Below are 287696 nucleotides of genomic sequence, written 5' to 3'. Positions count from 1 at the left end.
TTATACCGGAATGTCTTACCACAGACACAGTGACATCTCTCCAGACCCATTACACCGGAATGTCCTGCCACAGACACAGTGATATCTCTCCAGACCCATTATACCGGACACAGACACAGTGACATCTCTCCAGACCCATTACACCGGAATGTCATGCCACAGACACAGTGACATCTCTCCAGACCCATTATATCGGAATGTCATGCCACAGACACAGTGACATCTCTCCAGGTCCATTACACCGGAATGTCTTGCCACAGACACAGTGACATCTCTCCAGATCCATTATACCGGAATGTCATGCCACAGACACAGTGACATCTCTCCAGACCCATTATACCGGAATGTCTTACCACAGACACAGTGACATCTCTCCAGATCCATTACACCGGACACAGACACAGTGACATCTCTCCAGATCCATAATACCGGAATGTCATGCCACAGACACAGTGACATCTCTCCAGACCCATTACACCGGAATGTCTTGCCACAGACACAGTGACATCTCTCCAGACTCATTACACCGGAATGTCATGCCACAGACACAGTGACATCTCTCCAGACCCATTATACCGGAATGTCTTGCCACAGACATAGCGACATCTCTCCAGACCCATTATACCGGAATGTCATGCCACAGACACAGTGACATCTCTCCAGACCCATTACACCGGAATGTCATGCCACAGACACAGTGACATCTCTCCAGACCCATTACACCGGAATGTCTTGCCACAGACACAGTGACATCTCTCCAGATCCATTACACCGGACACAGACACAGTGACACCTCTCCAGACCCATTATATCTGAATGTCATGCCACAGACACAGTGAAATCTCTCCAGACCCATTATATCGGAATGTCATGCCACAGACACAGTGACATCTCTCCAGACCCATTACACCGGAATGTCTTGCCACAGACACAGTGACATCTCTCCAGACCCATTATACCGGAATGTCATGCCACCGACACAGTGACATCTCTCCAGATCCATAATACCGGAATGTCTTGCCACCGACACAGTGACATCTCTCCAGACCCATTATACCGGAATGTCATGCCACCGACACAGTGACATCTCTCCAGATCCATAATACCGGAATGTCTTGCCACAAACACAGTGACATCTCTCCAGATCCGTTATACCGACACCGGTAGATTAGGACCAGGAGATCTGGTAGGGTAAGATTAGGACCAGGAGATCTGGTAGTGTAAGATTAGGACCAGGAGATCTGGTAGGGTAAGATTAGGACCAGGAGATCTGGTAGTGTAAGATTAGGACCAGGAGATCTGGTAGGGTAAGATTAGGACCAGGTGTTCCGGTAGGGTAAGATTAGGACCAGGTGTTCCGGTAGGGTAAGATTAGGACCAGGTGTTCCGGTAGGGTAAGATTAGGACCAGGTGTTCCGGTAGGGTAAGATTAGGACCAGGTGTTCCGGTAGAGTAAGATTAGGACCAGGTGTTCCGGTAGGGTAAGATTAAGACCAGGTGTTCCGGTAGGGTAAGATTAGGACTAGGAGTTCCGGTAGAGTAAGATTAGGACTAGGTGTTCCGGTAGGGTAAGATTAGGACTAGGTGTTCCGGTAGGGTTATATTAGGACCAGGTGTTCCGGTAGGGTAAGATTAGGACCAGGTGTTCCGGTAGGGTTAGATTAGGACCAGGAGATCTGGTAGGGTAAGATTAGGACTAGGAGTTCCGGTAGGGTAAGATTAGGACCAGGAGTTCCGGTAGGGTAAGATTAGGACTAGGTGTTCCTGTAGGGTAAGATTAGGACCAGGTGTTCCTGTAGGGTAAGATTAGGACTAGGTGTTCCGGTAGGGTAAGATTAGGACCAGGTGTTCCGGTAGGGTAAGATTAGGACCAGGTGTTCCTGTAGGGTAAGATTAGGACCAGGAGTTCCGGTAGGGTAAGATTAGGACCAGGAGATCTGGTAGGATAGGATTAGGACTAGGTGTTCCGGTAGGGTAAAATTAGGACCAGGAGTTCCGGTAGGGTAAGATTAGGACCAGGAGATCTGGAAGGGTAAGATTAGGACTAGGTGTTCCGGTAGGGTAAAATTAGGACCAGGAGTTCCGGTAGGGTAAGATTAGGACCAGGTGTTCCGGTAGGGTATGATTAGGACTAGGTGTTCCGGTAGGGTAAGATTAGGACCAGATGTTCCGGTAGGGTAAGATTAGGACTAGGTGTTCCGGTAGGGTAAGAGTTGCCATCGACATAGAGAAGTGAGTTGGTAACATTATGTAGATTTCCTTGTCTCCATAGTTTAACACGATATGCTACCTCTGATAGGGATTCTATGTTTTCGGCATAGCAGTATAATATTCTTTTGGTCCCGGATATGACGCGACAGGTGGCGTTACTGGTCAAGATGAAGTATGTGATTGGTCAATGTAGCGGTAAATGCAAAATGCAGATATGCAGTTATAAACGAAACAAAGTTAAGATTGAATGTGAGCTGAATGCAAGCTTTTCAAATGGCACATTGATAAAATTATATTCCTGATTCAAATGCAGTCTTATTATCAACAAAAATGATATAAATTTGTTATCCGTGCTGAAACGCATTAGTTCGTTGATTTATTTCACCAGCAGAATTAAAACTATGCCGTGTATCTTTTTTTAAAGATATTTCTTGTTCGTTTCAAGAAGTTTCCATCCTGAGTCACTTATCCAGGTTCCATTGACGTGGTACAATATCCCAGTATTGTTTTATGGTTTTTGGATGTAGTTATAACATATGTACGATTTCGTATCACTCAATTCCTTAAAAGGATTCTCAAAATTGTGTAATAAAAGCTGTTGCGTCAGATACAGGAAACGCGGCCATTTTGGGTAGCGCCAAGTGTGTTTAGATGTTGACGTGTTAGTTAAACATTGACAAAGTAACAGTACATCGACAGACAAACAGGTTTAACCCGGACAGAAACATTTCTGTGTAAATTATAAACTTTATTATTGACAAAGGAAAACTCGCAAACATACTTAGGACGTCGATTACGATAATGAAGTTAACACTGTTAAATGTCGGTACTTCTAATGTTTGACGTTGAATTCGTTGTACAAACTAAGACCAATCATTAAAGATGTATACGAGATCTACTGGTCTCCTAGATCGATACCGACCGAGCTCTGTTTGTCGGTGGGCTGGGCTCCTATCCCAGGTCGGTATTAGCCAGACAGATTCAGTTACAAGACACATCGAAATGTAGACATAGATTATACAATGGTACAGATAGTGTTGGACAATCATACCATTATATCAATCAACAAGTTGTTTTATATATCATTCCACAGAAGATCGCATTACATGGTATATCAGAAAATGAATGCAGAATGAAATATTTCCAAATGATGATTATCATAGTGTTACACTGATACGTTACCATTAACATCTACAGTGTTTTTAATGCATTACAATTCATAAGAACTTCTCCTTACATATCATTTTAATAAGCCCCGGAATAAAATTTATATAAACGATGACATATATCAAGTATGATATATTATATAATATACATATATCATAAATGCATAATAAAGTTATACAATATATAATACGGTTCAGTGATAATGCATACACAATATACTAGTACACAGACATGGTAAATAATGCCACTGTTTACTACAATTATATAAATTCTACATACTTTATCATATTAATTTAATAAGTACCAACGATAGGTAGCTAGAGAGTACATTGATATATACTTTACATTATATAATCTCAATCATTTAACATGTCTTTAGACTTGTATGGGATTAAAATGAAGGTACGGCTCTAGTGTATTTGTATCAACGTAACTTAGGGCAAATTTATACGTGGTTATATATTTAACTTATTTAATTCTCCAATATTCCGGGTATTAGTCAGAAAAAATCAACTTAATTGGTTCTGTTGATACTTAATTAATGTATTACATATTGTTTGTCCCCGTGTGATGATACTTAATTAATGTATTATATATTGTTTGTCTCCGTGTGTTGATACTTAATTAATGTATTTATATATTGTTTGTCTCCGTGTGTTGATAATTAATTAATGTATTTATATATTGTTTTTCTCCGTGTGTTGATACTTAATTAATGTATTGATATATTGTTTGTCCCCGTGTGTTGATACTTAATTAATGTATTGATATACTGTTTGTCTCCGTGTGTTGATAATTAATTAATGTATTGATATACTGTTTGTCTCCGTGTGTTGATACTTAATTAATGTATTATATATTGTTTGTCCCGTGTGTTGATAATTAATTAATGTATTTATATATTGTTTGTCCCCGTGTGTTGATACTTAATTAATGTATTATATATTGTTTGTACCCGTGTGTTGATACTTAATTAATGTATTGATATATTGTTTGTCCCCGTGTGTTGATACTTAATTAATGTATTATATATTGTTTGTACCCGTGTGTTGATACTTAATTAATGTATTGATATATTGTTTGTCCCCGTGTGTTGATACTTAATTAATGTATTATATATTGTTTGTACCCGTGTGTTGATACTTAATTAATGTATTGATATATTGTTTGTCCCCGTGTGTTGATAATTAATTAATGTATTGATATACTGTTTGTCTCCGTGTGTTGATACTTAATTAATGTATTGATATATTGTTTGTCTCCGTGTGTTGATACTTAATAAATGTATTGATATATTGTTTGTCCCCGTGTGTTGATACTTAATTAATGTATTGATATACTGTTTGTCTCCGTGTGTTGATAATTAATTAATGTATTGATATACTGTTTGTCTCCGTGTGTTGATACTTAATTAATGTATTGATATATTGTTTGTCCCCGTGTGTTGATACTTAATTAATGTATTGATATACTGTTTGTCTCCGTGTGTTGATAATTAATTAATGTATTTATATATTGTTTGTCCCGTGTGTTGATACTTAATTAATGTATTCATACATTGTTTGTCCCCGTGTGTTGATACTTAATTAATGTATTTATATATTGTTTGTCCCGTGTGTTGATAATTAATTAATGTATGTATATATTGTTTGTCCCCGTGTGTTGATAATTAATTAATGTATTGATATATTGTTTGTACCCGTGTGTTGATACTTAATTAATGTATTTATATATTGTTTGTCCCGTGTGTTGACACTTAATTAATGTATTATATATTGTTTGTCTCCGTGTGTTGATACTTAATTAATGTATTTATATATTGTTTGTCCCGTGTGTTGATACTTAATTAATGTATTATATATTGTTTGTCCCTTGAGTTGATACTTAATTAATGTATTGATATACTGTTTGTCTCCGTGTGTTGATAATTAATTAATGTATTGATATACTGTTTGTCTCCGTGTGTTGATACTTAATTAATGTATTTATATATTGTTTGTCCGGTGTGTTGATAATTAATTAATGTATTTATATATTGTTTGTCCCCATGTGTTGATACTTAATTAATGTATTATATATTGTTTGTACCCGTGTGTTGATACTTAATTAATGTATTGATATATTGTTTGTCCCCGTGTGTTGATAATTAATTAATGTATTGATATACTGTTTGTCTCCGTGTGTTGATACTTAATTAACGTATTGATATATTGTTTGTCTCCGTGTGTTGATACTTAATTAATGTATTGATATATTGTTTGTCACCGTGTGTTGATACTTTTTTAATGTATTGATATACTGTTTGTCTCCCTGTGTTGATAATTGATTAATGTATTGATATACTGTTTGTCTCCGTGTGTTGATACTTAATTAATGTATTGATATATTGTTTGTCTCCGTGTGTTGATACTTAATTAATGTATTGATATATTGTTTGTCCCCGTGTGTTGATAATTAATTAATGTATTGATATACTGTTTGTCTCCGTGTGTTGATACTTAATTAACGTATTGATATATTGTTTGTCTCCGTGTGTTGATACTTAATTAATGTATTGATATATTGTTTGTCACCGTGTGTTGATACTTAATTAATGTATTGATATATTGTTTGTCCCGTGTGTTGATAATTAATTAATGTATTGATATACTGTTTGTCTCCCTGTGTTGATAATTGATTAATGTATTGATATACTGTTTGTCTCCGTGTGTTGATACTTAATTAATGTATTTATATATTGTTTGTCCCGTGTGTTAATAATTAATTAATGTATTTATATATTGTTTGTCCCCGTGTGTTGATACTTAATTAATGTATTCATACATTGTTTGTCCCCGTGTGTTGATACTTAATTAATGTATTTATATATTGTTTGTCCCGTGTGTTGATAATTAATTAATGTATTTATATATTGTTTGTCCCCGTGTGTTGATAATTAATTAATGTATTGATATATTGTTTGTACTCGTGTGTTGATACTTAATTAATGTATTTATATATTGTTTGTCCCCGTGTGTTGATACTTAATTAATGTATTATATATTGTTTGTCCCTTGTGTTGATACTTAATTAATGTATTGATATATTGTTTGTACCCGTGTGTTGATACTTAATTAATGTATTTATATATTGTTTGTCCCCGTGTGTTGACACTTAATTAATGTATTATATATTGTTTGTCCCCGTGTGTTGATACTTAATTAATGTATTGATATATTGTTTGTCCCGTGTGTTGATACTTAATTAATGTATTGATATATTGTTTGTCTCCGTGTGTTGATACTTAATTAATGTATTTACATATTGTTTGTCCTCGTGTGTTGATACTTAATTAATGTATTTACATATTGTTTGTCCCCGTGTGTTGATACTTAATTAATGTATTGATACATGTATATTGTTTGTCCCGTGTGTTGATACTTAATTAATGTACTATATATTGTTTGTCCCCGTGTGATGATACTTAATTAATGTATTTATATAATGTTTGTACCCGTGTGTTGATACTTAATTAATGTATTATATATTGTTTGTCCCCGTGTGTTGATACTTAATTAATGTATTTATATATTGTTTGTCCCCGTGTGTTGACACTTAATTAATGTATTATATATTGTTTGTCCCCGTGTGTTGATACTTAATTAATGTATTGATATATTGTTTGTCCCGTGTGTTGATACTTAATTAATGTATTGATATATTGTTTGTCTCCGTGTGTTGATACTTAATTAATGTATTTACATATTGTTTGTCCTCGTGTGTTGATACTTAATTAATGTATTTACATATTGTTTGTCCCCGTGTGTTGATACTTAATTAATGTATTGATACATGTATATTGTTTGTCCCGTGTGTTGATACTTAATTAATGTACTATATATTGTTTGTCCCCGTGTGATGATACTTAATTAATGTATTTATATAATGTTTGTACCCGTGTGTTGATACTTAATTAATGTATTATATATTGTTTGTCCCCGTGTGTTGATACTTAATTAATGTATTGATATATTGTTTGTCCCGTGTGTTGATACTTAATTAATGTACTATATATTGTTTGTCCCCTTGTGTTGATACTTAATTAATGTATTTATATATTGTTTGTCCCCGTGTGTTGATACTTAATTAATGTATTTATATATTGTTTGTCCCGTGTGTTGATACTTAATTAATGTACTATATATTGTTTGTCCCCTTGTGTTGATACTTAATTAATGTACTATATATTGTTTGTCCCCTTGTGTTGATACTTAATTAATGTATTATATATTGTTTGTCCCCGTGTGTTGATACTTAATTAATGTATTTATATATTGTTTGTCCCGTGTGTTGATACTTAATTAATGTACTATATATTGTTTGTCCCCTTGTGTTGATACTTAATTAATGTATTTATATATTGTTTGTACCCGTGTGTTGATACTTAATTAATGTATTTATATATTGTTTGTCCCGTGTGTTGATACTTAATTAATGTATTATATACTGTTTGTCCCCGTGTGTTGATAATTAATTAATGTAGTTATATATTTTTTGTCGTCTGTGTTTATATATAGTTGATCTATTAATTATATTTTATACATTAATTTATACATGTTCTGTGTCTAGGTATGAAAGGCTGTAACGATATCCAGAAGAAAGCAGCGCTACCTGCCGGTCAATGGATCCGGAGTGACCAGTCTGTTCCGTGTCCACCAAGGTGAGACTAAGCCCACTTTACCAACACAATGGTCACCACAATGACCATTAGAAGAGCGGTCAGTCTAACGAGTTAACGTGGCGGTCATTATCTTGTATGTGTTGTCCGTGTTTAAACACCGTCAAAAGGAATTAAAATCCACATTCAGTTTGCATAATAAGATTACGAATAGCTCGGGGTAGGCCGCCATAGACCGAGTGGGCTTATCACCCCTGTTAGGTACAGCCAGGCAGACTGTGGTGGGGAGGTGTTAGGTATCCTACAACCACAACACTCACCCTTAACACCTTGTTAGACTTGTTATCAACCCTGGTCCCGCCAAATCTTAATATACCAGGTATATTTACTGTGATGCATTCACTCGTTTGTTTCTGTTGTTATTGACTAATGTAAAATGATGACATGCTAACAATACCATCACTCTGAAAGCGTCTTATGAGCGGTAACATTGTCTATGTCTTTTAGCGTGATTTTAAAACGATTATGACGTATCATGTTTAACTTTTAATTGGATCATTTTCCGCTATCATCTATTTGTTCCCATTTCTTCATCACGTGTATACAACTTATAAACGCACGTGACTTTTTTCATAATACGACCCTTTACTATCAATTACAACACCGACTAGTGTAGTGGAAAGTCTACCATTTACTATACTGACTAGTGTAGGGGAAAGTCTACCATTTACCACACTGACTAGTGTAGGGGAAAGTCTACCATTTACTATACTGACTAGTGTAGGGGAAAGTCTACCATTTACCACACTGACTAGTGTAGGGGAAAGTCTACCATTTACTATACCGACTAGTGTAGGGGAAAGTCTACCATTTACTATACTGACTAGTGTAGGGGAAAGTCTACCATTTACTGTACTGACTAGTGTAGGGGAAAGTCTACCATTTACTATACTGACTAGTGTAGGGGAAAGTCTACCATTTACTATACTGACTAGTGTAGGGGAAAGTCTACCATTTACTATACTGACTAGTGTCGGGGAAAGTCTACCATTTACTATACTGACTAGTGTAGGGGAAAGTCTACCATTTACTATACCGACTAGTGTAGGGGAAAGTCTACCATTTACTATACCGACTAGTGTAGGGGAAAGTCTACCATTTACTATACCGACTAGTGTAGGGGAAAGTCTACCATTTACTATACCGACTAGTGTAGGGGAAAGTCTACCATTTACTATACTGACTAGTGTAGGGGAAAGTCTACCATTTACTATACTGACTAGTGTAGGGGAAAGTCTACCATTTACTATACTGACTAGTGTAGGGGAAAGTCTACCATTTACTATACCGACTAGTGTAGGGGAAAGTCTACCATTTACTATACCGACTAGTGTAGGGGAAAGTCTACCATTTACTATACCGACTAGTGTAGGGGAAAGTCTACCATTTATTATACCGACTAGTGTAGGGGAAAGTCTACCATTTACTATACTGACTAGTGTAGGGGAAGTCTACCATTTACTATACTGACTAGTGTAGGGGAAAGTCTACCATTTACTATACCGACTAGTGTAGGGGAAAGTCTACTATTTACTATACTGACTAGTGTAGGGGAAAGTCTACCATTTACTGTACTGACTAGTGTAGGGGAAAGTCTACCATTTACTATACTGACTAGTGTAGGGTAAGTCTACCATTTACTATACCGACTAGTGAAGGGGAAAGTCTACCATTTACTATACTGACTAGTGTAGGGGAAAGTCTACCATTTACTATACTGACTAGTGTAGGGGAAAGTCTACCATTTACTATACCGACTAGTGTAGGGGAAAGTCTACCATTTACCATACCGACTAGTGTAGGGGAAAGTCTACCATTTACTATACTGACTAGTGTAGGGGAAAGTCTACCATTTACTATACTGACTAGTGTAGGGGAAAGTCTACCATTTACTATACCGACTAGTGTAGGGGAAAGTCTACCATTTACTGTACTGACTAGTGTAGGGGAAAGTCTACCATTTACTATACCGACTAGTGTAGGGGAAAGTCTACCATTTACTATACTGACTAGTGTAGGGAAAGTCTACCATTTACTATACCGACTAGTGTAGGGGAAAGTCTACCATTTACTATACTGACTAGTGTAGGGAAACGTCTACCATTTACTATACCGACTAGTGTAGGGGAAAGTCTACCATTTACTATACCGACTAGTGTAGGGGAAAGTCTACCATTTACTGTACTGACTAGTGTAGGGGAAAGTCTACCATTTACTGTACTGACTAGTGTAGGGGAAAGTCTACCATTTACTATACCGACTAGTGTAGGGGAAAGTCTACCATTTACTATACTGACTAGTGTAGGGGAAAGTCTACCATTTACTATACCGACTAGTGTAGGGGAAAGTCTACCATTTACTATACTGACTAGTGTAGGGGAAAGTCTACCATTTACTGTACTGACTAGTGTAGGGGAAAGTCTACCATTTACTATACTGACTAGTGTAGGGGAAAGTCTACCATTTACTATACTGACTAGTGTAGGGGAAAGTCTATCATTTACTATACCGACTAGTGTAGGGGAAAGTCTACCATTTACTATACTGACTAGTGTAGGGGAAAGTCTACCATTTACTGTACTGACTAGTGTAGGGGAAAGTCTACCATTTACTATACTGACTAGTGTAGGGGAAAGTCTACCATTTACTGTACTGACTAGTGTAGGGGAAAGTCTACCATTTACTATACTGACTAGTGTAGGGGAAAGTCTACCATTTACTATACTGACTAGTGTAGGGGAAAGTCTACCATTTACTATACTGACTAGTGTAGGGGAAAGTCTACCATTTACTATACCGACTAGTGTAGGGGAAAGTCTACCATTTACTATACTGACTAGTGTAGGGGAAAGTCTACCATTTACTATACTGACTAGTGTAGGGGAAAGTCTACCATTTACTATACCGACTAGTGTAGGGGAAAGTCTACCATTTACTATACCGACTAGTGTAGGGGAAAGTCTACCATTTACTATACTGACTAGTGTAGGGGAAAGTCTACCATTTACCACACTGACTAGTGTAGGGGAAAGTCTACTATTTACTATACCGACTAGTGTAGTGGAAAGTCTACCATTTACCACACTGACTAGTGTAGGGGAAAGTCTACTATTTACTATACTGACTAGTGTAGGGGAAAGTCTACCATTTACTATACCGACTAGTGTAGGGGAAAGTCTACCATTTACTATACCGACTAGTGTAGGGGAAAGTCTACTATTTACTATACCGACTAGTGCAGGGGAAAGTCTACCATTTACTATACCGACTAGTGTAGGGGAAAGTCTACTATTTACTATACCGACTAGTGCAGGGGAAAGTCTACCATTTACTATACCGGCTAGTGTAGGGGAAAGTCTACCATTTACTATACTGACTAGTGTAGGGGAAAGTCTACCATTTACTATACCGACTAGTGTAGGGGAAAGTCTACCATTTACTATACTGACTAGTGTAGGGGAGAGTCTACCATTTACTATACTGACTAGTGTAGGGGAATGTCTACCATTTACTATACTGACTAGTGTAGGGGAAAGTCTACCATTTACCACACTGACTAGTGTAGGGGTAAGGCGAGAACTTTGAGTAGTTGGCGAGAACTTTGAGTAGTCGGCGAGGAAAGTGACTAGTAGCAAAGTTCTTGTGACCAACACTCGACTATACCCTTTCAAACCTAGCAATTAGTTATTTTGCATGTAAAAAATGTAGATATACATGTTTGTTTAAAACAAGACATTTTTATTGCTTATATAAATAAATTGTATATAAGTATTTCTTCGTTAGATAATCGTGTGACATACAAAGGCTGGTTGATATGTTGTGAGCCTCATATTGAAGGATTTGAATTTTGCCGGACATATTGTATTACTTTCCAACATAATCCCCTTCAGTATCTATATACGTTTGCCAGCGGTGTTTAAGGGCCTCAATGCCACTTTAATAGAACTCCTTTTCCTGGCTGTTCAGAAAACCATCCACTGCATCTATGACGTCATCATCGGACTGAAAGTGGGTGCCTGAAATAGCTGTTTTTAGTTTTGGAAATAGATGAACATCTGATGGTGCGAGATCAGATGAACAAGGCGGATGTTCAATCAATTTAAATCCACAATCGTGAATGGCAGCCATGGCAATGACAGACTTGTGAACAGGAGCATTTTTCTGATGAAAATACACAAATTTAGTGAGCTTTTCGCGGCGCTTAAGTTTAATATTATAACTGCCTCAGAGGTGAAGCACATCATGTGCCACTGGTTGTTTGTCCCTTTTGGATATAATCTATCTGCAGAATGTCATCTGCATTCCAGAAAACCGAGGCCATAACCTTCCGAGCTGATGCAACAGTCTTTGCCTTCTTTGGCGGGGGAGAGCCAGGGTGCTTCCATTGTTGCGATTGTTGTTTAGCCTCTGGGGTAAAATGATGGACCCATGTTCATCCAAAGTGACAAATCTCTGAAGCAAGTTGGCAGGATCTTCCTCAAATAGGTTAAGATTAGCACGCGATAATGTGCGCCTGGTGCGCTTCTGATCAATTGTCAGAAGTCATGGTACAAATCGGGCCGAACGCTTTCTCATTGCAAGATACTCGGTCAGAATGGAATGTACTCTTTCCTGTGAAATGCCAACTCTACTGGCAATATATCTTTTTCTGTGACTCGTCTGTCAGTCATAACAATATTTTGAAATTTTTGACCATTTCTGGGGTTGCAAAATTGACAAGCTTCCAGGCCGAGAGTCAAAGTCAAGGCTCTGTCGGCCGCGCTTAAATTCCGCCACCGACCTTTTCACTGTAGCATATATTGGGCATCTTTCTCTAGTGTTACTACCATATCATTATGGATATCCTTAGGTGCTAAACCCTTTTTTTATGCAAACATTGGATTACTCCTCTTTCACCGATTTCGTCTGTTTTGCAAAAGCCGCTTGCCTTGTTTACTTTAGAGTGCTACCTCGTCGATATACACTAACCAAATGAGACCAGTCCTTGGGTTCACGGCCCTAGCCGTAGTCATATAATAGTAGGACTTAAAAGAACATTCTTGAGTACTTCTTTTAATACGAGGCTCACAACATATCAAGCATCCTCTTCATTTGAGAGCAGCAATGATACGAACTTGAAGCACGTTTGAGGAATACAGCAATACGTTCTGAACACTCGATTGGTTAAACAGGGACCGTGTGGCCAATCAAAAGAGGCAACATCACGGGTCTTACAGCATGTAAAAGTCAAGAAATCAACATCACGTGTCTTACAGCATGTCAAGGTAACAACAAGGACAACATCACGTGTCTTACAGCATGTAAATATAACAGCAAAGACAGCATCTCGAATCTTACAGCATGTAAAAGTCAACAGCCAACGATGTGCTATTTACTGTGCATCAGACTGTTTAGTCCAGAACAGCGGAAGAGCTTAAACCAAAACCTGTTACAAATGTCTGAAGTTTCTCGTCGAATTATTCCGTTCGACTTTAATTGATCAATATCTTTATTTTGTTTTTAAAGAGGAGAGGAGTTTCATAGATTACAATAAAGTTATTCAGGAAAATAAAACTATACAAACAATGCATCATTGCGCAATTTTGCAAAAGGCAACTGTGAACCATTCTTGTACTGTGTTCAATGCCGGTGACTCCCGTGTAATATAAATACCACGGGGAATGATAAGACAGAAGATAGATGTGTATTCTGGCCTTGTGTGTGAGAACTCCATGTAAAAGTACCTGGTTCTGTGGTGATCGACGTCAACAGGACATCGACATCTATAGAGTGTAGATAGTTCATTCTAAATATGGGATAACATTCCTTACTGGGTTTAATTGGAGACAGCGTGGTGACATGTTTTACAGGTGTAGAACCAGACGAGACATTCCATACATTACGTGTAATGGGAATGTGTATCTTACACAGACTGGTACATGTATGTGCTTAGTCACCCACGAGACTATATCAGCTAAATTAAACTTTAAAGTATAATCAAATGTGTCCTATTCATACATTTGATGCTCATTTAGAATCTTCACTTTCGAAACTTAACCAAATTATGGGGTTAAGTCACTTATTTAGAATGCCCATTATTATTTTCTGGATTTCTTTGTTTGACTCCAATAACCCTCGAATGATATTACCACTATACGAGCCAATGGTGTTGGTGCTATTGATCAATTCATTTAAGTTTTGAATGTTACTTTGGTCGATTTCATAACAGTTCATGTTGAATTTGTCTCCAGAGCAACTCAATCCATCACCCCATGAAATCCACCAAAGCAACGCACAATCCTTATATTTCAATTAACACGCGATTTTCCTAATAAATTGAAGAGGTACAAGTCTTCAGTTACTAGAACTTGTGCAAGTCTAATGGTATCTGTTATCTTATTGTTGGTATGTTATTGTTGGTATGTTATTGTTGGTATATTATTGTTGGTATGTTATTGTTGGTATATTATTGTTGGTATGTTATTGTTGGTATGTTATTGTTGGTATATTATTGTTGGTATTTTATTCTTGGTATCTTATTGTTGGTATGTTATTGTTGGTATCTTATTGTTGTTATCTTATTGTTGGTATGTTATTGTTGGTATGTTATTGTTGGTATCCTATTGTTGGTATGTTATTGTTGGTATATTATTGTTGGTATATTATTGTTGGTATGTTATTGTTGGTATGTTATTGTTGGTATGTTATTGTTGGTATGTAATTGTTGTTATGTTATTGTTGGTATGTTATTGTTGGTATGTTATTGGTGGTATATTATTGTCGGTATGTCATTGTTGGTATGTTATTGTTGGTATGTTATTGTTGGTATGTTATTGTTGGTATATCATTGTTGGTATGTTATTGTTGGTATGTAATTGTTGGTATGTTATTGTTGGTATGTTATTGTTGGTATGTAATTGTTGGTATATTATTGTTGGTATATTATTGTTGGTATCTGTGATACTATCCAATCCTACCAAACTAATGTCACGCGATCAGCAAATCATACAAAATCAAGTACATACTTACCTACTTATCTCTACATAATTACTTTCTTTAATTACAATATGATAGACGTACTTAAGGTATTAATAAACAAGCCCCTTGTTATAATCTGTTAAGTCGATTAAGATGAACAGAATTAAGTGGTACTTTGGGGAATTTTCAATGGTCATTAAAACATTAAATTGTATATTAGATCAATGTAATTTACCCATATTACAAACACCTGCATGAATGTCATTGTTAAACATCAATATTACGAACACCTGCATGAATAGCATTGCAGATTTACATCTTATTAAGATTAATGTTAATCTGAACCCTATAATAGCCGGTTATCCGTTTACCGACCAGGATGGTTATTTGGTGGTGTTCATACCGTACCTTTACAATGCCCTCTGTTCTACTGTAACACAGATTCATATACATAATGTATCTCATTTATTTTGTAGTATTCTTCATCTGATACACAATCAATGTGATCGGTGGTAACGACGTTGTAACACAAATAAAACAAAATGTTTTTTAATTATAAATGCTCTTTATTTCACCTGGTCCAATATCTGTGTGTTCGTCCCCCGTCTGTCGTCCGTCTGTCGTCCGTCCGTCCGTCTGTCGTCCGTCCGTCCGTCTGCCGTCTGTCGTCTGTCGTCCGTCAAGTTTCCTTAAAATCGCTACTAGTCTTAAATCATTAAGATGATTTTAACCAAAGGGACTGAATCATCCTTAGGTAAAGGGAACCAATTTTGTGTAAACGATGGTTGATCTGGCACCCAAGGGGACTGGACCAGAAGGGCTGGCCTTTTTTTTATTGGAAATGTAGCCAATTTTTCAAAATTCTTCGTTTGTAGGAATGAATGTTCTGACGCATCCTTTGGTGAAAAATCAACTGTGTATTAATCTTTGGTCAGAATTAAACAACAAAGAAACTGATAAGAGATCGAAGTCATTGCCCCGTGTCATTGCTTTGCTTCTTTTTACCATGGAAAGTTTTGTTGATACTTTGAAACAAAATTGGTCCAAATGAACAACGAGTCAACTGGCCACAGGTCAAGGTCGCTAGGTAAAATGTCGATGTTAACTGGATAACCATAGGGAATGTTCGTTGCAAATTGCGGACATACTACCGTATACGCAGTCAAAATGGGGAACAATCCTTAATCCTTTCCACTAAAGGAAGTTTAACTTTGACATTATAAAGAAAATGTGTTTAGGATAAAACAATTAGTCTATTGACTTAACATGCGGTTTTATGGCTTCTTGACGATTGTAGGGAGGATATAGCTGACTCGCCTGCGTTTTCAACTTGTTGACTGTAATACATGGCACTGAAAGGCGGATCTCCACATGAGGTATCGATATAACTTTAACATAATCACTGAGTACCAAGGAGAACAGGTCCCATGGGCCTATTGTTATCATACTGACAGGTATAGGCGACACTCGAACAACATGACTACTATTGTGATCAGGAATAACAACGTATTGTTACTCTCTATATTATATAAACTCCCCGACAACTGGACGATAGTACCAGTGTTACTCTCTATTTTATATAAACTGTCCGACAACTGGACGGTAGTACCAGGGTTACTCTCTATATTATATAAACTGTCCGACAACTGGACGGTAGTACCAGGGTTACTCTCTATATTATATAAACTGTCCGACAACTGGACGGTAGTACCAGTGTTACTCTATATTATATAAACTCCCCGACAACTGGACGGTAGTACCAGGGTTACTCTCTATATTATATAAACTGTCCGACAACTGGACGGTAGTACCAGGGTTACTCTCTATATTATATAAACTGTCCGACAACTGGACGGTAGTACCAGGGTTACTCTCTATATTATATAAACTGTCCGACAACTGGACGGTAGTACCAGGGTTACTCTCTATATTATATAAACTGTCCGACAACTGGACGGTAGTACCAGTGTTACTCTCTATATTATATAAACTGTCCGACAACTGGACGGTAGTACCAGGGTTACTCTCTATATTATATAAACTGTCCGACAACTGGACGGTAGTACCAGGGTTACTCTCTATATTATATAAACTGTCCGACAACTGGACGGTAGTACCAGTGTTACTCACTATATTATATAAACTGTCCGACAACTGGACGGTAGTACCAGGGTTACTCTCTATATTATATAAACTGTCCGACAACTGGACGGTAGTACCAGGGTTACTCTCTATATTATATAAACTCTGACAACTGGACGGTAGTACCAGGGTTACTCTCTATATTATATAAACTGTCCGACAACTGGACGGTAGTACCAGTGTTACTCTCTATATTATATAAACTGTCCGACAACTGGACGGTAGTACCAGTGTTACTCACTATATTATATAAACTGTCCGACAACTGGACGGTAGTACCAGGGTTACTCTCTATATTATATAAACTGTCCGACAACTGGACGGTAGTACCAGGGTTACTCTCTATATTATATAAACTGTCCGACAACTGGACGGTAGTACCAGTGTTACTCACTATATTATATAAACTGTCCGACAACTGGACGGTAGTACCAGGGTTACTCTCTATATTATATAAACTGTCCGACAACTGGACGGTAGTACCAGGGTTACTCTCTATATTATATAAACTGTCCGACAACTGGACGGTAGTACCAGTGTTACTCTCTATATTATATAAACTGTCCGACAACTGGACGGTAGTACCAGGGTTACTCTCTATATTATATAAACTGTCCGACAACTGGACGGTAGTACCAGGGTTACTCTCTATATTATATAAACTCCCCGACAACTGGACAGTAGTACCAGTGTTACTCTCTATATTATATAAACTGTCCGACAACTGGACGGTAGTACCAAGGTTACTCTCTATATTATATTAACTGTCCGACAACTGGACGGTAGTACCAGGGTTACTCTCTATATTATATAAACTGTCCGACAACTGGACGGTAGTACATTTTTTACCAGTGTTACTCACTATATTATATAAACTGTCCGACAACTGGACGGTAGTACCAGGGTTACTCTCTATATTATATAAACTGTCCGACAACTGGACGGTAGTACCAGGGTTACTCTCTATATTATATAAACTCCCCGACAACTGGACAGTAGTACCAGTGTTACTCTCTATATTATATAAACTGTCCGACAACTGGACGGTAGTACCAGGGTTACTCTCTATATTATATAAACTGTCCGACAACTGGACGGTAGTACCAGGGTTACTCTCTATATTATATAAACTCCCCGACAACTGGACAGTAGTACCAGTGTTACTCTCTATATTATATAAACTGTCCGACAACTGGACGGTAGTACCAAGGTTACTCTCTATATTATATAAACTGTCCGACAACTGGACGGTAGTACCAGTGTTACTCTCTATATTATATAAACTCCCCGACAACTGGACGGTAGTACCAGGGTTACTCTCTATATTATATAAACTGTCCGACAACTGGACGGTTGTACCAGTGTTACTCTCTATATTATATAGACTCGACATCTGGACGGTAGTACCAGTGTTACTCTCTATATTATATAGACTCGACAACTGGACGGTAGTACCAGTGTTACTCTCTATATTATATAAACTGTCCGACAACTGGACGGTAGTACCAGTGTTACTCTCTATATTATATAAACTCCCCGACAACTGGACGGTAGTACCAGGGTTACTCTCTATATTATATAAACTGTCCGACAACTGGACGGTAGTACCAGGGTTACTCTCTATATTATATAAACTGTCCGACAACTGGACGGTAGTACCAGGGTTACTCTCTATATTATATAAACTGTCCGACAACTGGACGGTAGTACCAGGGTTACTCTCTATATTATATAAACTGTCAAACAACTGGACGGTAGTACCAGGGTTACTCTCTATATTATATAAACTCCCCGACAACTGGACGGTAGTACCAGGGTTACTCTCTATTTTATATAAACTGTCCGACAACTGGACGGTAGTACCAGGATCACTCTCTATATTATATAAACTGTCCGACAACTGGACGGTAGTACCAGTGTTACTCTCTATATTATATAAACTGTCCGACAACTGGACGGTAGTACCAGTGTTACTCTCTATATTATATAAACTGTCCGACAACTGGACGGTAGTACCAGGGTTACTCTCTATATTATATAAACTGTCCGACAACTGGACGGTAGTACCAGGGTTACTCTCTATATTATATAAACTCTGACAACTGGACGGTAGTACCAGTGTTACTCTCTATATTATATAAACTCTGACAACTGGACGGTAGTACCAGGGTTACTCTCTATATTATTCTGTAAACCAATTACTGTATTACGAAAAAAGGCTGGTTTTAACAAATGCTATGAAAATATAACTTTGATAAATCTTTCACGAAAACAAGTTTCCGCACATTAGCACTTCAAATAGCCATTTGTTAATTTTAGTTTCTGCAAACAATTTTAGCTTTTAAATTGGTACTTAAATATTTATTTGAAATTTATAATTGTCAAATGCTTGATTACATCCATTTTCACAGAACAGTGTTAATGGGTTCTACAAGACTGAAATTTCTATTCAAGATTAAATCGACAGTTATAGAAACGTTGGCAGTTTCTACTTGAATTACAATGGTTACAATGCAAACTAAACACTAGGAAAGCTACAGCCGTACAGAACACAAAGGGCGGGGGATTAATCCGGACCGGGTCGCGCCTCGAGCTGTTGGCCAGGTTTAGACCTCGTACGACACAAACAACGCTCGAGTCAAGCACACAATCCGACCAGAGTGGTCAGAAGAGGCTCTCAACTGACCAAACAAGGGAACACTGCAGTTGTACCGCGCTTATGTGGCCAATTATCCCCTCGACACTCAAGTGTGTTGCAATGATTTAACCAACACAAAGTAATGGGTATTTCTACGGACAACTAGCCGGCAATCACGATCTATTAGAATGTACTTAAAATTCACTGATTACTCTTATAAACCAAAGTAAATCATACACACACCAACACCGTCTGTCTATATCCAGCTCCTAATATTACAATGAATGTCACTTCTAGTCCTCGAGGACAGACCATAGTTATGACGTATAGGAAAGTCCTCAGTAATCCTGTGAGGACAGGGACAGCGCCGACAGTCTATACACTGTCTGTCACAAAGATGTTACAGCGCCGACAGTCTATACACTGTCTGTCACAAAGATGTTACAGCGCCGACAGTCTATACACTGTCTGTCACAAAGATGTTACAGCGCCGACAGTCTATACACTGTCTGTCACACAGATACTACAGCGCCGACAGTCTATACACTGTCTGTCACAAAGATGTTACAGCGCCGACAGTCTATACACTGTCTGTCACAAAGATGTTACAGCGCCAACAGTCTATACACTGTCTGTCACAAAGATGTTACAGCCCCGACAGTCTATACACTGTCTGTCACAAAGATGTTACAGCGCCGACAGTCTATACACTGTCTGTCACAAAGATGTTACAGTGCCGACAGTCTATATACTGTCTGTCACAAAGATGTTACAGTGCCGACAGTCTATACACTGTCTGTCACAAAGATGTTACAGTACCGACAGTCTATACACTGTCTGTCACAAAGATGTTACAGCGCCGACAGTCTATACACTGTCTGTCACAAAGATGTTACAGCGCCGACAGTCTATACACTGTCTGTCACAAAGATGTTACAGCGCCGACAGTCTATACACTGTCTGTCACAAAGATGTTACAGTGCCGACAGTCTATACACTGTCTGTCACAAAGATGTTACAGTACCGACAGTCTATACACTGTCTGTCACAAAGATACTACAGCGCCGACAGTCTATACACTGTCTGTCACAAAGATACTACAGCACCGACAGTCTATACACTGTCTGTCACAAAGATGTTACAGCGCCGACAGTCTATACACTGTCTGTCACAAAGATGTTACAGCGCCAACAGTCTATACACTGTCTGTCACAAAGATGTTACAGCCCCGACAGTCTATACACTGTCTGTCACAAAGATGTTACAGCGCCGACAGTCTATACACTGTCTGTCACAAAGATGTTACAGTGCCGACAGTCTATATACTGTCTGTCACAAAGATGTTACAGTGCCGACAGTCTATACACTGTCTGTCACAAAGATGTTACAGTACCGACAGTCTATACACTGTCTGTCACAAAGATGTTACAGCGCCGACAGTCTATACACTGTCTGTCACAAAGATGTTACAGCGCCGACAGTCTATACACTGTCTGTCACAAAGATGTTACAGCGCCGACAGTCTATACACTGTCTGTCACAAAGATGTTACAGTGCCGACAGTCTATACACTGTCTGTCACAAAGATGTTACAGTACCGACAGTCTATACACTGTCTGTCACAAAGATACTACAGCGCCGACAGTCTATACACTGTCTGTCACAAAGATACTACAGCACCGACAGTCTATACACTGTCTGTCACAAAGATGTTACAGCGCCGACAGTCTATACACTGTCTGTCACAAAGATGTTACAGCGCCGACAGTCTATACACTGTCTGTCACAAAGATGTTACAGCGCCGACAGTCTATACACTGTCTGTCACAAAGATGTTACAGCGCCGACAGTCTATACACTGTCTGTCACAAAGATGTTACATCGCCGACAGTCTATACACTGTCTGTCACAAAGATGTCACAGCGCCGACAGTCTATACACTGTCTGTCATAAAGATGTTACAGTGCCGACAGTCTATACACTGTCTGTCACAAAGATGTTACAGCGCCGACAGTCTATACACTGTCTGTCACAAAGATACTACAGCCCCGACAGTCTATACACTGTCTGTCATAAAGATACTACAGCCCCGACAGTCTATACACTGTCTGTCACAAAGATACTACAGCCCCGACAGTCTATACGCTGTCTGTCACAAAGATGTTACAGTGCCGACAGTCTATACACTGTCTGTCACAAAGATGTTACAGTACCGACAGTCTATACACTGCCTGTCACAAAGATACTACAGCCCCGACAGTCTATACACTGTCTGTCACAAAGATGTTACAGCGCCGACAGTCTATACACTGTCTGTCATAAAGATACTACAGCGCCGACAGTCTATACACTGTCTGTCACAAAGATGTTACAGCGCCGACAGTCTATGCACTGCCTGTCACAAAGATACTACAGCCCCGACAGTCTATACACTGCCTGTCACAAAGATACCACAGCCCCGACAGTCTATACGCTGTCTGTCACAAAGATACTACAGCCCCGACAGTCTATACGCTGTCTGTCACAAAGATGTTACAGTGCCGACAGTCTATACACTGTCTGTCACAAAGATGTTACAGTACCGACAGTCTATACACTGCCTGTCACAAAGATACTACAGCCCCGACAGTCTATACACTGTCTGTCACAAAGATGTTACAGCGCCGACAGTCTATACACTGTCTGTCATAAAGATACTACAGCGCCGACAGTCTATACACTGTCTGTCACAAAGATGTTACAGCGCCGACAGTCTATGCACTGCCTGTCACAAAGATACTACAGCCCCGACAGTCTATACACTGCCTGTCACAAAGATACCACAGCCCCGACAGTCTATACGCTGTCTGTCACAAAGATGTTACAGCGCCGACAGTCTATACACTGTCTGTCACAAAGATGTTACAGTACCGACAGTCTATACACTGCCTGTCACAAAGATACTACAGCCCCGACAGTCTATACACTGTCTGTCACAAAGATGTTACAGCGCCGACAGTCTATACACTGTCTGTCATAAAGATACTACAGTGCCGACAGTCTATACACTGTCTGTCACAAAGATGTTACAGCGCCGACAGTCTATACACTGTCTGTCACAAAGATGTTACATCGCCGACAGTCTATACACTGTCTGTCACAAAGATATTACAGTGCCGACAGTCTATACACTGTCTGTCACAAAGATGTTACAGCGCCGACAGTCTATACACTGTCTGTCACAAAGATGTTACAGTACCGACAGTCTATACACTGTCTGTCACAAAGATGTTACAGCTCCGACAGTCTATACCCTATCTGTCACAAAGATGTTACAGCGCCGACAGTCTATACACTGTCTGTCACAAAGATTTTACAGCGCCGACAGTCTTTACACTGCCTGTCACAAAGATGTTACAGTGCCAACAGTCTATACACTGCCTGTCACAAAGATGTTACATCGCCGACAGTCTTTACACTGTCTGTCACAAAGATGTTACAGCGCCGACAGTCTATACACTGTCTGTCATAAAGATGTTACAGCGCCGACAGTCTATACACTGTCTGTCACAAAGATGTTACAGTGCCGACAGTCTATACACTGTCTGTCACAAAGATGTTACAGCGCCGACAGTCTATACACTGTCTGTCACAAAGCTGTTACAGCGCCGATAGTCTATACACTGCCTGTCACAAAGGTACTACAGCGCCGACAGTCTATACACTGTCTGTCACAATGATGTTACAGCGCCGACAGTCTATACACTGCCTGTCACAAAGATGTTACAGTGCCGACAGTCTATACACTGTCTGTCACAAAGAAGTTACAGCGCCGACAGTCTATACACTGTCTGTGACAAAGATGTTACAGCACCGACAGTCTATACACTGTCTGTCACAAAGATGTTACAGTACCGACTGTCTATACACTGTCTGTCATAAAGATACTACAGCGCCGACAGTCTATACACCGCATGCATTATATTGCACCCATGGTATATAAATAGCACCAACAAAAGAAATAAAATGATAATTGTGTCCTTGTAATGATCGTGTAAAAGACATACAGTTATAAGTCCACCGATTACAGTCGAGTTGATATCTGTAAAGGGAGAATAGGTACATTTAATATTGACCAGCCGTAAAAAAAAAAACAACAAAAAAAACTGGTAAAATTACCGGTAATCAGTGTGTTTCTAAAGATATATTAATTATGAATTTCAGTTTAAACATATTTTATTGCAAAATGTTTGACAAAAGGATTAATAGCCCTCCACTTTCTCTTGATATTGTCCAACAGTGAAAACTATCTTGCATATTTTGTAACATGACAATAATAACTTTGATTGTTAGAATATCAAATTATAGTAAACATTAGTGTATCGAATGCATTTTAATGCAGTAGTAGGGGCTTAGTTTTCCTTTATAATAAAAAGAGTTATTTTGTCGGTGTGTTATTTATGTGTGATTTTTGGTTCGCAGGTATTCGTTGCATCTGTTTTTCTTCCATTTTAAAAATTGTCTTTCGCTCTTTTTTAATTATACATTCCATTATTGCCGCCATCCTTGCTGTAAAATTGAATTACTCGAGGTTGATACAGACACAGTTTAACAAGATTCTCCAACGACCAAGAACATTCGACTTTTAAGTGTTGATTAGCAAAATATGTAAATACGGTTTACAACCTGAACTATTTTATTTTATTTTACCTATACTAATGTACATTTCACTGACCGGATTTGGTGCTTTTTGTTGTTGATTTTTCAGTTTTCCTGTTTGTTGTATAGGCTAATTGAGTGTGTAACATGGGGACCTTACTCAGTAATTTTAACATTATCGTACGATACGACATTAATTCATTACGATTTCTTCCGTTACTGTTCGCTGTTGTCTTCCCAAATCACTTGTATGTGATATCGCAGACAGTTACTTCAAATAATAGTAATGGCGTAAAAAATCTAACTTGGAGGGCGGTAATAGTAATAGCGTAAAATATCTAACATGGAGGGCGGTAATAGTAATAGTGTAAAATATCTAACATGGAGGGCGGTAGTGGTAATAGCGTAAAGTATCTAACTTGGAGGGCGGTGATGGTAATAGCGTAAAGTATCTAACTTGGAGGGCGGTGATGGTAATAGCATAAAGTATCTAACTTGGAGGGCGGTAGTGGTAATAGCGTAAAGTATCTAACTTGGAGGGCGGTAATAGTAATAGCGTAAAGTTTAACTTGGAGGGCGGTGATGGTAATAGCGTAAAGTATCTAACTTGGAGGGCGGTGATGGTAATAGTGTAAAATATCTAACATGGAGGGCGGTAATAGTAATAGTGTAAAATATCTAACATGGAGGGCGGTAGTGGTAATAGCGTAAAGTATCTAACTTGGAGGGCGGTGATGGTAATAGTGTAAAATATCTAACATGGAGGGCGGTAATAGTAATAGTGTAAAATATCTAACATGGAGGGCGGTAGTGGTAATAGCGTAAAGTATCTAACTTGGAGGGCGGTGATGGTAATAGCGTAAAGTATCTAACTTGGAGGGCGCTGATTGTAATAGCATAAAGTATCTAACATGGAGGGCGGTAGTGGTAATAGCGTAAAGTATCTAACTTGGAGGGCGGTAGTGGTAATAGCGTAAAGTATCTAACTTGGAGGGCGGTGATGGTAATAGCATAAAGTATCTAACTTATGGGGCGGTAATAGTAATAGCATAAAGTATCTAACTTATAGGGCGGTTATAGTAATAGCGTAAAGTTTAACTTGGAGGGCGGTAATGATAATAACGTAAAATATCTAACTAATAGGGCGGTAGTGGTATAAAGTATCTAACTTGGAGGGCGGTAGTGGTATAAAGTATCTAACTTGGAGGGCGGTAGTGGTATAAAGTATCTAACTGGGAGGGCGGTAGTGGTATAAAGTATCTAACTTGGAGGGCGGTAGTGGTATAAAGTATCTAACTGGGAGGGCGGTAATGGTATAAAGTATCTAACTTGGAGGGCGGTAGTGGTATAAAGTATCTAACTTGGAGGGCGGTAGTGGTATAAAGTATCTAACTGGGAGGGCGGTAGTGGTATAAAGTATCTACCTTGGAGGGCGGTAATGGTATAAAGTATCTAACTTGGAGGGCGGTAGTGGTATAAAGTATCAAACTTGGAGGGCGGTAATGGTATAAAGTATCTAACTTGGAGGGCGGTAATGGTATAAAGTATCTAACTTGGAGGGCGGTAATGGTATAAAGTATCAAACTTGGAGGGCGGTAATGGTATAAAGTAACTAACTGGGAGGGCGGTAGTGGTATAAAGTATCTAACTTGAAGGGCGGTAGTGGTATAAAATATCTAACTTGGAGGGCGGTAATGGTATAAAGTATCTAACTGGGAGGGCGGTAATGGTATAAAGTATCTAACTTGGAGGGCGGTAATGGTATAAAGTATCTAACTTGGAGGGCGGTAGTGGTATAAAATATCTAACTTGGAGGGCGGTAATGGTATAAAGTATCTAACTTGGAGGGCGGTAATGGTATAAAGTATCTAACTTGGAGGGCGGTAATGGTATAAAGTATCTAACTTGGAGGGCTGTAGTGGTATAAAGTATCTAACTTGGAGGGCGGTAATGGTATAAAGTATCTAACTTGGAGGGCGGTAGTGGTATAAAGTATTAACTTGGAGGGCGGTAATGGTATAAAGGTATCTAACTTGGAGGGCGGTAGTGGTATAAAGTATCTAACTTGGAGGGCAGTAATGGTATAAAGTATCTAACTTGGAGGGCGGTAATGGTATAAAGTATCTAACTGGGAGGGCGGTAATGGTATAAAGTATCTAACTTGGAGGGCGGTAATGGTATAAAGTATCTAGCTTGGAGGGCGGTAATGGTATAAAGTATCTAACTTGGAGGGCGGTAGTGGTATAAAGTATTTAACTTGGAGGGCGGTAATGGTATAAAGTATCTAACTTGGAGGGCGGTAATGGTATACAGTATCTAACTTGGAGGGCGGTAATGGTATAAAGTATCTAACTTGGAGGGCGGTAATGGTATAAAGTATCTAACTTAAAGGGCGGTAATGGTATAAAGTATCTAACTAGGAGGGCGGTAGTGGTATAAAAGTATCTAACTTGGAGGGCGGTAATGGTATAAAGTATATAACTTGGAGGGCGGTAGTGGTATAAAGTATCTAACTTGGAGGGCGGTAGTGGTATAAAGTATCTAACTTGGAGGGCGGTAGTGGTATAAAGTATCTAACTTGGAGGGCGGTAGTGGTATAAAGTATCTAACTTGGAGGGCGGTAATGGTATAAAGTATCTAACTGGGAGGGCGGTAATGGTATAAAGTATCTAACTTGGAGGGCGGTAATGGTATAACGTATCTAACTGGGAGGGCGGTAGTGGTATAAAGTATCTAACTTGGAGGGCGGTAATGGTATAAAGTATCTAACTTGGAGGGCGGTAATGGTATAAAGTATCTAACTTGGAGGGCGGTAATGGTATAAAGTATCTAACTTGGAGGGCGGTAATGGTATAAAGTATCTAACTTGGAGGGCGGTAGTGGTATAAAGTATCTAACTTGGAGGGCGGTAATGGTATAAAGTATCTAACTTGGAGGGCGGTAGTGGTATAAAGTATCTAACTTGGAGGGCGGTAGTGGTATAAAGTATCTAACTTGGAGGGCGGTAATGGTATAAAGTATCTAACTTGGAGGGCGGTAGTGGTATAAAGTATCTAACTTGGAGGGCGGTAATGGTATAAAGTATCTAACTTGGAGGGCGGTAGTGGTATAAAGTATCTAACTTGGAGGGCGGTAGTGGTATAAAGTATCTAACTTGGAGGGCGGTAATGGTATAAAGTATCTAACTTGGAGGGCGGTAAGTGGTATAAAGTATCTAACTTGGAGGGCGGTAATGGTATAAAGTATCTAACTTGGAGGGCGGTAGTGGTATAAAGTATCTAACTTGGAGGGCGGTAATGGTATAAAGTATCTAACTTGGAGGGCGGTAAGTGGTATAAAGTATCTAACTTGGAGGGCGGTAAGTGGTATAAAGTATCTAACTTGGAGGGCGGTAGTGGTATAAAGTATCTAACTTGGAGGGCGGTAGTGGTATAAAGTATCTAACTTGGAGGGCGGTAATGGTATAAAGTATCTAACTTGGAGGGCGGTAGTGGTATAAAGTATCTAACTTGGAGGGCGGTAATGGTATAAAGTATCTAACTTGGAGGGCGGTAATGGTATAAAGTATCTAACTTGGAGGGCGGTAGTGGTATAAAGTATCTAACTTGGAGGGCGGTAGTGGTATAAAGTATCTAACTTGGAGGGCGGTAATGGTATAAAGTATCTAACTGGGAGGGCGGTAGTGGTATAAAGTATCTAACTGGGAGGGCGGTAATGGTATAAAGTATCTAACTTGGAGGGCGGTAATGGTATAAAAGTATCTAACTTGGAGGGCGGTAATGGTATAAAGTATCTAACTGGGAGGGCGGTAATGGTATAAAGTATCTAACTTGGAGGGCGGTAATGGTATAAAGTATCTAACTTGGAGGGCGGTAGTGGTATAAAGTATCTAACTTGGAGGGCGGTAATGGTATAAAGTATCTAACTTGGAGGGCGGTAATGGTATAAAGTATCTAACTTGGAGGGCGGTAGTGGTATAAAGTATCTAACTTGGAGGGCGGTAATGGTATAAAGTATCTAACTTGGAGGGCGGTAATGGTATAAAGTATCTAACTTGGAGGGGCGGTAGTGGTATAAAGTATCTAACTTGGAGGGCGGTAGTGGTATAAAGTATCTAACTTGGAGGGCGGTAAGTGGTATAAAGTATCTAACTTGGAGGGCGGTAGTGGTATAAAGTATCTAACTTGGAGGGCGGTAATGGTATAAAGTATCTAACTTGGAGGGCGGTAATGGTATAAAGTATCTAACTTGGAGGGCGGTAATGGTATAAAGTATCTAACTTGGAGGGCGGTAATGGTATAAAGTATCTGGTAATGGTATAAAGTATCTAACTTGGAGGGCGGTAATGGTATAAAGTATCTAACTTGGAGGGCGGTAATGGTATAAAGTATCTAACTTGGAGGGCGGTAGTGGTATAAAGTATCTAACTTGGAGGGCGGTAAGTGGTATAAAGTATCTACTTGGAGGGCGGTAATGGTATAAAGTATCTAACTGGAGGGCGGTAATGGTATAAAGTATCTAACTTGAGGGCGGTAATGGTATAAAGTATCTAACTTGGAGGGCGGTAATGGTATAAAGTATCTAACTTGGAGGGCGGTAATGGTATAAAGTATCTAACTTGGAGGGCGGTAGTGGTATAAAGTATCTAACTTGGAGGGCGGTAGTGGTATAAAGTATCTAACTTGGAGGGGCGGTAGTGGTATAAAGTATCTAACTTGAGGGCGGTAGTGGGATAAAAGTATCTAACTTGGAGGGCGGTAAGTGGTATAAAAGTATCTAACTTGGAGGGCGGTAATGGTATAAAGTATCTACTTGGAGGGCGGTAATGGTATAAAGTATCTAACTTCGGAGGGCGGTAATAGGTATAAAGTATCTAACTTGGAGGGCGGTAGTGGTATAAAGTATCTAACTTGGAGGGGCGGTAATGGTATAAAAGTATCTAACTTGGAGGGCGGTAATGGTATAAAGTATCTAACTTGGAGGGCGGTAGTGGTATAAAGTATCTAACTTGGAGGGCGGTAGTGGTATAAAGTATCTAACTTGGAGGGCGGTAATGGTATAAAGTATCTAACTGGGAGGGCGGTAGTGGTATAAAGTATCTAACTGGGAGGGCGGTAATGGTATAAAGTATCTAACTTGGAGGGCGGTAATGGTATAAAGTATCTAACTTGGAGGGCGGTAATGGTATAAAGTATCTAACTGGGAGGACGGTAATGGTATAAAGTATCTAACTTGGAGGACGGTAATGGTATAAAGTATCTAACTTGGAGGGCGGTAGTGGTATAAAGTATCTAACTTGGAGGGCGGTAATGGTATAAAGTATCTAACTTGGAGGGCGGTAATGGTATAAAGTATCTAACTTGGAGGGCGGTAGTGGTATAAAGTATCTAACTTGGAGGGCGGTAGTGTATAAAGTATCTAACTTGGAGGGCGGTAATGGTATAAAGTATCTAACTTGGAGGGGCGGTAGTGGTATAAAGTATCTAACTTGGAGGGCGGTAATGGTATAAAGTATCTAACTTGGAGGGCGGTAATGGTATAAGTATCTAACTTGGAGGGCGGTAGTGGTATAAAGTATCTAACTTGGAGGGCGGTAATGGTATAAAGTATCTAACTTGGAGGGCGGTAATGGTATAAAGTATCTAACTTGGAGGGCGGTAGTGGTATAAAGTATCTAACTTGGAGGGCGGTAATGGTATAAAGTATCTAACTTGGAGGGGCGGGAGGGTATAAAGTATCTAACTTGGAGGGCGGTAATGGTATAAAGTATCTAACTTGGAGGGCGGTAATGGTATAAAGTATCTAACTTGGAGGGCGGTAATGGTATAAAGTATCTAACTTGGAGGGCGGTAATGGTATAAAGTATCTAACTTGGAGGCGGTATGGTATAAAGTATCTAACTTGGAGGGCGGTAATGGTATAAAGTATCTAACTTGGAGGGCGGTAATGGTATAAAGTATCTAACTTGGAGGGCGGTAATGGTATAAAGTATCTAACTTGGAGGGCGGTAGTGGTATAAAGTATCTAACTTGGAGGGCGGTAGTGGTATAAAGTATCTAACTTGGAGGGCGGTAATGGTATAAGTATCTAACTTGGAGGGCGGTAATGGTATAAAGTATCTAACTTGGAGGGCGGTAATGGTATAAAGTATCTAACTTGGAGGGCGGTAATGGTATAAAGTATCTAACTTGGAGGGCGGTAATGGTATAAAGTATCTAACTTGGAGGGCGGTAATGGTATAAAGTATCTAACTTGGAGGGCGGTAATGGTATAAAGTATCTAACTTGGAGGGCGGTAGTGGTATAAAGTATCTAACTGGAGGGCGGTAGTGGTATAAAGTATCTAACTTGGAGGGCGGTAGTGGTATAAAGTATCTAACTTGGAGGGCGGTAGTGGTATAAAGTATCTAACTTGGAGGGCGGTAATGGTATAAAGTATCTAACTTGGAGGGCGGTAAGTGGTATAAAGTATCTAACTGGGAGGGCGGTAGTGGTATAAAGTATCTAACTTGGAGGGCGGTAGTGGTATAAAGTATCTAACTTGGAGGGCGGTAGTGGTATAAAGTATCTAACTTGGAGGGCGGTAATGGTATAAAGTATCTAACTTGGAGGGCGGTAATGGTATAAAGTATCTAACTTGGAGGGCGGTAGTGGTATAAAGTATCTAACTTGGAGGGCGGTAGTGGTATAAAGTATCTAACTTGGAGGGACGGTAATGGTATAAAGTATCTAACTGGGAGGGGCGGTAATGGTATAAAGTATCTAACTTGGAGGGCGGTAGTGGTATAAAGTATCTAACTTGGAGGGCGGTAGTGGTATAAAGTATCTAACTTGGAGGGCGGTAATGGTATAAAGTATCTAACTTGGAGGGCGGTAATGGTATAAAGTATCTAACTTGGAGGGCGGTAATGGTATAAAGTATCTAACTTGGAGGGCGGTAGTGGTATAAAAGTATCTAACTTGGAGGGCGGTAATGGTATAAAGTATCTAACTTGGAGGGCGGTAGTGGTATAAAGTATCTAACTTGGAGGGCGGTAATGGTATAAAGTATCTAACTTGGAGGGCGGTAATGGTATAAAGTATCTAACTTGGAGGGCGGTAGTGGTATAAAGTATCTAACTTGGAGGGCGGTAGTGGTATAAAGTATCTAACTTGGAGGGCGGTAAGTGGTATAAAGTATCTAACTTGGCGGGCGGTAAGTGGTATAAAGTATCTAACTTGGAGGGCGGTAGTGGTATAAAGTATCTAACTTGGAGGGCGGTAATGGTATAAAGTATCTAACTTGGAGGGCGGTAGTGGTATAAAGTATCTAACTTGGAGGGCGGTAAGTGGTATAAAGTATCTAACTTGGAGGGCGGTAGTGGTATAAAGTATCTAACTTGGAGGGCGGTAATGGTATAAAGTATCTAACTTGGAGGGCGGTAGTGGTATAAAGTATCTAACTTGGAGGGCGGTAATGGTATAAAGTATCTAACTTGGAGGGCGGTAGTGGTATAAAGTATCTAACTTGGAGGGCGGTAGTGGTATAAAGTATCTAACTTGGAGGGCGGTAATGGTATAAAGTATCTAACTTGGAGGGCGGTAATGGTATAACATATCTAACTTGGAGGGCGGTAATGGTATAAAGTATCTAACTTGGAGGGCGGTAATAGTATAAAGTATCTAACTTGGAGGGCGGTAATGGTATAAAGTATCTAACTTGGAGGGCGGTAATGGTATAAAGTATCTAACTTGGAGGGCGGTAGTGGTATAAAGTATCTAACTTGGAGGGGCGGTAGTGGTATAAAGTATCTAACTTGGAGGGCGGTAGTGGTATAAAGTATCTAACTTGGAGGGCGGTAGTGGTATAAAGTATCTAACTGGGAGGGCGGTAATGGTATAAAGTATCTAACTTGGAGGGCGGTATGGTATAAAGTATCTAACTTGGAGGGCGGTAAGTGGTATAAAGTATCTAACTTGGAGGGCGGTAATGGTATAACATATATAACTTGGAGGGCGGTAATGGTATAAAGTATCTAACTTGGAGGGGCGGTAAGTGGTATAAAGTATCTAACTTGGAGGGCGGTAAGTGGTATAAAGTATCTAACTTGGAGGGCGGTAGTGGTAATAAAGTATCTAACTTGGAGGGCGGTAAGTGGTATAAAGTATCTAACTTGGAGGGCGGTAATGGTATAAAGTATCTAACTTGGAGGGCGGTAATGGTATAAAGTATCTAACTTGGAGGGCGGTAGTGGTATAAAGTATCTAACTGGGAGGGCGGTAGTGGTATAAAGTATCTAACTTGGAGGGCGGTAATGGTATAAAGTATCTAACTTGGAGGGCGGTAGTGGTATAAAGTATCTAACTTGGAGGGCGGTAGTGGTATAAAGTATCTAACTTGGAGGGCGGTAATGGGTATAAAAGTATCTAACTTGGAGGGCGGTAATGGTATAAAGTATCTAACTTGGAGGGCGGTAATGGTATAAAGTATCTACTTGGAGGGCGGTAGTGGTATAAAGTATCTAACTGGAGGGCGGTAGTGGTATAAAGTATCTAACTTGGAGGGCGGTAATAGTATAAAGTATCTAACTTGGAGGGCGGTAGTGGTATAAAGTATCTAACTGGGAGGGCGGTAATGGTATAAAGTATCTAACTTGGAGGGCGGTAATGGTATAAAGTATCTAACTTGGAGGGCGGTAATGGTATAAAGTATCTAACTTGGAGGGCGGTAATGGTATAAAGTATCTAACTTGGAGGGCGGTAATGGTATAAAGTATCTAACTTGGAGGGCGGTAAGTGGTATAAAGTATCTAACTTGGAGGGGCGGTAGTGGTATAAAGTATCTAACTTGGAGGGCGGTAAGTGGTATAAAGTATCTAACTTGGAGGGCGGTAGTGGTATAAAGTAATCTAACTTGGAGGGCGGTAGTGGTATAAAGTATCTAACTTGGAGGGGCGGTAATGGTATAAAGTATCTAACTTGGAGGGCGGTAATGGTATAAAGTATCTAACTTGGAGGGCGGTATGGTATAAAGTATCTAACTTGGAGGGCGGTAGTGGTATAAAGTATCTAACTTGGAGGGCGGTAATGGTATAAAGTATCTAACTTGGAGGGCGGTAGTGGTATAAAGTATCTAACTTGGAGGGCGGTAGTGGTATAAAGTATCTAACTTGGAGGGCGGTAGTGGTATAAAGTATCTAACTGGGAGGGCGGTAGTGGTATAAAGTATCTAACTTGGAGGGCGGTAATGGTATAAAGTATCTAACTTGGAGGGCGGTAGTGGTATAAAGTAACTAACTTGGAGGGCGGTAGTGGTATAAAGTATCTAACTTGGAGGGGCGGTAAGTGGTATAAAGTATCTAACTTGGAGGGCGGTAAGTGGTATAAAGTATCTAACTTGGAGGGCGGTAGTGGTATAAAGTATCTAACTTGGAGGGCGGTAGTGGTATAAAGTATCTAACTTGGAGGGCGGTAGTGGTATAAAGTATCTAACTTGGAGGGCGGTAGTGGTATAAAGTATCTAACTTGGAGGGCGGTAATGGTATAAAGTATCTAACTTGGAGGGCGGTAATGGTATAAAGTATCTAACTTGGAGGGCGGTAATGGTATAAAGTATCTAACTTGGAGGGCGGTAAGTGGTATAAAGTATCTAACTTGGAGGGCGGTAGTGGTATAAAGTATCTAACTTGGAGGGCGGTAATGGTATAAAGTATCTAACTTGGAGGGCGGTAGTGGTATAAAGTATCTAACTTGGAGGGCGGTAGTGGTATAAAGTATCTAACTTGGAGGGCGGTAATGGTATAAAGTATCTAACTTGGAGGGCGGTAGTGGTATAAAGTATCTAACTTGGAGGGCGGTAGTGGTATAAAGTATCTAACTTGGAGGGCGGTAGTGGTATAAAGTATCTAACTTGGAGGGCGGTAATGTGGTATAAAGTATCTAACTTGGAGGGCGGTAGTGGTATAAAGTATCTAACTTGGAGGGCGGTAGTGGTATAAAGTATCTAACTTGGAGGGCGGTAAGTGGTATAAAGTATCTAACTTGGAGGGCGGTAATGGTATAAAGTATCTAACTTGGAGGGCGGTAGTGGTATAAAGTATCTAACTTGGAGGGCGGTAGTGGTATAAAGTATCTAACTGGGAGGGCGGTAGTGGTATAAAGTATCTAACTTGGAGGGCGGTAGTGGTATAAAGTATCTAACTGGGAGGGCGGTAGTGGTATAAAGTATCTAACTTGGAGGGCGGTAGTGGTATAAAAGTACTAACTTGGAGGGCGGTAATGGTATAAAGTATCTAACTTGGAGGGCGGTAGTGGTATAAAGTATCTAACTTGGAGGGGCGGTAATGGTATAAAGTATCTAACTTGGAGGGCGGTAGTGGTATAAAGTATCTAACTTGGAGGGCGGTAGTGGTATAAAGTATCTAACTTGGAGGGCGGTAAGTGGTATAAAGTATCTAACTTGGAGGGCGGTAGTGGTATAAAGTATCTAACTTGGAGGGCGGTAGTGGTATAAAGTATCTAACTGGGAGGGCGGTAGTGGTATAAAGTATCTAACTTGGAGGGCGGTAATGGTATAAAGTATCTAACTGGGAGGGCGGTAGTGGTATAAAGTATCTAACTGGGAGGGGCGGTAATGGTATAAAGTATCTAACTTGGAGGGGCGGTAGTGGTATCAAGTATCTAACTTGGAGGGCGGTAGTGGTATCAAGTATCTAACTTGGAGGGCGGTAGTGGTATAAAGTATCTAACTTGGAGGGCGGTAGTGGTATCAAGTATCTAACTTGGAGGGCGGTAATGGTATAAAGTATCTAACTTGGAGGGCGGTAGTGGTATAAAGTAACTAACTGGGAGGGCGGTAGTGGTATAAAGTATCTAACTTGGAGGGCGGTAATGGTATAAAGTATCTAACTTGGAGGGCGGTAATGGTATAAAGTAATCTAACTGGGAGGGGCGGTAATGGTATAAAGTATCTAACTTGGAGGGCGGTAATGGTATAAAGTATCTAACTTGGAGGGCGGTAATGGTATAAAGTATCTAACTGGGAGGGCGGTAGTGGTATAAAGTATCTAACTTGGAGGGCGGTAATGGTATAAAGTATCTAACTTGGAGGGCGGTAATGGTATAAAGTATCTAACTTGGAGGGCGGTATGGTATAAAGTATCTAACTTGGAGGGCGGTAATGGTATAAAGTATCTAACTTGGAGGGCGGTAATGGTATAAAGTATCTAACTTGGAGGGCGGTAGTGGTATAAAGTATCTAACTTGGAGGGCGGTAGTGGTATAAAGTATCTAACTTGGAGGGCGGTAGTGGTATAAAGTATCTAACTTGGAGGGCGGTAATGGTATAAAGTATCTAACTTGGAGGGCGGTAATGGTATAAATTATCTAACTTGGAGGGCGGTAATAGCATAAAGAATTTAACTTTGGGTATAGTATAAAATATGCAACGACATATTATTGCTTTAGATCGATCATAATTACTTTGTCCGCGCTTTAGCATAGATTTATTTATTAGATGAAGGTTTTTTGGGTTTTTTCTTCCATATCATTTTCTTATTACGAATACTTGTTAATAAACCAAGACTGTTACGGGAAGAGTCTACAATCTGACGAGAAAATTGGTTACTTTCGAAGTTGTAACATTAATAAGAGTCATCACCACAACAAATAAAGAGAATGTGTTAGTCTTTCCTACATCATTAACTCCATCAGTAATGACATTGAAGTTGATTTTAAAGATTATATAGATCACGTACCTCACAATGAGCAAACCTACTGTGTCAGATATGTAAATGCCCACATCAATATCCGGGCTAGGTTGATGACAGTGTGAATTGGGCCTAATGTAATGTTAGGTATGTAGCATTCTTTCTGTCCTCTCGGATTCTGTAAAAGAGGAGAATGTTATCATCACTTGTCCTAACCGTGAGGTCCACATATCAGCTAGTTATTGGTGGGAAATACTGGAGAGATGCAGTCCTCACGGGAATCATAGATTTGCAGCAAAATCACCAATTAATTACGGAGACTGAGGCAATCATACGCCCTGACACTGCTGGCGGTGTCTGCGCATTTATACTACACCTTGTTATCAAACCCGTGTGGACGGAGGGAGAAGGCGTGAAATGTCAAATTATACTCCGAATGTGCTAATAATGGTTTTACTCCTACCATACTGCCAACTAATTGACGCTGTGTGCGCGATTTATTGTACAATTGGTTCATTCGATCCCTATTTGTGCATTTTATCAATTTGTGAGAGATGAATGGAGCCTTAAACACGATGCCGGAAGCGTAGTAATTAGAGGGACTATCTAACATTACACACGGGACCATCACAGCCATATCTGGCCAAGGTGTAGCCTTTCTAACATTACACACGGGACCATCACAGTCATATCTGGCCAAGGTATAACCTATCTAACATTACACACGGGACCATCACAGTCATATCTGGTCAAGGTGTAACCTATCTAACATTACACACGGGACCATCACAGTCATATCTGGTCAAGGTATAACCTATCTAACATTACACACGGGACCATCACAGTCATATCTGGTCAAGGTGTAACCTATCTAACATTACACACGGGACCATCACAGCCATATCTGGCCAAGGTGTAACCTATCTAACATTACACACGGGACCATCACAGTCCGCTCATATCTGGTCAAGGTGTAGCCTATCTAACATTACACACGGGACCATCACAGTCCGCTCATATCTGGTCAAGGTGTAGCCTATCTAACATTACACACGGGACCATCACAGTCCGCTCATATCTGGTCAAGGTGTAACCTATCTAACATTACACACGGGACCATCACAGTCATATCTGGTCAAGGTGTAACCTATCTAACATTACACACGGGACCATCACAGTCATATCTGGCCAAGGTATAACCTATCTAACATTACACACGGGACCATCACAGTCCGCTCATATCTGGTCAAGGTGTAACCTATCTAACATTACACACGGGACCATCACAGTCATATCTGGTCAAGGTGTAACCTATCTAACATTACACACGGGACCATCACAGTCATATCTGGCCAAGGTATAACCTATCTAACATTACACACGGGACCATCACAGTCATATCTGGTCAAGGTATAACCTATCTAACATTACACACGGGACCATCACAGTCATATCTGGCCAAGGTATAACCTATCTAACATTACACACGGGACCATCACAGCCATATCTGGTCAAGGTATAACCTATCTAACATTACACACGGGACCATCACAGTCATATCTGGTCAAGGTATAACCTATCTAACATTACACACGGGACCATCACAGTCATATCTGGCCAAGGTATAACCTATCTAACATTACACACGGGACCATCACAGTCATATCTGGTCAAGGTGTAACCTATCTAACATTACACACGGGACCATCACAGTCATATCTGGTCAAGGTGTAACCTATCTAACATTACACACGGGACCATCACAGCCATATCTGGTCAAGGTATAACCTATCTAACATTACACACGGGACCATCACAGTCCGCTCATATCTGGCCAAGGTGTAATCTATCTAACATTACACACGGGACCATCACAGTCATATCTGGCCAAGGTATAACCTATCTAACATTACACACGGGACCATCACAGTCATATCTGGTCAAGGTGTAACCTATCTAACATTACACACGGGACCATCACAGTCATATCTGGTCAAGGTATAACCTATCTAACATTACACACGGGACCATCACAGTCATATCTGGTCAAGGTGTAACCTATCTAACATTACACACGGGACCATCACAGCCATATCTGGCCAAGGTATAACCTATCTAACATTACACACGGGACCATCACAGTCCGCTCATATCTGGTCAAGGTATAACCTATCTAACATTACACACGGGACCATCACAGCCCGCTCATATCTGGTCAAGGTATAACCTATCTAACATTACACACGGGACCATCACAGTCATATCTGGTCAAGGTATAACCTATCTAACATTACACACGGGACCATCACAGTCATATCTGGCCAAGGTGTAATCTATCTAACATTACACACGGGACCATCACAGTCATATCTGGTCAAGGTATAACCTATCTAACATTACACACGGGACCATCACAGTCATATCTGGCCAAGGTGTAATCTATCTAACATTACACACGGGACCATCACAGTCATATCTGGTCAAGGTATAACCTATCTAACATTACACACGGGACCATCAGAGTCATATCTGGCCAAGGTATAACCTATCTAACATTACACACGGGACCATCAGAGTCATATCTGGCCAAGGTATAACCCATCTAACATTACACACGGGACCATCACAGCCATATATGGCCAAGGTGTAACCTATCTAACATTACACACGGGACCATCACAGCCCGCTCATATCTGGCCAAGGTATAACCTATCTAACATTACACACGGGACCATCACAGCCATATCTGGCCAAGGTGTAACCTATCTAACATTACACACGGGACCATCACAGTCCGCTCATATCTGGCCAAGGTGTAACCTATCTAACATTACACACGGGACCATCACAGCCATATCTGGTCAAGGTATAACCTATCTAACATTACACACGGGACCATCACAGTCATATCTGGTCAAGGTGTAACCTATCTAACATTACACACGGGACCATCACAGCCATATATGGCCAAGGTGTAACCTATCTAACATTACACACGGGACCATCACAGCCATATATGGCCAAGGTGTAACCTATCTAACATTACACACGGGACCATCACAGTCATATCAGGCCAAGGTGTAACCTATCTAACATTACACACGGGACCATCACAGCCATATATGGCCAAGGTGTAACCTATCTAACATTACACACGGGACCATCACAGCCATATATGGCCAAGGTGTAACCTATCTAACATTACACACGGGACCATCACAGCCATATATGGCCAAGGTGTAACCTATCTAACATTACACACGGGACCATCACAGTCATATCTGGCCAAGGTGTAACCTATCTAACATTACACACGGGACCATCACAGTCCGCTCATATCTGGTCAAGGTATAACCTATCTAACATTACACACGGGACCATCACAGTCCGCTCATATCTGGCCAAGGTGTAACCTATCTAACATTACACACGGGACCATCACAGTCATATCTGGCCAAGGTGTAGCCTATCTAACATTACACACGGGACCATCACAGTCATATCTGGTCAAGGTGTAACCTATCTAACATTACACACGGGACCATCACAGTCATATCTGGTCAAGGTATAACCTATCTAACATTACACACGGGACCATCACAGTCATATCTGGCCAAGGTATAACCTATCTAACATTACACACGGGACCATCACAGTCATATCTGGCCAAGGTGTAGCCTATCTAACATTACACACGGGACCATCACAGTCCGCTCATATCTGGTCAAGGTGTAACCTATCTAACATTACACACGGGACCATCACAGCCATATCTGGTCAAGGTATAACCTATCTAACATTACACACGGGACCATCACAGTCATATCTGGCCAAGGTATAACCTATCTAACATTACACACGGGACCATCACAGTCATATCTGGCCAAGGTGTAACCTATCTAACATTACACACGGGACCATCACAGCCATATCTGGCCAAGGTGTAATCTATCTAACATTACACACGGGACCATCACAGTCATATCTGGCCAAGGCGTAACCTATCTAACATTACACACGGGACCATCACAGCCATATCTGGCCAAGGTATAACCTATCTAACATTACACACGGGACCATCACAGCCATATCTGGCCAAGGTGTAATCTATCTAACATTACACACGGGACCATCACAGTCATATCTGGTCAAGGTGTAACCTATCTAACATTACACACGGGACCATCACAGTCATATCTGGCCAAGGTATAACCTATCTAACATTACACACGGGACCATCACAGTCATATCTGGTCAAGGTATAACCTATCTAACATTACACACGGGACCATCACAGTCATATCTGGTCAAGGTGTAACCTATCTAACATTACACACGGGACCATCACAGCCATATCTGGCCAAGGTATAACCTATCTAACATTACACACGGGACCATCACAGTCCGCTCATATCTGGTCAAGGTATAACCTATCTAACATTACACACGGGACCATCACAGCCCGCTCATATCTGGTCAAGGTATAACCTATCTAACATTACACACGGGACCATCACAGTCATATCTGGTCAAGGTATAACCTATCTAACATTACACACGGGACCATCACAGTCATATCTGGCCAAGGTATAACCTATCTAACATTACACACGGGACCATCACAGCCATATCTGGCCAAGGTGTAACCTATCTAACATTACACACGGGACCATCACAGTCATATCTGGCCAAGGTATAACCTATCTAACATTACACACGGGACCATCACAGTCATATCTGGCCAAGGTATAACCTATCTAACATTACACACGGGACCATCACAGTCATATCTGGTCAAGGTATAACCTATCTAACATTACACACGGGACCATCACAGCCATATCTGGCCAAGGTATAACCTATCTAACATTACACACGGGACCATCACAGCCATATCTGGTCAAGGTATAACCTATCTAACATTACACACGGGACCATCACAGCCATATCTGGCCAAGGTATAACCTATCTAACATTACACACGGGACCATCACAGTCCGCTCATATCTGGCCAAGGTATAACCTATCTAACATTACACACGGGACCATCACAGCCATATCTGGTCAAAGTATAACCTATCTAACATTACACACGGGACCATCAGAGTCATATCTGGCCAAGGTGTAACCTATCTAACATTACACACGGGACCATCACAGCCATATCTGGTCAATGTATAACCTATCTAACATTACACACGGGACCATCAGAGTCATATCTGGCCAAGGTATAACCTATCTAACATTACACACGGGACCATCAGAGTCATATCTGGCCAAGGTATAACCTATCTAACATTACACACGGGACCATCAGAGTCATATCTGGCCAAGGTATAACCTATCTAACATTACACACGGGACCATCACAGCCATATCTGGCCAAGGTGTAACCTATCTAACATTACACACGGGACCATCACAGCCCGCTCATATCTGGCCAAGGTATAACCTATCTAACATTACACAAGGGACCATCACAGTCATATCTGGCCAAGGTGTAACCTATCTAACATTACACACGGGACCATCACAGTCCGCTCATATCTGGCCAAGGTGTAACCTATCTAACATTACACACGGGACCATCACAGTCATATCTGGCCAAGGTGTAACCTATCTAACATTACACACGGGACCATCACAGCCATATATGGCCAAGGTGTAACCTATCTAACATTACACACGGGACCATCACAGCCATATATGGCCAAGGTGTAACCTATCTAACATTACACAAGGGACCATCACAGCCATATCTGGCCAAGGTGTAACCTATCTAACATTACACACGGGACCATCACAGTCCGCTCATATCTGGCCAAGGTGTAACCTATCTAACATTACACACGGGACCATCACAGTCATATCTGGCCAAGGTGTAACCTATCTAACATTACACACGGGACCATCACAGCCATATATGGCCAAGGTGTAACCTATCTAACATTACACACGGGACCATCACAGCCATATATGGCCAAGGTGTAACCTATCTAACATTACACACGGGACCATCACAGCCATATCTGGCCAAGGTATAACCTATCTAACATTACACACGGGACCATCACAGCCATATCTGGCCAAGGTATAACCTATCTAACATTACACACGGGACCATCACAGCCATATCTGGCCAAGGTGTAGCCTTTCATTGTATAAACTGAGATACTGTAATCGTTACTTTGGTTTATTAACCCCATTACCCATTTAATTGAGATATTGCAGTGAAGAATGTGTAATTATGCATATATATTACGTATCGTTCAGCCCCAGTGATTTTCATATACTACAATAAATATATGCCATAGTTTTCAGGAACCCCAATGTTCAGTTGTCATGCACGCGTTTGAAAAGAAGTTATGATGTACAGTGGTGTGCCATAAGTATTCGATTACGTAACATTTTTCTTAATGTTTCATGCATTTTGACGATATCATTTAAACATAATCTATTGTTTAGACACAATTGGATTAGGCACAAGTTTTTAACAACTTATAAAAGCCTCTCCACAAATATATATTACAAAGATTGTGATAGCGGAACAGTATACTTATAATGATTATAAAGAAAGAAAAGCAAATAAGAATGACAGAAACAAAGACAGATCTAGAGGTCTAAGAGTAAGATAAATGTTGTCACATTAGGATATACAACAAATTAGGGTTCATACTCGATACGATGTACACAATATACATATTTAAATACACTTAAACTAATTAAAAACAAATGCATGGTACATTCTAGCTAAACATCCAATACACGTCACATTGTTTCCTCTTTAACGTGATAATTTTAACATATTGTACCAGTGCCCAATTTCCTGAAATAGACTAATATATGCACCATAACAGAAATGTTATGTCATTTTGTTTTTTATTCTTATGCCATTGTTAAAACTGTATAGAATACTTATGGCACATTACGGACATTAAATAATCACATCTGCACTAGAACGGTATCAATATCAATACAATTCACGTGTTAATAGAAACATGGGTGTTGTCCTCCAGTACCACAACCACAGAGGCAGCCGAATCACCATAAGGAAACAAAGAGTTCTCGTACTCCGGGAAAGATTAAACCAGCTGAAACAATTGAAATAGCATTGTCAAAAGTAACAATTAGAATAGCTTAAACAACAGTAACAATTAAAATAGCTCCAACAACAGTAACAATTAAAATAGCTTTAACAACAGTAACAATTAAAATAGCTTTAACAACAGTAACAATTAAAATAGCTTTAACAACCGAAACAATTAAAATAGCTCCAACAACAGTAACAATTAAAATAGCTCCAACAACAGTAACAATTAAAATAGCTTTAACACCAGTAACAATTGAAATAGCTTTAACAACAGTAACAATTAAAATAACTCCAACAACAGTAACAATTAAAATAGCTTTAACAACAGTAATAATTAAAATAGCTCCAACAACAGTAACAATTAAAATAGCTTTAACACCAGTAACAATTAAAATAGCTTTAACAACAGTAACAATTAAAATAGCTTTAACAACAGTAACAATTAAAATAGCCTTAACAACAGTAACAATTAAAATAGCTTTAACAACAGTAACAATTAAAATAGCTTTAACAACAGTAACAATTAAAATAGCTTTAACAACAGTAACAATTAAAATAGCTTTAACAACAGTAACAATTAAAATAGCTTTAACAACAGTAACAATTAAAATAGCTCCAACAACAGTAACAATTAAAATAGCTTTAACACCAGTAACAATTAAAATAGCTTTAACAACAGTAACAATTAAAATAGCTTTAACAACAGTAACAATTAAAATAGCTCCAACAACAGTAACAATTAAAATAGCTCCAACAACAGTAACAATTAAAATAGCTTTAACAACAGTAACAATTAAAATAACTCCAACAACAGTAACAATTAAAATAGCTCCAACAACAGTAACAATTAAAATAGCTTTAACAACAGTAACAATTAAAATAGCTCCAACAACAGTAACAATTAAAATAGCTTTAACAACAGTAACAATTAAAATAGCTTTAACAACAGTAACAATTAAAATAGCTCCAACAACAGTAACAATTAAAATAGCTTTAACAACAGTAACAATTAAAATAGCTCCAACAACAGTAACAATTAAAATAGCTTTAACAACAGTAACAATTAAAATAGCTCCAACAACAGTAACAATTAAAATAGCTTTAACAACAGAAACAATTAAAATAGCTTTAACAGTAACAATTAAAATAGCTTTAACAACAGTAACAATTAAAATAGCTTTAACAACAGTAACAATTAAAATAGCTTTAACAACAGTAACAATTAAAATAGCTCCAACAACAGTAACAATTAAAATAGCTTTAACAACAGTAACAATTAAAATAGCTCCAACAACAGTAACAATTAAAATAGCTTTAACAACAGTAACAATTAAAATAGCTTTAACAACAGAAACAATTAAAATAGCTTTAACAGTAACAATTAAAATAGCTCCAACAACAGTAACAATTAAAATAGCTCCACCAACAGTAACAATTAAAATAGCTTTAACAACAGTAACAATTAAAATAGCTCCAACAACAGAAACAATTAAAATAGCTTTAACAACAGTAACAATTAAAATAGCTCCAACAACAGAAACAATTAAAATAGCTTTAACAACAGAAACAATTAAAATAGCTCCAACCACAGAAACAATTAAAATAGCTTTAACAACAGAAACAATTAAAATAGCTCCAACCACAGAAACAATTAAAATAGCTTTAACAACAGTAACAATTAAAATAGCTCCAACAACAGAAACAATTAAAATAGCTCCAACCACAGAAACAGTTAAAATAGCTCCAACAACAGAAACAATTAAAATAGCTTTAACAACAGAAACAATTAAAATAGCTCCAACAACAGAAACAATTAAAATAGCTTTAACAACAGAAACAATTAAAATAGCTCCAACCACAGAAACAATTAAAATAGCTTTAACAACAGTAACAATTAAAATAGCTCCAACAACAGTAACAATTAAAATAGCTCCAACAACAGAAACAATTAAAATAGCTTTAACAACAGAAACAATTAAAATAGCTCCAACAACAGAAACAATTAAAATAGCTTTAACAACAAAAGAATACAGCAGGGTTTAAATGAAGCAAATAAGAAAAAAAATCTAAAAGTAAACAATGTAAGGAATTAATAAATAAGTGTTTTAAAACATACCCCAACACAATGGAACATAAATTAGAAACGCTTCTAAAGATGATCCAAAATATCTGTGGACTATCTTAAATAAACTATCAGGTATGGATAAAGAAATCAAAGCTGACCTTGATATACAAGAATTGTTTGATTACTATAGGAATCTAAACAGTAGTGATTTGGAGGAGGAAGAATTTATAATGAACGATGAATATGACGATATAACATATGAAATTTTAAACGAAAATATTACCAGTGATCAAATAGAAGAAGCAATACATAACTAACTAAAGAATAATAAGGTTTGTGGCTTAGATGGAATCGTTAATGAACATATCAACGACACCCTATAATTATTTCTGCTCATATGTTCGAAAACTTTCAATGTTATACTTAATACAAGTATAGTTTCAACGGACTAGACAATTGGAATTATTAAACCTGTTTATAAAAACAAAGGCGATAAACACAACCCTGATAACTACATAGCGATTACTTGAGTATCGTACCTAGGTAAATCGTTTACGTCTATTATTAACAATAGGCTGAATAAACTAGCAGATGAAATTAATCTTATATCTCAAGCACAATCTGGGTTTAGAAAAGGATACTCAACCACTGAAAATATTTACATACTACATGTTCTTATCTCTATCTATTTCTCTAAAAATAAAATGCTATACTGTTTGTTTATTGATTTTAAAAACAAGAGTTTGGTTCGGTGTGGCGTGTCGGATTATGGAGACAAATGCAGACCTCTTTCCTCACGGGAAAATTTTCAAAGCTATCAACAATTGATATAATAATACTTAATCATGTGTTCGAAACAGAAGTGAGACATCTGAATTTTTTCATGTGTGACGTCGGTTTAAAACAAAGCGAAAATTTGTCACCATTTTTGTTTTCTATATATCTTAACAATTTAGAAGAGTATCTACAACAAAATAATGTATCATGTTTGCAAAAAATTGATAGACTATGTGAACATACTCTTGGTGTATATGTTAGATTATGTGTTATTTTATATGATACCGTACTGATGTCCAAATCTCTTAAAGGTCTTCTAAGTGCGCTTGATTGTTTTCAGAATTTTTGAGAACACTGGAAATTAACAGTTAATACCAATAAGACAAAAATGTAATTTATGAAAAACGTAAAAAAAAAGACAGTTACACTTTACCATACTTTGATGAGAAAATGAAACGTGAAAATTATTATCCTTATCTAGGAGTACGATTTAACTCTAATGGTTCATTTGCTAAAACAAGGACAAGATTAGCTGAACAAGTAAAGCAAGCATTATTTGCATTGTATACAAAAATAAGAAACATCCCATTATCTATAGACTTACAACTTAAATTGTTCGATTCACTGGTTACTCCGATTCAACTTTAAGGCTGTGGAATCTGGGGATATGAAAACGTAAGTATAATTGAAAAAATCCACTTACAATTTTGTAAGAACATTTTAAATGTTAGAAGTAGTACACCAAATAACATGGTTTATGGCGAACTTGGCAAATTTCCCCTTGAAATTGAAATAAACTAAGGATCTTAATGTTTTGACATTACCACAGGAGGTGCCACTTTCTACTACATTCTATCGCTTAATACTAAAAATGCAAAACAATCAAGTAGCAGACTTAAATGGCTTAGCTATATAAAACAAATACTTGTAGAATGTAGAAACAATTTTGAATTTCAAGTAGATAATAGATAAGTATATTATTTCATATGTTGTATTGTAGTTAATGTATGTATAGTTAGATAACATTGCTTATAACTTAGTTAGTATATACATTCTTGAATTTTCACGTTATTACCCTGTAAGCTATGTATATTAATCATATTGACCTCTTTTTTTTAACACTCAGAGAATGGGAGTTTTTGCCAACAATTTGAATTAAAAAAGTGTGAATTGCCAATAATTATAAAAAAGGACATTTTTGGGGGATTCTAATATATAGTATAGTTAATATGCTTAATTACTTCTGATGAACAACAATCCGGTTATAAAATTATACAGAAAGGACAGCAAGCACCTATGAGGAAAAAAAATTAACTATCAAAAGAGAAAAGCAGTAATTAAGTAGTCAAAGAATTTACTTGCAAAGATATATACGGACCTATAGAGGGCATATAGCGATAGTAGAATAGCACCGAACATTCCTCTAGAAATAGTGAATAAGCCAAAAGCCGTAAATCTCCTTTGATAGAAGTAATTTATCACTGTAGATTGTAAAGTATTCCTCTGGAAACAGAATTATTATATAACTTTATAAGGGACTCTATAACAAATCAAATTGTTTTCTTTACATTGATTTTGTATGTTGGCTTTTCACATTTTTTTATCTTTGTTGTTTATACTCTCATTTTGATCTCATCACTGTGCATTCTTTATTTTATTTAGGTTTATTATATTGACCTCTTGTTACACATGTTGTGTGTCCTGAGTGAAAAAAAAATCTTGAAATCTTGAATCTTGGTAACAATTAAAATATCTTTACCAACAGTAACAATTAAACTATCTTTACCAACACTAAAATAGCTTTAACTTAAGATTATATTTTATTTTTACCATCTCGTCACACTATATTCGAACTTGATATCAATAAGATTAGCATAAAGACGAAACATCCTTCAGAGTAGATCAAATCTTTTACCATCTTGGACATTACATAAGACAGCATTAGTACGCTTCACATTGGTCATTAGTCTGACGAAAGTGAAAGTGAAGTCATCGAAACGTCACACTCTTAAATATCATATTGATAATGTTATCTAAATTCTACCATATTTACTTAACCGACCCGAAGACAATATTTCAGAATAGCTTTACGCACGGTAACAATCAAAACAGCTTTACCAAATGTACCAATAAGAATAGTTTTACCAACAATAACAATAAAAATGACCTACAATAAAATTAAAATAGCTTTACCAACATTACAGTGTAACAATTAAAATAGCTTTATCAACAGTAACGATTAAAAAGTTTGACCAACAATAACAATGAAATAGCTTACAATAAAATCAAAATAGCTTTTACCAACAGAAACAATTCAAATAGCTCTATCAACAGTAACAGTTACATTAATTTAACCAATAGAAACCATTACAATAGTTTTACCAACAATAACAAATAAGATAGATATATGTACGTGTTCGTTGGAGATGAGGATGTATATTTTGACAGATAATCTTATGATCGTTTGTCGAAGTTACTAAGAAAGAAAAAAACGGGTAAATAAGTTATAAAGGTAAATCAGTTATAACGTGTAAATAAGTTAAGATAAAAACGGTCTCCTCAAAGCCATCATGACGGCATTGAATGCACTCCATAACAGCTATAACAGATACCATACTTGTTCACCTTCGTTTATTATTGATTATATATTATTATATAACAGCAAACAAAGAGACTGTATATAATTTATCAGTAAAAAATCCAAAAACAAAAAACAAAGAACAAATCTATAACTAAATGGTCCAAATAACTGGATCTGGTAAAAGGCACGTCGTGGTGTTAAAAATAATTTAATTCCATTTAAATCAATTAAAGACTGTAAACTCCAGTAGTTCCAATACAGAATAATTAGTACAAATATACGTTTGTATATGATAGACCGAAAACTTCTAGTATGATTTTAACCTATGGCTGTACACTAAGACAATTAGTAATATACATATACAACTACAAAATGTTGATGTAATATTCGGTAAGTTACCCGAGGAACAAAAGCAAAATATTTTCAATACTCTTCTTCTACTAGCAAAATTTCATATTTATAAACAAAAACTTTGGAAATTGTGTCCTTTATACAAACGGCTTAAAAACGAAAAGGGCATTTACTTTTACAACAGAAGTAATATACAAAAATTACTTTTGTAAATATCATATATTTGCAGTATATCCCTACGAGTGAATGCAAGACTAAAAGAGAAAAAAAAAATCATCACTTGACAATAACATGTCACAAATATATAAATGCATAGCTCCATATAATAGATTTGATTACATGAGGGAATGTTTAGGATATAAGTCAAAGGGAGATAAATCTCCACAATATCAATCTTCTTTAATATTGTATTGTATTATTGCTGATACTTCTCTTGTTTGTTTATTCACTATTCATATTTTTTTTAAATCTATAACGTACTATTGCAGAACCGCCAGCTTATACTAACGATTGTCTACTATATCATAACTTCTCAGTACTGTATATATTTAACTTATAATCTTCTTGGAATACATTGTATACTGTACCAGTTGACACTGTGTTGTGTTTTATAATGAAAACTGTCACATGTTGCTGTACAATCGATAAATATGTTTTCACAAATAATAAGTAAAAAGAGGTAAATAGGTTATAAGCGGTAAATAAGTTATAAGCGGTAAATAGGTTATCAGCGGTAAATAAGTTATAAGCGGTAAATAGGTTATAATAAGAATTAATTTTTCCCAATTCGGTTTCTCCTCCTGAAGAGGATTTAACTCCCTTTGACCAGTCTTTATAGCTGAGTACACAGTGATCTTTTTTGGAACTCTTCTGTATAGGGAGATAAAAATCATATTATATTAGGCTGTCTATTCAACAGGAGAAAATAAGATTAAATATTGATCACAATAATATCCCAGATATTGCTGGAAGGTCAGAAGATTTCGTGTCATAAGCGATCTCAAGAATTTCAGTATGAGGGGGGGGGGGGGGGGGGGGGGGGGGGGTGATGTAAGGAAGTCAACAAGGAGCTTCTTCCAGCCAATATGCTGGCCGTCCTGTGACAAGGAACAGAGATGTTGGGAGAGAGACAACGTTTGCCAAGGCTAAGCATCCGAGGGAGAGGGCAACCCATTGTCCCCTCAGTAGTTGGTAGAGAAAGTCTCGACCAGAGTTGCACCAAAGATAGTTAGGGCAGTGCAGCAGGCTATTGAACCGATGTTTGCTGTTCAGCTAGAAGGTCAGGCAGTGCCAAACATACAGCAGATAAAATAAGCTTCTAAGACAGGGGTAACAACAAATTTGGCCGGCCTCGGGCAAACCCCTATTAATTAGCATGTTTTAGAAAATTTTCTTCGGGGGCATCCGGATAGGGAGCTAGTAGAATTTTTAGTGTCTGGTTTTTGTTCTGGCTTCTCTTTTGAGTACACCGGTCCGAGGGTCTATACTTCATGTAAAAAATTAAAGTCTATTTAGGGAAATGAACAGGCTGCTTTTCAAAAAGTTCAGATAAAAGCTTTAGCTGGTAGAGCAGGGTGTCCATTCGAGTAGAATTTTTAGTGTCTGGTTTTTGTTCTGGCTTCTCTTTTGAGTACACCGGTCCGAGGGTCTATACTTCATGTAAAAAATTAAAGTCTATTTAGGGAAATGAACAGGCTGCTTTTCAAAAAGTTCAGATAAAAGCTTTAGCTGGTAGAGCAGGGTGTCCATTCGAGTAGAATTTTTAGTGTCTGGTTTTTGTTCTGGCTTCTCTTTTGAGTACACCGGTCCGAGGGTCTATACTTCATGTAAAAAATTAAAGTCTATTTGGGGAAATGAACAGGCTGCTTTTCAAAAAGTTCAGATAAAAGCTTTAGCTGGTAGAGCAGGGTGTCCATTCGATTATCTCCCATTAACGACATTAAGAATTTCACCTGTTGGGTTAGTGCCTAAAAAGATGGGGTTTGGAGGCTCATTAAACCACCACGGGAATAGTGTTATTGATGAGGATCTGTGTGAGGTACAGTACAATAGCATTGATCATATGATAAATAGTGTGCAAGGATAAGGACCCAATGCTGAACTGGAGTCCGAGACAGAGCTCATTGTGAACAGACAGGTCTAGACCTTTATTCGTAGGTTTTACAGATTGCCTCAATCTTATGCGGGGTTTTGAGCAAGTGTGTTCGGAACTGGACATTCCTATTGCAGAGGATAAAACTGAAATTTTAATCTTTTCAGGGGTTAGAAATAGATTCTATAGAAATGAGAATAAAAAATTCCACAAGATAAGCTTGATTCATTGAGAAAGTAAATAACTGAGGTTGGTTGTCAAAAGAAAGTCACATTAAGTCACTGGGAGGGTCCATGAATGTTTTTGTAAGAACCATTCCTTCAGCTCTGGGCTTTAATTAGACGATTATATAACGCTATGGCAGGGGTTAAAATGAATCACCATTTTATACGAGTAACAAAGGAGATGAGAGACGATATACAAGCATGACTGGTGTTTTTGGATGTTTTAAATGGTTATTGGAGTTTTCCTGCAAAGTCCTGGGTTGACTGCAACAAGCTTCAGCTTTGCACCAACAGTGGGCGATGGTAGTAAAGGTAGGTTGCTTATGTTGATGGTCTTTAGGCTTTAATGTCCTGGCCGAACAAGTGGTTGGAATCTGGGATTATACTGGACATCACCTTCTTGGAACTGGTCCCCATTGTCATGGTTTTATTCATTTGGGGATCGGAATTAGAAAACAGGAAAATAGTTTTGTATACAGATATCCTGGGTTTGGTTTCCATGCTTAACAAAAAAAAACCGAAATCGGGTAGAATTATGGCGCTTGAGAGCAAATGGTGTTGAAGTACTTGCTATGCAATAACTAGTTTAAGGCGGTACATATTGAAGGTAAATCTAATGGTATTGCCAATGTTATTTCTCTCATCGGCAGGGGGAGAGGTTCCGCATGATGGCTCCAGATGCCATGGTGACTCCTTCAAAGATACCTTCTGGAACTAATATGCAACTTGAAATAAACATGCTTCTATTTCGCCTAACACCAGGCAGGTTTATCAAATAGGGCTTGCTTTCGATGATTTTCGCAGGTCTTTTTTATACAAGTAGCCAATGGCCGCCTACCTTACAAAGTATTGTCGAGTTTGTTGCATGGTTGTCAACACAAGGGGTTTCCCCATCAACAGTCAAGTCTTACATGGCTGGTATCGGTTTTAAATGTAGATTAGTGGCCTTGTAGATGTAACTAAGTTGGGTTTTTTTAATCATAAAGAAAATGTTGTCGGGCATGACCAGTTAGATGCCAGAGTAGATCATCGTCTCCCAATCTCTCCCAGGTACCCTGAAATGACCGACAAAAACCCTGCCTTTTTTCTGATGATGGCCATATATCCCCTATGGACAATCATCTGTTTTTATACCGTTTGCAGCAGGGGCTACATATATCTTTGACCTCCGGGGAAATTATGTCCCCTCAGTTTTGCTAATAGGGGCCATGCTGGGCATACTTTTACTTGAAGTCACTGTCCTTCAATTCTGTATACTGAAGAAAGAGGTGTTCCCCATTTTGCATTTTTTCCTCGATTTTTCAGCTTTTGTTTTGTTGCTGTTGGGGCATACATATGGCAGCTGGTTTTTAGAGATCGCGATATTTCGCCCATGATTTGTTGAGTTAGTGTTCACTTTTCAATATTTTCATTCAGTAGTTTTCAACTCTCCTGTGTGCATTGTACAGCGTACAGCTTTGTTTTCTCATCTGTTCTGTATAAACATGTATACCTTATCCCCTTGCTCTTTGTGGATCTCTGTTTTCTTACACCTGTGTGTCATTTAAAAAATATTAATTGTGATCATAGACCTATAAATTCAGTCATATTGTTACTGTTTGTCGAGATATTTTTTTTTTTTTTTTGCAGCGGAAGACTCGATAGCTTTCGTTGTGCAAGCAAGCATAGGCGGAGGATTATGACGTGATGTCAAACATCAGCCGGCAGTTTCCGGAAAGCCGATCACTTCTTACAAACATATGTTTCACCTCTTTATTTTAGATATCTGTATTTAATCTTCTGTATTTTATTGTAGGGTCCAAAGGGAATGACACAAGGAACACATTGATTTATGGTCATCAATGATTCCTCAGGGAACGACACAAAGAACACCTTATGTTAGAGTCACCAATGATTCCTCAGGGAACGACACAAAAACCCCTTATGTTAGAGTCATCAATGATTCCTCAGGGAACGACACAAAGAACACCTCATGTTAGAGTCATCAATGATTCCTCAGGGAACGACACAAATAACACCTCATGTTAGAGTCATCAATGATTCCTCAGGGAACGACACAAAGAACACCTTATGTTAGAGTCATCAATGATTCCTCAGGGAACGACACAAAGAACACCTTATGTTAGAGTCGTCAATGATTCCTCAGGGAACGACACAAAGAACACCTTATGTTAGAGTCATCAATGATTCCTCGGGGAACGACACAAAGAACACCTCATGTTAGAGTCATCAATGATTCCTCAGGGAACGCCACAAAGAACACCTCATGTTAGAGTCATCAATGATTCCTCAGGGAACGACACAAAGAACACCTCATGTTAGAGTCATCAATGATTCCTCGGGGAACGACACAAAGAACACCTCATGTTAGAGTCGTCAATGATTCCTCAGGGAACGACACAAAGAACACCTCATGTTAGAGTCATCAATGATTCCTCAGGGAACGACACAAAGAACACCTTATGTTAGAGTCATCAATGATTCCTCAGGGAACGACACAAAGAACACCTCATGTTAGAGTCATCAATGATTCCTCAGGGAACGACAAAAAGAACACCTCATGTTAGAGTCATCAATGATTCCTCGGGGAACGACACAAAGAACACCTCATGTTAGAGTCGTCAATGATTCCTCAGGGAACGACACAAAGAACACCTCATGTTAGAGTCATCAATGATTCCTCAGGGAACGACACAAAGAACACCTCATGTTAGAGTCATTAATTATTCCTCAGGGAACGACACAAAGAACACCTCATGTTAGAGTCATCAATGATTCCTCGGGGAACGACACAAAGAACACCTTATGTTAGAGTCATCAATGATTCCTCAGGGGAACGACACAAAGAACACCTTATGTTAGAGTCGTCAATGATTCCTCGGGGAACGACACAAAGAACACCTCATGTTAGAGTCATCAATGATTCCTCAGGGAACGACACAAAGAACACCTCATGTTAGAGTCGTCAATGATTCCTCAGGGAACGACACAAAGAACACCTTATGTTAGAGTCATCAATGATTCCTCAGGGAACGACACAAAGAACACCTCATGTTAGAGTCATCAATGATTCCTCAGGGAACGACACAAAGAACACCTCATGTTAGAGTCATCAATGATTCCTCGGGGAACGACACAAAGAACACCTCATGTTAGAGTCGTCAATGATTCCTCAGGGAACGACACAAAGAACACCTTATGTTAGAGTCATTAATTATTCCTCAGGGAACGACACAAAGAACACCTTATGTTAGAGTCATCAATGATTCCTCAGGGAACGACACAAAGAACACCTCATGTTAGAGTCATCAATGATTCCTCAGGGAACGACACAAAGAACACCTCATGTTAGAGTCATCAATGATTCCTCAGGGAACGACACAAAGAACACCTTATGTTAGAGTCATCAATGATTCCTCAGGGAACGACACAAAGAACACCTCATGTTAGAGTCATCAATGATTCCTCAGGGAACGACACAAAGAACACCTCATGTTAGAGTCATCAATGATTCCCTGTGTGAACGACACAAAAGACCTCCTTAATGTGAGGTCTTCAATAATTCCTCAGGGAACGACACAAAGAACACCTTATGTTAGAGTCATCAATGATTCCTCGGGGAACGACACAAAGAACACCTCATGTTAGAGTCATCAATGATTCCTCGGGGAACGACACAAAGAACACCTCATGTTAGAGTCGTCAATGATTCCTCAGGGAACGACACAAATAACACCTTATGTTAGAGTCATCAATGATTCCTCGGGGAACGACACAAAGAACACCTCATGTTAGAGTCGTCAATGATTCCTCAGGGAACGACACAAAGAACACCTCATGTTAGAGTCATCAATGATTCCTCAGGGAACGACACAAAGAACACCTCATGTTAGAGTCATTAATTATTCCTCAGGGAACGACACAAAGAACACCTCATGTTAGAGTCATCAATGATTCCTCGGGGAACGACACAAAGAACACCTTATGTTAGAGTCATCAATAATTCCTCAGGGAACGACACAGAGAACACCTTATGTTAGAGTCATCAATGATTCCTCGGGGAACGACACAAAGAACACCTTATGTTAGAGTCGTCAATGATTCCTCGGGGAACGACACAAAGAACACCTCATGTTAGAGTCATCAATGATTCCTCGGGGAACGACACAAAGAACACCTCATGTTAGAGTCGTCAATGATTCCTCAGGGAACGACACAAAGAACACCTTATGTTAGAGTCATCAATGATTCCTCGGGGAACGACACAAAGAACACCTCATGTTAGAGTCATCAATGATTCCTCGGGGAACGACACAAAGAACACCTCATGTTAGAGTCATCAATGATTCCTCGGGGAACGACACAAAGAACACCTCATGTTAGAGTCGTCAATGATTCCTCAGGGAACGACACAAAGAACACCTTATGTTAGAGTCATTAATTATTCCTCAGGGAACGACACAAATAACACCTTATGTTAGAGTCATCAATGATTCCTCAGGGAACGACACAAAGAACACCTCATGTTAGAGTCATCAATGATTCCTCAGGGAACGACACAAAGAACACCTCATGTTAGAGTCGTCAATGATTCCTCAGAAAACGACACAAAGAACACCTTATGTTAGAGTCATTAATTATTCCTCAGGGAACGACACAAAGAACACCTTATGTTAGAGTCGTCAATGATTCCTCAGGGAACGACACAAAGAACACCTCATGTTAGAGTCATCAATGATTCCTCGGGGAACGACACAAAGAACACCTCATGTTAGAGTCATCAATGATTCCTCAGAAAACGACACAAAGAACACCTCATGTTAGAGTCATCAATGATTCCTCAGAAAACGACACAAAGAACACCTCATGTTAGAGTCATCAATGATTCCTCAGAAAACGACAAAAAGAACACCTTATGTTAGAGTCATCAATGATTCCTCAGGGAACGACACAAAGAACACCTTATGTTAGAGTCATTAATTATTCCTCAGGGAACGACACAAATAACACCTTATGTTAGAGTCATCAATGATTCCTCAGGGAACGACACAAAGAACACCTCATGTTAGAGTCATCAATGATTCCTCAGGGAACGACACAAAGAACACCTTATGTTAGAGTCGTCAATGATTTCTCAGGGAACGACACAAAGAACACCTCATGTTAGAGTCATTAATTATTCCTCAGGGAACGACACAAAGAACACCTCATGTTAGAGTCATCAATGATTCCTCGGGGAACGACACAAAGAACACCTTATGTTAGAGTCATCAATAATTCCTCAGGGAACGACACAGAGAACACCTTATGTTAGAGTCATCAATGATTCCTCGGGGAACGACACAAAGAACACCTTATGTTAGAGTCGTCAATGATTCCTCGGGGAACGACACAAAGAACACCTCATGTTAGAGTCATCAATGATTCCTCGGGGAACGACACAAAGAACACCTCATGTTAGAGTCGTCAATGATTCCTCAGGGAACGACACAAAGAACACCTTATGTTAGAGTCATCAATGATTCCTCGGGGAACGACACAAAGAACACCTCATGTTAGAGTCATCAATGATTCCTCGGGGAACGACACAAAGAACACCTCATGTTAGAGTCGTCAATGATTCCTCAGGGAACGACACAAAGAACACCTTATGTTAGAGTCATCAATTATTCCTCGGGGAACGACACAAAGAACACCTTATGTTAGAGTCGTCAATGATTCCTCGGGGAACGACACAAAGAACACCTCATGTTAGAGTCATCAATGATTCCTCGGGGAACGACACAAAGAACACCTCATGTTAGAGTCGTCAATGATTCCTCAGGGAACGACAAAAGTACACCTTTACGTTTGGTCATCAATAATTCCCTCTGTGAACAACACAAAAGACCTCCTTAATGTGAGGTCTTCAATGATTTGCTCAGGGAGCGACACAAGGAACGTTTTACGCGGGTCATTAAAGATTTCCTCTGTCTGCAATGTCAGCATGTTACATGTAGATCATCAATAAAGTGCAGCTACAATACCTCACCTATACATGTATATCCAGTGACCTCTAGGGATCATTATGAGCATTCTTTGGAGGAACATGAAAATTATATTATCTCCTTTGCACCATTAACTTGCATATTGCATCAGTAAATGCGGTTAGCATTGCTATTGTAACATAGTGCAACACCAGTCGTGCTGATAAGGAAGGTTATGGAGTTTCGCGACATCAACTTCCCAGTCTTTTACAGCAGAATCATCCGGATCGTGTCGTTATGGATGCCTAAGTTCTTCTCTCAAAGTTAAGGCTGCTAGTGTCTTTTCTTGGATTAATTCTTGAGCTGCCATAAAGGTTCTCCTAAGGAAGATGGACAATGTCTTAGGTGACGTTGACGGTGAACCTTACTTATCTGCCAGACAACAGGATTATGAGTCTGTTGCTGACTTGGGATGCAGCAGGCTAGACAATGTGCTGGACTCCACGCAGAAGTAGTTACATTACCCCAATCGTTATATTTGATGCTTTAGACAGGACTCTGACAGGAGCTAGAGGATATATCGGGTTATCTGGTAGATCAAATAAAGAATTTTGATGCTCTTCGCATAGCACTGAGGCGTATCGATCAGCAGCACACGTTACAAACTTCAGGTACCGGCATACAGAATGATTGCCAGGAAAGGAAACTATCCCGGTTAAATCTGTTTTCGAGAATTCATTCATAAGGAGGATGTCGTGTTAGTATGAACCATGTAGACCGTACGTCGAACTAAGGATTTTTTATGATGGCTTTTACATTTTGTACCTCTTCAGACTTATTTGCGAATACATGATTTCGCAAAACACATATCTAGAAATGAAATGACTTTAAATTTTCGTAAAACGTTAAATAATAATTTTATGATCGGAGGCGTCATAGCCCATGGGCATCACCAGTCGTATTAGCCTGGAAGATGGACAATTCCTTGAGGAATGCGTTCACTACAGGGAGTTGAATAAGCATCACATACGCGACTCTTATGCACTACCAAGAGAGGAAGAGATCCTTAACTGATCCCAAGTATTTCTCGGTGCTTTACATGGAAAGTCGATACTGCCAGTTGGAGATTGCCACGGAGCATAAAGAAAAAACTCCAGAACCATTCTACGAGTTCAGCTGGATTCCATGCGGTCTTACCCCGCCACCTATCAAAGATTAATGGATGATATTGTGAGACATGGGCATGTGATTCCTTTTTCCTGGATGTTGTGATCATCTTTGTCAGAAAATATCAGAAGCACTTAGAAAGACTACATAAAGTACTTTAAAGTATTCGGGAGAGCGGGCGAAAACTTTCCTCAAAACATTAAACATGTGGGACATTGCGTGTCAGTCGCCGGTACTTGGCAAGACCCAGCGATGACAAAATCCGCTAGTTACAATAGAATGTTGATAAAAGATTTTTCGAAGATCGCTAAGCCACTGTCCAAGTTGAGGCCGATGCGTAAAATAAAACTTAACCATACCAGGAACAGGAGGTTACAATGAAGGTGACACCTTTCGCCAGTGTCTTACGAAGGCTGAACGGAACTTTCCAGCCAAACGTGGATGCCGACACTTGGTCCCGCTCGCCTAACATAGAGTCCCAGTCTAACGTAGAGTGTGTTACAGTGGATACAGCCCTACGTGGATCCATTACCACGGAACCAATAGTTGGTAGGTTGTCCAGTAGTGTAATTGATATCCTCGTCACGTCTGATGAACATGGCATGTCGGGTCTTCTGTAACGGGCGTATGATACAGGAACGTAATCCTACATTGGTACCGTGGATGTCGGCAGTACGAAAAGGAGTTAGACACAAATGATATTCACAGACACGTAGAATGCAGTCCTTTGAAAACAGTTTTGCAGGCTCCAGTTAAATCGAAGAGTTCTATACCGAGTGACCATCGTCTATGAAACAACGTGCTAAACTTGTTCTTCAATCAAAGGGTTCTACATGAGTCACACGGGAAGAGATCGAACTATTACATTCGTAGGGATTGAGTTATTGTCAATTTTACATGTTTTCTCACACAGAAGAGTCGATCAAGAAATTATAACTAAGAATATCTGGATTTGGTGAAAGACACATCATGATGGAAACAAATTAATATAATTATGTTTAAATCCACTATAGACTGTAAGCTCACATAGTTCTAATACAGAATAATTCTAGGTAAAGATTAGGTAATATAACTATTTATATATGATGGCCCTAAAACACTCAACTATGCACTTTTTGTAACTGTCATATAGAAACAATTGCACACTTGTTTTGGGAATGTAGAATAGTTGAATTTTGTTTGGATGATTTTAAGCTATAACTGTACAATAGGACATTTATAAATGTCTTTCTGATATAAACGGCTTTAAAAACAAATTGTACTTTTGTTTAAAAATAGAAGCAATATAGAAAAACAATATGGCGTATGAGAAGTTTGAAAAACAATAAATGTCTGAAATAAGGGAGGTATACGCGCGGCGAAAATATCGGCACATTTTGTAACATAACATACAAACTAAAAAACAAACATAATTTCATGTTCAGTCACATTATTGTTTCATTTTTGTATCACTTTTGTATCATTTTCACACGACACATGCTTTCTTAGCTTTATGAAGTACAGCATCTGTCGGAGTGTAACTGGATAGCTCCATATAATAGATTTAATTATTTGCAGAAATATAACGTATAAGTCAAAGGAAGATAAATCACCACAATTACAAACTTCTATAATCATTCTTGAAAATGCATTACCGGTGTATTAATATTCTATTGATATTAAAACACCATATTTCTATAACATTCTTTTGCAGTATCGTCAGCTTATACCTACAATAGTATATCATAAAATTGTCAAAGATATATTCGAAGTAAAACACCAGTTGACCGAGCTCCAACGGTCAGTATTACATCCAGGTAACCAATAGAACTAGTATGCGTTGACAATTTGACACTAGAAACAACAGTTGGAGGACAGCAGCATATTCTTGTTTTAAGAGGCCTTGTTTGCGATATCCCATGGACATCAGAAGCACGCATCCAAGAAGGACATTAAGTTTAAGTCTGATAACACTGATGGCAGGTGGAACCAAAGTCATCAGACAATCCAGTATGGACCTGCCTGTTTTTGTCGTGCAAAATGAGGTCAATGGTCGCCACAGGACCCTCCACCATAAACATCTACTTCCGATTGGATATATCCCAACAGAAGGATTACGTGATAATCCGAAACCAAAGCCATTATTATTTCTTGATTTCCTCCCAGTTGAAGAGTCACATACAAAATATAAATATATACAACATACGAATACAAAAGTGCAAAATGTAAATCTGAAAATTGTTAATTATAAACAAAATTAGAAAGTATGAATATGTACATAGCATACATGTAGTTACAATGCAAGGCTCATATCAAATTCCATCAAAACTAATGTGACATAAATGCAACATTTTGCCGATAAAAATTGCACAGGCTAGGGTAAATTTTACACAATCTTGAAAATTTTACATGTGAGGAGGGATTCCTCCCAGAAGTACATGGATTTGTAATCAGACAACGAGTGTAGAAGGGTGTTTAATTCCAAATCAAAATCTAGGCAAAGTTGACACCATAAATCATCTCTTATGCTTTCAGTTTTTGTACACTTTAATATTACATGTGTTATACGGTCATTATGAAAAATACCACAATAATGACACAGCTCAAAAGAATTTGATAAACGTAAATTAACGCATAACCGAACAATACTGTTAATCTTAATGAGATGTTCAGGAAACCTTTGTGCGACTCCCCATAGTTTATTTTGAGTGATTACATCGTGAATGAGGCGAAATCTATCAAAATCTGAATCATTATTCATTTTATTAAACATGGTTATTTCTTCCATGTGATAGATTGTTTTATGAACAATTAATTGACTTCCATGATGAACGAATTGAAAACACTGTATCTACAGAATGTTGTAATAGGTAACTAAACAGATCGTACTTGTGTAGTATTCTTACAATGTCAGGAATAAAACTATTTTGCCAAGACTTATTCAAACAAGGAATAACCGCTTGAGAAAAATAGTGTGACATAAATATTTACTATCAATTCTACAAAGACGACAAAAAAACAAAAGTTACTTAATATCAATATAGCCTTCTATAGAGGTCCATCAAATCAGGGAATTCGCCATATCAGTTCTATAGTTCTAATGTTAAGACCTTGAATAGATTTAACAATGAAGTTTTGAGCACGTTATAATTTGATTAGCTCTGTTTTAGTCAGCTGCCAAAGTTCGCATCCATAAAGAGCAGACGGAAACACTTTTGATTTGATAACCTTTGCGACATTTAGAGGATTAAGGGAACGAGTGACATGGTTCCACTTTCTGGTCTCTTACATGCTGATTCTGTTCTGTCTATTAAACAAAATTTAAAATTCAAAATAACTCCAACATGCGTAATTTGTTCTACAACCGGTAATGATTTACCATACAAGTAAATGCTTTTTCTAACACATGTTTTCTATTTTTCGTAAAAATGAAGATTTTGCTTTGGCAGCAGAATATGAAAATCTCCATTTAAAAGTATAGTTTTCACAAATTGTGACCATATCTTGCAAAACGACTATTTTGTTGCTGATCAAACATATATCGTCAGCTTGTGTAGGTAAATTTACTTGGGAATCGAGTAAAAATGCCCCATTCCCTGACAATTTACTAAGTAAATCATTAATAAAAACTAAGTGCATTTTTGCCGATAACGACCCGCCTTGTAAGATACCTCTCTTCGTGAGAACAGGTGCTGATTGGTGACCTTTGAAGGTAACATACATGTAGCTAACAAATAGACATATACATATTTCTTAATAAAGTCCAAATTTTCCCTTTAAAGCCCATGTTGTACAGCTTAAGAAGCAAGCCTTCATGCCAAGCGGTGTCGAAAGCTGTCTTGCTATCTAAAAAGGCAACAAAAGATTCCGAACCATGTTCAAGGTTATATTTTACACATTCTTGTAAGTTAAACATTTTTCCTATATGCAGATTGCTGTCTATTCGGAAACGTTTCAGAGTCTAGTAAGATATCCATCCTCAGAGACAAAACTGACTCAAATATTTTTTAAAAGATTGGAATAAGAGTTATACCTCTGTAGCTGTTTGGGTCATTTTTTTGTTTTCTATTTCCCTTGTACAAAGTAAAAAAAAATCCTCTTTTTTATCAATCAAATTGAACAGCACAGTAGTATAGTTTAACAATTTATCACCTCCATACTTAATATGTTCGCAGACTAGGCTATCGTACCCGCCAACTTTGCTATTTTAAAGTTTTTTCTCTACTGTCTGCAACTCATCAATTGTAAAATAATCTGAAAAAACGTGTTTGTTTCCTTTGTTTCATTTACCTTCAACAATACACCTTGATAAAACGTCTTGTCAAACGACTTAAATAATTTACTAAAATGATGACCCCATGCATCTACAATTTGTTAGGGCTCTCGCACTGTTTTGACATTGTGCATCATTTCTGTTTGGCAGCAGCCTGTTTCTCTAGAACGGTTTTTGAATAGTTTCCAGAAGAGATTTTGGTCGACATCTCCGGATTTATCTATTTCGGCAAATTGTTCTTTCATATAATTATTAAAAGCAACACGCAGATCTCGTCTGAATTTCGTTTTCACAGCTTTATAATCGATGAACGAATTATTAGTCCCTCCTGCCTGACTCAATCCAAAATGACCTCTTGGAAACCATTTCATTATGGAGTTTCGATAACTTTTTATTCCAATAAGGTTTTAAGCACTTTTTAAAAGAATTTCTCTTAATGATTTTTTCAGCTGCCTCTAGTAAACAACTTTTGAATTTGTTATAAAAAATGTCAATATCGACAGTATTTAGAACATCATTGGGTATTTCTACATTTTCAAGCAGGTTATTTACTTGGTTTCTGTATAGATTAATTGAACCGTTCTTTTCAGCTTTCTTCCAAATAAACTTGACCCATTCTGGACTTAAGACCTTGCCAAATTGTTTAGGTAAGACCATCGAGCAAATTACAGGGTTATGTTCCGAAACATTTAACACGTGATCATCTTAAACCTCACAATGTGTAATTAAATCGAGATAACTTGATTCAATGATAATGTGATCTATACTAGTATAATGTCCTGTCGTTGGGTAAAAAGTGTACATTGGACCTACGCATTTGGCCGTCACGTTTACAGACATCGTATTGGTATTTTCTAAAAAAAAATCTTGACCTTTCATAGTTCTATCATTATCAACAAACTGACATCGGCTACCTTTAATTTGTACATTCATATCACCGATTAGAACAACTTTTCTTTTCTCTGAATATAAAGAAATCAAAGATTCTTAAATATCTAATTTGGTCTACAAAAACCTCAACCGCTCTAGATGCAGCAGGCATGTAAACCGAAAAAAAAACCCGTAAAGATACTCGCTATTTGGCCAACCTTTGTAGCATTGTGGTGTCAGATGCAGTCCAGTTCGTGTTATTGTCCCGTTATCATCAGTCCCTACCGGTAAAACCGGGAGGACTATAAGTTTCCTCCCCGTCCGTCTGTCAGTCAGACCACTCAGTTTTCCGCACTTTTTCAGCCATGCTTCATGGTATGTTGGTGAAAATTGGTATGTAACTTCAGTATGAGTAGCTAGAGATCACGTTTGAGTTTCAGGGTTTTTGGTTAAGGTGAAGGTCACTATTTTTAGCGGGGGCCGGTAGGGGACATGTATTGCTTTAGCAATACCCAGCATGCTTGTTGTAGTATGTGTTGTTTGTAATCTTTAAACACTGTCACCTTTAACTGTCCATGTCCCACTTGTCCCACAGTTTATGTCCCACTTGTCCCACAGTTTATGCCCCACTTGTCCCACAGTTTATGTCCCACAGTTTATGTTTCACATGAGTTTGGACAGAGCACCGGGTAGGACATTAATGATAAGTAGTTACAATTAGTTAAATTTGTCCAATAAAATGTATAGTTTGTAACTATTGTTGTAAATTAGCTGTTGTGGTAATTATCATGTCGTCTTTTATAACATTTACCTAATTAAATGTGCTGTTGTGAAAAACCGTCTGCCATTTTGAAAATATCTTGTTTAAAAAGTTAAATATTGTTTCTCTCTTGAAAACAATATTTAACTTTTTAAACAAGATATTTATTTTTATTGAAAAAGTCATATGAACCTAATGTAAAATAGTCTCCGTATGGCATTTACTATGTCTTGACTAGAAAGGATATTGTTGTCCAAGAATCTACCCAATCGTCACTGCATTAACTTATTACATCAATTGATATTTTCTCTAAATCGTCATAGTTATGGATCATAATAGAATAATCATAATGCAACATAATAATCTTAATGTCATAATATTCATAATGTAAAATTAAAGTCATATTGTAATATAATAATCATAATGTATTATAATAATCATAATGTAATATAATAATCATAATGTAATATAATATACGTAATATAATATTATAGTCATAACGTTGTGTGATGTCTAAAATGTAATTTAATATTGATTATCTAATGTGATAGTCATAATGTAATATAACAATTCATAATGTAGTATCATAATCTTACTGTAATATGCTAATCGTAATGTAATATAATAGTTATAAAATCACAATGTAATATGATAGTAATAAAGTCACAATGTAATATAATAGTAATAAAGTCACAATGTAATACGATAGTAATAGTCACAATGTAATACAATAGTAATAAAGTCACAATGTAATATAATAGTAATAAAGTCACAATGTAATATAATAGTAATAAAGTCACAATGTAATGTTATAGTAATAAAGTCACAATGTAATATAATAGTAATAAAGTCACAATGTAATATAATAGTAATAAAGTCACAATGTAATGTTATAGTAATAAAGTAACAATGTAATATAATAGTAATAAAGTCACAATGTAATATAATAGTAATAAAGTCACAATTTAATATAATAGTAATAAAGTCAAAATGTAATATAATAGTAATAAAGTCACAATGTAATATAATAGTAATAAAGTCACAATGTAATATAATAGTAATAAAGTCACAATGTAATATAATAGTAATAAAGTCACAATGTAATATGATAGCAATAAAGTCACAATGTAATATGATAGTAATAAAGTCACAATGTAATATAATAGTAATAAAGTCACAATGTAATATAATAGTAAGAAAGTCACAATGTAATATAATAGTAAGAAAGTCACAATGTAATATAATAGTAATAAAGTCACAATGTAATACAATAGTAATAAAGTCACAATGTAATAATTATAATTGTAATTCAATAATCATAACGTAACATATATGATCTTAAATGAGCCTTGGCGAGAACAAATTAATACCTCGAAGCAAGTTTCATGGAATCTCATAGAAAATAAAAACTCATTAATGATCGTATTGATTACACAACTCAGAATACTTATTTTGGCCATTCTTACAGTCAAAATGTTGAGGACAAAATCAAACAAAGGCAGCCATTTTGTTGCGCCATTCATAACGTCACGTCATTGTCCATATTATGACGTGATAATACATTTACAATTATTATTATACCTTTCCTTATTTTACACTATATAAAAGGGAGACAATTGAAATGCTATTTGAACCACATCCTCTAAAAATGCTGTTTACCAGGTTTATAGTCAAAAGTGCCAGGAATAAGTGCATTCTTATTTTCGCGTTTTTTTTTCTATTTTTTTTTTTTTTTTCTTCGTTCATTCTGATTGGACAATGCATTTGTCATATCCCTCCGGATTGTCTTTACTGTCATCCCTTCTTATTCAATAAAGTCCAAAAGTTCAAAGGCGCTTTCGAGAGCCAATCCCTGTCGATCCTTTGTTCTAGCCAATCCTGGTCGGTCCTCTGTCCTAACCCATCCCGGTCGGTCCTCTGTCCTAACCCATCCCGGTCGGTCCTCTGTCCTAACCCATCCCGGTCGGTCCTCTGTCCTAACCCACCCCGGTCGGTCCTCTGTCCTAACCCATCCCGGTCGGTCATCTGTCCTAACCCATCCCGGTCAGTCCTTTACTCTAACCCATCCCGGTCAGTCCCCTGTCCTAACCCACCCCGGTCGGTCCTCTGTCCTAACCAATCCCGGACGGTCCTCTGTCCTAACCCATCCCGGTCAGTCCTCTGTCCTAACCCATCCCGGTCGGTCCTCTGTCCTAACCCATCCCGGTCAGTCCCCTGTCCTAACCCATCCTGGTCGGTCCTCTGTCCTAACCCATCCTGGTCGGTCCTCTGTCCTAACCCACCCCGGTCGGTCCTCTGTCCTAACCCATCCCGGTCGGTCCTCTGTCCTAACCCATCCCGGTCAGTCCCCTGTCCTAACCCATCCTGGTCGGTCCTCTGTCCTAACCCATCCTGGTCGGTCCTCTGTCCTAACCCACCCCGGTCGGTCCTCTGTTCTAAATTATCCCGGTCGGTCCTCTGTCCTAACCCATCTCGCTCGGTCATCTGCCCTAACCAATCCTGGTCGGTCCTCTGTCCTAACCCATCCTGGTCGGTCCTCTGTCCTAACCCACCCCGGTCGGTCCTCTGTCCTAACCCATCCTGGTCGGTCCTCTGTCCTAACCCATCCTGGTCGGTCCTCTGTCCTAACCCACCCCGGTCGATCCTCTGTCCTAAATTATCCCGGTCGGTCCTCTGTTCTAACCCATCCCGGTCGGTCCTCTGTCCTAATATATCCCGGTCGGTCCTCTGTCCTAATCCATCCCGGACGGTCCTCTGTCCTGACACATCCCGGTCGGTCCTCTGTCCTAACCCATCCTGGTCGGTCATCTGTCCTAACCCATCCTGGTTTTATAAATATCATTCTTTTTATCCAAGTTCGAGTTTCCTGCTCAGTGGTCTCAGCGAATTAACGTGTGATACCTACTGCCTCCAGACATCCCGGTCGGTCCTCTGTCCTTACCCATCCCGGTCGGTCCTCTGTTCTAACCCACCCCGGTCGATCCTCTGTCCTAACCCATCCCGGTCGGTCCTCTGTCCTAACCCATCCCGGTCGATCCTCTGTCCTAACCCATCCCGGTCAGTCCTCTGTCCTAACCCATCCCGGTCAGTCCTCTGTCCTAACCCATCCCGGTCAGTCCTCTGTCCTAACCCATCCCGGTCAGTCCTCTGTCCTAATCCATCCCGGACGGTCCTCTGTCCTAACCCATCCCGGTCAGTCCTCTGTCCTAACCCATCCCGGTCAGTCCTCTGTCCTAATCCATCCCGGTCGGTCCTCTGTCCTAACCCATCCCGGTCAGTCCTCTGTCCTAACCCATCCCGGTCAGTCCCCTGTCCTAATCCATCCTCGTCGGTCCTCTGTCCTAACCCATCCCGGTCGGTCCTCTGTCCTAACCCATCCTGGTCGGTCATCTGTCCTAATATATCCCGGTCGGTCCTCTGTCCTAACCCATCCCGGTCGGTCCTCTGTCCTAACCCATCCCAGTCGGTCCTCTGTCCTAACCCATCCCGGTCGGTCCTCTGTCCTAACCCATCCTGGTCGGTCATCTGTCCTAATATATCCCGGTCGGTCCTCTGTCCTAACTCATCACGGTCGGTCCTCTGTCCTAACCCATCCCGGTCAGTCCTCTGTCCTAACCCATCCTGGTCGGTCATCTGTCCTAATATATCCCGGTCGGTCCTCTGTCCTAACCCATCCCGGTCAGTCCTCTGTCCTAACCCATCCCAGTCGGTCCTCTGTCCTAATCCATCCTCGTCGGTCCTCTGTCCTAACCCATCCCGGTCGGTCCTCTGTCCTAACCCATCCTGGTCGGTCATCTGTCCTAATATATCCCGGTCGGTCCTCTGTCCTAACCCATCCCGGTCGGTCCTCTGTCCTAACCCATCCCAGTCGGTCCTCTGTCCTAACCCATCCCGGTCGGTCCTCTGTCCTAACCCATCCTGGTCGGTCATCTGTCCTAATATATCCCGGTCGGTCCTCTGTCCTAACTCATCACGGTCGGTCCTCTGTCCTAACCCATCCCGGTCAGTCCTCTGTCCTAACCCATCCTGGTCGGTCATCTGTCCTAATATATCCCGGTCGGTCCTCTGTCCTAACCCATCCCGGTCAGTCCTCTGTCCTAACCCATCCCAGTCGGTCCTCTGTCCTAACCCATCCCGGTCGGTCCTCTGTCCTAACCCATCCTGGTCGGTCATCTGTCCTAATATATCCCGGTCGGTCCTCTGACCTAACTCATCACGGTCGGTCCTCTGTCCTAACTCATCACGGTCGGTCATCTGTCCTAACCCATCCTGGTCGGTCATCTGTCCTAACCCATCCCGGTTTTATAAATATCATATTCTTTTTATCCAAGTTCGAGTTTCCTGCTCGGTGGTCTCAGCGAATTACCGTGTGATACCTACCGCCTCCAGACATCCGACTTGACGTAATAACGCTATGTGATTGGCTATCGTTAATTATCACTAATGGTCGTACCATTAGTACCCATCAATACTGTGGAATTCTATTACGTTTGTGTAGATAACAATAAGACAATGTACACATAAAACAGTGACGTACAGGTCCAGTGTTAACGTGGACGGTTATACTACCTGGTATTATACAAAGACACTTTGAAACAGAACGGAACGGTACCATTTCGTCAAAGAGAAAAATATCACAAGTGGGTATGACTCTTTGAACCAACTTTCGTGTTAAATGAATCTGCACATATATTGGTCTGTGTGTGTCCTCAATATACTGGGGTCTCGTGCAGCACCATATATAGATGCCTACATCAATGCGGACGGAACAGGATACAACCCCGGGGTTGAAATGAACCCCGGGACCCCCGGGACAGAGTTCGAGATTGGTAACTGGACTGGGGACTATAATCTGACTAGTGATTATGACGGCGACGACTCGTTACCTCCGGAATTCCTCTACAAAGTTCCCGGCCACACCACTAACTTAACTGTAGATAAAATCATGGTAAGTGTAGAATGACATTTCTACTTCATTGTTATTTAGAAAAAGACTAGCGATATTGTGTGACTGGATTTCAAACCGTTGTCATAGACCGGTGAAGATCGGTTAAGAATCAAAAGGAGTTTTTATATTTCATGTGTTACAGTGGATGACGCCATATAACATCTAATTCGGCCCACTTTACTTCCGATCATTAATTCAATTAATCATATCTTCGTATTTTCATGAAAACGAATAGATACTGTATAATCTAGTGTAAGCTGACACATCATCATGTCTCTACGGTGTCACGTCAGTGATTGTCATTCTTCGTTCATGATAGCGGTAAATGTTCAATCCCCCTTAAAGCTGAGAGTGCAAGTTAAAAAGCATCCAATTGAGATTAAAAAAAAATAAAATACATGTACAGATTTCCAAAAAATCGTTTCCGAGACATTCCCCAGTTATGGTAGTGTCGTATCTAAGGACGGGTAGACATTTTTCTTTTTTGTTATGCGTGGATACAACCATACTTTAGACGAACTTCATTCCCCGACATATCAGTTAAATCATACTTTAGACGAACTTCATTCTCCGACATATCAGTTAAATCATACTTTAGACGAACTTCATTCCCCGACATATCAGTTAAATCATACTTTAGACGAACTTCATTCCCCGACATATCAGTTAAATCATACTTTAGACGAACTTCATTCCCGACTTATCAGTTAAATCATACTTTAGACGAACTTCATTCTCCGACATATCAGTTAAATCATACTTTAGACGAACTTCATTCCCCGACATATCAGTTAAATCATACTTTAGACGAACTTCATTCTCCGACATATCAGTTAAATCATACTTTAGACGAACTTCATTCCCGACTTATCAGTTAAATCATACTTTAGACGAACTTCATTCCCCGACATATCAGTTAAATCATACTTTAGACGAACTTCATTCCCGACTTATCAGTTAAATCATACTTTTCGGTTAAGAAGTCGAGGAAACGCTTTGAGCGACTATCCATGTAGGTTTACAATATATCAAGTGGATAAACAGCAAAACTTGTTGTTTTAATTCCGCGTGAATGTGGGATTTCTGAAACAAAAATATTCAAACAATGATAAAGCTTAATGTTACTCAGTGACAGATAGACATTTCAAACAATCGCAATGAACGATTAATATTAAGTAGGTTGTTGTATCAAGACTACAATGACACGTACGGTTGGCGATTTCGACTTCGATAATGGGAATCTTGAAAATCTTGAACAATTCGCTGAGGATTCGTTATTCGAAGCAAACGTCAAAATGTCAATAAAAAGAAATATAATTTAAACATAAAACAACTGAATCCCCACGTTATTCGAATCCCCAATCCGCTGCTTATTTCAGCCCGCTTATTGGTTGTCTATCTTTCGGGTGGAGCACTTAAAATCTGCCTAAAATCATGTTAATGGGAGTGTGCTTATAATAAAATATCTAATTATTTATAGATCTGTTACCTTGAAGGTTGGATAAGTTATACTCATGGTATTGTTATTGTGATCATCAGCTCGATGTGCTCTATCATCTACTACAATATCAATATAAGCAAGATTGTTTACAAGATCTGAAATAATAGGGATTTCCATCCGAATTGTGTCCCGTGCTCCTGAACGAACCTTAAAGTTGTGTATGCTGAACAAACACCTCGGGGCCCCTCGCTATTAAGGCTCCAGTCAATATTAATTTCCAATTATAAAATGTACGTATGTTCTCACACCTATAGCCCGGGGTGATCTCATGCGTCATAGGCAGACATAACATTGACATTTCAATAAAGTCGATTCTCTACAGATAAAGGCCCACTTTTTGTACGCTGGTGTGTCGGAGATTTCTATAAGATGGTGTAATGTTACATACACTCGTCTTTGCTATTACATATGTTGTTAGTATTATTGATATGTGACAGGTATTGACAACGTCGCTAATACGTATCAAATTTTAAACTAATATAAATATAACGAAACTATTTCAGGCTGAAAAGTTTACCGTTCAATGTACCATATTACAATACACATAGAGTACACAATGTGTCTCACACAACGTTACAAACAAGTCATTTAATACTTCAATGTCACACAACGTTACAAACACTTAATACTTCAATGTCACACAACGTTACAAACACTTAATACTTCAATGTCACACAACGTTACAAACAAGTCACTTAATACTTCAATGTCACACAACGTTACAAACAAGTCATTTAATACTTCAATGTCACACAACGTTACAAACAAGTCATTTAATACTTCAATGTCACACAACGTTACAAACAAGTCACTTAATACTTCAATGTCGTGCTTCTGATATATCGTCTTTTTTCAGAACCTAGATGTCATTTGTTTTATGACGTTTCATGTTTGTCATACGTTTTCCTAGTATTCACAATTGTGGCATATGGCAATGGAAGTGTGTCATTTTTTGTTTGTTTTGTATAATACTAAGTGGTCTATTGTTGTGACGCTTCAATTATGAACTTCATAACTTCTAGAATTTTAAAAGCTTGGTAGATGTAAGTCATTAAATATTTCAAAATTCAAACATATGTCATTTTTGGAACATCTCAAATGAGTGATTCGTTCCGTTTTCTTTTCAACATTTATGATATGGTATATTTTTCTATATTTAAGTGCCTACTACTTGGGTTAAGAATTCAAATTGGTACAAAACATTTTTGTAGAATTGTCAAAAATTGTATTGGGAAGGGCAGTTCCAACATGGAGTCTGGTCAATCGCACCGATATTCCAGCGGACGTGGTAAGAGTTGATATGACCAACACGGAATCTGGACTCTCGGTACGATTGATCAGACTACCAGTAAATCTGATAAAAAGTCAAAAGAAAAATGTAGTCACACATTCTTAACGGAAATCAAAAATGTCCAACTACCAATAAGTACTATCGTTTTACTAAATAACAGAAATCTCCCTTGAGTATGACTAAATGCCGAGTTCTGAGCATCCATTTCCTAAATGTCCATAACACTGAAAACTGAACGTATTTATGTTATTATCGTGTTTTCTCTCTGTATTTTTAAATATTGGTGGAATATGTATATAAGTTAATGTTAAGTTTATATATCCTGGTCATTTTACCTGGGTAGGTAGGTCCTGTTTTAACCCATGCTGTTTTCTTTCCTACTCATATGGTGTTACATAATTAATGCCTACTGATTTTTGACCCATCGCCTTACAACGGGACTTTTCTATCCAAAATATTTTATTTTTGCCTAGGCAATATTTTATTTTGCCTAGGCAAAAATATTAAATTATGACATCCTTCCCGCGCCATAAGAATGAACACAAATTTTCCCAACTTATCACAGACTTTATCTTCAATAAATCGATTGGTATGCGATAGATTATAATATTATATCTAGGCATAGCAAATTTAGTCAAACCGATTGTTTAGGCAACTGATATATATGGTCCTCGATCATGGCTATAATTCAGGGAAATATAAGGGACATACACGGAGAAAATGACGGAAATTCTAATAAAGGACAAACATGTACATAGATAAAATGATGTAACTATCGTATAAGGGACATACATAGATAAAATGATGTAACTATCGTATAAGGGACATACATAGATAAAATGATGTAACTATCTTATAAGGGACATACACAGATAAAATGATGTAACTATCGTATAAGGGACATACACAGATAAAATGTTGTAACTATCGTATAAGGGACATACATAGATAAAATGTTGTAATTATCGTATAAGGGACATACACAGATAAAATGTTGTAATTATCGTATAAGGGACATACACAGATAAAATGTTGTAATTATCGTATAAGGGACATACATAGATAAAATGTTGTAACTATCGTATAAGGGACATACACAGATAAAATGTTGTAATTATCGTATAAGGGACATACACAGATAAAATGTTGTAATTATCGTATAAGGGACATACATAGATAAAATGTTGTAACTATCGTATAAGGGACATACACAGATAAAATGTTGTAATTATCGTATAAGGGACATACACAGATAAAATGTTGTAATTATCGTATAAGGGACATACATAGATAAAATGTTGTAATTATCGTATAAGGGACATACACAGATAAAATGTTGTAATTATCGTATAAGGGACATACACAGATAAAATGATGTAACTATCGTATAAGGGACATACACAGATAAAATGTTGTAATTATCGTATAAGGGACATACACAGATAAAATGTTGTAACTATCGTATAAGGGACATACACAGATAAAATGTTGTAATTATCGTATAAGGGACATACACAGATAAAATGTTGTAATTATCGTATAAGGGACATACACAGATAAAATGATGTAACTATCGTATAAGGGACATACACAGATAAAATGATGTAATTATCGTATAAGGGACATACACAGATAAAATGATGTAACTATCGTATAAGGGACATACACAGATAAAATGTTGTAACTATCGTATAAGGGATATACACAGATAAAATGTTGTAATTATCGTATAAGGGACATACACAGATCAAATGTTGTAACTATCGTATAAGGGACATACACAGATAAAATGTTGTAATTATCGTATAAGGGACATACACAGATAAAATGTTGTAACTATCGTATAAGGGACATACACAGATAAAATGATGTAATTATCGTATAAGGGACATACATAGATAAAATGATGTAACTATCGTATAAGGGACATACACAGATAAAATGATGTAATTATCGTATAAGGGACATACACAGATAAAATGTTGTAATTATCGTATAAGGGACATACACAGATAAAATGATGTAACTATCGTATAAGGGACATACACAGATAAAATGATGTAACTATCGTATAAGGGACATACATAGATAAAATGATGTAACTATCGTATAAGGGACATACACAGATAAAATGTTGTAATTATCGTATAAGGGACATACACAGATAAAATGATGTAACTATCGTATAAGGGACATACACAGATAAAATGATGTAACTATCGTATAAGGGACATACACAGATAAAATGTTGTAATTATCGTATAAGGGACATACATAGATAAAATGATGTAATTATCGTATAAGGGACATACACAGATAAAATGATGTAATTATCGTATAAGGGACATACATAGATAAAATAATGTAACTATCGTATAAGGGACATACATAGATAAAATGTTGTAATTATCGTATAAGGGACATACATAGATAAAATGTTGTAATTATCGTATAAGGGACATACACAGATAAAATGATGTAACTATCGTATAAGGGACATACACAGATAAAATGTTGTAATTATCGTATAAGGGACATACATAGATAAAATGTTGTAATTATCGTATAAGGGACATACACAGATAAAATGTTGTAATTATCGTATAAGGGACATACACAGATAAAATGTTGTAATTATCGTATAAGGGACATACATAGATAAAATGATGTAACTATCGTATAAGGGACATACATAGATAAAATGTTGTAATTATCGTATAAGGGACATACACAGATAAAATGTTGTAATTATCGTATAAGGGACATACACAGATAAAATGTTGTAATTATCGTATAAGGGACATACATAGATAAAATGTTGTAATTATCGTATAAGGGACATACACAGATAAAATGATGTAATTATCGTATAAGGGACATACATAGATAAAATGTTGTAATTATCGTATAAGGGACATACACAGATAAAATGTTGTAATTATCGTATAAGGGACATACACAGATAAAATGTTGTAACTATCGTATAAGGGACATACACAGATAAAATGATGTAACTATCGTATAAGGGACATACACAGATAAAATGTTGTAATTATCGTATAAGGGACATACATAGATAAAATGATGTAATTATCGTATAAGGGACATACACAGATAAAATGATGTAACTATCGTATAAGGGACATACACAGATAAAATGTTGTAATTATCGTATAAGGGACATACATAGATAAAATGTTGTAATTATCGTATAAGGGACATACACAGATAAAATGTTGTAATTATCGTATAAGGGACATACACAGATAAAATGTTGTAATTATCGTATAAGGGACATACATAGATAAAATGATGTAACTATCGTATAAGGGACATACATAGATAAAATGTTGTAATTATCGTATAAGGGACATACACAGATAAAATGTTGTAATTATCGTATAAGGGACATACATAGATAAAATGTTGTAATTATCGTATAAGGGACATACACAGATAAAATGTTGTAATTATCGTATAAGGGACATACACAGATAAAATGTTGTAATTATCGTATAAGGGACATACACAGATAAAATGTTGTAATTATCGTATAAGGGACATACATAGATAAAATGATGTAACTATCGTATAAGGGACATACATAGATAAAATGTTGTAATTATCGTATAAGGGACATACACAGATAAAATGTTGTAATTATCGTATAAGGGACATACATAGATAAAATGTTGTAATTATCGTATAAGGGACATACACAGATAAAATGTTGTAATTATCGTATAAGGGACATACATAGATAAAATGTTGTAATTATCGTATAAGGGACATACACAGATAAAATGATGTAACTATCGTATAAGGGACATACACAGATAAAATGTTGTAATTATCGTATAAGGGACATACATAGATAAAATGATGTAACTATCGTATAAGGGACATACATAGATAAAATGATGTAATTATCGTATAAGGGACATAGACAGGGGAAATAATGTAACTATCTTTTAAGGGACATAGACGGGGGAAATGATGTAACTATCTTTTAAGGGACATAGACAGGGGAAATAATGTAACTATCTTACAACGGGGACATGCACAGAGTTTAAGAGACTTTATACTAGGGAGAATCAACTTACATGACCTGAAAAAGTCGTAGTTACGGGAGGTAGGAAGGACAATGGGATACAAATATTTTCACTTCCAATCCCCCATGCCACAGTTGACACTCTGTTGAATGTCTTGTAAATGTCACAGAAAACTAGACAGTAGCGGTTTCCCACATTATGTTACAAATCAACAGTAATATTCCCTGATCGGAAACCTGACTGATATCTATATAAATGGGAAATACCAACGAAATAATTCGACAAAAGAAGAGATATTGTGTCGGTGAAGGGTTTGTACGATGTACATCAAGGTATTGTTTTGAATATGGTTTCGGTGATTTTAAGATGATGCCCTGTTTTTCTTTTTTGACTAGTTAGTTAACGTGAAAATTCAAATAAAATGTAAAAAGAATAGAAATAATCAATACTACATACATTGAGTGCTGACTGTAGTTCGTCACGGTTTACCGGGGCGGTTGGAGTGTCCGGCGGAGATAATTGTCGGGATTAGTATATAGAGGTACTGACTTGGGTAGGGATTAGTACTGGGGAGGGGTGAACTGTACTTAGTCTACCTGAGGGGACAAAACAAGAGTTACCTCCCACATTTTTCTCGGGGAATGAAGTAAAATCAATTCATCCCAGTACTTCACTTTTATTTCTTGAAACAAAATTAATATGTGAATGTTTAGAATACTCTGAAACGTATTTAAACAAATTTGTTGAACATGAAACGGCTGCATAGATATAAAAATATATCGAAAATATATGTACATATAGGAAAATCGATTTCCTTTGGTATAAATGTGTAGGTTTTTGCAAGAACAACTACACTTTTATTTTCAAGCACAGGTGCGAATATGTACCGCTGCGTAATCAAAGTTCCCCTAAGCCCAAATTGGCCTTTCATATGCTTGACGTGATGCAAATGTTAGGTGATACAGTGTACTAACACTGTGATGCAGTATAAGTACACCGTGTCATCTACAATCTACTTTTGCATATCCTCCATTGAAAGAAGGCAGCCATTGGAGTTCCTACTTAACTATTAAGTGGGTGTTTTCATTCATTGGAGATGTCCTGTAAGGAAAGGGTGAGAATAAGATTTTATAAGATTTATTTTCAACTCGTGTAACAAGAGATACTATATACAATATAATTGACGCCAAAACTTTCTAAATAATTTGATATTTCAGACAATATAGTCATAGTATACAGAAACAGTATGAAATAATTATCCCATATTAAACAAGTCATAATCATACCTACAAATAACGGAAGGATTTTCTTTATATCCAGTCCAGCAAGATCCTGGTGCGGAAAATGGACGACATCTCCAACCTCCGTTTGCTTTACTTTAACTCTTACCCATTTAGGATTCAAATTGCCTTGAAACTGTGAATTCCATATACACATGTACATTAAACCGAATTCGTTTAAAATGTTTTGTATAAAACCTAAAACTGTCAGGTTAATTAAGTGATTATCTATATGGTATGTAATCAGTCTCAGCGTAACTGGAAGGTCAAAGGTTATTAGCAAGTTTTATACATTTACCAAAACTTGACAATTCTTTAGGGCTATTTGTATAAAGCAATTCCTCTCATTTGTACACACTTGGATTTGTAACAAAATAACGTTTGGAGAATGTATTTCTTTACCTACAAAATGTTCTTCAAGATAAACCACATCGTTACTTGTACTTTTACGTACACCAAGCAATTTATTACAAAAAATAATATGTACTTAAAATGCTATTGATAAATGTATCAAATACAGTTGTGTTCCAACGTTGAAATAATTTTTCGGCATACCCCGGAAATGACGCGACAGGTGGCGTTACTGAGCAAGATGAAGTATGTGATTGGTCAATGTAGGGGTAAATGCAAAATGCAGATATGCAGTTAAAAACGGAATAAAGTTAAGATTGAATGCAAGCTGAATAAGTGGATGCATCTTTTCAAATGACACATTAATAAAATTATATTCCCGATTGAAATGCAGTCGTATTCAGGCGCGTAGCTGCCTTTACGCAAATACGCAGTTGCGTACACATCAGTTTTCAACAACAACAAAAATAAACAAAACAAAACAAACAAACAAAACAAAACAAAACAAAGAAAGAAAAAACTCTGAAATTTATATGAGCTTATCTATACACAACTATGAATGCTGTCCCTAGGTGATGGTTCTAGCCAAACCCACTAATTGATATAACTAGTCATTGGTAGGGAACGCAATCAATCGGTCGGTTAAAGTGGGACAAAAAAAAATCCGAAGACCTGTTTCTTTGGAAGAAATTTCAGCTCGCCCCGGAGGAACCATCAGCATTAGAAACAAGTCAAAATGGTACACCTGATGTAAAAAAGCTCCCTGGTGGTTGTCAGAATTGCAAAATGCTTACGCTAGCATTTTAGAGCATTCAGGACGTTAAAGATCAATGCCAAATTTATGCATTTTATATACAAAATTTGCAAGATATATGTATATATATAATTATTTTTTCCTTTTTTTCATGGTAAATACTCAAATGTGATTGGTCGAAAAATTCTTTTCATTCTTCTATGAAAGAAATTCCGAGAATGGCGCGAAAAATGTGACGTCACAATACGACAATTGACGTTGCGTATTGATTTGAGAAAAAGAATCCCATTTAAAACCAGTAATATTGTACATAAAACATGTTTTAAATTAGAAAATCATTTTCAAAAATTAATTATAAGCGTTGATGTCAATTTTTTTAGTTTCATCGGGGTATGAAACAAATTTTGTTTGCAAACTTCTGTAAGAATCCGCTACGCGGATTCATACAGTTTGCTACAGAGGACAACAACCCAATAACTCGAGTTCGTACTCATATATAATAACAGGGACTTTCCCGCAATCTGTGACGTCAAATCCAGGGTGACATAATACTCCTAGTAACAATTTCCAACTATCCGTGTCGTCAAAAATGTATGCTTACATGTACATGTAGGTATGTGCTCCCGGACAGAGTTTAATAGACTGAATTCTTAAATGTTTTAGCATTTACATTTTGTTGAATTTTAAGCAATAATAAATAATGAAGTTTAAATTCAATACTGGTAAACACTGAACAACTTTGACTTATTAATTGTCAATTTGAACTTTTCTCAAGTCGATCACTATTATTCATGCAATCCTATGACAGGTAATGATAATCATTCTGTAATATGAAAATGTTGTAGTTTTGTCATATAATAAAGCAGTTATCGACCTGTTTTCAGGTGAATACGATGACCTTCGGCCTCGGGAAATATCATTTTCTCGAGCTTATAAATCATCATATTCACCTGAAACAGGTCGATAATTGTATAATATCACGAAACGTTTGCATTATTATGCGCATCAGGTTATATAAGACGATGAAATGGTTTCCGAGTATCAGATACTGACTGTAAAGATGGAGGGCGAGAACGAAGATTTTTTTTTCTGTCCAGAATTTTGTGATTCATTGAGAATGATTAATGCAACATCGTATATATCCGAGAACTGATTTCCTTATTGTTAAACACTATCGTTTCAAATATCGTTTAAGTGTTGAATTGCTTTCTAAATAATTTGATATTTCAGACAATATAGTCATAGTATACAGAAACAGTATGAAATAATTATCCCATATTAAACAAGTCATAATCATACCTACAAATAACGGAAGGATTTTCTTTATATCCAGTCCAGCAAGATCCTGGTGCGGAAAATGGACGACATCTCCAACCTCCGTTTGCTTTACTTTAACTCTTACCCATTTAGGATTCAAATTGCCTTGAAACTGTGAATTCCATATATACATGTACATTAAACCGAATTCGTTTAAAATGTTTTGTATAAAACCTAAAACTGTCAGGTTAATTAAGTGATTATCTATATGGTATGTAATCAGTCTCAGCGTAACTGGAAGGTCAAAGGTTATTAGCAAGTTTTATACATTTACCAAAACTTGACAATTCTTTAGGGCTATTTGTATAAAGCAATTCCTCTCATTTGTACACACTTGGATTTGTAACAAAATAACGTTTGGAGAATGTATTTCTTTACCTACAAAATGTTCTTCAAGATAAACCACATCGTTACTTGTACTTTTACGTACACCAAGCAATTTATTACAAAAAATAATATGTACTTAAAATGCTATTGATAAATGTATCAAATACAGTTGTGTTCCAACGTTGAAATAATTTTTCGGCATACCCCGGAAATGACGCGACAGGTGGCGTTACTGAGCAAGATGAAGTATGTGATTGGTCAATGTAGGGGTAAATGCAAAATGCAGATATGCAGTTAAAAACGGAATAAAGTTAAGATTGAATGCAAGCTGAATAAGTGGATGCATCTTTTCAAATGACACATTAATAAAATTATATTCCCGATTGAAATGCAGTCGTATTCAGGCGCGTAGCTGCCTTTACGCAAATACGCAGTTGCGTACACATCAGTTTTCAACAACAACAAAAATAAACAAAACAAAACAAACAAACAAAACAAAACAAAACAAAGAAAGAAAAAACTCTGAAATTTATATGAGCTTATCTATACACAACTATGAATGCTGTCCCTAGGTGATGGTTCTAGCCAAACCCACTAATTGATATAACTAGTCATTGGTAGGGAACGCAATCAATCGGTCGGTTAAAGTGGGACAAAAAAAAATCCGAAGACCTGTTTCTTTGGAAGAAATTTCAGCTCGCCCCGGAGGAACCATCAGCATTAGAAACAAGTCAAAATGGTACACCTGATGTAAAAAAGCTCCCTGGTGGTTGTCAGAATTGCAAAATGCTTACGCTAGCATTTTAGAGCATTCAGGACGTTAAAGATCAATGCCAAATTTATGCATTTTATATACAAAATTTGCAAGATATATGTATATATATAATTATTTTTTCCTTTTTTTCATGGTAAATACTCAAATGTGATTGGTCGAAAAATTCTTTTCATTCTTCTATGAAAGAAATTCCGAGAATGGCGCGAAAAATGTGACGTCACAATACGACAATTGACGTTGCGTATTGATTTGAGAAAAAGAATCCCATTTAAAACCAGTAATATTGTACATAAAACATGTTTTAAATTAGAAAATCATTTTCAAAAATTAATTATAAGCGTTGATGTCAATTTTTTTAGTTTCATCGGGGTATGAAACAAATTTTGTTTGCAAACTTCTGTAAGAATCCGCTACGCGGATTCATACAGTTTGCTACAGAGGACAACAACCCAATAACTCGAGTTCGTACTCATATATAATAACAGGGACTTTCCCGCAATCTGTGACGTCAAATCCAGGGTGACATAATACTCCTAGTAACAATTTCCAACTATCCGTGTCGTCAAAAATGTATGCTTACATGTACATGTAGGTATGTGCTCCCGGACAGAGTTTAATAGACTGAATTCTTAAATGTTTTAGCATTTACATTTTGTTGAATTTTAAGCAATAATAAATAATGAAGTTTAAATTCAATACTGGTAAACACTGAACAACTTTGACTTATTAATTGTCAATTTGAACTTTTCTCAAGTCGATCACTATTATTCATGCAATCCTATGACAGGTAATGATAATCATTCTGTAATATGAAAATGTTGTAGTTTTGTCATATAATAAAGCAGTTATCGACCTGTTTTCAGGTGAATACGATGACCTTCGGCCTCGGGAAATATCATTTTCTCGAGCTTATAAATCATCATATTCACCTGAAACAGGTCGATAATTGTATAATATCACGAAACGTTTGCATTATTATGCGCATCAGGTTATATAAGACGATGAAATGGTTTCCGAGTATCAGATACTGACTGTAAAGATGGAGGGCGAGAACGAAGATTTTTTTTTCTGTCCAGAATTTTGTGATTCATTGAGAATGATTAATGCAACATCGTATATATCCGAGAACTGATTTCCTTATTGTTAAACACTATCGTTTCAAATATCGTTTAAGTGTTGAATTGCTTTCTAAATAATTTGATATTTCAGACAATATAGTCATAGTATACAGAAACAGTATGAAATAATTATCCCATATTAAACAAGTCATAATCATACCTACAAATAACGGAAGGATTTTCTTTATATCCAGTCCAGCAAGATCCTGGTGCGGAAAATGGACGACATCTCCAACCTCCGTTTGCTTTACTTTAACTCTTACCCATTTAGGATTCAAATTGCCTTGAAACTGTGAATTCCATATATACATGTACATTAAACCGAATTCGTTTAAAATGTTTTGTATAAAACCTAAAACTGTCAGGTTAATTAAGTGATTATCTATATGGTATGTAATCAGTCTCAGCGTAACTGGAAGGTCAAAGGTTATTAGCAAGTTTTATACATTTACCAAAACTTGACAATTCTTTAGGGCTATTTGTATAAAGCAATTCCTCTCATTTGTACACACTTGGATTTGTAACAAAATAACGTTTGGAGAATGTATTTCTTTACCTACAAAATGTTCTTCAAGATAAACCACATCGTTACTTGTACTTTTACGTACACCAAGCAATTTATTACAAAAAATAATATGTACTTAAATGCTATTGATAAATGTATCAAATACAGTTGTGTTCCAACGTTGAAATAATTTTTCGGCATACCCCGGAAATGACGCGACAGGTGGCGTTACTGAGCAAGATGAAGTATGTGATTGGTCAATGTAGGGGTAAATGCAAAATGCAGATATGCAGTTAAAAACGGAATAAAGTTAAGATTGAATGCAAGCTGAATAAGTGGATGCATCTTTTCAAATGACACATTAATAAAATTATATTCCCGATTGAAATGCAGTCGTATTCAGGCGCGTAGCTGCCTATACGCAAATACGCAGTTGCGTACACATCAGTTTTCAACAACAACAAAAATAAACAAAACAAAACAACAAACAAACAAAACAAAACAAAACAAAGAAAGAAAAAACTCTGAAATTTATATGAGCTTATCTATACACAAACTATGAATGCTGTCCCTAGGTGATGGTTCTAGCCAAACCCACTAATTGATATAACTAGTCATTGGTAGGGAACGCAATCAATCGGTCGGTTAAAGTGGGACAAAGAAAAATCCGAAGACCTGTTTCTTTGGAAGAAATTTCAGCTCGCCCCGGAGGAACCATCAGCATTAGAAACAAGTCAAAATGGTACACCTGATGTAACAAAGCTCCCTGGTGGTTGTCAGAATTGCAAAATGCTTACGCTAGCATTTTAGAGCATTCAGGACGTTAAAGATCAATGCCAAATTTATGCATTTTATATACAAAATTTGCAAGATATATGTATATATATAATTATTTTTTCCTTTTTTTCATGGTAAATACTCAAATGTGATTGGTCGAAAAACTCTTTTCATTCTTCTATGAAAGAAATTCCGAGAATGGCGCGAAAAATGTGACGTCACAATACGACAATTGACGTTGCGTATTGATTTGAGAAAAAGAATCCCATTTAAAACCAGTAATATTGTACATAAAACATGTTTTAAATTAGAAAATCATTTTCAAAAATTAATTATAAGCGTTGATGTCAATTTTTTTAGTTTCATCGGGGTATGAAACAAATTTTGTTTGCAAACTTCTGTAAGAATCCGCTACGCGGATTCATACAGTTTGCTACAGAGGACAACAACCCAATAACTCGAGTTCGTACTCATATATAATAACAGGGACTTTCCCGCAATCTGTGACGTCAAATCCAGGGTGACATAATACTCCTAGTAACAATTTCCAACTATCCGTGTCGTCAAAAGTGTATACTTACTTGTACATGTAGGTATGTGCTCCCGGACAGAGTTTAATAGACTGAATTCTTAAATGTTTTAGCATTTACATTTTGTTGAATTTTAAGCAATAATAAATAATGAAGTTTAAATTCAATACTGGTAAACACTGAACAACTTTGACTTATTAATTGTCAATTTGAACTTTTCTCAAGTCGATCACTATTATTCATGCAATCCTATGACAGGTAATGATAATCATTCTGTAATATGAAAATGTTGTAGTTTTGTCATATAATAAAGCAGTTATCGACCTGTTTTCAGGTGAATACGATGACCTTCGGCCTCGGGAAATATCATTTTCTCGAGCTTATAAATCATCATATTCACCTGAAACAGGTCGATAATTGTATAATATCACGAAACGTTTGCATTATTATGCGCATCAGGTTATATAAGACGATGAAATGGTTTCCGAGTATCAGATACTGACTGTAAAGATGGAGGGCGAGAACGAAGATTTTTTTTTCTGTCCAGAATTTTGTGATTCATTGAGAATGATTAATGCAACATCGTATATATCCGAGAACTGATTTCCTTATTGTTAAACACTATCGTTTCAAATATCGTTTAAGTGTTGAATTGCTTAGAACAAATCTATCCACTATTGTTAAAAAAAACTCAAAATTTCAGCTTGGGATAGGCCAAGCTCAAAATAAAATATCACTGAACTGTCGTGTCTCATGTCGATACTCTTCAAATGTAGCCTATACTTCTTATATCTATATATATATATTCGTGATATAACGCGTTAGTTTCGCGATATAACGCGTTAGTTAACTTTCGCGTAATAACGCGAAAGTTTCGTGATATAACACGTTAGTTTCGCGATATAACGCGTTAGTTTCGCGTAACAACGCGTTAGTTTTGCGATATAACGCGAAAAATATATTATTTTCTTCTACGAAAATGGTCCCAACCGGCTTTCGTAGCTTAAAGACGTCCTGATTTAGAAATACCAAATATATATATATATGGTTAGAGATAAAGATTTAAAATGTTTGATTTTTCCTAGGTACCTTTTACAGAGCCCCAAATTCTCCTGTAGATACCTGGAACCGTATTTACTATTCGATCGAACAAGCAGTCAATACTAATTTAGAAATACTAATAACTGGTTATTTAAATGAAAACCAGCTTGCTTCTAACAACAAATCTATTAGTGAAATTTAAAATCTGTACAATTTAACCCAACTAATTAAGGAACCAACTCACTTTACTGAAACATCATTGTCCCTTATAGATATATTTCCGATAAGTACTGTTATGCTAAGCTCTGACGTCAAAGTTGGTGACCCATTCTTACCAGCCAATCAGAGGTATCAGTGTCTAATCTATATCTACATGAATGTACAAAACAACGTATTACCCGATAACATCATGAGAAACGTTTAGTTTTACAAACGTTGTGACTTTTCCAACTATAGAGAAAAAAATCAAAACAAACAAATAATCAACACAACTGGGGATACTTTAGGCAAACACGTAACGCATGCGTAGATAGAATACGTAAAGGTAAAAGCGACTATTATAACAAACTTACTAACTCGTTGAAAGACAAACCACTGAACTCCAGGAACTGGTGGAAAATAGCAAACAAATTTACTAGTTCTCTAACAAAGAATCCTATATACCTGTATTGATAGAAAAGTATACACAATTTACTGTGATGTATACAAAGCTAGCTTACTCAATGATTATTTTGTCAAACAAACACAGTTAGATGACATCAACAAACTTCCTCCCCCTCTAACTAATGAACCCAATGAAACTCTTAGTAATATTATACTTACCATTGACGATGTTAAAGATGCAATAAGTGTATTCGATTCCTCCAAGTATTCAGGTCCAGATATGATAAGTGCAAAATTATTGATTGAAGGCGCAAATGAACTGTCTCGTCCACTATGTCAATTGTTCAACAAATCCTTACATTTCTCTTATTACCTAGATGAATGGAAATTTGCAAATGTTATTAATTAAAAAAGGCGACAGGTGTAATGTTACAAATTATAGACCAATATCCCTCATCAGCATTTTAGGTAAATTGATGGAAAGATGTGGATTTAAATGTATATACAATATTTTGCACTGAACTAACTTCTTCAGTAAGTCACAATCTGGTTTCATCCTTGGGGACTCCGCTGTAAACCAATTGGTAATTATTGCGAACGATATTAGTAAGGCTCTTGATAACGGGAAAGAAATACAGGTTATATTTTGCGATATTAGTAAAGCATTTTACAGGGTTTGGAATAAAGACTTACTTAACAAACTGGAAAGGGCGGGAATTTCCGGAAAACTTCTTGCCTGGTTCAAAAATTATCTTTGAAACCGACAACAACGTGTGGTAATTAACGGGAAATCATCTTCAGACAAGGAAATTAAATCAGGAGATGCCCGGGAATCATTTCTAGGTCCTCTTCTCTTCTTCGTTTATATCAATGATATTGTTAATGACATTGACAGTACAATTAAACTCTTTGTGGATGATACTACCATTTATATGGTAGTTGACAATCCTTGAAATCAATGAAAAACGTACTAGACCAATTCATCCGCCAGTGTTTATGAGCAATACAGTCGTATCCAATGTGACATCTCATAAACATCTTGGTGTATACTTGTCCTCTAGTTTTGACTGGGCTGACCACATTGAATACATTTTAAAGAAAACTCCCAAACGTTTAGGTACACTTAGGAAACTGAAATACGTTCTTGATAGAAACTCTCTACAGACTCTATATATATCTTTCATAAGACCAATATTAGAATATGCCGATATTGTTTGGGATGCAAAACCACAATATCTAATAGACAAAATATAGCAAGTTCAAATTGAGGCTGGCAGAATAGTGACAGGTGCTACCAAAATTGTTTACATAGAACTGTTATATAAAGACGTATGCTGGGAAAAATCATCAGATCGAAGGAAAAAAACATAAAATTGTTCAATTTCACAAAATGCTTCACAATAAAGCACCAAACTATCTATGTTCCCTTGTACCTTCCTTACACTCAGATCTTCATGATTATAGAAGCAGACAAGCTGATCAGCTCCTATCAGTCCAGTCAAAAACAAATTATTATAAATCATCTTTCTTATCGTCAGCTGTAGAATTATGTAACTCCGTACCTCCAAAAATTAGAAATAACCCTTCAATGACAAAAATCCTTAATAGAAATCTTGCATGTCCTCCTGCATACAGAAACTATGGAAACTGTTAATTGCAAATTTTACACACGAGCATTCGCTTACATTGCAGTACATTCAGAAAGCATTTGCCCGTTTTGTACGTGTACGAGTGGATATATTGAAGACAACTTTCATTTCCTCTTCATGTGTGAACATTATCAAAATCAAAGAGAACAGTTCATTTGACTTGACCACTAAGCTACATTAAATTATGCTGACCTTTTGAGGGAGATGGATTGATATAAGTTTGAAGCTTGTTTCCAGATCCTTTTGCAAATTATATATATAAATTAATAACATATGTTACATAGATACCAGGAAATTTAAACGAATGATAATGTTGATTGTATATTATATTTACTTTTAACACATAAAGTGTGACGAAAAAGGTATGGTCAGGATTTGGTATCCATGCCACATAAAAAACAAAACAATATGTTAACACACAAAAAAAAAAAAAAAAAAAATGCAATTTTGAAGTACACAACAAAATTGGGAAGATCTTGAACACTGATTTCCTCGACATGTTTGTGGTACGAATATTAAACACGCAAAATTAACATGAATTCAAGAGCTCAGTTAGGAAAAAACAGCATTTAGTCAATGTGTATACCTTTTTTATCAAAGTGTTGGCCACATAATTTCAAGTTTGGTTTAGCCTCGTTATCAATCATTTAGAAATTTCCTGTTTGGTACAGCCTCGTTATCAACCATTGGGGGATGTCCAGTTTGGTACAGCCTTGCTATCAATCATTTGTTAATATCCAATTTGGTATAGCCTCATTTTCAATCATTTGGTAATTCCCTGTTTAGTATAGCCTCATTGTTAATCATTTAGAAATATTCAGTTTGGTATAGCCTCGTTATCAATCATTGGGGGATGTCCAGTTTGGTACAGCCTCGTTATCAATCATTGGGGGATGTCCAGTTTGGTACAGCCTCGTAATCAATCATTCTCTTCTGTTGACAGGACCTGTTTTTATTCATGCCAGACGACGAGGATGTCTGCTACATCAAAGACATGGCTGACTTTGAGGAGTACGGGAGTCAGAAATACATGGTAAGGTCTATACTGCCTGGAGTACGGTATACATGGTAAGGTCTATACTGCCTGGAGTACGGTATACATGGTAAGGTCTATACTGCCTGGAGTACGGTATACACGGTAAGGTCTATACTGCCTGGAGTACGGTATAAACGGTAAGGTCTATACTGCCTGGAGTACGGTATACACGGTAAGGTCTATACTGCCTGGAGTACGGTATACACGGTAAGGTCTATACTGACTGGAGTACGGTATACACGGTAAGGTCTATACTGCCTGGAGTACGGTATACACGGTAAGGTCTATACTGCCTGGAGTACGGTATACACGGTAAGGTCTATACTGACTGGAGTACGGTATACACGGTAAGGTCTATACTGCCTGGAGTACGGTATACACGGTAAGGTCTATACTGACTGGAGTACGGTATACACGGTAAGGTCTATACTGCCTGGAGTACGGTATACACGGTAAGGTCTATACTGCCTGGAGTACGGTATACACGGTAAGGTCTATACTGCCTGGAGTACGGTATACACGGTAAGGTCTATACTGCCTGGAGTACGGTATACACGGTAAGGTCTATACTGCCTGGAGTACGGTATACACGGTAAGGTCTATACTGACTGGAGTACGGTATACACGGTAAGGTCTATACTGACTGGAGTACGGTATACACGGTAAGGTCTATACTGCCTGGAGTACGGTATACACGGTAAGGTCTATACTGCCTGGAGTACGGTATACACGGTAAGGTCTATACTGCCTGGAGTACGGTATACACGGTAAGGTCTATACTGCCTGGAGTACGGTATACACGGTAAGGTCTATACTGCCTGGAGTACGGTATACACGGTAAGGTCTATACTGCCTGGAGTACGGTATACACGGTAAGGTCTATACTGCCTGGAGTTAACATACAATGTACCAACTTGATTGGCTGCAGTGTTGATTGAGCAAAAGCTATTTAATGTGTGATTTCGTTGTTTTTTTGTTGTTATTGCTTTTAATAAATCCTAGGTAGGTGCCCATGTTCGCCAGCACTATACATGTTTTCACAACGCAAAAGAAAACCTAAAGTAATCGATACGCAGTTAAATGAACAATACGTATTTTTGGGAAATTTAGCCAAAAAAGTGAGCATCAATATGATGCCGGCTCTTTATTACTTACACCCGGATTCTGGTTACAAGCTCTAAACTTATATGAGGTTTAAGGCCGGAATACAGCACAATGAAAATAGCTTGTTTTCATCTGATTTCAGGTATATGATGTTTTCACAATACCCAGTAAAACTTGGTCGTATTCTAGATTCCGACGAAAAAACAGAGTCTGACAAAATGCTTGTTTTTCTATCTTTAAACCAATGCATTCGTAAAATACGATTTGTTGCTTATATGTGGCGCGATATCTACATGTAAATAGATACTAAATTATTTTGTAATCACATTATGAACTTGAGTGTTGTTGTACCGAGATTGTTGTTTCGACAGGATGGCGATGGGAATAGGAATTCATTGGGTGTTTTTGGAGTTTATTAATTTGTCAAAAATATGAAAGAACTTTGAGATGTGTATCATTTTTTTCAGGTGACAAAACCTAACGAATGTAATAACACAAATGACGATCCTATACCGGAACGCATTAATTTATCACTTCCGGAAAAATGCCGACCACTTCCAGTTAAATGGCTAGACGAGTTTTACTGTGACAATAACCTCGACCTAGACGATCCAGGTAAGTCTGCTTGACTTGGTTTCCATGACGATGGCTGGTACTGCCCTTGTCCCTATTACAGCATAGTAGGATTCATACATTTACATCGTAATCAGATGAAACAGATTACACCTAAGCCGATGATTTTAATTTCCCGATTTATAATTATCCATTTCTGAATAGTAACATCCCTCCTCTGATGACCACTCGTCTTAGTTGATGCGATATTCACGGGTTTTCTATCATGCCCATTTTCGTGACAGATTTCGACCCCTAACGGAGAAATTACCAACACCAGGATTCGTGAGATGTTGATGAATATCCTGGTAAAGATTGATGGTCGACACCTTGATTGTGTATATCCTATTGTATTCGATCCCTGTTGAAATGCCCAGCGGTTCCTTGATCACTTCCCTATTCCTCATTTTGTGACTCACATTTTACCTGAAGTTGTATGACGGATGACGTCGAGGAAGCAGAAGTCGCTTAGTGTGTCGGAACACGTGATCATGTTCTCCTTGTTCTTTCTCATGGGTCTTCATTAGTGTGTCGGAACACGTGATCATGTTCTCCTTGTTCTTTCTCAGGGGTCTTCATTAGTGTGTCGGAACACGTGATCATGTTCTCCTTGTTCTTTCTCATGGGTCTTCATTAGTGTGTCGGGACACGTGATCATGTTCTCCTTGTTCTTTCTCATGGGTCTTCATTAGTGTGTCGGAACACGTGATCATGTTCTCCTTGTTCTTTCTCAGGGGTCTTCATTAGTGTGTCGGGACACGTGATCATGTTCTCCTTGTTCTTTCTCATGGGTCTTCATTAGTGTGTCGGGACACGTGATCATGTTCTCCTTGTTCTTTCTCATGGGTCTTCATTAGTGTGTCGGAACACGTGATCATGTTCTCCTTGTTCTTTCTCAGGGGTCTTCATTAGTGTGTCGGAACACGTGATCATGTTCTCCTTGTTCTTTCTCATGGGTCTTCATTAGTGTGTCGGGACACGTGATCATGTTCTCCTTGTTCTTTCTCATGGGTCTTCATTAGTGTGTCGGAACACGTGATCATGTTCTCCTTGTTCTTTCTCAGGGGTCTTCATTAGTGTGTCGGGACACGTGATCATGTTCTCCTTGTTCTTTCTCATGGGTCTTCATTAGTGTGTCGGAACACGTGATCATGTTCTCCTTGTTCTTTCTCAGGGGTCTTCATTAGTGAGTCGGAACACGTGATCATGTTCTCCTTGTTCTTTCTCATGGGTCTTCATTAGTGTGTCGGGACACGTGATCATGTTCTCCTTGTTCTTCCTCATGGGTCTTCATTAGTGTGTCGGAACACGTGATCATGTTCTCCTTGTTCTTTCTCGTGGGTCTTCATTAGTGTGTCGGGACACGTGATCATGTTCTCCTTGTTCTTTCTCAGGGGCCTTCATTAGTGTGTCGGAACACGTGATCATGTTCTCCTTGTTCTTTCTCGCGGGTCTTCATACAAATCTTGATTTTTTGATTGCATCAGAAGTTTTTTAAATTATAATCGCTTTTTGTCCGTCGTGGGTCCTTAATAGTCTACATTCCATTTCCTCTTAGAAACTCCTGAACCAATTGATGAATCAATGAAATTCTGCAGAAATTCACCACCAAGCTTAAAAGTCAAACACTGTTGTGAAATATATTGTTTCCACTCTCAAGGACCTGATGGATTGGGCAAACGTGTCAAATTGAAAAAAAAACATTCTAAAAATCTAAAATCTTCTTCTCAAGACACAGATATGGTAGAGTGGAATAACTGTAATAGATAGAAGGGTGATTTACCAAAAATGTGAATTTCACGACCCTGGGTGTAATTTTTCCCCTGGAGTGAGTTAAAATACTGTATATGGAGTAATACTATTTTTAACATTATTTATTTAATTATTATTGGAAGTAATTCAAACTAGATGAAATTGATCAGTTTGTGATGACAGTTTGATGGTATATTGTATGCAGATATTTTCCCTGATAGGCCCCAAAGGGCTGATTGACGGACCATATTTAGTCAACGTGACTAAAAATACCAGGATACCTTTTACGCCAATAGGCATATTGTTTCTTCTTATTTTGCCCGAGAGCTGAGGTTTCGTTATTATGTTGGTATTCTCTTGCTTTGTCAACATATTTCTCTCTTTTACAGATATCATTAAAGCTCTCCGACCGTTCCAAGGTCCCAAGCGTTTTTGTTCCTATAAATCCAAGACGGTCCATACACAGAAATGTTACACATGGAATAAGGGGAATAAGCTAGTGACAAAGAAAACGCTGGTGTGTCTCCGCTCTATACAGATCAACAGTCACCTCAAGTGTAAAAAGGAAGTCACCAACTACCAGTCAGATAAGGAGTACTTCGTCACAGAGGAACAGCGATAACATCTTATCTACACAAACAACCACTCAAAAACTGAAACACGAGCTCCAGTCGGGCTAATCCATGCTACCTAACATGTATATTACACATCACGTGGTATCTAACAACCGTGTATTACGCATCACGTGGTATCTAACAACCGTGTATTACGCATCACGTGGTATCTAACAACCGTGTATTACGCATCACGTGGTATCTAATATACACAACGTATGTATATTACAAATCACGAGATACCTAATATATGTATTTTACATATCACGTGATACCTAATATATGTATTTTACATATCACGTGATTGTATACTTCACATTATTTATTTCTAATTGGTAGGATAGTTTTATTAAGGTGTCATATAACGGTTTAATTTTCAAAAATAAATTGAATTGGACATAAGACAAACTCGTGGGTAATTTATCTTAAAAGCAAATCACTTTTCAAGATCACTTGACGCAATACTCATTTCTCAAACTAAGTTTATGATCCATAGAATTGATGCTCTATCAAAAGGTACGAGATACCATTGAGTTTGTGATTTATATAATATAGAACAAATCAGAGTGAAAGAAATAATTAGACAGAAATAAAGCCTTAGTTCTTGAAACCAAAATTGTTTATTTCAATAGGGGCTGTTCGTTAACAAAGGCAACGTCAAACTTAACTTCGGTGTCCTTTGAAATGCATTTGCAGATGTTATTCCTTGGTTTCGTTGACTGCAGCTTGACAGTACGATACCGTTGAAATATAAAATGTGGCTGAAGAATGTTGCTTATCATGTCGAACTAATGTGAAATAAAATCTGGTTGTCACGTCTGACTGATGTTATATACAGACTGGTTGTCACGTCTGACTGATGTTATATACAGACTGGTTGTCACGCCTGACTGATGTTATATACAGACTGGTTGTCACGTCTGACTGATGTTATATACAGACTGGTTGTCACGCCTGACTGATGTTATATATACAGACTGGTTGTCACGTCTGACTGATGTTATATACAGACTGGTTGTCACGTCTGACTGATGTTATATACAGACTGGTTGTCACGTCTGACTGATGTTATATACAGACTGGTTGTCACGTCTGACTGATGTTATATACAGACTGGTTGTCACGTCTGACTGATGTTATATACAGACTGGTTGTCACGTCTGACTGATGTTATATACAGACTGGTTGTCACGTCTGACTGATGTTATATACAGACTGGTTGTCACGTCTGACTGATGTTATATACAGACTGGTTGTCACGTCTGACTGATGTTATATACAGACTGGTTGTCACGTCTGACTGATGTTATATACAGACTGGTTGTCACACCTGACTGATGTTATATACAGACTGGTTGTCACGTCTGACTGATGTTATATACAGACTGGTTGTCACGTCTGACTGATGTTATATACAGACTGGTTGTCACGTCTGACTGATGTTATATATACAGACTGGTTGTCACGTCTGACTGATGTTATATACAGACTGGTTGTCACGTCTGACTGATGTTATATATACAGACTGGTTGTCACGTCTGACTGATGTTATATACAGACTGGTTGTCACGTCTGACTGATGTTATATATACAGACTGGTTGTCACGTCTGACTGATGTTATATACAGACTGGTTGTCACGCCTGACTGATGTTATATACAGACTGGTTGTCACGTCTGACTGATGTTATATACAGACTGGTTGTCACGTCTGACTGATGTTATATACAGACTGGTTGTCACGTCTGACTGATGTTATATACAGACTAGTTGTCACGTCTGACTGATGTTATATACAGACTAGTTGTCACGTCTGACTGATGTTATATACAGACTGGTTGTCACGTCTGACTGATGTTATATACAGACTGGTTGTAACGTCTGACTAATGTTATATACAGACTGGTTGTCACGTCTGACTGATGTTATATACAGACTGGTTGTCACGTCTGACTGATGTTATATACAGACTGGTTGTCACGTCTGACTGATGTTATATACAGACTGGTTGTCACGTCTGACTGATGTTATATACAGAGTGGTTGTCACGTCTGACTGATGTTATATACAGGCTGGTTGTCACACCTGACTGATGTTATATACAGACTGGTTGTCACGTCTGACTGATGTTATATACAGACTGGTTGTCACGTCTGACTGATGTTATATACAGACTGGTTGTCACGTCTGACTGATGTTATATACATACTGGTTGTCACGCCTGACTGATGTTATATACAGACTGGTTGCCACGTGTGTCTATATAAAGACGGGTTGTCACGTCTGACTGATGTTATATACAGACTGGTTGTCACGTCTGACTGATGTTATATACAGACTGGTTGTCACGCCTGACTGATGTTATATACAGACTGGTTGTCACGTCTGACTGATGTTATATACAGACTGGTTGTCACGCCTGACTGATGTTATATATACAGACTGGTTGTCACGTCTGACTGATGTTATATACAGACTGGTTGTCACGTCTGACTGATGTTATATACAGACTGGTTGTCACGTCTGACTGATGTTATATACAGACTGGTTGTCACGTCTGACTGATGTTATATACAGACTGGTTGTCACGTCTGACTGATGTTATATACAGACTGGTTGTCACGTCTGACTGATATTATATACAGACTGGTTGTCACGTCTGACTGATTTATATACAGACTGGTTGTCACGTCTGACTGATGTTATATATACAGACTGGTTGTCACGTCTGACTGATGTTATATACAGACTGGTTGTCACGTCTGACTGATGTTATATATACAGACTGGTTGTCACGTCTGACTGATGTTATATACAGACTGGTTGTCACGCCTGACTGATGTTATATACAGACTGGTTGTCACGTCTGACTGATGTTATATACAGACTGGTTGTCACGTCTGACTGATGTTATATACAGACTGGTTGTCACGTCTGACTGATGTTATATACAGACTAGTTGTCACGTCTGACTGATGTTATATACAGACTAATTGTCACGTCTGACTGATGTTATATACAGACTGGTTGTCACGTCTGACTGATGTTATATACAGACTGGTTGTCACGTCTGACTAATGTTATATACAGACTGGTTGTCACGTCTGACTGATGTTATATACAGACTGGTTGTCACGTCTGACTGATGTTATATACAGACTGGTTGTCACGTCTGACAGATGTTATATACAGACTGGTTGTCACGTCTGACTGATGTTATATACAGACTGGTTGTCACGTCTGACTGATGTTATATACAGACTGGTTGTCACGCCTGACTGACGTTATATACAGACTGGTTGTCACGTCTGACTGATGTTATATACAGACGGGTTGTTACGTCTGACTGATGTTATATATACAGACTGGTTGCCACGTCTGACTGATGTTATATACAGACTGGTTGTCCCGTCTGACTGATGTTATATACAGACTGGTTGTCACGTCTGACTGATGTTATATACAGACTGGTTGTCACGTCTGACTGATGTTATATACATACTGGTTGTCACGCCTGACTGATGTTATATACAGACTGGTTGCCACGTGTGTCTATATAAAGACGGGTTGTCACGTCTGACTGATGTTATATACAGACTGGTTGTCACGTCTGACTGATGTTATATACAGACTGGTTGTCACGTCTGACTGATGTTATATACAGACTGGTTGTCACGCCTGACTGATGTTATATACAGACTGGTTGTCACGTCTGACTGATGTTATATACAGACTGGTTGTCACGTCTGACTGATGTTATATATACAGACTGGTTGCCACGTCTGACTGATGTTATATACAGACTGGTTGTCACGTCTGACTGATGTTATATACAGACTGGTTGTCACGTCTGACTGATGTTATATACAGACTGGTTGTCACGTCTGACTGATGTTATATACAGACTGGTTGTCACGTCTGACTGATGTTATATACAGACTGGTTATCACGTGTGTCTGATGTTATATACAGACTGGTTGTCACGTGTGTCTATATAAAGACCGGTTGTCACGTCTGACTGATGTTATATACAGACTGGTTGTCACGTCTGACTGATGTTATATACAGACTGGTTGTCACGTCTGACTGATGTTATATACAGACTGGTTGTCACGTCTGACTGATGTTATATACAGACTGGTTGTCACGTCTGACTGATGTTATATACAGACTGGTTGTCACGTCTGACTGATGTTATATACAGACTGGTTGTCACGCCTGACTGACGTTATATACAGACTGGTTGTCACGTCTGACTGATGTTATATACAGACGGGTTGTCACGTCTGACTGATGTTATATATACAGACTGGTTGCCACGTCTGACTGATGTTATATACAGACTGGTTGTCCCGTCTGACTGATGTTATATACAGACTGGTTGTCACGTCTGACTGATGTTATATACAGACTGGTTGTCACGTCTGACTGATGTTATATACATACTGGTTGTCACGCCTGACTGATGTTATATACAGACTGGTTGTCACGTGTGTCTATATAAAGACGGGTTGTCACGTCTGACTGATGTTATATACAGACTGGTTGTCACGTCTGACTGATGTTATATACAGACTGGTTGTCACGTCTGACTGATGTTATATACAGACTGGTTGTCACGCCTGACTGATGTTATATACAGACTGGTTGTCACGTCTGACTGATGTTATATACAGACTGGTTGTCACGTCTGACTGATGTTATATATACAGACTGGTTGCCACGTCTGACTGATGTTATATACAGACTGGTTGTCACGTCTGACTGATGTTATATACAGACTGGTTGTCACGTCTGACTGATGTTATATACAGACTGGTTGTCACGTCTGACTGATGTTATATACAGACTGGTTGTCACGTCTGACTGATGTTATATACAGACTGGTTATCACGTGTGTCTGATGTTATATACAGACTGGTTGTCACGTGTGTCTAAATAAAGACCGGTTGTCACGTCTGACTGATGTTATATACAGACTGGTTGTCACGTCTGACTGATGTTATATACAGACTGGTTGTCACGTCTGACTGATGTTATATACAGACTGGTTGTCACGTCTGACTGATGTTATATACAGACTGGTTATCACGTGTGTCTGATGTTATATACAGACTGGTTGTCACGTGTGTCTATATAAAGACCGGTTGTCACGTCTGACTGATGTTATATACAGACTGGTTGTCACGTCTGACTGATGTTATATACAGACTGGTTGTCACGTCTGACTGATGTTATATACAGACTGGTTGTCACGTCTGACTGATGTTATATACAGACTGGTTGTCACGTCTGACAGATGTTATATACAGACTGGTTGTCACGTCTGACAGATGTTATATACAGACCGGTTGCCACGTGTGTCTATATAAAAACGGGTTGTCACCTGTCAAGTAAACTAGTAGTAAATAAAGAATATCTAACACTGTTTTCAGTAAAACCAAATATATTTTACGAATGGGGCTAATATTTTGATATTTATATATATATATATTAGCCACACGAGTGAAATATACTTGATATACTGTTAGATATTCTGATTATTGCATTTTTATAGCAAATATACTGGGTCTGCTTTTAAGTTTTCCCATTGTAATGATATCTGAAAAAGTGATATTTTTCACTAGAAAATAATCACTTTTATAGAATGAATTATTTTCGATATTTCACTTGTAAAAAAAAATATTTGGGTTGTTTATCTTACCATTCAGAATTTCCGATTTGACATGTACATTTGTTTCCCAAACTACTGTTTGTTTTCATTTAGAATAAAACGTAGTTCCAGAATCTCTATGCAAATATACAACTAAAATTCAAACAAAGTATTTCATTTAAAAATCCGTTGAATGGATTTTGATATGGGAATAACTTTATGATATCGGTATTAACGGTAACTGTCGATTGTCCGCCTATTCATTACCCACAGAAAACCAAAGACAGACACCATGCGCAAGGAGATGGGTTACATATGTACATTAGACTAGTGTACTTTACCAAAATCTTTCACATAAATTAGAGCATGGCAAATCATTTATGTTGCAGGTGTATCTAAGATTTGAATGTTGCTTTGGTCGATTTCATGGAGTGATTAATTGAGTAGTTCTTGATACAAATTCATTGAACTGCTACTGCTTCGGCTCCATAGTTCATAAATTCAGAAAAGAGCAACTCAATAATTTATCACGGCATTAAATCACCAAAAGCAACATTCAAACCCTATAATTCAGTTTCAGTTTTCTCCTAAAAAAGTAAAGAAGTAAAAGGCTTCAGTTCCTAGTCTAATGGTTTGTGTTAAAATAATGGGCATTAGAGGATGAGCAAACAGTTTTATAAAGACAAAAATACGATGATGCAACATATTCACCATAAAACAATGTTCGATGTAGCATGATTGAATTGAAATATTAATTTGATTGTTGAATGTTGATATTATTATCAAATATGCTCTACCAGCTGCGCGGAAATATAATGACTAGAGGATGTCTGACAGTGTCTTCAGTAAAACCAAATATATTTCACGTTTGTCTCCCGCTTCGAGTCTTTACGAATATGTTACGGAGGTGGTGGTGACCTTGCTACGAGCTCTACAACTTATTAAAAGGTGAAGCTTCATTGATTGAATTTTTACTGATAGTTCTTTCTGATCGATTGAACTGCCTTGTATACATGACTTTCACCCATCTGACACACGGAACGTAATACGAGTGTTTGATTCCAAGTCTACTGTCCACTCGAACGACTTAGTGATGATTATGAATTTATTTTGATTGTAAACGGGTATATTAAAAACATTAGCAGCTATATACAAAATCAAACATTTACCCGAATTGTTTGTTGATGAAAATCTCATTGAAATAATCATATTCAATATGTGCATGAGCTCTATTATTTAGATCTAAGCAGAGTAATGTTCGCTAAAATAAAGCACTTTTTGATTTTGAAAATAAAATCTATATCAGTAACATTCCTATTGATATTTTTTTCAACCAAACATTCTATGTAGATTCTTTCAGCCAAATATTCTATGATGATTCTTTCATCTCAACCAAACATTTTATGACGACCTTTTCAGTTAAACTATTTTCTAAAGATTCCTATAACCAATCACTCTATGATGATTCTTTCAACTTAACTTTCTACGAAGATTTTTCAACCATACATTCTACAAATATTCTTTTAACTCAACAAAAACATCCTATGAAGATTCTTTCAGCCAAACAATCTATGAAGATTCATTAAAATTAACTATTCTCGGAATATCTTTTCACCCAACAATTAACCAAATACGAGTTGCTATTGCATGGCGAGGACAGCAAATATACCACTTGTTTTGAACATCTAGAATAGAGGTACGCCATAGATCCGTGAGTCAAAACATGAAGATGATTGGCAGAACGTTGGCTGTATAATGTCTCCGGATTGAGTACCGTGTTCACATTGGGATATTTCACTAAGATAACACTACATAGACAGATGTTTCGCTATTTTACATACCTGTATTACAAATGTTTTCACTGAGCCGCGGGGTGAACCCTGACAATTAACACCACCCCACAGCCGCAGAACTCTACGTAAGCTAGATTATATATATATAGAAATAGAAAAAAATCAAAGCAGACACGTTACACGCTCATTTCATCGGTTTTATATGAAGTCAAAACCAACAGAAACGTAAGTTTTTATTATCCAAACTATCATTGATGAAATGTTGGTGACCATGATATAATTATGGACACAGGGAGATGTCTACCTTGATAATTGACGGGTCATCACATGCAGCCTTTGACAACTCACACCTAAAATAAGAATCAGGAATAATCATGTTAAGTATACATTGTAAGATCACACGACTTAAAATATATTAATGTAAAAAATAACAAGTCCGAAAGGCATTGTTTTCAACAGACATTTTGGTTGTTAGTATCAACCAAGAGGCACATGCCACCCGCGTATTTTTGCACAAGAAAAGCTTACAAACACGTACAGTATATTCAACTTAAGTGCTCCACACCGGATGTTTGCTAAAGCGGGAACACTCTAAATTTTGGATTTTGGATTTAAGGAAAAGTCATAATTTGAATTTTCGAAATCATTTTGAAAATACCCAAAACCACTGGCCCATACATTAATCATATGCTATGGACATTAGATAATTAACTTACGTATAGGCACATTCGTTAGGTGATTATTAATTGATTTGTAAGTATATTTTAACTGCCCCTGCGGGGAATTAACCCCTCAATGTATCTCCAATATCTATGGTTAAGATTGAATTACCAACTTTGGTTTTGTGAATACGATACAATTAATTATTTAGACCCCAAATCTTGTATTAAGAGACTACATCCATTCATGATAAGTATACACACCTCTGTTTAGAGGGTAGATCACGATGACTGGTCAGGACATATTCACACACCTCTGTTTAGAGGGTAGATCACGATGACTGGTCAGGACATATTTACACACCTCTGTTTAGAGGGTAGATCACGATGACTGGTCAGGACATAGTTACACACCTCTGTTTAGAGGGTAGATCACGATGACGGGTCAGGACATATTTACACACCTCTGTTTAGAGGGTAGATCACGATGACTGGTCAGGACATATTCACACACCTCTGTTTAGAGGGTAGATCACGATGACTGGTCAGGACATATTTACACAGTTTAGAGGGTAGATCACGATGACTGGTCAGGACATATTCACACACCTCTGTTTAGAGGGTAGATCACGATGACTGGTCAGGACATATTTACACACCTCTGTTTAGAGGGTAGATCACGATGACTGGTCAGGACATATTTACACAGTTTAGAGGGTAGATCACGATGACTGGTCAGGACATATTTACACAGTTTAGAGGGTAGATCACGATGACTGGTCAGGACATATTCACACACCTCTGTTTAGAGGGTAGATCACGATGACTGGTCAGGACATATTTACACACCTCTGTTTAGAGGGTAGATCACGATGACAGGTCAGGACATATTTGCACACCTCTGTTTAGAGGGTAGATCACGATGACTGGTCAGGACATATTCACACACCTCTGTTTAGAGGGTAGATCACGATGACAGGTCAGGACATATTTACACACCTCTGTTTAGAGGGTAGATCACGATGACTGGTCAGGACATATTTACACACCTCTGTTTAGAGGGTAGATCACGATGACTGGTCAGGACATATTCACACACCTCTGTTTAGAGGGTAGATCACGATGACTGGTCAGGACATATTTACACACCTCTGTTTAGAGGGTAGATCACGATGACTGGTCAGGACATAGTTACACACCTCTGTTTAGAGTGTAGATCACGATGACTGGTCAGGACATATTTACACACCTCTGTTTAGAGGGTAGATCACGATGACTGGTCAGGACATATTTACACACCTCTGTTTAGAGGGTAGATCACGATGACTGGTCAGGACATATTTACACACCTCTGTTTAGAGGGTAGATCACGATGACTGGTCAGGACATATTTACACACCTCTGTTTAGAGGGTAGATCACGATGACTGGTCAGGACATATTTACACACCTCTGTTTAGAGGGTAGCTCACGATGACTGGTCAGGACATATTTACACACCTCTGTTTAGAGGGTAGATCACGATGACTGGTCAGGACATATTTACACACCTCTGTTTAGAGGGTAGATCACGATGACTGGTCAGGACATATTTACACACTTCTCTCGCGATGACTGGTCAGGACATAGTTACACACCTCTGTTTAGAGGGTAGATCACGATGACTGGTCAGGACATAGTTACACACCTCTGTTTAGAGGGTAGATCACGATGACGGGTCAGGACATAGTTACACACCTCTGTTTAGAGGGTAGATCACGATGACTGGTCAGGACATATATACACACTTCTCTCGCGATGACTGGTTAGGGTATATACACACACTTCTCTCGCGATGACTGGTCAGGACATATATACACACTTCTCTCGCGATGACTGGTTAGGGTATATATACACACTTCTCTCGCGATGACTGGTTAGGGTATATACACACACTTCTCTCGCGATGACTGGTTAGGGTATATATACACACTTCTCTCGCGATGACTGGTTAGGGTATATATACACACTTCTCTCGCGATGACTGGTTAGGGTATATCCAAACACTTTTGTTAAAATGGTAGACTACAATTACTGATCAAGACATATTTATACAGTTTTATGTAGAAGATATTGGGCAATTTCTGATTTGCATATTCCAAACACCTAAATCTTGTGAACTTACCACAAATAGTTACTAAATAGAACCAACTTACTGGTTTGGGTACAGGTGTCCGTCCGAACCACACACAAACAAAATCGTCAGGTCACAATTAATTGCGTCTTTATTCTGACAGAAAACGGACTGTATGACTTGCGAAGAAGATTTAACAGTTGTCGTTTGCATGGTAACTTTGGTTGTCATTAATGTGTTTGCAGTTCCGGCAGCAGGCATGGCGGTGGATGGCATCATGGTAGTTCCGACAGCAGGCATGACGGTGGAAGGCTTCTCGCTGGTGACTATGCACTGACCATGTCCTGCGACGACCAGATCTTCGAACATGCATGTCGAATGCACAAAGTAGCAACTGTAACATGAAATGAATGATTTTTGTTTGCCCTCTTTTAAAATCGATTTTGAGTTGAAATGATTGTTTTTTATTACCCTGTATGGCGGCATAATTTGTTCTTTTGAAGGATTCTGTATATCCAAAATAGAGAAACAATCAAGATTACCGACTTAATTATTAAACCACAATTCAAACTCAAAATTAAATTATCCATGGGATAATATTTGCAAAATATAGATTTGCATTCAGACTCCTGAAAAAAAGGTCACGACGACACCCGCCATATAAATCTAGGTCACGACAACATCCGCCAGAAAAATCTAGGCCACGACATCATCCACCATATAAATCTAGGTCACGACGACACCGCCATATAAATCTAGGTCACTGCGACATCCACCATCAAGATCTAGGTCACGACGACGCCATTAAAATCTAGGTCACGACGACACCCGCCATATAAATCTAGGTCATGACGACACCCGCCATGTGAATCTAGGTCACGACGACATCGCCATTTAAATCTAGACCACGACGACATCCGTCATGTGAATCTAGGTCACGACGACATCCACCATATAAATCTAGGTCACGACGACACCCGCCATATAAATCTAGGTCATGACGACACCGGCCATGTGAATCTAGGTCACGACGACACCCGCCATATAAATCTAGACCACGACGACATCCGCCATGTGAATCTAGGTCACGACGACATCGCCATATAAATCTAGACCACGACGACATCCGCCATGTGAACTAGGTCACGACAACACCCGCCATATAAATCTAGGTCACGGCGACATCCGCCATGTGAACTAGGTCACGACGACCTCTGCCATATAAATCTAGGTCACGACGACATCTGCCATGTAAACTAGGTCACGACGACACCCGCCAAATTCTGATTACGTCACAGTCTCAAAAGAGAATAAGGGTAGGGACAACGGAAGCACTGAGCATATCCAAAAATATCAAACATGTTTGATTTTATATGAAACCTTGATAACGACCATAAACTTTCCCGTGGTTTTCATCAATCTACATCTCAAGAAACCTTGTTTTGTTGATTTCACCTTCGTAATAATGGGAGCAAGCCCGTGAATATCAGATGAACTAGGGCATGTAAATGCCGCAGATGCATGAATGTTTCTAACTAGAAATGAAAAAATAACAATTTGGAAATTAAAATCTTGTCATACAGCTTATCTGTAAGATGTCCCTGCTGGTTAAGTTGTCAGTAAGGATAGAGGAAAGCGACTGAAAGAGTCGACAGTTTCTTTGATTTTAAGTTCTATAGGGTTCCTCCCATCGACATGATCAACACAGAAAACACATCATCTGTATAGGTGACCTGCTGGGCTGCAAGGTCTCTGTTACTGTTCTGAACAGCTCTTCAATATCATCAGTTTATTGAAAACGCAAAAAGTCAGAACAAAGTCAGATAAGCCACCTCTCATGCCGGAAACAAGCTTTTGGGACCGAGATATTTGAATGCATTATGATATGTCGAGGAATTAGCTTTCATGTAACATAGGGTGTAATATTGTCAACTGTTAACTAACTTGTTACACCCCAACTGCGGCCTCGGGAAACAGTTGATAGTGTTGGTCCCATCACCCCGCAGAAGAGTTTTAACTGTTTACTTATAAGGTATCAAACAACTATTTACTAACTTACTGATTTGGATATGTCTTTCCGTCCGAGCCACATATCCTTTCGTCTTGGCTAGCATGGTGATTTCTACAGTCCAACATGAGAAGGTCGACACACAGGTGGTCCCCAAAGTGTGAGCTTAGGTGGTCCAGCTCACCCTGCACGTCACCAGGACTGGCCGTGTGGTACTCGTGATTGTGGCCATGATGATGTGCCCCCGCGGCATAGGTAACTATAGTTAACATGAAGTGAAACACTAAAACTTACTGTTTGATCCGGGATTGATGTTTCTTTAAGGTTATATATGAGAGTGGATGGAGAGAAACAAACCAATGTCGAGTATTGTAACGAAAGCTGTAACTTATTCAATATATAACTACAGACACAACCATATAACTACAGACACCATATAACTACAGACACCACCATATAACTATAGACACCACCATATAACTACAGACACCATATAACTATAGACACCACCATATAACTACAGACACCACCATATAACTATAGACACCATATAACTATAGACACCATATAACTATATACACCACCATATAACTATAGACACCATATAACTATAGACACCATATAACTATAGACACCATATAACTACAGACACCACCATATAACTATAGACACCACCATATAACTATAGACACCACCATATAACTACAGACACCACCATATAACTATAGACACCATATAACTATAGACACCATATAACTATAGACACCACCATATAACTATAGACACCACCATATAACTATAGACACCATATAACTACTGACACCACCATATAACTATAGACACCACCATATAACTATAGACACCACCATATAACTACAGACACCACCATATAACTATAGACACCATATAACTACTGACACCACCATATAACTATAGACACCACCATATAACTACAGACACCACCATATAACTATAGACACCACCATATAACTACAGACACCATATAACTACAGACACCACCATATAACTATAGACACCACCATATAACTATAGACACCACCATATAACTACAGACACCACCATATAACTACAGACACCACCATATAACTATAGACACCATATAACTATAGACACCATATAACTATAGACACCACCATATAACTATAGACACCATATAACTATAGACACCACCATATAACTATAGACACCATATAACTATAGACACTACCATATAACTACAGACACCACCATATAACTACAGACACCATATAACTATAGACACCATATTACTACAGACACCACCATATAACTACAGACACCATATAACTATAGACACCATATAACTATAGACACCACCATATAACTATAGACACCATATAACTACAGACACCACCATATAACTACAGACACCACCATATAACTACAGACACCACCATATAACTACAGACACCACCATATAACTACAGACACCACCATATAACTATAGACGCCACCATATAACTACAGACACCACCATATAACTACAGACACCACCATATAACTATAGACACCATATAACTATAGACACCACCATATAACTACAGACACCACCATATAACTATAGACACCATATAACTACAGACACCACCATATAACTATAGACACCATTTAACTATAGACACCACCATATAACTACAGACACCACCATATAACTATAGACACCATATAACTACAGACACCACCATATAACTACAGACACCACCATATAACTATAGACACCATATAACTATAGACACCATATAACTATAGACACCACCATATAACTATAGACACCACCATATAACTATAGACACCACCATATAACTACAGACACCACCATATAACTACAGACACCACCATATAACTACAGACACCATATAACTATAGACACCACCATATAACTATAGACACCACCATATAACTATAGACACCATATAACTACAGACACCACCATATAACTATAGACACCACCATATAGCTACAGACACCATATAACTACAGACACCACCATATAACTACAGACACCACCATATAACTACAGACACCACCATATAACTATAGACACCATATAACTATAGACACCATATAACTATAGACACCATATAACTATAGACACCATATAACTACAGACACCACCATATAACTACAGACACCACCATATAACTACAGACACCACCATATAACTACAGACACCACCATATAACTATAGACGCCACCATATAACTACAGACACCACCATATAACTACAGACACCACCATATAACTATAGACACCATATAACTATAGACACCACCATATAACTATAGACACCATATAACTACAGACACCACCATATAACTATAGACACCATATAACTATAGACACCACCATATAACTACAGACACCACCATATAACTATAGACACCATATAACTACAGACACCATATAACTACAGACACTACCATATAACTATAGACACCATATAACTACAGACACCATATAACTATAGACACCACCATATAACTATAGACACCATATAACTATAGACACCATATAACTATAGACACCATATAACTATAGACACCATATAACTATAGACACCATCTAACTATAGACACCATCTAACTATAGACACCACCATATAACTATATACACCACCATATAACTATAGACACCATATAACTATAGACACCATATAACTATAGACACCATATAACTATTGACACCATATAACTATAGACACCACCATATAACTACAGACACCATATAACTACAGACACCACCATATAACTACAGACACCTCCATATAACTTTAGACACCATATAACTATAGACACCATATAACTACAGACACCATATAACTATAGACACCATATAACTATAGACACCACCATATAACTACAGACACAACCATATAACTACAGACACCATATAACTACAGACACCACCATATAACTATAGACACCACCATATAACTACAGACACCATATAACTATAGACACCATATAACTATAGACACCAGATAACTACAGACACCACCATATAACTACAGACACCACCATATAACTATAGACACCATATAACTATAGACACCATATAACTATAGACACCACCATATAACTACAGACACCACCATATAACTATAGACACCACCATATAACTATAGACACCACCATATAACTATAGACACCATATAACTATAGACACCATATAACTATAGACACCATATAACTATAGACACCACCATATAACTACAGACACCACCATATAACTATAGACACCATATAACTATAGACACCATATAACTATAGACACCATATAACTACAGACACCATATAACTACAGACACCATATAACTACAGACACCATATAACTATAGTCACCACCATATAACTACAGACACCACCATATAACTACAGACACCATATAACTACAGACACCACCATATAACTATAGACACCACCATATAACTACAGACACCATATAACTATAGACACCATATAACTACAGACACCACCATATAACTACAGACACCACCATATAACTATAGACACCATATAACTATAGACACCATATAACTACAGACACCACCATATAACTATAGACACCATATAACTATAGACACCACCATATAACTATAGACACCATATAACTACAGACACCACCATATAACTATAGACACCATATAACTATAGACACCATATAACTACAGACACCACCATATAACTATAGACACCATATAACTATAGACACCACCATATAACTATAGACACCACCATATAACTATAGACACCATATAACTACAGACACCATATAACTACAGACACCATATAACTATAGACACCATATAACTACAGACACCACCATATAACTATAGACACCACCATATAACTACAGATACCACCATATAACTATAGACACCATATAACTATAGACACCATATAACTATAGACACCATATAACTATAGACACCACCATATAACTATAGACACCATATAACTATAGACACCATATAACTATAGACACCATATAACTATAGACACCATATAACTATAGACACCATATAACTATAGACACCATATAACTATAGACACCATATAACTATTGACACCATATAACTATAGACACCACCATATAACTACAGACACCATATAACTTCAGACACCACCATATAACTACAGACACCACCATATAACTACAGACACCACCATATAACTATAGACACCATATAACTATAGACACCATATAACTACAGACACCATATAACTACAGACACCACCATATAACTATAGATACCACCATATAACTATAGACACCATATAACTACTGCCACCACCATATAACTATAGACACCACCATATAACTACAGACACCACCATATAACTACAGACACCACCATATAACTACAGACACCACCATATAACTACAGACACCACCATATAACTACAGACACCATATAACTATAGACACCATATAACTATAGACACCATATAACTATAGACACCACCATATAACTATAGACACCACCATATAACTACAGACACCACCATATAACTATAGACACCACCATATAACTATAGACACCATATAACTATAGACACCATATAACTATAGACACCATATAACTATATACACTACCATATAACTACAGACACCATATAACTACAGACACCACCATATAACTACAGACACCACCATATAACTACAGACACCATATAACTATAGACACCATATAACTACAGACACCACCATATAACTACAGACACCATATAACTATAGACACCATATAACTATAGACACCACCATATAACTATAGACACCACCATATAACTATAGACACCACCATATAACTATAGACACCACCATATAACTATAGACACCACCATATAACTATAGACACCACCATATAACTACAGACACCATATAACTATAGACACCATATAACTATAGACACCATATAACTATAGACACCACCATATAACTATAGACACCACCATATAACTACAGACACCATATAACTATAGACACCACCATATAACTATAGACACCACCATATAACTATAGACACCACCATATAACTATAGACACCACCATATAACTATAGACACCACCATATAACTATAGACACCATATTACTATAGACACCATATAACTATAGACACCATATAACTATAGACACCACCATATAACTATAGACACCATATAACTATAGACACCACCATATAACTACAGACACCATATAACTATAGACACCATATAACTATAGACACCACCATATAACTACAGACACCATATAACTATAGACACCACCATATAACTATAGACACCACCATATAACTATAGACACCACCATATAACTATAGACACCACCATATAACTATAGACACCACCATATAACTATAGACACCACCATATAACTACAGACACCACCATATAACTACAGACACCATATAACTATAGACACCACCATATAACTATAGACACCACCATATAACTATAGACCCCACCATATAACTATAGACACCACCATATAACTATAGACACCACCACATAACTATAGACACCACCATATAACTACAGACACCACCATATAACTACAGATACCACCATATAACTACAGATACCACCATATAACTACAGACACCACCATATAACTATAGACACCACCATATAACTATAGACACCACCATATAACTACAGATACCACCATATAACTACAGATATCACCATATAACTACAGACACCACCATATAACTATAGACACCACCATATAACTATAGACACCACCATATAACTACAGACACCATATAACTACAGACACCACCATATAACTATAGACACCACCATATAACTAAAGACACCATATAACTATAGACACCATATAACTATAGACACCATATAACTATAGACACCACCATATAACTACAGACACCATATAACTATAGACACCACCATATAACTACAGACACCACCATATAACTACAGACACCACCATATAACTACAGACACCATATAACTATAGACACCACCATATAACTACAGACACCACCATATAACTACAGACACCATATAAATATAGACACCACCATTTAACTACAGACACCACCATATAACTACAGACACCACCATATAACTATAGACACCATATAACTATAGACACCATATAACTACAGACACCATATAACTATAGACACCATATAACTACAGACACCATATAACTATAGACACCACCATATAACTATAGACACCACCATATAACTATAGACACCATATAACTATAGACACCATATAACTATAGACACCATATAACTATAGACACCACCATATAACTATAGACACCATATAACTATAGACACCACCATATAACTACAGACACCATATAACTATAGACACCATATAACTATAGACACCACCATATAACTACAGACACCATATAACTATAGACACCACCATATAACTATAGACACCACCATATAACTATATACACCACCATATAACTATAGACACCACCATATAACTATAGACACCACCATATAACTATAGACACCACCATATAACTACAGACACCACCATATAACTACAGACACCATATAACTATAGACACCACCATATAAATACTGACACCACCATATAACTATAGACACCACTATATAACTACAGACACCATATAACTACAGACACCACCATATAACTACAGACACCATATAACTATAGACACCGCCATATAACTACAGACACCACCATATAACTATAGACACCACCATATAACTCTAGACACCATATAACTACAGACACCATATAACTACAGACACCATATAACTATAGACACCATATAACTATAGACACCACCATATAACTACAGACACCACCATATAACTATAGACACCATATAACTACAGACACCATATAACTATAGACACCATATAACTATAGACACCATATAACTATAGACACCATATAACTACAGACACCATATAACTACAGACACCATATAACTATAAACACCATATAACTATAGACACCACCATATAAATACTGACACCATATAACTATAGACACCATATAACTACAGACACCATATAACTATAGACACCACCATATAAATACTGACACCACCATATAACTATAGACACCATATAACTATAGACACCATATAACTATAGACACCATATAACTATAGACACCATATAACTATAGACACCATATAACTATAGACACCACCATATAACTACAGACACCATATAACTACAGACACCACCATATAACTACAGACATCACCATATAACTACAGACACCATATAACTACAGACACCATATAACTATAGACATCACCATATAACTACAGACATCACCATATAACTACAGACACCATATAACTACAGACACCACCATATAACTACAGACACCACCATATAACTACAGACATCACCATATAACTACAGACACCATATAACTACAGACACCATATAACTACAGACACCACCATATAAATACTGACACCACCATATAACTATAGACACCACCATATAACTACAGACACCATATAACTACAGACACCATATAACTATAGACCCCACCATATAACTATAGACACCACCATATAACTATAGACACCACCATATAACTATAGACACCATATAACTATAGACACCATATAACTATAGACACCATATAACTATAGACACCACCATATAACTACAGACACCATATAACTATAGACACCACCATATAACTACAGACACCACCATATAACTACAGACACCACCATATAACTACAGACACCATATAACTATAGACACCACCATATAACTACAGACACCACCATATAACTACAGACACCATATAAATATAGACACCACCATTTAACTACAGACACCACCATATAACTATAGACACCATATAACTATAGACACCATATAACTACAGACACCATATAACTATAGACACCATATAACTACAGACACCATATAACTATAGACACCACCATATAACTATAGACACCACCATATAACTATAGACACCATATAACTATAGACGCCATATAACTATAGACACCATATAACTATAGACACCACCATATAACTATAGACACCATATAACTATAGACACCACCATATAACTACAGACACCATATAACTATAGACACCATATAACTATAGACACCACCATATAACTACAGACACCATATAACTATAGACACCACCATATAACTATAGACACCACCATATAACTATATACACCACCATATAACTATAGACACCACCATATAACTATAGACACCACCATATAACTATAGACACCACCATATAACTACAGACACCACCATATAACTACAGACACCATATAACTATAGACACCACCATATAAATACTGACACCACCATATAACTATAGACACCACTATATAACTACAGACACCATATAACTACAGACACCACCATATAACTACAGACACCATATAACTATAGACACCGCCATATAACTACAGACACCACCATATAACTATAGACACCACCATATAACTCTAGACACCATATAACTACAGACACCATATAACTACAGACACCATATAACTATAGACACCATATAACTATAGACACCACCATATAACTACAGACACCACCATATAACTATAGACACCATATAACTACAGACACCATATAACTATAGACACCATATAACTATAGACACCATATAACTATAGACACCATATAACTACAGACACCATATAACTACAGACACCATATAACTATAAACACCATATAACTATAGACACCACCATATAAATACTGACACCATATAACTATAGACACCATATAACTACAGACACCATATAACTATAGACACCACCATATAAATACTGACACCACCATATAACTATAGACACCATATAACTATAGACACCATATAACTATAGACACCATATAACTATAGACACCATATAACTATAGACACCATATAACTATAGACACCACCATATAACTACAGACACCATATAACTACAGACACCACCATATAACTACAGACATCACCATATAACTACAGACACCATATAACTACAGACACCATATAACTATAGACATCACCATATAACTACAGACATCACCATATAACTACAGACACCATATAACTACAGACACCACCATATAACTACAGACACCACCATATAACTACAGACATCACCATATAACTACAGACACCATATAACTACAGACACCATATAACTACAGACACCACCATATAAATACTGACACCACCATATAACTATAGACACCACCATATAACTACAGACACCATATAACTACAGACACCATATAACTATAGACCCCACCATATAACTATAGACACCACCATATAACTATAGACACCACCACATAACTATAGACACCACCATATAACTACAGACACCACCATATAACTACAGATACCACCATATAACTACAGATACCACCATATAACTACAGACACCACCATATAACTATAGACACCACCATATAACTATAGACACCACCATATAACTACAGATACCACCATATAACTACAGATACCACCATATAACTACAGACACCACCATATAACTATAGACACCACCATATAACTATAGACACCACCATATAACTACAGACACCATATAACTACAGACACCACCATATAACTATAGACACCACCATATAACTATAGACACCATATAACTATAGACACCATATAACTATAGACACCATATAACTATAGACACCACCATATAACTACAGACACCATATAACTATAGACACCACCATATAACTACAGACACCACCATATAACTACAGACACCACCATATAACTACAGACACCATATAACTATAGACACCACCATATAACTACAGACACCACCATATAACTACAGACACCATATAAATATAGACACCACCATTTAACTACAGACACCACCATATAACTACAGACACCACCATATAACTATAGACACCATATAACTATAGACACCATATAACTACAGACACCATATAACTATAGACACCATATAACTACAGACACCATATAACTATAGACACCACCATATAACTATAGACACCACCATATAACTATAGACACCATATAACTATAGACACCATATAACTATAGACACCATATAACTATAGACACCACCATATAACTATAGACACCATATAACTATAGACACCACCATATAACTACAGACACCATATAACTATAGACACCATATAACTATAGACACCACCATATAACTACAGACACCATATAACTATAGACACCACCATATAACTATAGACACCACCATATAACTATAGACACCACCATATAACTATAGACACCACCATATAACTATAGACACCACCATATAACTATAGACACCACCATATAACTACAGACACCACCATATAACTACAGACACCATATAACTATAGACACCACCATATAAATACTGACACCACCATATAACTATAGACACCACTATATAACTACAGACACCATATAACTACAGACACCACCATATAACTACAGACACCATATAACTATAGACACCGCCATATAACTACAGACACCACCATATAACTATAGACACCACCATATAACTCTAGACACCATATAACTACAGACACCATATAACTACAGACACCATATAACTATAGACACCATATAACTATAGACACCACCATATAACTACAGACACCACCATATAACTATAGACACCATATAACTACAGACACCATATAACTATAGACACCATATAACTATAGACACCATATAACTATAGACACCATATAACTATAGACACCATATAACTACAGACACCATATAACTACAGACACCATATAACTATAAACACCATATAACTATAGACACCACCATATAAATACTGACACCATATAACTATAGACACCATATAACTACAGACACCATATAACTATAGACACCACCATATAAATACTGACACCACCATATAACTATAGACACCATATAACTATAGACACCATATAACTATAGACACCATATAACTATAGACACCATATAACTATAGACACCATATAACTATAGACACCACCATATAACTACAGACACCATATAACTACAGACACCACCATATAACTACAGACATCACCATATAACTACAGACACCATATAACTACAGACACCATATAACTATAGACATCACCATATAACTACAGACATCACCATATAACTACAGACACCATATAACTACAGACACCACCATATAACTACAGACACCACCATATAACTACAGACATCACCATATAACTACAGACACCATATAACTACAGACACCATATAACTACAGACACCACCATATAAATACTGACACCACCATATAACTATAGACACCACCATATAACTACAGACACCATATAACTACAGACACCATATAACTATAGACACCACCATATAACTACAGACACCACCATATAACTATAGACACCACCATTTAACTACAGAGATCTCTTGAATGGATAATAGTAGAAATTGAAGTCAAACTTACGAGAAATCGCCAGTAGAGTAACTGTCAAGTGAAGCATCGTGATGATAATGGTCATTCTCCGTGACTACTACTCACTCTATATCTACATATCGTGCTGTAAATGACCTTCACCTTCAACCGGCGCAATGATAAGGTAAAGCGTGCCAAGAATGGCGTTTTCGCATGTACTGACTCCAACATCAGTTAAAAAACTGATTATTTAAACTTGTTTTGCATTGTCTCTAAATGAAGCCGAAAAAGCAATTTTATGTAGTTATCGATGTTAACTCATCGCAGATAGATGTCAATGTAACTACTTGTCTAAAAATTATCAGCGCTTGAAAACTCAATAATACATGTAGGAACCAACAATTGAAGTTGTAACTTGGCGAAAGGCAAAACATATACAGCTTCACCATTTGTTTTCGTTGTGTTACAGAGGTCATAACATTTATCTAAATGTGTTCACCACAGCTTCTCCCCTTGTGTAAAGGTCTAATTCTAAGATCTGTCCGCATCCCTGAGTACGCAATTACGTCACTTACACTAAAACCCATCGATTGATGGTATTAACGCCAGTACGGTATGATTTCAGCTTGTGTAGCGAAGTGTATTATGAAGACGTCTATTGACCTCTGTCTATGGTCAAGGTCCCCCAATAACACTACATATGTATACGGCGATGCTGTATTTCGGAAGAGCTTCCTCTCCTGAACCAGTAGGCCATAAAGTACTCCATGCCACATGATGGCCGACGATTTGCCATATTCCATCACGTTTGAAGCATAATGAATTCAGCGAAGTCTGACGATAGAAAGCTGCTGTGTACTTCTTGTAGTCTGGTGACTCGTTTGGAGATCGTTGGTTTGGTTTGTTTTGTTTAACATCCTATCAAAGCAAGGGTCATTTAAGGACTTGCCAGGTTTTGGAGGTGGAGGAAAGCCAGAATACCCGGAGAAAAACCACCGACCTACGGTCCCTATTTGGCATCGCCATGCAATCGTCAGTGCTGGCATCCGCTGTTAATGATTTAGTGAGTATAAGTATAAGTAAGGTTGTTTTTTTCCTCGAGAGTTTTCTTTAGTTGGATGGGTTGTCTGGTCCAGGAACCGTATGTTTAGTTTAGATGACATGTCCATGTCCTCGGTATTGATAGTTATAATGCCTAGAGTTTATATATTCCTGTCCTCTATTCAAGGTTTGGACTTAAACTCCTCAGTGAATGTTGATTTAGGTGAAAATGCAGATTGAAGTTGTTCATTGAAGATATCATCATTGAGGGATTCGCTTCTTTCTACCTGTTTGAGCATCGTACGTATTACGTTAATCAAATTCTGGATGACAATATCAAGATGATTCTATCACTGACGTAACCGTAGTCATTTTAATGAAAACCAGCCCCAAATATCCGTCCTTGTCAAGTCTGATATGCTCAGAAAGCATCGGTCAACGAACCTGAAATCTCCGTCCTGGGCACGTCTGGTGAACTGCGAAAGAATTTGTCAAAATATAAATCGCAAAACACAGCCAAAAGGATATCGTCAAATCGAGTTCTTTACTCTTAGTCATCTGTTGTTATTATTGTTTAGTGAATATGGAGATGAAGATGTAAAGAAGAAGCTTTTATAACCGTGAAATATGTTCGATAACACAACTACAGTGTCGTAGCAGTGTCATAAACGATGTTCCGATTGACCGAACCTAACGAAAGAAATAGAAACGTTGTGGAAAGGTGGGGCAAATAGCAATCCGATTAGTGATAAGGATATCGATCATTCGAATGTGAACAGCTGGGTGACAAAACTCGTCCCTGAGAACAACTTGGTTCTTAAACATACGTAAGATTTGGAGATGTTAGATAATATTAAGATACCGACAATGACGTGACTATACGCTAGATACAAACTCGTCCTGGTAACAACCCCGGAAATGTTTGATTCCCTCACAAATTCTTACAGATGTCATGATGTCTATTATTTATGTCCAGTTACCACCGATCAACAGCAGCTTAAAGTGGCCTCAGGAGCTTCAAAGATGCTACTTTGCAACAACAGTCAACACCAAAAATTCGTGTAAATGGTTTAAATGCCATTTTATCGGCATCAACAAACTATCAAAACTTCAATGGCAAACATACACAAAACAAAACGTTGTCTCCCTTTGCCCGTTTCTGTTATTAATCATACATTTTTGAAATCCGGGCAAGGACATTGCACGCTGGTAATACCGAGTATGCTTTCGCAAATGTCCAAAAACTAATGAAACACTAAGAAGATTTTCACCAACCGTTGAGCGAGAGAATACCTAGATTAGAAATTAAATAATGGTGGTTGTACTCTCAGACAGATGTGCTATCACAAGGTCCCGCAACAAAAAAACTGGTCGATGTGACAAGTACTGGTCAATATGAAAGAAGTACATTTTCGATGCCGACATCTACACGGCCCCGTTGTTCGGTGATTAAGCTGGTCTTACTATTTAACTTGTAGATTTTGTGTTTTTCTTATTAAATATGTGTTTTTTCTTTTATAAAACGAAGTTAAATATGAAATATAACTGTTTTAGATACGTCTTTTTTGCAAAGGATTTTACATTAAGATCTCTACACCACACATTAAGATCTCTACACCACACATTAAGATCTCTACACCACACATTAAGATCTCTACACCACACATTAAGATCTCTACACCACACATTAAGATCTCTACACCACACATTAATATCTCTACACCACACATTAAGATCTCTACATCACACATTAAGATCTCTACACCACACATTAATATCTCTACACCACACATTAAGATCTCTACATCACACATTAAGATCTCTACACCACACATTAAGATCTCTACACCACACATTAAGGTCTCTACACCACACATTAAGATCTCTACACCACACATTAAGATCTCTACACAACACATTAAGATCTCTACACCACACATTAATATCTCTACACCACACATTAAGATCTCTACACCAAACATTAAGATCTCTACATCACACATTAAGATCTCTACACCACACATTAAGATCTCTACACCACACATTAATATCTCTACACCAAACATTAAGATCTCTACACCACACATTAAGGTCTCTACACCACACATTAAGGTCTCTACACCACACATTAAGATCTCTACACCACACATTAAGATCTCTACACCACACATTCTTTTTTCACACACAAAATAAAGCATATGGATGTGTACATGTAACCTCATCTTAGTTTCATCAAAATACATCGCCAATGTTAAAGGCATGTGAGAACAAACAAGACAAAACAAACCAAAACACTGATCAATTACAAATGAAACTATGTCTTTTGGGGTATATCACTTTAGTTCTAAACGAGGTTTACATTATCTCAAACCTTTTTCAAATGCTCCTTGATACGCCCTCTTTTCAATTGTTGTCCCCGGAAATGATCTTTGATAACGATGATAACTGCATTGATGTTTAGGAGTTGCTGAGTTATCTATGTTTGTAAATGTAACGTTTTATAATAATCAAAATTTCATTATCTACATGATCGCAGTATTTGTTTTATTATAAAAACAAATAAAAAGAAAAGGAAAATAGCAAAAGGAAGCCGTAAAAGGTAAGGCTGATTTTCAAATCTCTGACACTCACATACACAATGAACTATAGTCTTATGTTCCATGTTACATACAGTACATGAAGGGCTAGTAGGTATTCTTATTTTATAATGGAAAGTATTTGTAACCAAAATATGATTGTAAACAGGAACAACCGTAATGTTTAACTATCAGTGACAGTAAAATGGTGGGCTGAATATGTTGGTCGATGTGACAAGTTTTTCTCTATCGATCCCCATAATGATATAGGCATAAGAAATGTTGTTATCCCCTTTTACTGTTGAAAAATATTTCCAAAAACTGTGACATACAGGCAAAGGGGACCTTTCTAAATAAGCATTATGATTTCTTATAAAAGGTTTGAATATGATTGCGAGTGCATATATTCGTCAAAAGCGTGAAAATGTCACATTATCTAAACTTAAATTAGGTCACTAAATTCAAAAGGTTTATTATCTATTTTGATAACCTTATTTGTACCACGCAGCGGTAAGTAATAGTTTCTTATCTTATAAATCTGAGAACCTCAGAAAGATTAAATCTAAGTAGGGTGCTGCCCCGGTGTATGATCGTAGGAGGCGACTAAATTTGAGATCTTATCTTTTCTCTTCTTTCTAGCAACATTCTTCTTCTTAAAGTCTCCTGAGCGTTCGCCTCTGTGAGGAAGTTTTGTGGCTCTGATACCTGGACGAGACATACCAACGTCTATAAAAATGGTAGTTGTCACTCATGCTTAGCACTGATTTATTGGGTTGGGGCGACTGGATCGCTTGTTGTCAGTATATGATGACCAGGTGTGGTGGCTGTTCGACATGGTAATATGCTACAGTCTACTAATAAAGTCGGCATCAGCTCCGCTCTGTCTTAAGGAGACAAACAAATTCAAATTCAAATTTATTTGATTTCTTCTTTTATAAGATAATGCATAAATATACGGCGGTTTCCACACACTTATCATAGGCATGAATCACACACACAGCGGAGGCCGCCCTTAACTTACATGTAGATATCAAAACAAACTAATGATTAAGTCTGTTCCATCCATTTAAACCGACACTGGGTCTTCAAGTTTGTTCCTTGCGTTAAAACTATATATCCAAACTAAATTTTAACAATTAGATCCATAGTATAGATCCATCATTGTGTTTGACATTAAACACGATTTTCCATGTGATTGTACTAGTCTACTTATCCATCCAAGCTCACGAAACCCATAACGGCACGAACACCAGTCATCTCGTCAGTCATCTTTAACCTCAATCTATATAATTTTGATTCATCATAATTTTCTTAAATTTGGCATTTATCATATGCCACACTGGGTAATATATCTTTCTGGTGGATTTGATAAGGTAATATAGATAATTAAGTTGTAAAATCAACCATGTCTTAAGGACGCATACTCCCAAATGAGGTAAAATTTTAGTTGCACATATGTATTAATGACAATCCAAGATGCTTATTCACGCTCTCCTAACATTTAAATGACAATCGGACTAGACGCTAGACCAGGGGAATCTTTGCGATATGAGTGTATAAAATTTATTTTTATCACGAGATTTGTCACGGAGCCGAGAACGAGGCTACCACAACGTACTCTACACATACATATCTAGTATACATGAACTTGTCCTACAATGCTTTCATTTGAACAGTTTAGCAAAATATTCTCGTAATAACTGATCAATATAAACAAACATACAACTAAATATTTAATTTTGAACTATAGCGATATGCATGCAACAAAACATCGTTACATCTCTGATCGGTGATGTTGACAATGGTCGAGGAATATACGGTAACAGCTAACCAGCAATCAAACAAACGTCCGGCAAAATCGGAATTCGAGTCTATTCCTTTTTCTTCTCTTGCTAAGTTCCAACGAATCAATTCTTTTCTAAAGGCAATCCTGGGGTTTTGCCGATTCCAGTTGCATTGTGGGGCTAATTCGCATAGAAACTTGGTCCGTCGGACCCAGCTATTATTTTAGGGAATTTCCGTTATACTTTTATAAATACACATTTTCCTCCAGTTTTTGGTTCCCGATAATTTGTTAGGTATATATTTAGTCTGAAAACTGTAAAGAGGTCTAAATGTAAACATCTTTATATATTTTCCTGTGTGTATAGGGCTTTAATAACACGGTATTAGGGCTTTCAGTTACGGGGTTTACGATTTTTCATCAAAATTAATTTTGAAACTTAACTTCAATGCACACTGAAACCTATCCCCTTGTCGGCAGATATTGTAAAACTTCATGTGGATTATTCAAACCAACACTTTCTGTTTTTTAGTTGTTCTGTTTATGTTTTTTCCATTACGAGGCAGCAATTCAGAAGATCACATAATAAAGTGTTCGCTACGAGTGTTGTTCAATCTTTCGGACATTGAGGACAATGAGAGGCTGTCGTTCCATCTTTCGGACATTGAGGACAATGAGAGGCTGTCGTTCAATCTTTCGGACATTGAGGACAATGAGAGGCTGTTGTTCCATCTTTCGGACATTGAGGACAATGAGAGGCTGTCGTTCCATCTTTCGGACATTGAGGACAATGAGAGGCTGTTGTTCAATCTTTCGGACATTGAGGACAATGAGAGGCTGTTGTTCCATCTTTCGGACATTGACGACAATGAGAGGCTGTTGTTCAATCTTTCGGACATTGAGGACAATCAGAGGCTGTTGTTCCATCTTTCGGACATTGAGGACAATGAGAGGCTGTTGTTCCATCTTTCGGACATTGAGGACAATGAGAGGCTGTCGTTCCATCTTTCGGACATTGAGGACAATGAGAGGCTGTCGTTCAATCTTTCGGACATTGAGGACAATGAGAGGCTGTTGTTCCATCTTTCGGACATTGAGGACAATGAGAGGCTGTCGTTCCATCTTTCGGACATTGAGGACAATGAGAGGCTGTCGTTCAATCTTTCGGACATTGAGGGCAATGAGAGGCTGTCGTTCAATCTTTCGGACATTGAGGACAATGAGAGGCTGTTGTTCCATCTTTCGGACATTGAGGACAATGAGAGGCTGTCGTTCCATCTTGCGGACATTGAGGACAATGAGAGGCTGTTGTTCAATCTTTCGGACATTGAGGACAATGAGAGGCTGTCGTTCCATCGTTCGGACATTGAGGACAATGAGAGGCTGTTGTTCAATCTTTCGGACATTGAGGACAATGAGAGGCTGTTGTTCCATCTTTCGGACATTGAGGACAATGAGAGGCTGTTGTTCCATCTTTCGGACATTGACGACAATGAGAGGCTGTTGTTCAATCTTTCGGACATTGAGGACAATGAGAGGCTGTTGTTCCATCTTTCGGACATTGAGGACAATGAGAGGCTGTTGTTCCATCTTTCGGTCAATGAGGACAATGAGAGGCTGTTTCTCCATCTTTCGGACATTGAGGACAATGAGAGGCTGTTGTTCAATCTTTCGGACATTGAGGACAATGAGAGGCTCTTGTTCCATCTTTCGGACATTTAGGACAATGAGAGGCTGTCGTTCCATCTTTCGGACATTGAGGACAATGAGAGGCTGTTGTTCAATCTTTCGGTCAATGAGGACAATGAGAGGCTGTCGTTCCATCTTTCGGACATTGAGGACAATGAGAGGCTTTTGTTCCATCTTTCGGACATTGAGGACAATGAGAGGCTGTTGTTCCATCTTTCGGTCAATGAGGACAATGAGAGGCTGTTGTTCAATCTTTCGGACATTGAGGACAATGAGAGGCTCTTGTTCCATCTTTCGGACATTGAGGACAATGAGAGGCTCTTGTTCCATCTTTCGGACATTGAGGACAATGAGAGGCTGTTGTTCCATCTTTCGGTCAATGAGGACAATGAGAGGCTGTTGCTCCATCTTTCGGACATTGAGGACAATGAGAGGCTGTTGTTCCATCTTTCGGACATTGAGGACAATGAGAGGATGTTGTTCCATCTTTCGGTCAATGAGGACAATGAGAGGCTGTTGTTCAATCTTTCGGTCAATGAGGACAATGAGAGGCTGTTGTTCAACCTTTCGGACATTGAGGACAATGAGAGGCTGTTGTTCCATCTTGCGGACATTGAGGACAATGAGAGGCTGTCGTTCCATCTTGCGGACATTGAGGACAATGAGAGGCTGTTGTTCCATCTTTCGGACATTGAGGACAATGAGAGGATGTTGTTCCATCTTTCGGACATTGAGGACAATGAGAGGCTGTTGTTCCATCTTGCGGACATTGAGGACAATGAGAGGCTGTTGTTCCATCTTTCGGACATTGAGGACAATGAGAGGCTGTTGTTCAACCTTTCGGACATTGAGGACAATGAGAGGCTGTCGTTCAATCTTTCGGACATTGAGGACAATGAGAGGCTGTCGTTCCATCTTTCGGACATTGAGGACAATGAGAGGCTGTTGTTCCATCTTTCGGTCATTGAGGACAATGAGAGGCTGTTGTTCCATCTTTCGGACATTGAGGACAATGAGAGGCTGTTGTTCAACCTTTCGGACATTGAGGACAATGAGAGGCTGTTGTGTCATCTTTCGGTCAATGAGGACAATGAGAGGCTGTTGTTCCATCTTTCGGACATTGAGGATAATGAGAGGCTGTCGTTCCATCTTGCGGACATTGAGGACAATGAGATGCTGATGTTGACCTGACCTACGCTCTACACTCCCTCCATTTTGTTTCCTTTGGTCCTGCCTCCCCTCCCCTCCCCCCCCCCCCCCCCCCCCCCCCCCCCCCTTCCCCCACTTCCACTTTGCCGTAGCAGCATGGACGTTGTATAATAATCCAGTACACCTGACATATAACGCCCATGTTACCACACGCTTGGATTTCCTCAACAATATATGTCGATACGGTTAAATGTTGTGTGATCAGTGTAATAGCTGTTTGTGGCAGTCATGTGTACGGCGATACTGAGAACCGCGTACGTGTAAGTCGATTACTTACACAATGATACAGGAGGTTAACGTTCATAAACATTGGCCTATCCACTTCTCAGGTATAGAATCTGTGTTGTTTGTCCCGTGATGACGTAAAAATAAGGTTAAGGGTTGAAACTAATCCAGATGTCATTACCAAGAAACTTCGACAAGCCCTAAACCCAGGCACTGATGGGCGGAGTCTAAATGAGTCAACATTGATTTAATTGTATCAATCCTTTACTCCAGACCGAGATAATATGTATATTCTCTTCAAACCAACCTTAATAAAAGTTATCCGATTATAAAAGTATACATTCACAGAGAGATTAGTGTGGAGGGGGGGGGGGGGGGGGGGGGGGGGGGGGGGTAAATTGGGAAATAAAGATTCTGAAGTTGTGCCAACAAGTTCAAGGGAGTTAATAACAAAGTATGTATTTAAAAGTAAAAGTTTTCAAAATATTTTAGATTTATGTTTTATTTTAGAAAAAAACTGATGATAGGGTTTAAGAATTATTAATTAAATTTTCCCATTTTTTTCCATTCAATATTAAATTTTGATAAAAATAATTCGACTTTATTAACCGCAATATGTCTCTGAGTATAATATGTATCTTTGATAACATTCTTGAGAGCCGCTACTGACATTTGATGTTTGTAAACATCTCACTTGGTAAATATAATGCTTTATAATTAAAATTATGGTATTATCTACCCTACTGCTGATACTATTTTGACGAAATAAACCAAAAATGAAGGTTTTCTTATTATAACCAAATGGGATAAACAATGCATCAAGAAGAAACTGCAGAGATTCGTGTACTTTCTCACATTCCCATAGTGTATGACTAATTGTCTCTGTCTCAGACTTACATTGAACACAAATAGCACTATCTGTAAGCGCAACTTTAAATAGATAAGAGTTTGGTGTTAGAATGTGTTGGTTTATTCGGTATTGCAACCGTTGTAATTTAGAATTTTTAGTGACAGTAAAAGGTATCATATATATCATTTTCCATGTGTCCTCATCAAAATCAAACAATGCATTCCATTTGGTTTTCCCCGTTGATTTGTGAACTATTTTGGCACAACAAATTATAAAAATCTTGAGTTCCTCTCTTATGCTTCATGACACAAATACCCTTACCCTGTACTTCAACAAATGGAATTAAATTTTATATAATTGAAACGATTTCACCATCTTTACAATTGGATAATAAGTCACGACATACTAACAGGATATCATTTGCAGTATATGACAGTATAGCTGATACCCACTCGTGACACCATTCCTTACGTGTAGGTATGCCATTTATTTATAGGCATAACAAGTTCTCGCCACTGTCGTCAGGTCTCTAGGTACAAGTTCACGCCATTTCTCTTTGTAAATACAAACGTTTCAAACTTTTGATCTAAATGTTGACACAGCTGTGTACAAATGGCGGCTCGGTGATGTAAAATGAATTTATCAAAAAGAGCAAGAAATGTATTTTGGCACTTCAAAAGGAAATATTTAGGTTAAACTCACGAATTATGCATATACAGATGGAGTGGTCTTGTGGACACAGAATCGATACTGTAACCTTTTGTAACCAGGTTGGATAGGTACTGGGCACAACCGTAATGTCTGTTTCTATCATAAAAAATGTCCGTCCTGTATTATATAACATTATCAATTATTTTATATTTTATTATAAAATTATATTTTATATATCATACCATATAATATCGGCCTGTTTTCCGGAGCACTCGTCCGTGTAATATTTTTAAAGGTGATATGGGTAGCGACGTGACGTCATAAAATCTGAATGCGAAACAAAATGGCAGTCTCAGGTTCAGCCTCCATATGTTGACTTAAAAACCTGTCTGAATATCAGCTTTCTAAGAAAATAAACTGAAGTTTCTTTTCAATTCATATGAGATTCGAGATGGTATTTATTTATTTTTCTATCGCCAAAATTAAAAAAAAAATCTAAAACTTCGTAAAATATGATACGAAATGAATACTTTTATAAGACTTTATATTATTATCATGTTAACCTTGTGCACTAGTACATACGGATTTAGAAGTCTGGAGTGTACGTGACAACAACGGAATTATAATTCAATATAAAGGAGAAACATGGCTTGTACTGAGGATTACATCAAGGATAGACACACAGGTGCTGCAGTTAATAAACGATAAAGGCGACAACTGTACCTCAATTCCATCTACACACTCCAGGATGGAGGCTGTGCTGTTAGTAAGTTTATATCATTATATTATATTATATCATACTCTATTATATCATATCATATTGTATTATGTAATATTATATTATATTATACTTTATTACATTATTTATATCATATCATACTCTATTATATCATATTATATCATATTTTATTGCAAAATATTCTATTGCATTTTTGCTAGTGAAATATCTAGAGAATATTGAATGGTGTCCCGTTAAATATAACATATATTTCACGAGTATGACAGAATATCGATATTTTCATGAGTGCGAAGCACGAGTGAAAAATATCGAAATATTCTGTCATGCGAGTAATATAAGTTATATTTAACGGGAAACCATTCAATTTTCTTTTTATTACATTTCATAAACTTAAAAACAAAATTTAAAACATCGAAAAATTAACAGTGTCAAAAAGTGCAGGAATCAGTAATGACGTCATCTCTTTGTGACGTTACTCAACATCAACTTGACGGCGCCATTTTGAAAGGACTGATCAACGCAATTTAAGCGTTTTCTGCAGTTATAGGAAAATCTGTGCATGCATAGCTAACGTCATGTGAGTATTTTGTCAAAAAGTAGTCTGAAAATTTCAGAAATACAGCAAAATAACCAATTTATTTATCTCCACTTCGATTGGGAAAATCCGCATGTTTCAACGAGGTGAACACAAAGGTCCGCTCTGATTGGTCAAAAACGGAAAACTTATATTTTCACTGCAAAACTTATATTGTGAGTTTCGCACTTTGATTGCTAAGCTCAAAAAGAGCAGTAACAAACGACGGCCATTGAACAGAGCGCAAAACATTCCCAGACGGGCAAACGCTCTATAGAACAAACGTGTCAATTAGAGAAACTAGATATAGACTGAAATAAACATTCCCAGACGGGCAAACGCTCTATAGAACAAACGTGTCAATAATAGAAACTAGATATAGACTGAAATAAACATAGATTACTGCTCACATTGAACAGTGTATAGTTGTGTTATCAGGAATATCGGGAAGGGGGACGATTTCATTGAAATAGCTTTACAACGTTTAAATATATTATAAAACAATTTTGCTTTCCTCGTAATATATTCGCTGTTGTCCATTTGCAGGCTGTCGTGCTTTCTGCGCTGTCGGTATCTTACGCCGACATCCAGTCCATAAGTTATCCTGCCAAGCTTGAAGAGTTATATAAAGCCTTTGGTAGTAGTGATGCGGTGGAGCGAATAGGGGAAAGCATTGGTAGCTACAGCATTTCTACCTTCGCATTTAAGAATCACCAAAAGATCAACCCGTATGTGCCTACTGACGCTGTACGTAACTACATCAACAAAGCATCGCAGAATAACTTCAGAACCAGGCGAAAACGGGCATCTTTTTTACCCCAGGGACAGTATAGGTAAGCTCACACATTAAACCTTGTCAGCTAATCACTTTAAACTGTCGACGGGTAGTAAAATAATATATAACATGCTTCTAACAAAACGCTAATTTGGTTTCTTGAAGTGAATTAATCTTTAAAAGACTTTATATTAATCCGATGGTTTTACTAGCACTTTCTGCAGCCGACCAAACAAAATTCGACCGAACCAGTCAAAATGATAGCTCCACTGCCAATATGGTAGCTCTACAACTGATATGATAACTACAACCGATATGATAACTACAACCGATATAACTACAACCGATATGATAACTACAACTGATATGATAACTACAACTGATATGATAACTACAACTGATATGATAACTACAACTGATATGATAACTACAACTGATATGATAACTACAACTGATATGATAACTACAACCGATATGATAAAACTACTAGATCTTGTTTCGATTCGTTAGATATCACAAAAACATGGATGTAAACGCGAGCTTTGGTCGATTCCCCAATGAAAGACAGTTTCTAAACACAGATACCTACAATTGTGGTATCGATGTTGCCTATTCGATTTTTTTTCTTAACGCCTCGCGCTGTCACAGTTGTATTTACATGTGTTCATTATCAACAAAAAGCAGATATAAAGGCCAATAGCCTTCAGTAAGGGATCCTGTTTCAGAAATTCAGAGTTTGAGAACAATCAAAGAACATTATTTTGAAAAATAGAATTACTTCATTGATAAATCATTCGTAACAATTCGTCCGACAGAGGAGTCTGGTGATATCAGTGATATACTTGTTTCTGACAGGTTACGGAAGGAGTACCGGATGATGAGTAATAAAGAGAGAAACACCTACCATTATTGTATGAATCAACTTAGATTCAACACTACAGTAAGTTATTGCTTCTATTAAGTTTACAATTAACCAGCTGATTATCGTGTGGCGATGTCCGTCCGGTAGGTATAAACTTTGGATTCGCAAGAAACTTTACCCCTCATTTTTTCTGAGTGATATTTATATGTAATTGTAAATGAGTGGTTTTGATATATAACTGTTCCTGTGTGGTATTGATATATAACTGTTCCTGAGTGGTATTGATATATAACTGTTACTGAGTGGTATTGATATATAACTGTTCCTGAGTGGTATTGATATATAACTGTTCCTGTGTGGTATTGATATATAACTGTTCCTGAGTGATATTGATATATAACTGTTCCTGTGTGGTATTGATATATAACTGTTCCTGAGTGGTATTGATATATAACTGTTACTGAGTGGTATTGGTATATAACTGTTCCTGAGTGATATTGATATATAACTGTTCCTGTGTGGTATTGATATATAACTGTTCCTGAGTGGTATTGATATATAACTGTTACTGAGTGGTATTGATATATAACTGTTCCTGAGTGGTATTGATATATAACTGTTCCTGAGTGATATTGATATATAACTGTTCCTGAGTGATATTGATATATAACTGTTCCTGAGTGGTATTGATATGTAACTGTTCCTGAGTGATATTGATATGTAACTGTTACTGAGTGATATTGATATGTAACTGTTCCTGAGTGATATTGATATATAACTGTTCCTGAGTGGTATTGATATATAAACTGTTCCTGAGTGGTATTGATATATAACTGTTCCTGAGTGGTATTGATATATAACTGTTCCTGAGTGGTATTGATATGTAACTGTTCCTGAGTGATATTGATATATAAACTGTTACTGAGTGGTATTGATATATAACTGTTCCTGAGTGGTATTGATATATAACTGTCCTGGGTGGTATTGATATATAACTGTTCCTGAGTGGTATTGATATATAACTGTTCCTGAGTGGTATTGATATATAACTGTTCCTGAGTGGTATTGATATATAACTGTTCCTGAGTGGTATTGATATATAACTGTTACTGAGTGGTATTGATATTTAACTGTTCTTGAGTGATATTGATATATAACTGTTCCTGAGTGGTATTGATATATATAACTGTTCCTGAGTGGTATTGATATATAACTGTTCCTGAGTGATATTGATATATAACTGTTACTGAGTGGTATTGATATATAACTGTTCCTGAGTGGTATTGATATATAACTGTTACTGAGTGGTATTGATATATAACTGTTCCTGAGTGGTATTGATATGTAACTGTTACTGAGTGGTATTGATATATAACTGTTCCTGAGTGGTATTGATATATAACTGTTCCTGAGTGGTATTGATATATAACTGTTCCTGAGTGGTATTGATATATAACTGTTCCTGAGTGATATTGATATATAACTGTTACTGAGTGGTATTGATATATAACTGTTCCTGAGTGGTATTGATATATAACTGTTACTGAGTGGTATTGATATATAACTGTTCCTGAGTGGTATTGATATTAACTGTTCCTGAGTGGTATTGATATATAACTGTTCCTGAGTGGTATTGATATTTAACTGTCCATAAGTGATATTGTAAATCGAGTACTACGTCCTCCGTTGATCTTTTGTTTGCATATATTCCTTCTTAGGTTTTTACCGATCTCTTTGATCAAATCTTGCTAAGATTTACAAACATGTCTTTAGCAACGTTTGGATGCCCAGTAAGAATTTATTCCTGTGTCTAATTCATTTTGATGAGAGAAACACTGTAATTAAGGCGGGCGTGTATTGTTAAAGTAACTATTTGATCTTCTCTCCAATTGTATCAATTTGGATGTTGATATATCCATTATATTATTATCGGTTTAACTCGAGATATCTGTTTTGTTACTATTGGTGTGACTCGAGATATCTGTTTTGTTACTATTGGTGTGACTCGAGATATCTGTTTTGTTACTATTGGTGTGACTCGAGATATCCGTTTTGTTACTATTGGTGTGACTCGAGATATCCGTTTTGTTACTATTGGTGGGACTCGAGATATCTGTTTTGTTACTATTGGTGTGACTCGAGATATCTGTTTTGTTACTATTGGTGTGACTCGAGATATCTGTTTTGTTACTATTGGTGTGACTCGAGATATCTGTTTTGTTACTATTGGTGTGACTCGAGATATCTGTTTTGTTACTATTGGTGTGACTCGAGATATCTGTTTTGTTACTATTGGTGTGACTCGAGATATCTGTTTTGTTACTATCGGTTTAACTCGAGATATCTGTTTTGTTACTATTGGTGTGACTCGAGATATCTGTTTTGTTACTATTGGTGTGACTCGAGATATCTGTTTTGTTACTATCGGTTTAACTCGAGATATCTGTTTTGTTACTATTGGTGTGACTCGAGATATCTGTTTTGTTACTATTGGTGTGACTCGAGATATCTGTTTTGTTACTATTGGTGTGACTCGAGATATCTGTTTTGTTACTATCGGTTTAACTCGAGATATCTGTTTTGTTACTATCGGTGTGACTCGAGATATCTGTTTTGTTACTATTGGTGTGACTCGAGATATCTGTTTTGTTACTATTGGTGTGACTCGAGATATCTGTTTTGTTACTATTGGTGTGACTCGAGATATCTGTTTTGTTACTATTGGTGTGACTCGAGATATCCGTTTTGTTACTATTGGTGTGACTCGAGATATCCGTTTTGTTACTATTGGTGTGACTCGAGATATCCGTTTTGTTACTATTGGTGTGACTCGAGATATCCGTTTTGTTACTATTGGTGTGACTCGAGATATCTGTTTTGTTACTATTGGTGTGACTCGAGATATCCGTTTTGTTACTATTTGTGTGACTCGAGATATCTGTTTTGTTACTATTGGTGTGACTCGAGATATCTGTTTTGTTACTATTGGTGTGACTCGAGATATCCGTTTTGTTACTATTGGTGTGACTCGAGATATCTGTTTTGTTACTATTGGTGTGACTCGAGATATCTGTTTTGTTACTATTGGTGTGACTCGAGATATCCGTTTTGTTACTATTGGTGTGACTCGAGATATCCGTTTTGTTACTATTGGTGTGACTCGAGATATCTGTTTTGTTACTATTGGTGTGACTCGAGATATCCGTTTTGTTACTATTGGTGTGACTCGAGATATCCGTTTTGTTACTATTGGTGTGACTCGAGAATACGTTTTGTTACTATTGGTGTGACTCGAGATATCCGTTTTGTTACTATTGGTGTGACTCGAGATATCTGTTTTGTTACTATTGGTGTGACTCGAGATATCTGTTTTGTTACTATTGGTGTGACTCGCGATATCTGTTTTGTTACTATTGGTTTGACTCGAGATATATGTTTTGTTACTATTGGTGTGACTCGAGATATCTGTTTTGTTACTATTGGTGGGACTCGAGATATCTGTTTTGTTACTATTGGTGTGACTCGAGATATCTGTTTTGTTACTATTGGTGTGACTCGAGATATCTGTTTTGTTACTATTGGTGTGACTCGAGATATCTGTTTTGTTACTATTGGTGTGACTCGAGATATCTGTTTTGTTTCTATTGGTGGGACTCGAGATATCTGTTTTGTTACTATTGGTGTGACTCGAGATATCTGTTTTGTTACTATTGGTGTGACTCGAGATATCTGTTTTGTTACTATTGGTGTGACTCGAGATATCTGTTTTGTTACTATTGGTGTGACTCGAGATATCTGTTTTGTTACTATTGGTGTGACTCGAGATATCTGTTTTGTTTCTATTGGTGGGACTCGAGATATCTGTTTTGTTACTATTGGTGTGACTCGAGATATCTGTTTTGTTACTATTGGTGTGACTCGAGATATCCGTGTTTACGTCACTCTAGCTGTAACGAGTACATAAAACATCGCAGATATCTTCTGTATTTCATACATTGATATCCAAACGTTATTATATACAGGTTAGCGGTACGAGTGGATATGGGGCGTTGGAGTCTTTACACAAAGAAAACATTAACGCTCACGGAGGGGTGAGCTTTCTGGCATGGCACAGGGTCTACCTTTGGGCGTAAGTACACTGTGGTATTCCTATTTACGTTCTAGCAACTGCTAAGTTGATAGGAGGGTTGTCGTTAGGGTAGATGCACTATGAAGGTGTATATATCACCCTATAAGTATAGTATATATCATTTACAATCAGGAGTGACCTGATAGTATAACATTAATGATTTCAGCCAGGGGCTACTGAACATTAGATTCAGGACGTAGGTCATGAGCAGTTTTCGCCTGTGCAGAGAAATATGATGGGTCAAATTCTAGAGTAATATAAAACAGATAAAAATCGTGTAAAAAAATTCAACACGAACACGTACACAATTAGTTGTGTACAAAGTTGTGTAATATGGATTAATGTTGTGTCCCCTTGTTTTGATCACTCAGTATGTGAATAGTTCATTGTTTCAACTCGTATTTTCCGATGACGTCTTATTGGTTATATGTTTCCCCGTTGTGTTTACAATGCCTGACACGGAGGATGCATAATTTATATATCAGTGTTTTTATTCGCTTTGTTTGAGGAGAGAAAAAAAGAAAACATTATCAATAATCAGGTATGGATGTACAACTATACAGTTGGCGATTCGCTCAATGCATCAGAACTCTTGCGCACATCGGCTGATTTGAAGTCTTGAAATTTAGCCAAGGAACGAGAAGTGTTGTATTATCAACACTATAATTTAGACACAACTTAATCAGTGATACCTTACTTCGGTATTATCTTGTTTAACGCCCTATCAACAACAGTGGCCATTTATGGACGGCCTCCTCTAGTATGCCAATTGAGTTGGGATGTGCATGCATGTGGTGTGCTTGGTGCTTTAGTGGCTATGATATAAAAAGAAATGTGCCTCCTATTTGATATAGCACCTCAAACTTGAGTTTGTTCAGCTGCAATATATGAATATGTCTATCGTCGCAGATGAGATCATGACCCACCCGGACTTGTATTTATTTGGCAAAACAGTGAATGTAAACCGTTTTGATTTTGACAATTTCACTTGTTGTTTTGAGATTTTAAAACTGCTCACATAATCCAAAGGTTATCGCAATTACATATGTGTAGTATGAAAGATTACAAATAATATTTTTCATTTTTCTCTATTTTTTCAGATTAGAGAACGCATTAAGAAATTTAGGAGGTGATTGCAGTCAGTTGACATTGCCATACTGGGACTGTACTGCAGAGTTCTACGCTAATAGTATCGCAGTCGACTCTGCAAGACATTCAGCGATCTTCTCAGAACAATTCGCAGGGAGTGGGACTGGGTATGTTCAGGATGGACCGTTTAAAGATTGGGGTCTTTTCAGACAGGTCGTGGAACAGGGGGATTTGTTTAGCCGTGCCCGTATTGAAGAGTTAAAGTCTGATGGGACAAATTATTTAATAGCAAATCCATTTTCTTATTATTCGTTAGAAATGAATCATAATGGAATACACAGGTTTGTAGGAGGCGGTCTTTTGTCTATAACTCTTGCCCCAAGAGATCCTATCTTCTTTTTACTGCATTGCTATATCGATTATGTTTGGGAGGAGATTAGACAGGCTATGACAGATAGAGGCCTGGATCCATCAGTATACCCGTGGACATGGGATGATGATCACTCTAGTGATAAAGCTATGTCGGGGTTTCCGTCATGGACAAATGAGGAGGGGTATTCTAACCTGTGGTATGAGAGACATGTACGGTACCAGCCGTCATTCAGCTGTCAGGACGGCACTTGTAGCAATACTGAAGGTTTGGAATGCGTCAATATTGTAGACGAAGGTCAACAATGTATGGCGGTTCCTTTACAAGATACGAATAATGGCATTACAACTACTCCACCCAGTAATGACATAACAACGTCGTCACCCGACAATGACGTAACAACAGCTCCACCCGATAATGACGTAACAACAGCTCCACCCGACAATGACGTAACAACAGCTCCACCCGATAATGACGTAACAACTTCTTCACCCGACAATGACGTAACAACTGCATCACCCGATAATGACGTAACAACTGCCCCACCCGATAATGGCATCACAACCCCTCCAACAAATATTGACACGTCTGTTCCACCGACCACTACACTACCGTGGTGGTTTTGGTTTGGGAGGAGAAGAAAACGTGAAGCAACTCGTCAAAGTCGCCATGACTGTACTTCCAAACATATTGGTAGAGCCACACAATCGAAGGTCCATGTGTGTGATAGTCACACTTGTCCATCAGCACCGACGTCTATGCAAAACACGTATACAATAAATGACGTCACTGACGCTACTCAGTGGGTCTATATTCCAATAAAAGTAATCTATGAAAGACCTCGAGGACTGAAATTCCACGCTTTTGCTTCCTACAGTAGAAAAACCGCCCCGGCCATCAATTCAACCATGGACATATTTGACCCAGCATTCAACTCATATTTAGAACGGCACTTGTATACCGGAGACGGCCGTCCATACGAGTCCTGCCGAATTAATGATGCAGGCTCCGCCAAAGTCTTTATTAGGGCTGACGGCATTAACTACAGTGGAACCTCTATGGAATATGCAATCGTAGACGAGCGATTTCCACTAAGTTCGCAAAAAGCATTCATCCCGATAAAGGACCCTACTGCTAATCATACAGAAGTGTGCTTAATGGCGTATGATTCGTGTGGCCGACTCTGCCTTCCCACGTGTCACCTGAAGGGTACACAGCCGTCTTCATATACACCTTGTACCGGATGTATCAGAGTCACTAATACCTTCCCTAAAATGTACGGTCGGTCTATTGCTGATATTGTCGCTAACCAATGGACATTCAACAAAGCTGCCAACACAGAATTCCTTGACCCTGTCGAGTCAGATAAGGATACATTTTTAAAGTTTGTGTGTGACGCTTCTTCAAAATTTCCATGGCAACGACAGAAACCTTGATTGAAATGCCTACAATTATTTCTCAACCAGGAAGGAATACTCGTGGACATTCAAAGCTTCGTTCCTCTTAGTCATGTGCTAGATACATTTTGTTCTAATAAATGTATGCGTTAACATTTTGTATGTTTAATTTTATTTGGTTTTGCAGTTTAACATTCAACTTCAAAGTGAGCACATTAATTATTGAATGACCAATTAAACGATACACGATTTGGAGTATTCTACTAAGATGCTATAAATATGATAAATAGAATTAAGATAAAAAAAAAATAGATTTTGGATACCTGAACAGCGTTTTTTAAAGACAAACAATCAGACCTTTTATAATGCTGATATATTTTGTTAATACAAATTTGGAAACTTCGATGATAAAAAAACCTCTAATAGCAAACTCCTAAAAAGTTCCCCAAAAACACTATAGGAGCAAGTTTGTCACTTTCCTGGCTGTTACCATTTACTGATGTTTAGCGTGCATTGGAAAACGTATTGATTAGGATTGTTAAAAGCCTACAGTCCACATAGATTCAGAATTTATGGTGGAGATATACTGACCTACATGATAACAAATGCACTAAAGAACAAAAGTATGCCAACCCCACATAAATACTGGTGTAAGTCTTTAAAGGTCCTAACATTTTATCAGCGTTTGATTCCCCGGACATATAAAGGTTTCGGGTCGCCTCGCGGGAAAGATATCCAAAATAAGGTATATGTCATATAAGGAATACCTACCAGGAGCATTAGGAACATAAACAAATGGAAAATTATGTTGCTAGACCACACATATGTGGACGCTATTTTATCAGATTACTATAGAGTCCGGAGTAACAGACATCTACTTGATTGTAGTTATCATTAACAGTATATCAATAAAGATAAAGTTAGAGATCCAGGTGAAGATATATTAAACAGAACAATAATTGGACCTGATCAAAACTTCTTTAAAACATGTTAAAAACCCTACCTACATCAACCCAAAACTGATCATAACGTCTTTAAAATATGCGTCTCTTCTATAAAACGGTGTTGTTTTTTTTCAATCTTCAGACTATCATACCCATTCCACTGTGTTCTTGGTAGGATAGGTTTTATATTGCTGTTAACTATACTATTGTACACATCGTTAAACATACGTCTTCGTTCTAAATAAAATACATTGATGAAGAAAATGTGAATTGTGGAATTTCCTGCTTACAATATTTTCCGGTTTGGTGGTTATCCAATCTACTTATCTATCCACGGGAACAATTCTTCACTACTTCTGTTTAATTTGCTTTTTTATTTTCAAACGAGACTGATTATATTGGTCTGTTTATCAGAATAATTAATAAAAACCAAACAAATGCGTTCATTTTTATATTTAGATGAAATAATGACGAGGATCCTATCGGTAGAAAATACCCTCTAAATGAAATCACCGACCTCAAAGAGTTTTTCCACATCAGTCACTTACGTTGATATTTACTTACAAGTAACCAGCTAAGACAGCTGCTTATTATAAAAGTGATTATTACAACGGTTAATTTCCCATTGCTAGATAGCCGCATTCCTGCTTCTCCAACATAGACGTGATGATGTTTACATATCTCAGTTGGTTCTATATTCTAGTATTTGTTTCTTATATAATGTCGTTAAGGGTTAAACAATTAAATCAGACTTTGTGAAATGTAAAGGTAAACAATTAAATCAGGCTTTGTGATATGTAAAGGTAAAAAGTCAAATCAGACTTTGTGATATGGAAAAGGTAAACAATCAATTCAGACTTTTTGTGAGATATAAGGTAATGCCTATTCCTTTGTCTACTATTTAGGTTCCGTGAAATCTCTCCATCATTGAGTTGATTAACTTTTGCGCTAGTTTTTCCCGAATGAACTTGTCTATGTGTTTAATTACCACGCTAATATAAATGACATTTAGTTATAGATGTCACGGTTACACAGATGACATTTAGTGTATAGATGTCACACTTACACAGATGACATTTAGTATATAGATGTCACGGTTACATAGATGACATTTAGTTATAGATGTCACGGTTACATAGATGACATTTAGTGTATAGATATCACACTTACATAGAAGACATTTAGTTATAGATGTCACACTTACATAGATGACATTTAGTGTATAGATGTCACGGTTACATAGATGACATTTAGTTATAGATGTCACACTTACATAGATAACATTTAGTTATAGATGTCACACTTACATAGATGACATTTAGTTATAGATGTCACGCTTACATAGATGACATTTAGTGTATAGATGTCACACTTACATAGATGACATTTAGTTATAGATGTCACGGTTACATAGATGACATTTAGTGTATAGATGTCACGGTTACATAGATGACATTTAGTTATAGATGTCACGGTTACATAGATGACATTTAGTTATAGATGACACGGTTACATAGATGACATTTAGTGTATAGATGTCACACTTACATAAATGACATTTAGTGTATAGATGTCACACTTACATAGATGACATTTAGTTATAGATGTCACGGTTACATAGATGACATTTAGTTATAGATGTCACACTTACATAAATGACATTTAGTGTATAGATGTCACACTTACATAGATGACATTTAGTTATAGATGTCACGGTTACATAGATGACATTTAGTTATAGATGTCACACTTACATAGATGACATTTAGTTATAGATGTCACGGTTACATAGATGACATTTAGTTATAGATGTCACACTTACACAGATGACATTCAGTGTATAGATGACACACTTACATAGATGACATTTAGTGTATAGATGTCACACTTACATAGATGACATTTAGTGTATAGATGTCACACTTACACAGATGACATTTAGTTATAGATGTCACACTTACATAGATGACATTTAGTTATAGATGTCACGGTTACATAGATGACATTTAGTGTATAGATGTCACGCTTACATAGATAACATTTAGTTATAGATGTCATGGTTACATAGATGACATTTAGTTATAGATGTCACGGTTACATAGATGACATTTAGTGTATAGATGTCACGCTTACATAGATGACATTTAGTTATAGATGTCACGGTTACATAGATGACATTTAGTGTATAGATGTCACGGTTACATAGATGACATTTAGTGTATGGATGTCAAGCTTACACAGATGACATTTAGTTATAGATGTCACACTTACATAGATGACATTTAGTTATAGATGTCACACTTACATAGATGACATTTAGTTATAGATGTCACACTTACATAGATGACATTTAGTGTATAGATGTCACACCAACATAGATGACATTTAGTGCATAGATGTCACGGTTACATAGATGACATTTAGTGTATAGATGTCACACTTACATAGATGACATTTAGTTATAGATGTCACACTTACATAGATGACATTTAGTGTATAGATGTCACGGTTACATAGATGACATTTAGTTATAGATGTCACGGTTACATAGATGACATTTAGTTATAGATGTCACACCAACATAGATGACATTTAATTATAGATGTCACACTTACATAGATGACATTTAGTGTATAGATGTCACACTTACATAGATGACATTTAGTTATAGATGTCACGGTTACAGAGATGACATTTAGTGTATAGATGTCACACTTACATAGATGACATTTAGTTATAGATGTCACACTTACATAGATGACATTTAGTTATAGATGTCACACTTACATAGATAACATTTAGTTATAGATGTCACGGTTACATAGATGACATTTAGTGTATAGATGTCACACTTACATAGATGACATTTAGTTATAGATGTCACGCCTACACAGATGACATTTAGTGTATAGATGTCACACTTACATAGATGACATTTAGTTATAGATGTCACGCCTTCACAGATGACATTTAGTGTATAGATGTCACGCTTATATAGATGACATTTAGGGTATAGATGTCACACTTACATAGATAACATTTAGTGTATAGATGTCACGTTTACATAGATGACATTTAGTGTATAGATATCACGCTTACATAGTAAACAATTAAAATGCAATTTTAATATCATTTATACATGCTAAGGAGTAAATTAAAATATATCTAGAAATATGAAGCGTATATTAAAGGCTTAATATAGTCCCTATAACGGAGTGAGGGCGCAGGGTTATGGAGGTGAAAGGTCACACGCAGTGATTTTACTATATATACCTATTACACGGTAACAGTAGCTACCCAGCCACTGAAACAGACTGCATAACTAATGGACACAAGTCAAGGTCAGTTTGTGTTTACATCATTTTAAGGTTGGAATTTATCTTCTATTTGTTCTTATGCAATGGATTCCGTTGATGTATTGATTCTGGGTCATAGCTTTGTGAGAAGGTTACGAGATGATTTGACAGGTTCACGGTCAAATTTAGGTTTCGACCTTGACTATGTTCGCGTCCATTGTGTAGGAAAAGGGGGCAGTCGGGTTCGCGACATCTCATCTATGTCTACCTCGATTTCTAAAATCCACCCTAAAGTTGTACTGCTACAAATCGGCGGTAATGATTTGGATTCTGTGGATCACCAAGATATTTAGGATCGTTTAGCAAGTGACTTACTTTCCATAGCACAGTGGCTTTGTGCGGGATTCGGTGTGACCCACGTGGGAATAATGCAACTTTTTTTTATCGTGCTAAGACAAGATCGATAGCGGTTGGTTTATATAACAGAGGTGTAGACTGCGTTAACAGTAACATCAAATCAATGTGTGATCAGTCGGAAGGATGTTTTTATTGGAGTTGGCTAAAAGCAGCAACTCTGACCCTCGTGACCCTTCCATATAAGGTTGGTAGTACTACGGTCTATTTCGCGCAAGTGCGAGATTTTGTTTACTTCCGCCCAGGGCTGTTCTTGTTGTACGAATTAAATTAGAAACTAGATCGCTTCTGTACCGTTCGGAATTGACCTAAAAGAGCAGACATGTTTATGGATAAGTCGGTATCATTTGTTAGTCTGTTTGTATTTGGATTCGTTTATTAATTATATATCGGTTTATATTCAGCTTGCAAGTTAAAGTATGCCAACCAATTTGTTTACACTTGTTCATTCACGGAAGCGGTATTACGTTGAATTGTGTGCAAAACTAATTCAAGAACGTGGTCACTCTACATCAGATGAAATTGTCGTGCATTTATGAATGCTATCTATCATATAACCAGTGATCATTAGCTTGTTAACAATTAACACAATGTCGTATGGCAAAAGCTACATTATGATACTCGAGCTTTAAACTTGTAATGTTCGGTAACATGAATTTAAGTAGGGTTTTGGTAACTTTGACCAAACTCAGTTTAAATATAAAATGTATTACTCCTAATCAACATAACGTGATAACAATTAATATGCTGCCCTGGATTATTATCAGGGTTAAATAACTATGGTAAAAGTTCATGGGGTGTAGTACCTTGTGTCCAGTTGAGCAACTTTTTGTTTTATTGTGCATCATTAATTGTTGTGCAGGACATTCTGTCCGGTTGAACAACAGTTTGTTTATGTTGTGCAGGACCTTGTGTCCGGTTGAACAACATTTTGTTTATATTGTGCAGTTAATTGTTGTGCAGGACCTTGTGTCCAGTTCAACAGCAGTTTATATAATATCATACACTATCATGTTGTGCAATCTCCAGTGTCAAGTTGAATAGCTTCACTTCCATTATTTGTGCAGGATAACATTTCCTGTGGCACAAACATTGGTTACATGTTTATGTTGTTTTGAGGTAAACAGACATAGTTCGTTCCTTCAATTTCATTTTCAGGCTCCACCGGACCTATCCGGAGATCTCGCAGAAGGGCGGCCGTTAACCACATCATTATATATAGGCCACAGACCCAGTCAGCGAGGAGTGCCACTGATGTAACAACAGCAGCAAATGTTATTGCAGCAGCTGTTGTAGCAGCACCCAATTTTCCCTCGACAAAAGACATTACTGCTGAACTTTTGAATCAGATGATAGCAAAAGGCATCGCCATTCAGCAACCCACTTTCGGTACACCTTATACAACATCTGACCAAGCAATGCCTCACTCGATTCAGCAGAGGCAGTCCGGGTTAGACTCTACAGACCAATAGCAGTGATGGCATGCCAGGATAACCTGCCATTCACAGCACCAGCAGCGGCAGAAGGATCTGCATTTTCCGTGGGTTATGGTTTTTGATCATTAGGATAATCAGATACCATTGTGGCGGTTCTATATCCCCCACCTTGGACCAAAGTTCGATTCATATGGTTGATTTTATGAATATCAACTTGTATTGCAAGTTTATTTCAATTGTCGTTTAATTATACAAACGGCCAATTTCATTTCAATCTATGGTTTTAGTTGTTTGTCTTCTTTGGTCAACAAGCTTGTCATGTCCGAAGTCATGTATAAATGACATTTAGTGTATAGATGTCAAAGCTAACATACTAAACAATTTAGTACGTCTTAAATTCATTCCATATTGTTTTACTCCTTTAAAATGCCCCAATAAAGTACCTTTCGTTCACAAAAGTGATAGATAAAGAGAGGATAAAAATGGGTGATAATGATTTCTGTACTTTACCTAATTAAGTCTTATTTCCACAGTGAATGCCTACCTGTCAATCAATCGACATTTCGGGAGCGATGTTGTTTGGTATGTGCGATAACATGTAGAAGGGGAGAAGGTCCTGTATCGCCTTATCAATCAGTACCTTAGTAACCTCTCAGTCGTTATCTGACACACTTTGGGTTGATCCATTGATCGAACTTTATCGTCGAATACTTGGTGTTTGTTAACCTATATACGCATACCTCTATATGACGGCGTACAACAGGATTGGTTTCGATAGAAGCTTTCTACATCGTCAGGTAGGTGAGATGTTGTAACCGAGGTTTATAATGTAACATTTACCTCTTACTAACTTTCTTATTACTGCTGATTGTGGATCCCTATATTTCCCCCCGTTTACTTAACGATGGGAAACCGTGTTTTTTCTCATATTGTTTTTATTCCAAAGAGAAAATTTAACACACTATGACGTATGTCCGTCCGTTTCTATGTATTATACTAATGAACCAATCTTCAATGTTTGTATGTACCACAACATTGTTTTCAATTATTACAAAGATATCTTATAAGTCAATTCTTCAAAAATTGCATACTGTACTTTTTTATTTTAAAAATGCTTTGTTTATATATTTTTTGTATCTTGTAAATGCTGATATCCATTGACATTGTATACACGTCTTTTAGAGGACAATATTGTTTCTCTCTATAAAATAATGTATTAATACAACATATGTGAATACATTGTTTTACCTTTGTACGTATGTTCTTATAGTACAGATGATACACTATGACGTCTTGTTCTATTCCAGACGAAGGTGAACAACACCTGTTCGGGAATTATGTAGTCACCTTCGATGTGGTGGATAATACAGAAGTGATGGGGTTCTATAGGAAACTATCCTCCCAGTTCTATATGTACGTGTTTGTGTTCATATTTACCACTGTATTGCTGCAATACTTCAAATCACGAACTAAACTTGATACCTTTGTTCCGTTAACACACAATAACTCTGTCACTCGTAGGCTAGATAATGAACACGTGAAGCAGGATCTAAAACAGCGACTTCACTTCGTATTTCCTGATTTTCGAAGAAAGAGTGTCTTACCATTAAGCTGTCCATTGCTGTTTTCTGGTAATTCTTCAGAGCAAAAACGCGCGATGATAGTGAAGAGAGTGCCAAAGCAGCTGGATTATTACCAGAAGCAAGCCAAGAACTGTGAACACTTCAAAGAGGATTACATCACACATCCTCTGACGCAGGAGGAGAAGGACTTCCCGATAGCATATAGTATCTTAGTGTATAAGGATTTAGCCCAAGTCGAGCGACTTCTGAGAGCTATATACCGGCCACAGAACTACTATTGTATACATATCGATTTAAAAGCTGACAGAAATTTCCGAAAGACACTGTCACTAATCGCAAACTGTTTTGAAAATGTGTTCATTACAAAGATATCGGTGAATGTTCAATGGGGGACGTTTACAGTTCTCGAGCCGGAACTTGTGTGTATGGAAGAGCTATGGAAATACAAGACATGGAAGTACTTTATCAATCTAACAGGACAAGAATTTCCCCTACGAACCAATGGAGAGCTCGTGAAAGTTCTGAAAATCTATAATGGTACCAACGACGTGAGTGGCACCGTGAAGAGGTATACTTTATCTAGATAGTATATGTCATTACTGTTATAATATGTCTGATGGCTATAGCTTATCTATAACACCATAACCTATCGTTATCAAACGAATGTTCAAGAAGGCCTGTCCCACTAACATAGACACATTATCAGAAGGATATTTCCTAATGGCTAGGATCAAACTTTTACATTCAGGCGTTTTGTAATTGATGACACTAATTTTTGTCATACGTATAATTGATCATTTATGTGATCTGGACTATAATATTCAGCTGTTTGTAACAACTCCTAATTATAATCAGCTGTGACGTGGTTTGTAACAACTCCTAATTATAATCAGCTGTGATGTAGTTTGTAAAATTCCCAATTATAATCAGCTGTGACGTGGTTTGTAACAACTCCTAATTATAATCAGCTGTGACGTGGTTTGTAACAACTCCTAATTATAATCAGTTGTGATGTGGTTTGTAACAACTTCTAATTATAATCAGTTGTGATGTGGTTTGTAACAACTCCTAATTATAATCAGTTGTGATGTGGTTTGTAACAACTTCTAATTATAATCAGTTGTGATGTGGTTTGTAACAACTCCCAATTATAATCAGCTGTGATGTAGTTTGTAACAACTCCTAATTATAATCAGTTGTGATGTAGTTTGTAACAACTCCTAATTATAATCAGCTGTGATGAAGTTCGTAAATAGTTTCCTATAAGTGCTGTTTAGAAATAAAAATTAATAATTTTAACTTTTGAAATTTAGATTGATATATATATATATATATATAAGTAAAATATAAAAAAAAAAACTCTCCGTTAGCGCTTTCGTCTATAACTAGCCAAGACGAAAGCGCTAACGGAGAATTGTTTTTTTTATTTTACTTTTATAATTCGTCCGTAAGGATAAAAACAATTTATTATCTATTATACATATATATATATATTGTAATGTTGAATGTATAAATGGCCATAAACAGAGATATAAGATGCCAACAATGACATTCATTTTGTATCATTACTAGATAACACGTCCATTTTCACATTGGCGGTGGTGATGCGCGATCACCCGAGCGAGGTTGGCCATTGGATTCTGTTTTCTATACAAGTCATTGACACGGAAGTGTTATCTAGCAATGGTAGCAAAGGAATGTCATTGTCATTACGATTTGCTTGCCTCTGTCTGACGATCATCATCGGCACCCACGTGATCTGTCTTTCCATTGCTCCTATCGATTCCGTGGGGTCACTGGGACAAAACGTCTAGTATTCATAAATTATTCGTGAACCAAATCCTGTAATCTCACTGGTTCCGTAGATAATGACTACGGGAAATCTGACAACTGCGAAACGTCGTGTGATATGTCTTGGTTGTTTTGGCAAGATAATAATATCGCACATGGGCGGAGCTATCTTGGTACCTTGGTATACCGTTTCTATTTTTCAGACGAAGAATAACTTCATTAATAAGCGGCATTTCGATTGGCCGATAAGATATTAATATTTATGTCAAACCGAAGGTTTTTAAAGCCAGTGTTCCCACCGCCAAACGGGAGATTCAGCGAAGGCCGACAATGCCTGCCGTTAATATGTAAACGTCTGTCCGAGTGAACACTTTGAAATAACTTAGCAATATTTTCATCACTCGTGAACTGATAACTGTCTCACTCAGCTGAACGCTCAACACAATGGCCAAGAATACGTTCTGGTCTTTATTTCAGTTTTTCATTCCAGAGCAAATAAGCAGCGATGGGCTAAAGCAGGCAAGCCCCCGGCTGGGATTCTACCCGGGAAGGGGTCTGTCCATATCACCGTCAATAGACACTATGTGGATTATATCCTACACAATCAAACAGCTCACGACTTCCTTGACTGGTGTAATAAAACGTCGGTACCAGACGAGACATACTTCGCCTCTCTGAACCACAACCCTCAGCTCGGGATCCGGGGTTCAGTTAACGGTAAATTTGTTTAAATTATTTTTTTTTTTCTCATGAATATATTATTATATACAAAAAAGACATGATACTGTTATGTTTTCCTGTAGAAGATTTCGACTGGTTAATATTTCTGGATATGTCTGTAGATAATGCCTGTGATAACCCGGAACAATGGTATGGCTTCATTGGATTTTTACTGTTATGATTGTAAAATAATAAATAGTTTTTTATAATATGACTGTTTCCACTGCAACGAATGCAAATGTAATTTGGTGAAAAAGTCATTGTTTATATTTCTAATATCAAACTATTCCATTTACCTTTTTACGTGTCCCTGATGATCATTTCGGATATAATCGTGTATTTTGTCTACTAGTATATTACATGTGTATGAACTCATCAATTATGTAGCAAGACATCCAGTACTTGTTTTATACTGTTTCAGGATATGTGGAGCCATATATAATGAACTCTAGATTCAAAAACTGGGGAAATCTGCCTTGTGGCGGGAAAGTAGTTCGACAAATTTGCATATTTGGTATCGAAGATCTGCCAGTACTTTTCGGGAGAAGCGAATTATTTGCGAACAAGTTTTACTGGGACTTTCAGCCTCTTACTCTGGACTGTATGGAGGAGCTATTGTATAACAGAACACGGGATGGCTATTTAAACAAAATGAAATTTAATTCAATGTTATATGAAAATCTGCAATTTTTGAAGAACCGTACATGACCAAACCACGTCTGTGATTCCGTCGGTGAATGTGGAATTTTAAGGACGTCAAAACATGATAAGAGTTCCCATATGGTTGTTGGTCCATGGGTTAACGAACGCACGTACATTATTTTGACAACTGTACTGTTTTTCTCAAAATAAATTATTTTAAAAACACGATAGCACCACAATATTGGTTTATAGTAGATATCATTTTCAGGCTGTGAGTGCACAATGTTTTCAAATCCCTCCAGACGATAATTTAGTCAGAATGTTGTTTTACAGTAAAAAGTCAGTCAGGCTTTGAGACTACAATGTTGTTTATTCCTTCCAGATGAGAGTTTAGTCAGGGTGTTTCACGACATATCAACCGTCTTTTTCATGGCATATCAACTGTCTTTTTCATGACATATCAACTGTCTTTTTCACGACATATCAACTGTCTTTTTCACGACATATCAACCGTCTTTATCACGACATATCAACTGTTTTTTTCACGACATATCAACCGTCTTTTTCACGACATATCAACTGTCTTTATCATGACATATCAACTGTCTTTATCACGACATATCAACTGTCTTTATCATGACATATCAACTGTATTTTTCACGACATATCAACTGTCTTTAACACGACATATCAACTGTCTTTAACACGACATATCAACTGTCTTTAACACGACATATCAACTGTCTTTTTCCGGTTCCTTCCGTGGTCTTTGCACATCCACATACTCAGTTTCATTTGGTTGTTCTACAATAAAGAGCAAGACAAAATAAAACTAGATATACATTTCATGCTTTTTTCATATTTAGCCGTTTATATCATTACATACCTACCCGTTTATACAATTACGCACCCACCCGTTTATATCATTACATACCTACCCGTTTATATCATTACATACCTACCCGTTTATATCATTACATACCTACCCGTTTATATCATGACATACCGAAGCGTTTATATCATTACATACATACCCGTTTATATCATTACATACCTACCCGTTTATATCATTACATACCCGTTTATATCATTACATACCTACCCGTTTATATCATTACATACCTACCCGTTTATATCATTACATACCTACCCGTTTATATCATTACATACCTACCCGTTTATATCATTACATACCTACCCGTTTATATCATTACATACCTACCCGTTTATATCATTACATACCTACCCGTTTATACAATTACATACCTACCCGTTTATATCATTACATACCTACCCGTTTATATCATTACATACCTACCCGTTTATATCATTACATACCTACCCGTTTATATCATTACATACCTACCCGTTTATACCATTACATACCTACCCGTTTATATCATTACATACCCGTTTATATCATTACATACCTACCCGTTTATACAATTACATACCTACCCGTTTATATCATTACATACCTACCCGTTTATATCATTACATACCTACCCGTTTATACCATTACATACCTACCCGTTTATATCAATACATACCTACCCGTTTATACCATTACATACCTACCCGTTTATACCATTACATACCCGTTTATATCATTACATACCTACCCGTTTATATCATTACATACCTACCCGTTTATTTCATTACATACCTACCCGTTTATATCATTACATACCTACCCGTTTATATCATTACATACCTACCCGTTTATATCATTACATACCTACCCGTTTATATCATTACATACCCGTTTATACCATTACATACCTACCCGTTTATATCATTACATACCCGTTTATATCATTACATACCTACCCGTTTATATCATTACATACCTACCCGTTTATATCATTACATACCTACCCGTTTATATCATTACATACCTACCCGTTTATATCATTACATACCTACCCGTTTATATCATTACATAACTACCCGTTTATACAATTACATACCTACCCGTTTATATCATACCTACCCGTTTATATCATTACATACCTACCCGTTTATATCATTACATACCTACCCGTTTATATCATTACATACCTACCCGTTTATACAATTACATACCTACCCGTTTATATCATTACATACCTACCCGTTTATATCATTACGTACCCGCCCGTTTATATCATTACATACCTACCCGTTTATATCATTACATACCTACCCGTTTATATCATTACATACCTACCCGTTTATATCATTACATACCTACCCGTTTATACAATTACATACCTACCCGTTTATATCATTACGTACCCACCCGTTTATATCATTACATACCTACCCGTTTATATCATTACATACCTTCCCGTTTATACCATTACATACCTACCCGTTTATATCATTACATACCTACCCGTTTATACAATTACATACCTACCCGTTTATATCATTACATACCTACCCGTTTAATGCATTACACTACCCGTTTAATCATTACATACCTACCCGTTTATATCATTACATACTACCCGTTTATATCCCATTACATACCTACCGTTTATATCATACATACCTACCCGTTTATATCATACATACTACCCGTTTATATCATTACATACCTACCCGTTTTATATCATTACATACCTACCCGTTTATATCATTACATACCTACCCGTTTATATCATTAATACCTACCCGTTATATCATTACATACCTACCCGTTATATCATTACATACCTACCCGTTTATATCATACATACCTACCCGTTTATATCATACTACCTACCCGTTTAATCATTACATACCTACCCGTTTATATCATTACTACCTACCCGTTTATATCATTACATACCTACCCGTTATATCATACATACCTACCCGTTTATATCATTACATACCTACCCGTTTATATCATTACATACCTACCCGTTTATATCATTACATACCTACCCGTTTATACAATTACATACCTACCCGTTTATATCATTACATACCTACCCGTTTATATCATTACATACCTACCCGTTTATATCATTACATACCTACCCGTTTATATCATTACATACCTACCCGTTTATATCATTACATACCTACCCGTTTATATCATACCTACCCGTTTATATCATTACATACCTACCCGTTTATATCATTACATACCTACCCGTTTATATCATTACATACCTACCCGTTTATATCATTACATACCTACCCGTTTATATCATTACATACCTACCCGTTTATATCATTACATACCTACCCGTTTATATCATTACATACCTACCCGTTTATATCATTACATACCTACCCGTTTATATCATTACATACCTACCCGTTTATATCATTACATACCTACCCGTTTATATCATTACATTACCTACCCGTTTATATCATTACATACCTACCCGTTTATATCATTACATACCTACCCGTTATATACATTACATACCTACCCGTTTATATCATTACATACCTACCGTTTATATCATTAATACCTACCCGTTTATATCATTACATACCTACCCCGGTTATATCATTACATACCTACCCGTTATATCATTACATACCTACCCGTTGATATCATTACATACCTAACCCGTTTATATCATACATACCTACCCGTTTTATCATTACATACCTACCCGTTTATATCATTAACATACCTACCCGTTTATATCATCATACCTACCCGTTTATATCATTACATACCTACCCGTTTATATCATTACATACCTACCCGTTTATATCATTACATACCTACCCGTTTATATCAATTACATACCTACCCGTTTATATCATTACATACCTACCCGTTTATATCATTACATACCTACCCGTTTATATCATTACATACCTACCCGTTTATATCATTACATACCTACCCGTTTTAATCATTACATACCTACCCGTTTATATCATTACATACCTACCCGTTTATACAATTACATACCTACCCGTTTATATCATTACATACCTACCCGTTTATATCATTACATACCTACCCGTTTATATCATTACATACCTACCCGTTTATATCATTACATACCTACCCGTTTATATCATTACATACCTACCCGTTTATATCATTACATACCTACCCGTTTATATCATTACATACCTACCCGTTTATATCATTACATACCTACCCGTTTATATCATACATACCTACCCGTTTATATCATTACATACCTACCCGTTTATATCATTACATACCTACCGTTTATATCCATTACATACCTACCCGTTTTATATACATACATACCTACCCGTTTATATCATTACATACCTACCCGTTTATATCATTACATACCTACCCGTTTATATCATTACATACCTACCCGTTTATACAATTACATACCTACCCGTTTATATCATTACATACCTACCCGTTTATATCATTACATACCTACCCGTTTATATCATTACATACCTACCCGTTTATATCATTACATACCTACCCGTTTATATCATTACATACCTACCCGTTTATATCATTACATACCTACCCGTTTATATCATTACATACCTACCCGTTTATATCATTACATACCTACCCGTTTATATCATTACATACCTACCCGTTTATATCATTACATACCTACCCGTTTATATCATTACATACCTACCCGTTTATATCATTACATACCTACCCGTTTATATCATTACATACCTACCCGTTTATATCATTACATACCTACCCGTTTATATCATTACATACCTACCCGTTTATATCATTACATACCTACCCGTTTATATCATTACATACCTACCCGTTTATACCATTACATACCTACCCGTTTATATCATTACATACCTACCCGTTTATATCATACCTACCCGTTTATATCATTACATACCTACCCGTTTATATCATTACATACCTACCCGTTTATCATACTACTCCGTTTTATTACATACCTACCCGTTTTTAATATACCAATTACATACCTACCCGTTTTATCATCTACCTACCCGTTTATATCATTACATACCTACCCGTTTATATCATTACATAACCTACCCGTTTATACATTACATACCTAACCAGCTATCCCGTTTAAAATTTACTTACCTACGACTGTTATATCATTACATACTAGCTATTTATATCATTAATACCTACCCGTTTTTTACAATACATACCCGTTTTATCTTACATACCTACCGTTTATATATCATACCTACCGTTTATATCATACTATACCTACCCTTTATATCATTACATACCTACCCGTTTATCTTACATACCTACCCGTTTATATCATTACATACCTACCCGTTTATATCATTACATACCTCCCGTTTATATCATTACATACCTACCCGTTTATATCATTACATACCTACCCGTTTATATCATTACATACCTACCCGTTTATATCATTACATACCTACCCGTTTATATCATACATACCTACCCGTTTATATCATTACATACCTACCCGTTTATATCATTACATACCTACCCGTTTATATCATTACATACCTACCCGTTTATATCATTACATACCTACCCGTTTATATCATTACATACCTACCCGTTTATACCATTACATACCTACCCGTTTATATCATTACATACCTACCCGTTTATATCATTACATACCTACCCGTTTATATCATTACATACCTACCCGTTTATATCATTACATACCTACCCGTTTATATCATTACATACCTACCCGTTTATATCATTACATACCTACCCGTTTATATCATTACATACCTACCCGTTTTATACCATTACATACCTACCCGTTTATATCATTACATACCTACCCGTTTATACCATTACATACCTACCCGTTTATATCATTACATACCTACCCGTTTATATCATTACATACCTACCCGTTTATATCATTACATACCTACCCGTTTATATCATTACATACCTACCCGTTTATATCATTACATACCTACCCGTTTATACCATTACATACCTACCCGTTTATATCATTACATACCTACCCGTTTATATCATACCTACCCGTTTATATCATTACATACCTACCCGTTTATACCATTACATACCTACCCGTTTATATCATACCTACCCGTTTATATCATTACATACCTACCCGTTTATACCATTACATACCTACCCGTTTATATCATTACATACCTACCCGTTTATATCATACCTACCCGTTTATACCATTACATACCTACCCGTTTATATCATTACATACCTACCCGTTTATATCATACCTACCCGTTTATATCATACCTACCCGTTTATACCATTACATACCTACCCGTTTATATCATTACATACCTACCCGTTTATATCATTACATACCTACCCGTTTATATCATTACATACCTACCCGTTTATACCATTACATACCTGGAACACGCATATCCATGTACTCGCAGCGTGAGTCATCTTTTTCTGGTTCGTCCTCTTTCCTACAGCAAGTTTGTTTACAAATCATTGAGTTTTGTTAAAACGAGAAATATCTAATAATCTTCGAGTTTTTACATATTATCTTATCATACCCAAAACAATACAATACATTTTCGACTATTTTATTTTATTCCACACCATCTTGGGAAAGGGTGTGGACTTTTAACAGATATTCCATCATGTTCTGTTAGCGAGTAGTGTCAGCATCGTGAGATAGATATCAGTAAGAATAACAAGCAAAGATCATACTTACAATTCAGATAGTTGACCTGTAAAAGGGAAAAACAATGAACTGGTATCATCAGATATGTAAGCATTTAACATACACATAAACACCTTGACCACCTTATCTTTGTCTGTATTTCAAGTCTTCAATACATTCTATGGCACGGATGTTATTTGTGCATGTGTCATTATTTAGCTTCGTGTTATCATTGGGGATTATATAACTTAACACCAGATCTGCTGCTGGCAGCGGATTTGTTATTGAAATCTCCAATCATATTTTATAAGAACAATACTTATTGAACATCAAAATCTGAATCCCCCATCCGCGGCTGGCTACAGATTCGTTATTCGAATCCCTTATAACGAATAACGAATCCGCTTCTAACTCCAGCCCGCTAATATACATAGTGAAAATAAATCCCCATCAAAAGCACAAGATAAAGGGGCGAGTGATAAAGGTGACCATTTTTCTGTTTCCTATAACTCTATTTCGTTCCCACGTACATGTATACATTATCTACCTATTTCGGGCCCATCAGCCCCCATGGTTGTCGGGGGGTTCCCGGGCTCCAGGTCCTGGGTTTCATCGTCTATAGTGGCCACTGTACACTTATATTTACGACTCGGAGGCTTCTTAAATATCGGCGGCGGCTTCTTCTTCTCTGATGTCGCGTACACATCCTTCTATCAGCAATAAACATGACGTCATTGAAACAAATTAAACAGGAAACACACGTGACTCCGAAAAGTGGTTAATGCTCGTGTCAGGGAGTCAAACGGTATTGTCTGGTAAATTAAAATAATGTGGAATGTTAAACTCGGGATGTTAGTTATTATGGTTAAGGTAAAATAATGTGGAATGTTAGACTCGGGATGTTAGTTATTATGGTTAAGGTAAAATAATGTGGAATGTTAGACTCGGGATGTTAGTTATTATGGTTAAGGTAAAATAATGTGAAATGTTAGACTCAGAATGTTAGTTATTACGGTTAAGGTAAAATATTGTGAAATGTTAGACTTGGGATGTTAGTTATTATGGTTAAGGTAAAATAATGTGAAATGTTAGACTCGGGATGTTAGTTATTATGGTTAAGGTAAAATAATGTGGAATGTTAGACTCGGGATGTTAGTTATTATGGTTAAGGTAAAATAATGTGGAATGTTAGACTCGGGATGTTAGTTATTATGGTTAAGGTAAAATAATGTGAAATGTTAGACTCAGAATGTTAGTTATTACGGTTAAGGTAAAATAATGTGGAATGTTAGACTCAGAATGTTAGTTATTACGGTTAAGGTAAAATAATGTGGAATATTAGACTTGGGATGTTAGTTATTATGGTTAAGGTAAAATAATGTGAAATGTTAGACTCGGGATGTTAGTATTATGGTTAAGGTAAAATAATGTGGAATGTTAGACTCGGGATGTTAGTATTATGGTTAAGGTAAAATAATGTGGAATGTTAGACTCAGAATGTTAGTTATTACGGTTAAGGTAAAATAATGTGGAATGTTAGACTCAGAATGTTAGTTATTACGGTTAAGGTAAAATAATGTGAAATGTTAGACTTGGGATGTTAGTTATTATGGTTAAGGTAAAATAATGTGGAATGTTAGACTCAGAATGTTAGTTATTACGGTTAAGGTAAAATAATGTGGAATGTTAGACTCAGAATGTTAGTTATTACGGTTAAGGTAAACTAATGTGGAATATTAGACTTGGGATGTTAGTTATTATGGTTAAGGTAAAATAATGTGAAATGTTAGACTCGGGATGTTAGTTATTATGGTTAAGGTAAAATAATGTGAAATGTTAGACTTGGGATGTTAGTTATTATGGTTAAGGTAAAATAATGTGGAATATTAGACTTGGGATGTTAGTTATTATGGTTAAGGTAAAATAATGTGGAATATTAGACTTGGGATGTTAGTTATTATGGTTAAGGTAAAATAATGTGGAATGTTAGACTTGGGATGTTAGTTATTATGGTTAAGGTAAAATAATGTGAAATGTTAGCCTCAGAATGTTAGTTATTATGGTGAAGTTAAAATAATGTGGAATATTAGACTTGGGATGTTACATATTATGGTGTAGGTAAAGTTAATGGTATTACTTCCAACAAATACGTATTTTAGGGAGAAATATCGTGTTTTAGTAACACAAGTGTCTTCAAATAAGAAAACGATCAGCAATATTATTAATCTACATATGAGTAGAACAGCGTTATCAGTTAAAGGTGTCATACACAATAAGAAAGTTTTGTGATACCTCTGGTTCGCTCTTTGGAACAGCTAGTCTGACTTTTCCTTCTACTTGTGAGGCTGTTGACCCCGCACGGGAAGAGGTGAATAAGGCTGACCCAACAGGGATGTCGTCATATATGTTACCAGCACTACAAACAAAACACGTCATTATCTAACAACATCTTATCCCGAATCTGAAGGTTTACGGTGGATTATCGTTGTCATGATTTAACACTCCGTCTTATCAAAACTGTCATCACTGTTTTGTTAGTTGCTTTGTGTGGCTGTAGATATGATGATATCTTATGTCCGGAACTCTACCAACAATTCATATTACTAGTAAATACATCAACCTTTTGTCATAAGGGGTGAGTTAGCATAATCTAAGTTTTTTTGTTTGCTATTATTCTGCTGAAGGGTTTATCACATATCTCTTCATGTTAGATAGATTTAAGAAATATCTATCTTACACTGCTTTTCATGCCCACGGAGTAGTCTGCGTTCAAGGGGGACAATTCTTACAACGTCCCCTGCTTGTGTTCACATATATATCAGCTATCATCGCCGGTGTCAGGTTTTAAAAGTTGGACTATAAAAATATATGATTACCACCAGCAATAAACAGATAGGGTTAGAGGTAAAGCGACTAGACTAAACTGTACATGCCTACTGTAACAGAACAGCGCCTACCATGCAGGTTTGTCACACAATCAGCGGGCAATGAATTCATACTTAAAAAAAAAAAAAATGGCAAACACCACGACCGACAAAATGGTTCCGTCTACGTTTGCACAGGGGCCTGATATTTTGCTTACTCTAGGTGTATTTGGACTTATCCTAGAGTGTGCGTGTGGCACATTTTCAGACGATTTTTGGCTCCTAAAGTAACAAACATTTAGTAAACATGACAAACCTCAATGTTCATATAAGAAGATATCTTAATTGTAACAGAGCCTATATTTGTGTAGACTAACTAGGAAATCTGTCATTCTAGCCTTACAATATCATCGTCGTTATTTACCTTAGACATTCCATCAAGAAAACCGGTTAACACATGTAACACATGTAACAGAAAACATCGAATATTCGTATCGAGTCACTGTTCCACGCATAAAGTTGCCAAAATCACCGTTGATATGACCGCCCACGAAACATCGCCGTTTTATGACGATCGAGATCGACACCACTCGAAAAAGCCTTTAAACTATGTGAATGGAATTCCAGTGATAGTCGTGATGTCATGCAGTGACGAAGTATTTCATAAAAAAGTGACTGGACAATAAAAAGTACGATGTATTTCGTAAAATGATAAAATAGGTCGAAGTGCAACTAAGTACATGTATATGTAAAATTGGCAAAACTAATTTCCTCGCTGATTTTTCAAAGTATTGGTAATAGAAATTCATTTTTATCTTTTTTTTCTCTGATGTCAATATTTTGATCAAGGACATGTCAATAGTCGTTCAAGTTACGGCAATCTGTGTCGGCAAATTATACATGCGTTCATCTTTAAACCATAAAGAAAGGAAATATGTGTGCTAACTTACAGGTTAGTGAAAATGAGTTAGATCTGTCAGAATATCTTAAGTCTTTTTGTTAAGAACTTCAAATAAAGAAAAACAAAATAAGAAAATTGATGGTTGAGAGACATTCTTTGCCAGAATTTTGGTAGAGATATGAGAGAGATTCTCTTTCATTATGTGTGTATGTCGGATAGGGACATTCCACCCTCATCACAAAACCTTTGACAAGCCTCGGGTTTCACCACATTTTGTGACCCTTGGGTGATATATCCCTATATACAATGTACACACATAATAAGTAGCCTTATGATATTCTAGAGAACAACGAATACTTTACTGTATACATAACAGTAACAGCCTAAGCAGAAATTAACCAGAATATCCATACCGAAATGGGGAGATAGGAGTTAAGGTAGGAACGTACTTATCTTTCTTGGTTCCGCCTTCTGGAAAATAAAATGGAAACAGAAAATTTCAATGTAGGTCGTGATGATGAACATGATCGCGATATAAAATGGCGTCTACCTGGTCGCGTCGGTTGTATGACCAAGGTCAAGGTCGATCGTACTCAATATCAGGACAGTAATCACGAAACTTTACATCTGAATGGGACTTGCGTTAAACGCCCTCTATAAATACGCTCGTCATGGGGCTGTTTTCTAGTTCTGTTTTTCTGGAACTTAGAGATGGTAAAAACCAAATAACAGTATAAAATCTCGAGTTACAACCGTTTTCTGGAAGGTGCTTGAAAGTGACACGTTAAAGGACGACGGATGCTACATTATATCATCAGCTCAACTAAACATCTGATACCTAAAACATCTGATACCTAAAACATCTGATACCTAAAACATTAGCTCACTAAAACACCAGATCACTAAAATATCAGCTCACTAAAACATCTGATCACTAAAATATCAGCTCACTAAAACATCGTATCACAAAAATATTCGATCACTAAAACATCAGCTCACTAACAGCGCACTAACACATCTGCCCAATAAAATATCAGCTCACTTAAATATCAGCTCACTTATACATCAACTCACTAATACATCCGATTACTAAAACATCAGATCAATACTACATCATATTACTCCAATACATGTATCAGATCTCTAAAATATCAATTCACTAAAATATCAGCGCACTAAAACATCAGGTTAATAAAAACATCAGCTCACTTAAATATCAGCTCACTAAACATCAGCTCACTAAACATCAGCTCACTAAAACATCCGCTCACTAAAACATCAGTTCACTAAAACATCAGCTCACTAAAACATCAGCTCACTAAACCTTCTTATTGTCTGATTAATTTGAAATGTTGTCCGTTATTCTATTTTAAGTTGTTTTATCAGTTCCGTTGTGATTGCTGCTTTACCTACCAACATGTATACTTGAAGCAATGGAATTGTACACACCGGAGACCAGTCCAAGAGAAGTTTTCCCATCGCCTTTAGCTTTTCTGGAAAATGAAAGGTAAATGGTGGACAATTAATGTTTTCTCGTTCAGCATTTATCATATGATGAGAGCCATTTTATTTTTCTGTATTTTTTATGAGCAGAGGTGGGGGTTAGTTTGTTCTAAGTAAAATAATTAAAACCTTTCAAAAAGAGTTATATAAATAGACAGGTTATCTTATAAATAGACAGGTTACCTTATAAATAGACAGGTTACCTTATAAATAGACAGGTTACCTTATGGGTGGTTATAAATAGACAGGTTACCTTATAAATAGACAGGTTACCTTATAAATAGACAGGTTACCTTATAAATAGACAGGTTACCTTATGGGTGGTTATAAATAGACAGGTTACCTTATGGGTGGTTATAAATAGACAGGTTACCTTATGGGTGGTTATAAATAGACAGGTTACCTTATGGGTGGTTATAAATAGACAGGTTACCTTATAAATAGACAGGTTACCACACAGGTTACCTTATAAATAGACAGGTTACCTTATAAATAGACAGGTTACCTTATGGGTGGTTATAAATAGACAGGTTACCTTATAAATAGACAGGTTACCTTATAAATAGACAGGTTACCTTATAAATAGACAGGTTATCTTATAAATAGACAGGTTACCTTATAAATAGACAGGTTACCTTATAAATAGACAGGTTACCTTATAAATAGACAGGTTATCTTATAAATAGACAGGTTACCTTATAAATAGACTAGACAGGTTACCTTATAAATAGACAGGTTATCTTATAAATAGACAGGTTACCTTATAAATAGACAGGTTACCACACAGGTTACCTTATAAATAGACAGGTTACCTTATAAATAGACAGGTTACCACACAGGTTACCTTATAAATAGACAGGTTACCTTATAAATAGACAGGTTACCTTATGGGTGGTTATAAATAGACAGGTTACCTTATAAATAGACAGGTTACCTTATAAATAGACAGGTTACCTTATGGGTGGTTGTCGTAAAGCAGATATTTCTACTGTATGTCTTAAAAAAGTGTGATCTACACAATCAAAATGTAAAACAAGAGGCCGCAAGGGACTGTATCGTTCACCTGATTGATTTGACCAAACGTCAAAATAATGGCCATGTTCAATTTAGCTGTATTTGTTGATGTCAAACAATGTTATCTATGATCATAGGGTAGGGATCTCAACTGCTTCAAAGATATAACCCTGAAACGAAGGTCACTCCAGATGGGTGTGAAAAGTCCCCAGGGATTGTTTATAATGATTGTGTTTAAAGAAACTAATCCCTTGGGATGGGGAGAGACCCCTGGGTCTATTTTAACACCCTGGTCGTATGTATCCCTTGATGCTCAGCAATGCTATGTATGGCTATGGGGTGGAGACCTAAACAGTTTCAAAAATATAACCAAGAAACTAAGTCTTCATGGATTTGGGAGAGAACCAAGGGCCTATTTTTACAACATGAACGTGTTTATATTTTGATGACCAGCAATGATATATATGGTTAAGGGATGGGGATCATACAAGAAGTCGTATATAGCAATATAGACAAATGATACTCTTTTGCCCCGACCTTCATACCCCTTGGGGTCAGACCCAACATTTATAAACATTTGAATCCCAGTAACCTAGGGATGTGACCACTGAAATATAAAAGTCATACATTGCTTAGTTTAAGAGAAGAAGTCATTAATATCAATACTGCCAAATGAACCAATTTTAGCCCCGCCCCTCAGGTCCCTAGGGGGTCAGCACCATCATCTGTATGATTTTCAATCCCGCCAACCTAGGGGTGATTCCAGTAGGTAAGTAGAAGAAGTAAATTGACAACTGCGAACAGAAGACGACGGACACCGGACGCCACGGTATGGCATAAGTCACCTTCGGACCAGGTGAGCTAAAAATGGTCTAATGCTTATTTGAATTTTACATCATTAGATCACATAATGATTTGTATCTTACCTGGAATTTTTAATTCTCTTTTCTGAAACAAAGTAAAACTATTCGTATTTATTTGAGTGTAAAACCCGCGAAGAAAACAGTCCATCAATGTCATATGTATAAGTTGGACATATGAGGAAAATTTAATAGGGAGACACCAATGGTCAGGGTGATAAGAAAAAAGGTTGTATGGGGTACCAACAGTCAAGATAATATTTTGACGGGGATTCTGTGGAAAAACACGGAAAAAACGTAGAAAAGGATGATATAAACAAAGGCAAATAGGGCGAGTTTTGAGGTTAACTGGCAATGAACAAATGTGAGAGAACATATGATAAACTATGTATAACACACTCTGATGTAACAACAACGAAATCGAGAAATAACACGGTGCACTTTTACAGTTTTATAGAGGGATCAGTAACTTACCGATTACTGGGGCGTCAGTTTTATAGAGGGATCAGTAACTTACTGATTACTGGGGCGTCAGTTTTATAGAGGGATCAGTAACTTACCGATAACAGGAGCGTCAGTTTTATAGAGGGATCAGTAACTTACCGATAACAGGAGCGTCAGTTTTATAGAGGGATCAGTAACTTACCGATTACTGGGGCGTCAGTTTTATAGAGGGATCAGTAACTTACTGATTACAGGAGCGTCAGTTTTATAGAGGGATCAGTAACTTACCGATTACTGGGGCGTCAGTTTTATAGAGGGATCAGTAACTTACCGATTACTGGGGCGTCAGTTTTATAGAGGGATCAGTAACTTACTGATTACAGGGGCGTCAGTTTTATAGAGGGATCAGTAACTTACCGATTACAGGAGCGTCAGTTTTATAGAGGGATCAGTAACTTACTGATTACAGGAGCGTCAGTTTTATAGAGGGATCAGTAACTTACCGATTACTGGGGCGTCAGTTTTATAGAGGGATCAGTAACTTACCGATTACTGGGGCGTCAGTTTTATAGAGGGATCAGTAACTTACCGATTACTGGGGCGTCAGTTTTATAGAGGGATCAGTAACTTACCGATAACAGGAGCGTCAGTTTTATAGAGGGATCAGTAACTTACTGATTACAGGAGCGTCAGTTTTATAGAGGGATCAGTAACTTACCGATTACTGGGGCGTCAGTTTTATAGAGGGATCAGTAACTTACCGATAACTGGGGCGTCAGTTTTATAGAGGGATCAGTAACTTACTGATTACAGGAGCGTCAGTTTTATAGAGGGATCAGTAACTTACTGATTACAGGAGCGTCAGTTTTATAGAGGGATCAGTAACTTACCGATTACTGGGGCGTCAGTTTTATAGAGGGATCAGTAACTTACTGATTACAGGAGCGTCAGTTTTATAGAGGGATCAGTAACTTACCGATTACAGGAGCGTCAGTTTTATAGAGGGATCAGTAACTTACCGATTACTGGGGCGTCAGTTTTATAGAGGGATCAGTAACTTACTGATTACAGGAGCGTCAGTTTTATAGAGGGATCAGTAACTTACCGATTACTGGGGCGTCAGTTTTATAGAGGGATCAGTAACTTACCGATTACTGGGGCGTCAGTTTTATAGAGGGATCAGTAACTTACCGATTACTGGGGCGTCAGTTTTATAGAGGGATCAGTAACTTACCGATTACTGGGGCGTCAGTTTTATAGAGGGATCAGTAACTTACCGATTACTGGGGCATCAGTTTTATAGAGGGATCAGTAACTTACTGATTACAGGGGCGTCAGTTTTATAGAGGGATCAGTAACTTACTGATTACTGGGGCGTCAGTTTTATAGAGGGATCAGTAACTTACTGATTACTGGGGCGTCAGTTTTATAGAGGGATCAGTAACTTACTGATTACTGGGGCGTCAGTTTTATAGAGGGATCAGTAACTTACCGATTACTGGGGCGTCAGTTTTATAGAGGGATCAGTAACTTACCGATTACAGGGGCGTCACTCTTTCCCAGGTTTTCTAAGTCCTCATACAATGGATCTGGCTCACGGTCTGCACGCGAACAAAATACTACAGGAAGTTTAAAAGGTATCTCGCCTAAAAAAGATTAGCGTCAATGTATAAAGGTTTATGGTTCATACGAGAGGGATACTGTTTTAATCAGCCCCGTTATTTGTTATGTATTCAGTTGGGGTTTTTTTGGGCACGGTTAATTGAACTCAATAAGATTACTTAACACGGGATCAACTTCAGGATCATTTTCATTAGTCGCGTCTACATTAGAATGGCAAATTATATTGATTGATTGATTGATTGATTGATTGATTGATTGATTGATTGATTGATTGATTGATTTCGCCAACTATCAATCAAATCTCAAGATTTTCGTTTGTAACGACCCATTGACAAACCCATACACTACATTGACAAACTTTCTCTATTCTACCTACAATAACGTAAACACATACAACTATTTGCACAGGAATGATTTACCTCGTTTAAGCTTGATAGCAACGCCGACACCAAAAGTAACCAGTATAAGAGAGGCCACTGCCATCAACGCCACACCCGTGTAGAAGTATGGTATACCAGATTCGGGGTCTGAAATCATACAGCAATGTTATCTTATGTTTACGACGTTATGTACAGAGCAAACGTTCAATACATCAATAAAGCCGATAAAAATAGAGTAAAAATGAATGGTTTCCTCTTTTGAAAGACATATAACAGAGGAAAACAATAGAGCAACATTTTGCAGTGACCATGTTTACACAACCAGACCAACATTGGAATCAGCCATAGACCTTAACATAGCTGGACTTCGGAAGAATCCGTCATTATTCGATATAAAGTTTGACTTCGGAAGAATCCGTCATAGCTCGATATAAAGTTGGACTTCGGAAGAATCCGTCATAGCTCAATATAAAGTTGGACTTCGGAAGAATCCGTCATAGCTCAATATAAAGTTGGACATCGGGGGAATCCGTCATAGCTCAATATAAAGTTGGACTTCGGGGGAATCCGTCATAGCTCAATATAAAGTTGGACTTCGGGGGAATCCGTCATAGCTCAATATGAAGTTGGACTTCGGGGGAATCCGTCATAGCTCAATATGAAGTTGGACTTCGGGGGAATCCGTCATAGCTCAATATGAAGTTGGACTTCGGGGGAATCCGTCATAGCTCAATATAAAGTTGGACGTCATAGCTCTGTACAAAGTGGGATTTCTAGAGAAACGGTCATATTTCTTAACAGAAGCAGTACTGCGGAGATATCCGACATAGGTCTGTATAGTAGTAGCTTCGTAAATTGAAGATGTATATGCAAAGGAGTATCATCAACACAGAAAAGCAGACCAAAACCACAGAAGTGACGTCGCGACTGGAAGGTAAAAATAGCAACTTGGTAACATAGTGACAAAAACAGACGAGAAAACTACCTACCTGATAACATAGTGATATCAACAGACGAGAAAACTACCTACCTGATAACATAGTGATATAAACACAGAAAAACTACCTACCTGATAACATAGTGATATAAACAGACAGAGAAAACTACCTACCTGGTAACATAGTGATATAAACGCAGAAAACTACCTACCTGATAACATAGTGACAAAAACAGACGAGAAAACTACCTACCTGATAACATAGTGATATAAACACAGAGAAAACTACCTACCTGATAACATAGTGATATAAACAGACGAGAAAACTACCTACCTGATAACATAGTGATATAAACAGACGAGAAAACTACCTACCTGATAACATAGTGATATAAACAGACGAGAAAACTACCTACCTGATAACATAGTGATATAAACACAGAAAACTACCTACCTGATAACATAGTGATATAAACAGACGAGAAAACTACCTACCTGATAACATAGTGATATAAACACAGAAAACTACCTACCTGATAACATAGTGATATAAACAGACGAGAAAACTACCTACCTGATAACATAGTGATATAAACAGACAGAGAAAACTACCTACCTGATAACATAGTGATATAAACAGACAGAGAAAACTACCTACCTGATAACATAGTGATATAAACAGACAGAGAAACTACCTACCTGATAACATAGTGATATAAACAGACAGAGAAAACTACCTACCTGATAACATAGTGATATAAACACAGAAAACTACCTACCTGGTAACATAGTGACAAAAACAGAGAAAACTACCTACCTGATAACATAGTGATATAAACAGACAGAGAAAACTACCTACCTGATAACATAGTGATATAAACAGACAGAGAAAACTACCTACCTGATAACATAGTGATATAAACAGACGAGAAAACTACCTACCTGATAACATAGTGATATAAACAGACAGAGAAAACTACCTACCTGATAACATAGTGATATAAACAGACAGAGAAAACTACCTACCTGATAACATAGTGATATAAACAGACGAGAAAACTACCTACCTGATAACATAGTGATATAAACAGACGAGAAAACTACCTACCTGATAACATAGTGATATAAACAGACGAGAAAACTACCTACCTGATAACATAGTGATATAAACAGACAGAAAACTACCTACCTGATAACATAGTGATATAAACAGACGAGAAAACTACCTACCTGATAACATAGTGATATAAACACAGAAAACTACCTACCTGATAACATAGTGATATAAACAGACGAGAAAACTACCTACCTGATAACATAGTGATATAAACAGACAGAGAAAACTACCTACCTGATAACATAGTGATATAAACAGACAGAGAAAACTACCTACCTGATAACATAGTGATATAAACACAGAAAACTACCTACCTGATAACATAGTGATATAAACAGACGAGAAAACTACCTACCTGATAACATAGTGATATAAACAGACGAGAAAACTACCTACCTGATAACATAGTGATATAAACAGACGAGAAAACTACCTACCTGATAACATAGTGATATAAACAGACAGAGAAAACTACCTACCTGATAACATAGTGATATAAACAGACAGAGAAAACTACCTACCTGATAACATAGTGATATAAACACAGAAAACTACCTACCTGATAACATAGTGATATAAACAGACGAGAAAACTACCTACCTGATAACATAGTGATATAAACAGACGAGAAAACTACCTACCTGATAACATAGTGATATAAACACAGAAAACTACCTACCTGATAACATAGTGATATAAACAGAGAAAACTACCTACCTGATAACATAGTGATATAAACAGACGAGAAAACTACCTACCTGATAACATAGTGATATAAACAGAGAAAACTACCTACCTGATAACATAGTGATATAAACACAGAAAACTACCTACCTGATAACATAGTGATATAAACAGACGAGAAAACTACCTACCTGATAACATAGTGATATAAACAGACAGAGAAAACTACCTACCTGATAACATAGTGATATAAACAGACAGAGAAAACTACCTACCTGATAACATAGTGATATAAACACAGAAAACTACCTACCTGATAACATAGTGATATAAACAGACAGAGAAAACTACCTACCTGATAACATAGTGATATAAACACAGAAAACTACCTACCTGATAACATAGTGATATAAACAGACGAGAAAACTACCTACCTGATAACATAGTGATATAAACAGACAGAGAAAACTACCTACCTGATAACATAGTGATATAAACAGACGAGAAAACTACCTACCTGATAACATAGTGATATAAACAGACAGAGAAAACTACCTACCTGATAACATAGTGATATAAACAGACGAGAAAACTACCTACCTGATAACATAGTGATATAAACACAGAAAACTACCTACCTGATAACATAGTGATATAAACAGACGAGAAAACTACCTACCTGATAACATAGTGATATAAACAGACAGAGAAAACTACCTACCTGATAACATAGTGATATAAACAGACGAGAAAACTACCTACCTGATAACATAGTGATATAAACAGACGAGAAAACTACCTACCTGATAACATAGTGATATAAACAGACGAGAAAACTACCTACCTGATAACATAGTGATATAAACAGACAGAGAAAACTACCTACCTGATAACATAGTGATATAAACAGACGAGAAAACTACCTACCTGATAACATAGTGATATAAACAGACAGAGAAAACTACCTACCTGATAACATAGTGATATAAACAGAGAGAACTACCTACCTGATAACATAGTGATATAAACAGACGAGAAAACTACCTACCTGATAACATAGTGATATAAACAGACGAGAAAACTACCTACCTGATAACATAGTGATATAAACAGACGAGAAAACTACCTACCTGATAACATAGTGATATAAACAGACGAGAAAACTACCTACCTGATAACATAGTGATATAAACAGACGAGAAAACTACCTACCTGATAACATAGTGATATAAACAGACGAGAAAACTACCTACCTGATAACATAGTGATATAAACAGACGAGAAAACTACCTACCTGATAACATAGTGATATAAACAGACAGAGAAAACTACCTACCTGATAACATAGTGATATAAACAGACGAGAAAACTACCTACCTGATAACATAGTGATATAAACAGACGAGAAAACTACCTACCTGATAACATAGTGATATAAACAGACGAGAAAACTACCTACCTGATAACATAGTGATATAAACAGACAGAGAAAACTACCTACCTGATAACATAGTGATATAAACAGACGAGAAAACTACCTACCTGATAACATAGTGATATAAACAGACGAGAAAACTACCTACCTGATAACATAGTGATATAAACACAGAAAACTACCTACCTGATAACATAGTGATATAAACACAGAAAACTACCTACCTGATAACATAGTGATATAAACACAGAAAACTACCTACCTGATAACATAGTGATATCAACAGACAAGAAAACTACCTACCTGATAACATAGTGATATAAACACAGAAAACTACCTACCTGATAACATAGTGATATAAACAGACAGAAAAACTACCTACCTGATAACATAGTGATATAAACAGACAGAGAAAACTACCTACCTGATAACATAGTGATATAAACACAGAAAACTACCTACCTGATAACATAGTGATATAAACAGACGAGAAAACTACCTACCTGATAACATAGTGATATAAACACAGAAAACTACCTACCTGATAACATAGTGATATAAACACAGAAAACTACCTACCTGATAACATAGTGATATAAACACAGAAAACTACCTACCTGATAACATAGTGATATAAACACAGAAAACTACCTACCTGATAACATAGTGATATAAACAGACAGAGAAAACTACCTACCTGATAACATAGTGATATAAACACAGAAAACTACCTACCTGATAACATAGTGATATAAACAGAGAAAACTACCTACCTGATAACATAGTGATATAAACACAGAGAAAACTACCTACCTGATAACATAGTGATATAAACAGACGAGAAAACTACCTACCTGATAACATAGTGATATAAACAGAGAAAACTACCTACCTGATAACATAGTGATATAAACAGAGAAAACTACCTACCTGATAACATAGTGATATAAACAGTCGAGAAAACTACCTACCTGATAACATAGTGATATCAACACAGAAAACTACCTACCTGATAACATAGTGATATAAACAGACGAGAAAACTACCTACCTGATAACATAGTGATATAAACAGACAGAGAAAACTACCTACCTGATAACATAGTGATATAAACAGACGAGAAAACTACCTACCTGATAACATAGTGATATAAACAGACAGAGAAAACTACCTACCTGATAACATAGTGATATAAACAGACAGAGAAAACTACCTACCTGATAACATAGTGATATAAACAGACGAGAAAACTACCTACCTGATAACATAGTGATATAAACAGACGAGAAAACTACCTACCTGATAACATAGTGATATAAACACAGAAAACTACCTACCTGATAACATAGTGATATCAACACAGAAAACTACCTACCTGATAACATAGTGATATAAACAGAGAAAACTACCTACCTGATAACATAGTGATATAAACAGACAGAGAAAACTACCTACCTGATAACATAGTGATATAAACACAGAAAACTACCTACCTGATAACATAGTGATATAAACACAGAAAACTACCTACCTGATAACATAGTGATATAAACAGACGAGAAAACTACCTACCTGATAACATAGTGATATAAACAGACAGAGAAAACTACCTACCTGATAACATAGTGATATAAACAGAGAAAACTACCTACCTGATAACATAGTGATATAAACAGACGAGAAAACTACCTACCTGATAACATAGTGATATAAACAGACAGAGAAAACTACCTACCTGATAACATAGTGATATAAACAGACAGAGAAAACTACCTACCTGATAACATAGTGATATAAACAGACAGAGAAAACTACCTACCTGATAACATAGTGATATAAACAGACGAGAAAACTACCTACCTGATAACATAGTGATATAAACAGACAGAGAAAACTACCTACCTGATAACATAGTGATATAAACAGACAGAGAAAACTACCTACCTGATAACATAGTGATATAAACAGACAGAGAAAACTACCTACCTGATAACATAGTGATATAAACAGACAGAGAAAACTACCTACCTGATAACATAGTGATATCAACACAGAAAACTACCTACCTGATAACATAGTGATATAAACAGACGAGAAAACTACCTACCTGATAACATAGTGATATAAACAGACAGAGAAAACTACCTACCTGGTAACATAGTGATATAACCACAGAAAACTACCTACCTGATAACATAGTGATATAAACACAGAAAACTACCTACCTGATAACATAGTGATATAAACACAGAAAACTACCTACCTGATAACATAGTGATATAAACACAGAAAACTACCTACCTGATAACAAAGTGATATAAACAGACAGAGAAAACTACCTACCTGATAACAAAGTGATATAAACAGACAGAGAAAACTACCTACCTGATAACACAGTGATATAAACAGTAGAGAAAGCTACCTACCTGATACCATAGTGATATAAACAGACGAGAAAACTACCTACCTGATAACAAAGTGATATAAACAGACGAGAAAACTACCTACCTGATAACATAGTGATATAAACAGACAGAGAAAACTACCTACCTGATAACAAAGTGATATAAACAGACAGAGAAAACTACCTACCTGATAACATAGTGATATAAACAGTAGAGAAAGCTACCTACCTGATACCATAGTGATATAAACAGTAGAGAAAACTACCTACCTGATAACATAGTGATATAAACAGACGAGAAAACTACCTACCTGATAACAAAGTGATATAAACAGACGAGAAAACTACCTACCTGATAACATAGTGATATAAACAGACAGAGAAAACTACCTACCTGATAACATAGTGATATAAACACAGAAAACTACCTACCTGATAACATAGTGATATAAACAGACGAGAAAACTACCTACCTGATAACATAGTAATATAAACAGATGGAGAACACTACTTACTTGATAACATAGTGATATAAACAGATGAAACAGCACTTCTGCCTACTTCGTTAGAGGCTATGACTGACAGGTTGTATACTACGTTCGGTTGAAGACCCGTGATCCTGCTTGAGAACAGTACACCCGCTGGAATGTTTCCTTAGTCAATCATACAAAAACATTGATTTGTAATGCGTCTTAAAGGCAAACTATTCATCATGAGACACTCTCTTACACTCGACAGAAAAACAATTTAAGCAGTGTTATATTTTCTTATCTTACCCCAGGATTGACACGCACTACATAAGCTCTTTGAAAATTCCAATCAATTTTATGACGTTAAGGCATTAAGACGAAGACGTCATATCAAGTTTGTCTGCGATTGATCATTCACCCCATTAGAAGTGGGGCAAGGGAATACCAACCTTCTGGATATGATCCTAAAGCTCCCATCCATCCCAACTACATTCTTATAACTTATACCGCAGTCATTCCGACAGGCATGTGCTAGGTGTCTGAAGGGCTGATATTGGAAGTCTTAGGGACGAGTGGCGGAAGTATGAGGGACGAGTGGTGAAAGTCTTAGGGCGGATAGTGGAAGTATGAGGGACGGGTGTTGGAAGTCTGGGGATCGGGCGTTGGAAGTCTGAGGGACGATGATGGAAGTCTAAGGGCGGATAGTGGCATGTTTCAAGTCTGAGGGAAGGGAGATCTAAGTGGAAGTTGTTGCAAGTCCGAGGGACGGATGGCGGAAGTCTGAGGGACGGATGGCGGAAGTCTGAGGATCGGGTGTTGGAAGTCTGAGGATCGGGTGTTGGAAGTCTAAGGGACGGGTGTTGGAAGTCTAAGGGACGGGTGTTGGAAGATTGAGGATCGGGCGTTGGAAGATTGAGGATCGGGTGTTGGAAGTCTGAGGGACGGGTGTTGGAAGATTGAGGATCGGGCGTTGGAAGATTGAGGATCGGGCAATGGAAGTCTGAGGATCGGGCAATGGAAGTCTGAGGATCGGGCAATGGAAGTCTGAGGATCGGGTGTTGGAAGATTGAGGATCGGGCAATGGAAGTCTGAGGATCGGGTGTTGGAAGTCTGAGGATCGGGTGTTGGAAGTCTGAGGGACGTGTGTTGGAAGTCTGAGGATCGGGTGTTGGAAGTCTGAGGATCGGGCGTTGGAAGTCTGAGGATCGGGCGTTGGAAGTCTGAGGATCGGGCGTTGGAAGTCTGAGGATCGGGCGTTGGAAGTCTGAGGATCGGGTGTTGGAAGTCTGAGGGACGTGTGTTGGAAGTCTGAGGATCGGGCGTTGGAAGTCTGAGGATCGGGTGTTGGAAGTCTGAGGGACGTGTGTTGGAAGTCTGAGGATCGGGCGTTGGAAGTCTGAGGATCGGGCGTTGGAAGTCTGAGGATCGGGCGTTGGAAGTCTGAGGGACGTGTGTTGGAAGTCTAAGGGACGTGTGTTGGAAGTCTAAGGGACGGGTGTTGGAAGTCTGAGGATCGGGCGTTGGAAGTCTGAGGATCGGGCGTTGGAAGTCTGAAATGTGCGTCATGATTCTCTTATCACACGGGATACATGCAATGACAGAGTGGAAATCTTTGTAGATCACGAGTAGAGGACGTCAGTGCAATACAGGACGGATGGACTTACCTCCGCTCTGTCGTGTGTAGGGAGCGACAGTAAGACCATCTTTGTCCGGAAGGATACCAATGTCAAATCTCACTCGATACAGTGACTTTCTGTCGATACCCCAAGTCAGTCTCACTTCACCTTTATCAATGTATTTCGGGGAAACAGCGCTTGGCTGGGAAGGTATTCCTTAGTAACAATAAAAACGTCAGAAGGTATTACTTCAGTAACATCAAAAGAATATGTGAGGATGTTAAAAAGGCAGAAATAATTCCATAATAACATCAAAAAGAACGTTTGAAAATTCTGTGATCAGGTCTTTCTGAGCTCATACGGACACCGACAAAATCGGGATGTATTCTGAGAGAAAGCAGTAACGATGTACTTCATTTGGTGTGTGGTCAAGATGCTTTAAAATTAATGCTACTCAATGACTTTGACGCTACTCATCAATCTGAATGCTGCTCAATGACTTTGACGATTCTCTTTAATCTGAACGCTACTCACTAAACATGATATACAATATCAACACGCTTACTGAGTGTAATGATCTCTGTGGAATTAGAGGTTGCGTTAGAGCTCTCACTGAAAGCTATACACTGGACGACGGACTTTATCAGCGAGGAGTCGCGCTCAGCCAATATCGTCAAGTTTGCAGAGGTCTTAAACAAACCATCACTATTGGAAATTGTGGAATCGTCAGCAAGTGCAGATACGTCGATGTGATCTTTCATCCATTTAATGGTGGCCCCTGGGCGACAGAAGGAAGTCTCACAATTTAAGGTGAATCGTTCTCCATCTTTAACTATCAACTGGCCTTCGGTAATTTCTCCAGAGGAACTTTGAAGGTGGACATATTCCACTGGCACTGGAATATAAAATACGTCTTTGTAACAGACTGCGCTTTATCTTCATTTATATACTAGTAGTGTCTTAACTATTGGCTACTTGAATAACGTTCTGGCATATTTCTGAATTAATCTTCCTCAGAAGTCTAGATCAAATATTTTCATTTATCTATTTTTTTTTTTTATTTTGAGAAAAAACTTCTATTAAGCCTTGATTTAATGTCACAGTACAACATCTGTGTATGTCTTACCTAGGAGGTAAACCTCAGTATAAATAGTGTAGTTCCTTCTGTAGGCTTCTGATTACTTTACACTCCACGAACGTTCGTGGAGTGTAACCAGAAGTCTTAACTAGCGAAGATGACCTGGCCTGGGACGTTAACTTCAGTAGAGTTTTGAATTGAGTTATCTTCCTTACATCTGACCTGGGACGTTAACCTCAGTAGAGGCTTAAGTTTAGGCCGAGACAGATCCCTTGTACATTAAAGTACCTAGGACGTTAACATCATTAGAGGTTTTAAGCGTAGACCGAGTTATCTCCCTTATACTATACCTAGAGTGTAGACCGAGTTATCTCCCTTATACCTTACCCAGAGTGTAAACCGAGTTATCTCCTTTATACCGTACCTAGAACGTTTACTTCAGTAGAAGTTTTAAGTGTAGACCGAGTTATCTCCCTTATACCTTACCGAGAGTGTAGACCGAGTTATCTCCCTTATACCTTACCTAGAACGTTTACTTCAGTAGAAGTTTTAACTGTAGACGGAGTTATCTCCCTTATACCTTACCGAGAGTGTAGACCGAGTTATCTCCCTTATACCTTACCGAGAGTGTAGACCGAGTTATCTCCCTTATACCTTACCGAGAGTGTAGACCGAGTTATCTCCCTTATACCTTACCTAGAACGTTTACTTCAGTAGAGGTTTTAAGTGTAGTCCGAGTCGGGGACCAACTCCCTGGTATTATCACGGCACAGTAGATGTCGTCGCCATGTCGAGGATGTTCAACAGAGAACCGTACCCGTGTTACGTTGATCCGACATGGCTGAGAGAGAGGAGTACTTTCCTGGCACGCGCCGATTTGGGAGGACTTGACAGAGCCAAGCGTGACCTCTCCAGTTTCGTTAGTTGACCACTCCAGTCTCCATGATGTAGCAGATGATATGTCAATGGTCAATATGAGCGGATGACCGCTCTCAACTGAGGCTACCGGCCGAGGACTGAGATTTACCGCTGGGTTTACTGTAGACACAGATGCTGTAGGTGTAGACATGGGCACAGACAGAGTCGTAACGTTACTTACTACTGCAACAAATAAAAAACACAAGAGAATTATCGGGAGTAATATATTGTATGATGCGACGCAATTGCAGGAAATCAGTGGTAATTGTTAATGTCATCACCAACATTTCAAGAATAACGGTCACTGGAAATTGATAGTCATAACACATCACTGCGCATGTCACGTATACACCAAGCGTTGCTATATATTGTTACGTATGCTATCACGTTTTACAAGTTGTATGTATGGGATTTCGAGGGAGCAATCTTGACTTTGACTTTACAGCAAAAATCGTCTAAATTGATCTTATTCAGGCGGTTTTTGGTGGTATTGTCGCTTGTACTGCATTGTTTAACCCTGACTCAGAGTTAACCCTGACTCAGAGGCTGTCAGCGCGAACATTAACTTGTCTGTGCCAAAACACTGTTTGACTCATATTGTCAAAATTAGAGACACTTAATGAATGTTTCCAAACAGGCAATTTTTTCATATATTTTTTTTTCTATTTATTTATTTTCGTAAATATTCTTCAAATGAAACAGCTTGTAGTTGATTCCCGTGCGGTTGTGTTTACAAACAAAATCGAAGTGCGTGAGATTGACATTTGCGCATGCTCAGGGCGTGATCAGTTGACGACCAGGGTTGAAACAGGATGGCTTTCCAATCATGACCAACATGCTTTCAATGCGATTCTAAGTTAAAAACGACAATTTGAGTGAAGAACAAACGCTTGCTCACATTTCAGGTTTAATTGCGTATGACCGTAATAAAAACATTTTCTCCAACCTAAGATACCAGAAAACATGTCTTACGGATAATTTATATGTTACCTTACCAATGTTAAAATAAAGTGTTAGCACATCACATCATCAATCTGAAAACTTCAAGTTAGTTATCTAATGATATACCAAATGTAATGATTTAATGAATACAATAATATAGTGATCCATCGAATACATTGATCAATCGAATGTAGTGATCTATAACGGATGCATTGATCTGTCGAATACAGTGATCAATCGAATGTAGTGATCTATCGAATGTAGTGATATATCTAATGTAGTGATCTATCTAATGTGGTGATCTATCTAATGTAGTGATCTATCTAATGTAGTGATCTATCGAATGTAGTGATCTATCTAATGTAGTGATCTATCTAATGTAGTGATCTATCTAATGTAATGATCTATCTAATACATTGATCTATCTAATGTAGTGATCTATCTAATGTAGTGATATATCTAATGTAGTGATCTATCTAATGTAGTGATCTATCTAATGTAGTGATCTATCTAATGTAGTGATATATCTAATACATTGATCTATCTAATGTAGTGATCTATCTAATGTAGTGATCTATCTAATGTGGTGATATATCTAATGTAGTGATCTATCTAATGTAGTGATCTATCTAATGTAGTCTATCTATCTAATGTAGTGATCTATCTAATGTAGTGATCTATCTTATGTAGTGATCTATCTAATACATTGATCTATCTAATGTAGTGATCTATCTAATGTAGTGATCTATCTAATACATTGATCTATCTAATGTGGTGATCTATCTAATGTAGTGATCTATCTAATACATTGATCTATCTAATGTAGTGATCTATCTAATGTAGTGATCTATCTAATGTAGTGATCTATCTAATGTAGTGATCTATCTAATGTAGTGATCTATCTAATGTAGTGATCTATCTAATGTAGTGATCTATCTAATACATTGATCTATCTAATGTAGTGATCTATCTAATGTAGTGATCTATCTAATGTAGTGATCTATCTAATGTAGTGATCTATCTAATACATTGATCTATCTAATGTAGTGATCTATCTAATGTAGTGATCTATCTAATGTAGTGATCTATCTAATGTAGTGATCTATCTAATGTAGTGATCTATCTAATGTAGTGATCTATCTAATGTAGTGATCTATCTAATGTAGTGATCTATCTAATGTAGTGATCTATCTAATGCATTGATCTATCTAATGTAGTGATCTATCTAATAGTGATCTATCTAATGTAGTGATCTATCTAATGTAGTGATCTATCTAATGTAGTGATCTATCTAATACATTGATCTATCTAATGTAGTGATCTATCTAATACATTGATCTATCTAATGTAGTGATCTATCTAATACATTGATCTATCTAATGTAGTGATCTATCTAATGTAGTGATCTATCTAATGTAGTGATCTATCTAATGTAGTGATCTATCTAATTCATTGATCTATCTAATGTAGTGATCTATCTAATACATTGATCTATCTAATGTAGTGATCTATCTAATGTAGTGATCTATCTAATGTAGTGATCTATCTAATGTAGTGATCTATCTAATGTAGTGATCTATCTAATGTAGTGATTGTATAAGAAGATAATAAAACACCCAGAGAGACACGTGACCCTATAGGGTGATAAACAGCTAACTCACTTGTACCGTATCAAGGGTTGTCGTATTCCTTCATGCGGTATCGTCATTCTTATGGATAGTGACACACATTTATAATGAAGTGTCACGTACGATTGATCTTATATCAAATTACACGATAGGTTCGTCTCCCCTTCTTTAGTTTTACATTTGTTTCAACTATTATATTCATTTTTGCTGACTTCTGTTCTACCCTATTATCAAATATCATTATATACTTCACTATGTTACTAAATATCATTATAGACTTTGCTATGTTACTCAATATCATTATATACTTCACTCTGTTACTACATATCATTATAGACTTTGCTATGTTACTCAATATCATTATATACTTCACTATGTTACTAAATATCATTATAGACTTTGCTATGTTACTCAATATCATTATATACTTCACTCTGTTACTAAATATCATTATATACTTCACTCTGTTACTAAATATCATTATAGACTTTGCTATGTTACTCAATATCATTATATACTTCACTATGTTACTAAATATCATTATAGACTTTGCTATGTTACTCAATATCATTATATACTTCACTCTGTTACTAAATATCATTATAGACTTCACTCTGTTACTACATATCATTATATACTTTACTATGTTACTACATATCATTATATACTTTACTATGTTACTCAATATCATTATATACTTTACTCTGTTACTACATATCATTATATACTTTACTATCTTACTAAATATCATTATAGACTTCACTCTGTTACTACATATCATTATATACTTTACTATGTTACTACATATCATTATATACTTTACTATGTTACTCAATATCATTATATACTTTACTCTGTTACTACATATCATTATATACTTTACTATCTTACTAAATATCATTATATACTTTACTATGTTACTAAATATCATTATATACTTTACTATGTTACTACATATCATTATATACTTTACTATGTTACTCAATATCATTATATACTTTACTCTGTTACTACATATCATTATATACTTTACTATCTTACTAAATATCATTATAGACTTCACTCTGTTACTACATATCATTATATACTTTACTATGTTACTACATATCATTATATACTTTACTATGTTACTAAATATCATTATACACTTTACTCTGTTACTAAATATCATTATATACTTTACTATGTTACTAAATATCATTACATACTTTACTATGTTACTACATATCATTATATACTTTACTATGTTACTCAATATCATTATATACTTTACTCTGTTACTACATATCATTATATACTTTACTATGTTACTAAATATCATTATACACTTTACTCTGTTACTAAATATCATTATATACTTTACTATGTTACTAAATATCATTACATACTTTACTATGTTACTAAATATCATTACAGACTTAACTCTGTTACTAAATATCATTACATACTTTACTATGTTACTAAATATCATTATATACTTTACTATGTTACTAAATATCATTATATACTTTACTATGTTACTAAATATCATTACAGACTTAACTCTGTTACTACATATCATTATATACTTTACTATGTTACTACATATCATTATAGACATTACTATGTTACTAAATATCATTATATACTTTACTATGTTACTACATATCATTACATACTTTACTATGTTACTAAATATCATTATATACTTTACTATGTTACTACATATCATTATAGACATTACTATGTTACTAAATATCATTATATACTTTACTATGTTACTACATATCATTACAGACTTTACTATGTTACTAAATATCATTATATACTTTACTATGTTACTACATATCATTACAGACTTTACGCTGTTACTAAATATCATTATATAATTTACTATGTTACTAAATATCATTACAGACTTTACTATGTTACTAAATATCATTATAGACTTTACTATGTTACTACATATCATTATATACTTTACTATGTTACTACATATCATTATAGACATTACTATGTTACTAAATATCATTATATACTTTACTATGTTACTACATATCATTACAGACTTTACTATGTTACTAAATATCATTATATACTTTACTATGTTACTACATATCATTACAGACTTTACGCTGTTACTAAATAGCATTATATACTTTACTATGTTACTAAATATCATTACAGACTTAACTCTGTTACTACATATCATTACAGACTTTACTATGTTACTAAATATCATTATATACTTTACTCTGTTACTACATATCATTATATACTTTACTATGTTACTAAATATCATTACAGACTTCACTATGTTACTAAACATCATTACAGACTTCACTATGTTACTAAATATCATTATATACTTTACTTTGTTACTAAATATCATTATATACTTTACTGTGTTACTAAATATCATTATAGACTTTACTATGTTACTAAACATCATTATATACTTTACTATGTTACTACATATCATTACTGACTTAACTCTGTTACTACATATCATTACAGACTTTACTATGTTACTAAATATCATCATAGACTCTATTCCGTTACTAATTATCATTCTATACATTACTATATTTTATTCACGTTTTGTAGTGTCATCCACTTGTTTGTGCTCCACAATCCGGGGTTCAAATCACCACCCTATGACGAATAACTTACTACAGATAAAATACATGTGGATGCCCTAATAACGTGACAGTATGGTTGTAGTGCACTTGACCTCGACGATAGACACGCTTTATAAAACAAACAATTAAGTACCGTCAGTGTGTTGACGCTTCTGTTATAATTTTGAACCCTTAATGTGCTGTTGAACCTTTTTAAACTCTGACGATATGAATGAGAACCTCTCCCAGTCCTGAAGCTCACGAGCATTCACTATAGAAATATCTGATTGTATAGTAGAGAGCCTAATAGGAAACGGGAACCACTTCAGGTCCTTGAGGAGATTATACATCTCCTATCATATGAACAGTGTCATCAAATTTTGGTGCGAGGTTTTTTTTTTACTTTCTGTTCAATTCATTTTCAAATATATCTAGCTCTAAATTTATACTAATTTATCTACAATGTAACTCTCAATTTTCTACTAATGTATCTAACTCTCATTTTACACCAATATATCTCACTCTCAATTTATACTTATGTATCTAACCCACAATTCATATTAATGTATCTAACTCTCAACTCATACTAATATATCTAACTCTCAACTCATACCAATATATCTAACTCTCAATTCATACTAATATATCTAACTCTCAAGTCATACTTATATACATGTATCTAACTCTCAACTCATACTGATATATCTAACTCTCAACTCATACTAATATATCTAACTCTCAACTCATTCTGATATGTCTAACTCTCAACTCATACTAATGTAACTAACTCTCAACTCATACTAATATATCTAACTCTCAATTCATACTGATATATCTAACTCTCAACTCATACTAATATATCTAACTCTCAACTCATACTAATATATCTAACTCTCAATTCATACTAATATATCTACCTCTCTACTCAAACTAATATATCTAACTCTCAACTCATACTAATATATCTAACTCTCAACTCATACTAATATATCTAACTCTCAATTCATACTGATATATCTAACTCTCAACTCATACTAATATATCTAACTCTCAACTCATACTGATATATCTAACTCTCAATTCATACTAATATATCTAACTCTCAACTCATACTAATGTATCTAACTCTCAATTCATACTAATATATCTAACTCTCAATTCATACTAATGTATCTAACTCTCAACTCATACTAATGTATCTAACTCTCAACCCATACTTATATATCTAACTCTCAACTCATACTAATATATCTAACTCTCAACTCATACTGATATATCTAACTCTCAACTCATACTAATGTATCTAACTCTCAACTCATACTGATATATCTAACTCTCAACTCATACTAATATATCTAACTCTCAACTCATACTGATATATCTAACTCTCAACTCATACTGATATATCTAACTCTCAACTCATACTGATATATCTAACTCTCAACTCATACTAATATATCTAACTCTCAACTCATACTAATATATCTAACTCTCAATTCATACTGATATATCTAACTCTCAACTCATACTAATATATCTAACTCTCAACTCATACTGATATATCTAACTCTCAACTCATACTGATATATCTAACTCTCAACTCATACTGATATATCTAACTCTCAACTCATACTAATATATCTCACTCTCAACTCATACTGATATATCTAACTCTCAACTCATACTGATATATCTAACTCTCAACTCATACTGATATACTAACTCTCAACTCATACTAATATATCTCACTCTCAACTCATACTGATATATCTGACTCTCAACTCATACTGATATATCTAACTCTCAACTCATACTGATATATCTAACTCTCAACTCATACTGATATATCTACCTCTCTACTCAAACTAATATATCTAACTCTCAACAGATACTAATATATCTAACTCTCAATTCATACTAATATATCTACCTCTCTACTCAAACTAATATATCTAACTCTCAACTTATACTAATACATCTAACTCTCAACTCATACTAATGTATCTAACTCTCAACTCATACTGATATATCTAACTCTCAACTCATACTGATATATCTAACTCTCAATTCATACTAATGTATCTAACTCTCAATTCATACTAATGTATCTAACTCTCAACTCATACTAATGTATCTAACTCTCAGCTCATACTAATATATCTAACTCTCAATCTACACTTATATATCTAACTCTCAACTCATACTAATATATCTAACTCTCAACTCATACTTATATATCTAACTCTCAATTCATACTAATATATCTAACTCTCAATTCATACAAATATGTCTAACTCTCAATTCATACTAATATATCTAACTCTCAACTCATACTAATGTATCTAACTCTCAGCTCATACTAATATATCTAACTCTCAATCTACACTTATATATCTAACTCTCAACTCATACTAATATATCTAACTCTCAATTCATACTAATATATCTAACTCTCAACTCATACTAATATATCTAACTCTCAATTCATACTAATATATCTAACTCTCAACTCATACTAATATATCTAACTCTCAATTCATACTAATATATCTAACTCTCAACTCATACTAATATATCTAACTCTGAATTCATACTAATATATCTAACTCTCAATTCATACAAATATATCTAACTCTCAATTCAAACTAATGTATCTAACTCTCAATTCATACAAATATATCTAACTCTCAATTCATACTAATATATCTAACTCTGAATTCATACTAATATATCTAACTCTCAATTCATACTAATATATCTAACTCTCAACTCATACTAATTTATCTAACTCTCAACTCATACAAATATGTCTAACTCTCAATTCATACTAATATATCTGACTCTCAATTCATACTAATATATCTAACTCTCAATTCATACTAATGTATCTAACTCTCAACTCATACTAATGTATCTAACTCTCAATTCATACAAATATGTCTAACTCTCAACTCATACTGATATATCTAACTCTCAATTCATACTAATATATCTAACTCTCAACTCATACTAATATATCTAACTCTCAACTCATACTAATATATCTAACTCTCAACTCATACTAATGTATCTAACTCTCAACTCATACTAATATATCAAACTCTCAGCTGATACTAATGTATCTAACTCTCAATTCATACTAATATATCTAACTCTCAATTCATACTAATATATCTAACTCTCAATTCATACTAATATATCTAACTCTCAACTGATACTAATATATCTAACTCTCAACTCATACTAATATATCTAACTCTCAACTCATACTAATGTATCTAACTCTCAACTCATACTAATATATCAAACTCTCAGCTGATACTAATGTATCTAACTCTCAATTCATACTAATATATCTAACTCTCAATTCATACTAATATATCTAACTCTCAATTCATACTAATATATCTAACTCTCAACTGATACTAATATATCTAACTCTCAACTATACTAATGTTTATAATTTTGTATTTCATTTGATGTAAAGGTTTCACAGCGGGTAGTGATTTTTACTAATGTATTTATCTCTCAACCTTTACTCATAGTTGTTGATTACTGAGGAGTCCAAGGAGTGGATACACGATGCTGTTTTCCTGTATCGTCTAACATGTCTCTCCTACTCTCATTTGAGAAAGGTGGGTACAATTTTTTTACTGAAAATCTGACAAAATTCTTACGAATATTGGTTCAGAGTACAAATATTTATCATGATATTCCGACTGACGATATGTCATCAGTCGACTTGATCATCCAAACTATGGGGTATCGCCTATCCTTTACATGTTATTTGACATATACTCTATACATTACAAAATAATATCTCAATATTTACACTGCATTGTTACGACACTTCCAAGGTAAGTTCGCGTTGTGAGACCATAACAAGGGCCTAGTTTCTGACGTTTATTTTTTTTCGGCGTCAAGCGCGACCAACACCAAGGTCTATAGACACTACATTGTGTACAACACCAAGGTCTATAGACACTACATTGTGTACAACACCAAGGTCTATAGACACTACATTGTGTACAACACCAAGGTCTATAGACACTACATTGTGTACAACACCAAGGTCTATAGACCCTACATTGTGTACAACATCAAGGTCTATAGACAATACATTGTGTACAACACCAAGGTCTATAGACACTACATTGTGTACAACACCAAGGTCTATAGACAATACATTGTGTACATCACCAAGGTCTATAGACACTACATTGTGTACAACACCAAGGTCTATAGACTCTACATTGTGTACAACACCAAGGTCTATAGACAATACATTGTGTACAACACCAAGGTCTATAGACACTACATTGTGTACAACACCAAGGTCTATAGACACTACACTGTACAACACCAAGGTCTATAGACACTACATTGTGTACAACACCAAGGTCTATAGACACTACATTGTGTACATCACCAAGGTCTATAGACACTACATTGTGTACAACACCAAGGTCTATAGACACTACACTGTACAACACCAAGGTCTATAGACACTACATTGTGTACAACACCAAGGTCTATAGACACTACATTGTGTACAACACCAAGGTCTATAGACAATACATTGTGTACAACACCAAGGTCTATAGACACTACATTGTGTACAACACCAAGGTCTATAGACACATCATTGTGTACAACATCAAGGTCTATAGACACTACATTGTGTACAACATCAAGGTCTATAGACACTACATTGTGTACAACATCAAGGTCTATTATACACTACATTGTGTACAACACCAAGGTCTATAGACATTACATTGTGTACAACACCAAGGTCTATAGACACTACATTGTGTACATCACCAAGGTCTATAGACAATACACTGTGTACATCACTGTCTATAGACACTATATTGTGTACAACACCAAGGTCTATAGACACTACATTGTGTACAACACCAAGGTCTATAGACACTACAATGTGTACAACACCAAGGTCTATAGACACTACATTGTATACAACACCAAGGTATATTAAGCTCTGTTTGCTCTTCTTTCAGAGGCAACAATGGTTGATTTCGTTTTGTTAAAAATCATGTATAAATAGAATAATAATCTCACCGAACAACCATCCCTGTGGCAGGGGCCCAGCTACCATGAGGAACAGGATTACAGTCCAGTACATCATGTAGATTGTGTCAGCTTGAAGTTTGAAGTTGTTTAAGACTAAGATCAGTAAAGTGTGTTTTATACATATATCCATGTATAGGAATCGCCGCAATGATTTCCGTGTCTACTTTATTTCCGCTTAATACATCACTTTTAGATTTAGACATGTACCCCACACTCATGTTGACACTACCTACACAAACAAGCTGTGTAATATGACTTAATAAATCGTGTTTATACAATGTGTACGTCATAGTGCACGTCCATATGGGGTAGATCCATTATTCAATATAGCGATCCCTATATTTACTCTGTATTGTATGTAATTTATGTAAACCAAACACAGTAGAAAGTTCTGTGTTACATTAGCCTGTATATCTTTAGTAAACCAAACACAGTAGAAAGTTCTGTGTTACATTTGTCTGTATGTCTGTAGTAAACCAAACACAGTAGAAAGTTCTGTGTTACATTAGTCTGTATGTCTGTAGTAAACCTAACAGTAGAAAGTTCTGTGTTACATTAGTCTGTATGTATGTAGTAAACCTAACAGTAGAAAGTTCTGTGTTACATTAGTCTGTATGTCTTTAGTAAACCAAACACAGTAGAAAGTTCTGTGTTACATTAGTCTGTATGTCTGTAGTAAACCAAACACAGTAGAAAGTTCTGTGTTACATTAGTCTGTATGTCTGTAGTAAACCTAACAGTAGAAAGTTCTGTGTTACATTAGTCTGTATGTCTGTAGTAAACCAAACACAGTAGAAAGTTCTGTGTTACATTTATCTGTATGTCTGTAGTAAACCTAACAGTAGAAAGTTCTGTGTTACATTAGTCTGTATGTCTGTAGTAAACCTAACACAGTAGAAAGTTCTGTGTTACATAATTAGCCTGTATGTCTGTAGTAAACCAAACACAGTAGAAAGTTCTGTGTTACATTAGTCTGTATGTCTGTAGTAAACCAAACACAGTAGAAAGTTCTGTGTTACATTAGTCTGTATGTCTGTAGTAAACCAAACACAGAAGAAAGTTCTGTGTTACATTTGCTGTAGTAAACCAAACACAGTAGAAAGTTCTGTGTTACATTTGTCTGTATGTCTGTAGTAAACCAAACACAGTAGAAAGTTCTGTGTTACATAATTAGCCTGTATGTCTGTAGTAAACCTAACAGTAGAAAGTTCTGTGTTACATTTGTCTGTATGTCTGTAGTAAACCAAACACAGTAGAAAGTTCTGTGTTACATTTGTCTATATGTCTATAGTAAACCAAACACAGTAGAAAGTTCTGTGTTACATTTGTCTGTATGTCTGTAGTAAACCAAACACAGTAGAAAGTTCTGTGTTACATTAGTCTGTATGTATGTAGTAAACCTAACAGTAGAAAGTTCTGTGTTACATTTGTCTGTATGTCTGTAGTAAACCAAACACAGTAGAAAGTTCTGTGTTACATTTGTCTCTATGTCTGTAGTAAACCTAACAGTAGAAAGTTCTGTGTTACATTTGTCTCTATGTCCGTAGTAAACCAAACACAGTAGAAAGTTCTGTGTTACATTTGTCTGTATGTCTGTAGTAAACCAAACACAGTAGAAAGTTCTGTGTTACATTAGTCTGTATGTCTGTAGTAAACCTAACAGTAGAAAGTTCTGTGTTACATTAGTCTGTATGTCTGTAGTAAACCTAACAGTAGAAAGTTCTGTGTTACATTTGTCTGTATGTCTGTAGTAAACCAAACACAGTAGAAAGTTCTGTGTTACATTAGTCTGTATGTATGTAGTAAACCTAACAGTAGAAAGTTCTGTGTTACATTTGTCTGTATGTCTGTAGTAAACCAAACACAGTAGAAAGTTCTGTGTTACATTTGTCTCTATGTCCGTAGTAAACCAAACACAGTAGAAAGTTCTGTGTTACATTTGTCTGTATGTCTGTAGTAAACCAAACACAGTAGAAAGTTCTGTGTTACATTAGTCTGTATGTATGTAGTAAACCTAACAGTAGAAAGTTTATACTACTATACTACTATACTACTATACTATACTACTATACTACTACTATACTACTATACTACTATACTACTATACTACTATACTATATACTACTATACTATATACTACTATACTACTATACTACTATACTATATACTACTATACTATATACTACTATACTACTATAACTATACGACTACTAATACTACTATACTACTATACTACTATACTATATACTACTATACTACTATACTACTATACTATATACTATATACTATATACTACTATACTATATACTATATACTATACTATATACTACTATACTATATACTATACTACTATACTACTATACTACTATACTATATACTACTATACTACTATACTACTATACTATATACTACTATACTACTATACTACTATACTACTATGATTCGGTCAGTGTATGAATACAGCTCTAGGTGTCGTAGGTAAAACAATGGCCACCAGTTTCTTTCTGCATATATTATCTAGAGAGCTCTCGAATATTTGCATTTAGTCATACAAGCCATCACAAAAAAATAAGGAAACTTCACATGTGATAACAGTAAATTTTTATTATAAAGAAATATAGTTATCAAAATATTGATATAAGCACTATTCTAGATACTAAATTACCAAATGTGCCGTTACGCCCACACGGGCTCGTTTCCGAAGTTTGAGAACTGCAAGACACGACAACATTGAAAGTCCAGCATTTATAAGAAAAAAAACTTGTGAAAACTTCTAAATGATAACAGTATATCATTGTCCAGAAAGACATCTTTAAATTGAAACAATTACAAATTCTGTGATAAATTATGTACAACTGTAAACAATTCTGCGATATATACACATGTATATGAAATATATTGTGCAAAAATCATTTTATATGATTTTTATTAATGACTACATGAGGGACTAAATAATTTCCCTCCTGTATTTGAACTTGATGACGTCAGTGATATGATAAGAGGCAAATTCCAACGCATCCTACACTGAAAAAATAAATATATATATATGAATGTAAATATAAGCATCGAACTGTTATTAAATGGTAGTATACAGTCGATATGAATACAATTTGGGTGACAGATAAACATCTGATGTCGTCTGTTATCATTAGGTAACAGTTCAATCCTGAACAAATCACACTGGTGTAGTGATAATACTGAATAACAATGTTCGTGACGTCATCATTAAATGACGTCGTTTTACCTGACGTCACTATATTAACTTTTTTTTGCGTCACGAGCTTCTATGTTCATTGATGAAACTTACAACGAAGTACTTATTTCAATGAACAGTTCTTTTTCTTTTGCCCGGAACATCGCGTGTACTCGTAACTGCACAAAATTTAGGGCGCCGTTTTAGTATTTATCTGCAAAATGTGATATCACTCTTTCGATTTAATGATATAACTTAATGAATTAATGATATCACTTGTTCGAATTTATGCTATCACTTATTCCTGGAATTTATGACATCAATTAATCGAATTAGTGATATCATTCATTCATTTAGTGATCGAATTATCGATATCGCTAAATCCATTTATTAATAACATTAAATATACGAAATTAATGATATCATGAATTCGAATTTTTTTCCCCCATTATGTGCGGGATTACACTGAAAACAAAGATGGAAGATCATCGTCTCCTAAGCTGCCATGCGTATCTTCCCCGCTGTTCCGAATGTAGTGCCGCACTTAATATTCATTATTTACCTTCTTTGAAATTAGATCAAGAACTTATCCATATTACTATTATCATTTAATGAAATCAAATAGAAATAAATGTTTTACCTATAAATAACACGATGTTTTAAAAAAGAATTTCCACAATCCACGAGAACCGCAATTTTTAACATTCTTAGACGAAGCAGTTATTTTCCTCAAAAAAATGGGAATTAATTATGGCTTTAATTCAAATAAATGCTATCATTTTTTTTATATAAGAGATTTTTCGAAAACATTAATTCGATTTATTGATATCATTAATCCATTTATTGATATCAAAAATTCGAATTAATGATACCAATCATTCGAATTAATGATACCAATCATTCGAATTAATGATATCACATTTTGTAGGTCAATACTAAAACGGCACCCCATCAAGAATTGTCACAATGACAACGCGAATTTCGACTTTATCACAGATTGAATATCAGAAAAAAAAGTCTCTTCTGTGTCAGGTTTCTCACAAGATTCTCACAAATTGAGTAACTCGCTTTACGTATAAATGATTTTAGCAAAATAACTGTTTTTAGTTTAGTGTTAAAATGACTACCGCAAGTGAACGGCAATTACAATGGGAATGTTAAGATGGTTCCATGGTCATAACTCACTGTGACAATCGGACAAAGATGTTCAACTGTGACAATCAGACAAAGATGTTCAACTGTGACAATCAGACAAAGATGTTCAACTGTGACAATCAGACAAAGATGTTCAACTGTGACAATCAGACAAAGATGTTCAACTGTGACAATCAGACAAAGATGTTCAACTGTGACAATCAGACAAAGATGTTCAACTGTGACTATCAGACTAAGATGTTTCACTGTGACTATCAGACTAAGATGTTCAACTGTGACTATCAGACTAAGATGTTCAACTGTGACAATCAGACTAAGATGTTCAACTGTGACTATCAGACTAAGATGTTCAACCGTGACAATCGGACAAAGATGTTCAATTGTGACAATCAGACAAAGATGTTCAATTGTGACAATCAGACAAAGATGTTCAACTGTGACAATCAGACAAAGATGTTCAACTGTCAGTCAAGGAACGGAGGCCCGACAAAGTTGTCACTGGACAACCTAGCACCACCGAGGTGCCACCCACTGATGCGGTTAGTAGCGGAAGCGTACCTTGTAGTACTTCCGCCACCGATGAGCAGTCATCGGTCAATGAACGGACACCTGCTGAGGTTTCCTCGGATACATAGGACAGGCAGGAGAGTGTGACAATTATGTCATGGAATGTTTGTAGGGCAGTTTGTGAAAAACTTGAAGATCCAAAATTTGTTGAAAATGTAAATATGTATGATATAATTTGTCTATATGAGTGCTGGGTTAAGCCTGACGATGACATAACACTGCCTGGTTACTGTTCATATACTTTTCCCCGTATTAATGCAAAAGGGGGTGGGATACTAATTTATGTTAAAAATGGATTGAATGAAGTTTGTACAGTTGTTGATAATATTTTAGATTGCATTGTGATTCTGAAGTTGAAAGGCATCGGTGAAATTGAGGCTAAACGTGATACTTACGTATTTGCATGCTACTTCCCACCTATAAACAGCACCTTTTATGATAAGAATGATATAGATCCATTTATATGTCTAGAAGAATGTGTATCTAAGTACAATACACATGGTGATATTGTTGTAACGGGTGATTTTAATAGTAGAACTGGGGAGGCTGATGATTTTATTAGATGTGATCGAATAGGGGAATTTGCTGCGGAGATGTTATCAAATATTTTTAATTATATACCAGATGTGAATATGCCCAAGCGTTTGAGTGTAGACAAACAGGTAAATCAGTTTGGTAGAAAGTTATTGGAAGTTTGTAAATCAACCGGTCTTAGAATTGTTAACGGCAGACATCCTGGGGATCCCAAGGGAGACATTACATTCTATAACAGAAACGGAACTAGCCTCATTGATTATGTTTTAGTTCTAGACAATAAGGTAGATATTATTAAAACATTGAAGACAGGTGAGTTTAATACCTATTCTGATCATGCACCGGTTAGTTTTTCTTTGTGTAATAATTTTAAATTAGTTAAACACGAAAAACAAAGTAATAATTTAAATGACAAGAGAGAAACAAGTGTAAAATGGAATGAAGAAAATAATAGTAGAATTTGTGAGGTATTACAAGAAAACATTGACAGACTGATACAGTCATGTAATACTACTAAATGTGACCAAGAAGGAATTGATACATGTGTAACAAATTTTACAAGTATTCTAAATGAGTTAATTGTTCCTCACTGTACCCATACAAGTAGCAAAAAAGGCACAGGTAAGCAGGAAAATGTTGTCAAGGGAGATAAGCCATGGTTTACAGATCCCTGTAAACAAAGATATAGAGATTATAAATATGCACTGTATACTTTTAATGTTTGTAAATCGACTGTGAACAGGGAAGCACTAGTAAATAAAAAGACGCTGTATACGAAACTCGAATATAAGTTAAAAAGGGAGTATAAATGTCACCAAGGTGACATGATGAATTATTTAAGAAAGTACAACCCGCGAACATTTTACAAAACGTTTAGGAAACGTAAACATAGTAAGATAAACGATTTAAGTGTTGAGGACTTTTACAATCACTTTTGTTCATTAGGATCGAGTGAGCCCACAATAGACAGGGATGTATCAAACTTTCTTAATGAGTATGGTGTGAATTCAGCTGATCTTCTCCCTCATGAACTAGATGTATATATAACAGAGACTGAGATTCTGACTGCAATTAAAAAACTAAATACTAACAAAGCGTGTGGACACGATGGTATTTTTAATGAATGTTTTATTGATTGTAAAGATATTTTAATGCCATGTTTATTGCTATTATTTAATAATATATTCAAGTCTGGTTATTTCCCGTCATCGTGGTCACTTGGTAATATAGTTCCCGTTTTTAAAAAAGGTGACGTTAATAACACAGATAACTATAGGGGAATTACCTTATTAAGTTGTGCGGGTAAACTTTTTACTGCTATTATAAATGAAAGACTTGTATCGTTCGAAATGAAATATAATAAAGTAACAGACGCCCAGTTTGGATTTAGGAAAAACTCTTCTACAGTAGACGCCATTTTTGCTTTACAGTCTTTAGTTAATCGTACGTTAAAAAAGAAAAAACGTCTCTATTGTTGTTTTATAGATTATACAAAAGCATTTGATTTTATCAACAGACAGAATCTATGGTATAAAATGATAAAGGAAGGTGTAGAAGGAAAACTTCTTAAAGTTATAAGATCATTATATAAAAATGTGAAATGTTGTGTTAAATATAATGGTATTCTATCAGATTTTTTTGAGATAGATAACGGATTATTTCAGGGGGAAATATTATCACCCCTTTTGTTTGCTATATATGTTAATGATTGTGAAATGCAATTTATAGTAGATAATTGCCCATCTATTGAAATACAAGATATAAACATGTTTTTACTTATGTATGCTGACGATATGGTGATTATATCTGAAACACCAGAGGGTTTGCAAACAATGTTAAACTCTCTTGCCAATTACACAAAAAAATGGGATTTGACGGTAAATACTGGGAAAACTAAAATTGTCGTGTTTAGAAATGGAGGGATACTAAGAGGGAATGAAATATGGACATACGAAGGAAATAGATTGGATGTTGTCGACCAATTTAATTACCTGGGTGTGCTATTAAATTTTAACGGGAAATTCAAACAAACTCAGAAGCAAGTTGCTGACCAGGGGAGAAAAGCATTGTTTGCACTTTTAAATGTTTGTAGGAAAAATTATTTTAATATTGAAACAAAACTAGCAGTATTTGATACTTATGTAAATAGTGTTTTAAATTATGGAGCAGAAGTTTGGGGCTTCCATACTGCTCCGGATATTGAAAAACTGCATGTGAGATTCTGCAAGCAAATACTAGGATTACATAATAAAACTAGTAATGTTATGGTGTATTATGAACTGGGAAGATATCCCTTACAAATTATTAGAAAATTTCGAATATTCAAATATTGGATAAAACTGAGAAATGTAGAAAATTGTATACTTAGGTCATGCTATGACGATATGCTTTGTAATAATGACATATGGTTAATGAGTGTAAAACAAGAATTATACAGAATTGGTCTTGGAAATGTGTGGGAATCTTCCAGTGTAAGTAATAACACTTTTTATATTATAAAAGAACGTCTTTGTGACATATTTAGACAAGAATGTTTTGAAAAAATTAAATCTTCTCCGAAAGGAGCATTGTACCAATATGTGTGTAACTTTGGTCTCCAGTATTACTTATCAAAATCTGTAAATATAATTTATTTAAAGCAAATATGTAAAATTCGATTGTCTGCACATAAGCTAAATATCGAGTGTGGCAGATATAACAGAATCGAAAGACAAAACAGATTATGTACATTATGTGACTTGAATGATGTCGAAGATGAGTTCCATTTCATTTTGAAATGCCCCTGTTATATTGACATAAGGATAAAATTGATTAAGAAATATTATGCAAGACATCCAAGCATGTATAAATTAATTCAACTTCTTACGTGTGAGAATTTGTCGGAAATAAGAAATCTTGGCAAGTATTTGTTAAAAGGGAAACAAAAGGAGATCTGAGCTGATTACTGCGACATAGTGTTTACTCTCCACTGTATGTGAGGGTGTGTGTGGCGGGGTGTGTGTGTGTGGCGGTGTGTGCGAGTGTGTGCGTACGCGTGTATAACTGTTGTTGTCTTTGTATTATGTTGTTCTGTATATATGTTATAACTGATAAGTCAGCTGACTTAAAGTAATAAAGAACTTGAACTTGAACTTGAACTGTGACAATCAGACAAAGATGTTCAACTGTCACAATCGGACGAAGATATTCAATTGTGACAATCAGACAAAGATGTTCAACTGTGGCAATCGGACAAAGATGTTCTACTGTGACAATCAGACTAAGATGTTCAACTGTGGCAATCGGACAAAGATGTTCAACTGTGACAATCAGACTAAGATGTTCAACTGTGACAATCGGACAAAGATGTTCAACTGTGACAATCAGACTAAGATGTTCAACTGTGACAATCGGACAAAGATGTTCAACTGTGACAATCGGACAAAGATGTTCTACTGTGACAATCGGACAAAGATGTTCAACTGAGATTTTTTTAACCTCATCTTAGATACTGTCGATAGCTTTGGTAACGATAAGATAATTGTTTGTGGAGATTTTAACCTCGTTTTAAATCCTGATAAAGATTATGATAACTATCAAAATATTAATAATAGTGCAGCTCGAAGGAAAGTTTTAGAGATTATTGAAAATCTGTCTCTTGTTGACATTTATAGAGATAGCCACCCAGATACCAGAAGATTTACCTGGCGTAAAAGATATCCAAGAAAGCAAGCAAGACTAGATTTTTTTCTTATTTCTGATAATCTTGTTTCATCAGTATCACATTCTAATATTGAACCTGGTTACAGAACAGATCATTCGGCTCCATACATATCTCTAAATTTTAATGATTTTAAAAAAGGGAAGGGTCTTTGGAAATTTAATAATTCTCTGCTGTATGAAAAAGAATATTTGGAATTAGTAGAAAATGTTATAAAAAGTGTCAAATTGCAATACTCTCTTCCGGTTTATAACTTAACTGCTGCCCCAACTATTTCCAATAGCGAAATTCAATTTATTATTGATGATCAGCTATTCTTAGAAACTTTGTTAATGGAAATCAGAGGGCGAACTATATCTTATGCTTCATACAGGAAAAAACAGCAGAACATTAGAGAAAAAGAACTGATAAGAGAAATAGAGACATTAGAAGCTAATTATGATCACAATAGAGAGGAATTAGAAGCAAAAGTAAAAGAGTTAGAAAGTATACGGATAAAAAAAGATCAAGGGTAGTATAGTTAGGGCCAGGGCAAAATGGATAGAAGAAGGGGAAAAACCAACAGCATACTTCTTCAGTTTAGAGAACCGTAATTTTACTTCAAAAATTATTCCAAAACTACAGAAAAATGATAATATTATAACGGACCAAAAAGAAATTTTAAATGAAGTACACAATTTCTATGAGGATTTATACAGATTTAAGGAAGTTGAACATGTTAGTCTGGACAATTATCTACATGGTTGTAATATTCCAAAATTAGAGGAACATGAAGCCAATAGTATAGAAGGTATGATTACAGTAGACGAGGCAGGTATATTTCTAAAACATATGAAAAACAATAAAAGCCCTGGTTCAGATGGATATACTGCTGAATTTTTTAAATGCTTTTGGAAAGATCTAAAGGACTTTGTTGTTAGGTCTATCAACTATGGTTTCTCTATTGGTCAACTTTCAGTAACACAGAGACAAGGCATAATAACCTGTATTCCTAAGGGTAACAAACCTCGACATTTTATAAAAAATTGGAGACCTATTTCTCTTTTAAACATTTCATATAAAATAGCTTCTGGAATTATCTCCCAAAGAATAAGAAAATATTTAAACAAGTTAATTAATTGTGAGCAAACCGGTTTTCTATCTGATCGCTATATAGGTGAGAATATCAGAACTCTATATGATGTGATGCAGTATGCTGAAGAAGAAAATATTCCTGGAATGCTACTATCAATAGATTTTGAAAAAGCCTTTGATTCTGTTTCATGGAATTTTATTGAGAAGGTCTTAAATTTTTTTAATTTTGGAACTGATATCAAAAAGTGGGTCAAAACTTTGCATTGTGAAGTTTTTTCTTATGTAAATCAAGGTGGCAATATTTCTTCTGCTGTCAACATCCAACATGGATGCAGACAAGGCGACCCGATCGCTGCATATATATTTATTCTCTGTGCTGAAGTTCTTGCTGCTAGAATAAGAAATAACAAAGATATTAGAGGTATACAGGTAGATAATACAGATATTCTTAATTTACAATATGCTGATGATACCGGATTGTTGCTTGATGGTTCAGAAAAAATCTTTAAAGGAATCTATTAATGAGCTAGACAATTTTTCTAAGATATCGGGGCTCAATATTAACACAGATAAAACACATGTTATTTGGTTTGGAAGCAAAAAATATAGTCAGGAAACTTTTTTGCCACAATTAGACTTACAGTGGGGTAAAAGCAGGTTCACATTTCTAGGAATAGACTTTTCTGTTGACCTAGCTGAAATGCCAAGGATGAACTTTGACAAAAAAATAGTAAAACTTAAATCTCTAATATCCTCTTGGAAAAAGCGGAATTTGACTCCTATTGGTAAAATTAATATTATAAAATCCCTATTAATCTCTCAGCTAAATTATCTTTTTATTACTCTGCCTAACCCACCTGAGAGATTCATAGTGCAGTTAAATTCCATAATATTTGACTACCTTTGGAATGATAGGCCTCATAAAATAAAGAAAGATATTGTTATCCAAAACTACTTAAATGGAGGCTTGAAAATGATAGATGTCCAGGCTTTCATAGATTCACTTAAGTTAGGTTGGGTACGTAGGATGTTTAAGTCTTCAGGCAAATGGGTTATCCTCCTAAAGACTATGATATATTTTAAAAAGTTACAGTGCTGTGGGAATGCTTACATATCTGTATGTGAATCTAAGTGTTCTAATAAATTTTGGAAAGATGTTTTCAGAATATGGAAAAAATTGAGAAATTCTAGACTATTTAGGAAAAGGGCATTGGATCATGACTCTTTTTTGAAAACTCCATTATGGTATAATACAGATATAAAAGTTGGAAATAGCACCATCTTTTACAAAAACTGGTTTAATGTTGGAATTTATACAATTTCTGACTTGGTTAAAAATCATGGTAATCTAAGTTTCTATACAATTAATGAGTTTCTAGAAAAATTCAGAGCCAACACTAACTTTCTCCAATACCACGGACTGATATCTGCAGTTAGATCTTTTATGGATAATTATGTTTTAGAGCCTCCATTTGAAAATCCAGTTCAGCCATTTATACCTTTGCATTTAGAAATTTTCTATAAGAACCATAAAGGCTCAAAAGACTTTTATAATTGTCTCATCACACCAGCTTCTGTACCAACCGGTGTTAGGAAATGGCAGGAACAACACTTCTACTTTAATGAAGACAAATGGAAAAAAATCTTTGAAATTCCCTTTAATGTCTTCCGCAGTCCAAAGTTACAATGGTTTCAACTGAGAATTATTCACTATATCCTAGTCACAAATACTTTTCTTTTTAAAACACATATAATTGCTAGTCCTTTATGCACTTTCTGTTATAGTGAACCAGAGAAAGTAACGCATTTGCTCTGGGAATGTGTATGTGTACAAGAATTATTGCAGGAATTTGAAAACTTAGTTGATATATTGTTTATTGCTTTTTCTATGAACAAAGAATCATTCTTATTTCGTTTATTATCTTCATATGCCAACCCTGTTGATAATGAAATCATTATTATAATTAAATATTATATCTATAAAACAAGATGTTTCAACAAAGCTTTAAATATAACAGCCCTTGTTAATGATATCAAGGATCATTTTACTGTTCAAAAATATATCAACAATGGAAATAATGTACACAAAAAATTGATTTTTGAAAATAATTGGAAGAAATGGATGCCATTATTGGAACTAAACTGAATATTTTCCTTCTGGCAGTGTCGAATCTATTTAATTTTGGTAAAGAAGTTTTTGAATTAAATTATTTCATTTTAATATATACATCTTTATATTTGAATCTCCCTCCCCCTCTCCTCTCTCTTTCCCTTCTTTTCTCTGCCTTTTTTCTTCTTTGTTTTCATGTATAAATTAAATATGTGTGTATGCGAGTTTGAAAGTTTGTTGTGTGTGTATGTGTGTGAGTGTGTGTACGTGTGATGGTGTGTGCGCATGTGCTGTTTGTATGAACATGATGTTTACAAGTAATTTATAAGTGTGAATATGATGTTTGCTTTTCTCTCTTTGTTGTATGTATACAGTATATATTTATATACCGTCTTTGTTTTCATGTACAAATTGATTATGTATGTATGAGTATGTTTTGAAAGTTTGTGTGTGTGTGTGTTGTTCTGTGTGCATGTGCTGTCTGTATGAACATGATCTTTGTTTACATGTAATTTATTAGTGTCAATATGATGTTTTGCTTTTCTCGCTTTGCTTGTGTATGTATTATGTATACAGTATATATCTATATACCGTATACCGTACTATGTTAATATATCTCTGGATATAAGATTGGATGTGTGTAAATGTATGCAGTATGCAATATGCGTGGGAATTTTATATGCAATATTTTGTCGATGTACGTGAGAGCAAGCAAATGATATATATAGATTAGGTTTTTGTGTATGTTTGTGTGTGAGTGTGTAAAGGAATAATTGTATTTTATGTATATTGATGAAAATCCTGAATAAAAAGATAATTACAAAAAAAAAAAAGATGTTCAACTGTGACAATTGGACAAAGATGTTCAACTGTGACAATCGGACAAAGATGTTCAACTGTGACAATTGGACAAAGATGTTCAACTGTGACAATCGGACAAAGATGTTCAACTGTGACAATCAGACAAAGATGTTCACTGACCCCTGTACGTTATAATACTGACCCCTGTACGGTATACGTTATAATACTGACCCCTGTACCGTATACGTTATAATACTGACCCCTGTACCGTATACATTATAATACTGACCCCTGTACGGTATACGTTATAATACTGACCCCTGTACGGTATACGTTATAATACTGACCGCTGTACGGTATACGTTATAATACTGACCCCTGTACCGTATACGTTATAATACTGACCCCTGTACCGTATACGTTATAATACTGACCCCTGTACGGTATACGTTATAATACTGACCCCTGTACGGTAAACGTTATAATACTGACCCCTGTACGGTATACGTTATAATACTGACCCCTGTACGGTATACGTTATAATACTGACCCCTGTACGGTATACGTTATAAAACTGACCCCTGTACCGTATACGTTATAATACTGACCCCTGTACGGTATACGTTATAATACTGACCCCTGTACGGTATACGTTATACTACTGACCCCTGTACCGTATAAGTTATAATACTGACCCCTGTACCGTATACGTTATAATACTGACCCCTGTACGGTATACGTTATAATACTGACCCCTGTACCGTATAAGTTATAATACTGACCCCTGTACGGTATACGTTATAATACTGACCCCTGTACGGTATACGTTATAATACTGACCCCTGTACGGTATACGTAAATAATACTGACCCCTGTACGGTATACGTTATAATACTGACCCCTGTACGGTATACGTTATAATACTGACCCCTGTACGTTATGATACTGACCCCTGTACCGTATACGTTATAATACTGACCCCTGTACGGTATACGTTATAATACTGACCCCTGTACCGTATACGTTATAATACTGACCCCTGTACGGTATACGTTATAATACTGACCCCTGTACCGTATACGTTATAATACTGACCCCTGTACGGTATACGTTATAATACTCCCCTGTACGGTATACGTTATAATACTGACCCCTGTACGGTATACGTTATAATACTGACCCCTGTACGGTATACGTTATAATACTGACCCCTGTACCGTATACGTTATAATACTGACCCCTGTACGGTATACGTTATAATACTGACCCCTGTACGGTATACGTTATAATACTGACCCCTGTACGGTATACGTTATAATACTGACCCCTGTACGGTATACGTTATGATACTGACCCCTGTACGGTATACGTTATGATACTGACCCCTGTACGGTATACGTTATGATACTGACCCCTGTACGGTATACGTTATGATACTGACCCCTGTACGGTATACGTTATGATACTGACCCCTGTACGGTATACGTTATGATACTGACCCCTGTACGGTATACGTTATAATACTGACCCCTGTACGGTATACGTTATAATACTGACCCCTGTACGGTATACGTTATAATACTGACCCCTGTACCGTATACGTTATAATACTGACCCCTGTACGGTATACGTTATAATACTGACCCCTGTACGGTATACGTTATGATACTGACCCCTGTACGGTATACGTTATGATACTGACCCCTGTACGGTATACGTTATGATACTGACCCCTGTACGGTATACGTTATAATACTGACCCCTGTACGGTATACGTTATAATACTGACCCCTGTACGGTATACGTTATAATACTGACCCCTGTACGGTATACGTTATAATACTGACCCCTGTACCGGTATACGTTATAATACTGACCCCTGTACGGTATACGTTATAATACTGACCCCTGTACGGTATACGTTATAATACTGACCCCTGTACCGTATACGTTATAATACTGACCCCTGTACGGTATACGTTATAATACTGACCCCTGTACGGTATACGTTATAATACTGACCCCTGTACGGTATACGTTATAATACTGACCCCTGTACGGTATACGTTATAATACTGACCCCTGTACGGTATACGTTATAATACTGACCCCTGTACCGTATACGTTATAATACTGACCCCTGTACGGTATACGTTATAATACTGACCCCTGTACCGTATAAGTTATAATACTGACCCCTGTACCGTATACGTTATAATACTGACCCCTGTACCGTATACGTTATAATACTGACCCCTGTACGGTATACGTTATAATACTGACCCCTGTACCGTATACGTTATAATACTGACCCCTGTACGGTATACGTTATAATACTGACCCCTGTACCGTATAAGTTATAATACTGACCCCTGTACCGTATACGTTATAGTACTGACCCCTGTACGGTATACGTTATAATACTGACCCCTGTACGGTATACGTTATAATACTGACCCCTGTACCGTATACGTTATAATACTGACCCCTGTACCGTATACGTTATAATACTGACCCCTGTACGGTATACGTTATAATACTGACCCCTGTACGGTATACGTTATAATACTGACTCCTGTACCGTATACGTTATAATACTGACCCCTGTATCGTATACGTTATAATACTGACCCCTGTACCGTATACGTTATACTACTGACCCCTGTACGGTATACGTTATAATACTGACCCCTGTACGGTATCCGTTATAATACTGACCCCTGTACGGTATACAGTATAATACTGACCCCTGTACGGTATACTCTTGTTTTGGTAGAGTGAAGCTCAGAGTGAATTTGTTTAACGATCGTGTAAACACACTAGGAAGTATTCACAGTACATGTTCTTGGAATTGTTTGAGTATTTTAGAAAGCTGCTTAAAACGTTTTAGTAATATTTAAACAGGACATTTTCCATGTAAATCAAATATAATAAATAACTGTTACCAGGAAACATTCCTGGTCACCACAGATAAGGCTGTCTTTCTTGAGAATAGTTAGCTTTACCGGTAAAGAACTCCGGAAATCGTCGTCCCTGGATAATGGATAGGTGTCGTCATAGATTTATAGCCGCGTGGGCTAAGTTGTCTAGGCACCTTCAAGGCGTTCATTGAAACCATGTCCTGATTTGTTGAAATTTGATGATTTATTTCCTTCTCAACTTAAAGTCTATAAATGCATATAACTCAAACAATTACAGTTAACAAGTTGCTGCCTTTCTAAAGTCTGTGTAATTTAAACATTGGTAACCGTTTACTCTGTTTTAGTATACATTTCAATATATTTACATTTGGATGACAAAGCTATAATATAAACTAACACAATTGATATATAAGCATGTCACTACAGATCTTAAATAACCGACATGTCACTACAGATCTTATATAACCGACATGTCACTACAGATCTTAAATAACCGACATGTCACTACAGATCTAAAATAACCGACATGTCACTACAGATCTTAAATAACCGACATGTCACTACAGATCTTATATAACCGACATCTCATTACAGATCTTAAATAACCGACATCTCACTACAGATCTTATATAACCGACATCTCACTACAGATCTTAAATAACCGACATCTCACTACAGATCTTATATAACCGACATCTCACTACAGATCTTATATAACCGACATGTCACTACAGATCTTATATAACCGACATCTCACTACAGATCTTATATAACCGACATCTCACTACAGATCTTATATAACCGACATCTCACTACAGATATTATATAACCGACATCTCACTACAGATCTTATATAACCGACATCTCACTACAGATCTTAAATAACCGACATCTCACTACAGATCTTAAATAACCGACATCTCACTACAGATCTTAAATAACCGACATCTCACTACAGATCTTAAATAACCGACATCTAACTCTTAAATAACCGACATCTCACTACAGAACTTATATAACCGACATCTCACTACAGATCTTATATAACCGACATCTCACTACAGATCTTATATAACCGACATCTCATTACAGATCTTAAATAACCGACATCTCACTACAGATCTTAAATAACCGACATCTCACTACAGATCTTATATAACCGACATCTCACTCTTAAATAACCGACATCTCACTACAGAACTTATATAACTGACATCTCACTACAGATCTTATATAACCGACATCTCACTACAGATCTTATATAACCGACATCTCATTACAGATCTTAAATAACCGACATCTCACTACAGATCTTATATAACCGACATCTCACTACAGATCTTATATAACCGACATCTCACTACAGATCTTATATAACTGACATCTCACTACAGATCTTATATAACCGACATCTCATTACAGATCTTATATAACCGACATCTCACTACAAATCTTAAATAACCAACATCTCACTACAGATCTTAAATAGCCGACATCTCACTCTTAAATAACCGACATCTCACTACAGATCTTGAATAACCGACATCTCACTCTTAAATAACTGACATCTCACTACAGAACTTATATAACCGACATCTCACTACAGATCTTAAATAACCGACATCTCACTACAGATCTTATATAACCGACATCTCACTACAGATCTTATATAACCGACATCTCACTACAGATCTTATATAACCGACATGTCACTACAGATCTTAAATAACCGACATCTCACTACAGATCTTATATAACCGACATCTCACTACAGATCTTATATAACCGACATCTCACTACAGATCTTATATAACCGACATCTCACTATAGATCTTAAATAACCGACATCTCACTACAGATCTTATATAACCGACATCTCACTATAGATCTTATATAACCAGCATCTCACCACAGATCTTAAATTACCGACATCTCACTACAGATCTTAAATAACCGACATCTCACTACACATCTTAAATAACTGACATCTCACTACAGATCTTATATAACCGACATCTCACTACAGATCTTATATAACCGACATCTCACTACAGATCTTAAATAACCGACATCTCACTACAGATCTTAAATAATCAACATCTCACTACAGATCTTAAATAACCGACATCTCACTACAGATCTTATATAACCGACATCTAACTACAGATCTTAAATAACCGACATCTCACTACAGATCTTAAATAACCGACATCTCACTACAGATCTTAAATAACCGACTTCTCACTACAGATCTTAAATAACCGACATCTCACTACAGATCTTAAATAACCGACATCTCACTACAGATCTTAAATAACCGACATCTCACTACAGATCTTAAATAACCAACATCTCACTACAGATCTTATATAACCGACATCTCACTACAGATCTTATATAACCGACATCTCACTACAGATCTTATATAACCGACATATCACTACAGATCTTATATAACCGGCATCTCACTACAGATCTTATATAACCGACATCTCACTACAGATCTTAAATAACCGACATCTCACTACAGATCTTATATAACCGACATCTCACTACAGATCTTAAAAAAACCGACATTTCACTACAGATCTTATATAACCGACATCTCACTACATATCTTATATAACCGACATCTAACTACAGATCTTATATAACCGACATCTCACTACAGATCTTAAATAACCGACATTTCACTCTTAAATAACCGACATCTCACTCTTAAATAACCGACATGCCACAACAGATCTTAAATTACCAACGTCTCACTAAATGTCTAAAATTAACGACATTTCACTACAAATATCAATTTCGGACATCAATTATCATTTCGGAAGAGATTTTGGATAATATATATACATGACATTGCATGCTGTACGACAATATAATTTATACAAGATGGACTAGGGGAGAAAACTCCTGGTATCAAACAAAGAAAGTGACTCAGGAATATATTAAATGCTAATTTTAATTTTATAAACCTCTTTCATACAAAGAAATAATACACATTTTAATTGAGACATGTATTTGTTTCATTAGGTACAAGGATTATAGTGCGTGTGGAGTTTTACAAATAACCTCACTTCATCGTTGACACTAAGATGGACGTTAACAAGGGGTCAGTTTTATCCGGATTTTTTTAATAATACTTCCGGTTTTATTTATTAGAAAGCTCTGTTCTGCTTCCGGTTTGAAATCATTTGTGAGAGATTTTGTGAAAATCAAAGCATCATTTTTGGGTGCTTTTAAGTACACAGGTTTGTTTTTTGCCTTTTCATACGATGTTTCATGTCCTATATTACAGAGTTATCTAAATTGAAATGCATTATTGTATAAAGCATTCCGAAATGTTTGCTCTCAGCATCATCAACCGGCCGAATACAGGAGAACAGATTTATCGGAGAAGAGGAAAACGGCGGGAGCAGATAGAATCAACCAGTAGATTTTAGATAATTTTAAAATTATTTCTTGTTGTTTTAACCACAATATCTTGGTTTACGTTACAATTATTATTTTCCCAAGCCTTAACTTAAGCTCACACTTCGTCCAAAATCTGACATGGTATTTAGAAACAGTCAGGTTGCAAAGTCAGTCGCGAGGTAGACTCAATTTTGCGAGACATCTTTGCATTTTACAATCAAGTACGCCCTATATAAAACATCAAAATTTCGGGTTTTTGTATATTTGATTGGAAACCCGACAGAATCACAGTCTTCTTATATTGTTGAAAGCTTTAGCTTGTTTGATGACACTTGTTTGTCATTTCTCCATGTATGTTCACATACCGGTTGCACATTGATTACTTGTTTTTCTATAATAATAATCCTGGTTGTGAATATCTTAATGTTGATTATATACACACAAATTGTTCCTTCTAGTATTATGTACAGCTCAAAAATAACAGTAGCTCAAAACTGGATAAAAAAGGAAGGGACAATTACAATTATTATTTTCCATATATATTTGTTCATATATCAACCTCATTAGTGAATCGACACAGGAATAGATCAGTCACTGAAGAAATGATGGTTGGAATTTTTTGGGGTGGTCTTTCCAGAACTGATTAAGTCTATCTTTAAAGGTGTTGCTGGATGGAGCTGATAAAACGTCTTCTGGCAGATCTCGAGTTCCATATGGTTGAATGACATGGTTACTGACAAAATTGCCTGTTTGTTGTGTCCAAAAATAGTGTTTGAACAATTTTAGAGAGTGCCCACTGGTTGATCTATATTCACTTGCATCAAAGAATTTGTTTTTGTCCATGTTATCCAATTGGTTGATAATTGTGTATACTTGAAGCATATATTGGCCCTTTCTCTGCAGTATTCCAAGGTGGCCTGGGCAAGCCAAGCATTTTTAGCCTTTCTGAATATGTCTTGTCCAATAATGTAGGAACACGCTTTGTAGCTCTTCGTTGTACCCTTTCAATAAGAATTTTGTCCTTGACATATATATAATGTAGACCATATGACAGATGCATATTCCAGGTGTGGTGGTATTAGAGCTATATATATAGAGTGGTGAAGATTGTTGGGCTCATTATAAACAACTTTCTTTTTTAAACTGTTTTCGTTTTTGCATCACTTCTTAATTGGTTTTTACATCTTCAAACAAACAACAATCTCGGACTATCCAAAATCGGTGAATTCAACAAAAACCAAACCAGTTCAAGCAAAAATTGTTTATAATGATATAAGCTAAAGAGTTTAATGAAACATGCCAAAAATCAGAAATTTCCTAATCAGATAAGGCCGAATAATACAATTTTCGCAGGCATGCTAGAAAAAACAAAAATAGGTTCATAAATAGTTTTTACAAAGGGTATATAGACATTTGACAGAGTCATAGATTTAATAGTCCCTCCTTGAAAATAGCTATAGGCAAAAAAGATTTAAGGGTAGTCACAAAATAAGTGTCGCAATTTATTAGACGTCTCTTTCCCGATCATTGTCCTCCTCCAGATTGACTATGAGACACATCACTTTGGGTATGGTTTTAGTCACCCTGTATATCCCATTTCGATAAATTCTATGCATTTCATCATCCTAGTTGTTTAAAAATACAATGAATCAATATTCAGAGGGATGATTTATGAAACTGTTGGTTTATAATGCTGTTGTAGCAAAAGCAGAAGAATGCAACAACACAGACCGGGACTTGTACCCAGGACCTCCCAACTCTAGATAGACATAAACCATTACAACCACAAACCGGGACTTGTACCCAGGACCTCCAACCACAGACCAGGACTTTACCCAGGACCTCCCAACTCTAGATATACATAAACCATTACAACCACAGACCAGGACTTGTACCCAGGACCTCCCAACTCTAGATATACATAAACCATTACAACCACAGACCAGGACTTTACCCAGGACCTCCAACCACAGACCGGGACTTTACCCAGGACCTCCCAACTCTAGATATACATAAACCATTACAACCACAGACCAGGACTTTACCCAGGACCTCCCAACTCTAGATATACATAAACCATTACAACCAGACCGGGACTTTACCCAGGACCTCCCAACTCTAGATAGACGTAAACCATTACAACCACAGACCGGGACTTGTACCCAGGACCTCCAACTCTAGATAGACGTAAACCATTACAACCACAGACCAGGACTTGTACCCGGGACCTCCAACCACAGACCAGGACTTTACCCAGGACCTCCCAACTCTAGATAGACGTAAACCATTACAACCACAGACCGGGACTTTACCCAGGACCTCCAACTCTAGATAGACGTAAACCATTACAACCACAGACCTGGACTTGTACCCAGGACCTCCAACCACAGACCAGGACTTGTACCCAGGACCTCCCAACTCTAGATAGACATAAACGATTACAACCATAGACCGGGACTTTACCCAGGACCTCCAACCACAGACCGGGACTGGTACCCAGGACCTCCCAACTCTAGATAGACATAAACGATTACAACCACAGACCGGGACTTGTACCCAGGACCTCCAACCACAGACCGGGACTGGTACCCAGGACCTCCCAACTCTAGATAGTCATAAACGATTACAACCACAGACCGGGACTTGTACCCAGGACCTCCCAACTCTAGATAGACATAAACCATTACAACCACAGACCAGGACTTGTACCCAGGACCTCCCAACTCTAGATAGACATAAACCATTACAACCACAGACCAGGACTTGTACCCAGGACCTCCCAACTCTAGATAGACATAAACCATTACAACCACAGACCAGGACTTTACCCAGGACCTCCCAACTCTAGATATACATAAACCATTACAACCACAGACCAGGACTTTACCCAGGACCTCCAACCACAGACCAGGACTTTACCCAGGACCTCCCAACTCTAGATAGACATAAACGATTACAACCATAGACGGGGACTTGTACCCAGGACCTCCCAACTCTAGATATACATAAACCATTACAACCAGACCGGGACTTTACCCAGGACCTCCCAACTCTAGATATACATAAACCATTACAACCAGACCGGGACTTTACCCAGGACCTCCCAACTCTAGATAGACATAAACGATTACAACCAGACCGGGACTTTACCCAGGACCTCCCAACTCTAGATAGACATAAACGATTACAACCAGACCGGGACTTGTACCCAGGAACTCCAACCACAGACCGGGACTTGTACCCAGGACCTCCCAACTCTAGATAGACGTAAACCATTACAACCATAGACCGGGACTTGTATCCGGGACCTCCCAACTCTAGATAGACATAAACGATTACAACCATAGATGGGGACTTTACCCAGGACCTCCAACCACAGACCGGGACTTGTACCCAGGACCTCTCAACTCTAGATAGACATAAACGATTACAACCACAGACGGGGACTTGTACCCAGGACCTCCCAACTCTAGATAGACATAAACGATTACAACCATAGACCGGGACTTTACCCAGGACCTCCAACCACAGACCGGGACTGGTACCCAGGACCTCCCAACTCTAGATAGACATAAACGATTACAACCACAGACCGGGACTTGTACCCAGGACCTCCAACCACAGACCGGGACTGGTACCCAGGACCTCCCAACTCTAGATAGTCATAAACGATTACAACCACAGACCGGGACTTGTACCCAGGACCTCCCAACTCTAGATAGACATAAACCATTACAACCACAGACCAGGACTTGTACCCAGGACCTCCAACCACAGACCAGGACTTTACCCAGGACCTCCCAACTCTAGATATACATAAACCATTACAACCACAGACCGGGACTTTACCCAGGACCTCCCAACTCTAGATATACATAAACCATTACAACCACAGACCAGGACTTTACCCAGGACCTCCAACCACAGACCAGGACTTTACCCAGGACCTCCCAACTCTAGATATACATAAACCATTACAACCACAGACCGGGACTTTACCCAGGACCTCCCAACTCTAGATATACATAAACCATTACAACCACAGACGGGGACTTGTACCCAGGACCTCCAACCACAGACCAGGACTTTACCCAGGACCTCCCAACTCTAGATAGACATAAACGATTACAACCAGACCGGGACTTTACCCAGGACCTCCCAACTCTAGATAGACATAAACGATTACAACCAGACCGGGACTTGTACCCAGGAACTCCAACCACAGACCGGGACTTGTACCCAGGACCTCCCAACTCTAGATAGACGTAAACCATTACAACCATAGACCGGGACTTGTATCCGGGACCTCCCAACTCTAGATAGACATAAACGATTACAACCATAGATGGGGACTTTACCCAGGACCTCCAACCACAGACCGGGACTTGTACCCAGGACCTCTCAACTCTAGATAGACATAAACGATTACAACCACAGACGGGGACTTGTACCCAGGACCTCCCAACTCTAGATATACATAAACCATTACAACCACAGACCGGGACTTGTACCCAGGACCTCCAACCACAGACCAGGACTTGTACCCAGGACCTCTCAACTCTAGATAGACATAAACCATTACAACCACAGACCGGGACTTTACCCAGGACCTCCCAACTCTAGATATACATAAACCATTACAACCACAGACGGGGACTTGTACCCAGGACCTCCAACCACAGACCGGGACTTGTACCCAGGACCTCCAACCACAGACCGGGACTTGTACCCAGGACCTCCAACCACAGACCGATGACTTGTACCCAGGACCTCCCAACTCTAGATAGACATAAACCATTACAACCAGGCCGGGACTTGTACCCAGGACCTCCAACCACAGACCAGGACTTGTACCCAGGACCTCCCAACTCTAGATATACATAAACCATTACAACCACAGACCGGGACTTTACCCAGGACCTCCCAACTCTAGATAGACATAAACCATTACAACCACAGACCGGAACATGTATCCGGGACCTCCCAATTCCAGAAAGCTATAAAATTAAACCATTTCAGCTAAACCAGGACTTTAGGGCTCAAACTAAAGCTGACAAAGGTGGAGATCAAACCAAAACTGACAAAGGTGGAGATCAAACCAAAACTGACAAAGGTAGAGGTCAAACCAAAACTGACAAAGGTGGAGATCAAACCAAAACTGACAAAGGTAGAGGTCAAACCAAAACTGACAAAGGTGGAGATCAAACCAAAACTGACAAAGGTAGAGGTCAAACCAAAACTGACAAAGGTGGAGATCAAACCAAAACTGACAAAGGTAGAGGTCAAACCAAAACTGACAAAGGTAGAGGTCAAACCAAAACTGACAAAGGTAGAGGTCAAACCAAAACTGACAAAGGTAGAGGTCAAACCAAAACTGACAAAGGTAGAGGTCAAACCAAAACTGACAAAGGTAGAGATCAAACCAAAACTGACAAAGGTAGAAATCAAACCAAAACTGACAAAGGTAGAGGTCAAGCCAAAACTGACAGAGTCAAAGGTAGAGGTCAAACCAAAACTGACAAAGGTAGAAATCAAACCAAAACTGACCAAGGTAGAAATCAAACCAAAACTGACAAAGGTAGAAATCAAACCAAAACTGACAAAGGTAGAAATCAAACCAAAACTGACAGAGTCAAAGGTAGTGGTCAAACCAAAACTGCACACTTTGAATAGTCCACCGAAGTTATACCAGTATCTGTGCTCTAGTTCTCAGAGTCGATGCCAGGCCTCTTGCCTTTATTTGAGAAAATTTCACAATGACCAATGAATATAAATACTGGTAATTAGCACCTACAACAATTGGAGCTGACTTTACGAAGAGTTGAATTAGGGCGAAGGATAAAAAAGCATTGCCAATAAACCCAGCAAATATTGAATGGATCACAAAATGTTGTTGGAATTATGGCATGGACAAGATTTGGTAGATCTCTTGTCCTGCTTAAATTGTTTGAAGGACATCTATATAATGTAAAAAAAAAAACACCAAATGCCTATTGTTTATGAAAAATTTCAAATTTGTTTTTCAGATAAATATTGACACTCCTCGTTCAACCTGAATTGGCGAAGTGACTTCAAGTTTTGCCAGGAGCCAGCATTGAGATAAGGAAATTGATGTTTACTTGATAAAATGGTAAATATATACAGATTCTTAATAATTACATGTAAATTGGAGCTTCAGTTACTGATTTGTGTGGGAAAACCACATGGCTAGTTTTTACTTGGTGATAATGTTAGAAAGAGAGACTCGTGGGTTAGATTTTACAGAAAATGTGAGAAGAGAAACATGGGTTCTTAGTAGGATATACATATGGGATAGATTTTATTGAGAATTTTACAAGATTAGGTTATGAGAAGCGATATTTGTCGGGATAAGTGTGGTGATATACTTAGCTATAAAGGTTGACAGGGTATACGTATGAGAAGCGATATTTGTCAGGATAGTGTGGTAATATACTTAGCTATAAAGGTTGACAGAGGGTATACGTATGAGAAGCAATAAAGGTTGACAGGGTATACGTATGAGAAGCGATATTTGTCAGGATAAGTGTGATAATATAGTTAGCTATAAAGGTTGACAGAGGGTATACGTATGAGAAGCGATATTTGTCCGGATAAGTGTGATAATATAGTTAGCTATAATAGTTGACAGAGGGTATACGTATGAGAAGCGATATTTGTCAGGATAAGTGTGGTAATATAGTTAGCTATAAAGGTTGACAGAGGGTATATGTATGAGAAGCGATATTTGTCAGGATAAGTGTGGTAATATAGTTAGCTATAAAGGTTGACGAGAGGGTATAGCTATAAAGGTTGACAGAGGGTATATGTATATACGTATGAGAAGCGATATTTGTCAGGATAAGTGTGGTAATATAGTTAGCTATAAAGGTTGACAGAGGGTATATGTATATACGTATGAGAAGCGATATTTGTCAGGATAAGTGTGGTAATATAGTTAGCTATAAAGGTTGACAGAGGGTATGCGTATGAGAAGCGATATTTGTCAGGATAAGTGTGATAATATAGTTAGCTATAATAGGTTGACAGAGGGTATATGTATGAGAAGCGATATTTGTCAGGATAAGTGTGATAATATACTTAGCTATAAAGGTTGACAGAGGGTATATGTATGAGAAGCGATATTTGTCAGGATAAGTGTGGTGATATAGTTATATACTTAGCTATAAAGGTTTACAGCTGTACATGTTCTAATGAAGATAATAGGCACACAGGTATGGTCAGCTAATAAGTGTACAAAAGGAATATGAAACTAAGTTCTATTTATATTTAACTTTCATCATATTCTGAAATAAAAATAAAATTTAAACCTCACATTGATGTACAGGTCCCCCAGGAAGTATTATGCATGCTTTGTGTCTCTTCTGAAATCACAACAATTTACAAAGAAACCATTGTTTAGAATGATAGGTTGATAATTATAAAGAAGGCCACAGTCTTAACACATGATAGCTATACATGGATCGACCGGATCCATCAGGAAATTCACAGTACATTGTATAATGTATAGGATGCACCTTAGTTTTCATATTTTACATTTTTGTTTTTTCTTGGAAAATTTTGCTTGTTGTTTGGTTATATATGATCATTATTTCTTTGTACCCAAATTACCCATGAACCAATGCAACATTAGTATAGAAATAATCCAGTACTTCCACCGTGTTAGGTAAATTTTAGGTAAAGGTCTTTTGCTATCAAATCATCATTGAACCTTGTAATGCTTGGTGTCTGAATAAGTTTGTTATAACAAAGCTTGGTAGGTAATATGATTTGTTCATAATTGTTCATAAAAAAATTAATTATACAATATCCATCATGAATGTATTTATAAATCAATTGTTATAACAAAGCTTGGTAGGTAATATGATTTGTTCATAATTGTTCATAAAAAAATTAATTATACAATATTCATCATGAATGTATTTATAACTCAATTGTGCTACATCCATCTTGAATTCCAGAAGAAGCTGTTAATATGCTTCACAACCAATGAGTGTCTGCTGTCACCAGCTAGCTCAATATTAATGGTGATCAATTTCTTAAATATCTAAAAATTTAGTGATGAAATTTTTAATTGTTTTCCCAAGTGGTTTTAAGGTTTTTGCTTACATTTTGAGAATTGCATCTTATTTTATTATAATATAAACTCTAACCTAAAATTAATGTAGGTATGAAACCTCTGCGGGGATTGACCGAATTTGCCACCACGTCTTGGCCTGGTACCATATGCCTCGCATTTGGATATTGTGCAAGCTAATAAAGTCACGTCTGAAAAACAGAAAGGCTGACATCACTACGGACAAAACGGACCCAGACGAGGCCGACACCACTTCACACAGAACTGATCCAGGCGAGACCGTCATCACCACACACTAACGGACACTTTGATTCAACAGTTTTACACACCTGTTCAAGATCTTAACAGATAGAGAAGGAAAGAAATCCATTTTTATATGCAAATTAACTTCCTGAGTAAATATTCCATCAAATGTAGTTGTTAGGTGAGAACTACTGACTCCAAATATATTGAAATCTGATCTTGTTTGCTATACTCAAATTGTAATAAAACCAAAAAACTATAAAATAAATGATCAGTTTGACACAGGAGGAATAAAGTTAGGCAAATACAAAATATATTTGAATTAAATTTCATTAGTGAAAAATTAGAATATATTTGAATTAGATTTCATTAGTGAAAAATATATCTGCTCGCCCGCATGGTATTCTCTGATTTTAGTTATATTTAAGTCTTTGGGCTATTTTTTAATTCTTCATACATGATAAATTGGATGTAAGATGAATCAGTTGGAGATGTGCTTTTCTGGTTGAGTTTCAGTAGGTTACTGTCAATGGTCAAGGCTAAATCACTAGAATAAAGCATAAGACATCCATATATACTTATAGAGACTTGTGTGTATACGACAGTATTTAATGCTAAGATAGAGAGAGAAAACAAGGACAACTGAAGAAGGATAAGATAGAGAGAGAAAACAAGGACAACTGAAGAAAGATAAGATAGAGAGAAAAAACAAGGACAACTGAAGAAAGATAAGATAGAGAGAAAAAACAAGGACAACTGAAGAAGGACATTTTACAACAAAATAACTGAGGACAGTGGAAACCTTGGATGATATGGAAGGAAAGATGATGAAAGCAGACAGAAAAGTTTCCGGAAAAAATGAGAAAAATAAGGAAGTAATAGAGATAGGAGGTGATGAACGAGAGAAGTCAGCTACAAATAAACTCAGAAATTCTAACAAAACAAGAAAAACAAAAAGGGCTGAATTTAAAAAAACTTCAAAAAAACAAAAGATGGAGCAGAAAACTAGTAAATCAGTGAAGGAAAACCAGGAACAAACCTGCCACATCTGTTCAAAAGTCATTAAACGTAAAAGTAACTTTCTAATACATCTCAAGTCCCACGATCCAACATACAGCAAAGTCATAAAAAAGGACCATCTATGTCACATCTGTGGTAAAAAGCTCATTAGTATATCAGAACTTAACATACATGTTCGATCTCATTTCAACATGATAGCAGACTCCTGTGAAATTTGTGGAAAATCTTTTTTGAGACGATCCACATTAAACAGGCATATACGCACTGTACACAGTACAGAACGTACCTACAAATGTGAACTCTGCCCCAAGTCGTACACAGCGAAGTGTACTTTGATGAGACATCAGAGGTCACACAGTGATCCCTCAACACACTTTGAATGTTCTTTCTGCAATAAAAAGTTTGCACTCAAGGATGTACTTGCACAGCATGAAATGACTCATACCCCATTGTACGGGAAAAATTTTCATTGTACCATGTACATGTGTTCAGCTAAATTTGTCAGGCCATATCTTTTGAAGCAGCACATGAGAGTCCACACAAATGAGAAACCATATATCTGTGAGTGTGGAAAAGGCTTCAGTCAAAAAGGTAACCTCAGTGTCCATCAGAAAACTCACCAAGGCTTCAAGAAGTTTCAATGTACACAGTGTGACAGAGGGTTTAGCAGGGTTGAGTACCTACAGAGACATGAGAAAGAGCAACACTCCGAGGAACCCAAGCTCTTAAAGAGGAAAATCAAACTGAGTTCCAAAACTAAGAAATCAACATCTCTTGAACGCAAAACTAAGAAATCACCATCTCTTGAATGCAAAACTAAGAAAACACCATTTCTTGAACGCAAAACTAAGAAATCACCATCTCTTGATCCTGAAACCAAGGAATCGCCATCTCTTGATCCTGAAGCCATGAAATCGTCATCTCTTGATCCAGAAGCCAAGAAATCACCATCTCTTGATCCAGAAGCCAAGAAATCACCATCTCTTGATCCAGAAACTAAGAAATCGCCATCTCTTGATCCTGAGGCCAAGGAATCACCATCTCTTGATCTGAAAACTGAGATGTTTGAGTCAGGAGAATCCCCTTCTGTTAGCCAAGACAAGTCTGACGTTGAATCAAAAGAAATCGTTGTGGTTTTTGTTCATGAGGAACCTGCAAAGTGTGACATGTATGTTGAGCTAGACAATTTTGGTGAGGAGTGTAACAAAGATGAAACACGAAATGAGACTGAAAATGACAAAGGCATGACAACAGGGAGTACTGTCACTGAAGACCAAACCACAATTAACCAATGGATAACAGATATGAAATAATCTTTATACCTGATCAATACCACAAATTAACCCTTTACAGATTTGATGGTACTATCGCTTGAAATGACTTACTGAATTGTCAAACTTTTTTTTTTTCGTTTAACCTTTACCAAAACTTGTTCCTGTTATGTTATTTGAGGGCAGAAATACAAATCGTCCTTCAAAAAACCTTGATATTAATGATTGAACACTGAAATTTGTCTGAAGACAAACTTTCTTTAAGATAGACATTGTCAATTGTTATTACTTCCAGTTATGTGTTTCGAATCTTCATCAAATCAATTTTTTTTTTCTAGATTACATTTTTTATTTATACAATGAAGAATTAGCACAATGAACTTTTCTAAAAATAACGATAAACATTGGACAAAAGGCAGTCTTCTAAACAACTGTTTAAATAGTAGTGTTAGGGTGCTTAACTTCATCAACTTACAGGAAGAAAGAAATGACATTCTTATATACAAAATGACATCCATCTTTGCTAACTAAGAGTTTATTTTAGCTATCAAAGAGGATATTCATTTCTAAAGTTTAGCTTGTTTCAAAATGTATACCTGTAATCATTATCATGATGATAACTAGATATATCAATGTTTTTAAAATGACAGTCCATGGCTAGGTGAAGCATTCCTGTGCTGAGCTAGTTATATCTGGCTTTTCTTCAACAGAATCTTTATTTTGAAGTCCTGTTTGTAAAATGTCCTGGTACTGGTATAGGATTGGTATACGTACACATCAGTTTTATTGGAGGTGTACTGAGTTGGTATTTATCACTCTATGTACTTATATATATTTTATTAATTAGTCTAAATTTGATTTGTTTTTATGTAACAGCGAGATGCCATAAATTTAAGTATATATCAACTGTTAGTTAAAACAGTCTGAATTTAACGGAGGGATACACTATTAATGTATAAAACTGAACTTGTGATGAAATATGGAATTTCTGCTAAACCTAGGTCTCCTTATGGAAATATTTTATTGAAAGTCTTTGTGTAATGAATGTGCATCATAGACATAAGTAGATAATTTTGAAATGAATTGTTTATACATCAGTTTTGTACATATAATTCTTTTTTTTTTTAAGTTGACGTATCCCGTCATGTAAAATGTTCCTTGTTTAAGTTGACGTATCCCGTCATGTAAATTGTTCCTTTTTAGCTCAACTGCCCGAAGGCCCGTAGTGCGACTTCCGTCGTCCGTCCGGCCAGCCGGCCGTCCGGCGTCAACTTTTTCATTTAAACAACTTCTTCTTAATAACCAAGAGGCCCAGGGACTTGATATTGGGCCTGTAGCATGCTGGGGTGAAGGGCTACAAAGTCTGTTCAAATAAATTACCTTGACCTTCATTCAAGGTCACATGGGTCAAATAGGCTATAATCTTCAAACAACTTCTTCTCAATAACCAAGAGGCCCAGGGACTTGATATTGGGCCGGTAGCATGCTGGGGTGAAGGGCTACAAAGTTTGTTCAAATAAATGACCTTGACCTTCATTCAAGGTCACATGGGTCAAATAGGCTATAATCTTCAAACTACTTCTTCTCAATAACCAAGAGGCCCAGGGACTTGATATTGGGCCTGTAGCATGCTGGGGTGAAGGGCTACAAAGTTTGTTCAAATAAATGACCTTGACCTTCATTCAAGGTCACATGGGTCAAATAGGCTATAATCTTCAAACAACTTCTTCTCAATAACGAAGAGGCCCAAGGACTTGACATTGGGCCTGTAGCATGCTGAGGTGAAGGGCTACAAAGTTTGTTCAAATAAATGACCTTGACCTTCATTTAAGGTCACATGGGTCAAATAGGCTATAATCTTCAAACAACTTCTTCTCAATAACCAAGAGGCTCAGGGACTTGATATTGGGCCTGTCTATAGCATGTTGGGGTGTAGGGCTACCAAGTTTGTTCAAATGAATGACATTGACCTACATTCAAGGTCACAGGGGTGATGTATTTTTAAATCTTGCGATAGCCAAGAGTCACCAAGACCCAGTATTAGGCCAATAGTATGCTGGAATGAAGGACTAGAAAATTTATTGACATGAATAAACCTAGCTTACTCTGATATTTGAATAAATTTGTTATCAGCATAGTATCTGTAGAAATGTCCTCAATCAACTGCAAATTTGCTGCAGAGCCAGGTGAGCGACACAGGCCCATTGGGCCTCTTGTTTAAGTTGACGTATCCCCTCATGTAAAATGTTCCTCTTTTTTTGTTGTTTCTAGATTATTGACTGTTTGTATCTTTAGTTTCTTGACCTCTTGACCTCTTGCATGTGATATCAATGTAAAGCTATTGTTTATGGTAACTGTTGTAGTTGTTTACAATGTTAAGATCAGTGATTATCAATCAAAATGTCATACATTTAGAGGGCTGACATGGTAAATACATTCTGCATCATTTGAAAAATTAAAAAAAGAAATTCTAATAGCAATTTCTTTGTACAAGGTTTAGTAGGGAGCAACACAGTTATTGGGAGATGGAGGCTTGTAACTGGAATTTGTCAGCTGTTTAAAAAGATGTTTGATAAAAAACGATAATCATTGATCCAAAAGATGCATGTTCATAAATATGAATGTTTGATCGGGATACCTAATGTCCTGACCGCGATGCCCGGAATCAGGCAGTCTGTGTAAGCCTTAATTCTTTAAAACTGATCATGACAAGAAGGTTCTTGTATCACAACATACATGTGTAGAGAGTCCTAACAGTGCACTCCATCAGAGATATTGCTCAGCATCATAATATCAGTTTAACCTTGGGTTGTTTTGTGGTTTTTTTTTTTTCTTTTTGTTAAATTTGTATTTTCTTTTTGTACTAGAATACTTCTTTTATATATTTACCTGCTGTTTTTTATTATTATTATTATTATATCTTTTATAAGAAGACAAAAGTTTGGATATTTTTCCCATGAAAATAGCTTTTCAACGACTCGTGTCAGGACTCTCTACTTCATTGTATAGTATTTTTATTCAGTGAAATCAACAGGAACTTAGGTTTTAATTTTTTTCATTCGTCATTCGTTTGATTACATTTTTCCTGATATTCTGTAAATATAAATAATCTGGTAATTAAAGTAATCATTTTTTATGTAATTTTACAGTTGAAGACATACATGGATCTTCAACCATAGTAGTTGTGACATCCGTGACTTTATCATAGAGTTTGGTGTTGGGACACCTAAGGACTAACCTCACTGAGATCTCAGACATGCAGTCCGGGGACGGACCATTCATGTCCCGAAGGAAATACCACCTGACATGGTTCTACGATTTTGATAGACTTCTAGACTTTGGTGTCAGTATGCAGCTAGCTGGATTTGGTATCTGTCATTAATTTGTTGTTACTGTGGGATGTAAACATGGATATTAATCAAACGTGACCACAGAGGGGAACACACAATCTGTAACGTCACACATTGTGACCAGCCTGGGGACCGGCCTGCAGTTAGCTTGGTCTGGATTCCGCTGAATATCCTGCATCTAGTTTTTGGAGCTGTTTGTTATTCCTGAATCATTTCAATGGATTATGATGACCTACTTTCTTCAATTCTCTTCATCTGTTTCTACGTCGTAGGATACTCCAACGATCTTCATGTTTTAAATCACCTTTTAGTCTCAGACTTAAAATCTTAGATATTTTAATGGTGTTTTTACCTGTTGATTATTAATGGATTTAGCCAAAAATTGTAAGTGTCTATTCTAAGCTTCAAGCATTAATTCTCTCATCTTGAACTGATTTTTCTACATCCTGTTTATAGACTTAATGTTGTGTCATTTTTTTTTTCATTTTTTTTTTTTTTTTAATCAAGAAAATTGAGATATTTAGCTGTTGATTACTTAAACGAACCATGAATATTTATAGGATATAATCATGACAAATTAAGCTTATAAATGGTATGAAATTAAGAATTTCTTGAAAAAATTAGAGGTTGTGATTAAATATATATTCATAATTGTACTTATTTTCTTTTTTTTTTAAAGCATAATTTTTGATTCTGCACTCCCAAAAATGTAAATTCATTTTTTTTTAATTTCTAAATAAGTTTAAAAATATAATTTATGTGAAAATATGATTAAATCAAATTGACACAACTCCCAAAAGGATTGCAGTTTAACTAAATAATCTGTTTATAAGTTAAATAGGGCATCATCAAAACATTTTGATGTAATTCATGTTCCATAAAGTTTGCTACCGAAATTTAATATTTCTTCAAACTCATTTCATATCGAGTTATCACCTTAATATTTATTGTTATTATTCTATAAAAGGTATGTTTTCATAAAAAGTTTACTCAACGTTGTGTCAAACAGATCTATACAAATTAGTAGAATCTCGAAACCATTCTCACTTATTGAAATTGCTGTTAATAATTGTTAAGAATTTTATCATAAAATGTCCTATGTTGGACACAGTAACAAACTGCTCAGATTTCAACTGTCTTGGAATATCACTGTCCTGTGTTAGTCCAAAGCCATGGATATACCAGAGAGTGTGTTGAATAGCTTGTCGGAGAAGTTTCTACCAGGCAGTGCAGGTATGAACTTTCCGTCAGCTGACAATCTGCCGTTGGGGTCCCCCATAGGATATACTTCTCAAGACAGATTAGGGGCCAGAGGAGGTACAAATTACTCTGATCCCCTGTCAGCCAGTTCAGGACCAGGTCTCGATTATTCTCTGCATGGCCGATTGGCCCAGAATTCTGCATCAAGTTATGTGGATCGTCAGGCATCCAGTGGAAACACAGACTTCTCATTGCCGGACAGATTACAGTCTGGGGCAGGGTCGAACTACATACCAGACCGCCTGACCCCGGGGGCTAGTGCCACCAGCTACAGTGTATCAGACAGACTCACCCCTGGGGCCAGTGCTACAAACTATTCTCTCTCTGAACGTCTCACACCTGGTAGTAGCTCCAATTACGCTTTACCTGAAAGGTTAACGGCTGGAGCTGGTACAAATTATAGCTTGTCTGAGAGGCTGACTCCGAGTGCAGCATCCAATTATGCCCTGTCAGACCGACTCACTCCAGGCTCTAGTTCAAATTATACACTGCAAGATCACGGACTACCGACCAATCCAGGGGTGGACTATACCTCACTTCGAGAGGGAATGCCAGCTAATCTAGCAGCGGACTTTGGAGATAGACCTTCAGCCGGTACTAATAACTATGCTTCCGCTTTGTCTGAAAGACATCCTAATACTACCAACAATACATTTGCTCACTCTGAAAGACTCACACCCAGTTCTAACTACCCAGACAATCTGGCCAGTGCGAACACAGACTTTTCTCTATCAGATCGACTAACACCATCAGAAAGTGCTAGCTACGCATTGTCACAGAGGATACAGAACCCAGTGTACTCTCAACAGGACCGAGTCCAGACCAGCTCAGCATCTTCTCACTATACCAACACGGCAGGTGGTCCAATGCCACCAAGTGCTCACAGTATTCAGCAGCCACCAACAGCCCACAGCGGCCACAGTGGTCCTCAGAACGCCCACAGTGGCATGAACTATAGTCTCCAGCGTGGGCTGCTGACAACCGCCAGCTCCACCTTTCCTACATCGGGTATACTGCCAAGCAGTGAGGGAGGCTCCTATCCCCAACACAAACAGCTGTCAACTACTTCCAGCTACTCCCGAGGACCCCCAGCAGACGGGGGTGCAAGCTATTCACTGTCTGAGAGTGCAGACCCAAGATTTCTTGGCTTACCCCCTGGAAGTAGACTGCCCCCTGGAGCAGGCTCATACACCAGCTCTGAGGGCACAATGGACGCAGGGAGTCCATCCTACCACTCATATTATCAACATCAGGGTAAAATGTCGCCAGTATTAAACCCAGAGTTTATGTACTCTCTTCATGGAAGATTTCCGATGACCTCGAGTCCATCAGCATACGGCCATCCAGATTCTCAGAGTGCTAACTCCTACTACTCACAACTAGATAAACTGCCAGGTCGTGGCAACCCTTACTACCCTATGATGGACCGCGGGGCTCAAGTAGCCAACAGCTACTACATGTCGCAACAGCGCCAACTACAATATGGCCAGTTCCCACCAGGAATGATGCCATATGGACAACAACAACCTTCAAATTATGATGAACTAGTAAAACATCAGCACCAGGGCTATGGCAAAAGTCCTGAAAAACGCAGCAAGGGTTACGGTAAACGTAAAATGAAAGAAGAGGACCCAGATGGGGACGATGATTATGATTACAGTCTGTGTAATCACTGGTACATGGTGTCAGAACATCGCACTGATGTGCCATTTGAGAACAATTTAACAAAATCAACGGAGAAATCTCTGGACGATTTGGAATCGAAGGATAGTGATGTGAACAGTGTAGCCATAAAGCAGGAACCAGAAACTAGAAGGCCAATTCTGACAATATTTAATTTTTCTGTCTTAGACGGTGAATATTCTCTATCGGACCAATATTTGATGCTAGAACAAAAGTTATGTAATCAACTTCGAGGGATCCAGTTTCAGAAGCCAGTGTCCCATATCTACAATCCACTGGTGTACGCGTTCGAGACTCATGCCGACTTTGTCAGGCGGTTCACCAACAAACAGAAACCTATACTGTTCCTAGGAATGAACCCAGGACCTTTTGGAATGTCTCAGAATGGAGTAAGTTTATGCACAGTCATCTGCATCTGGTTTGTATTACATAAAAAAATAGCCCATTCTTTAGTTCTATTTCATCAACAAGGTGTAACAATTGAAAAGTCGAAAGTGGAGGTGAGCTTTGATTCACTTTGAATTTCGATTCAATCTGACAAAAAGTTCTTAAAAAAAATAATGGACCATATTACCATGGTTTAGAATTCTTAAATATCAATGCATATTATCCTTTGGTCGTGTGACAATGGTCATGATTTAAAGATGAGAAAATATAAAACAAAAGTAGTTGAGCTAGCAGACTGCACACCAACTGTTGGATGGAAATGGGCTATCTGTCTTAGAGCAACTTCAAAACTTGACAATGTGATCAAACATGCATTAACATTTAAGAATTCTAAATCAAGATAAATCACTTAATTAAGTCAGATATTCAATTACTTATTCCAATCCATTTCCATCCATCGTCATCTGTCATTCATTAACATTTTCGACTTCTCAGTAACTCCCTAAACAGTTTAGATGAGAATTTGCAAGATTTCCATGGGTGGAAGGGACTTAAGGTGATTTATCCAAATTGTTCATTTAGTTTCTCTCTCTTCTCCACACTTCAGGTTTCAGGGGTTCTCCCTAGGGAGAGGATAATGCTTTACTACAACTTTTAAATGTAAATACATATAAATGATTCATGATTAAGACTCAGATGACTGTTAATTATAAGGCCCCATGGGCCTTTTGTTCACTTAACCCAATGCTTTATTGATTTCTTCAGATATTTAGATATTAGTTATGTATCAGTTGTTTCTGATTACCGACAAGTTTTCACGAATCTATCCCTAAATTACTGTGTATCTTTGATGTTTGTTCTCTAAGTTGGATAATCAGACTTCTTCAATTACATAATTCATCAGCTCTTTATAATGAAAAAATAATGTGAATTATTATAGGAATATTTCTGTTGACTAGGTACCATTTGGTGAGGTGGGAACAGTGCGTGACTGGCTTGGGATACAGGGTACAGTACACAAACCAGCACGTGAACACCCCAAACGACCTGTGATGGGACTAGCCTGCCATCGCTCAGAGGTCTGTATATCTCCAGCCCTGAAACATCATTAACCACTTAATCTGTTAATATCAAAATACAAATTAAAATTAATCTTAATGCATAATAATTATTTTGTTAGCCCTGATTCATCAGATGGTTAACTGTTCAGATCACCCTTCGTCTGTCATCACTCTGCTTCTGTCATCCGTGCTTAAACAATCCCTGTTGTCATTATTTCTAAGAAAGTCCTTGATGGATCATTCTCAAGTTTCATTGGTAGGTTCCCCTTGGTCACTTATTTTGTATGTTCCTTATTACACCTGATCGAAATACAACATGGCTAACAGGTGGCCATTTTGACATCTGAAGTTTGTTATCACTGTTTCTGGTAACTTGTTGTGCATGTTACATTTTCATTTTCAACATAGCCTCTGGAGTATCAAAGATGATGTACGCGGGGTTCAGAGTGTGAAAGTAAACGTAACCCTGGGGTATCCAGGATGATTCCTGGGTTACAGAATGTGAAAGGGAATGTAACCCTGGGGTATCGAGGATGATTCCTGGGGTACAGAGTGTGAAAGTGAATGTAACCCTGGGGTATCGGGGATGATTCCTGGGGTACAGAGTGTGAAAGTGAATGTAACCCTGGGGTATCGGGGATGATTCCTGGGGTACAGAGTGTGAAAGTGAATGTAACCCTGGGGTATCCAGGATGATTCCTGGGGTACAGAGTGTGAAAGTAAACGTAACCCTGGGGTATCGAGGATGATTCCTGGGGTACAGAGTGTGAAAGTGAATGTAACCCTGGGGTATCGAGGATGATTCCTGGGGTACAGAGTGTGAAAGTGAATGTAACCCTGGGGTATCGAGGATGATTCCTGGGGTACAGAGTGTGAAAGTGAATGTAACCCTGGGGTATCGAGGATGATTCCTGGGGTACAGAGTGTGAAAGTGAATGTAACCCTGGGGTATCCAGGATGATTCCTGGGGTACAGAGTGTGAAAGTGAATGTAACCCTGGGGTATCGAGGATGATTCCTGGGGTACAGAGTGTGAAAGTGAATGTAACCCTGGGGTATCCAGGATGATTCCTGGGTTACAGAGTGTGAATGTAACCCTGGGGTATCGAGGATGATTCCAGGGTTACAGAGTGTGAAAGTAAATGTAACCCTGGGGTATCGAGGATGATTCCTGGGTTACAGAGAGTGAAGTGAATGTAACCCTGGGGTATCGAGGATGATTCCTGGGTTACAGAGAGTGAAGTGAATGTAACCCTGGGGTATCGAGGATGATTCCTGGGTTACAGAGTGTGAAAGTAAACGTAACACTGGGGATATAAGATGATTCTGGGGTACATAGCATTTAACCATTTTAGGAGTTGGCTTCCTAATTGTCAGTATAATGTGATTAGGTAAAGTCTCCTGCTGGGTGTCTTCAGCGTAATGCTTTAGTGAGGTAGCATGATAAAGTTGGCATCAGTTTATGTTATTAGAAGGAAACAACCACAAACACATATATACCTCGGTCTCCCAAATACACACATACATTACATGTACCTCACACACATATAATGGAGGCCGTCCTTATACGACCATAGCTGTTAATAGGATGTTATGTACCTCACACGTCATGTAATGGGAGGCCATCCTTATACGACCATAGCTGTTGATAGGACGTTATGTACCTCACACACATGTAATGGAGGCCGTCCTTATACGACCATAGCTGTTGATAGGACGTTATGTACCTCACACGTCATGTAATGGGAGGCCATCCTTATACGACCATAGCTGTTGATAGGACGTTATGTACCTCACACACATGTAATGGAGGCCGTCCTTATATGACCATAGCTGTTGATAGGACGTTATGTACCTCACACACATGTAATGGAGGCCGTCCTTATACGACCATAGCTGTTAATAGGACGTTATGTACCTCACACACATGTAATGGAGGCCGTCCTTATACGACCATAGCTGTTGATAGGACGTTATGTACCTCACACACATGTAATGGGAGGCCATCCTTATACGACCATAGCTGTTGATAGGACGTTATGTACCTCACACACATGTAATGGAGGCCGTCCTTATATGACCATAGCTGTTAATAGGACGTTATGTACCTCACACGTCATGTAATGGGAGGCCATCCTTATACAACCATAGCTGTTAATAGGATGTTATGTACCTCACACACATGTAATGGAGGCCATCCTTATACGACCATAGCTGTTAATAGGATGTTATGTACCTCACACGTCATGTAATGGAGGCCGTCCTTACACGACCATAGCTGTTGATAGGACGTTATGTACCTCACACACATGTAATGGAGGCCGTCCTTATACGACCATAGCTGTTGATAGGACGTTATGTACCTCACACACATGTAATGGAGGCCGTCCTTATATGACCATAGCTGTTGATAGGACGTTATGTACCTCACACACATGTAATGGAGGCCGTCCTTATACGACCATAGCTGTTGATAGGACGTTATGTACCTCACACACATGTAATGGAGGCCGTCCTTATACGACCATAGCTGTTGATAGGACGTTATGTACCTCACACACATGTAATGGAGGCCGTCCTTACACGACCATAGCTGTTGATAGGACGTTATGTACCTCACACACATGTAATGGAGACCGTCCTTATACGACCATAGCTGTTGATAGGACGTTATGTACCTCACACACATGTAATGGAGGCCGTCCTTATACGACCATAGCTGTTGATAGGACGTTATGTACCTCACACACATGTAATGGAGACCGTCCTTATACGACCATAGCTGTTGATAGGACGTTATGTACCTCACACACATGTAATGGAGGCCGTCCTTATACGACCATAGCTGTTGATAGGACGTTATGTACCTCACACACATGTAATGGAGACCGTCCTTATACGACCATAGCTGTTGATAGGACGTTATGTACCTCACACACATATAATGGAGGCCGTCCTTATATGACCATAGCTGTTGATAGGACGTTATGTACCTCACACACATGTAATGGGAGGCCGTCCTTACACGACCATAGCTGTTGATAGGACGTTATGTACCTCACACACATGTAATGGAGGCCGTCCTTATACGACCATAGCTGTTGATAGGACGTTTACCAATACAAACCATTGTACAAAATGATAAATAACATACATTTTGTTGCACGTTGATGTTTCAGGTTAGCGGCTCAAGATTTTGGGGATTTTTCAAGAACTACTGCAAATCACCGGAGAACTTTTTCAGGAACTGCCTTATCCATAATATGTGTCCATTGGCGTTCATGGCACGATCAGGGCGTAACCTCACTCCTCCAGAACTTTTTGTTTGGGACCGAAACATGCTGACTCAGGCCTGTTCTGCCGCCCTGCTTGAACTCATAGATATGTTCAATATCCAGGTGATAGTTGCGATCGGCCGCTATGTCGAAGCACGGGCTCTACAGGCACTCAAGGAGGCCAACATCACAAATATCAAAGTTCACTGTCTGCAACATCCTAGTCCACTGAACCCGCAGGCAAACAAGGGCTGGGACAGTATCGCGATGAGGACTTTACAAGAGTTTGACCTCCTGCATTACATTGTCCCTGACCCACCATCTACCAACGAACATTCACAGGAATAATGTCTGATTCATAGGGGCTGGAAACAATTTGCTGAAAATGCGTCGTAAATATATATGGCAGTGTCAATTTGAAGAGAAAAATTGTATAATTTGGATGACAGTATGGGTGAAGACGGTTATAAATATATCACATTTTAGCTAGAACATGTATTTCGTCCATAAGATGAAAAAAAAAAATTCAAGGTGATTTTTTTTAAGTTAAATGTCTTTATACTTTTTATTGTGATCGAGTGTTTCTGTTCTTGTTTTACATGTTTGTATGTCAAAGTTTCCAAAGGAAAATGTGTTTTAATCATCATAAAGTATACCAGCTAAAACAAGTGCCTGTTGTGTTTCGCGTGATGGGAACTAATGACAGAAACATTGTTGTTTATAAATTATAGGATCTTCAAGGAATTGCACAATCAGCCAATCAGCTGCTGTTTTATCTGAACCGAGTCCCTAAAGAAAATGTGTTTCTGGGGTTTGTAGCTATTTTCTTGAGAAACCAACAGATGGAATAGGTTCTTCCTATACAAGAGAATAAGAGTAATGTTTTAAGACTTGAAAAACGAAATTTTACACTCATGCTGAAAATTAAATGACATAGGACTACAGGTGAAAAAAGATTGGAATTCGCCAGTCAGCGGAATCACCATCCACTGTAAACGTCAGGGTTACTGTCTTTCGAGTACCTGTGTGTTCTTACATACAGTGTGCCATTAAAACCATACAATTACAGCATTTATCAGGTAGCAAAAGCTTTCAAACTTTAATTTGTAAATTGCACATCATTTGACCTTCAAATGAGCGATTGAGGGGATGGAGTCACTAGTAACAACATAATAAAATTATCAGTTGGTGTTAACAAGTTTCATTTCATGTGAGATTTTATGGAACAAATTATAGAAGTCTTGATCTCTTGTAGCATTGTAAGCAAAACTTAAAACTTAGAGACCAGAATCATGAAATCCCATAAAAAATGCAAACTCTAAAGATAGGTTTTAACTTTGTTCCCTGTCGGTATACTATATCTCAAGCAGGAAGTGGAGATATCACATAACTTCTGACTTCTCGCTACATTCATAGTGGGAACTTTCCGAGTTAGTTATAGTCTCCTGTTAAATTGAACTTTTACACCAAAACCTGTCTGTATACTGTCCGAGAGTGTTGTGTTCTTTTGATATATAAATTTTAGAATGATTATCTAATGCAGCAAATCACAAGACAAAACAATGCTTACATTTGTGTGGGGTTTGGTTGGTATAGGACTACTCTGCAATGTTCATGTTTCTTCAATTAGCTGACAAAGCCGACTTGACCATGTATTTCCCAGAAAAGAATATTGATTTGACTATTTTGGCAAAAGTTATTGCCCTTTGTTCATTTCATTTTTTGACAGTTTTCATTTGAAACTGTTTAGGCTTTATAATCATGATATGTTGCTGTGTTTCCTAGAAAAGAATCCAGCTTTAATTATTTTTGCAAAAGTTATTGCCCTTTATCTCAGTATTTGATTTTTGTCCAAAATTGTTCTACATTTTTTAACGGATTTCTTTGAAACTTGGAATGCATAGTCATAATATTATAGTAATAATATTAAGTTTTTTTTCCCTGAAAAATTGTTTGAATCAACATGTTTGCAAAATTATTACCCTTTGATCTTCTGAGATTTTCTTTTATAATGGTTTTCTATCGATTTCTTTGAAACATGGCAGGCTTGATAATCATGATATCAAGTTGCATTTCATCAGTTGGAGACTTTTCATTAATTGTTTTCTGTTAGAAAATTGACCGTGAAAGGCGAGATTTTTAGATTGCCAGCTAGCCATGATTTACCTTTACAGAAATGAACTAACAGTGGCGTAAGTTTACAACATTGTTTGGTCACTGATCAACACTCAAATCCAGGCACCTTAAATTTAGCGATTCCTTATTACTACATTAAAAACTTAATCAACAACTTTAAAGTAACACATAAGGAAGTTTATTTAAGCCTTCAGGACCCTACATATATTCAGCGTATATTGTTAACTACAATGTATATATGTGGACGTATATTTGGTAATCCATTATTACATTAACAAGGTTACTTAGCAGCTTTAACGTAACAGATTCAGGTCTAATTAACCTGCTTTAAGGGCCAAGTGAATATAAAGTTCAGTTTACTGTTAACATGTAATAGTAATGGTTTAAATATTTAATAACAGCATCTTGATGGTAAGGATGAAGTAGTGCCGGAAGAAAATGGCTCAACATTTTAACATCATTTCTTGGTAAACTGGAACCAAGTGAAGTTACCGTCTTTTGAGGCACAGTATATTGATATATAGGAAATGTATAAGTTATTAATCACCAACAATCCCTTGGTAGGGATGATCCAGATATGGATGACACCAGCGGGACTGCGGAAGAATTTTACCGTCAAAATTCAAAATGATAGCCTGGTGGCTATTTTGTTATCGGATCAGTTTCAAAATTGCTGTTAGACAACTAGGGACCAAGGAAACCCTACCTATGAAATTTAAAACAGATCCTTCAGGTATTTCTCAGGAAATAGTGATAACGGATATTTTACCCACGGACACCAGACGATTTTAACAGCCCATCGTCTGATGATTATATAAAGTTTAAAAAAATAGCAGTTTGACTGAAATATATTCCTTTACAACATCAATATAACAACAGCATAATAAAAAATGCATGTTACATTTTAGCACCTACAACCTTTTGATCAACAACTACTAACCGTGTACAGTTCTGGCCGTGATTATATCGTTTTCTTACTTTCAGATTTAGTTTGGACCTATGTGTCATTCTTTAGAAATGGCACCGGCATGTACAATATTTACATGAAATTCCTTCAAGTTTCAACTTCCGCGTTCAAATCATCTTGGTGGCCGAGTTCTAAACAACTTTTAGATGCTTTAAATTTGATAACAATATTTTTCGATGATGAATTTAAGATCTTTGAATATTGACACAGTTCAGAATATATACAATTCTTTTAAAATTCAATATTCAAAAATTAAATGAAAATTGCTGGCTAAGACATGTTCACGTCCAGATTTTGACGTTTCCGACCTATTTCTGATGTAACTGTTATGTGCGATACAGTACAAGCGATTCTCTATAATATAGTATATTATATACGCACACGACGTGTTTGGTGCGTTGTGGGATTCCACAGCCGATCATTTACCCCGGTTTCAATTCTTGTTTTTTAATTGATTCCTCACATCGAATTTTATCAGTATTGACTGTGTAAAAGATTTGGGTTTTGATCACTTACTTGTACAGATTTCCAGATTTCCGTCTTATAAACCAGAATGCGTGTTGTATCCCTGGTTAATAATCCCTTCCGTTTCTATATTTCGACTTCATTAGTTATATCACCATTCTAAGTTTAGATATAGGTATTTGGGATCGATCCGTAACATTTTCTGCTGGAATTGCAAGGTGCAAATTTTTGAAGACCAATCCTCAACGTGAACAAAACCGTTTTCCTTTGTTGTTTTTTTTGTTTTTGGGTTGTTTTTTTTTATTATTATAGAACGTGAGTACACAAACATCAGATTGTTTAAAAAGGATGTCATCGGGGAGTCTTTCTGACTAAAGACAAACATTAGGCCGTTTTTATAATTCAATATTGAGTCAAAATTTTACGGCGAATCTCGCTTGGATGCGTACTTTTACAGTTCGACCAACTGAAGTAGACGGCAGTATGTAGGTGTTGTAATATAAATGTTTTCTGAGTAAGACTTTTACTGGTCTTGGTCACATCGTACTTCAAACAAAAAAAAACATTTTATAGCTCGAAGTACACAGCCACTTTTTGTGATGATCTTGGTCCACCATCTTGACTTTTTTCCTTACGAGTATACAGCACTGGATCTAGGATTTTCCGTTCCTCGAGGTTTTTGGTTACCTGTCCGTTACGTTTTAATTCACGAGAATAATGACGGGGGTCAGAATTACACTTGTGCTTGACGTTAAAATTCAATGAAACCAACGACACATTAAGCCCATTATCGTCACACGGTGGGCTATTTAAATCGCCCTTGTTTCTAAGTAACTCTTGTTATCTCGATCTCTTGATTACTATTGAAAGAGTATTTCTCAAACTTGATGAGTAGGTACATGTACCCTTTAATTCCTAAATTTAGAGACTGCTAGATAAAACAAATAAATGTATGCAGCATATGGGCGGCCACATTCTGGATTTTGACAGTTGAAATGTATGGACGTTTCTGATAGAAGGAAGCGGCCATCTTTGATATCAAAAATTGAGGCTTGTTATTTTCAGCTCATCTGGCCAAAAGGGCCAAGTGAGCTTGTGTTGTGGTACAGTGTTTGTCGTACGTCTGTCGTCAACTTTTCATTTCATTTCAACTTTTCATTTCAACGACTTCTCGAGAACCAAGAGTCCCAGAGACATAGCTATGAGTCTGTAACATGCTGGAGTGAAGGATTACCAACTTTGTTCAAATTAACGACCTTGACCAACATTCAAGCTCACATAGGTCAAACAGCCTTAATTTTTAAATAACGTATCAATAACCAAATCCCCTAGGGACCAGTTATTAGGGTGAAAGGCTACCAAGTTTCTTCATATAAACGACCTTGACAAACACTCAATGTCACAGGGGCCAAACAGACTTCAGATCTCTAAACAACAACTTCCCAATAACCAAGAGGCCCTTGGACCTAATATCGAGTCATGTATGCTGTGGTTAACTGCTACCAAGTTTGTTCAAATGAATGACATTGACCTTCTTTCAAGGTCACAAGGGTCAAATGTGCTAATTGGGCCTGTAGCATGTTGAATTGAAGTGCTACCAAATGATGTTACTTTTGATAGATCTTGAAAAAAGGGGCATTTGACTCGATCGGTGCCATGGAAATTCATTGATGAAGTATGTAAGTTTCTTTTTTGTTTCAATTTTGGAAATAGCATCAGAAATTTTAAGTGTTTCATTGTAATACTAGTCCTGCTTAACCAAGGAGGTATTCTTTCTCGCTTTTTTATGTCAAAACAGGCTGTTGTCAGGGTGACCCGATTGCCCATGATATCTTTATTCTATGTGCAATGCTAAAAAATGTTTCAGAAATAAAAGGAGTGCCAAAGGTTTACACATTAACGAGTTTCTAGGGGAAATGACGAGAAACAGTTGATATTAGGAACAACAAAAAGATAAACTATATCGTACAGCTACTAACACAAACGTGTAATGGCCCTAAGTAAGAATGTTCTATCGCAAATTTATAACAAATATATATCTATATAAGGCTGGCCTCTCTGAGGTAATACTTTATGTGTGTTTCGCAACTTAAAGATGGAAACAATAGTTCATCATTTTAAAGTGTGTCGTCGTACAAAATGTTTTACACAGTTTTGAAACACTTTTGTAAGCTTCAATTATGCCATTTTCCTTTCCAGAAAAGTATAATCATCAGGAAAACTGATAGACTGAAAAATGACATTTTTAATTATGACCAAACACTGCATTTATATGTACACACGCTGTCAGTAAATACTTTAACAACAGACTACTATTCTTTAGAAAAATGAATGAAAAAAATGGAGCAACCTCTTTAAAATATAAGATAAGATCAACTAATTTATTGATCGACACAATCATGATATATTTCCACACGGTTCTTACCGAAATACACAGATCATAATTATTTTCCCTTGGTCGGTATCACTATGGTAGTTACTCCCCCTCTACCGTGCCTGTATCCAATATTTCCTCTGTGAAATAGCTGACTGAGTTACCAGGGACGTAGGCTGACAAGTACTTCGCTTTAATATCTTTAGTGTCTCTAATTGAATTGAACCTATCTCTAATTGAATTGAACCTATCTCTAATTGAATTGAACCTATCTCTAATTGAATTGAACCTATCTCTAATTGAATTGAACCTATCTCTATTTGAATTGAACCTATCTCTAATTGAATTGAACCTATCTCTAATTGAATTGAACCTATCTCTAATTGAATTGAACCTATCTCTAATTGAATTACACCTATCTCTAATTGAATTGAACCTATCTTCAATTATTTGAAGATGGGTTCAATTAATTGAATATATGTCAATTTGGCGTTCCATAGGTATACCGTTCTAGACAATCGGAAATATTGAGAATACATGTACCAACATACCGATCTAGGCGACCACGAACATTATGAGCACCACAATACCGTTCAAGACAATCATGAACATCGAGTACACCACTACAAGTTCATACCGTTCTAGGAAACCGTGAACATCGAGTACACCACTACAACTTCATACCGTTCTAGGAAATTTCGAGCATTGATTAATACAAGTATACCTGTTCTAGGAAACCGGGAACTTTGTGTACACCACTATATAATATACCGTTCTAGGAAACCGGTAACTTTGTGTACACCACTATATAATATACCGTTCTAGACAATCGGAATATTGAGAACATCACATAACTTAAAACGAGATTAATTTTCAGCCCAAGTTAAATGACAGGAAAGAGCATTATTAAACTAAAAATAGAATCAAACGTCGCTATCATTTTATCAAAATACCGAGGCCACACTGGTGTAGAGCATTCTTAGGTTATATATCATATAGATAGTCAGTTTATATAACTATTGTAATTGAAGAAGAAAACATGTTACTGTTATCAGTTTTATTTATGTTATTTAACTCTGCTTTACAGAACCAACATTGTAAACGTCCGATCTTGATATCGTCTAGTTGTTTCCTTATCGCCACATTAGATTGAGATTGTGACCTACCCGGATTTGACCTACTTTAGTCCGATATGTGACCTTGATTTGACCTGCATTAGCCCGACGGGTGACGTTGATTTGACCTACATTAGTCCGACGGGTGACTTTGATTTGACCTACATTAGCCCGACGGGTGACGTTGATTTTATCTGCATTAGTATGACGGGTGACGTCGATTTGACCTACATTAGTATGACGGGTGATGGCGATTTGACCTACATTAGTATGACGGGTGACGTCGATTTTACCTACGTTAGTACGACGGGTGACGTCGATTTTACCTACATTAGTATGACGGGTGACGTCGATTTTACCTACATTAGTACGACGGGTGACGTCGATTTTACCTACATTAGTACGACGGGTGACGTCGATTTGACCTACATTAGTACGACGGGTGACGTCGATTTTACCTACATTAGTACGACGGGTGACGTCGATTTTACCTACATTAGTACGACGGGTGACGTCGATTTTACCTACGTTAGTACGACGGGTGACGTCGATTTCACCTACATTAGTATGACGGGTGACGTCGATTTGACCTACATTAGTACGACAGGTGACGTCGATTTGACCTATATTAGTATGACGGGTGACGTCGATTTGACCTACATTAGTATGACGGGTGACGTCGATTTGACCTACATTAGTATGACGGATGACGTCGATAAAGTAGAAGACGCTTACTCTCCTTTAACTTCTGGTCTGGTTTATTCCTCTTTGTACTTTTTCGTCAGTTTCTGTGCAAATCTATGTTTATGTTGATAATTGACCCTCGTTTCATTGAATACATTGATAATGAGAATTGTATTATTTCTACGTACACATTTTTATAGCTCTAATCAAATAAAGGTCATTTATGTAGGAAGGATCATTCCATTCTGTAGAGACAGGGGACATGTTTTTATATAAATGAATCTTAGATGATGTCGAAAATTGTTATTATATGTAATATATTTATAAAGCATATTGTCCTGCTCTTGACTTGATCCTGTAAATTGTCGTCTGATTCCGTCAAATACTGACGAAGTATTTATCTTTCCCATTTGTTACGTCACATCCGCTTTAACGTTATAAGGTGCAAGGTCAGAGTGCTAAGTGTGTTGAATTGAAAAAAAAGATAGAACAAACCAATATATTTAACTTCAGTTTGAAAGTCAAGTTTGTTCCTGTTGTCACGTGTTCCATTTCTAATCGGGTCCGTGTTTGCCTCCGAGTTCCGGACATATGACTTGTGGACGATTTCAAAACTTTCTGCACGCGCCCCAAAATATTCGCATCCAGAAATCCAACCTTTCGGAGCACACTTCAAAAATATCATAACATTGGGAACGCGACCATAAACTGAGACAGACTGCCTGCCGTGAACTTGATCACTATTTACAATTTTTACGTTCGGTGAGAAGTGTGGAAATGTTACCATAAACGTCACACTTAAAGCAAGGTTTTACTCACTGGTTTCTAGATATGGTCCATTAATAACCCTTTAAAACACAATACATATCGTAATATTTCGATATTGACCTCGATAAAATATCAAATATCATCATTTAAAGAGAAGTGTAAATGATGACAGTTTACGATCCCCGTACAAATAACCACTGGAAGTGTCACATCCGTGACACACGAGTGGTCGATATTAAGTGTCAAGTTTGTGTTTTTTTTCATTAGTCAGCATTATTTGTTTGGGAATAGCTCCCATGTATTTTGATAAATGCTTATTTTTCGACAATCCAAGTGTTTGTTCTTTCGTTTTTTGTTTTTGTTTTTGTTTTTTGTTTTTTTGTTTTTAATATAGCCGAGTACTTGTGTGGTCTATGTATTTGTTATAACATACGAAATACATGTACGTATACGATGTTTATATCAAAGATGGCGCCGACGAATAGGAATTATGATCGATTTAAAATAAGAATGGGCCGTTGTGTATTTTATACAACACCAAAGTTAAATCCTTTTTGCTATGACCACCCGCCAAAAGTCCACATTCTTTAATGTACCTGTACTATCTTTTGAAGTAAGGGAGTGAACTGAGCTCTCTATCAGGGTATTCCGTCACCGTCTACCTGGGCGGTAGAGGTAGTGCTGGGGTTAGGAGGGATTAGTAACCGTAGTGGGGAGGGTGTGAACTGTATTTAGTCTACCTGAGGAGACAAATCAAGAGTTACCTCCGTCATACTTACCTGGGAATTAATCAAAATTTACTTATCTCAGCACTTTACTTCAACTTTTTAAACAAAATTTGATATGCAAATGTTTTGAAACACTGAAGTGTTTTTAATCAAATTTGTTGGATATCAACAACGTTTGTAGCGATATATAATTATGTGTAGAAAATATGTATACTTGGGAAAATCTATTTTCTTTGGTATAAATTGGTAGGTTTTTCTGCTGGTATCGATGTGCTTTTCTGTTCAAACACAGGTGCTAATAAGTACCACTGTGTAAGCAAAGGTCCACTAAGTCCCAGTTGGCCTTCCCGTACGTATGATCCCGAGAGAGGACACCAACGTCGCTGGTTAGCGTTACTGTAGTGACGCTGGCCGAGTGGTCAAGGTGTCCCGACACTTTATCACTAGCCCTCCACCTCTGGGTTGCGAGTTCGAAACCTACATGGGACAGTTGCCAGTTGCTGACGTACGCCGGTGGTTTTTCTCCACCTCCAAAACTCTGGCTGTTTCAATTCAATTTATTTATTCCAAATGCAACACAGCATATAGGACAACACAATATTCATATAATATGTATACATATTGCAACTTGAATGACAAGATGGCGGAGGACACAACGCAATCAATAATGAATTACAAAATGATTTTGAAAACTTGTAACTGATGCATAACAATTCAGCATTTACGTATTGTATGCCTTTGACGTCATGACAGTATGACGACATAATTTAAACATGTACAATTCAATATAAGTGACATACTTTCTAAATATACACAAGAACACTATATATGAAAACTATGATCTTAATTTCCAAAACACATTTAATTTAAATACTTACGAGGAGAGTTTTTCTCTCTGCAGTGGCATGTAACAAAAATTTACCCTATCTATTCAAAGTTTTAACACTTTTACTGGAAAATAATTTTATCAGTTTATAAACACTTGGACGAGAATAATAATACTTTTTGATGTATGTTTTTCTTAGTTCAGAATATGCAGGACAAAGAAGCACAAAATGTACTTCGTCCTCGACGTCATTTTTGTCACAAACTGCGCAAATTCTTTGACTACTAGGTATGTTATTGTAGCGCCCAGATTCAATATTAAGACTGTGTCCTTGCATACGGAATTGACTCAACAACTTTTTAAATGTTATAATCAATTGGCTTAATAAGATAAAATTGAGTATTGAAGGTATCCACAATATGTTTGTATAAATAACATTTCCGCGATATATCAAACGCACTGCGTAATTCCTGAATACTTAGTATATACATCATGAACACGCTGGACATATACTTGCATAAAATGACTTGCATTTAAAACGTATTGGCTGTTCCAAATATAACCAAAACCTAAACTACAAAGCTCATTTTTAATATGATAAACCCAATTACTTTTACAATTAGGTTTTTGTTATTCAATTCGACAAGTGCATCATAACATGATTTTAAAACACAATTATTGGTTTTTAGTAATTTCAGCCAATATTTCATTACTGCTATTTTACGTTGCACATACAATGAATATCTACCAGTTTTGAAGAAGACCATAGCAGAATTTACCGATTTCTTAACATTAAGTAAGTCTTTGAGAAAAAGAAGATGATTTTTTTTCAATTTGTGGTGATACAGCTTGTCCCCTATACTTCACATCCATAATTCAAAACACATGCAACATAAGTGTCAAATAAAGACATTTTCGTTTCAATATTAAGGGTGAAAACTTTCATTTTTCTTTTTAAATGATAATATGCTTTTCTTCCTTGCCAAGCCAAAGTATCTATAATGCCACAGTGAATCTACTGTTAAAGTTAAAAATCAGGCCAAGGTAACAAAACTTATCGACAGTTTCTATTGGGTTTACATTAAAAGTCCCGTTTTCAGAGGGTAGCATTCTTTTTCTTTTCCTAAAAACAACAATTTTTGTTTTATCTGTGTTTATTTTTAAGTTCCATTTAAGAGTATAAGTCTGTAAACTATCAAGCATATTTTGGAGGTCGGCAGCGTCCTCTGAAAACAAGACTGTATCGTCTGCGTACATTAACATAAAGAGGTTAATCAGCTGTAATGAGTAACTTTGACAATTAGAATTTATAAAATGACTTTCCATATCGTTTACAAAAAGAGAATAGTACGACAAACAAAACAAGCCAAAACGGTTGTGATGTTATCTTGCCACCTTGTCGTGCTTAGAAAACGCGACGAGACGACAGTTTATCAAATCTCGAGATATGGCGGCTTGAGAACGCGCCAAATCGACGAGACGACAGTTTATCAAATCTCGAGATATGGCGGCTTGAGAACGCGCCAAATCGACGAGACGTAACCAATGTGGCCGTGATTAGCCAACATAGTTTTTTAATTTATTATTCAAGAATGAGGGAGAAAACCCCGCCAGACCAAACGTTGAAATATATTGAACACCATTGACATTTAAATGATCAGCGAAAGAAGGGACCTTGTTTTATTACTAACAAGCCGCACTTCAAGTGAACAAAGGACGCCCCTTTCAGTCGCAGTACCTAGATAAACAGCATTGTTTCCGACAAAGAACAGCTGGCATTAGGCCTAGTCCATACACATTGTAGAGTCAACGACCGACAGATGATCGGAAGAGATGCTGACTTTGAAACAATTCTATCAAACATGTTGTGATTTTAAATCAGGTTCGATTTTTGTAGTGATAAGCATTGTTCGAATGGTTAAACATATCTCTTTGTGTACTTGTCTGTCCACAACCGACAAGTTTAAACTATTTCCTCTCTCACACGGATTACCTGTCAGGGTTTGTTTAAAATATTCCATCTTGCTCAGGGATTATTTATTTATTCATTATTTATTCTTGTGTGAGACCGAGTTTGGGAATAAACAGGGCAATTCCAGAACGTTATTAGAAAAGTTATAAGAATATACAAAAAATCAAGAATGTGGAAAATGTGATGATATGTTTTGATTAATTTGAACACATAAATACTACTTTGCTTTAAGTTTGCATGTGCATGTTAAATAACGAATTCAAAATATTCAATAACATCCCGAATCTATTTTAAATGAATAAAGACATCCAATTAAAGAATGTCGATGGTATATATAACTAATGAAGTAAACATTACATACTGTATCAGTAAACATTCCATACTGTATTAGTGATAACATTTCTCGTGTATTCCCGACAATCCCTTTGACTGGTTGGATGCCGAACGTCTATAGAAACCACGGAAACAAATTATTTCCCTTAGGCTATAATGTTAATGTTTACCACTGTCCTGCTTAAATGGAGCTTTCAACACTGGTCCACTAGCCCTAATTTGGAGGAATGTCATCTCGCAAATCTGTAAATAGAATATTTAAAAACGCTACCAATTTGAACTTCTTTTTTTTTATATTGGGGTCTCAATCTTGTATTGAATTCAGCACCAAAAACTCACCTTAATTCAAAAAATATACTTTTACATGTATTGCCCAGCCCACACATAACACTCCAATCAGTAAGCCCTGATGTATTCACCCTCCTATTAAATAGTTTGCATATAAACGGAGAAAACTCACAATCTATTTTTGATTTGGTTCTGTGGTCTCTATAAGCTATACTGTGCCATAAATTCTTGAATCTTTTGAAGATATTTCTGAAAGAGAGAAACTATCCTGTATCAATTAAAATTTTGCCTTACCAGCTCATACTACCCATCCACTGTACAGTCTTTATGTGAACAGCATTGATTAAGTTATCATTGTAATGAACATGTGTCAGTAAATCTGTCAGCACTAAACTCTCAGATTTAAACAGACATGTTCACCAGTACTTTACCAGCCATTGTTATTATTTACTACTGATGTCTGTGATCAAGTTGTTTTTAGACTTTGTCCCCGATTTATGTGAAATACCTAACGAATACTCACATAAACCTATACTACTAACAATTACTTTCTCTCGAATTGTTCGGCTATACAATGTTCATGTCAAAAAATGCCAGGATTTTCACCATAACTGGTCGCGACCTAGATATTATTCCATAAAATTACACCTCAAGCGCTGAGACAAGCTCTTACATAGACTTTGCCTAACATTATATTATTCATGTTTACATATGTTAGGGCTCATCTATATAGCAAAATAATGTTGAATATCAAACACGAATAAATATCTAAAACATAGCACAAAACTAGTCGTGTAATATACCGAAATGTTTATTAGGACATGTACTTTCTACAAATCACCAATAATTTGACTTTATATACGCATAAACACGTATTTTGTTTCGACCTTGAAATGCAAATGGCGACTGTAAATAATATTACACAAATATGGCATAAGGGAGACATTTGAATCAATACAAATGCTGCTATATCATACTTTCAAGACATCAGATCATAGTAAGACGGACCTGTTTAAGTCAAAGTGATAAACTGGTGAGTTTGGGACCTTTTTCAGAAATATGCATATTTTACCCCAAACTCAATGGCTGAACTTTGTTTTCTAAAAGCAGTCTTCTTGCCATTTTCAGAGTTCTTTATAGAGTCTAATAAGAGCATTTGATCTTTAAATACCTCCTTATATGGTATATTTGAGTGATATCATTCACAACCGCCATTTGCATTTCAGGTTAAAAAACTGTTTATGCATATTTTAATGTCAAATCTGATCAAATCAATGTTCTTAATACCGTTGTGAGCAAATCGAAATGGCTATTTTGTGCAATATATGCGATACAAATGAGTTAATTATGTCCCCCTGAAATATGTATTTTTGCATGTTTTCTTGAAATTTACAAACAGCTTAAATTACATGTCAACATCAAGTCCCACGGTTTGCCATGATACATACTAAAAGTTCATCATGTTACTTTTGTCAAACTGCACCATAGTAGAAATTTGAAGGCCTGTAAAATAGCAGTTTTGACTGGATTTGCTGTTTAGATGTCCCTTAAACTCTGCCTTTCACGTGCTTTATTTTCATTTCTTTCACTGCATGTTCATTTGACTAATAGCATGTTTAAATCATATTCATTTCTGCGATTGATAGTATTCAATTTGACACACAACCTACAAAGCCTGGCTGTGACGAAGATCAACACTACGCAAAAATAATGCAAGTATTCTCTTAAGTTTGATTCTGGGACTTGTTCTCTCCTTAGTTACTTGTTGCTTGACCTCTGTGTAGCGTCAACAAGGGGGTAACTAAGGCGGGTACCAGTATATCAAAATGAAGCTATAATTACGTCATGTGACCCAAGACTGCATCTATGTGATTATCGATGCAGCCCAGATAAACATCGAGGTGATGGAAGAGTGCGTTGAAAATGTAGATATAAAACATGTACTGCGCTGATCATCACGTCCTTTTGTTTGCCGGCGGGTTTCTGGGGGAAAAAACATAGAACACAACAATGTTGTAAAAACTTATGTCAGTTTTATGTCAGTTGTACAACATATTAACACAAACCACCAACCCGTGTTTTCACGCATATACATTATCAAAATGATGAGCAAAATATATAAATATGCAATATTCTATTCAAGCAACATTTTCAGTCGAGACTGCCTTTGAATCAGGACATAAATGATTCTTCCTGCATCTGTTTCAAAATGTATGCACACGTCTGTCTGTCTTTACCCAAACGGATGGTATTGAAATGTAGTCTCCGAATTATCAGACAGTTAGCAGCACTCATTAACTATTGCAGCAATCTGTCGCAGCTTTTTTATCTACATTTAATACTTATGATTTTCAACAAACTAAAAATAATTATGAGATGTCAACAAAACTGAAATTCGATCAAAAACCTAGAGTGTGTGAGCAATAAGATAGCTGTCCATGTAATAGACCGAGTGTTTAGCTGTTATAGTGTTCTAACTGTTCTACCATAAAGAAGTCATGGTGTGGAGGAAGTTCTGTAGGGTTACACTACACGACAGTGACAGAGATGACAGTCCTCTATAAACATCTTTATTAATACACCAGTATATACCATCACAGAGTGTGGGCGACAAGTTGTCAATGACTGCCAGTATATACCATCACAGAGTGTGGGCGACAAGTTGTCAATGACAGCCAGTATATATCATCACAGAGTGTGGGCGACAAGTTGTCAAATACACCAGTATATACCATCACAGAGTGTGGGCGACAAGTTGTCAATGACAGCCAGTATATACCATCACAGAGTGTGGGCGACAAGTTGTCAATGACAGCCAGTATATACCATCACAGAGTGTGGGCGACAAGTTGTCAATGACAGCCAGTATATACCATCACAGAGTGTGGGCGACAAGTTGTCAATGACAGCCAGTATATACCATCACAGAGTGTGGGCGACAAGTTGTCAATGACAGCCAGTATATACCATCACAGAGTGTGGGCGACAAGTTGTCAATGACAGCCAGTATATACCATCACAGAGTGTGGGCGACAAGTTGTCAATGACAGTCAGTATATACCATCACAGAGTGTGGGCGACAAGTTGTCAATGACAGCCAGTATATACCATCACAGAGTGTGGGCGACAAGTTGTCAATGACAGCCAGTATATACCATCACAGAGTGTGGGCGACAAGTTGTCAATGACAGCCAGTATATACCATCACAGAGTGTGGGCGACAAGTTGTCAACAACAGCCAGTATATACCATCACAGAGTGTGGGCGACAAGTTGTCAATGACAGCCAGTATATACCATCACAGAGTGTGGGCGACAAGTTGTCAATGACAGCCAGTATATACCATCACAGAGTGTGGGCGACAAGTTGTCGATGACAGCCAGTATATATCACCACAGAGTGTGGGCCACAAGTTGTCAATGACAGCCAGTATATACCATCACAGAGTGTGGGCGACAAGTTGTCGATGACAGCCAGTATATATCACCACAGAGTGTGGGCCACAAGTTGTCAATGACAGCCAGTATATACCATCACAGAGTGTGGGCGACAAGTTGTCAATGACAGTCAGTATATACCATCACAGAGTGTGGGCGACAAGTTGTCAATGACAGCCAGTATATACCATCACAGAGTGTGGGCGACAAGTTGTCAATGACAGCCAGTATATACCATCACAGAGTGTGGGCGACAAGTTGTCAATGACAGCCAGTATATACCATCACAGAGTGTGGGCGACAAGTTGTCAATGACAGTCAGTATATATAATCACAGAGTGTGGGCGACAAGTTGTCAACGACAGCCAGTATATACCATCCCAGAGTGTGGGCGACAAGTTGTCAATGACAGCCAGTATATACCATCACAGAGTGTGGGCGACAAGTTGTCAATGACGGCCAGTATATACCATCACAGAGTGTGGGCGACAAGTTGTCAATGACGGCCAGTATATACCATCACAGAGTGTGGGCGACAAGTTGTCAATGACAGCCAGTATATACCATCACAGAGTGTGGGCGACAAGTTGTCAATGACAGCCAGTATATACCATCACAGAGTGTGGGCGACAAGTTGTCAATGACAGCCAGTATATACCATCACAGAGTGTGGGCGACAAGTTGTCAATGACAGCCAGTATATACCATCATAGAGTGTGGGCGACAAGTTGTCAATGACAGCCAGTATATACCATCACAGAGTGTGGGCGACAAGTTGTCAATGACAGCCAGTATATATCATCACAGAGAGTGGGCGACAAGTTGTCAAATACACCAGTATATACCATCACAGAGTGTGGGCGACAAGTTGTCAATGACAGCCAGTAAATCGCGCGACACTGCAGTTATGTCAAATGCCTTGAATTAATTGAACAATTTTATTTATTTCACAGAGTTATCAACATTCTTGGCTGTTCACTGTGAATTAGTTTTCGAGGTTTTATCTTCAAATGAGGTGACGTCAGCGGCCTGTTATCAAAGTAATGTATTTTAAAACATTTATAATTCAGGAGCAATGATGCTTGACATCTTCACCGTCTGTTCAGGGAAATGCTCAACAACATCCGATTCCGTCATGGACACATTAAGATATTGTCTTTCAAAATACATGTTTTGCCAAGAAATAAATGGGGCTTGAAATAGCATCGCTATCACGCTTAAAACAACATAGATATTTTGTAAAATCGTATCAATCTGAAAACCTTCCCATAACATGTAAAGAAGAAGCTTAGACTTAATCATATAAGCGAACTCTAAATTCTGATTTCAGACGCTAGACAGTCATCAAGATGGATGTTGGAGGAATGAAAGGTTTCAGAGAGAAAATATCAACTATACAAAGGGATGTAGGTCCTCGGTCGCATTTTACGTGTCATGTTTCCATCCGCGCCAACAAGAGTGATTAAGCGTTTGTAGAATTAACTCAATGGTAATGCTTACGAGCCTGTATTTGGCACTAAGATATCTACCAACAGCCCACAGACCTACAGGGTAACAGTCAAACAGCTCGAGCGAAATTCGCAGAGGCCATGAACGCATCAGTTTAGAAGTTTTAGCTTGAAGTGAATTCGAAACTTGAAAATGCTTATTTTTATTTCCACAGATAGGGTTGCACATGAACGCACAGGGTTCTCCTTCGTCCTCGCCAATTACAGCAATAGATCTGGTCCTCGGGGAGAACTGGCGAGAGTTAAAACATCTGTTACTGATAGCCAAAGCGTTACACCTCCGTCATGGATAAGCTATCAACCTCGCGGAATTCTATCAGAACAACAAGATGTATGCTGCGTTCACGGACGCTTGGGTCTTTTATTTCAAAGATATCCAAATATATCCATAGATATGCCGAGAACAGTTTCACCAAAGCGTGGGATACTGAGTGATGATATGTGACAATAGTGTCAAAAAAACTGTTAGATAGGATTGATAACATATCGAATATATAATGGATAGGGCAGGTGATCGGTCAGATCCGGGAGCCAATACTACGTCACATGGACGTAATCCAGAACGTCCTCATCTAATGGTTGAAATAACGTGATTTGATATGGTATTGGTGATTAGAGATGTACCGTGATATCGTTCTGGTGAAAGTCCGGATGGTATAACTGCGACTATGAGGCTGGGAGTTTTATTGTTAGTTTGCTGATAAGTTGCCTTTGAACTAAATGGGTTTTTTTTCCCTTTCAGGATACACCTCATTGCATGAATATGATGATATCTTTGTCTCTCGTCATTCACAGATTTGACTCCCATTTGTTTAAGAGTTCTCAGTAACCTCCTAGGGTTATTTGCTGTCCAGTCCGAGACTATGCCGAGTGTTATTGGCTGTCCAGTCCGAGGCTATGCCGAGTGTTAGACAATCAAGCATATCACCCTCTTGGCTGTCAATCCAAGACTATGCTAGGCCACGTGTACTCGGGAAGGGTATGACTCTTTATCGGCGACCCGCCATGTAAATCTTGGAAAACTCTAACGATGACAACTTCTCTGAATGAGGAATGAAAGGCAGTAACTATCAGGGGTATTGATGACGATCGAACACGTCAAAAACGAATCCCCACTCCACATTGTGATCCTTGGGACGACTACATATGTAAAATCCAGCCAGCAAAGTTGTGTTTTCCATAAATAGTAGACAGCTGTCATCAAACATCTGTCATCAAACATCTGTCATCAAACATCTATCAACGGAATCGTGATGTTCGGAACGAGCCTAATCGGTTTGATGAATTCCTATTGCTAAGTTGGGATAGCAGAAATGATGCTAGATAAAAATGGAACTTTCATGTAAAGGGAATTAAAATCATAACGTTTTCCATCTGTCTGTCTCTATTGAGCTCGAGTTAAAGGAATAAAGCGGAAGGAACCTGTTCTTTATTATATTATTTCCACCTGTGTAATACTTTTTTTCATATTTACAAGTGTAATACCACGAAGCGTTTTTCATTGATTCAAACATATTTTATTGTCAAAACGTACAAAGGGATTTTGCACAAGTTTTTTCAACTTATCAACGCCCTTTCCCAAAACAATTACAAAATTATAATATTTGACAAAATAAAGACTAAAGGTCACCAATTCAATATTTTTGTACCATCTCTGTAACATTGCTCTCCGATTCGTCAAAATGCAGGAAGTACAGTACAAACAAATATCATGCATTTTAAAATCTATAACTTGTTTTTATAAACTTGTGCACATTTCTGAATAGGATTAAATTAGTGTCTACAGGCAGATGAACATTTCCACATAGGAGTAACTGTAAGTTTATAGCTGCATCGATATCTACATTTCGAAGACTAAGAAAAAGTAATTGCCTCTGTATATCGTAATTTGGACACTAAAAGAAAAAATGAAAGGCATTTTCACAGGGGTTACCACAGATACATTCAGCATTTTCTACCAGGTTAAAACGAAATAAATCATATTTGAGAGAACTGTTTTGATACCTTAACTTAGTATGAATTATATTAATTTCCTATCACCAAAACCATAATAACTGGGAGGTTTTAATGTATTTATATCTGGTGTAATAGCATTTTTAAAAATGCTCAAGCTAGGAGATCTAATATTATGATCTAGTTCGTTCCATAGACGAAGAGTTGAAGGTAAAAAGGATGAATTTGTATTAGAACGCCTATAGTTGAGAACAACAGAATTATTTCTATTTCTCAATGCATAAGGGGTGTTTTTACCAACAGATTGGGGCACTAGAATATTTTCTAAAAATCTGGAGTTAGATTATTTTTCATCTTATACAGTAATTGTAGTTTTTCATTGTCTAATCTAAAGCCTGTCTCCATGAGATAAAGTTCTCCCTATATTTATTTTAAAACTCGTCGAAATGTCAATTTTCTAAGATATTTCACAAAAAAAGTGTCTTTAAGGTTTCATTTCATATGAGATTTTATAAAATGAGTCTAATTTTTTTTATTTTTACGAGCTTTGAAACTCGTCTCCAGGTTTTTGATTTTTGCTCACCAAGGTTCGCAAAAATAACAACATGTACGACTCACATGATACGGAAATTCATTTAAGATCCTATATTGGTTTGAAGTTGTAAAAGTATGAAGGCAGCGTTGACGGCCACCAACACTGAATGTTTAACATCGGGAGTGGCCATTAATGTAGCGCTGTGGTAAACATTTTGGAACACTAATCTGAAAGCATTTTTGCAGACATCGAACTGTCCGCTAATGTGCTGGTTTCCTTGTGTTATTTCCTGCTACTGTTGCTGAAATCGATATAGAAATTCTTCTCATGTCGAGTAAGCCGTGACATCGCTGTCACCTTCTAGTGATGGATTTTACTAACTTCAATATAGAAGTTTCATATAGACATTTCAAACATTTAATATCTGGTATATTAACCTGTACTTATGGACGACCCGATATACATTGGTACCTGTATCAATAGAACTTTATATTTATCGTGATCACTATGATTGTTTCAAACTATTTAACTCGGATTAATCCGTGAGATTTTTCTGACGCTCTCGCGACAATTTTTGTCTATTTCTATGGTCCTCTCATCATTCCTGTTCTTTTCTATGTATTAGGCGCACTGAACTTAACAAGATCTAAGTGTCAACATTGACTTATTCCCTACAGAAATACCGTTCTTTTGGTTTGATCTACAAAAGTCATTAATTAATTTAATATCGTCATTACTATGGACCAGCCAGGCAGACAGACAGGATAGATAACATTGAAATCTGGTTCGAGTTTGAAATTCATGTAATGTTGCTGAAGTACAAAAGGTTATCTAACACAACCAGTAAAAATATTGCTAGTATAGTGAGGTTTCGGTAACAGTTCTGTTATCTTCCTCAGACATAAATGACCATGCTATACTGGTCATTTATTTAAAGGGTGTTACGTCTATTTCGGCCTTCAAACCCGTTAAATATATAAATGACCAGCAGTGCGCCATCATTTAAGTCTGAGGAAGATAACAGAGCTGTTGTCGACACGTCACGAGAATAACTTTATTGGTTGTGTTAGATAACCTTTTATATCCTTACCAACCTGGGGAATATGTCTCACAAGTAACTTATGTACATTTGTAAAGACCAGTGTCCCGTTACCAAGTAAACATGACGTCACATCCGTTACTGATAACGTCGGAATATCATATCAGGACCCAGTAGTTTTGATGTTAGCAGGTTAACATGGATCTATCAGACGGGTCTCAAACACAACATTACAGTATTATCATTGTACAAATTTTACAGAAAGCACCAGGCACGCCATTACCATGGCAGCTAAAGGGATGTTCTTGTTTTTGAGATGTTTTCTAGTCATCTCGAGGGCGGACATGCTGAATAAATAATGTGTGAATTTATAGACGAAACTAGTAAAACCAACAATGGCGACTGATCATTTAAATGGTCTTGTTGATTTTATAAGAATCCATAATCCAAGTTCCGTACTGCTAATCACCATTACATATTCAGTGGGATTTAATGCAAGCTGAATAAGTGGATGTATCTTTTCAGATGACACATTAATAAAATTATATTCCTGATTCAAAAGCAGTCTTATTATCACCAAAAATGATTTAAACTGATATAATTTTGTTATTCGTGCTAAAAGGCATTGGTTCGTTAATTATTTTACCAGCAGTTTTTCATTATTACCACCAGCATTAAAACAATGCGTTTATCTTTTTTAAAGATATTTCTTGTTTTGTTTTCGTTTTTGTTTTTGTTATTGTTTTTTTGTTTTTTGGGGTTGTTTATACCTCATAACATAGAAAAAATATATTTAAGTTAATCCTCATATACAACTTTTACGGGAGATTGATAAAATTCTCTTCATTTACAGTAGACAATGCTTGCAAAACGTTTGAGCATTTCAGTAAAATCGGAATTATGTCCAGAGAATGACGTAGATGAGCGCCTTATGACGTTAGTCTGAAGGTCAGAGATCCAGACAAGTATAAACGTTATGTTTATGTTACAATGGGCACCAGACTTTAATGGCGGTGAACAGGTCCTACCATAATGGTATCTACATCAATGTTGACCTGGCGATCGGGACAGCGTACGACTCGGTTATACATTATTAAGTGTTGGTCCTTGATTTTGTCCCTACAGAGTCTGCTCTCGTCAATCAATATGGACATTATTTCTAAATCTCTAGTTCTACGTGTTTTAGTTTGTGTTTATAACAAAATACACCATTACCTTGACATCAACTGTCGAGGTTTATATAACTAAATACACCATTACCTTAACATCGACTGTCGATGTTTATATAACTAAATACATAGAGGTTTATATAACTAAATACATACACCATTACCTTAACATGTAACATCAACTGTCGAGGTTTATATAACTAAATACACCATTACCTTAACATCGACTGTCGAGGTTTATATAACTAAATACACCATTACCTTAACATCGACTGTCGAGGTTTATATAACTAAATACACCATCACCTTAACATCAACTGTCGAGGTTTATATAACTAAATACACCATTACCTTAACATCAACTGTCGAGGTTTATATAACTAAATACACCATTACCTTAACATCGACTGTCGAGGTTTATATAACTAAATACACCATTACCTTAACTTCAACTGTCGAGGTTTATATAACTAAATACACCATTACCTTAACATCGACTGTCGAGGTTTATATAACTAAATACACCATTACCTTAACATCGACTGTCGAGGTTTATATAACTAAATACATCATTACCTTAACAACAACTGTCGAGGTTTATATAACAAAATACACCATTACCTTGACATCAACTGTCGAGGTTTATATAACTAAATACATTAACGCAATTTGGTATGACTGAGATAGATTGCTATATTTTAGTTAGTTACAACCACCTTGTACACACCATGTAAATAATTACTTAGTTTTATCAAACCAACATAGAAATAGTGATGTATGGGAATCTGTCTCACGCTCAACACTCATACACTAAAAAACATGATGTTAGTTTTCAGTGTTGACAAAGTCCAACTGTATCAACAGTAAAAGTGCTCCAAAGGCATGAAATAATTATTACAACTTTTAAATAACATTCAGTTTATACCACAAGTTGAATAAACTCTATATGCGTTTTGATTGGTTGACACGGTAACCTTGGAAAAAGGACTATTTTCTAATCACGTTTTTCGATGCAATTTGATTGGCTAACACTTGAAGTCCGCTTCACGATGTCCTGGAAATGATAACGCACAAGAAGTAGTTCGAAGTTTATAGCCTAGACAACAAGAATGGTCAGGTGGTAATTAAATCATTATCAATACCAACAAAAGAGGGACAAAGCAATAGTTATGTTTGTCATAATTGTTTTACTTACAAAATCAACCGTACGCAAATCTGACAGCACATGGTTGTCAGCCGCCATTTTCTCACACTCGGAACTCCTCGGAATATGACTAGGTAACATATGAAGAACTGCTGAAGAGTTCCGAGTGTCTTTGTATACAATATACTAATTGACTGAACAAGAAACCGGTATTTATTAAATCAAATCCCTACATGGATTTCAGAAAATAGGTCTCAAATAAATGCTGACGGATTATAATTATCAGAGGAAAATGCACTTTCATTTATAAAGAGTTAATTTTGTAATAGAAAAGATATTTCAAGCATATTTATTTTCCAAAATATTGAGGATTAATGAAAATGTTGAGTATTTGTCTGAATAGATATTCAGTAAAGTATGATATTGGGAAGATTTTTTTAGAAACAATAGGCTTAATATAAATTATTAAAAATATCAGCTCTAATTTTTGTGTCAGATGAATGATTGAAAATTAATTAATTAAGCATTTATCTTTAATTATTTGTCTTTTAATCTATTGTTTTGAAAGAATAAACTTGATAGCAATTATTTGTTATAGTAATAAATTTTAATGTTATCATACATTTTCGATAATTGTCAGTTTTGTATATCAATTAGCGGCATTTCAATCTAGATCATATCCTTGTACCATACTTGATTTTGTGAAAAGAACACACGTTGACGCAAACAGGTCACTTCATTCTCAGAATTTTTGAAGCTTTTGAAAAATAACTAACGAGAGTGAAAGAAATATCATATAGAACAGCCACTGGTTGTGTGACCTCTTTATTTAGGGGGTTAGATGTAACACGTGTATGACCACTTGTCTGTGGACATTTACAGGCGATATCTGTCGTATATCATTACAATTGTAATTCAAATCAACGTCCGTTTTTCCAGACTATAAACTCTCTGTTGTCTACTCCCTAAGGAAAAGACCATATCGCATTTACTTTTGGAAACTAACGGAAACATCTGTTTCAGCATGGCTTAACTAGGATACACACCAAATCAACCGCCGTGTGATGTCGTTACACAGACCATATGCTGATATGCATGCTTTTATTTGTCCAATAATCTTTTTATAGACATGTTTACCCATACGGCCTTGGTGGATTGACTAACAGTATCCGTGGTATACATCCCATCGTAATGAAGAATTTAATTGACCTGTCCGCCTGATGAGCAAGGTCCGTTTCTGATCGATTGATGACCGGAGTCCGGCTCCATAAAGTCTTATAAGCTTCAATATTCGTTACATTAATTGAAATGTTGGTAATTCAGGCTTGACCGTAATGTGTTTATGTTTGTTATGGAACTCTTCAGTCAAGTACTTGAGATATAGGACTGGAGCCATATACTGTAAAAGTGGAAATATTCGCGGTGTGGAAATTTTCGCTGATTTCGCTATCAGTAAATCTCCGCGAAAATTTCCACACGCGAATATATTAACACATAAAAATACTAAATATAAAAGATACAAGTTAGCGCAAAAATATCTTGACGGCGCGAAAATATCCACACCGCGAACACTTTGGAAGCTGGCTAAGCGAAAATTTCCACACGCGAAAATTTCCACTTTTACAGTATTAATTTCAATAAGGTCACAATTTATTTCAGAACATCTCGTATCTCTATCTGAGAATAAGTTTTTGAGGGAATGGCTGTAACTTGGAAATGTTCCCAAATTTACCATTTTATCTTTTTCTCTGTTCAATGTATCAAACAATGACCACTCGATTTTGAAGGTAGTCGTGATTAAAATGTTTTTAGGGTCTGAATGGACAATAATTGGTCTGAATACCTTCACTCGCAGGCCGTGTTTTATATGATACTGTACATGAACGCCAGACTCAGTCTCGGGACAGGCAATGTTTGTCTGTAAGTCTCTGAAATCCAAATCGGCCATGTATATCATATCAAGGCGGTAAATGCTTATATTAACGTTTTCAGTAATTCAGTTAGGTTTTTTAAAATGTTTTTGTTTTGTTTTGTTTTTTTGTTGTTTTTCTAATCCGCGAATTACCAGCAGCTCCAACAATTCGGTTCAACAATTGGAACAGACTGCAGTCGCGTGCAGATTGGATAACAAATTAGTGCATAGAAATTACAAATATAATTATTATCAATAAATCATGTTATATAACCTTGTGTTTTATTAAAGAACGTGATTATAAATTACAAAGGTTGTTTTTGTTTTTTATTTTTATTTTCGAAACATCATCAGGACTTCTTTTTGCGCATGAATTGATTAACTGCATTTTTGTAAAAACCGTCGAGCCGCAACTTGCATACGGCCTTGTTCGTTTCGGAATTGAAAGTGTAGCTTGAATTAACAAAGAACACATGGTGTGAACGTATTCATTAGAACATGACGAAAGATACAACAGCTCCATATGTTTGGACAATTTTTCATGAACGCGGACAGACTGATCAGGGGACATCAAGGTTAGTGTTAACGTTGGTAACTGGGGTGGAACACAGGGGACATCAAGGTTAGTGTTAACGTTGGTAACTGGGGTGGAACACAGGGGACTGGGGTGGAACACTGGGGACATCAAGGTTAGTGTTAACGTTGGTAACTGGGGTGGAACACAGGGGACATCAAGGTTAGTGTTAACGTTGGTAACTGGGGTGGAACACAGGGGACATCAAGGTTAGTCTTAACGTTGGTAACTGGGGTGGAACACTGGGGACATCAAGGTTAGTCTTAACGTTGGTAACTGGGGTGGAATACTGGGGACATCAAGGTTAGTGTTAACGTTGGTAACTGGGGTGGAACACTGGGGACATCAAGGTTAGTCTTAACGTTGGTAACTGGGGTGGAATACTGGGGACATCAAGGTTAGTGTTAACGTTGGTAACTGGGGTGGAACACAGGGGACATCAAGGTTAGTGTTAACGTTGGTAACTGGGGTGGAACACAGGGGACTGGGGTGGAACACTGGGGACATCAAGGTTAGTGTTAACGTTGGTAACTGGGGTGGAACACAGGGGACATCAAGGTTAGTGTTAACGTTGGTAACTGGGGTGGAACACAGGGGACATCAAGGTTAGTCTTAACGTTGGTAACTGGGGTGGAACACTGGGGACATCAAGGTTAGTCTTAACGTTGGTAACTGGGGTGGAATACTGGGGACATCAAGGTTAGTGTTAACGTTGGTAACTGGGGTGGAACACTGGGGACATCAAGGTTAGTCTTAACGTTGGTAACTGGGGTGGAATACTGGGGACATCAAGGTTAGTGTTAACGTTGGTAACTGGGGTGGAACACAGGGGACATCAAGGTTAGTCTTAACGTTGGTAACTGGGGTGGAACACTGGGGACATCAAGGTTAGTCTTAACGTTGGTAACTGGGGTGGAATACTGGGGACATCAAGGTTAGTGTTAACGTTGGTAACTGGGGTGGAACACAGGGGACATCAAGGTTAGTCTTAACGTTGGTAACTGGGGTGGAACACTGGGGACATCAAGGTTAGTCTTAACGTTGGTAACTGGGGTGGAACACTGGGGACATCAAGGTTAGTGTTAACGTTGGTAACTGGGGTGGAACACAGGGGACATCAAGGTTAGTCTTAACGTTGGTAACTGGGGTGGAACACTGGGGACATCAAGGTTAGCGTTAACGTTGGTAACTGGGGTGGAACACAGGGGACATCAAGGTTAGTCTTAACGTTGGTAACTGGAGTGGAACACAGGGGACATCAAGGTTAGTCTTAACGTTGGTAACTGGGGTGGAACACAGGGGACATCAAGGTTAGTCTTAACGTTGGTAACTGGAGTGGAACACAGGGGACATCAAGGTTAGTCTTCACGTTGGTAACTGGAGTGGAACACAGGGGACATCAAGGTTAGTCTTAACGTTGGTAACTGGGGTGGAACACAGGGGACATGTCACCATCGGAGACTTCGCTAGAGTTGTCTGTTTAACTTATCACTCAATCATATAGTATACAAATATATCATGGGTGTGTGTGCAATAGTCCAGAATAGTTGACCCTCGGTACTGGTAATCAACCAATGTTCTATTGCACAAGGCCGAAGTGCAATAGAACATCGGTCGATTACCAGTACCGAGGGTCAAATATTCTGGACTATTGCACACACACCCATGATATAATCACTGACATCTCGACTTTCCTGTAGGCCTAGAAGTCACCATGACTGTCATCTGGCAGTGTTGACATCTGAGTGACTTAGACGGTTGAAATGGTAGGACGAAATTCCGAAATGTCACAGGAGTTCAATAGTTCGCACTTGACCAAATTCCAAAGCGTCACAAGTGTTCAATAGTTCGCACGTGACCGTGCAATAGTCATTCTAACCGTGCAATAGTTCAAAATATAGATTATGTGTATAGTTAAGGAAAAGCAAATGCATTATGTAATAAAAAGCAATAGATAGTGAGTGTCCCTGTGGTATGGAGGTACGACTATAGAGAACATTGACTTTCTGTGTTTGGGCATTATAAACACTGATGTGTCGCGTCTCGAAATCTCGGTCATTTAAACATTGAATGACTGTGTTACGTGTAGGCAAAATATATTCATACACAAGGAATGAGGTCACGATCTGGGGGTTAGGGTTAGGGCTCCAAATCTACATGTATGTACGCAGTTACTGTAAATCACTTATATTTCGCGTAGGATTTATTTTCGCGTTAATTCGCGAGGAGAGTCAAACGCGAATTCAAATCCCTCGCGAATATTTGTATAAGGATGACAAGAATACTAAGTGGCGTCCATTTTGAATCTACCGTAATCTTTAGTTGGTGAGCAAACATCGCCGTTAAAGTAATGATAGAGTGATAGATTATATACTTATGTCAAAGTGTGTTTTAATATCACAAAACACCAAAATTTCACACACAAAAAAAAAAAAACACTGAACACTGATATTGTGGTTGAACTCGGACTTAATTAACTTCTAGACGACATTTTACATGTAGTTAATTTAAGTACAATATGTACGGTCCCGAGGATCCCGGATGGTCACCCGGAATACGTCGTACTTTATTACCCACGCTGTTGTAAGTTATGTAAGGTTACATGTATATATAGCACTTCACATCGCTTGATTCCCGAAAAGATATTTACCATAACAAAGTTGAAATCAAACAAATTATTTATTTAATTCAAACATTCAGAGCAAATAATCGCCTGTAGTATAAATCATTCGCAATAGACTGTCCGGAGAACTGTTCATCGGTATCATTGTATACACACGTACGTTAATTACAATGTACGTTAACTCACAACCTATTGTAGTCCCGTCATCTTCCAGGCATTTTTAATGAGCCGTGGGTTTTGTTCAATGTCTGACACCGCCTTTGTAAGCCATTTAGAATGTATACAGGTACGGTAAATACAATTCAGTATGTCCAGACACCGATATCACATGATTGAATCACATGACTTTTCTTGTACCGTCACATGACTCTCATAGACAAAATGGCTACCATCATTGAAAAATCGCCGATCTGTTAACGTCATTCGCGAATTTAAAGTCATTATGAGATCAGAATTCGCGAAATTATGTATTCGCGAATAAGTCAAATTAGGCGAGTTCGCGAAATTAAGTACTCGCGAAATATAAGTGATTTACAGTATTTGATATCGTCAAATCTATGTATGTAGTTGTTTGATATCGTCAAATCTATGTATGTAGTTGTTTGATATCGTCAAATCTATGTATGTAGTTGTTTGATATCGTCAAATCTATGTATGTAGTTGTTTGATATCGTCAAATCGTCAAATCTATGTATGTAGTTGTTTGATATCGTCAAATCTATGTATGTAGTTGTTTGATATCGTCAAATCTATGTATGTAGTTGTTTGATATCGTCAAATCTATGTATGTAGTTGTTTGATATCGTCAAATCGTCAAATCTATGTATGTAGTTGTTTGATATCGTCAAATCTATGTATGTAGTTGTTTGATATCGTCAAATCTATGTATGTAGTTGTTTGATATCGTCAAATCTATGTATGTAGTTGTTTGATATCGTCAAATCTATGTATGTAGTTATTTGATATCGTCAAATCTATGTATGTAGTTGTTTGATATCGTCAAACCTATGTATGTAGTTGTTTGATATCGTCAAACCTATGTATGTAGTTGTTTGATATCGTCAAATCTATGTATGTAGTTGTTTGATATCGTCAAACCTATGTATGTAGTTGTTTGATATCGTCAAACCTATGTATGTAGTTGTTTGATATCGTCAAGACAAGTTAGTTGAATAACTTAATGTAGCGTTTTCCTGGAGTGTGGGTGCTATACTAAATTTCGTACATAAACTATCGGAAGGTCACAGAGATGAGCCAGACATCGGGACTTTTCTACACAGCTACAGAGGCGTACCGGGTAAATAGACAACCAAGGCAATTCGCAGGCGCAATAGTCGCGCCAAATTACTGGAATACTTCCGCTGTAAGATGATTATGGAGTACAGACTTCCGGTATGCCGAACACGATAGAAGATTGTAAGTATCAGCATATAAATACTTAGTAATATTCATCCACGATAATCACACCTCCCGTAAAGAACAATTATATCTCCCAGAGAAAACAATAACACCTCCCGGAGAAAATAATAACACTTCCCGAAGAAAACAATAACACCTCCCGGAGAAAATAATAACACTTCCCGAAGAAAACAATAACACCTCCCGGAGAAAATAATAACACTTCCCGGAGAGAACAATAACACCTCCCAGAGAGAACAATAACACCTCATGTAGAGAGCAATAACACCTCCCAGAGAGAACAATAATACCTCCCGGAGAGAACAATAACACCTCCCAGAGAGAACAATAATACCTCCCGGAGAGAACAATAACACCTCCCAGAGAGAACAATAACACCTCGTGTAGAGAACAATAACACCTCGTGTAGAGAACAATAATACCTCCCGTAGAGAACAATAACACCTCGTGTAGAGAACAATAACACCTCCCAGAGAGAACAATAACACCTCATGTAGAGAACAATAACACCTCGTGTAGAGAACAATAATACCTCCCGTAGAGAACAATAACACCTCCCGTAGAGAACAATAACACCTCCCGTAGAGAACAATAACACCTCGTGTAGAGAACAATAACACCTCGTGTAGAGAACAATAACACCTCCCAGAGAGAACAATAACACCTCATGTAGAGAACAATAACACCTCGTGTAGAGAACAATAATACCTCTCGTAGAGAACAATAACACCTCCCGTAGAGAACAATAACACCTCCCGTAGAGAACAATAACACCTCGTGTAGAGAACAATAACACCTCGTGTAGAGAACAATAATACCTCCCGTAGAGAACAATAACACCTCCCGTAGAGAACAATAACACCTCCCGTAGAGAACAATAACACCTCCCGGAGAGAACAATAACACCTCCCGTAGAGAACAATAACATCTCCCAGAGAGAACAATAACACCTCCCGGAGAGAACAATAACACCTCCCAGAGAGAACAATAATACCTCCCGTAGAGAACAATAACACCTCTCAGAGAGACCAATAACACCTCCCGGAGATTACAATAACACCTCCCGGAGAGACCAATAACACCTCCCGGAGAGAACAATAACACCTCCCGGAGAGACCAATAACACCTCCCGGAGAGAACAATAATACCTCCCGTAGAGAACAATAACACCTCCCGTAGAGAACAATAACACCTCGTGTAGAGAACAATAACACCTCGTGTAGAGAACAAAAATACCTCCCGTAGAGAACAATAACACCTCCCGTAGAGAACAATAACACCTCCCGTAGAGAACAATAACACCTCCCGTAGAGAACAATAACACCTCGTGTAGAGAACAATAACACCTCATGTAGAGAACAATACCACCTCCCAGAGAGAACAATAATACCTCCCGTAGAGAACAATAACACCTCCCGTAGAGAACAATAACACCTCCCGGAGAGACCAATAACACCTCCCGTAGAGAACAATAATACCTCCCGTAGAGAACAATAATACCTCCCGTAGAGAACAATAACACCTCCCGGAGAGAACAATAACACCTCCCGGAGAGAACAATAACACCTCCCGTAGAGAACAATAACACCTCGTGTAGAGAACAATAACACCTCCCGGAGAGAACAATAACACCTCCCCGAGAGAACAATAACACCTCCCGTAGAGAACAATAACACCTCGTGTAGAGAACAATAACACCTCCCGGAGAGAACAATAACACCTCCCAGAGAGAACAATAACACCTCGTGTAGAGAACAATAACACCTCCCAGAGAGAGCAATAACATTTCCCAGAGAGAACAATAACACCTCGTGTAGAGAACAATAACACCTCCCAGAGAGAACAATAACATTTCCCAGAGAGAACAATAACACCTCCCAGAGAGAACAATAACACCTCCCGTAGAGAACAATAACACCTCCCAGAGAGAACAATAATACATCCCGGAGAGAACAATAACATCTCCCAGAGAGAACAATAACAACTCCCGGAGAGAACAATAACACCTCCCAGAGAGAACAATAACATCTCCCGGAGAGAACAATAACACCTCCCAGAGAGAACAATAACACCTCCCGTAGAGAACAATAATACCTCATGTAGAGAACAATAACATCTCCCGTAGAGAACAATAACACCTCCCGGAGAGACCAATAACACCTCCCGTAGAGAACAATAATACCTCCCGTAGAGAACAATAACACCTCCCGTAGAGAACAATAATACCTCCCGGAGAGAACAATAACATCTCCCGTAGAGAACAATAACACCTCCCGGAGAGAACAATAACACCTCCCAGAGAGAACAATAACACCTCCCGGAGAGAACAATAACACCTCCCGGAGAGAACAATAACACCTCCCGAAGAGAACAATAACACCTCCCAGAGAGAACAATAATACCTCCCGGAGAGAACAATAACACCTCCCAGAGAGAACAATAACACCTCCCAGAGAGAACAATAATACCTCCCGTAGAGAACAATAACACCTCGTGTAGAGAACAATAACACCTCCCAGAGAGAACAATAACACCTCGTGTAGAGAACAATAACACCTCCCGGAGAGAACAATAACACCTCCCGGAGAGAACAATAACACCTCCCGGAGAGAACAATAACACCTCCCGTAGAGAACAATAACACCTCCCGGAGAGAACAATAACACCTCCCGGAGAGAACAATAACACCTCCCGTAGAGAACAATAACATCTCCCGGAGAGAACAATAACACCTCCCGAAGAGAACAATAACACCTCCCGGAGAGAACAATAACACCTCGTGTAGAGAACAATAACACCTCCCAGAGAGAACAATAACACCTCGTGTAGAGAACAATAACACCTCCCGGAGAGAACAATAATACCTCCCGTAGAGAACAATAACACCTCCCGTAGAGAACAATAACACCTCCTGTAGAGAACAATAACACCTCCCGGAGAGAACAATAACACCTCATGTAGAGAACAATAACACCTCATGTAGAGAACAATAACACCTCCCGGAGAGAACAATAACACCTCCCGGAGAGAACAATAACACCTCCCGGAGAGAACAATAACACCTCGTGTAGAGAACAATAATACCTCCCGTAGAGAACAATAACACCTCCCGTAGAGAACAATAACACCTCCCGGAGAGAACAATAACACCTCATGTAGAGAACAATAACATTTCCCGGAGAGAACAATAACACCTCCCAGAGAGAACAATAACACCTCCCGTAGAGAACAATAACACCTCCCGGAGAGAACAATAACACCTCCCTGAGAGAACAATAACACCTCCCTGAGAGAACAATAACACCTCCCGGAGAGAACAATAACACCTCCCGGAGAGAACAATAACACCTCCCGGAGAGAACAATAACACCTCCCGGAGAGAACAATATCACCTCCCGTAAAGAACAATATCACCTCCCGTAGAGAACAATAACACCTTCCGTAGAGAACAATGCCATTGATGTTCACCTGTGAGATATTCTATGTTAGCAATTCTACTTTAAACGAAATATTACAGCAAATATTGTCACTATGTATCTTCAGTTATCAAAGACTGATTTCTATATCCCGAGTCACTTTTGTTTCTTTTTAATCCACAATGACGTTCACAGTATGTTAGTGTGTGCTGGTATTGGTAGTTAGCCTTTAACTAGCCCCACTAATTGTATCCTGTTCACAATTTACTGTTACTACATGTAATCACCGTGTGATATCCTGATATCAACCGAACACCATGGTATAGCGCCTGGCTATTATTATTTAATTACAAGAAAAGGTTCTGAAAATCTATTTCTCTTTTTCTTCCCTGGGAATGCACCTTGGTACAACACATGGGGTTTAATACAGTAGGTTCTGTCATTACCAGCGCGAGGAGTGATGATAATTAGCCACAATTTTACTGTAGAAAACATAAGTTTATACCCCCTCCTATTCTCTTCGTGATTCGAGTCTGGCAATTGATTGGTTCACGGCGGTATTTTAAAACCATTAATTCTGTCATATAACGACTGAGCAACCGAGCTCCGTATTCCAGGAAATGGCTGTTTAATCATGAATGTAGTTATCGTTATAAATAGCAGTACTTATAGCGGTTCTGTAGATTAAATGTATTAGAATATAAATCTATTTCGTGATGTCTTTCACTTCCATGTTATGAAGTTCTTTTACAATCAACATATGATTTATAGTTATTGGGCTTCCACGCCATGCTAACATGCAGAGTTTCAGAACGACATCGCCAGATCTAATTGACGTCATATTGACTAGGCCTGTCAACAACACACTTCGTTAACTGTTGCCGATAGAATGTCGGTAACATAAAAGATTTGTATTTTTACTTAAAGATTAGCTTTGAGGTTCTCCCGGAGCAACACATTGTTATCCACACTTAACATAACCTTATTCGTTGATTACCAATCAGTACGCGCCTGTAATTTACATTATTTCTTGGTCTCTATTGTTCGTGGTATGTTTTGAGAATAAATCTCAAGTATCCGAAAAAAATATAGTCATGGTTACTTAGTGCTTCATTCTACATTTATATACAATGTACCTATAAAGTTTAATACTTGACAACGTGTTAATGGTGGTTGACCACAGATATCGAGCAAACTGATTTTAAGCGACACAATTACCACAAACAAACAATTACCACAAACAAACAAAAAACAGACCTCAAATGGAATACAGTACAAGCAAAATATGTGTACAGACCTTTATCAATACGCAGACCACTTTGAAATCACAAACAATAAAGCAGGACCTCATGCAAAAAACAAAATGAGACAATGACCTTGGAAATCCAAGAAAACAGACGAGAGGAGGCAATGACCTTGTGAATACAAGGAAACAGACAAAAGGAGGCAAAGACTTTGGGAATCCAATTAAACAGACAAAGGGTTGCAATGATCTAGGAAATCCAAGAAAACAGACAACATGAGACAATGACTTTAGGAATACAAAGAAACAGACAAAAGAGACAATGACCTTGGGAATCCAAATAAGCAGACAAAAGGGGACATTGACCATAGGATCCAAGAAAACAGACAAAAGGAGGCAATAGCTATAGGGAATCCAAGGAAACCATGACTTCTTTGAAAAGACTGACACACAGGAATACATCGAACCCTTTTCTTAACCTCAATGTACTATTTTGATTATAAGACACAAAGCTATAGGCGTTTTACAGACCCGTTGTTAAATGGATCTATTGAATCTCGACATGACCACATGCGACCCAAACGTCAGTAAAGAGGAATTGACGACAATGAGATTTCCGAGTTAAACGAGCCCGGGCGTCACTATTGATCACTGTGTGGTATGGCTTGGTGATGTAACAACACTTTTATATGTATATGTCTTTGGCATTTAATGTAGTCTTACAGTTAATATACGTTTTATGGATATAAACCTCCTACTGGTATGTATCTACCGATGGAAATGGCTAATGTGATTGTACCATCAGATGTGGAACGACCTTTTGTTCCGCCTGGAACGAACCTGATTGATTTTTTTCTGAAGTATGTAGCTGATTCATCCATTTCTAAAACAATAGCGAATCACAATGTACACGTCACTAGGTATTTACTACAGCCTTTTGTTACTGTTGATCGGGGTTATCTAATTAATCAAGCCAGTGATTCTGTCATTCTGATTATTTGGGAACTCAAAGTCTACATTAGTTTGTCCCTCAGTACGCTATATATATATGGGTCAAAGAAGTAATATAAACAGTATAATCCAGATAACACTGGATCCTCACATAAATGTATGGAGGATACGAATTACTTGTAATGATTATATGGGGCAAAGAAGTAATTCAAACAGTGGGGACAATGAGGCTTGTTAAATTTTCGAGGCAATCCGCCCCTTTATCAAAACACAAAAAATACAAATACAATCACATAATATATATAAGAAGTACTGGAAATACAATAAAATACAATAAGAATAATGTTTTAGTAACTGGAAAAACAACAATGAACCCTTCGGCAAACGTGGGCCGAAGGCGGATACTAACGTGACTGTATCATGTTCAACACTAGAACGCTATGCGACCAACGGCAGAGATATTTTGAAGTCCCCCGCACGTGAAAGTATATCGAAGAGTTCAAAGACTATTCTTCCCTAAATACTGCTAGTGGACGACATTGCATTGATATCAGATTTCAGAATAAAAATGTTGCATTATCGTCTCTACAGTGATTGATTAAATATCGTGTACAAAGTCTGAAAAACTTTTGAAAATTATCTTTTAGATAATATATATATATTACTGAAAAATGAACGTATGGAATCTAACTAGTATCTATTTGCTTATAAATTAACATCAGTCTGTTTTGAATTATAATTAAGAAACATAAAGCGAATAGCTAGTCAGGCGTGACAAATAGAACAGGTACCGTAACAGACCTATGTAACAGTACCATCCGTACTAATGTAAAGGTACATACGGGTACAATACACTAAGTACTACGGGTACCTAATGTAACTACAGGACATACGGACATGTAAAGGTACCATCGGGTACCAATTAAACTAAGTACCATACGGTACCTATGTAATCAGGTACCATACCGGTACCTATGAACTAGGTACCATAGGTACAATGTAACATACGTCATACCGGGACCTAATTAATACAGTACTACGGGACTATGTAAAGTACCATAGGGTACCTAAGAACACTACTACATACGTACCTATGGAGTACCATACCGGGTACTAAGTAACACCAGGTACCATACGGGTACTAATGAATAGTCCAACCGGGTACCTAATTAACCTACAGGTACCATACGGGTACTAATGTAAAGGTACCACCGGGTACCTAATGAACACAGTACCATACGGTACTATTAACTACAGTACCATACGGTACTAATGTAACACTACAGTACATACCGGACCTAATGTAACACTACAGGTACCATACCGGGTACCTAATGTAACACTACAGGTACCATACCGGGTACCTAATGTAACACTACAGGTACCATACCGGGTACCTAATGTAACAGGTACCATACCGGGTACCTAATGTAACAGGTACCATACCGGGTACCTAATGTAACAGGTACCATACCGGGTACCTAATGTAACAGGTACCATACCGGGTACCTAATGTAACACTACAGGTACCATACCGGGTACCTAATGTAACACTACAGGTACCATACCGGGTACCTAATGTAACACTAGGTACCATACCGGGTACCTAATGTAACACTACAGGTACCATACTGGGTACCTAATGTAACTACAGGTACCATACCGGGTACCTAATGTAAACAGGTACCATACCGGGTACCTAATGTAACACTACAGGTACCATACCGGGTACCTAATGTAACACTACAGGTACCATACCGGGTACCTAATGTAACACTACAGGTACCATACCGGGTACCTAATGTAACACTAAGGTACCATACCGGGTACCTAATGTAACACTACAGGTACCATACCGGGTACCTAATGTAACACTACAGGTACCATACCGGGTACCTAATGTAACACTACAGGTACCATACCGGGTACCTAATGTAACACTACAGGTACCATACCGGGTACCTAATGTAACACTACAGGTACCATACCGGGTACCTAGTGTAACTACAGGTACCATACCGGGTACCTAATGTAACACTACAGGTACCATACCGGGTACCTAATGTAACACTACAGGTACCATACCGGGTACCTAATGTAACACTACAGGTACCATACCGGGTACCTAATGTAACACTACAGGTACCATACCGGGTACCTAATGTAAACAGGTACCATACCGGGTACCTAATGTAACTACAGGTACCATACCGGGTACCTAATGTAACACTACAGGTACCATACCGGGTACCTAATGTAACACTACAGGTACCATACCGGGTACCTAATGTAACACTACAGGTACCATACCGGGTACCTAATGTTACACTACAGGTACCATACCGGGTACCTAATGTAACAGGTACCATACCGGGTACCTAATGTAACAGGTACCATACCGGGTACCTAATGTAACACTACAGGTACCATACCGGGTACCTAATGTAACAGGTACCATACCGGGTACCTAATGTAACACTACAGGTACCATACCGGGTACCTAATGTAACAGGTACCATACCGGGTACCTAATGTAACACTACAGGTACCATACCGGGTACCTAATGTAACAGGTACCATACCGGGTACCTAATGTAACAGGTACCATACCGGGTACCTAATGTAACACTACAGGTACCATACCGGGTACCTAATGTAACACTACAGGTACCATACCGGGTACCTAATGTAACACTACAGGTACCATACCGGGTACCTAATGGAACACTACAGGTACCATACCGGGTACCTAATGTAACACTACAGGTACCATACCGGGTACCTAATGTAACACTACAGGTACCATACCGGGTACCTAATGTAACACTACAGGTACCATACCGGGTACCTAATGTAACACTACAGGTACCATACCGGGTACCTAATGTAACAGGTACCATACCGGGTACCTAATGTAACACTACAGGTACCATACCGGGTACCTAATGTAACACTACAGGTACCATACCGGGTACCTAATGTAACAGGTACCATACCGGGTACCTAATGTAACACTACAGGTACCATACCGGGTACCTAATGTAACACTACAGGTACCATACCGGGTACCTAATGTAACACTACAGGTACCATACCGGGTACCTAATGTAACAGGTACCATACCGGGTACCTAATGTAACAGGTACCATACCGGGTACCTAATGTAACACTACAGGTACCATACCGGGTACCTAATGTAACAGGTACCATACCGGGTACCTAATGTAACAGGTACCATACCGGGTACCTAATGTAACACTACAGGTACCATACCGGGTACCTAATGTAAACAGGTACCATACCGGGTACCTAATGTACACAGGTACCATACCGGGTACCTAATGTAACCTACAGGTACCATACCGGGTACCTAATGTAACACTACAGGTACCATACCGGGTACCTAATGTAACAGGTACCATACCGGGTACCTAATGTAACACTACAGGTACCATACCGGGTAACCTACAGGTACCATACCGGGTACCTAAGTAACAGGTACCATACCGGGTACCTAATGTAACACTACAGGTACCATACCGGGTACCTAATGTAACACTACAGGTACCATACCGGGTACCTAATGTAACAGGTACCATACCGGGTACCTAATGTAACACTACAGGTACCATACCGGGTACCTAATGTAACACTACAGGTACCATACCGGGTACCTAATGTAACAGGTACCATACCGGGTACCTAATGTAACACTACAGGTACCATACCGGGTACCCTAATGTAACACTACAGGTACCATACCGGGTACCTAATGTAACACTACATGTACCATACCGGGTACCTAAGTTAACACTACAGGTACCATACGCGGGTACCTAATGTAACAGGTACCATACCGGGTCCTATGATAACACTACAGGTACCATACCGGGTACCTATTGAACAGGTACCATACCGGGTACCTAATGTACATACAGGACCATACCGGGTACCTAATGTAACACTACAGGTACCATACCGGGTACCTAATGTAACACTACAGGTCACATATCCGGGTACCTATTGTACACTACAGGTACCATACCGGGTCCCTAATGGTACACTAAGCTGTACCATACAGGGTACCTAATGTAACACTACAGGTATCCATACCGGGTACCTAATGTACTACAGGTACCATACCGGGTACCTAATGTAAAGGAACCGGACTAAACAGGTACCATACAGGGTACACAATAATGGAACACTACAGGTACCATACCGGGTACCTAAATGTAACACTACAGGTACCATACAGGGGTACCTAATGGACACTACGGTACCATACCGGGTACCTAATGTAACAGGTACCATACCGGGTACCTAATGTAACACTACAGGTACCATACCGGGTACCTAATGTAACACTACAGGTACCATACCGGGTACCTAATGTAACACTACAGGTACCATACCGGGTACCTAATGTAACACTACAGGTACCATACCGGGTACCTAATGTAACACTACAGGTACCATACCGGGTACCTAATGTAACAGGTACCATACCGGGTACCTAATGTAACACTACAGGTACCATACCGGGTACCTAATGTAACACTACAGGTACCATACCGGGTACCTAATGTAACACTACAGGTACCATACCGGGTACCTAATGTAACACTACAGGTACCATACCGGGTACCTAATGTAACAGGTACCATACCGGGTACCTAATGTAACACTACAGGTACCATACCGGGTACCTAATGTAACAGGTACCATACCGGGTACCTAATGTAACACTACAGGTACCATACCGGGTACCTAATGTAAACAGGTACCATACCGGGTACCTAATGTAACACTACAGGTACCATACCGGGTACCTAATGTAACACTACAGGTACCATACCGGGTACCTAATGTAACACTACATGTACCATACCGGGTACCTAATGTAACACTACAGGTACCATACCGGGTACCTAATGTAACACTACAGGTACCATACCGGGTACCTAATGTAACCTACGGTACCATACCGGGTTACCTAATGTAACACTACAGGTACCATACCGGGTACCTAATGTAACACTACAGGTACCATACCGGGTACCTAATGTAACACTACAGGTACCATACCGGGTACCTAATGTAACACTACAGGTACCATACCGGGTACCTAATGTAACAGGTACCATACCGGGTACCTAATGTAACACTACAGGTACCGATACCGGGTACCTAATGTAACACTACAGGTACCATACCGGGTACCTAATGTAACACTAGAGGTACCATACCGGGTACCTAATGTAACACTACAGGTACCATACCGGGTACCTAATGGAATAGGTACCATACCGGGTACCTAATGGAACACTACAGGTACCATACCGGGTACCTAATGTAACACTACAGGTACCATACCGGGTACCTAATGTAACAGGTACCATACCGGGTACCTAATGTAACACTACAGGTACCATACCGGGTACCTAATGTAACACCACAGGTACCATACCGGGTACCTAATGTAACACTACAGGTACCATACCGGGTACCTAATGTAACACTACAGGTACCATACCGGGTACCTAATGTAACACTACAGGTACCATACCGGGTACCTAATGTAACAGGTACCATACCGGGTACCTAATGTAACACTACAGGTACCATACCGGGTACCTAATGTAACATACAGGTACCATACCGGGTACCTAATGTAACACTACAGGTACCATACCGGGTACCTAATGTAACTACAGGTACCATACCGGGTACCTAATGCAACACTACAGGTACCATAACGTGGGTACTCATGTAACATACAGGTACATACCGGGTACCTAATGTACACTACAGGTACCATACCGGGTACCTAATGTAACAGGTACCCATACCGGGTTACCTAATGTCACCAATACAGGTACCAATACCGGGTACCTAATGTAACTTGTAACAGGTACAATACCGGGGTTACCTAATGCAACACTACAGGTACCATACAGGGTACCTCATGTAACAACTCAGGTAACCATACCGGGTACCCTAATGTAACAGGTACCTATACCGGGTACCCCTAATGTCAACCAGGTACCATACCGGGTACCTAATGTAACCTACAGGTACCATACCGGGTACCTAATGTACACACTACAGGTACCATACCGGGTAGCCTAATGTAACAGGTACCACTACGGGTTACCCTAATGTAACACTACAGGTACCATACCGGGTACCTAATGAACACTACAGGTACCATAACCGGTACCTACAGTAACACTAGAACAGGTACATACCGGGTACCTAATGTAACACTACAGGTACCATACCGGGTACCTAATGTAACAGGTACCATACCGGGTACCTAATGTAACAGGTACCATACCGGGTACCTAATGTAACACTACAGGTACCATACCGGGTACCTAATGTAACACTACAGGTACCATACCGGGTACCTAATGTAACCTACAGGTACCATACCGGGTACCTAATGTACACTACAGGTACCATACCGGGTACCTAATGTACACTACAGGTACCATACCGGGTACCTAATGTACACTACAGGTACCATACCGGGTACCTAATGTAACACTACAGGTACCATACCGGGTACCTAATGTAAAGTACCATACCGGGTACCTAAGTACTACAGGTACCATACCGGGTACCTAATGTAACACTACAGGTACCATACCGGGTACCTAATGTAACACTACAGGTACCATACCGGGTACCTAATGTAACACTACAGGTACCATACCGGGTACCTAATGTAACACTACAGGTACCATACCGGGTACCTAATGTAACACTACAGGTACCATACCGGGTACCTAATGTAACACTACAGGTACCATACCGGGTACCTAATGTTACACTACAGGTACCATACCGGGTACCTAATGTAACACTACAGGTACCATACCGGGTACCTAATGCACACTACAGGTACCATACCGGGTACCTAATGTAACACTACAGGTACCATACCGGGTACCTAATGTAACACTACAGGTACCATACCGGGTACCTAATGTAACACTACAGGTACCATACCGGGTACCTAATGTAACTACAGGTACCATACCGGGTACCTAATGTAACACTACAGGTACCATACCGGGTACCTAATGTACACTACAGGTACCATACCGGGTACCTAATGTACACTACAGGTACCATACCGGGTACCTAATGTAACACTACAAGTACCATACCGGGTACCTAATGTAACACTACAGGTACCATACCGGGTACCTAATGTAACACTACAGGTACCATACCGGGTACCTAATGTAACACTACAGGTACCATACCGGGTACCTAATGTAACAGGTACCATACCGGGTACCTAATGCAACACTACAGGTACCATACCGGGTACCTAATGTAACACTACAGGTACCATACCGGGTACCTAATGGAACACTACAGGTACCATACCGGGTACCTAATGGAACACTACAGGTACCATACCGGGTACCTAATGTAACAGGTACCATACCGGGTACCTAATGTAACAGGTACCATACCGGGTACCTAATGTAACACTACAGGTACCATACCGGATACCTAATGGAACAGGTACCATACCGGGTACCTAATGTAACAGGTACCATACCGGGTACCTAATGTAACACTACAGGTACCATACTGGGTACCTAATGGAACACTACAGGTACCATACCGGGTACCTAATGTAACAGGTACCATACCGGGTACCTAATGTAACACTACAGGTACCATACCGGGTACCTAATGTAACAGGTACCATACCGGGTACCTAATGTAACACTACAGGTACCATACCGGGTACCTAATGCAACAGGTACCATACCGGGTACCTAATGTAACAGGGACCATACCGGGTACCTAATGTAACACTACAGGTACCATACCGGGTACCTAATGTAACAGGTACCATACCGGGTACCTAATGTAACACTACAGGTACCATACCGGGTACCTAATGTAACAGGTACCATACCGGGTACCTAATGTAACAGGTACCATACCGGGTACCTAATGTAACACTACAGGTACGATACCGGGTACCTAATGTAACAGGTACCATACCGGGTACCTAATGTAACAGGTACCATACCGGGTACCTAATGTAACACTACAGGTACCATACCGGGTACCTAATGTAACAGGTACCATACCGGGTACCTAATGTAACACTACAGGTACCATACCGGGTACCTAATGTTACACTACAGGTACCATACCGGGTACCTAATGTAACACTACAGGTACCATACCGGGTACCTAATGTAACAGGTACCATACCGGGTACCTAATGTAACACTACAGGTACCATACCGGGTACCTAATGTAACAGGTACCATACCGGGTACCTAATGCAACACTACAGGTACCATACCGGGTTCCTGATAGAACACTGCAGACACGATACCTGATGAAATTAAATATTCGGCGAATTTTAATCCGTCTGTAAATGATGTGGTAGTGTAATGTACAATGATGTTAACGAACAGTCATACTCTAGGGAAATGATATTCATTAAAACAGTTCCTTTAACTAAACTCTCAGTCTCCATCGGACTATTACCATTATAAGCCGACATAAGACAAAGTGTTTTCTTTGTCAGTGAAATAATCGGCTTGGAGGAAACCTGGAGAGGATATCTGTGGGATAAGCACGTAGTACCTTGTAGCTGGCTGTGAACCCCTGTAGCTGGCTGTGAACCATTGTAGCTAGCTGTGAACCCTTGTAGCTAGCTGTGAACCCTTGTAGCTAGCTGTGAACCCTTGTAGCTAGCTGTGAACCCCTGTAGCTAGCTGTGAACCCCTGTAGCTGGCTGTGAACCCTTGTAGCTAGCTGTGAACCCTTGTATAGCTGTGAACCCTTGTAGCTAGCTGTGAACCCTTGTAGCTAGCTGTGAACCCCTGTAGCTGGCTGTGAACCCTTGTAGCTAGCTGTGAACCCCTGTAGCTGGCTGTGAACCCTTGTAGCTAGCTGTGAACCCCTGTAGCTGGCTGTGAACCCTTGTAGCTAGCTGTGAGCCCTTGTAGCTAGCTGTGAACCCCTGTAGCTAGCTGTGAACCCCTGTAGCTGGCTGTGAACCCTTGTAGCTAGCTGTGAACCCTTGTAGCTAGCTGTGAACCCTTGTAGCTAGCTGTGAACCCCTGTAGCTAGCTGTGAACCCCTGTAGCTGGCTGTGAACCCTTGTAGCTAGCTGTGAACCCTTGTAGCTGGCTGTGAACCCTTGTAGCTAGCTGTGAACCCCTGTAGCTGGCTGTGAACCCTTGTAGCTAGCTGTAAACCCTTGTTGAGTGACCATTCTGACACAAACCATTTACAACAGTCTATCGGGATAGTTGTACCGACACATATCAACACTGTCGTCGACAGACTCCATAGAGAGTAGACAGCGACTACATATATCTACCGGTAAGACCTTTGACCTTACACTAAGTATATGATCTCCAAAGCGTCCGTATGACGATGTTGCTTTCCATTATTGGTATTTGAGGTTCCTTGTGTGGTGTTAATATGCTGGAAGCTGTAGGGTTTAATTTAGTTATGAATCAAGGCGCTTGTATCCAAGGCATTGGGTGGGACCCAGCATACTCAACACTGAAGCAAACTTTTATTTTCTTATTAAAGAGGCCCACATACCCCTCGCCATAATTTTCTGTCTCATGTCCCTTCTAGCATTAAATCCTTGATCCATTCCTGGATTGATTTGATTTCTGTAGTATTTATTGTCGTGTACACCTGACTATTTACCTGTCAGTCCCCGAGGTTGTCTGTTACGTTGTAGATGTGGACTGTCAGTCCCCGAGGTTGTAACCTGTTAGATGTGGACTGTCAGTCCCCGAGATCGTAACCTGTTAGATGTGGACTGTCAGTCCCCGAGGTTGTCTGTAACCTGTTAGATGTGGACTATCAGTCCCCGAGATCGTAACCTGTGAGATGTGGACTATCAGTCCCCGAGATCGTAACCTGTTAGATGTGGACTGTCAGTCCCCGAGATCGTAACCTGTGAGATGTGGACTGTCAGTCTCCGAGATCGTAACCTTGTAGATGTGGACTGTCAGTCTCCGAGATCGTAACCTTGTAGATGTGGACTATCAGTCCCCGAGATCGTAACCTGTTAGATGTGGACTGTCAGTCCCCGAGATCGTAACCTGTGAGATGTGGACTGTCAGTCTCCGAGATCGTAACCTGTTAGATGTGGACTGTCAGTCCCCGAGGTTGTCTGTTACGTTGTAGATGTGGACTGTCAGTCCCCGAGGTTGTCTGTTACGTTGTAGATGTGGACTATCAGTCCCCGAGGTTGTCTGTAACCTGTTAGATGTGGACTGTCAGTCCCCGAGGTTGTAACCTGTTAGATGTGGACTATCAGTTCCCGAGGTTGTCTGTTACGTTGTAGATGTGGACTGTCAGTCCCCGAGGTTGTCTGTAACCTGTTAGATGTGGACTGTCAGTCCCCGAGGTTGTCTGTAACCTGTTAGATGTGGACTGTCAGTCCCCGAGGTTGTCTGTAACCTGTTAGATGTGGACTGTCAGTCCCCGAGGTTGTAACCTGTTAGATGTGGACTATCAGTCCCCGAGGTTGTAACCTGTTAGATGTGGACTGTCAGTCCCCGAGGTTGTAACCTGTGAGATGTGGACTGTCAGTCCCCGAGGTTGTCTGTAACCTGTTAGATGTGGACTGTCAGTCCCCGAGGTTGTAACCTGTTAGATGTGGACTATCAGTCCCCGAGGTTGTAACCTGTTAGATGTGGACTGTCAGTCCCCGAGGTTGTAACCTGTTAGATGTGGACTGTCAGTCCCCGAGGTTGTAACCTGTTAGATGTGGACTATCAGTCCCCGAGGTTGTAACCTGTTAGATGTGGACTATCAGTCCTCGAGGTTGTCTGTAACCTGTTAGATGTGGACTGTCAGTCCCCGAGATCGTAACCTGTTAGATGTGGACTATCAGTCCCCGAGGTTGTCTGTAACCTGTTAGATGTGGACTGTCAGTCCCCGAGATCGTAACCTGTTAGATGTGGACTATCAGTCCCCGAGGTTGTCTGTTACGTTGTAGATGTGGACTGTCAGTCCCCGAGGTTGTCTGTAACCTGTTAGATGTGGACTATCAGTCCCCAAGGTTGTCTGTTACGTTGTAGATGTGGACTGTCAGTCCCCGAGGTTGTCTGTTACGTTGTAGATATGGACTATCAGTCCCCGAGGTTGTAACCTGTTAGATGTGGACTGTCAGTCCCCGAGGTTGTCTGTTACGTTGTAGATGTGGACTATCAGTCCCCGAGGTTGTAACCTGTTAGATGTGGACTGTCAGTCCCCGAGGTCGTAACCTGTTAGATGTGGACTATCAGTCCCCGAGGTTGTCTGTAACCTGTTAGATGTGGACTGTCAGTCCCCGAGGTTGTCTGTTACGTTGTAGATGTGGACTGTCAGTCCCCGAGGTTGTCTGTTACGTTGTAGATGTGGACTGTCAGTCCCCGAGGTTGTCTGTTACGTTGTATATGCGGACTGTCAGTCCCCGAGGTTGTCTGTAACCTGTTAGATGTGGACTGTCAGTCCCCGAGGTCGTAACCTTGTAGATGTGGACTGTCAGTCCCCGAGGTTGTCTGTAACCTGTTAGATGTGGACTGTCAGTCCCCGAGGTTGTCTGTAACCTGTTAGATGTGGACTGTCAGTCCCCGAGGTCGTAACCTTGTAGATGTGGACTGTCAGTCCCCGAGGTTGTCTGTAACCTGTTAGATGTGGACTGTCAGTCCCCGAGGTTGTCTGTAACCTGTTAGATGTGGACTGTCAGACCCCGAGGTCGTAACCTGTTAGATGTGGACTGTCAGTCCCCGAGGTTGTCTGTAACCTGTTAGATGTGGACTGTCAGTCCCCGAGGTTGTCTGTAACCTGTTAGATGTGGACTGTCAGTCCCCGAGGTTGTCTGTAACCTGTTAGATGTGGACTGTCAGTCCCCGAGGTTGTCTGTTACGTTGTAGATGTGGACTGTCAGTCCCCGAGGTTGTCTGTTACGTTGTAGATGTGGACTATCAGTCCCCGAGGTTGTAACCTGTTAGATGTGGACTGTCAGTCCCCGAGGTTGTCTGTTACGTTGTAGATGTGGACTGTCAGTCCCCGAGGTTGTCTGTAACCTGTTAGATGTGGACTATCAGTCCCCGAGGTTGTCTGTAACCTTGTGAGGTTGTCTGTAACCTTGTGGGGTTGTCCGTAACCTTGTGAGGTTGTCTGTAACCTGTTAGATGTGGACTGTCAGTCCCCGAGGTTGTCTGTAACCTGTTAGATGTGGACTATCAGTCCCCGAGGTTGTCTGTAACCTTGTGAGGTTGTCTGTAACCTTGTGAGGTTGTATGTAACCTTGTGAGGTTGTCTGTAACCTTGTGAGGTTGTCTGTAACCTTGTGGGGTTGTCTGTAACCTTGTGAGGTTGTCTGTAACCTTGTAGATGTGGACTGTCAGTCCCCGAGGTTGTCTGTAACCTTGTGAGGTTGTCTGTAACCTTGTGGGGTTGTCCGTAACCTTGTGAGGTTGTCTGTAACCTGTTAGATGTGGACTATCAGTCCCCGAGGTTGTCTGTAACCTTGTGAGGTTGTCTGTAACCTTGTGAGGTTGTATGTAACCTTGTGAGGTTGTCTGTAACCTTGTGAGGTTGTCTGTAACCTTGTGAGGTTGTCTGTAACCTTGTGGGGTTGTCTGTAACCTTGTGAGGTTGTCTGTAACCTTGTGAGGTTGTCTGTAACCTTGTGGGGTTGTCTGTAACCTTGTGGGGTTGTATGTAACCTTGTGAGGTTGTCTGTAACCTTGTGAGGTTGTATGTAACCTTGTGAGGTTGTCTGTAACCTTGTGGGGTTGTCTGTAACCTTGTGGGGTTGTCTGTAACCTTGTGAGGTTGTCTGTAACCTTGTGAGGTTGTCTGTAACCTTGTGAGGTTGTCTGTAACCTTGTAGATGTGAACTGTCAGTCTTCAGTTTTTGTATTTTTGCCGTATAGCATATCGGCTCATACTAAAAAGTAACCCAATTATTCGTGACGAACTTTATATAACAAAAAATAAACACGAGGGGATAGATTTGATCGATGAGTGTTTCCCATACTTTGGACCGGCAGGCGCTACTTCTAAAATCCATTTTGTTAGACCTCTCAGGGTTGATAAAGTGTCGGCGTCATTTGGCCGGCCAGACCATTGATTGTGATACTGGGAATGTATGGTTTCTTGTACACTTAGGATAATATAACAAACATAACTATAACAAAATACTGTCACAATGTCACTCAAGGCTTCAACTGATTCCAGGGAAATTTGAACCTGAACGAGTTGATCCTCTAAATGATATGACGACCTTGTAAGTCATCCTCATCCAACACACATGACTTGTTTGTTTGACCAAGGCTGGACACTGTCCAGTGTTAGATGATCACTTCTGATTTGTAACCTCATTAAGATCCACACCCCAGTCTATAAGTAACTATTGGCCGTCTAGTGGACATAGTAAACAATCGCGCGTATTTAATCATAACATTGTAAAACACCATCTTAACTCTATTCTGGACTAATTCTACATTTTATCAGAAATTACATTTATAATGGCATGTATATGTATATGTTTACAAGAGATTTCGTTTGACCCCGAAGTAAAAGATGAATTAGTAAGCAAGTTTAACGCGGATATCATAACTTTATTACCAATCAAAATTACCATGGGGGATTGCCTGGTAACTATTTGTATTTTGGATTTTTGTGTCATTTCGTTATTTTCCAATCTGTCCTGCTAAACATCGTCTTTTCGAAGCGACAGACATAAATAATCTCTACTGGTTAGACGGGGATACTAATTCCTGTAACTTGTCCTACTCTAATCTCTACTGGTTAGACGGGGATACTAATTCCTGTAACTTGTCCTCCTCTAATCTCTACTGGTTAGACGGGGATACTAATTCCTGTAACTTGTCCTCCTCTAATCTCTACTGGTTAGACGGGGATACTAATTCCTGTAACTTGTCCTACTTTAATCTCTACTGGTTAGACGGGGATACTAATTCCTGTAACTTGTCCTACTCTAATCTCTACTGGTTAGACGGGGATACTAATTCCTGTAACTTGTCCTCCTCTAATCTCTACTGGTTAGACGGGAGTACTAATTCCTGTAACTTGTCCTACTCTAATCTCTACTGGTTAGACGGGAGTACTAATTCCTGTAACTTGTCCTCCCCTAATCTCTACTGGTTAGACGGGGATACTAATTCCTGTAACTTGTCCTCCTCTAATCTCTACTGGTTAGACAGGATACTAATTCCTGTAACTTGTCCTCCTCTAATCTCTACTGGTCAGACGGGGATACTAATTCCTGTAACTTGTCCTCCTCTATTCTCTACTGGTTAGACAGGATACTAATTCCTGTAACTTGTCCTCCCCTAATCTCTACTGGTCAGACGGGGATACTAATTCCTGTAACTTGTCCTCCTCTAATCTCTACTGGTTAGACGGGGATACTAATTCCTGTAACTTGTCCTCCCCTAATCTCTACTGGTTAGACGGGGATACTAATTCCTGTAACTTGTCCTCCTCTAATCTCTACTGGTACTAATTCCTGTAACTTGTCCTCCCCTAATCTCTACTGGTTAGACGGGATACTAATTCCTGTAACTTGTCCTCCTGTAATCTCTACTGGTTAGACGGGAGTACTAATTCCTGTAACTTGTCCTCCCCTAATCTCTACTGGTTAGACGGGATACTAATTCCTGTAACTTGTCCTCCTGTAATCTCTACTGGTTAGACGGGGATACTAATTCCTGTAACTTGTCCTCCTCTAATCTCTACTGGTTAGACGGGGATACTAATTCCTGTAACTTGTCCTCCTCTAATCTCTACTGGTCAGACGGGGATACTAATTCCTGTAGCTTGTCCTCCTCTAATCTCTACTGGTTAGACGGGGATACTAATTCCTGTAACTTGTCCTCCTCTAATCTCTACTGGTACTAATTCCTGTAACTTGTCCTCCTCTAATCTCTACTGGTCAGACGGGGATACTAATTCCTGTAACTTGTCCTCCTCTAATCTCTACTGGTTAGACGGGGATACTAATTCCTGTAACTTATCCTCCTCTAATCTCTACTGGTTAGACGAGGATACTAATTCCTGTAACTTGTCCTCCTCTAATCTCTACTGGTTAGACGGGGATACTAATTCCTGTAACTTGTCCTCCTCTAATCTCTACTGGTTAGACGGGGATACTAATTCCTGTAACTTGTCCTCCTCTAATCTCTACTGGTTAGACGGGGATACTGATTCCTGTAACTTGTCCTCCCCTAATCTCTACTGGTACTAATTCCTGTAACTTGTCCTACTCTAATCTCTACTGGTTAGACGGGGATACTAATTCCTGTAACTTGTCCTCCTCTAACCTCTACTGGTTAGACGGGGTACTATTTTACTTTGAGAGGGTTTTTTTCAATGATTTGCAAGCTGTAAAATTTCCTGTCAACAGATATGTCAATGGTTATGTTTATATTGCTGTTGATTCTCTGAAGATGTACTTGCCTACTAGTGTATGTTTAATGTAGTTCGTCTTTGTGATAGACACGATTTAAACAAACCAATATGTGGTCCTAAAACATCTGTTCACACAAAAGACTTGTTTATGAAACTTGCCGACAACATTTGACCAATAATTATAAAAACGAAACTAAAATTGAACTCAACATCGGATCCTGTTCCTATATCATACCCAACGCGACACCAAACTCCAACCTGTAAATAAAAAACAAAACATTGTAGGGCACTCTTTATCGTCAAAAAGTTCCAAATTATCAATCCGACCCAAATTATCAGGACTCTGACAGATTATCAAATACATCTCTCACCAAGGCTCCAAAGATTGTTGGTACTTGGCGGTTGGTACTTGGCGGTTGGTACTTGGCGCTAGATTCATTTTTCAGTCTAATATCGTTTGGATGGTTATCCACAGCTGAAGTTGTTATCATGTACGGACAACCACAATTTAATGTATACTAATTAAAATTGAAAATGGTAGCCAAATCCATTACAAATCACTTTTGATATGATTTCTCGGTATCAAAAAGCATGTATACATGTACAATAAAGATATGATTACTCGTATTAAAACATGGGTCTTATGTTAATAGCTCCACATTGTACATGTACAATGTGTTAACCTGCAAAAGGTTTGCTCTGTTATGTTGCCACAAACATTTGACATGTGTTGTAGAGGATCAATACGATAGCTTTCCTCAGATTGTGCCATTGAAACTGTTGAAACCACTCTGACCCAGTGTTACCTCGTATTCTCTCAAAGCCATCAGCAATTCCCTCAGAAGTTTCTTTCGATGATTCTAGCGAATGATTTTCTTAAAGTATACAACATTGTCAAAATCTTCAAACATGAACACCATTGCAGATGCAACTGTGCGTCTGCAGTATAATTCTTGAGCGTCTATGACTGTATGAAACTGGACGTCATCACTTATAAATTTACACCTGGAAGGGTCCCACAAGACACTTCAGACTTTGTTCAGGAACAACACGTGTCACATCTGTAGATGAACCCTATCCATCCTAGAGACGTAGCACCTATCAAAGATCGTTTGAACCAGTTGGACTTCTACACAGTTGTAGCTTTTAGAATGACTTTCCCAGTATTTGTGTCGGATGATTTTGTCTCCTTCCCCTTGCAGTGTGTTATTATCTTTAAAAGAAAACGTACAGTGTTACTCCAGAAATGAGATTGTCACCACTACCCATAGGGAAATAGTACATGTACAGCCTTGTTTCTCCTGAAGAGGGTTCTTATAGCCTTCATCAAACATTTAATCACGTATGATTTTCTAGAACCTGCTTTGACACAATCTGCCTTAAAGGTGTCGTCTTTAAAAAAAAAAAAGCACTTATGCAGAGTTTCCATTCCAATATTGAATACGATCCCGAATCTTCATTCATATCTCCAAGGACAACATTGGAATCAGATCCAGAAGGTTGTGTGGTTCCGGTTCATTGCTCTCAGGATTTACCTTTCAGTCCAAGTTTCCCCCAAACCTTGTGGGTATATTCTGGCCCTCAATCTTCATACAGGAACTTGGATAGGACTGCCTCACAACATGTTATTTGCCGAATAATATTCATCCACTTTGATTGTTCAACTTCGTAATCTGACAAGTGTATATTGTCTTGTAACAGTTTGAAAACAGTATTTTCATCAGATAAATCCATGCTCTCTCCGTCTGTTTCCTTTACGTTAATTGGAGGGAGTATTTTTAAAGATTGGAAATGATACTCTACACAACTACCTGTGGTAGGACAATACTATACCCCATCCCCTTCATTGATTTTAAATCTAATCAGTAAACGCGACCCCCTGGTCTTTCCGCACTGATAGCTTCCCCGTAATGAGACTCCAAAATAAAGAATTTTATTGACATTAGTAGTTTTTCCTTTCTGTATTTGACATTTTAGCTCGGCAAATGTTAGGCGCACTTCCCCCAGTTGTTGTCTGAATTACCCCCTTCAAAGTACTTGTTCTTATGGTCATGTTGTAAATAACAAATTTAAAATATTAGTGATGTACGAAATGTTCGTCATCTATCCACAGTCAATTATCTGTACTTTGCGCCAGTGACTCGCATGTACGTGAACTGTTCATGAAAAAAATCACCTTTTCAAAAAGGAAAGGAAAGTGTTAAAACGTGTTGTGTTGTGAATTCTGATAAAGGAATACTTCCACGTGTTAGCCAAGGAAGGGGTGAAGATTCTGAGACCTTTCTGTGGGTCCTTTGCCTTCATCTAAAGCTTTAGGAAGTATATTTGTTAATCATTCACATCAACAACATGATCAGGTAGCAGACCACTTGAGCTGGTTTTTCCACTGATGCATTCTCCATATAATTCATTTGACTTCCAGAAGGACCCTTGTTTTTTGTGTGCATAGTGTTTGCCAAGAACTCGTTAGTTTCGATATCTTCTATTTCCTCAGGTACAAATCCGTGCACTAGAAAGTATGGTATCAAAGTATACATGATTGTTATTTTTAACTTTGTATCGAAAATCTTTTGGTGTTTTTAGTTTGCCCTTGTTTAAGGTCAATCCTTCTTTTATGACAAATACAACAGTAACTGGTAAGACATTTGTTAGACCTCATTTCCTCATGGAATCCATAAATTTATTATGTGGTAATGCTGCATTGTGACGTTATATGGTTTATCTTTAAGACAATATTTACTGTAAAAGCTTTGGTACATGTTTGAGAAGTGGATACTTTCAGTTTTGCCTTTTTTTTTTCCTTTGAAAATTCAAAACGGTTTAGATTTTTAATCTGTGTTGCTGTTTGGTGTATATGAGTAATGGTATGTGTGTTTTTGGTTGTTTAGTACGTGTGGGAAGAGACTGTGGATGTAGTGGACTTGTTTTCTCTGTACCTGTATTTTCAGGATAATATTCGGATTATTAAGGGACGGAAAAGTCTTTCTGATTTAATGTGGTAGTGGTTTGATGCGGGATTAAGGTATGAGTTTTTATGGTCATATATAAAAAGGGGTGTGGGGGGAGGGGGTTGGGGGAGGGGGTTGGGGGGTTACCTGGAAGGAGCAGTATTTCCTTGTAATGTAATGTCCCATGAATGGGCTCTAACAAACATCCGCACTTAAATTTGTTCCTCTTTTTAAATTACATGTACTAATTATAACAATGATCATTTCTACTGTAAAGCTCGCGTTACTTGGATTCAAAGTGGTGAAGATTGACATAGTGAATGTGACTTTCGTTTTCAAATTTAGACAGTTATGTCCAATTTGAAAATATTACATGCTACATTTATTTCACAAGCTTTTGCCAAACCACATTCTGAATCATATTCCTCAAGTTCATGATTTGAGTAATGGCGGGATTGTATGCTAAACTCAATTAATTTTTCCGTGCCAGATTTGTAAAATATGAGTTATTTGCCAGTTTGTGTATCACCTTGTAAAATAAACTGAAGCAATAAAAGAATCGGGTGTCCTCGACAGGAACATCATACATGAAGTGATTCTGATTATAAATTGATATTCCTGATTGCTGAAGGGATTTATACAGATCCATTACAGGCCCACTAACCACAGTATACATTTGTACTAATTAATCTGTTAACGTTACACTAACCTGACTAGGCCCACTAACCACAGTATACTAATTAATATGTTAACGTTAAACTAACCTGACTAGGCCCACTAACCACAGTATACTAATTAATCTGTTTACGTTACACTAACCTGACTAGGCCCACTAACCACAGTATACTAATTAATCTGTTAACGTTACACTAACCTGACTAGGCCCACTAACCACAGTATACTAATTAATCTGTTAACGTTACACTAACCTGACTAGGCCCACTAACCACAGTATACTAATTAATCTGTTTACGTTACACTAACCTGACTAGGCCCACTAACCACAGTATACTAATTATTCTGTTAACGTTAAACTAACCTGACTAGGCCCACTAACCACAGTATACTAATTAATCTGTTAACGTTACACTAACCTGACTAGGCCCACTAACCACAGTATACTAATTAATCTGTTAACGTTACACTAACCTGACTAGGCCCACTAACCACAGTATACTAATTAATCTGTTAACGTTACACTAACCTGGCTAGGCCCACTAACCACAGTATACTAATTAATCTGTTTACGTTACACTAGCCTGACTAGGCCCACTAACCACAGTATACTAATTAATCTGTTAACGTTACACTGACCTGACTAGGCCCACTAACCACAGTATACTAATTAATCTGTTAACGTTACACTAACCTGACTAGGCCCACTAACCACAGTATACTAATTAATATGTTAACGTTACACTGACCTGACTAGGCCCACTAACCACAGTATACTAATTAATCTGTTAACGTTACACTAACCTGACTAGGCCCACTAACCACAGTATACTAATTAATCTGTTAACGTTACACTAACCTGACTAGGCCTACTAACCACAGTATACTAATTAATCTGTTAACGTTACACTAACCTGACTAGGCCTACTAACCACAGTATACTAATTAATATGTTAACGTTACACTAACCTGACTAGGCCCACTAACCACAGTATACTAATTAATATGTTAACGTTACACTAACCTGACTAGGCCTACTAACCACAGTATACTAATTAATATGTTAACGTTACACTAACCTGACTAGGCCCACTAACCACAGTATACTAATTAATATGTTAACACTACACTAACCTGACTAGGCCCACTAACCACAGTATACTAATTAATCTGTTAACGTTACACTAACCTGACTAGGCCCACTAACCACAGTATACTAATTAATCTGTTAACGTTACACTAACCTAACTAGGCCCACTAACCACAGTATACATTTGTACTAATTTATCTGTTAACGTTTAACTAACCTGACTAGGCCCACTAACCACAGTATACTAATTAATCTGTTAACGTTTAACTAACCTGACTAGGCCCACTAACCACAGTATACTAATTAATATGTTTACGTTAAACTAACCTGACTAGGCCGAAGTATTGACAGTAATGTTGCAGAAGGGGAGTACAATAGTAAGGTATTTCCCCTTGAATCGAAAGATTTAGAATATTATTGCAAGTTTGAAATATATTTAAACACAAGAATACAAAATATTGTTAATAAATAAGTCACTTTACTTTTCCTCCACCCGTAAGGTATGACAGTGGATTCGTGGGATGGATTTGTACCTTTTTCTTTCGCATCTGTTGCCGGTAAAGAGCGAAGTTTCTGTCACCTGCGCAGCCAGAAGAGCCCTATAAGCTCTCGGAAGCGCAGGAATTTGAAGAATCGTTTCAGTATCGTCTGAAATAATCCAGTCGGTGTCGCCAAGATGGCGTTACACGTCTCTTAAAAAACTCAATACCATGTATACTGTCGGCTGTCTTAACTACTCTATATCTTACAGTGGTCATTATCAACAAATCACACGACACAGACATTGCTACCTTATTACTAATTTTTTTTCAAATACAGCAGAGATGTCTGCTCAGCGTGACGCCCGACATCCCGATAACAATAACAATCACATCATTGGTGTGATTTTACCTTTACATCACGATGACAATAACAATCACATCATTGGTGTGATTTTACCTGTACATCACGATAACAATAACAATCACATCATTGGTGTGATTTTACCTTTACATCACGATGACAATAACAAACACATCATTGGTGTGATTTTACCTGTACATCACGATAACAATAACAAACACATCATTGGTGTGATTTTACCTTTACATCACGATGACAATAACAAACACATCATTGGTGTGATTTTACCTGTACATCACGATGACAATAACAAACATATAATTTACATCACGATGACAATAACAAACACATCATTGGTGTGATTTTACCTTTACATCACGATGACAATAACAAACATATAATTTACATCACGATGACAATAACAAACACATCATTGGTGTGATTTTACCTTTACATCACGATGACAATAACAAACACATCATTGGTGTGATTTTACCTGTACTTCACGATGACAATAACAAACATATAATTTACATCATGATGACAATAACAATCACATCATTGGTGTGATTTTACCTGTACTTCACGATGACAATAACAAACATATAATTTACATCACGATGACAATAACAATCACATCATTGGTGTGATTTTACCTGTACTTCACGATGACAATAACAAACACATCATTGGTGTGATTTTACCTTTACATCCCGATAACAATAACAAACATATAATTTACATCACGATGACAATAACAAACATAAAATTTACATCACGATGACAATAACAAACATATAATTTACATCACGATGACAATAACAATCACATCATTGGTGTGATTTTACCTTTACATCACGATGACAATAACAAACACATCATTGGTGTGATTTTACCTTTACATCACGATGACAATAACAATCACATCATTGGTGTGATTTTACCTTTACATCACGATGACAATAACAAACACATCATTGGTGTGATTTTACCTTTACATCACGATAACAATAACAAACATATAATTTACATCACGATAACAATAACAATCACATCATTGGTGTGATTTTACCTTTACATCACGATGACAATAACAAACACATCATTGGTGTGATTTTACCTTTACATCACGATGACAATAACAAACATATAATTTACATCACGATGACAATAACAAACACATCATTGGTGTGATTTTACCTTTACATCACGATAACAATAACAAACATATAATTTACATCACGATGACAATAACAAACACATCATTGGTGTGATTTTACCTTTACATCACGATAACAATAACAAACATATAATTTACATCACGATAACAATAACAATCACATCATTGGTGTGATTTTACCTTTACATCACGATGACAATAACAAACATATAATTTACATCACGATAACAATAACAAACATATAATTTACATCACGATGACAATAACAAACACATCATTGGTGTGATTTTACCTTTACATCACGATAACAATAACAAACATATAATTTACATCACGATAACAATAACAATCACATCATTGGTGTGATTTTACCTTTACATCACGATGACAATAACAAACACATCATTGGTGTGATTTTACCTGTACATCACGATGACAATAACAATCACATCATTGGTGTGATTTTACCTTTACATCACGATGACAATAACAAACATATAATTTACATCACGATGACAATAACAATCACATCATTGGTGTGATTTTACCTTTACATCACGATGACAATAACAATCACATCATTGGTGTGATTTTACCTGTACATCACGATGACAATAACAAACATATAATTTACATCACGATGACAATAACAAACATATAATTTACATCACGATGACAATAACAAACACATCATTGGTGTGATTTTACCTGTACATCACGATAACAATAACAATCACATCATTGGTGTGATTTTACCTGTACATCACGATGACAATAACAATCACATCATTGGTGTGATTTTACCTGTACATCACGATGACAATAACAAACATATAATTTACATCACGATGACAATAACAAACACATCATTGGTGTGATTTTACCTTTACATCACGATGACAATAACAAACATATAATTTACATCACGATAACAATAACAAACACATCATTGGTGTGATTTTACCTTTACATCACGATGACAATAACAAACACATCATTGGTGTGATTTTACCTGTACATCACGATGACAATAACAAACATATAATTTACATCACGATGACAATAACAAACATATGATTTACATCACGATGACAATAACAAACACATCATTTGTGTGATTTTACCTGTACATCACGATGACAATAACAAACACATCATTGGTGTGATTTTACCTGTACATCACGATGACAATAACAAACATATAATTTACATCACGATGACAATAACAAACATATAATTTACATCACGATGACAATAACAAACACATCATTGGTGTGATTTTACCTGTACATCACGATGACAATAAAAATCATATCATTGGTGTGATTTTACCTGTACATCACGATGACAATAACAAACATATAATTTACATCACGATGACAATAACAATCACATCATTGGTGTGATTTTACCTGTACATCACGATGACAATAACAAACATATAATTTACATCACGATGACAATAACAAACACATCATTGGTGTGATTTTACCTTTACATCACGATGACAATAACAAACATATAATTTACATCACGATAACAATAACAAACACATCATTGGTGTGATTTTACCTTTACATCACGATGACAATAACAAACACATCATTGGTGTGATTTTACCTGTACATCACGATGACAATAACAAACATATAATTTACATCACGATGACAATAACAAACATATGATTTACATCACGATGACAATAACAAACACATCATTTGTGTGATTTTACCTGTACATCACGATGACAATAACAAACACATCATTGGTGTGATTTTACCTGTACATCACGATGACAATAACAAACATATAATTTACATCACGATGACAATAACAAACATATAATTTACATCACGATGACAATAACAAACACATCATTGGTGTGATTTTACCTGTACATCACGATGACAATAAAAATCATATCATTGGTGTGATTTTACCTGTACATCACGATGACAATAACAAACATATAATTTACATCACGATGACAATAACAATCACATCATTGGTGTGATTTTACCTGTACATCACGATGACAATAACAAACACATCCTTGGTGTGATTTTACCTGTACATCACGATGACAATAACAAACATATAATTTACATCACGATGACAATAACAATCATATCATTGGTGTGATTTTACCTGTACATCACGATAACAACAACAATCACATCATTGGTGTGCTTTTACCTGTACATCACGATAACAATAACAATCACATCATTGGTGTGATTTTACCTGTACATCACGATAACAATAACAAACACATCATTGGTGTGATTTTACCTTTACATCACGATGACAATAACAAACATATAATTTACATCACGATGACAATAACAAACACATCATTGGTGTGATTTTACCTGTACATCACGATGACAATAAAAATCATATCATTGGTGTGATTTTACCTGTACATCACGATGACAATAACAAACATATAATTTACATCACGATGACAATAACAATCACATCATTGGTGTGATTTTACCTGTACATCACGATGACAATAACAAACATATAATTTACATCACGATGACAATAACAAACACATCATTGGTGTGATTTTACCTTTACATCACGATGACAATAACAAACATATAATTTACATCACGATAACAATAACAAACACATCATTGGTGTGATTTTACCTTTACATCACGATGACAATAACAAACACATCATTGGTGTGATTTTACCTGTACATCATGATGACAATAACAAACATATAATTTACATCACGATGACAATAACAAACATATGATTTACATCACGATGACAATAACAAACACATCATTTGTGTGATTTTACCTGTACATCACGATGACAATAACAAACACATCATTGGTGTGATTTTACCTGTACATCACGATGACAATAACAAACATATAATTTACATCACGATGACAATAACAAACATATAATTTACATCACGATGACAATAACAAACACATCATTGGTGTGATTTTACCTGTACATCACGATGACAATAAAAATCATATCATTGGTGTGATTTTACCTGTACATCACGATGACAATAACAAACATATAATTTACATCACGATGACAATAACAATCACATCATTGGTGTGATTTTACCTGTACATCACGATGACAATAACAAACACATCCTTGGTGTGATTTACCTGTACATCACGATGACAATAACAAACATATAATTTACATCACGATGACAATAACAATCATATCATTGGTGTGATTTTACCTGTACATCACGATAACAACAACAATCACATCATTGGTGTGCTTTTACCTGTACATCACGATAACAATAACAATCACATCATTGGTGTGATTTTACCTTTACATCACGATGACAATAACAAACATATAATTTACATCACGATGACAATAACAATCACATCATTGGTGTGATTTTACCTGTACATCACGATGACAATAACAAACACATCATTGGTGTGATTTTACCTGTACATCACGATGACAATAACAAACACATCCTTGGTGTGATTTTACCTGTACATCACGATGACAATAACAAACATATAATTTACATCACGATGACAATAACAATCATATCATTGGTGTGATTTTACCTGTACATCACGATGACAATAACAAACATATAATTTACATCACGATGACAATAACAATCACATCATTGGTGTGATTTTACCTTTACATCACGATGACAATAACAAACATATAATTTACATCACGATGACAATAACAATCATATCATTGGTGTGATTTTACCTTTACATCACGATGACAATAACAAACATATAATTTACATCACGATGACAATAACAATCACATCATTGGTGTGATTTTACCTGTACATCACGATGACAATAACAATCACATCATTGGTGTGATTTTACCTGTACATCACGATGACAATAACAAACACATCCTTGGTGTGATTTTACCTGTACATCACGATGACAATAACAAACATATAATTTACATCACGATGACAATAACAATCATATCATTGGTGTGATTTTACCTGTACATCACAATAACAACAACAATCACATCATTGGTGTGCTTTTACCTGTACATCACGATAACAATAACAAACACATCATTGGTGTGATTTTACCTTTACATCACGATGACAATAACAAACATATAATTTACATCACGATGACAATAACAATCACATCATTGGTGTGATTTTACCTGTACATCACGATGACAATAACAAACACATCATTGGTGTGATTTTACCTGTACATCACGATGACAATAACAAACACATCCTTGGTGTGATTTTACCTGTACATCACGATGACAATAACAAACATATAATTTACATCACGATGACAATAACAATCATATCATTGGTGTGATTTTACCTGTACATCACGATGACAATAACAAACATATAATTTACATCACGATGACAATAACAATCACATCATTGGTGTGATTTTACCTTTACATCACGATGACAATAACAAACATATAATTTACATCACGATGACAATAACAATCATATCATTGGTGTGATTTTACCTTTACATCACGATGACAATAACAAACATATAATTTACATCACGATGACAATAGCAATCACATCATTGGTGTGATTTTACCTGTACATCACGATGACAATAACAATCACATCATTGGTGTGATTTTACCTGTACATCACGATGACAATAACAAACACATCCTTGGTGTGATTTTACGTGTACATCACGATGACAATAACAAACATATAATTTACATCACGATGACAATAACAATCATATCATTGGTGTGATTTTACCTGTACATCACAATAACAACAACAATCACATCATTGGTGTGCTTTTACCTGTACATCACGATAACAATAACAAACACATCATTGGTGTGATTTTACCTTTACATCACGATGACAATAACAAACATATAATTTACATCACGATGACAATAACAATCACATCATTGGTGTGATTTTACCTTTACATCACGATGACAATAACAAACACA

The 287696-nt window shown here is 37.3% G+C and overlaps 9 protein-coding genes and 2 long non-coding RNA genes across 16 annotated transcripts; 6 read left to right on the top strand and 5 right to left on the bottom strand.

Moving 5' to 3' along the window:
- Positions 1 to 67288: 67288 nt before the first annotated feature.
- On the bottom strand, positions 67289 to 68632 carry LOC117340765. The gene has a single exon (XM_033902527.1). The coding sequence runs from the start codon at positions 68630 to 68632 to the stop codon at positions 67289 to 67291; it is 1344 nt and encodes a 447-aa protein (XP_033758418.1).
- Positions 68633 to 68876: 244 nt separating this feature from the next.
- LOC117341162 lies at positions 68877 to 93107 on the top strand. 2 transcript variants are annotated; one of them, XR_004535561.1, is made up of 5 exons: positions 68877 to 69299; positions 88114 to 88203; positions 89778 to 89925; positions 92064 to 92390; positions 92487 to 93107. XR_004535561.1 is itself a non-coding variant. In XM_033903008.1 (4 exons), the coding sequence occupies exons 1-4, from the start codon at positions 69027 to 69029 to the stop codon at positions 92294 to 92296; spliced, it is 744 nt and encodes a 247-aa protein (XP_033758899.1). In that variant the 5' UTR covers positions 68877 to 69026; the 3' UTR covers positions 92297 to 93107. The 2 variants fall into 2 exon arrangements, 1 of the variants encoding a protein (XP_033758899.1); XM_033903008.1 differs by having other exon boundaries at positions 92064 to 93107.
- A 5924-nt stretch (positions 93108 to 99031) lies between these two features.
- LOC117341248 (four-domain proteases inhibitor-like) lies at positions 99032 to 116133 on the bottom strand. Its single transcript, XM_033903101.1, has 4 exons — positions 116024 to 116133; positions 104564 to 104771; positions 102587 to 102898; positions 99032 to 100083 (listed from the first exon to the last, which is right to left on the bottom strand). Exons 1-4 carry the CDS (start codon positions 116076 to 116078, stop codon positions 100014 to 100016), a joined length of 645 nt encoding a protein of 214 aa, XP_033758992.1. The 5' UTR covers positions 116079 to 116133; the 3' UTR covers positions 99032 to 100013.
- Positions 116134 to 126744: 10611 nt separating this feature from the next.
- Positions 126745 to 136007, top strand: LOC117340764. Its single transcript, XM_033902526.1, has 5 exons — positions 126745 to 126762; positions 127856 to 128142; positions 128940 to 129024; positions 132969 to 133075; positions 134176 to 136007. Exons 1-5 carry the CDS (start codon positions 126745 to 126747, stop codon positions 135968 to 135970), a joined length of 2292 nt encoding a protein of 763 aa, XP_033758417.1. The 3' UTR covers positions 135971 to 136007.
- Positions 136008 to 142693: 6686 nt separating this feature from the next.
- Positions 142694 to 146982, top strand: LOC117341076 (beta-1,3-galactosyl-O-glycosyl-glycoprotein beta-1,6-N-acetylglucosaminyltransferase-like). Its single transcript, XM_033902909.1, has 4 exons — positions 142694 to 142818; positions 143329 to 144172; positions 145886 to 146112; positions 146537 to 146982. Exons 2-4 carry the CDS (start codon positions 143397 to 143399, stop codon positions 146821 to 146823), a joined length of 1290 nt encoding a protein of 429 aa, XP_033758800.1. The 5' UTR covers positions 142694 to 142818; positions 143329 to 143396; the 3' UTR covers positions 146824 to 146982.
- A 125-nt stretch (positions 146983 to 147107) lies between these two features.
- Positions 147108 to 184018, bottom strand: LOC117341074. 4 transcript variants are annotated; one of them, XM_033902906.1, is made up of 15 exons: positions 183830 to 184018; positions 173356 to 173760; positions 172147 to 172476; positions 171630 to 171797; positions 170011 to 170148; positions 162958 to 163065; positions 162451 to 162561; positions 160538 to 160559; positions 158508 to 158587; positions 157544 to 157565; positions 155622 to 155745; positions 153877 to 154036; positions 153381 to 153396; positions 153068 to 153129; positions 147108 to 147561 (listed from the first exon to the last, which is right to left on the bottom strand). In XM_033902906.1, the coding sequence occupies exons 1-15, from the start codon at positions 183969 to 183971 to the stop codon at positions 147494 to 147496; spliced, it is 1956 nt and encodes a 651-aa protein (XP_033758797.1). In that variant the 5' UTR covers positions 183972 to 184018; the 3' UTR covers positions 147108 to 147493. The 4 variants fall into 4 exon arrangements, with proteins under 4 accessions (XP_033758797.1, XP_033758796.1, XP_033758798.1 ...); XM_033902905.1 differs by having other exon boundaries at positions 153877 to 154039; positions 183830 to 184013; XM_033902907.1 differs by having other exon boundaries at positions 153877 to 154039; positions 170011 to 170136; positions 183830 to 184013.
- A 19047-nt stretch (positions 184019 to 203065) lies between these two features.
- Positions 203066 to 225622, top strand: LOC117340301. The gene is made up of 5 exons (XM_033902068.1): positions 203066 to 203150; positions 209340 to 209443; positions 217092 to 220624; positions 221582 to 221701; positions 224862 to 225622. The coding sequence occupies exons 3-5, from the start codon at positions 218465 to 218467 to the stop codon at positions 225303 to 225305; spliced, it is 2724 nt and encodes a 907-aa protein (XP_033757959.1). The 5' UTR covers positions 203066 to 203150; positions 209340 to 209443; positions 217092 to 218464; the 3' UTR covers positions 225306 to 225622.
- Positions 204661 to 208219, bottom strand: LOC117340302. Of its 2 annotated transcripts, XR_004535423.1 has the most exons (5): positions 208175 to 208219; positions 207111 to 207228; positions 206149 to 206207; positions 205574 to 205783; positions 204661 to 205274 (listed from the first exon to the last, which is right to left on the bottom strand). It is a non-coding gene; the product is annotated as an uncharacterized LOC117340302 (long non-coding RNA). The 2 variants fall into 2 exon arrangements; XR_004535422.1 differs by lacking the exon at positions 204661 to 205274 and having other exon boundaries at positions 205397 to 205783.
- LOC117340304 lies at positions 207533 to 207846 on the bottom strand. Its single transcript, XR_004535424.1, has 3 exons — positions 207772 to 207846; positions 207679 to 207711; positions 207533 to 207559 (listed from the first exon to the last, which is right to left on the bottom strand). It is a non-coding gene; the product is annotated as an uncharacterized LOC117340304 (long non-coding RNA).
- Positions 208281 to 209369, top strand: LOC117340763 (translation initiation factor IF-2-like). Its single transcript, XM_033902525.1, has 3 exons — positions 208281 to 208309; positions 208342 to 208951; positions 209340 to 209369. The coding sequence occupies exons 1-3, from the start codon at positions 208281 to 208283 to the stop codon at positions 209367 to 209369; spliced, it is 669 nt and encodes a 222-aa protein (XP_033758416.1).
- On the top strand, positions 212644 to 213984 carry LOC117340762 (zinc finger protein 567-like). Its single transcript, XM_033902524.1, has one exon. It carries the CDS (start codon positions 212644 to 212646, stop codon positions 213982 to 213984), a length of 1341 nt encoding a protein of 446 aa, XP_033758415.1.
- Positions 225623 to 287696: the final 62074 nt, after the last annotated feature.

This window comes from Pecten maximus, chromosome 13, assembly GCF_902652985.1.
Source record: "Pecten maximus chromosome 13, xPecMax1.1, whole genome shotgun sequence".
Taxonomy (NCBI): Eukaryota; Metazoa; Mollusca; class Bivalvia; order Pectinida; family Pectinidae; genus Pecten; species Pecten maximus.
Note: the sequence above shows the minus strand (reverse complement) of the source record. Positions and strands in the feature narration are given on the sequence as shown.

Bases quoted from the DNA above. Each gene is read 5' to 3' on its own strand.
- LOC117341248 (XM_033903101.1), bottom strand. From the start codon at position 116,078: ATGACCATTATCATCACGATGCTTCACTTGACAGTTACTCTACTGGCG. The intron at 104,772-116,023 runs GTAAGTTTGACT...TGTTAACTATAG, and splicing joins TACTCTACTGGCGATTTCTC to TTACCTATGCCGCGGGGGCA. The intron at 100,084-102,586 runs GTAAGTTGGTTC...TTCTTATTTTAG, and splicing joins GGACACCTGTACCCAAACCA to GTGTGAGTTGTCAAAGGCTG.
- LOC117341162 (XM_033903008.1), top strand. From the start codon at position 69,027: ATGAATCTGCACATATATTGGTCTGTGTGTGTCCTCAATATACTGGGG. The intron at 69,300-88,113 runs GTAAGTGTAGAA...TTCTGTTGACAG, and splicing joins TAACTGTAGATAAAATCATG to GACCTGTTTTTATTCATGCC. The intron at 89,926-92,063 runs GTAAGTCTGCTT...TCTCTTTTACAG, and splicing joins CCTCGACCTAGACGATCCAG to ATATCATTAAAGCTCTCCGA.
- LOC117340762 (XM_033902524.1), top strand. From the start codon at position 212,644: ATGGAGCAGAAAACTAGTAAATCAGTGAAGGAAAACCAGGAACAAACC.
- LOC117340765 (XM_033902527.1), bottom strand. From the start codon at position 68,632: ATGACCGACCAGGATGGGTTAGGACAGATGACCGACCGTGATGAGTTA.
- LOC117340764 (XM_033902526.1), top strand. The intron at 128,143-128,939 runs GTAAGCTCACAC...TGTTTCTGACAG, and splicing joins TTACCCCAGGGACAGTATAG to GTTACGGAAGGAGTACCGGA. The intron at 133,076-134,175 runs GTAAGTACACTG...CTATTTTTTCAG, and splicing joins CACAGGGTCTACCTTTGGGC to ATTAGAGAACGCATTAAGAA.
- LOC117340301 (XM_033902068.1), top strand. From the start codon at position 218,465: ATGGATATACCAGAGAGTGTGTTGAATAGCTTGTCGGAGAAGTTTCTA. The intron at 220,625-221,581 runs GTAAGTTTATGC...TCTGTTGACTAG, and splicing joins TTGGAATGTCTCAGAATGGA to GTACCATTTGGTGAGGTGGG. The intron at 221,702-224,861 runs GTCTGTATATCT...TTGATGTTTCAG, and splicing joins TAGCCTGCCATCGCTCAGAG to GTTAGCGGCTCAAGATTTTG.
- LOC117341074 (XM_033902905.1), bottom strand. From the start codon at position 183,971: ATGGATATATGTATAAAACACACTTTACTGATCTTAGTCTTAAACAAC. The intron at 163,066-170,010 runs GTAAGTAGTGTT...GTATGATTTCAG, and splicing joins TTATATCACTATGTTATCAA to ACCCCGAATCTGGTATACCA. The intron at 157,566-158,507 runs GTAGGTAAAGCA...TTTATTTTCCAG, and splicing joins TGCTTCAAGTATACATGTTG to AAGGCGGAACCAAGAAAGAT.
- LOC117340763 (XM_033902525.1), top strand. From the start codon at position 208,281: ATGTATCCGGGACCTCCCAATTCCAGAAA. The intron at 208,310-208,341 runs GCTATAAAATTA...CAGCTAAACCAG, and splicing joins GGACCTCCCAATTCCAGAAA to GACTTTAGGGCTCAAACTAA. The intron at 208,952-209,339 runs GTAGTGGTCAAA...TTTGTTTTTCAG, and splicing joins CAAAACTGACAGAGTCAAAG to ATAAATATTGACACTCCTCG.
- LOC117341076 (XM_033902909.1), top strand. From the start codon at position 143,397: ATGGGGTTCTATAGGAAACTATCCTCCCAGTTCTATATGTACGTGTTT. The intron at 144,173-145,885 runs GTATACTTTATC...TTTTCATTCCAG, and splicing joins GTGAGTGGCACCGTGAAGAG to AGCAAATAAGCAGCGATGGG. The intron at 146,113-146,536 runs GTAAATTTGTTT...ATACTGTTTCAG, and splicing joins GATCCGGGGTTCAGTTAACG to GATATGTGGAGCCATATATA.